This window comes from Mesoplodon densirostris, chromosome 9 (assembly GCF_025265405.1).
Source record: "Mesoplodon densirostris isolate mMesDen1 chromosome 9, mMesDen1 primary haplotype, whole genome shotgun sequence".
In the NCBI taxonomy this organism is placed as follows: domain Eukaryota; kingdom Metazoa; phylum Chordata; class Mammalia; order Artiodactyla; family Ziphiidae; genus Mesoplodon; species Mesoplodon densirostris.
In genome coordinates this window covers 79,053,604-79,341,961 of record NC_082669.1, presented here as the reverse complement: position 1 = coordinate 79,341,961, position 288,358 = coordinate 79,053,604, and the positions used below count along the sequence as shown (strand labels likewise).

General features: G+C 37.4%; 1 protein-coding gene, 1 long non-coding RNA gene and 1 other non-coding gene across 6 annotated transcripts; 1 reads left to right on the top strand and 2 right to left on the bottom strand.

Annotated features, from left to right (window-relative positions):
• Positions 1-63,904: 63,904 nt before the first annotated feature.
• On the bottom strand, positions 63,905-174,525 carry MDFIC (MyoD family inhibitor domain containing). Of its 4 annotated transcripts, none has more exons than XM_060107929.1 (5): positions 174,400-174,525; positions 173,649-173,837; positions 151,299-151,421; positions 108,660-108,932; positions 63,905-64,423 (listed from the first exon to the last, which is right to left on the bottom strand). In XM_060107929.1, the coding sequence occupies exons 2-5, from the start codon at positions 173,731-173,733 to the stop codon at positions 64,176-64,178; spliced, it is 729 nt and encodes a 242-aa protein (XP_059963912.1). In that variant the 5' UTR covers positions 173,734-173,837; positions 174,400-174,525; the 3' UTR covers positions 63,905-64,175. The 4 variants fall into 4 exon arrangements, with proteins under 4 accessions (XP_059963912.1, XP_059963914.1, XP_059963911.1 ...); XM_060107931.1 differs by lacking the exon at positions 174,400-174,525 and adding an exon at positions 174,265-174,393; XM_060107928.1 differs by lacking the exon at positions 174,400-174,525 and adding an exon at positions 174,111-174,258.
• LOC132496359 (uncharacterized) lies at positions 173,966-175,782 on the top strand. Its single transcript, XR_009533397.1, has 3 exons — positions 173,966-174,000; positions 174,925-175,081; positions 175,627-175,782. It is a non-coding gene; the product is annotated as an uncharacterized LOC132496359 (long non-coding RNA).
• A 55,386-nt stretch (positions 175,783-231,168) lies between these two features.
• On the bottom strand, positions 231,169-231,305 carry LOC132496611 (U4 spliceosomal RNA). The gene has a single exon (XR_009533503.1). It is a non-coding gene; the product is annotated as a U4 spliceosomal RNA (small nuclear RNA).
• Between the last annotated feature and the right edge of the window lie 57,053 nt (positions 231,306-288,358).

The window sequence follows — 288,358 nt, the reverse complement described above, 5'->3', positions numbered from 1 at the left end:
TCAAAAGGGCATCAGCCATAACCATCACAATTGTTATGGATTTTTTTCGCATTTTAATGCTTAATAAAGGGAAGAGAAACTTGTTATAATTTGTTCATTAATATTCTAGCATTCATAATTTACCATGTACATATATAGTCCTACAATTACCTACAAATTAGCTTTATTAAAAGATACCTGATTTTAAAATATCATGCTCAAAAAAATATCTCCTATGAAATATGACCACTGGAGAAAAAAAAGAATTCTTATGTTGCCATTTTAAATAAGAATATCTCATTGGCCTTGCTGTTAAAAGAACAAAAGAAGACTAATTAGCTCAACTATGTATTAGTCCCAGCGAGGAAACCCCAAAGCCCACAGTAATTTTGACACAGATGTATGCCACATGATACCTTTATTATATGCTAATGATATTTGACCAGGAAACATAATCAAAACTTTATAAAAATTTAGTTAGAACAATTTCATCATTAAAAAAAGCTTTACGTTCACTATAAGTTCTTCTAACATTTTTGCTAATTTAATTATGTTCTGTGCATCTGTTTAATAGATCAATTTAATGTATTTTTCACCTGAAGTGACTATTTTAACATCTCTAAAATGACCACTTATGTTTTAAAGGATACAGAACCGTAGATAGTCAGCTAACAAAGAATTCAGGTTTTTATTAGTCTTTTTCCTATGATTGTTACTGCATTGAATAAAGATACATCATGACTGCCCAAGATTTTCATCAAGAGGTACAAATTTATTTAACGTATCAGGCAGAAGTGTTTTTGGCAGTGGTGTTGATGGTTGCTTTCGGCCAGCATCAGGAATATAGCTAGAAAATTTCCTATGGTTCCCTCTATGTTCTGTGTCTATTCTGCTGAAGTTCTGAGAGGTCAGAATCTATTTCGACTCTGTTTACCACTGTTGGTTTAACATCTAGCATTGCATCCAGCCTTTAGTCAATATTTATTGAATATGTTTATTATTGAATAAATGAAGAAAGGAATGGTAACTTCTGGATGATGAGGAGCTACAAAGCAGGCGTCCATTTTAAGAAATTTTCCTTATGTGCCCTGTACCTTGATGTCTTGGACAATTAAACATCAAATAACAATTATGTGATAATGATGATGGAAAATGATTAAATAATGATTATTGTTCTCAGCCTTGGCTTGACTTCAGCATACCTGGTGATTTTAAAAAATACTGTCACCTGGTTTCCACAGCAATTCTGTGCTAATTGGTCTGGGGGTGGCCTGGGCACTGAGATGTTTGAAATCTCTCCAAGTAGTTCTAGTGAGCAGTTAAGACTGAGAACCGCTGTTATACATGATGGTATGATGATGACTATGAGGAAGAAGAGACATTTCAGGATATCTACCTTATAATCTTAATTTATGAAACTGAAAAGGGTTTCTTTTTCATGAAAAGCCAATTTTAAGTAATATAACAAAGCCATTCCATTTCTGCTTGACATACCAGCACACACACATACAGAAATACAACCTTAAGCACTTTCCTTTCTCCCTTTCAAGAAGTGTTTAAGGGCTTCCCTGGTGGCGCAGTGGTTGAAAGTCCGCCTGTCGATGCAGGGGACGCGGGTTCGTTCCCCGGTCCGGGAAGATCCCACATGCCGCGGAGCAGCTGGGCCCGTGAGCCATGGCTGCTGAGCCTGCACGTCCGGAGACTGTGCTCTGCAACGGGAGAGGCCACAGCAGTGAGCGGCCCACGTACCGCAAAAAAAAAAAAAAAGAAAAAAAGAAAAGTGTTTAAGAAACCTGAACCTAGAACTCAGCAGTTCAGCTCCATGCTATCCCCATGTGCCTTTGGTCTCAGGATCCAGGAAATGGATTTCTGTCTTGTCCCCGCATGTGTAAATCTTTGCTTTGAAACACTTTTTTAAGTTAATTAACTAACTGTATTTTTATTGAGCTATAATTGACATATGACATTGTGTAAATTTAAGGTGTACAGTGTGTTCCTTTGATACATTTATATATTGCAGTATGATTACTGCTATATATCACTTACATATGGGATCTAAAAAAGCTTTGAAACACTTTGACTTGACTTATGCCACTTGTCCTGTGAGCAGGGTTCTTGCTTGGCTTCTCTCACTTCTCAGGAGCCCAAATCCTGCTCTTTCTACTCTCCAGAAACTCTTTAATTTTTTCAGAAAAACTATAGCTTTGGGGCCAAGATTACCAAGGAGCAGAGTTGATAGCCACCTACAAAGTATAATTTATGGATCTACAAATAGCCCCCATGAAACACATCCCAAAATACCCACTAAAAGTATCTCTGCTGGAGATGAGTTTACTTCTGTTCAATTCGACAAATTCGCTGAGTATTCTAGGGTTATGATTATGGAAGCCATTTTTTCCAAACTAACAGTTGGGATAGACCTTCAGAGGATCTAGCAGTAGGAGAGGATATTTGATGCCAAACTCACTAAATTCAAAGTTAGCTAAAACAGTTTTTCCTAAAGTACTCTTTTGGTCATAAAATAGGTCATTGTTCTTTTTTTTTTTTTCTTTTTGCGTTACACGGGCCTCTCACTGTTGTGGCCTCTCCCATTGCGGAGTGCAGGCTCCAGACGCGCAGGCTCAGCGGCCATGGCTCACAGGCCCAGCTGCTCCGCGGCATGTGGGATCTTCCCAGACCGGGGCACGAACCCGTGTCCCCTGCATCGGCAGGCGGACTCTCAACCATTGCGCCACCAGGGAAGTCCTAGGTCGTTGTTCTTAATGAAGGAGGTTTTTATTGCATCTCAGAACAAAGGAAAACTCTTTCGGTCCCAACGCCAGAACTGTTTAGAAAAAAATGAAAACAAAAAGCTATGGAAACTGTTCAGGAAAGGAGCAGTAGTTAAAACACGATATTTCATTTGTAATCTTTTTATTTATTGACCGTGTGAAAATAGGAAAAATATTTTTTCTCTGCAAAATTTTCTTACCTGTACATTGAGAAGAATAATTTCTATTTCACAGTGTTGTCATGAGAATTAGATTAGGTAATGCACTCAGGATGGTACAGAGAGAAGCAGGTACTAAAACATAGTTCCTGTAATAATAATTAATATTGTTGCCAAGAATAGAAATTACCTTCCCTGCTTCTTTGGAACTGCATAAAACTTATTTTCCTCCTTCAGTTGATAAAGAACCTTATTTGTGACCTCTAAAATTGTCCATCAGTAGTTAAGTGTTGGTGGAAATGCAGATTATCTCACAGCTAATCCACTCACAAGATGATACCTCAGCTAGAAATACAACAGGAAACATTACTTTCTGAGAAAAAAAGGAGAGCTAACAAGCAGATGTGTTTCACCTATTTTAAGCTAATTTTTAAAATACTTCTATTCCACAACAGGATTGTTTCAGTTCCAACAGCTCTTCATATGCAACTATCAGCCAGGTTAAGAATTTAATGCATAGTTATTGTGACATGATTTTTTGACAAGAACAATCAGCTGTTGTTAGCAAGTGAAAGTTGAAAAGATTGGATTGGTCAAATAAAAGCACTTTAGGCTGGGAATGCAATTGAGAAAAGGCAACAGTCAAAACACTGCCAAAGTGCTTCATGATATTGGAATGTTATCTGGATTGGGTCAGAAGAAATGTTGAAGTGGTGTCATCGTTTACAGCTCAACTTCAAATTTAGACTTTGATAATCTAAGACTTACCAGGAATCCACAATCATTGTCATAATAAAGTAATGGCCATAAAATGTCATTGAATGTTTATCATTTAGAAAAGGGAACATAGCAAAAGTACATAATAGTTTTGCTTAGAATTACCTATTGTTAAGAATAAGTAAGTTACATATATATATTATTATAAAATCACTTTTTTGCTTTATTTTTGATGTTCTGAGGTATTCATTGTGTTTTTTTTGTTTTTGTTTTTTTGTTATGTTTTGTTTTGTTCTGTTTTTTTGGCAATCCCAAACAAACTCTTACTAAAAGTGATTGTCTGGAGTTATAAGTGGGTAATTTATGTGGAGCTCTAGGAAATTTACCAATCATTGCATTTAAAGAAATGAGCAAATCCAAGAGCTGGTAAGCTCTATTAAAAGAAGAAAGCTTGAGACAGTTTATCGAGTAGATGTGGTCCTTTGATTATAGAAGAGACTGCTTACTGGGTTCATGATAAGAGGAAAGGAAACAGGCATTAGAAGATGTTTCCTTTATTTAATTCTGTCAGGTTAGTGTGATTATGACTGAGAAAAATTAGGTTAGAATATCAGAAAAGCTACTTCTAAGAGTGTTTTCTGTATGCTGCTCTGAAGCATTGGAACAAATCAACATCATTCAGTCATCAAAAAAATGTATATTAAATGCTTGCTAAGTAAGATATCCATGAGTGGGAAGTCAGAGAGAGATCAAGTTGATGACTTATTTGCTAAAGGTGGGTTGTAGATCATGGCTTACAACTATAGCCAGAATCAACTTCCTTACCCTACTTCTTTAATATTTGACCTTGGCTTCTACCCTATAGGGAATAGGACCTACAAAGTGGATACCAACCCAGGCCGCAACATAGAGGGTCCTCGCTCTCATGGACCTCAGAGAACTGGGATCCAAAAGGAGAAGAAGAAGCCACACATAATTTAGCCAGGTAGGTCTAAAACAAAGCAGTATATCTCCAAAAGGCCTGAAACACTTGTTCATGACTATATATCACTGCATCTTTTTTATGGTATGATGAGGGATTAAATACTTTCTAATACTGTCTCCTCCTGGCAGGTGGAGAGGAAGTCCCTTGCTTTCTATGAAAATGTGAGGAATGGGTTTATAAGCATTTCTGAACAATATTTTTGCTAGGTTTAAAAAATAAGTAGGAGTGTACCAAGAATATGACAAAGAGGAGAGTGGTAAATATTCTAAATTGGTAAATTTCTAGGAAACTAAGGCTGAAAACACTGGAACAGAGGATGTGAAAGGGATGGAAGCTAGGAAGGGGAGGAGGATGAGGGCTATGAGGGTGGGAAAATAAGCAATGACCCTCCGACTCCTAATCCCAAAACTCCAGGGATTCTGATTCATGGTGCCTCTAGAGCAGGGCTGTGGGGATTTAACTGGCTTATTTTTTAAGCAATGACCAAGTAATTTTGATATAGGTAGTTGTAAATGTCAGGTTGGAATTCTCTGTTTTGGGTGATGAGAAGGCTTTAAAGAATTTAAAGCAAGTTCAAAAGGAAGAATTTAATTTGGAGAAAAAAGAAGGATAAATATCAATGACAAGGTTTCTGGCTAGGGTGACTGAGTAGATGGGGCTATTACCCTAGACCAGAAATGTATCCTCAGAAAATTTTAAATTGTAAGGTAGAAGATTCAGTTTAAGTTTGGAGTTGTCTCCTCAGTTCTAGAAGAAATCAAAGTTCAATCATGCTACAATTTACAAACCCTAAGAATGAATAAGATAGGTAATTTATCTTGGGTCATTAATTCACTGAAGAAAAGTTTATTGAACCAGGAAGTGTGAGAGGTGCCAATTCTTACCTTCAACAAAAGGTGTTCACAGTAACATCTGACCTTTTTTTTTTTTTTTTTGTGGTACATGGGCCTCTCACTGTTGTGGCCTCTCCCGTTGTGGAGCACAGGCTCCGGATGCGCAGGCTCAGCAGCCATGGCTCACAGGCCCAGCCGCTCCGCGGCATGTGGGATCCTCCCAGACCGGGGCACGAACCCGTGTCCCCTGCATCGGCAGGCAGACTTTCAACCACTGTGCCACCAGGGAAGCCTACATCTGACCTATTTATCCAATAGAGTCATCTCTGCTATTCTTAGTTCTTGGGTCTCCAAGTCCATTTAAATAATCAATGGTTACTGAGCCAAGTAGTCACAGGAGTGAGAACATGTCCAGTTCAACGTGTTTCTAATAGGAGATTACCATACCCAAATGAGTCGTCCTACACCAAGTTTCCAGGACCAAATGCTGGTCTAGTAGAAGAATACAAATTTCATCTATAGCAGAGCAGAGTAAAATTTACCAGAGCAGTCAAGTATGTGGGTCATTTTTGGTCTTTCAAGCTTAAGACTGGGGCCTTCTAGAAAAGGCTGGTACACTCCTTCACTGTTCCCTGGCTCATGGGTGCTTGCTTCAATTCCCTTACTTAGTTTTCTGTTTCAACCTGCCCCACCTCACAAACCAATGTCCCACTCCGTTCTCTTCTTCTAGCCCAACTCTGCCCTAATTATAATTTGTAAATTGAGAAACTCAAGCTTTATCTGGAAGCTCTAAGGTTTCTCTTGGAGTTGAGAATTTACTATTGCACAGTAGGAGAGCAAATACGATTCAAGTTCACTCTACCAGTTAAATTTCTCACTACTTACCTAGGAAGCCTGCAGGGTCAACATACAAAGTTGTACAAGACATATAGGCTGCGCTCTGCACAATCACTCAACTGAAAGGGCAGGTAGAGGCTGAACTCCAGCCTGCACCTGACTTCTCCAACATGTGCCTTATAACTGGGCTATGTCCACCAACAGGGGCACCTCTTATTTGCTCAAAGGCACAATCTGGCCCAGAGGTGGCCCTAAAGCAAATCTCACCAGGGTGAGCTTTAGTTTCCTGTAGAGGGTGTGACTCATTCCAGATCCTAACCTACATTAAAACAATTACATTAACTATAAATTGTTTTCTTTTAGTTTTCTGGGATGTATATCAGTTTCTGTTAGCTCTGACAACTTGGGGGGTAATGAGCAGCAATTTATTATTTCCTGCTACAGATTAAAACACTGTTCTGTTGCTAAAGGAGTTCACAATCTAGCAGATCAGAAAGCATATACAGATCTTCCTCAACTTATGATGGGGTTATGTCCCTTATAAACTCATCGTGCATTGAAAATATTACTAAGTCGAAAATGCATTTATGTTTGGGCAGCTAAAATTATGTAATGCAGTGTTTGAAACGGGAATTATTATTTTTTCCTTTTTTTTATACTGTATAATGTCCCTCAAGTTATGGCAGTATACCTTGTGCCACTGAATTTCCAAAGTTTACCAATTTTTTTTTTTTACTGTGCTTCAAATGAATAGAAAAAATAGTTATGATATTGATCTTCAACTTTGCCATTCATGTTTCTATGCACATTAGGCTAGGTGTTCCACTTGGAAAGCATAAGAGTGTCTAGGCCTTTGAATGGCATATGCCATTTCTGGGAAATGTATTTGTATGCTAAGTATTGCTTTCTACATTTAAGTAACCCTTGTTTTAAAAAGAAGAAATGCATATTGAATAGTTTCATGATTTGATTTGTTTGGCATTATAGGAAGCAAGCCAGTGCTAAGTATTTTTAAATGGCTATGTAAGCAAACCTGAACTGTAAATCGTCATTCAGGAATGTGTATTAAGATTATGGAATGGGTGTAAGACTACTGGTAGGGGGACAAAGTGGGTATGACTTAAATGGATCTTTTATGGCCCTGTGATCTATCCTTTCCTTGAAAGTTTCTGAAGAAAAAGTGGAAAGATAATTTTGCTGCATTCCTCCATTCTTGTTTTTTAAAGAACGAGTCCCAAGCCCTACAAACAGCTTGTATTGAACTTTCACATTTGAATTAAAGATTGTTAAACATGAAAAAAAAAAAAAGAAAATACATTTAATACGCTTAACCTACTGAACATCAGACCTTAGCCTGGCCTTCTTTAAACGTGCTCAGGAGACTTACATTAGTCTACAACTGGATAAAATCATTTAACACAAAGCCTGTTTTATAGCAAAGTATTGACTACCTCATGTATTGTATTAATTACTGTACTGAAAGTGGAAACAGAATGGTTGTATGGGTACAGAATGGTTGTAAGTGTATCAGTTGTTTATCCTTGTAATTGTATAGCTGCCTGGGAAAGATCCAAATTCAGAGTGTGGCTTCTACTGGATGCTTTATTGCTTTAGCACAATCATAAAGTCAAAAAATGGAAAGTCAGAGCATTGTAAGTTGGGGACCATCCATACATATATAACTGATCAAGACAGTAAAATAGAAGAAGCACAAAGTCTTTTGAAATTTAGGGTGAAGGATTTCTTCTGATAGAGGAAAGTGAAGTGTTCAGGAGATAGTAATGAAACAGGCTATTGAGAGGTAGACAGAATTTTAATAGCTAATGGGAGAGCAGTATAGAAGAAATTTAGCCCAAAGGCAAGGTGTTAGAAAAACATGGAGATATGGGGAGACTATAGTGCTTTTAGAGAGAGTGCAAATATTGCAAGGAGAATGAGAAAAAGCAATGATAAATAATGCTGTTAAAGTATAATTAGAAGAGAAGGACCGGGACTTTCCTGGTAGTGCAGTGGTTAAGAATCCGCCTGCCAATTCAGGGGACATAGGTTTGATCCCTGGTCCGGGAAGATCCCACATGCCGCAGAGCAACTAAGCCTGTGTGCCACAACTACTGAGCCCCCGTGCCACAACTACTGAAGCTCACAGGCCTAGAGTCTGTGCTCCACAACAAGAGAAGCCACTGCAATGAGAAGCCCGCACACCTCAATGAAGAGTAGCCCCCACTCACCGCAACTAGGGAAAGCCCATGCACAGCAAGAAGACCCAATGCAGCCAAAAATAAATAAATAAATGAAGAAAAATTAAAAAAAAAAAAAGAAGGACCAGACAGTTCATACCATCCAGTCCTGTGATTTTAAACCTCATAGCCCAGAAGTGCCTGTATAACTATCTTGGCTTCTACTTCCCAAAGAACTCCACATTTTCTGTTATGCATACTTGTGTCACAAAATAAAAAGAAAAAAAAAGGAAAAGAAATCCACTAGCCACATCTGGCTTCATTTTTTAGATGGGAAACGGATGCCAAGAACGATACAAGAGGCCCAGCCGGCCTCCCGTAACTAGTTAATGGCAGCCCAGGACTAGAACCTGAGGTTCTGGCTCTTTCCACCTCCCAGCTTCTCAGACAGGAATGCTAATATCTTCCGATCCGTAGGGCAGTGCACTAGAAATTAGGTTGAGCTACAGAGTTAATATGGCCCATTTCTGGGAATATAGATTTAATTCAAATGACAAGTAAGTAAAAGCATTTTTTTTCTATTAAAACAAAATGCACACATTTCAAAGATAGAAGTATATTAGGTATCTCAGACCCTTGGGGTATGTCATGATTTTCGCTGACAATAGAGGTACTTGGATGGAACATTTTACAAAGCATTTTAGTGTAATGAGCCTGGAAAAGTTGGTTGCTGCCAACTTTTGGAAGTCCTTAAGCATCAATCCAACCAGGGACTGGATTCAATTCATAGGCAATTCATAACTATTAAAGTTTTAAAACTGTGGAATGCAGCTATTGGACCTAACATGTTTTAATTGCCTCACTTTAAAGTCCCTGTTGCTTACGTCTTTTCGGTGAGATATGAGCTTTCTCTTTGCTGTTGCTGTTGTTGACCTGGAGCCAAATTGTCAGTTTAGTTGGCTGAGTTTTGGTATTCTCTTTTTAAAAAAAGTTTTTTCCATTCTGTTTTGGTTTTTGCTAATTTATAGGTTCTTTGAACTTCTTTTGGATTCAATCTGAGACTTGAGAGTAGTCGTTTGAGAGCAGCACAGAAGCTCTAAAGATTTCTCCCTGCTGAGTGTGAGAAAACTAAAAAAAAAAAAAAAAGAAAAAAAAACATGGCTGAGGGAGACACTCCTGTTGAAGGAGGTTTACAGAGTTAAGAGCTCCTGAGAACAGGTGATCCAGACTTGCCTCAAAGTTCTGATTATGGCATACTGTGGTTGCTATTCCACTGTCCAGCACAGTGTGCATGCTTTGGAATTTAAATTTAGAAATCTTTTAGTCTCTGCATCTGTGTCTGGGGAACCTTCCAAATCAACAGTCTGCTTTCTTTCAAAAGCTGGACAAAAAAATTGCAAAACGTAGTCCCAGTTGTTCCTTTATAAGTTGAATAAGGTAAATATGCACATTAGCTCGAAGAAGGCAAGCAAAATTCAAAGTTTCCTCTGTCACAGTGCCAGAGTCCTTTAACCTCCTGGATGAGCTATCTTGTTACGGTCTCTGAGGAAAAAAGGGTCTGATCAAAAAACTCTAATTGGAATTGAAATCGATTCTTCTTTATTTAAAAAAAAAATTACAATATTTTCATATAATGCTGTAATTATATTAGCCAGGTCTTTCAACAGGAATAAGTAATTTTTATGTTTAGGTTGATGTTTACTTTGAAAACAATATTTTTATATGATTTAAATAAAATATAAATGTAACTTATATAGAATCAGTTTCTGAAATTTTTACTGTCTAAAAAGTTTAAAATTTGTGGAAATTCATACAAATGCAATCCAAGGGTAGTAAGTGTCAAAATCCAAGAATCCTTTCACTCTTGTGAATCGTTTCTTAAAAGAGAGAATTCAACATCTGTCTCATTTGAGGTGCTGTGTTACATTACACAGAGTAACTTTCAACCAATGGATGTTTTTTAACTTTATTAAAAATTCTGAATTCTTGTTTCTCTTACTTTTCAAATGCCATACATTTTATGTTGCTTTCTTATTAATGCTATTGTTTTAAAATGAGGCAGAGACTCCTGATCTCAGCAAATATCTTGGTGAATATACTTTTGCTTTGGGGCAAGTAAAACTTAATATTCATAACTCTTGGAATGCAGAAGCAGAATATGAAGAGAATCATTGTTATTCCCAAGCTTTAGGTATCAGGGCTAAATAGCTGATATGAACAACTTATCAGGGGATTGGCAACATTATTCAAGTATCATGTAAAAGCCAAGATCACCCTGAGCTTCAAAAATCCAGGGAAAGGAAAACTGTACTACTAGTTGACATTTCAATAAGATATGGCTGAGAAGAAAATGCCTGTATCAAGAGATCTCAATGGGCTAGTTTTGAGAAAAACAATGAAGCAGAGACAAAGCAGTAAAATAAAAATATATTCCAGTGATGACCCTTAAAATCTGAAAATCAATTAAGGCAATTTTGAAATGACGTAAAATTAAGTAATTTGAGAAGTTCAAATGAGAACCAAGTAAGTGAGGTGCCTGTGCATAAGCAATTCAGAGTTTTATTGTTCTCTACCCACAGCATTCACCAAAATCATTCAAGACACCAAGGGATTCCAAAGCTATATTTTTCTAGTTCATAAAATTACTGTTATGTAGTGTGCATCACAGCATATAGCACAAATAAAAACGGTAAAGAATTTTTAGAATTTTAGGAATATGGATAAATTTTTTTCCTGGAAAAGCCTCAAACTAGGTCTTTAGTTTAGAGTAAGAATATTTCATTGCAAATCAAGAAATATCAAATGATATCACACATGAATATTTCTGTCTCTGTTTCATCTATTGAATATTTTTGTATTTCTGTTTGTATTGCACCCTATGGCTGTGTACCATTTTACATACTTATTTAATAAATAAGATCATATACCATTTATAAATTCCTGTATTGAGAATAGGACAAATAAATGCATTGATTATGTTGGAAAATTGAATTCCTGAATACTGAAATACAACAGAATACTGAAATGGACTTACCAGTATTAGGAAAAAAGATAACTTTACAATTCCTAAGATTATCCCCTAATACTGTACTTCCCACCCCAATTTGGGGAAATTTGGACTAAAATTGAATAGACAGACTTAACGCCAGTTATCTAAATTAGTGTCCCTAAAGTAAGGAAATCAACAAAGGCACAGAAAAATGTTTCAAAGTATAATCAAGCAAAATAAGGAAGAATTGAATTGCAGAGCTGAAGCATATGTAGGAAAATATCTGACAACAATCTACACTAGGAAAGATCCTGATGAAGTTTTAAACTGTGGAGGTTAAATAAAGAATTCTTCAGTCAAAACCAATGTGTGTGTGTGTGTGTGTGTGTGGTGTGTGCATGTATGTGTGTGTGTGCATACATGTGGATGTATATGCATGTAGGAATAAAAAGAGGTGAAATGTCAGACTGGTTCCAGACCTATACCAAACCTAATCTAATGCAGGAAGACATCAGAAGACAAGGGAACATTAGCAACACTCAATGGGAAAGAAAGTGTAACTAAAGATTATTACATACAATCAAGTTGTCAAACAAATATTAGGGCAACATGAAGATATTTTATGAATTAAAAAATGGCAACAAAGACAAAATACTCAGAGAATATACAACTCACGAACCCCTTTTGAAAAATAAAGAAATATTAAATATTTAAAATGATATTAAAAAGCCAGCCAACTAACAATGCTTGATGGGAGATGCTGAGGTAAAAGAAGAAAGGCATCTGTCAACACCCAAAGATAGTGAAGCTGTAAGTACAAAGCAGTGAGGTAAAAAAAAAGCATGAGTCAAAAATGTATACTCAACCAAGTTATCATCCAACTACCAGGGAAACAGAATTTCATGGAGGAAATGCAGCAGGCATGAACTTTCTAGAAAAAACAAAAACAAAATAAAGCAAGCAAAATAAACAAAAAAAGTATTTCCTAAAATCCTGTTCCAAGGGGTGAACTTTTTATTTTGAAGTTCCAAACTGAGAAACAATGCAACCGACAATGGGAAAAGAACTGTCAGCGAGTTTGAATGCACTTAAATATAAAACAAAGATTTTAAAATGTACAAATCAGAAAAAAATCATATTATTAACTTGGATAATGTGTTGGGTTGGCCAAAAAGTTTGTTTGGGTTTTTCTGTAACATCTTATGTAACAAGGTGGTTTACAAAATATGAGAAGAATTGATGTTCTAGAAAATACCTCTTTAGCTATTTTCACTTACCACTCCTCCAAGATATTTTCCTATATAGAAGTCATCAGTGCTGAATTTTCAAGATAGGAAGCTCCCAGTTCTCCAGTAATTTGAATCAAGAGAGGAAATGTGAGAGCATGTTTTTTTTTTTTTTTTTTTTTGCAGTACACGGGCCTTTCACTGTTGTGGCCTCTCATGTTGCGGAGCACAGGCTCCAGACGCAGAGGCTCAGTGGCCATGGCTCACAGGCCTAGCCGCTCCGTGGCATGAAGGATCTTCCTGGACCAGGGCATGAACCCGTGTCCCCTGCATCAGCAGGCGGACTCTCAACCACTGCGCCACCAGGGAAGCCCTATAGTAAATTTTGAAGTTGGATAGTGTCAGTTCTCCAACTTTGTTCTTCTCCTTCAATATTGTGCTGACTATTCTGGGTCTTTTGCCTCTCCATAAAAACTTCAGAGTCAGGTTTTTGATCTCCATAAAATAATTTTCTGGGATTATTTTTGGGATTACATCAAATCTGTAGATTAAGTTTGGAAACACTGACATCTTGACAATATTGAGTCTTCTCTTCCATGAACATGAAATATCTCTCCATTTACTTAATTCTTTGATTTCATTCATCAGAATTTTTAGTTTTCCTCATACAGATCTTACATATATTTTCTTAGATTTATACCTAAATATTTCATTTGTAGTGTGCTAATGTAAGTGGTATTGTGTTTTAATTTCAAATTCCACTTGTTCATTGCTGGTTTATAGGTTAATGATTGGCTCCTGTATATTAACCATGTATCCTGCACTCTTGCTATAATCACTTGTTTTTTCCAGGTTTTTAAAATTCTTTTGCATTTTCTACATGGACAATAATGTCATCTAAGAACAAAGATGGTTTTAATTCTGCCTTCTCAATCTGTACACATTTTATTTCATTTTTTAATGTTATTGTGTTAGCTAGAACTTCTATTCCCATGTTGAAAAGGGGTGGTAACACAGGAAACCCTTGCCTTGTACCTGATCTTAGTGAAAAATCATCAAGTTTCTCACCAGTAACTATGATGTCAGCTGTAGGTTTTTGGTAGATATTCTTTGTCAACTTGAGGAAGTTCCCCTTTATTCTATTTTACAATTATTGTTATCATGAATGGGTGTTGGATTTTGTCAAATGCTTTCTCTGCATTTATTGATATAATCATATGACTTTTTTAAGCCTGTTGATGTGATGAATTACACTAATTGATTTTTGAATGTTGAACAACTAGCCTTGCATATCTGGGATAAATTCTACTTAGTCGTGGTATATGATTCTTTGATGCATTGTTGGATTTGATTTGATCGTATTTTGTTGAGGAATTTTGCAATTCCTATAATCACGAGAGATATTTGTTTGTAATTTTCTTTTCTCATAATGTCTTTGTTGGTTTGGGTATAAGGATAACACTGGCCTTAAGAATGAGTTGGGAAATATTCCCTCTGATTCTATCCCATGGAAGAGATCACAGAGAATTGGTAAAATTTCCTCCTTAAATGTTTGGTAGAATTCACCAATGAACCTATCTGGGCCTGGTACTTTCTGTTTTGGATAAGTTATTAATTATTGATTAAATTTCTTTAATAGATACAGGCTTATTCAGATTGTCTACTCTCTTGTGAGTTTGGGCATACTGTCTTTTTTCAAGGATTGATAGTTTCATCCTGATTATCAAACATATGGGCATAGAGTTGTTTAAAGTATTCCTTTAACTCTTTTTAATGTCCATAGGATCTGTAGTTAAATTCCCTCTTTCATTCTGATGTTAGTAATTTTTGTCCTCTCTCTTGTTTTCTTAATCATCCTGGAAAGAAGCATATCAACTTTATTGATCTTTTTAAAGAAACAGATTTTTGTTTCATTGATTTTCTCTATTGATATCTTATTTTCAATTTTATTGATTTCTTCTCTAATTCTTGTTATTTCTGTTCTGCTTATTTTGGATTAAACTTGCTATTCTTTTTTCAGTTTCTTAAAGTTGAAACTTAGATTACTGATTTTAGATATTCTTCCTTTTCTATTATATGCAAAATATCCCTTAAGGACTGCTTTCACTGCATCACACAAATTTAGATAAGCTGTGTTTTAATTTTCACTTGATTGAGATATTCTTTAATTTCTCTTGAGCTGTCTTCCTTGATCCATGTGTTATTTAGAGATGTGTTATTTAGTTCCCACATATTTGGGGATTTTCTAGCTATTTTTCTGTTATCATTTTCTATTGGGATCTGAGAGCATACAGTGCTTGATTTCTATTTATTTAAATTTGCTAATGTATGTTTTACACGCAAGAATATACTCTATCTTGGTGAATGTCCCATGCGAGCTTGAGGAGAATGTGTTTTCTTCTGTTGTTGAATGAAGTAGTCTATCTATAGAGTATTGACCATAATGTCAATTATATCCAGTTGATTGATGGTGTTGTTCAACTATGTCCTTACTGATTTTCTGCCTGTGCGATCTGTCCATTTTTGATAGAGAGGTGTCGAATCTCTTACTATGATAGTGGATTCCTCTATTTCTCTTTGCAATTCTATTAGTTTTTTGCCTCACATAATTTGACACTCTGTTGTTAGGTGTATACACGTTAAGGATTATTATGTCTTCTTGGAAAATTGACCCCTTTATCTTTAAAATGTTATTCTTAAGCCCTGATAACTTTCCATGCTCTGAAGTTGACTCTGTCTGAAATTAATATTCAGCTACTCCAGTTTTCTTTTAATTAGTGTTAGCATGAGATACATTTCTGCATCCATTTATTTTTAATCTGTGTCTTTATATTTAAAATGGGCTTCTTATAGACAACATATAGTTGAGCCCTAATTTTTGATCCATTTTGACAATCTGTCTTTTAATCAGTATATTTAGACCATTGAAATTCAAAGTGATTATTGATATAGTTGGATTAATATCTACCATGTTTGTTACTGTTTCCTACTTGTTTCCTTTATTCTTTGTTCCTCTTTGTCTTCCATTTTTTTGTGCCTTTTATCATTTTAATTGAGCATTTTATAGGATTCCATTTTCTATCCTTTCTTAGCATATTGTTTATGCTTCATTTTTTACTTTTTAAAGTTGTTTATAGAGTTTGCAATATACATTTATAGCTAACCCAAGTCCACATTCAAATAATACTATACCTTGTTACAGATAGTGAATAACAAAATAATCCTAATTTCTCCTTTCCATCCCTTGCATCCTTGCTGTCATATATTTCTTATTTATAAGCATGTATAAGTCATATATATATATATATATATATGCACATAAGATATATGTGATAGATAAACATACATACATAGTCGGTAAAGAGTTTGTATTTTTTACAAATGGTTATCTGTTAGATCAATTATGAATAACAAAATAAAAGGTTTAATTTTACCCTCACTTATTCCTTTTTTGGGTGCTCTTTATATAGATCCAAGTTTCTGACCTATATTATTTTCCTTCTCTCTGAAGAACTTCTTTTAACATTCTTACAATGTAGGTCTACTGGCAACAAATTCTTTCAATTTTTGTTTGAGAAAGTCTTTATTTCTCTTTTACTTTTGAAGAATAAGTTTATAGGGTACTGAATTCTAGGTTGTTGGTCTTTTTCTCTCAACTTTAAATATTTCACTCCATTCTCTTCTTACTTTCATGGTTCATGGTTTCTGAGAAGTTCGATGTCATTCTTATTTTTGTTCCTCTACAGGTAAGGTGTTCTTTCCCTCTGGTTTCTTTCAGAATTTTTTCTTTATCTTTGATTTTCTGTAGTTTGAAAATGATATACAAGGTGTGTTTTGGTTTTTGGATTTTTGCATTTATCCTCCTTGATGTTCTCTGAACTTCCTAGATCTGTGATTTAGTATCTGACATTATTTTGGGGAAATTCTCTATCATTTATTGTTTCAAATATTTCTTGTTTCTTTTTCTTTCTTCTCCTCCTGTTATTCCTATCATGTGTAATTTATAACTTTTATAGTTGTCCCACAGTTCTTGGATATTCTGTTCTTTTTTTTCAGTCTTTGTTCTCTTTGCTTTTTCATTTTCCAGGATTCTACTGATATATCCTCAAGCTCAGAGATTCTTTCCTCAGCATTGTTCAATCTACTAATGAGCCCATCAAAGCCATTCTTTATTTCTGTTACAGTACTTTTTATCTCTAGAGTTTCTTTTAGATTCTTTCTTGAAATTCCCATCTCTCTACTTACACTACCCATCAGTTCTTGCATGCTATCTATTTTATCCATTAGAGCCCTTGGCATATTAATTATAGTTGTGTATGATCAGGCCACTCAAGATGGCTGTTCTCTTGCTCTCTGTACATCCCCTGCTCCACCAGTACCTGCTTCACCTACACCCTACACGCATGACTGACCTTCGTATATACTTGCCCCAGGCCCCAGCTGGTGATTGTTCTTATCAAAGAGGCGGTGAGGGGCTTGCCCCTCTACTGGTTTCCCTGGTAACTAATGAGCCCACCTGACATCAATTCCTTGTAAACTGGTAATCTCCCCTTCCCCCAGGAGCAAAGCCTGCAGCCATGTCCTGCCCGCTATCTGTGCACACAGTGGGGTGTCGCTCCAGGACCTTGCTTCAGACATACAGGCTGAACGTGTAGGCTCCCCCATCCATTGAACCTTTGACATCTCTGTTGCTGACTCCAGGCTCCTTCTTTGGTCTTAAATCTGGGCAGGTGCAGGCCTTGTAGGACTCTGGTGTGCAGCCCAACAAGTTGTTTCAGATTCCCTGTCTGATAATTCCGATACTCTTCAAACTGTGTTTTTGTTTTTTGGTATGCCTCATAATTTTTTTCTTGATAACCAGATATACCCAGTAAAAGGAACAGCTATAAATAGGCCTTTAGTAATGTGCTGTTGGGGGAGGGAGAAGTGTTCTATAGTCCTGTGATAGGGGATCAGCCTTTTAGTGAGCTACGCCTCTGGACCATGAACTTCACAAGTATTTCTCAGTTTTTTCTCTCTCCTTCGGTGGGACCAGATAGCTAGTATTGGCTGTAGTTGCTTTTGTCCTTTCTGTCACATGGAAGGCTAAAGCTGGCTTATATTAGGTATTTCCCTTCCCCCAGGTCAGTTAGGCTCTGATAATACCCCAGCAGGTTAGGCTCCAGTTAATTAGTTTCCCCTGAGGGCAGGCTTTATTAAGGAGGTCTGCATGCTCTAGTGTATTTCAAAATGGTTCCTTTCCTCTTCCCCTTGCTGGATCAGGAGAGAAGTTTTTTCCAACGTGGAAGCTTGGTCACGCTCCTGGAGGTAAGTCTTATAATACTGCGCACCCCCCTCGCCATGACTGGGTGACCCTGGAGATTTTAACTGTCAGAGTTGCCCATGTTGAGCCTCCAGCAATTTGTCGATTACAGTTCAGGTTTTTCTACCCTCGCGCTGGTTCCTGCGCTGGTTCCTGTGGTGGCGTCTGCTCTGAGTCTCTGCCCTGCTTCGTCCTTACTCCATGTAGTCTCCTGTGTGTAACTGCAATCTTGGGAGCATCCGTTTGCCCTGTGTCCTCCCCTCTCTTAAGAACCCAAGAAGAGTCGTTGACTCTTCAGTCTGTTCAGCTCTTCACTTGTTTGGATGGAGTGGCAACTTCTAAGTGCCTTACATGAAAACATGGAAAATTAATGTTATTTTTAAAAGTAATTCTGGAACAAGAAATTTAAAAACTATTGAAGTTTAAAATATATTAGAAGTGAATCACATTACAACTGATACCATTGTGTAAGGATATGTTATTTTTTAATCTATAAAATAATTTTCCTTAAAAATTGTGAAAATCGTATTACTTCTTCATGAAACATCTACATTGAGGCTTTTTTTGTTTCCTACATGCTGCAACTTACATCTAAGATTTTAATCTCTTAATCATGAATAATATTTTATATCTGAGTCAGTGATAATAGATTTAAGTCTTTCAGACTTTAATTTCATTTGCCTGACACCAAATTCTTATTCCATTAATAAATTCATTCAAGACTATTCTGCTCATTTCCCATCGCTTATGACCTGAAATTTCTTTATGTTTAGCCTACTATTTGAAAAATTAACAGATGATATGTTTCTAACAGAAAAACAGGATCTTCTTTCTTTTTTTCCCTTTCTTTATGTTTAACTAAGACCTACCCAGAATGAGAATGTTCTTGGCAAGTAAACTATGTTTTGCAGCATGCCTGACATTCCCTGTCATTGCTTTGCCTATGTCAAGTTCTTAAGCGTTTCTCAAACCATTGCATAGTCTACCCCCATACAAATTACTGTGTGGAGAAGAGCAGTTAGACACTGAATGTAAGTTGCCATCTGTCCGTTCCCCAAAACCATGATGAACAAGATCATGAACTATGGAGGAAACTGGTTGAGTTTGAATCCTGGCTCCACTACTCATGATCACACTCAGCTGTGTGACCTTGAGCTAATTATTTAACTTCTCTGCACCTCCATTTCTATCTCTGTAATGAAGATAATAACAATCCTTACTTTATAAGGTTGTTGTGAGGATTAAATGAGTTAAAATAAGTCAAACCCTTAGCTATCACCTGGTACATAGTAAGCATGATGTGTTCATTTTTATCTTTATCATGGTAACAACTACCAAAATATAACTTACTCTTCCAAAATTTAAGAGCATACATGAAATAATGTGATTACTAGAAATGTCATGTATTAATTTGAAAATTATTTTAGAGGCTTGAAACACAGAGTTTGTAACTGTAGAATATAATTTAGTCAGCTAACCATGCAGTTTGGATTGCCCAGGGCAATCTCGGTGTATGTTTGTTTTCCTGGAACACTTTTTTGAAATTGAAGTATAATTGGCATATAGCATTGCGTGAATTTAAAGTGTACAACATGTTGATTTGCTACATTGTATATTGCAATATGATTACCACCATAGTGTTAGGGAACACCTCTGTCATGTCACATAATTATAATTTATTATGGTGAGAACAACTAAGATCTAGTCTCTTGGCATTTTTGAAGTTTATAATCCAGTATTGTTGACTCTATAAACACTATGCCCTGTGTGTCCAGAACTTACCTATGAGTTGCAAGTTTATCCCCTTAAACAAAATCTCCCCAATTCCTATTGACATATATATACTAATATGTATTAAATGGATAACTAATAAGAATCTGCTGTATTAAAAAAAAAAAAACTCTCCAATTCCGTCATCCCACCCCCAGCCCCTGGAAACCACTATTCTAGTCTATGTTTTCATGAGTTTGGCTTTTTTAGATTCCACATATAAGTGATATCATACAGTATTTGTCTTTCTCTGTCTGACTTATCTCAGCATAATGCCCATAAGGTCCATTTGTGTTGTCACAAATGGCAGGATTTCTTTCTTGTGGTTGAATAATATTCCATTATATATATGCTACATCTTCTTTATGCATTTATCTCTTTATGGACACTTAAGTGTTTCAGTATCTTGACTTTTGTGAATAATAGCCAAGTGAATATGTAGTGAATATACTGCAGTAAACACAGAAGTGCAGATATCTTTTTGATATCCTGTTTTCATTTCCTTTGGATACATATCAAGAAGTGGAGTTGCTGGATCATATGGTAGTTCTATTCTGAATTTTTTGAGGAGCCTCAATACTGTTTTCCATAATAGCTACACCAATTTACATTCTACCAACAGTGCCCAAGGTTTCCCTTTTTCCCTCATCCTCAAAAACACTTATCTCTTGTCTTCCTGATGATAGCCATTCTAACAGGTGTGAGGTGATATCTCATTGTGGCTTTGATTTGCATTCCCCTTAATGATCAGTGATGTTGAGCATCTATCTTTTCATGTACTTGGTTGGCTATTTAGATTCTTCTTTGGAAAAATGTCTATTCAGTTCCTCTGTGTCCTGGCATAATTTAAACAGCCTCCCTTTCACTCTCAAAAGTAATTCATTTTGAATGGTAAATGTTATGAATACTCATTAAACAAGAGGACAGAACTGTGTCACTTGGAAAGACATGGTTAAGTTTAGAACTTAAACGTATTTTTTGTGTGTGTGTGTGGTACGCGGGCCTCTCACTGTTGCGGCCTCTCCCGTTGTGGAGCACAGGCTCCGGACGCGCAGGCTCCGGACGCGCATGCTCAGCAGCCATGGCTCACGGGCCCAGCCGCTCCGTGGCATGTGGGATCTTCCCGGACCGGGGCACGAACCCGTGTCCCCTGCATCAGCAGGCAGACTCTCAACCACTGCGCCACCAGGGAAGCCCTAAACGTATTTTTAAAATTAATGCTACCTGATAAGTTGAAATAAAATGTTTCTTTTAGGCTTAAAAAACTCCTATTGGCAATTAGTAATTCATTCATTAGTTCATTTAAAAAATAGTATGTAGTGCCTATTTTCAGGATAAAGCTTTGAACAAGACAGAAAACCCCCTGCCCAAGGAGTTTACCTTTTTGTGAAGAACATAGATAATTAATAAGTAAACAAGTATGTATCTAGAATAATGACACAGAGTAGGCATGAATAGATACTCTTAAATTCTTTTTTAAATAAATGAGATAAGATTGATTCTGATAAATGTTCAGAAGAAAAAGAAATTATAGGAGAGAGTATCTGGATGTTTTGCAAAGAGCAAGACTGTCCAAAAATAGCCTGGGTGTTCATTCTGGATTGCCTGAATGTGGACAAGATAGCTGGGACCAGCCCCTCTTCCAACGGAGGATAGGACTCTGAGCTCAACTTAACAAGAAATCAGTTTCTCCACCTGAGCCCCAGGGTCTTCATCTGCTGTCACCTGAAGTTCATAGACAATTCCCATCTTTATAACACTGGCCCTTCAAATCGATACTCTCTTGTGTCTAGACAGCTTGATGTCCTTCATTAATTGGGTTGCTCTAATGCCTGACTTATTAAAAGGGAGAGAACTGAGGGGACAAGTTTTCTCCACTGTAATATAGACCCAAATTACATATTCGGCATTATTCTTTAGCCCAGTATCACTCTCATGGTGGTGAAAGAATCAGGTGTATCCTTGCCTTATCTCTTGATGATGCTGACCCTAAAGCTTTTGTATTTCACTTGAAAAGTAATGAGAAATCATTGAAGAGTTAAAAGCCAGGGAATAACATGGTCTGATTTGATTTAAGTAGATTATTCTGATGGCTATGTAGATAATGGTTTTAAGAGGAACAAGAATGAATGCAGGAAGGTCAGTTAGGAAGTTACTGCCTTTGTCTAAAAGAGATGGTGTGGCTTGGAAAAGGATGATGGTGGCAGAAATTGGAAGAAATGGAACAAGTTGACATATTTGGCAAGACTTGTAGAAGAATTATATGTCAGAGGTGTAAGGAGAGGAAGAGTCAAAACTAACATATGGGTGGGTTTTGTTTGTTGGTTTTTTGGTTTTGTTCTTTGAGCCAGTGGATGGTGGTTTGGACACCTAGTTCCCTTCCCAGGAGATCTCAGTGGTATGCAGGTCTGCGAGGGGGAATACTGACTCAGAGTGGCCACTATACCTTATTCTGCATCACCATTCAGCAGTAGTAATTATCCCACAAAAACGCATGAAAATCTTTCTTTGTAGTATTGACATCAAGGAAATTGATTCATTTTAGAGAATTTGAATATGGATAGTGGGAATATTCAAACCTAGGCCCTCAGATCAGGATCACACAGTGCCTACCTGGTCACTAGGATTCACCATTTCAACAGGGGCTGTGAGATGGGGACTTCCAAAGAAGGGACATGGGTTTCGGTCAGGGTTTCTATTTATTTCAATATTCCTTTTGTCCTTACTTATTAAATTTTAGCTTTTTTAGTTAAATTTCCACAACACTAAACCTAATTTTTAATGATCTTTTGCTCTTCAAGTTCTTAGCTATTTAACCTACAACTTTCTCTTCATACGCAATCTAAAGTGACTCAGATAAGGAGAAAGATTGGTTCTGAATGGGAGAGACATTTGGGTCTCAACTTTTTGACAGTTTACCTCGTTTAAAGCAAAGAACTATAGAGTTGACCCTTGACCAATGCAGGGGTTAGGGACACTGATCCTTTGAACAATTGAAAAACCACATATGACTTTACAGTTGGCCCTCCATATCTGTGGTTTGACATCTGCAGATTCAACCAGCTGTGATTGTGTAGTACTGTGGTATGTATTCATTGGAAAAAAATCCACATATAAGTGGCTGGACACAGTTCAAACCTGTGTTGTTCAAGGGTCAACTGTATTTATATATATAAAATTTCCTAAATATAATTTAGCATGACAATTATTTGGATTAAAGATTATATTGTTAAAAATATAGGTACTAGTAAGCAAAATAATTTTACAACTTTAAAATATGATACAATATTGACAAAACATGTTGAAGTACCCTGGTATGGGAATTAACATGGTTAATGAAACTCTATAGATAATGTTTCCCCAAGTGTCTCTCTACATTACACCAAATTTGGTAGTATTAAATGTGATATTTCACCTATCATTTTTTAAGCTTCTTCAGGGATAAGAAAAAAATACAGCAAATTTTCTTTTCAGGAGTAAAGGACCAATATTGTGTTGTTATGGCAACCAAAGCTGCAAAACATTTAAGAGAAGGGTGGTTCTTCAGAAGTTACTCTAACTTGGTAATCATGCATGCACAATGCCATTTGTTTAAAATGCACTCATTGTTACATGATTATAATTGTCCCCAGAATGTTCCAAAGGATTTCTAGAATTACTTCCTCAAATCCTTTTAAAAATTAACAGGCCAACTATTTATTACTATTAAGAAAATTATTTCCAGCATTGCACTGGATCTAGTATATTTAAATTTATTTTCCAGTAATCTATGCATATCGAGAAACTTATATTGACAAAAATATGCATCTCGTATAGCTAGGCAGGAATCTATAAATTATTTATCACCTATACTTATACCTATTAAGTGGGATCTTAGTGGAGGGGTGGATATCAATATTTTAGGTGACTCTTTCTCTGACTGCTTGGAATCACAAACATATGATATAATTTTAATGTATAAAATTTAATGATTATGTAATACACTATTTATATGTGTAGTGTGTATTAATATTTGTCAATAAGTTGTCCCATTTCTATTTCTAGTCATAATCCTTATATTTGTATTATTTCTTTAATATATGGAAAACATTTACTAACTACAAAATAGTGAATATCACCACATTACTTAGAAACTCGATAGAAATATTTACACTTATCAGTGATTTTAGTAGCAAAATATAACTGAAACATCCCAAAGACTAATATAGTTAAGTAGTTCTCAGCTATGTGCATGAATCTTTTCTAAGCACAAATGTCAGGTCTACATTCCTGTATATTCTGATTCAGTAGGCTTGAGGTGGGTCTCTGATATCTATATTTTTAAAGTTTCATAGGTGACTCTGGGTGACGTCATCATCATTTTTTAAGGTCCTTTGGACTAATGTATAAGAAAGGAAGCACCTTTTGCCAGCAGAAGTTCTGGCAGTATGGGGCCTGCTTACCCTCAGACTAGACTATGCTGTCCTTTCAGATACAGGTAGGCTCTGCAAGTTGCCTCGGCCCCCACCTCTTAAGCTGTGTGTGTGGGAGAACTTGCATACATCCCTCTCTGCCATGGCAAGCTTTATGGGTATGCGGCCCATGTAGTTGCACTGGGCTTTGCAAATTATGTAGCTGGACTTTCCCTTGGCCAGATCCATGACCTACCCACCTCCTGTGGATGTGAGGTCAGCATACCAGCACCAGCCATGTCTTTTCTTACTAACGAACTCCTCTACCACTTTTAGGATTCAGCTCAAGCATTTTCCTCCAAGAAGCCTTATCAGAACTACCACACTAATTTGAGTGCCCCTCTTCTGGGCTCCCAAAGCACCCTATTTATTTCTGAAATGTAATACAACAGTATATTGAAAATATTTGTGTATTTCTCCCACAAAAAACAAGGGGGCCAGGGGTGTTCAATGTGCAAACTATGAGTAGACAGCGAAAAGGTTGGTAACAGTGGTATGGAGCACTGGTATGAAAATCCACATATAACTTTACAGTCGACCCTCCATATCTGTGGTTTGGCATCTTGCAGATTCAACCAGCTGTGATTGTGTAGTACTGTAGTATGTATTCCTTGGAAAAAAATCCACATATAAGTGGTTGGGCGCAGTTCAAACCTGTGTTGTTCAACTGTATCTATGACTAGAAAAATTGTAACATGAAGCTTATTTTTTGTTTTGTTTTGTTTGCAAAGAAATGGGAAAAAAAGGAATGAGGCAAAAAAGAAAGGGAAAAGCAGATGTTCACCTGAAGTGGTAAATATTTAAATAGAGCCAGCTTTCATTTTTAGAGCTCTATCCAGGTGACATCCACTGAAACATTTTCAGGGATAAATTAATACTTTGGAGAGGATGGTCTTTTTTTTTTTTTTTTTTAAACCCTTCCCAGTTTATCAACCTGGAACCTGTGGGAATCACATGAGGGTGGTCAATACTCAACAACAATGTCAATTTCAGAGATTTTTCCTCCCTGGAATCTGACAGACTAGATGCACACAATTTGGAGTACTTCACTGTTAGATAGAGTATATATATATAGTCAGTTTACTTTACAAAGAGATGCTCCAGTTATATCTGTCTGCTATTTTTAAACTCTGTAAGATAAAAAAGCAAGCCAAAATTTTGAATCTTAAGTTTTAACCTGTGTTTTTCTTTTTTTAAAAAAAATAATGCATACGCAATAGAAATATAGAAAACACAGAAAATTAAATGTTTATTCATTATTATATTCTCCTTTTATAAAACCTATTTGTATTTTTGTTTGTTTTTCCAGGCTTAATGACAGAAGTTTTAAGACAGTTTTCCCTTGCCAGTACATATTCTTCTATATCAGCAACTTAAGATTCATAAAGTTGCATCTTTTTTTAATGTAAAATGATTTACTTAACCAATCCTCTACTTCAGAGCATTAGGCTGCTATAAATTCATCATAAATGTAACGAACCCTGCGATATGCATCCTTCTTTCTGTAATCTTTATGTGTGCCTCTGAATATTTTGGGGGGATAGCTTCAAAGGACTATATGTTTCTTTAGGGCTTGATTCAATTTTCTCCATTGTCCTTTAGAAAAGTGGTATCAATTTATACTCCACACTGAATGAGAGGGTTTATATCTACATAATCAAACCAGCACTGAAGAAGGGCATTCTATTTCTTTAACACCAAACATATGCTTTTTTTTGTATAAAATAATAAAAATAATAACTTTCATGGTTTCCATTTAAATTTTAGTTATTACTGATTTCACTTAATTACTAATTACTTGTGTTCTTTTTTGAATTTCCTATTTGTCTCTTCATTTTCTATTGTTTTTTTTGTTATTTTAGTTATTGGTCTAATTTTTTTACTCTTTGAGTTTATCTTGGCAAATTACATATTTTCTAAGAAAACAATAATTTTACTGAGATTTTCCAATTTTATGCGTGATGTTCACTTTTTTAATTTAAAAAATATCTTCCAAGCCTCTGGTTTTATTTCCCATCTCATTTCTGATTTAGTGTCTTTGCCTAATTTAGTATATATTTAGTGTAGAATGCTTTTTGTTTCAAGTGACAGAAAATCCCAGCTCAAACTGACTTAAGCAAAAGTGGCAATTCATTGATTTTCATTGCTAAAAGTTCAGTTAGATCTCACTTCAGGCATTACTGAATACTGGGCCTCAAAATATGTTTTTAGAAAAAAGTTTTTTGTCCTTTTGTATCGACTGCCTCTGTTTTGACTAGACTCAAATGGGCTTTCTTATGCGACAATATGGAAGCCAGTATCTCCCAGGAACAGATATGTCCAGCTTCAAATAAAGCATACAACAGCAGGAGCTTTTGCTCCAGCAAATATCCTGAGTGCTTCTCTCAGGACTAACATCAGTCATGTGGCTGTATAATATCCAGGTTACTATAGGCAACACTGACTGGCTTGGATCTAAGTTACCTGCTCCTTCTTTAGGGTTGGGTAGTAGATGTTGAACTGGTGGTGGGGGAAGGTATCTCATTAAGTGAAAATCAGGGCTAATGTCATGAGGAGGTGTTGAGGTAAATTACAAATAGACTGTATAGTATGGTCTCGCTCTGTGTTTACTTCTTGATAACGTGGATTTATGGTTTGTCTATATTATTGGTTTTTCAGAGAATAAGTGCTTGTATTTACTTGAAAAACTTACCATTTTCTAAAACATAAATTTCTACCTTTAAACAATCTTTTTCACCTGCTTTCTTTAGTTTTAATTTGTTAGTGTCTAATTTCTTGACTTGAACGCTACAAATCTCTTATTTATTTATGTATTAATTTTTGAGTTAAGGTAAAAACAATTGGGCAAACGTATCCAAAATTGATGAAAAATAGCTTTACAGAATGAATTCAGTCCTACATAAATCTGAGCATCTTATTGACTCCAACTCAGCTTCTCATGGCTGAACAATTTTCAGTTGTCCTATGGCACAATACTACCCATGGAAAGAGGTATCATCATATTCAAGTAGAAGAAGGTCAGTTCCCTATGAAACATGCATAGGAAAGTGGCATCCTGAGGGAGTCATTTTGGAACCACTCTAAAGGTAATATGATTTATAATCACAAATTGAGGGTCTTTTGGCATGGCATGAGATAGGTTACAAAGTGAGGCTAATGGGTGTAATAAACATATATAAAATTTCTTCACTGAAATAAGGACAGACCACCATGAGTCTAATGCAGATCATTTATGTAGACATACATTAAGCTCTTTAACGTCCAGTTTATAAACTAGAGTTCCGCACCTCTCTATCTGCCCCTGTGTTTGTGATGACACTTCTTTAACTTATATGTGCTAACTGCTCTCTTGCTACTCCTTAGAAAATAATAAATTGTTTAATATTAAGAGTAGCCATTGGGCTTCCCTGGTGGCACAGTGGTTGAGTGTCCGCCTTCCGATGCAGAGAACGCGGGTTCGTGCCCCGGTCTGGGAAGATACCACATGCTGTGGAGCGGCTGGGCCCGTGAGCCATGGCCGCTGAGCCTGCGCGTCCGGAGCCTGTGCTCTGCAACGGGAGAAGCTACAACAGTGAGAGGCCCACGTACCACAAAAAAAAAAAAAAAAAAAAAGAGTAGCCACCCTTGGCTAGAGTGAGGCACAGTGGAGTGAAGCTGTTCATAATTCTTTTTTTTTTTTTTTTTTCTTTTTGCGGTATGCGGGCCTCTCACTGTTGTGGCCTCTCCCGTTGCGGAGCACAGGCTCCGGACGCGCAGGCCCAGCGGCCATGGCTCACGGGCCCAGCCGCTCCGCGGCACATGGGATCCTCCCAGACCGGGGCACGAACCCGTATCCCCCGCATCGGCAGGCGGACTCTCAACCACTGCGCCACCAGGGAGGCCCTGTTCATAATTCTTTTACTGAGGCATTTAATTTAACAACAACGATACCCTTTGTGTCCAAGACAACCTATTTTTTTCATGGAAATAACAGCACAAAAGGTCTTACAGACATATGCTTTCTAAAGAACCCTGATATCCTTCTCACTGAATATTTTTGAGCATTTTCTTTAAGTTATGCTCCCAAACATCACCAGATCCTGCTGTATTTTTGTACCCCCCAAGCCTATATAATCACATTTCAGTCTTCTGACTAAAATCATTGTAATCTTATAGCAATGTTCCGTTAGATATTACAGACAAGAAGTAAGCCACTTGGGGCACAGCTGGCATTGCCTGTGAGTAAATGAGGAAGACCCAAGATGAAAAACCTTTCATTTCCCAATGCAGCCGGACTAAAGCACAACCAAGGTTAATTTACAAAGCAGCATGATAGTTGACCCTGGTGTTGCTTCAACACATTAATCTTGTGTCTAAGTGGCAGGCTGTGGAAGACCTTACCTCACCCACCTTATGAAACACTCTACATAAAACAAACACAGGGTGAAATTTATAAATTACATTCAGATAAAACTTTCTGCGGAGTGTAATGGTTATGAACACAGCTGGTAGAGCCAAATTTCTTTCCTATGTTCAAGTCCTGCTTCTGCCCTAAGTAGCTCTGTGACCTTGGGTGGTTGCTTTATCTCTCTCTCTCAGTTTCCACATCTGTAAAATTGGAATAATAATAGAACTTACTCCATAAGCTTCTTAAGATTGAATGAGTTAATATATCTAGTCTGTGTAACAGTGTCTGCCCTAGAGAAAGTGTTGCTCTTTTGCATTTCTTTTTTTAGTGAGGCTGCCCACACATATCCTCTATCTTTGTCTAATGTTTGGGGCCCCTATACAGTTATTATATATAATGCCTGGATATTATATATAATGTTTAAATATATTTAAAGCAGTGGAGCCTGTGGACTTGAAAGGGCGTTCACACGCTGAACCACAAAGCAAATAGGTGTTAGGATTTCTGTGACTTGGGCTGCTCCTCAGTCTGTGGAGGAAGGTGGCAGAGGTGAGAGCATCAGGGATTTGGTGCCTGATTCCCCAAGTAATTCAGATCTTCTCTGGCCAGAGAAAGTGACCCACAAAAAACAACAGGCAAGAGTAATGAGAATACAGTAACTCCTCAGGCACTTCCTGCTCCAAGTCAGAAGGCTACACTTGCTCTGAGGGACTCTCAGAACAATTACTGTGAAGTTCGGTCCTCTCCTGATTTCTCAGACCTCAGACCCCAGAACCCTGCTGCGTTATTCTCTCAGCACCCGTCCCTGACCCTGCTATCTGGCTTCAGGGTAGCAGAACCAATCAGCCTAAGCTTACTGTTTTCTTGCCCATAATGTTTGACAGTGTTTCGACTGTGTAACCCTCATAAGGCATGTAGCATAATCACAGACATGAAATTCTTCAGGCAAAACCCTGAGAGCAGGGAGGCTGTTAGTCTTCCAAAAAACAGAGAGAATGCATCAGAGAACACACCTGCTCTCTCTGCCAAAAGCAATTGGCTGTAAAAAGCCTTTTTAAAATCCTAGTTCAGGCTTAGCTTTCAGATTAGAAGCAGAGCAGAAGCCAAAGGGTTAAGATCTTAGCCCAGTGCCAGACAGGTGACAAGTCTTCTATAAATTCTAGTTGTAGTTTGATGGTGATGATGATGACGATGATGACTAAGGAGACAGAGTAGCCATTTACAAGGACATAAAAAAATAACCAGAGAATTTTTCAGGGGCATTAGAGAAATCAAATCTCCTTAAGAATAGCATCAAAAAAGTTTGGACTTAAAGGGGATGGGACTACTAGAGCAAAATTATATAAATTTTCTTGGATAAAAAGTATCACTGTTTCAGCCTTTCCTTAGACTTTCAGATGCATCTGCATCTTCAGCCTCCATAATCTGCTTGCTCCTTGACTTGTGGAATTCTTCCAGATGGCAGCCAACTCATGCTTCCAGACTCACTTGGCTTGGAATCTTGGCTCACACTACTTGTCTTATTCCATTTGGACTTGTTAACAAGGATCCAGATTGTCTACTTCATGAATAGCTTATAAAGCACAAGACTTCCTAACACTAGAAACTGCCCTCAGTATTGCCTCTCTCAGCCCTAAGTGGGTCCTTAGAATTCCCACCATAACAGATCTGACAAAGATGGCCCCAGGAAAGGAAAGTGACATCTCAGCACTGTCAGTGTGGACAAACACCCAAGGGTTACCAATATCTGGACAATTTATAAGGTTGAGAAAGCCTTTTTTGCTCAGAGACTGTGCTTCAGGAACAAGGGACTCAGTTTTCCTCAATTCCCAGTAAAGAATTGGATATTTGCATTACAGCCTTATTGTACAGTATGGACAATTGTTTATTTTGAGTTCAATCATCCTAATCTAATTTTTTGTTATGTTTAAAGAGTCTGAAAGGGTAGATTTTACCTATTTTATCAAAACATGGGTGTATAAAGTGGGGGAAACAACGAAGCAGAATCTCTTAATGTTGCCACATAAGAATTTTCAGTCTATGAGATGCTACGCATTAAATATGAAGACCTTCAGGAATCTATTGTTTTCCTCTACTGATGTGGTCTACCTTGTTAATTTTTACAAAATTGAGACCAAGATCATCTAAAAAGTGAGAATCATGACTTCTTACTATTTTTACTATAATGCTCATCCCCACCCTAAGTTTTTCTCATAATATCATAAATTATTTCCTTCACAGTTTTTATGGTAACTTGTAATTACTTTTTTTAAAACATATTCACTGTATCTCATGCTTTGTAAAGTTGATTAGAGCAGAGACTTGTTTTCTTGTTCAATGTTAAATTTTCAGCTTCAAATACAGAGCTGAGTATATAAGTGCTATGTTAACATTAAATTAACCTGGTCTAATTCCTTCACGTTGCATTTATAGAGGAGGAAGTGAGATTTAGTGGAATTATTTGATATATTAGATATCTTTTGTTCAATGGCAAAATCCAGAATTGAGCACTAGTCTCCTGGCTCTTAGGAGGTATTATTTTCCCTTCTACAACAAGTTATCTCTCTTAATATGTTGTTTTTAATGTGGTTCTCAGCCCTGAGTACACAGTAGAGTCACCAGGGGAGTTTTATAAAACCTGAAGGCTCAAACCACACTCCTCAATTACTCAGAGCAGTATGTTTGAAGTTCTCTGGAAGATTCCAAAGTGCATTAAGATTGAGAACCTGTGTGTGTGTGTGTACCTGCAGGTGCAAAAGGGCAGAGCCAGAGTTTAGATTTCATGCAGGAACCAATCAAGAAGCGAAGCTATGTTGTGTTTTTTTTATTTTACTTTAATTGAAGCATAATTGGGTATAATATTATATAAGTTACAGGTATACAATATAGTGATTCACAATTGTTAAAGATTATACTCCATTTATAGTTAAAAACATTTGCTATATTCCCGCTGTTGTACAATATATTCTTATAGCTTATTTTATACCTAATACTTTGTACCTCTTTTGAGAAGGCTGATCTAGCGGCTGCATAGGATAGCTTGGGGTAGATGTCAAATGACAGCAAAGCAACCTATTGCTAATGTAGTAAGAACCACCTGAACTGAGGTGTTAACAGTTGAAATACAATAGAGGAAATAGGGAATGTATGTAAGATACATTGTGGAAACAGATCTATGAGATTTGGCAACTGATTGAAATTTCTCTCCCCTGTAGCATTCACATTCAGAGAGCCTGACAATTGTGCCTAGCCTGATTCCAGAAGTAATTTGTTACCCACATGTGGTAAATTAATACTTTGAGTGACAGTATACCAATTTGCAAATTACTTCTTTCAGGGCATTAATGACTGAAGAGCATAATCACCATAGCATTATTTTTATTGGCATTAGCATTAATAAATATTTCATGAGCAACCAAAAATTACAGTGCCTATATTTTGAAGAATAGGTATTCCTCCAAAATACGAAATACAAACAGGCTATCACCAGTGCCGAAAATTCTATAAATATTTATAAACAAAATAACAATTCATTTGAGTAGAAAATTAATTGAGATGACTTGCAATTATGCTTAATGTTAAGTAGTTTTGTTTATGTCATTATAAGTTGGAGGGCTTGAAGAACTGAGCAGCATGAATTCCAGCAACAATTTAATTGTAGCATTGGGAGAGTTTCATAAAGTCTCTAGATTTCAGTTGTCTTATCTGTAAACTGAAGAAAATAATATTTTGTCTATCTGACAGCAACAATTTGAGCCAGACTTCTCCCCCTTACTTTAGGTCTTCAAGGTAAAAAATATATGATTGGAAAGTGAAATAGTATGGGAAAAGCACTGGATGAGGAATTCAGTGTTTTGAAATTCAGTCTATTTCAAACGATGCAAGAATTAGACAAATAACTTTTTAGTTTTCTTTTGCATTCTAAAGTTCAAAATTCAATATGGAGTTGACACTTTCAGGAGGATGGGTGTAACAAGATATCAAGGAAAAGTAGCAGACTGAGTTTCTAGAAAGATGAGGAGATGGTGGCCTGGATCCAAGAAGAAAAGATGAGTCAGAATTGTTCTTGAGCCTTTCTTCATCCACTGATGTTGTGAAAGTGCCTGAAAACATGATACCAATTCAAAACCTTTCTAAAATATTTTTTTAAAAATTTTCATTTTGATTTTGTTGCCATTTTCAAATTTAGGGAGACAGACTTTTGTTTTATAGAAAAATTGAAGAGAATTTGCAAGAGAAGTCTTCTGCTCTATACATATGCCAGGGATGAAATAAAGAAGGCACTTTATTTTGTAGCATTAATGCAGATTCCTTTTCACCATGCCTATGTAGGCATGTCAGTGAAATAAATTCATGATTTAGTAGGATTGGGTTGATGAAGTGCAGCAATAAATACTGCCAGGTAGAGGAATAATTCAGTCTTTTATTTTAAGCCACTCAAAAGCTTAAACACCAGAGGGAAATAGTCACAGCATCAGCAAACCCTTAGAAAATGCTTTCACACCATTGGGAAAGGCTCTGCCAAATTTTTCAAGAAATTATGAAGTGAACCAGACAAAATAAGCCAAGTCACCAAACATTAACAAGACAGGTGTGAGTGGCTGGTAAGCACCATTTTCCTGACACATGTCATTTAGACAAGCAGGCCAGAGGATTATATAAAATGCAAATGCTAAAAAATTTAACATCAGGATGACTGCGTCAGTAAGGTTACTTTGAGAAAAACAAGGTTAAAAATAGAATTCTTAAGAACATGGTTCTGAGTTCTGGTAAAAATGGCCAAGTTACTTAACAGGAAAAGTAGAAAGAACAGAAGTTATTCAATGTAGAGGAAAGAAACAATTCAACAAATATTTATTGAACCTCTACTATGGGCCAGAGTGTGCTCAGATCCTTCAGATGCCTTGGTGGGGCTTACAGTTTGGAGAAAGAAAAACAGAAAATTAACATAGTAAATTAGACTTGTACATGAAAAGGGGATATGCAATAATACAAAGAGGAAATAAAGTATGGCTCTAAAGTTTCAGTTTTACTCAGAGGATACAGAGAGAAGAGTCAGGGTAAGATTCATTCAAATGTAAGCAAAGACTTAAAATCTTAGAGCATTAGCCAAATGATAAGGGGAGAGATGTGTTCCAGGCAGAAGGGACGGATAGAGCCAAAGTCCTAAGATGTGAGTGTGCATGGCATGTTGTGGGACAGAAAGGAGCCTAATGGCTGGAAAAGCAAAAATGGGTGGAGGCTGTAAGCAACCAATGAGGTCAGAGAGCAAGTAGGTGTGCATACACTGTTGAGCCTAGTTGGACATCTTGGAAAACACTTTGGTTTTCACTCTGGGTTTTAGGCAGAGGAGTGCCGTGATTGGCTCAGAGGCTTTAGAACTTCCATGCTGAGAACAGACTGGGTGTGGGGCAAGGTAACCTGCTCAGAGGCTATGGCAGTATAGAAAGAAAAGAGCAGCATCACTTTCATAAAGATGTGCTCTGAGCTACTCACCTGGGAAAGGAGAGAGTTGTGTGGTGTGTTACCTATACCTGCTTGATCCTACAGAAGACTCTCCTTCTAAGTGCATAAAGAACAGTGTGGATTTTGGAAGGGAGGAAAGGAATTGACCAAACCAGGAGATTTTACTGCTCTCTCTTTAAACATCTGCTTCAGAAAGTTCATCCATTTCTTAATTCAAGTGCTTTCTTCCTCCTCTGAATCCAATACCATTTTGCTTGTTCTTACCTCTAAACTGAGCCATTATTCCTTGCCTCCAACCCTGCTAGTTTCCACCTGGTCATGTGCCTATTTCCCCATATCAGTGTTTCTAAACTTACCTTGTCGCCACACAACTTAACTGTCTTAATCATGAGTCCACAGATGTGTCAGTTATTCTGGGTTAAAATCGGAAGACACTCTGATTCCTATCTTTTGATCCCATATACCTAGGCAATCTTTGAAAGGTGTTAATGATTCCTTCAGAGTATCTCTTGCTTCTCTTTCTTACATCCATCACCTAAAACAAAGTACACCTCATCCCTGTATTATTGTAATGGTTTCCCAAGTGTTACCCCTTCCATCCTACTTGATCCTACAGAAGACTCTCATAAACACTATTTTCATTGACACGCAGAACACTTCAACGGTCGACAATGTATACACGTGTCATCTAAAGAAGAATCATTAAATGTACAAATATTGTTAGAGCAAAAGAAAAAGTCAATAGTTTGGGTTGTATGGAAATTAATATTATGGCATATCAAAAAAGCTTTGAAAGACAGAAACCAGGAAAAGTAAAAGTTTTTAAAAATGAGATTCCATGTTTCCATAATCAAAAGTTGTTTTCAGTGATGACATTCATTGTTAATAGGTATTGGTGGGGAGGGGGGGTCAAATGGGTCCAACCTTCCTATAAAGCAATCTGGTAATACCTACTGAGAGCTTTTTAAAAGTCCCACTGGCAGTACAATTAAATTTCTATTAATTTTTTAAGGAGAATTTCAGGAAAAAATATGTTTATAAATATATTTTTCAAAGAATTAGTTACAAAGAATGTCTTTCATATCTATCCCATCTTCTCTATCTTTACTGCTTCTGTTTCATAGAGGCCTTTGTCTGGACTCCCAAGATATTCTTCTAGACTCTAGTCTTGTTCCCTTCCAATGCATCTTCCATACCCGCCACTAGAATGAGCTTCCTAAAACACTGGTCTCAATGGTACATTGTGCAATGATGGGAAAGTCCTGTATCTGGACCATCCAATATAGTAGCAACCAGACACACATGACTGGGCAGGTAAAATGTGGCTAGTGCAACATAGGAAATGAATTTTTAATTGTATTTAATTCTAATTAAGTTATAAAGTAGACATATCATTTCCCATTTTACAGATGAAGAGAATGAGGCTTAGTTTAAGTCATTTACCCATTATTATATAACTGATAGTATGAGAGCAGGAGTAATGGATGAGATATGTATAAGCAGCATGATTGGATCCTAAAAACTTGATCTGAGGGGAAAATATAAATAATCCAATGTGCAATAATTGGATAGTAAATAAGCACTTATAATTAAAAGCTATATGTGAAAAAAACACTCAAGACACACTTAAAATATGTGCACACATACTACATATATGTATACTTATTTATATATATATTAAGATGATTGAGGCAGAAGGGAGTGGGGGCTGTGGATAAAAGAAATTGAATGAATGAATGAATGAATGAAAATGAATGGATGAATGAATGAGTGAATGAACAATAAATGAATCTAAAGAAGCCTCTTGTTTGAGCTAATTATAATATGCCTGGACCTGGAGAGAGAGGAGAAAGAACAGGAGAGAGAGAGAGACTGAGACTGACACAGGGAGAGGGAATAAAACAGTGTGTTAATTACAGCAAATGGTTTTCATTATGTTGAATATGTTAATAAGAGCAATTGTAATTGCCCTCAGAAGTTTTAAAATGTAAATCCATCACACTGTGTGCATTACTGAATGAAGGAGGTAGGATCCAAAGTTGAGATTTCAGCAACATTCCTGTTACTACTCACAAATGCATTTATGTTTTGCTAGGGAACTGAGAAAAGAGTTAATTTTTTCAGTTTACCATTTGCTCATTTTATTTTACAGTTGTCTTAGTTGTCCACCACATGTTTATTTTTAAGCATTGATTCTCTTAGAATGAACATTTCTGAAGAGTTGTTAGCTATTTAATTCACTTGATGTATATCTTCATGTATTCATTCATCAAAATTATATCTATATCTATTTCTGTCTCCTACTATGTGCCCAAAGCTATGCTAATCTCTTTAATGAATGTAAAATACTTCTGATGATGAGTACTCCCCACAACTGATTTTATTTTTTTCTTTAAACATCAAAGCTTATCATGGTTAGTACTAAATTTAGTCCTAACATCTAGAACAATCAAATCTATGGTAGCACATGCAGATTGTTTTAATTTTATAATTCCAGCCAGTCATTCCAGAAAATGATATCAAAGAAAGATTAAACTGAAGCCCTGAATAGCAGAAAGTGATACTAGAAAGATCCTATGTGCAAGAAATTTGATCCCTATTAAATTATTCTTCAAGATGTTTGTCAACATTTTGCTTCCCTTTGAGTTCATCTGTGTATACATTTCTCACCAAAATGACTGGCAGAAGAAAAATATTTTAAAAGTAATACCTAGTCCAAAAAAACCCAATATTCTTTTCCTTTGTTGTTGTTGACTGACTAAATCTGGTGCTAATACCAAGTGGAATTTCTAAACACGACCTGGGTCAAGACAGAAAGCAAAAGTCAACATATTGCCCAAGGTATTAAGACTATCAGAAGGAAGTTCTAATATTTCCTTAAACACACACAATGCAAAATGAATCAAGATATGATGTCATGCTTTATTGAAATATTTATTTTCATAACAATTCGCACAGTTCTTCAAGGTCAAAATGACACTGGTCTTACTAGAAAATATGGGATTTGTGTTGCATAAATCATTCTCTACTGTTTAGAAAACAAATCATGAATTTTCATGAATTTGGGACACCACCCTAGGAACAAGATGGTATCAAACTTCAAAGTTAAGTGACAGTATTTCTTTTCTAAAGGCTTCCTTGGAAAAAGTTTAACTTTTGTGGTTATATTGGAGAAAAAAAAAATGCAAAGACCAGTACAGCCTATCCTTTTTTCTTTTAGAAGTTGTAGAGGCCTTTTTTTCAGCAGTGTGATTCCCTGACATCCCCCTACTCTGTCATTCTACTAAATTTCCTCTCACATCTTCTATACAGCCCCCTCCCACATACACAGGACAGAAGTGGAACAAGTGGAGAAGAAAATGATGAGAGTAATGCCGAGGGAAGACAGCAGTGTGTTTAACATCACAAGATCAGAGGGAGCCCGGAAGCAGAACCTAGAAAAATCCTTTCACAGCATGCAATATAGAACAAAAATCCCCAGAAAACTCAAATACTACTATTATCATGTTTCAAAACAAGAAAGCTAAGAAAGGTGACAAAAGGACCCAAGAAAGGATAGCACATACTTTCAGCCACCTGTGTGTCAAGTGGAAAGTTTTCATCAGAACCCTTTAATTCTTCCCTTTGATGTATAAGCCCAATCAAGACAATAATATGTCCTTGAACCAAAATGAATCCTCTATGATAGACTATCACTCTCCGTGATAAACAAAGCTTTAAAAGACATAAACTAGCTCCGTAGCTGGCCTTCACTCACTCCAAGAAAGCTTTTGATTAAAATAAAAATGTATGTAGGAACAAAGTTGAATAAAGACATACCAAAAGTTTTATTCCATTTGAGAGAAATAAACACAAAAATGAGACCTCTTCAATACCTCTGCAAAAGTAGGCAAATTGATCGAACCAAACGGTAAGATAAAAGGAGAAATAATAATTTCCCTTCAACTGCCTCAAGGTTTTTATTTTTAGGAGAATTATCATCAAGGGTTGAACTACCCCTAAGTAGTTCATTTCTGTACTGTTGTCTAACTTGTTCAACAACAAATATGACCATCTGCTCATGGGTTTGGTTAAGGAAGCTGAAAAGTGAACTCAAGTTAAAGGAAGCTGTGACTTCTGACCTAATGGCAATCTATTTTGAGGAAGTCTCCTCAAAAGAAGAGATGAATAATGATGCAAACAAGTAAAAGAGACCAAAAGCAAGTGAGAAATGGAAGAACAGTGGGAAACAAAGGGGAAGAAACGGAGGCTGTATTTCAGCATTAAGAGAAGAAATTCAAATGGTAGATATTTCTTCTGGCTCATAACTATAGGAAGCTACAGTAGAAACGGATACCTTACTGCCTAGTAAAAATGGAAATATGGAAGCACTAGTTGTTGGATAACACAACAAGAAGCAAGTATAATTATTGTGAATTTAATCACCTAAGAGAATATTCTGTTGGGTGTTGAGTGTAGCTTAAGACTTTCTAAAGGCAGCTCTCACAAAGGCAATTTCATGGGCATGATCACTAGAAGCTCAACTGTTTTTCAGACTTTGGAGTAGGTAAAAGAAATTCAAAATAGAGGATACCATTAGTAAACTCACCATTTAATTTCTCAAAGAATACTAGAGTACTTGAAAATGTCAGAGAATAGTGCCAAGCCATTCATTTCAAGTCCTCTGAAAGCACATTTTTAAAAACATGAACCATTTGGGGAAGAGAGAGGTTGACTTTGGTTAAGTTTGGTTAAATTTAGTTAGTTATTGTGTTTCGGGAGAAATAAAAAAACTTAAAACTGTACATTAACCAACATTTTTAAGCTACTACACAGAAGTTCTGCTGATGGGTTTGATGATTTGTGGAACAAAAATGTTATAATCTCACTCCACTGCAGAGAAGAAATAAGATAGAATGTTTTATTTTCTTCATTTTAACTTTTAAATTTTTAATTGTTAAAAATTAAGGCAATATTAAAATGTTAAACATGTAAATAAGAAGATAAAATTTTAAGAATTCAAAATATTCTTTCTTATCTTGTAGTGAAATGAAAGTGAATGTAATGAACACAACAAACTACTCAAATTCTTCTACAATTCAGATGATTGGACCAATCTTTCAAATCATATGCAACCAGACAGTAACAATTCTTGACTTGTCTTAGTAATAGGGGGCTGATAAGACAAGAAAAAATAAAATCAATATTCATTACCCAAACCTATTTAAACCAATATTTTCCATGTTTCTTTTATCAAGTATATTTATTTTTTTATATCAGAACTGCAACTAATCAATGACATTTATAAATTTTCTAACAACTGGGACTGTTTTTGAAAGTTATATATATTTCACTGTTGACAAAGTGCTAAGTGCTTGAAGGAAGCATCAAAAACATCTATAATTATTAGTGTCCATAAGGAAATCATGTACCAATGAATTTAGGCAATCTTACTGTTTTATTCAAATAATTTTAATGATTCAGGGTAAGTGATGTTTGGTTTTGCATAAAGAATACCAGTATAAATGAATCATCAGATTAAAAATGATTTTTAAAATGTCTGGCTTCTAGACATTGTTAGCATTTTTTTTCTGGCATTAAAAACTAGAGATTTGGGAAATACAGATTACAAAAAGAAGAAGAAAAATCATTAAAAGTATCCTAATCTCACCAATTAGAGACAACCACTCTTAAGTATATTTTCCTGACAGAGGAAAAGTGTGAGCAAGATGGGAGTCGGGAGCAAGAGAGAGAATATTTTATGAAATTGAGGATTGACTATTAAAAATGAAAAAAGCAATGTATTCCTATATATAAGATAGTGATACTTGGCCTGTAAATATTTGTTGTAATAATCTTCCCACTTACACATTTTGCCTAATAATTGTATATGTGTTTTTGAATCATAGTCATTTCATTGTTTTGTGCATTCACACCAGTTGCTCTTTTTCTTAATGATTTCTCCATTTCTTTTAAGCCTAAGTCACTAAAGATTTACGTAAAAGGTATGACCTGTTCAGAACTGTCTTTTGGAGCAACAATTCTCTAACATTTACTTCCAAAGAATGTTTATTTATATTGATTATATCTGTCAATAGTTTCTAAGTTAGAAATTAAAATCAAGAAATTTAAAAAATCTGTATTTATTAATTCATCCAAAAATAGCAATTGTAAGCCTTCATACATTAACACATATAGCATGTTTTTGTGAAGTATTTTCCAAGAGAAAATAATTCAGGAAGAAAAATTTCATTGATTTACATGTTAGCAAATCTCTTCAATGCCTGACTTAATAGAAGAAAGCAAGAGTCTGATACCTGCTTTTGTATTCAGTCTGTTGCAATATGGTCTTTGGTTGAAATATAGGAAGAAAATCCAACCTCACATGAATATGTCAATGGAAAAAAGAAAGAGTATCTTATACTCTTTTATCTATTTTATACTCTTTTATTTTATCTTATAATAGCATTTTCATGTAATCATGGATATTCTTTTTTTTATGCCTCACCAAAAAAAAAGAAAGAAAATTACAAGTAGCAGTAATTTCTTAAAGATTAGTTGCAAAGAGAAATCTAAAGCCATATCAATAAACTTTTTGTACTGTCACATTAAAATCCATTGACCTGTCTTACACTTTAAATGGTCTTTGACCCATACATGATTTTTAAACATTGTTCATTGGTCTTTGGAAAACTTGGCTCCCTGAGTTTACAAGATCTTCCAAATGTTGACACATTTCATTATAAAATATTTAAAAACTCACATTCATTGCTATCTTGGCTGATTTAATTTTAAATCTTTTTTAAAAAAGATTTTGAGTATTGGATACAAGTTTTCAAAACTCAAATTTTCACTTGAAAGCTCAAACGTTGTTATTGGAAACAAATACCACCAGTTGTGTTCCTTGACATGACAGATTTAGTTCATCAATTTTCAAGACACTGTCTGCCAGATACCTAAGTCTGGATAACAATAGTTTGTCTACTAGTAATTCTTTTATGTAAAAAATGGTGTACTATGAAAAAGGTGGCTTGTTCATCTCACAATTCAATCATACAAATGTTTTTCCTCAAGACAATCATTTTACTGCAGCAGGCAGAAGTGTTCTTCTAATTTTGTCAAGCAGTATATTTTAAAAGTCTTATGCCTAAGGGTTGAGATTTAATACTGCTAATAATTATTACTGCTTCTTCAAAGATATTCTCAAGTGAAAAGTCACCTTCTTTTAATTTATGTGGAGGTTCATTCCAGTTGGGCAGGCAGCATCACTCTCTCTCCTTGTTTACAGCATCAGCCTCCCAACTGTCTCCTTGCATCTACTCTATTCTCAAAATAGTAATCAAAATTATCCTTTTAAAACATAAATCATGCTTCTAAAGCATGGCATATAGAAAGGAAAAAATAGTAACTGTAAGTGGAGAAATGTGGCAAATACTACCATAACCAAATGATGAAGTTCAGTATCATCAATGAGGTCATGCAGATATCATAAACCCTTTGATATGACATGACAGGATGGGCACTTCACCTCTGGGAATTCTTTCCCAAAATGGGTGACTTCATTCTAATCATGAGCTAAACATCAGACAAACCCAGAATGGGGGATATTCTACAGAATAATTTGGCCACTACTCTTCAAGACTGTCAAGGTCATTAAAAATAAAGATGGAGAGACTATAATGGACCAGAAGAGACCATGGGGACCTGCCAACCTAATGCCATTCAAAGCATGGCCTGGATCATGGAACAGACAGAGGACATTAATGGAGGAACTGATGAAATCCAAATAAGTCTGGAATGTGGATAATAGTAGTGTACAAATGTTGGTTATTTACCTTGACAAAGAAACCATGTAAGATGTTAACAATGGGGAAACTAGTGAGATGTACATGTATGGGAACTCCCACTGCTATCTCTGCAAATCTTGAGTAAATTTAAAATTATTTCAAAGTGAAAAGTTTATTGGGAGAGAATATTTTTAAAAAGGCACATCATTTTACACCTCTGCTCAAAATTCTCCATTTGCTACTCATCTCACTCAAAGCTGAAGTATTTAACAATCCGTATATAATCTGGCTACCCATGAACTTTCTGTTATCTTTTCCTTATAGTCTTTCCCTGGCTCTCTTTTTTTTTTTTTTTTTTTTTAAGAAGATGTTGGGGGTAGGAGTTTAGTTATTTATTTATTTATTTTTGCTGTGTTTGGTCTTCGTTTCTGTGAGAGGGCTTTCTCTAGTTGTGGCAAGTGGGGGCCACTCTTCATTGCAGTGCACGGGCCTCTCACTGTTGTGGCCTCTCTTGTTGTGGAGCACAGGCTCCAGACGCGCAGGCTCAGTAGTTGTGGCTCACGGGCCTAGTTGCTCTGCGGCATGTGGGATCCTCCCAGACCAGGGCTCGAAACCATGTCCCCTGCATTAGCAGGCAGATTCTCAACCACTGTGCCACCAGGGAAGCCCCTCCCTGGCTCACTTTGCTTCAGCCATGCAGAGCTCTCTGCCATTGTTCCTAACATATTAAGCATGTGTTTCCCTCAGGGCCTTTGCACTGCTTTTTTTTCTGCCAAGAACTTCCTTCTTCCAGATAGCAGCATTATTTATTCCCTGACTTCTTCAGGCCTCTGCACAGATTTCACCCTATTAAAGAGATCTTCTTTGACCATTTTATATCAAATAATAGCCACCTGTCACACTCTGGCAAGGCTTATTCCATTTACTCTGCTTTATTTTTCTCCGTCTGCTATAACATCAGATGGAGAAAATTTATACTTGTACATTTGTTTATTAATTCTTCTCCCTGGAATTTAATCTTTTTGAAAGTAGGGACTTTGTTTTGTTCACTGCTGTTCCTTAGCATTTAGAACAGAACCTAGCACACTGCTCTCAGTAAATATTTTTTGAATAATAAGTCAACAATGAAGTGTTCATGGGTTCATTTCAAAACAAGAAATGCAAGTAATATATATTTGTTTCTGCCAACCACTACTTCTTGAGAAAACTTGTAATTTATTTTGATATTATGTCTTTGATTAATTTTGTTTGTTAAAATCTTTGATGATATTAACAGGGGGTATTTTTGTAATGTTTTTTCTTAGCAAAATAAAATAGTTGAAAATCTTATGTTTGTTCTCACAACTGTTCCTGGAAATTTTACTGATCTAAGAAATCCAAAAGTCTGATTTTAAACTTCTATATACTACGAAGTTCTAGAGAAATTCAGAAAAAAAATGTACCAAATATCGGTATGGAACTGCATTTCAATAAGCACCATCATTAATTTAAATATTACATGTATGAAATAGCAACACAAGTTTTATGTCTTATAATTCTGGTCGCTTCTCTCAAGAATTAGGTAAAAAACACCTCTCAATAAATCTTATCTTCTCAAAGGGCATTGTTTTCATCTATTTGTAGAACAGGGAAGTTGGCTGGGGATAGGTTTTAGGTTTTTTGCTAAGATAAAGATTTAGTTAAAGGATGGAATTTTTTAGGTTTATCTAATTATTTACCATATGAATATGTAGCTCTGCTATTTTTAAATATATATGTTCCTTACTTTAATTCACATTGTCACTAGGTAAGTGACAATCTAAGTAAAAATACACAATATTAGAGAAAAAAGTCCTTCAAAATCTGATTGCATTGTCCTTCATTAATTGTGCTTAACAATTTATTGAAAGTTTGAAAGTTTTTTTAAAAAGATTATGCTTTACCCCATTTATAAATAACAATAGGAAATTAAAAGCTATGTTATTCTATTTTGAGTTACCATATTTCTTAAAAGACAAATTATTTTTTTACATATTTTTCAGATTTCTAAATGGTAAAATGCTTTCACTGGATTCAGAGCTTTATTCAAAGGTAACTTCTTATTTTTTAATTGTTTTATTTGGGATCCACAGATGGTTATGATTGGCCTGAAAAAATGTTCATTTTAAAATATTTATAGAACTGATACATTTAAAAATTAAGCATACTGATTCCCCATCTCTCCTGCCTCCATGGTCCCCACCTCCCAGAAAACTGGGTCTAGATTCCGAGTAATTGGTAGACTTGGTAGACCTGATAATAATATTTTATATATGGCAAGTATGTAAGTATTTTAAGGTCATCAGGTCATTAGGGCATGGAAGAAAGTTCTGAGGTTGGAAGTACATTGAATAGTTGCTCTTCTAATAGAAAAATTCTATTGATTTAAACCCAGCTCAAAAATAATCCTAAACTTTAGGTGTCAATTTATAACCTTGTAAAAGGCTTATATGCATTTCCACAATTCTGTATAAATTACTTTTTTTTTTACAACTGGAAGTTTGTACCTTTTGATCACCTTTGCCCATTTTGCCCACTCTCCACCCCCTGCCTCAGGCTACCACCAATCTGTTCTGTATCTATGAATTCAAGTTTGCTTTTTTTTTTTTTTTTTTTTTGGTTTCATTTTGTCAGATTCCACAAATTGGTGAGATCATACAGTATGTCTTTCTCTTTCTGGCTTATTTCACTTAGCGTAATGCCCTCAAGTTCCACGCATGTTGTCTTATGGCTAAATAATATTCTGTTTCTGTGTGTGTGCGTGTGTGAGTGAGATATATATATTTGAAAAAAATATACATATAAATATATATATGATATATATATATAGCACATTTTCTTTATCCATTTTTTCATTGATGAACACAGGTTTTTTCCATGTCTTACCTATTGTAAACAATGCTACAATGAACATGAAGGTGCAGATATCTTTTCAAGTCAGTATTTTTGTTTCCTTCAGATAAATACTAAGAATTGGAATTGCTGGATCATATGCTAGTTCTATTATTAATTTTGGGTGGGGGACCTCCATACTGTTTTCCATAGTGGCTGAAGCAATTTACATTCACACCAAGAGTGCACAGCATTCCCTTTTCTCCACATCCTCACCAACGCTTGTTATTTATCTTTTTGATTATAGCCATTCTAACAGGTGTGAGGTAATATGTTATTGAAGTTTTGATTTCCCTAATGATTAGTGATATTGAGCATCTTTTCATGTACCCATTGGCCATCTGCTTGTCTTCTTCAGGAAAATGTTTATTCAGATCCTCTGCCCATGTTTTAATCAAATTCTTGGGGCTTTTTTGCATTTTGACGTTTTTTTTCTTTGGTTGGTTGGTTTTTTGCTTTTCAGTTGTATAAATTAGTTTTTATTATGTTATAGTTGCTTCCAGTCAAGCTGTCAAGGTAGCATTTTAAGTTCATCCTTTGAGGTCCCCCATGCTCAAAATACATAGCAATGTGGAAAACAAAATATAATTTTTAGAAAGAAACTATATATATATATGTATATGTATACACACACATACACACACATATATAGCTTTCTTTGTGTATCTGAGCTCATAGCAAGCTGAATGGCTCTGTGGAATAGACTACTGGAACAGGTACACATAGTATAAGTAAAGCTGAGGCTGTGGGCATGCTGGGCTCCACACCCAGATCAGGTCAAGACAGCAGGAGGTTCACTTACTGTGATGTAATGAATATTACATCAGCCTCAGTTCTTAAAACAAAGGTTTGGGATATTGTTTCCTACCCTTGCCCCCTGCTTCCACTGTGCTTTGAGAGGACAATGAAAATAGCTGCTTTGGATCACTAAGGACTGTGATTTAAAAGATGACACATACTTTGAGAGACTGAAGGGAGGGAACTCAGATTTGAAGCCAGGTCTGAACCCAAACCAGATATTGGCTCAATTGATCAATTTGAAATATCCCCAGTTGGGAACAGCTAGTCATCAGCCTAAGACCTGATTCTGACAAGGTGGCCCTAGGGGACCAGATAGAGCAACTCAAAAATTCTTAGACAGCAGAGAGGAAGACCTGGAATTTAGAGAGAGAAAAAAATTAAAGTGCATTCAAGAAGAAGATTCAGAATAAACATTCAAAACACACGAGAAACTGCCATTAAGAAAGACAACAAACAAAATAAAAATTTAGAAAATGAATTCACATCAAATAAATATAATTGAACAACTAGACAATAACTTAAAAAGTTTGGTTCATTCAATAGGTAACCCCAGGAAAATAATTATTCAAGAAATAAAAACTTGTTCTACCTTTCCTGTTAATGACCATTAATAGGAAAATATTTAATGTCTATGAAATTTTTTAAACTTGTTTGTTGGGAGACAATCCTCCATGGCACCGCTCACATTTCTGCATGTCCTGCAAGAATGTTTCTGTAATGAATAGCCTTGGAAGATAGAGATCGTATCTCCCTCTGGAGCTCAGGCCATGTTTGTTTACTCTCCAGTATAATAAACATAATATCTTCCTCCAGGGAAAAAGTATAGCTGGTTTGCTCACAGCTGATTAATAAAGATTTGGGTTCGCTAAGCTTGGGTCACTCAATCTTCTGCATATGCAGGCATTGCCTGTTCTTCTTTGTGTTACCCTGTGGGAGTTGGAGTTCAGGAAATTCTTATAAATGCTGATACTCTGGATGTTGCTCTCGCTGTTAGTAAAAAAGTTCTTTGTTTCTAACAAAGGTGTCTGTTGTCTACCAGCATCCCTGAAATTGTGGCAAGCTAGATTTAACTTGCAAATAGACTAAAGTCTCAGACCCTTCACAGCTGCGGACATCATTAAAAAGTTGAACTAAGTCTCTATAGAATGATGTGGAAAGATCTCTGAGCCATACTGTGAAGGACAAAACAGAACAAGAATGTATATACGAATACACACATACCACGTAGAGTATAAGCCCATATCTGAGCCCAACATACACAAATAGAATGTAAATATTTAAAGAGAATTCTGGAAGAATATACAGCAAATAATTTTAAAAAGCTTACTTATCTACTGGAAGAGAAGTATGATAGGCATTTGAGTTAAAGGTGGGTGGGGCAATGAATAGGATACTATGGAGAAAAGTTCAAGCAGTTGGCTTATGATCCATTCAGTCTCCTTTGGAGTGCGGAGCACCCCTGGGTAAAAGAAAATGAGGGAAAGTGAATTGATCTAATCTCCTTATCAGCTGGACTTACATGTAAATAGACTAATAATATTTGCTGGAAGAAAGTGACCTTATTCACAGAATTCTCTCAGCAAGATGCCCCTGACTAAAGGATTACTATAGTAAATAAATCCAGGATCTATGTATGGATTTATAAGGCATGACTCTTGGAGAATGTCCCATAAATTATAGAATTCTCTTGGGTGTAAAATGGAGATGTTTCATAACTTATATGTTCCTGATTGTGTCAGGTAACACTGTAAAACCTTTTTTGGAGGCCTTATGTTATTTGGGGCCAGAGATAGGGTGTCTATTGCAGGAGGAATGACTTGGAAAGCTATGTGGAAGTCCCAGACCTCTCTGTTTCATCTGTGCTTCTTTTCGAGAACATCCTTAAAATTATTTATAAAGCTTGATACTGGGTGAGATATCAGATTTGTATGAGTCTGCTTTATAATCCAATACTTTACTCCTCAACCCACTATTCTCCTGACCTTCTCTACCCAATGTATTTTGATTGTTCTTGACAAAAATCATCAAAAATCCAATGAACTCTTTTCAAATTCCTCTTATATATTTGCCTAATGAAAATCATCATTTGCTTCTTTTTCTGTGACTGTTTCTTGAATTCTATTACATAGTTTCTTCCTGGCATTTTTCTACTTTTCTAGTAACTCATCATTTAATGAGCATTTACGTTATCCTAGGTACTTTGCACATATTTATAATACTCATAACACCCCTGTGATCTAAATGTTATCTCTATTCTACAAAGGAGCTCATGAGAATCAAAGAATGCAATCATCTGCTCATATTCAAATAGAGCCTAGATTAAACCCAAGCCTTTATGATCCCAAAGCCTGGGCACTAACACTTCTTTCCCCATCTTCTCCTCTCTAAGCCTTAAATGTTATTTTCCAAAACTTCTTTTCTTGTACTTCCACTCTTGCTCCAAATTTGTGTTTCTTAAACTTTTCTGGGTCAAGGAATACTTTGAGAGTTTGATGAAAGCTTTGGACTTATTTCTCAGAAAAGTTTATCTCAAAATAAATACAAATATATTTCATACTTTTTATAGGTTTACTGTGAAATCTGACCATGTCAAGGGGTGCTGGTCTGTGTGTTTACTCTGTGATCTCATTAAGTTGAGGAACTTCAACTAGCACCTATTTGTGGTTATCTTTTATAGCAAATACATCTGGTGCCCTGACTCACATTTGCTAAGTGACACCTCTGTTTTTAGCTATGCATGGAGCTGATAGTTCCGTGGGGCTTCTACCTATCTCGTGCTGACCAAATCTGGCATCAAGTAACCCCTTACTGGCTTTCTGCACCAGAGTTTCTAGTTCAGACCTGTGAGAGTTAGGTGGGCCAGAGCAAGCACAGCTTGGAAGTGCGGGTGTCAATACCCTCGGGGAATGTCGGCCAATGGAATAGAATGTTATAGATGAATGCCCTGACCTCTTGTCCTCAGATACACATTTCTGGGAAACATTCTGTGCTGTTCTTAGCTGGTACTAGCAGAATTGAGGCCCACTGCCCACAGTGACGACCTCAGTAACACCTTTAAATTGGTTTTTCCTCTTCGCCTATGTCTCTCTCCCTGATCCCTCAATCCTGCTCTCTGGATCACCTCCCAAATAAAGTAAATACAAGTTCTTGCTTCAGACTCTGCTTTCAGAGCAATGCTATCCAAACTAAAATAACACTCAAATTTACTTTTCTTGTCCTGACTTCTTTTTAGAGCTCCCGTTCCCCGTGTCAGGCTGCCTGGTTATTCCATGTGTACGCGACCCTTATTCTTAGCACATTGCATTCATCAAACTTCCTTTATATTGGTTACTGACATGATCATAAGGCGGTTCAAGACAAAACCTTTGGTGTCATCCTCGACTCTTTCCTCTTCCTCATTCTCATATCCTGTTACTAAGTCCCATATATTCAATCATCAGTTTATCTCCTGAATGTCTCATCCCCCATCCTTTAACCCCTCTACCATAGACCTAGGAGCCTTAAGTATTGGACCACCGTTGACCTCTCTATAACAACAGACCAACATATCTGGTCTCGCTTTCTTCCTTCTCTCTCCCTCATTTCCAGTATCTTCCCATCTATTTGCCTAAATGACCTCTCTAAAACACAAATCTGAAACTGCCTTTTCCTGCTTACAATTATGGCAAGTAGAATAAGATCTGAATTATTTGGCATAGCATAAAAAACAATTTAGCCACAGCTTATATTCTCAGTCTCATCTTCCACACTGTCCCTCCCACGTAAGTTGTTTTTTAGCCACTTGAACATTCTCTGGTCTTACTAGGACATGCACGCTCTTCACAGCTTCCTTTATTTGTAGATGCTGCTCCTTCTGCTTGAACTGTCTTCCCTCCTCTCCTTGTCTGCCTGGGAAATGTGAAATCATCTTTCAAGAACTGGCTCAAATGATATTTCCAGCCTAATTCTCGTTCCTCCCAAGCCTTGGTCTTCTGCAGTCCCAAACAGTTTCACATTTCTCTAAATCTCACAATGCATTTTCGTAATTTCTTCACGTCTGTGTTTCCCTCTGTCTACCGTGTGCTCTGGAAATGCAGGAGCCAACTCTGATTTAGCTTGTCTTCCCAGTGCATAGTAGAAAGTGGCCAGTTAAAAGTGTGTGCCGAGGGACTTCCCAGGTGGCGCAGTGGTTAAGAATCTGCCTGTCAATGCAGAGGACACGGGTTCGAGGCCTGGTGGGGGAAGATCCCACATGCTGCGGAGCAACTAAGCCCGTGTGCCACAACTACTGAGTCTGTGCTCTAGAACCCGTGAGGCACAACTACTGAAACCTGTGCGCTTAGAGCCCGTTCTCCGCAGCAAGAGAAACGGCTACAATGAGAAGCCCGTGCACCGCAACGAAGACCCAACGCAGCCGTAAATTAATTAATTAACTAATTAATTTTAAAAAGGGTGTGCTGAACTTAGCTGAATGGTATAAGAATGTTGAGAGAGACATTGAAGAGAAGCACCGGGGGAAGAGGATGATGGACTTAGGAGAGGATATTATAAATAGGCAGTTTGGAGGAAGCAGTGAAGAATGATGAATGAAAATGGAACTTGAATATAAAAGGAAAGTCAGAAGAAGAAAAACATCTGCAGATAGAATGCCAAGAGAAGAGAGATACAGATGATACAGACAGCTGTTCAGGGCTGTTGCTATAGTTTAAAAAAATATCCTACAGGTTATTAGCACTAAATTTCCTAAGTACTATTATTGTTTATACAAACTGTGGTACTCTCAGGGTTAATTTAATTTCAGATTTCAATTTATTCTTTAAAAGTTTTCTCTGTGAAGACAACATGTACAAAATAATGTTAAATGATTTAAATGATCATTTCTATTTTGAAAATATTTTACATTCTGGAATTTCCCTTTTGAGAATCTTGATGGTTCAGGCTTCTATATCAGAATGTTGAGCATCACTCTGAGTATCTCATATTTTTCCTGATGTAAAAGCCAGAGGTGGAGCCCAATGAGCAGTAGTATCGGGTTGCCAAAAAGACTCTGAAATTTTCACAAATGAAAAACTCGACATGCTTTCATCATACAAGTTCAGCAGAACTTGATTTGATTTATAGTGTTAATTCCCCTTGCTAGACTATATGGAGCAAGTAGAAGATTTGAAACTTTTTTTGATTTTAATATAGAAGATATGTTGGAGAGATACCAGACCTATTAGACTGTCCGAGATTTCTGAATTCATATGAAAAAGGATTTCTCATAGTTCTAATAAAAGAACTTACCCTATGAGTGCAGTGTTCTTTGTTGCTGTCTTGCAGTGACATGATATTATTTGTGCCACGATACGATGTTCTGTGAATCCTTTTTTTTTTTTTTTTGATACACTGTCAATGGTCTCTGTTACTATTTTCTTAATACAGTATGATTGTATTTTTCTGTTCTCTTCCTATCCATGTCTTCTGTTTAGCTGGGCTATTTTGCCATGAGTTTTTCCTTTTAGAAGGAGACAACTAGGATTCTAATGCCTGTAATATAATCAGATTTTGCTAGAGAAGAGTCAGCAAACCTTCTTCAAAACAGTTATTCTGGTTATTCTTCCAGGATATGTAGGTGATTACATCAAACAAGGAGGTACACACACACACACACACACATATATTTTAATCAACACAACATAAAAAGCTTACTTCTGGGATTACTTTATACTTAAATCATATTATTATACTTAGCTTATGTGACTGTGATAGAACTTTTTATTTTAGCTGAATTGGAAGCAATCAGAAGATACAGAAGGCAAACTGAAAAATGATATAAACTGTTTCTAGACTAACTGAATACTATTGCTATGTTGCACATATAAACTTAGATATTATATGATTTTTATTTTTCCTTGATGAAGTTCAATATAGGTTATTAATATTCTGTCATACTTTTTTAATACATATATACCAGTTTCTCCCATTACCTTGTAGGAGTTTCTAGACCATAAACTATCCCTGCGAATTGATTCCACACTCCCTCAAATAAGACTTTTCATAAGCCCAGTCCTTTAAAAATACAACATTTCATATATTTCTCAGACTACATGTCAAATCAGTATCATGCAAACATAATACTTTTACTACTTTCTTAGAGCATGGTGTTGAGAGGAAAAAATTTAATATATCTGTGCTACATCTACATTAATGCAGTGGTGCAATATTGAAACTGCTCTTATCTGCCACATTTCTCAAATGAAAGCAGCAGCTAAATTTTATGGTATTTAAACTGTGAACCTTGCACACAATCTTGCCTGTGTGGATGTGGCCCTTTGGTATTATTAAGGCAGTAGTCTTTATTTTGTATCTTAGATGTTAAAATTTGCTGTGGATATAAGAAACCTATCATGTGGTCATGTCTACACCATAAAATCTTTCTAAAGTATGCAGCAAATTTTTGATAGAATTCATAGGCCTTTCAAGAAATTAGAGCAAAATTTTGCCTGGCATTTCTGAAGCTGGCTATAGAGGAGACTGCCGTCTACCTAGGCTCCCAAAGACCATAGACATAGACTTATCAATAGTTCTTGAGTGGATTGGGAATAATCTACCAATTGTTTGCATCTCCTGCTGTCTACCTTATAATCTTATATCTCACACACAAGGAAAGTGTAAATTCCACCATTTGAACCAGCAATGCCTACAATTAAATGTTTTGAGATAAATATGGTCTCTATTAGAGTTTAGTTAAATCTTTCAGAGAAGTTTACCATTAAGCTGAAAAGGGGGCTGCAGATAAACCACTTCCCATGCAAATGTGTTTAAATGGCTTAGAAAGGGATTATGTTTTAAATATTCTTATACCTTTATGTAAATTGAGTATGCTAGCATCCTTGCTGTGATGCTGATAAACTCCTCTATCATCCCCAGTCAACAGTATCTTTTCTTTAGCTGTCCTGATTAAATGAGAGACATTCAATATTGGCAAATCCCCCCTGGAGTAACGTGAGCTCATGTGTGCCTAGCCACAATACCAGTAATGACATGATTCTGAGGGGATTTGAAACCCTACCTCAACAAATTTATTTCTGTTTTTCAACATATATTCAAAGCAATACTTTGGCATTGTAATGCGATTCTTGACAGGGCTAAGGTAAATTCATCATGCTAAACTGAAATGTTTCTGGCAGATGTCTACTCTGTAACAATCAAATTGTGTGTGCTGTAATATATGACAACCACAGTGCTACTTCTAGTTGTAAAACTTACAAGTATAATTCTTTATTAATGCAAACGTGGCATGTAATTATGCAGTGTATTATCCCACCATATTTTTCATTTAGAAAAACTTTTTGAAGACAATCTGCCATCTTCCAAATGATGGGAAATTTTGAGTGAATATAGAAAGAATACAACTTTTTTTGTCACAAGTATAGACAGGCATTTGATACTTTTCAAAATCAGACACTTGTTGAAAATTAAGAAAGCATAAAAGTAACACGTTTTCTCTCATTAAATATGAACTTTACTCCCCATGGAAATAGTCATTTGTCCCAGGCAGATACTCTTCTTTAAAGAAGAAATGATTAAAATGCCAATACTATGCACTGAAATATTTTAAAAATAGATATGTTTTGAGCTAGCCTCTGACTAATTACTAGTACCACCTATATACTTCAGTACAATTTATCATATTTTAGGTCAAAGAACCTAAACAACAAAAAGTTTTGTTTAAAGGAAAATGTAATCTAAATAAATGGCAACCTTTTAACTTCATAATATATGAAAAGCCTTAGCATATGACTCCTTTTATTCTATGATGTGATCTCTGAAAACAAAAACACTCAAGGAATCAAAATAAACATTTTAAGAATCTAGCCAATTTAAGCTTTGGTTTGGATTTCCATTGCCTTGTCTTCCATACTTTCAATAATTAATAAATATTTTCATGAACAGATAAAAGCCCTCAGTTCATATTTTATGATCTAGTTGCCAGATGCAAGTCAAACTTCCTCCTGGGCAGCTGTATTGTGATTCCCTTCAAGTACCAGCCTCCACCACCAGGGACAAGTGGCTTCCTTTTGTCCTGGTGACTCTCCTTCTCCCTTATGATCCTTAAGACGCACCTATATTTTAAAGACCTCCTTGAAAATTCATTAGTATTTGCAACTTGAATTTAAGTATTTACATTTTAACGTAATTATTTTGTAAAAAAACAGAATTTAATTCTATGATCCTTTTGCAAATTTCTTGCGAAGAATAAAATAGTTAAAGCAGGTTTGGGTCACTTTATTAGATAGAACTAAGGAAACAATGTATTAGGTAATGTATGACCTAAGAAATGATGGGAACTGGACTTACTCACTAAGCCGATTAAAGAACGATTCATTTAACCAGTCAGTAATCAGTGACTGGTTAGGGATCTGTCAATTTAGTTAAAAATGACCCATCCATTGTGTGCATAGCCCAGTGAAAATCTCCCCTCTCTTTCAGTTATTATGCTCGTAATTTTCATCCAGTGTGTTGTAGTAATACAAATCCAATTCTGCACATTGTTATTCATGATATACATATACATATACGCTCATTTATTTACTCATTTGTTCACATATTAATTCAGTAAATATATAAATGAGCACCTCTTATATGCCAGGCACTCTGGAGATCCTTTTTCCATGTCTCTTTGCTTCTGTTTTTCTCTCACTTCTTCCTGTTAACCCCTGGCTTACATCCATTAGCATACATCTCTAGCATACTAGGGAAGTGGAAAATTTTACTCTAACGTTTTTCTCACCGGTTCACCCACTTGAACACTATGTATACTACCATTCTCATCATGTAAACCCTAAATGGAATTCTGACAAAGTTTCCTGATATTGGTGAAACTATTTACAAGTACTTTCAGATCCATTAACTCACTAGTGAAGACATGACACTGGTGGCCTGAAACATGTATATACTTTAAAATTTCTATGAATTTGACTTTGATTTAACATTCATACAGTTGGTTTTGTATGCAAACACAGGGCACATTTAACATGTTCATTCACCTGGAATAGTCTTTCAACTCTCTTTCAGAAATGTGTTTAATTCAGTCCCTCCCCATGGCGCCCCCCCCAATCCGTTTCTACAGTCAATGCCTTAGGTCAGGCCCTCACCATCTTTTGTGCAGATGAACCCACAACCTTTTAACTCCTGACCGACATTCGTCCTCAGTCCCCTGTAATCCACCATTCCTCTGCTGCCCCAATAAAATTATATCAAAATATAAATTTGATCTTGCCATTTCCTTGATTTAAATCCTCAGAAGGCTTCACTTTGCCTACGGGTCAGGGTTCAGAAGACTTCAGCAAAGCAGTTAAAGTGCTGCCTTGTTGGACTTAGTTCTACTTCTTGCCATAATCACCAACTCTATCCTTTCCAACATTACTGCAACTTCAGAATGCACCAATAACTATTTACTTTCTCCAAATTCCAGTTCAAATATTACCTCTTCTAGGAAAACTCCCTGGCTCTCCTGGGGAGCATTAGTCAGCCTCCATTTCTCCCCTCTCTTAGCAATTATACTGTCTCTATTATAACTCTTTAATTCTATCAAATTAATCTGCATTCTCTCTCTAAACTGAGAATTCATAAATGGATATATTGCTATCCCTATTCCCAGCACAGGGTCTGAACAAATAGGTTATCAGTAAAGTCTCCTTGACTAACTGGGTGAATATTGAGGCATCAATTAAAATGTTGTCAGTTTACCAACTTGGGGGTTGAACTGGAGGACCAAGGTTGATACTGGACCTACTTTAGCTTAGAACTGTTTGACTCTGAAGGCATACAGATGTCATATTCAGTTGTTTTATTACCACTGGTTACAATCACATAGAGTTCCCAGATAGGACATTTCCGGAGGGATTCATTTCCAGGCTAAGGTTTCTATTGTGGGTCTGCTTATGTCAATAATGTTGAATCATTTTAGGTTATAGGGAGACAGGAAAACCTCATTATCTCTAGCGATCCTAAAGCTTTATAAACTCAATAAACTTTGGACCATTCATGCTAATGATACCCTCTTTTTTTCCATCTCCCACCCTCAGCTTGTTATAGTCTCAAATATTAGCATGGAGAGGTGTGATAATTGAACCTGAAGTTGTCAAGTACATTTCTGGAGTGTCCAGGGTAGTTCTTGCGATATTAGATTAGACTGTCCATGTTAGAGACAGACATCTAAGAGACCACCAGGATTTACGTTACTTTGATAAATCTTAGAAACACATGATAACAGTATTGGATTCAGACAACATGTGCATTTGCACACACACAAACTCACTTTTACTCATTAGTCAGAGTACTGGCAGGAAACAGATGGCTCACTCAAAGGGCTTAATTGAAGAGCATTTAATAAAAGAGACTGTTTACAGAGGAACAATCAGTTGAAAGGTAACAAAACAGGAATTTTTGAAGTGCCAGGGACCAGCAGAGTTGGGAAATATTACTTCCCCATGCCAGAGGGTGCAAGATCATGGAGCTGTAGCTACAGGACAGGGGTCACTGCACAAGATCACCTTATATGGAGGAATGGAGTTGTTAAAAATCACTGCCTGGCAGGAAGGGGCCCTAGGAGCACAGTGGGAATTAGTACCTTGACCTCTCTCTCCTCCCACCTTCTGATTTCCCATTAGTGCTTGCCATCAGCCAGAGCCAATTAGAAATCAGAAAGCAAGGGATCCTGGCACGATGCAGGCAGAGACAGAGAACAGATCTGCAGGGACCTATGGAGAATGACCAGCAAACGGTCTTATGAAGAACATCTAACTCTTGACTCCTCATCCATCTAGGAAAAAACAAAAAGATTCATTGATAAGTAGGAACAGGACGGTGAAATATTGTGAGTTGATTGACTTTGGGTCAACGTGTATAATAAGAAATAAGTAGCACATATAAGTATCTTCAGATAAGTAGCTATGATTTTCAGTCTCCCTTGGAGCCCATGCCAGGATATCCATTGAAGGTAGGAAAGATGGGAAACAAGGAACAAGGCAGGTAAGAATTCAGATCCCAACTTCCTCACTCCAGTTTCAAGCAGAGACGTTGTAGCTGAATCTCTTTACTATATTAAGTTGTATATTAGATTGCTTAAAAATATATACCTCTCTAATGAAAAGACCTGGGAATAGAAATCAGGTTTCCTACATTCTATCAGGAACTGTGTGGCTTTAGGAAGTGAACTTAAGCAGTCTGCCACAGTTTTTTCATCTGTACAATGGAGGTAAAAATGTATATCTTGGATAAATCATGGGGTTGTGAAGATAAAATGAGAAAATGTATATGGTTTCCTTTTGAAAAGTTAAACAACCTCTACAAACGTCAGGCCCTATCACTTTTGGATACTATCTTATAAAGCTTGTCCCTGAGTATAAGCTTGCCAATCATCACATCCTCTCTTCTGGGCTATCTTTCCTCTACACATGGAGCACTTCACTCAACTCCAACTGAAACATCACATACAAAGAAAAGGTAAGCAGTAGGAAAATCCAAATGTGTTGGCAATATCACTGCATGTTAAAAAGAAAGAACTAAACTCAGGTTGAACTCCGTTTTCGTGGTGCATAACTCCCCTTTCCATAGGTCCTATTAACTTCAAAGGGAGCTCTGTGCATGTAAAAGATTATATTTATTGGATGCGCCAACTCCTTCCTATCCTCCGGGCACAATTAGAAATATCATAGAAAAATGAATGTAGAGACTTGGATCCATGTTTGATATTTTATGGGAAATTTCCCATAGTTACAGATGTTAAAAATCCTGCCCAATGGTCCAGTTACAAATTTGTAGTATTTCTTCTTCTATCATCCCTAGAATTTTTTTTTTCTGATTTTAGAATATTCTTTTTTACATTAAAGGAAAAATATTCTCTTTTATCACTAGCTTATCTGGACCAGATAAGCTAGTAATAAAATTTGAGTTTGTTGTACAACTTGGTATTGTAATACAAATTTAGACTGCAAACCCCTCTCTCTTCCAAGGAACTATTAGCACTTCCCTGAGAGTATATCATTAATACTTACAGCAATCCTGTTCCCACCTCAAGTTCACTCTGGGAACTGCTGGTTGAGACAGTGTCTAGGAAGTAAATTCCTGGGTGTCCAGTTTAATATTACATTTCACTAAACCATACTGTAATTTCAGTGTTTGTTGTAAATTCAGGCCATTATCAATATTCTTGTTATCTAGTTGTAAACTCGGGTTTTTTTCCAGTTGAAATTGCCACTGTTAGCGGAAACAGATGGTAGGTATATGGAGAACTGTACTTTTCATAATGATTTATTGTTTGTTCTTTTTAAATTTTTAAATGTCTCGTGGTTCTTGGTAGAACCGTCTCTAGAACTAATTCTTACAAACAACTTAATATCTTCACCCCATCTTATCAGTGAATATAAGGGCCTTGCAAGTGTTACAGGCATGGCTTCTCAGACATGCTGTGTATATTATACACCCAAGAGGGCAGGTCAACTCTTTAACTGTACACTTTTTTTGGTAAGTGACAAAAAAGGAGAAAAATGGAAAAAGCCCCTCAAAGTGAATATTTAGAACTATGATGAAAGAGAAAACAGATACTATTCAATGATGAAAACCTTCACTGGAAATGTACCCACATGTGATGGGTCGTGTGAAAGATACAAAGATTTTTTTTAAATACTATTTTGTTAGCAATATGATTTACAAAAGATCATTCTAACTAGCCTTATAGAGAAACAAATAAAACCACATGCACAAAGTAATTCGGATCCACTTTGAATTATTTGTAAGAAATAAGTAAGCAAAGGCAGTTTAATTTTAGTAAATATTTATAGGACAAAACAATCCAAAGTATATATAACAATCAAATTTCTAGTGAAAATGTGTGTAAGTAGGTTTATTTTGAAAGGAGAAGTCCTACTCCCAGTGTCATAACCAATTAAATTCTCCAGGTAATGACCCCATTTGCATAGTGAGCGGAACCCACAAGTGGGAATTTTAATGGGCACACCACCTGAGTACAGTAATTGAGAGTGACACAACTTGAACTAGTTTTGTGCTTACCCCACTGAAAATTCTACTCATATTATTTTTAATGTCAAGCTACAAGTCAAATTTCAAGATGATGGATTTGTTCTTTTTTAAGCACCGAGTTTGAATAAAAGAAATGCTTTAATTCTGTTATGCATTGCATATCTTTGCTTTAACTAATCTGTAGTTCTGATTCTCACCATTGCTTCATTTTCTTCAGTGATTTGAATTTAATTTTATTCATTAATTTGTGAATAATTAGATAAAAAAATATAATGTCCTCAGCAGCTAAATTGCTTTAGGATTGTCATTTAATGTACTTTTACCAGAATATGTATTATCGTTAAGCTGGCATAATAGTTTACTAAAATGTAATTGTGTAAATATGCCCAATTATTCTTCCTGATGATCTAACAAAATCTAACATAATATGTATTCATGGGCATTTCCCTCCTCCTTCACCTCAACACCAATAAAACGCAGTTCCCGCAGAGCTGATCACAGGTGCCTTGTCATCTGAAGGTGTTACTTTTAAAAGATATTCTCCTTATCTCTCAGGCACTATTCATGTCCTTGAAAGAATTGTACATTCTGATTGAGGGATCATATGACGTCCACATTAAATTATATAATAAAGGTGATCTCGAGACTCTGAGAGTCAGACACATATGATGAACTGTGCTATCTAGGTTTTGAGATGACATTTTAAAACTTCTTTTGTTTCACTCTAAGATTGCTTGAGATCCTAACTATTTGTAGGTGTTTGACACCACTCCGCCACATCTGTAATTGGCATAGCATCCAGCAGACAGGCTCTGTACATCTTTACACTGCAACCTACCAAGTTAAGAAATGTATTGGTTCAATATAAAACAGCAGGCTGTTTTTAGACATAGTTACTAGTGCACAAGCTTTAATATGGCTTGGCTTCATCCTATAATGAGATCTTTTGGTTCCCTGCTCAACGGGCTTTTATTCCTTTGCAAAAGGCTATGAACTATGTCAAGTGGATCAGCTGCTTTTGTACACCCTCTTTCTTGGCTTTGGAATGTAATTCCTTTGCTCCTACCCCTTTATGCATCAGACAGAACTTAAGAACCTTTTCAGTTTTTCAAGCTAAACTTAGAATTTGTTTGAATTTGCTTTTCACTATTTTCCTCATAATTACATTCTCCACTGAACCTCAAAGACCTGCCTGAAAGTGAACACTTAATTGCAGAGCTATACTTTGTCTTTAACACATATAGCTATCCTCGATGTTGGTAATATGTCCAGGCATGGTTATCTAAAGTGATTTCTTCATGGTCACCTCACAAATAAATTCAAGAGTCTCTTTTAGCAAGGGCTGAGGTGAGGGATCAAGGGTATACATAATGGACAAACAACAGAACTGGAACTAGTGGCCGCTGTTCAGTTGGAAGGCAGGGAACTACTCAGGTTGACATTTGGCAGCTTAGGGGCTATAGTTGTTGCCCTAGTGGGAGACGTCACACGGTTGTCCCAGTTTGATAAAGAATGAGGTGGTGCAGATTTCTGCTTGCCTAGATAGAGATCCTGCTTTCCAGGTGAGGCTCAGATGTGGCTTTGCTTAGAATCCTTTTCACGTTCAGATTGCCGGTTGACTTTATTAAAATTTGATCATTCGGTGATACTGATTCATAGTCCTTTAAAGTAGAGGGAGCAGCCATTGTTCACTGGGAATTTTGCAGTGTGAAAATGCATGGTGGATTTAGTCACCAATGACAGTTTTTGCAAAAACCACCCTCTACATCAGGGCTGCATCATAACGGTTTTCCCTCTCCGCAACCCCTCCCATTTTAACCAGAATCTCTAAAAGTAATCTGAAATGGGCAAGTAAATATCAGTCGCCTCACTGTTGGAACTAACAGTTTTCTCACGGAAAGTGCCAAACTTCTTCCCTAGGATGAAACATCCTGAGGGTTTTTTGACTCCCTTGAGGGGCTTAGAGAAAATAGTCACTATAAATTTATTGGTTAGAGGGGACATGGAGATGAAGGGTTAAAAAGACTGCCTTGTAGTACCTAATCCTCGATTTTAAAATATAAGTAGTGTAGAATAAACCCTATCCCTGATTAACTGCTATTTAAAACAAAATTGTATGATTTCCTATATTAGTATTAAAATAAGAGAAAAATGGATATTATAGTATCTGATTAAATTTTATCTTGCCTGTCAGATTAGATGTAATAAACCTACAGGCCTACAAATCACAAGTAATTGGAAAGGGCATAAAGGTCTTGAATAATTTGAAAAATAATCTTATTAATAAATAAACTTATTCATTAGGTGGTTGGGTAAATCTAGGTATTTAAACTGGAATTCAAGAAGGCCAGCCACAGAGACTCTGGACTCAAGTCTTATTTATGTTAGGCAGTGAGTTTGATGTTTATAACATTAGAATCTAGGGCACTGATAGAGTTTGTATGGATAAAGAATGAAAAATTATTACATAAGGTTGCCTTGGTTACTCCTTGAACTGTTCAGAGAAGCACTGACTGCTTCAGGTGAGGAAAATGGATATAGTCGATATACTATAAAAACACAAAAATAAAATTATTATATTCCTAAGTAAAAAGGCTTCTCCTAAATAAAGTGATTTGGGGGGTTAAATACTAACAGTAAAACATTTCCTGTTACTTAAAAATTGTGACACTAAAGGCCCTAGTTGAAAGTACTTCTGATGATTTACTCTTGGGTGAAATTCGTTAAATTTAATACCCAACTGCACGGCTATTTTGTGTTTAATTTCAGTACACATATTTAAAAAAACCTACCACAGTTTTTATAAGTTGGGAGATAATCCCAAAGCAAATGACTAAAAGAAATTTACTAAAAAAATGTACAAAACATGCATTTTGCTCTATTGTGAATTTTTAAAAGAAAACTATGTTTTGAAATAGTTTGTCAACTATGATTTGCAGTATAAACCGATCTGAATCTTTCATAGTTCATTTATGGGCATGAGTCATGTGATTTACATAATGAGACTAGGAAATCTTTAGAGAGGGATGTAAGGAGAAAAGAAAAGCTTAAGGTTTTAAATTATAGTTGAATTCGTTTAAATATCAATATATCAATTAGATTGAAAATAGGCTAAAGAATAATAGAGAAGTCATTTTTTTAATTTCAAAATAATATATTTGGGATAATACAGATCCAGTTTAAAAAGATTTAAGATTAAGTTTCCACATTTAAAAAGAGACCAAATCTATAACTGTAAACTAGAGCACTTAGTCATGATGGCCATATAATTCAACAAAACACTTTACATACAGAAATTCTAAAATACATATTGAAACTATTTTCACATTTGCCTACTTTTGTTTTTTTCATTTATTTTTTAAAAATCATACATGGTACTTCATGGAATGACGGCAGAATAGACAATAGAGCAAAAGTACTATGAATATAAATATGAGAATAATTCTGCTATCAACTAATGCTCTCTGTTACAGAGAAACATTATTTTAAAGGTGCTAATATCATCATTGCAAATAGTAGCAGAATACACTTAAATATTAGTCAAACCATTTGGCTGAAAATTTTTGCAGGACAAAAAGTATACTTTAATGATTCCAGGTCATTAGAGGTTTTATATGTCAATATAAAGTTGATACTCTCACATCCTAATATATATGCATAAGTTAACTTTGGGTATATGTAAATACTCAGACTCTGGTTACTATGAAATAGTAGAAAGATGTTCTTATATTTCATTTGTTACATCAAAGACATTCTTTAGACAAGGAAGAGAAAGACAGCTGTTTACTAGAACTCTATTTAAAATGGACAATTTAACAGTGTGTGTGTGTGTGTGTGTGTGTGTGTGTGTGTGTAAACAGTACTGAAAGGGGGATTCAATAGTCTGCTAACTTTTTTTTCTTTTTTAAGCCTTTTAAGTAATAATATAAGTAGAAACTAAGTTTCATCTCAAAGGAAAACCCATGGGTCTCATACTCATGCTTTAGGTTTAAAATCTTTCTTAAAAGCCTAAATTTGCTAAAAGGCTTCCTAAAAGTATGCATTTGTTTTTCCTATCAATTTGATATTCAACCGGAAGAATCAAAAATAACTATTCATCCAAAGGTATACTTTCAAAATTTCTACAAGGAATTACATTAAATCAAACCAAACTACAATTTGGGGACGTCCAACTTAGTAGGAGAGCAGGTAGTATGAAAATTTACTCTCCCTTTCATCTGCATCACACAAAGTCTCTATGTATTAGTAACTTTGTAACTTACCAAGTCGCTAACACTTAGTAAGTCTTGTAACTGACTAATTTCTTTATACTTAAGGATATTTATAACCTGCCATAATGGTTTAATTTAATATAAAGTTGCAGTACTGAAATTCGGTCATAGTAGTGGATGTCAAGATTCCTACTGAATTGGAAGGAATGGTTTGCACTTAAGATTAACTGTGTTTATAAATATTGGGGGGTTTTCAGTTTGTTTCTTAACAACCCCCCCCACAAAAGACTTAAAGCTCTCAAAAAGAAAAGCTTTTGAATAAATCAAAATTAGAATGCTGAGATTTTAATATTTAAAAATCTCCTAATTTAAGTGCAACTTTTCAAAAGTATTCCACATTCTTTAAAAAATATAGCTATTTTAATAAAGCATTGTTTTTATCAAAACTTTATCATATCTAAATTATGTAAAAAATGCATTTTATTAGTTAATTTTATAGTTTAAAAAAAGAAAATACATACTTAAGGCGTTTTTCTTCTAACTGCTCAAGGGCACACACAGCTCAGGCTAGTCACCTCAAACTTGGTCCTAAATCTAATTCATTCAAGCAGCAGATGAATCACTCATCCTAAGAGGCCTCCTTCAAATGCCACATTCTCCTTGAAGCCTTCTGAATATTCCAGTAGACATTAGCTTTCCTTTCTGTGTATTCCCATAGCCTTTTGAGTTTCTCTCTCTCATAATCCTCACTTCAATATGCCTTGTGGGCTGGTTTATTCTCTACAGGTCTCTTTCCTCTTCTAAACTTTCCTATGCTCCTCTGGATTGGAGTTGAATGACATCCATCTCTGTGTTGCAGCAGGAGATTACACACAGTAGGCACTCAGTGTTTGCTGAGCGAGTAGAGAACACAGCATGGAGATGAACACTGGGTCCCCAACAACTGTGTGGGTTTGTTTCCCAAAGTTTAAAGAATACTTACTTTTAACCATTACTAAACCTCACAAATAAATTGTCTGATTTAAATAACCACTGAGAAATAATACATTTGGAGCAAGGGGCTCCTAAGAATGGTTAAAAGAAATAGAAATAAGTAAACAAAGGAGGAGACATTTTGTCTTTTTCTTTTTCTTTCTCCCTCCCTCCCTCCCTCCCTCCCTTCCTTCCTCCCTTCCTTTCTTTCTGTTTTGTCAAAATGTCCCTCAGTCATTGTAACCTATCAAGAAGTCTAAAAGTAGTTAAAATTTCACATATTAAACCATGTAGATTTGGTTAGAGGGAAAAAAAGGCTCTCAGAGATTTCCTAAAATAATGAGTTAACAGTGCAAATACTGGATTGTTTGATGAGAATCTTACCATGTGCTTTTCTTTCCCCTTAAAAGAAAAATTTTAAAACACTCTCCAGTTTTAATGCAAACAGAAGATAAATATTTACGAAGGAAAACAAATTCCACAGCATTCCATACAGATTTCCAAACAGTCTGATGATTCACAACAGGCATCCATGATGCCACAATCCATGTCACAAGGGCAGTTACAGTCATCTCCCATTTCATCTCCGCAGCAACAGCAGCAGGCTTCTGAGGTGCAGATGCCACACGAAGCTTGTCCCAGGACAATATTGCAGAGGGTCAGGAATTCACAGAACAGGCAGGCCAGGATACAGTGGACACAGCAATCTTCATTTTCAGTTGGGAGGAGGCCACATAGTCAGAAAAAGGAGGAACACAAAATATATAAATCATCAATATACTGAATAATAAGAATTGATGAAAATAATTAAGTAATCCAGAACCTAATGACATGCAGTCCTAGTAGTCTTTTGTGGGCTAGAAGCATAAAAAGAAACAAGTTAAATTCTAGATGAGCAATCTTTAGAAGTAGATACTGGATCTGGAAAAAAAAAAAAGATCGTACTTGTGTATATGTGTGTGTGCACGTGGGTTAAAGTATTACTCACACACTGTGCACTGGTCCTGGGTCCTGAGTTCCACTTTTCTATGCCTCTCATCCATCTTCCCTATTTACTGCTCTTTGCTAAATGACTCCATGACATTATAGTCCTTCAGAAAATAGAAATTGCGTTTCCACTTCTTGTGTGGCAAAGTACTTTACATTTCTATTATTTCCCGAGACATCTCTAGTGATGCCTCTCTAAACAATAAATTTCATGAACTGATACAAAAAAGTGAGAAATCAAATGGATTACAATCTAATAAATTTAGTACACCATGTTCTAAACTTCTTTCCTGTAGAATTTTGGGGCAAGTAAAAGGAACAACTGAAGAAAATTTCTATTTCTGGAGGACTTCAACACATACAATAAAAATAAGACCAATGTTATAAGACATTTATCTATTTTCAGAACTATTTGTGAAGTTTTAGCAGGATTATTTCTGGGTTTGTATTTGTGTTCCTTTCCTTCTTTTCTTTTTTAAATTTCATACAATGCAAGCTTTAATGAGGGGATTCTGCTTCCAACAACAACAACGGTGCAGAACAATCCCTACCTGCATCCCACTGTCACATGACTTGTGTATTTCTGTATTTGGCTTTACGATTGAGTGCCTTTGATGGAGTTTCATCAAACTGTGTATTCCATCATAAACTCCCCAACTCCTTGAACATTCCCGTTTCTCTGTAGTCTCTAACTTTGTAGAGAGTCTGTAACTTTGTAAAAGGGGGAAATGTGGGAAATACATACTCTACACGCCAGATGGCAAAAAGGGGAGTGAGTCAGAAAAAACTCAAAAAGGAAAACTCCAGAGTTGGCTGTAGAAATAAAGTCTAGGAGTTCTCTGGTGGCCTACTGGTCAGGATTCCTGGCTTTCACTGCCGTGGTCCGGGTTCACCCCGTGGTCAGGGAACTGAGATCCCGTAAGCCATGCGGTGTGGAAAAAAAAAAAAGCTAAAAAACACACCAATGTTTCCTCCCAATCTTCTCAGTGCCAAGCCCACTCTCATGTAAAATTGTCTATGGAGCAATTGGAAAAAGATCACAGAACTGTAAGACTGTGAGTTTCTCTCCATCTTCCCCTAATGTATTTAGTAGTACAGTAGTCCTCCTTTATTACTGGGGGATACATTCCAAGACCCCCAGTGGATGCATGAAATCACGGATAATACTGAGCTCTATTTATACTATTTTTTTCCCATGTATACACACTAGTGATGAAGTTTAACTTATAAACTAGGCAAAGAGATTAACAATAATAACTGCTAGTAAAAGAGAACAATTATAACAATATTCTGTAATAAAATGTATGTGAATGTAGTCTCTCTTGGAATATCTTGTACAAATTTAATGCTTTTTCTACCTTAACTGCAAACTTATTAGTTACTGTGGCCATAATTTTTACAGTTTGAGGTACGACAGCAAAATTATCACAAATTTCTTTCTCCTTCTTCACAATTTCATGGATAGAAGAGTCATTCTTACCATAGACATTAGCAACTTCAGCATATAATTTTTTTTCTTTCCTTACTGAGAACTTTCACCTTTTCACTTAAAGAAGTACTTTACAGCATCTCTTTGGCATATCTGAGTTGCCAGCATCACTACTCTTGTGCTTTTGAGCCATTATTATGTAAAATAAAAGTTACTTGAACACAAGCACTGAAATATTGTGACAGTCGGTCTGATAACCAAGAGGGCTGCTAAGTGATGGTCAGGTGAAATATGCTGGACAAAGGGATAATTCATGTTTCATGTGGGATGGAGTGGGAAGGCATGAGATTTCATCATGCTACTCAGGGCGACATGCAATTTAAAACTTATGAATTGTTTATTTCTAAAGTATTCCATTTAATACTTTGGTATTGCAGTTGACTGTGGGTAAATGAAACCATGGAAAGCAAAACCACAGATAAGTGGGGATTATGATATCCAAACATATTAGGAGAACAGTAAAATCAACTTCATGGATCCAAGTCCACAGCCTTGGAAAGTTCTTTGTTTATAGAGTCTATAGTTTCCCTCTTTCTACATTCTTTCTATAAATTTTTATCCTAATGTCTTATATGTATCTGTTCAGTAGAGTTTTTCCAGGATTATGTTATCATCGTGATTTGTAAAATATCTGAAATGTTATAAAGAGTTGGCTGTATTATTATTACTCCTATTAAGAAACTAGTGTTTAACTGGCAAGCAACCCAGTTCTATTCAATATGCCTTCAAACAAATATCCATATTAACTAATTCTAAGGACACTTCTAACCTTAACTTTGTATTCTACTGTGGAATGCTTATATTTCAAGACTAAGAGGAGGAATTCACAAAAACTCACTTGATACTGAAAAACATTAAGTATAGTTATTGAGCATTAGATTCTTTATGTATTAATCATAAAATATACATTGAACTGTATGTAGTGAATCTATCAATCTTAAAGGGGAAAGAATGGCCTTCCCACTCAGCCTTAGAAATAGAGGGTATCATTATACCTTTGAAGCCTCCTTTGGTCCCTTCCTAAATCATCTTCCTCTTCCCTTGCTTTTCATTGTACTTTATACAACAGTCAATGTGTGAATATCCCTACATAATCTATCAGAAAGGAAATGATACCATATAAATTCCCATAAATAGCATTTTTCCTCAATATTATGTGTTTCAGATTTACCCTTCTTGATTCATGTAGCTAAAGTTCACTTGTTTTCTAGATGTACAGTATTCCATTGATTTAATACACTGTAATTTATTTATTCATCCTACTTAGGAATATTTTGGTCATTTCCAGTGTTTTGCTATTCCAAACATTAATGTTTGAAACAGTTTTGTGCAGGTCTCCTAGAGTACACATGCCAAATAACTAGCAGTAAAATTGTTGGGCCACAGGATACACATATGTTTAATCAAGTTAGGTAATACCACATTTGCTTTCAAAGTGATTGCTCCAAAATGTATTCCCACCAACCAAGTATGAGAATGCTCATTGTTCCACATCTTCACCAATCTATGAAACTGGCATATTTTCATATATGCCAATTCATTGAGTGTGAAATGGCATCTCATGGTGGTTTTACTTTGCATTTACTTGTTTACTAATAAGTTTGAACATCTTATCATGTTGTTGGCCATTCATGTTTCACCTTTGAAACAGGTGTTCATGTATTCCCCTCACTTTTCTACTGAACTGCCTTTTTCTCTTATGGATTCGTAGAAGTTCTTAATATAATCAAGACATCAGTCCTTTGTCAAATATGATTGTCCTCTCTCAGTATGTGGCTTTTTGTAGTTAAAAGAGATAAGATACAGATGAGTTAACATTTAGACCTTGAGAGTTTGAACTGATGAAGAGAAATTCAAATCAAATCTTGTTTTTAGCTGAAGATATGGGATAATATGGCTGAGGAAGTAAAGTGGCAGATAGCCAAGTTTGGCAAATGAGCCAGTGAAAAGGAGAGGAGGCATTAAAAAGATGATTCAGTAGCAGAATGAAATAAAAAGTTTTAGCATTTGATTCAAAACAAGGGAGTCCAGCCATTTGATATACAGAAAAGGAGGGGAAAACAATAAGTAATCAGGAGGGAGGGACTGAATGTAACATGTGAAATCAGCTGCCTTCAGGATGAAGAGGAATGGGAGTGACATTCCCAACTAAACAACTCATTGGTGCTCATAGAACATATTCATTTGAGAATCAAAGTCCCTTCCAGACCTTAGACAATAATGATGGTTGTTATACAAAAATCAGAAGCCCTAAGCCAAGAATAGAATCTCTCCAAACTCCTACTTTTAGCCAACAAGATCTACAAAGTAATTTAAGTCTGTTAAACTTTGCATTTTTAGTAAACAAGGAACATGAAAAAATAAATTCTTAGTGCAAATAGATCAAACACTCGTTTTCTAGACTGTCTTCAACAACATAGTGTACTTTCTTTTTTGAATTTTATTTTATTTATTTTTTATATAGCAAGTTCTTATTATCTATTTTATACATATTAGTGTATATATGTCAATCCCAATCTCCCAATTCATCCCACTCCCCACCCCACCCCCATCCCCCAGCTTTCCCCCCTTGGTGTCGATAGGTTTGTTCTCTACATCTGTGTCTCTATCTCTGCCTTGCAAACCAGTTCATCTGTACCATTTTTCTAGATTCCACATGTATGCATTAATATACGATATTTGTTTTTCTCTTTCTCACTTACTTCACTCTGTATGAGTCTCTAGATCCATCCACGTCTCTACAAATAACTCAATTTCATTTCTTTTTATGGCTGAGTAATACTCCATTGTATATATGTACCACATCTTCTTTATCCATTCGCCTGTCAATGGGCATTTAGGTTGCTTCCATGACCTGGCTATTGTAAATAGTGCTGCAATGAATATTGGGGTACATGTGTCTTTTTGAATTATGGTTTTCTCTGGGTATATGCCCAGTAGTGGGATTGCTGGGTCATACAGTGTAATTTGTATAATAGATACAAGCAGTGGTTTTACAGAGAATAAGAAGCCTGGCATTAATGAAGAAAAAAGCATTTATTAATTAAGAATGTGTAATCTTAGGAGAAGAGATATTTTCATTACTCTTTCATATTTTTTTAACTATTTAAGAAACTTGGTAATTCTGTTAAATTCTGTTTTAAGCTCTTTACAAATACTAATTCATTTGATTCAAATAACATCCCTAAGAAGCAGTAGTGGTATTATCCCCATTTTACAACAGACAGATTGCAGAAAACTTAGGAAATCTTCTCAAAGTCACAGAGTCAGGAAGTAGTAGGCAGGGTCAGAACCCACACAATCTGCTTCTGTAATCCATGGTCTAATCCATCATGCTATGCTGCCAATACAGGGATGGGTCACTTCTAACACTTAGTTCACCTTCCTGGGGGGAAGAAGATCTGTTATAAATTCAACTGATTTCTGCTGATTTGTCTTGCTGATCTGTTTTAAGCCTCGATTCACATTTCCTTTCTAAAGATTATTCTGAATTTTAGTTTTAATGAAGACTTGATAGTAAATATTATCCTTCAACAAGTTAAGAGCAAAGCTGATGAGTTGGAGAACTCATAAACTTCCAGTTACATTGTTGAAACAGACATAAGATGGTAGGCAGCCAAGAGAGAGATGATGTGTCAATCAAAAGAAGTCTAAATTTAAAACTTAAAAATTAAGGGTCATATTTATATGAACAGAAGCATTGTAGAGATTACATAGGAACTCTACTGGTAAAATATATGGTTATGACAGAGTTCTCAAAAGAATAAGCCCTTTAAGTAAATATTAAAACTTACAAAAATAGTCATCCTCTTAAAACATAGGTCCTACATAATTTACTAGACAAGCACTTTGGGCTGCTCTGAAAAATCAAATCTATGAATAGGGCACGTAAAGAAGCCACAAACCAAAATTCATTTTAGAAATGAAAGTGATATTAAGCAAGGTGCATTTACAGAAACATCTACCAGAAACACATTCATTTTCTGTACTTTATAAGTAGAAAAATACTTAAGATATGACAACAAAAAAAGAAACCAAAAAATGAATCCCTAAATTCTATCAAATCACTTTAATAATCTGGTTTGTATTCTTTTCCAAAAGCATTTTTCTTTTCAGTTGTGTTCTAGAAAGAGTAGTTTGATTGTGATTGGGGTAACAAAAAGGTTAAAATAAACTAAGAAGAAACAGCTGTTACAGTTTCTGTCACTGCCACCCCTCCCACCCCCAGGGGGATGGAGAATCATAAAAGGCATTATGTTGTTGGTTTTATTTGAAGCAAAGAGAGGATCATAAGAATTAACAAACTGAGAAGACCTAAATGGAGAAACAAACTTTAAAAGAGACGAGTCCTCTGCATCCATGTAGTTCACTTTCAGAAATAATTGTTTTTCCTGCTGTTCTTGTGGTTTTTCGTTTTCATGGTTTTATTCGGTCATATTTGCAGTTTTTTGCCAAAAGTGTTTAACCTTTGAGAAGCCAACTAGGTTCTGGGAAGAATGCCTGTTCCAAACTAGGCCCAAAAGAATTGCACAATTCAGTGTATTACTGAGAGGAGAACTCAGCACAAGACTGACAGCTACTGTAAATTTAGGAAAACAGAGAAACATACCAGCAGCCAAGGAGCTAAAAAGAAAGCATAAAAGGAAATCTTTAGCACAACATTTGAATCTTAAAAAAACTGTTATGAATTACTTGCAGACACAAACCCAAACAAAATCTCTGAGTCCTCTGAAAGGTCATCAATGTTAAATCCATGCAGCTAGCATATCTGGCAAGTGTCTAGCTTCCCAACACCCTGAAGGTAACAACTGAAACTTACTTAAACAGCATCTTCGATGACTGGTGAAAATATCTGTGACTGATCTGAGGGCCTTTGTTCTCTTGAAATGAGATTGAAGACTTATTTTTATAAGAATACACGAATTTAATAATAAAATCCCAAATCGTTTTACCTAATCATAGGTGGCCCAAAATACTAGGCAAATGTGAGGAAAGCAGTTATAGTGAAATGAACCCTAAGAACCATCAGAAAACTCTTTGCACAGGAAACTCAGCTGTATTCTAAATAAGTCTATTTTTTTAAGTTTCCTTCTTTTAAGATGTGGTATGACAGGTGCTTTGAATTTCTTGGAACAAAGACACTGTACAGCAGAGTACAGGGAAGGGCAAAGAACAGTGAATTCTGAGAATAACCCACAACCCATTTTTAAGCGAAGGTAGATTTGTATGTGTCTTATCTTGACTGATCTCTAATAACATTTCCTATGACTGAAAATGCTTGAAAATGTTTTCTTAATCAGGTCCCCATCATGTAGACTATATACTAAGAAACAGGGGTTCATTATTTTTTTCAACAGGTCAACAGTATGCCAAAGAGCAAATGCAGGTTAAAGCATGAGCAGTCAGTTATGTGTAATTAGTAATTTAGGAAATTGTATTGCGATCAAACCTGACTCTAGCTTTATAATCAAAGCCACAGAGAACCCACAGGTGTCCCCATGTCTTTAGCTGCTAAGGCTCACACCCGCCCTGGGAGGGCACAGGGGGACTCACCATGCAGAGCAAGAGGCATTCCTCTTCCCAGATATTGCTTTGCTGCAACTGTTTCTCAATACAAAATAAAAAAGCAGGCTAAAAGTGGGTTTTGGTCATCCTGAATTGCAGCCAGGATGGCTAAGTCAGTATCTGGCCCCTGTGAAAAGCCAGCTGTGAGGGACGAGACACAGACATCTCCAGGGAGTTCTGTTCCTCAAGTGATCACGGGGGCAGGAAATATTTACTAAGACGGCACGGTAGCTTAGCTCCAAGTAGCTGCATGTCTCCAAGCCAGAGGACGCACAGCATTCTGGCCTACAGCCCTAGAATGACCTGCTGCTTGCATAAATTGGCCCGAAGTATGCCTCCCACACAGAGCCCTCTGGCACACTGCTGTCCCCGCGAGGCCATGCATCTTAGCCAAAACACAGTCAACATTTTCCTAGTAGGGAAGAAAGTGAGATAGGTCAGGAGGTAAAAGAAAGAGAGGAGCTACATTTTCCACTGCAGCACAAAGAGGACCACACTTAACAGAAACTGAACAATAACCTTTACTATTATCTTTCCTCTCAATAAACTCAAAAGAACTATAGAAAAAAACAGTACCATTCTCCCACACCCCACAAAAGAACTCCTCAATCATATACCTAACACGTGTCCAAATCCTAGAATCCATCCTCCTCCTGTGGGAAGTGCATTCATATTTTAAATTACAGTAAGTGGATAGCACAGATTTTTTTTGATTCTCTTATTTGTTTACCCTGCTGCCTGATCTGTTGCTGATTCATTAAATATTCCAAACTCTCAAGAGAGATTTGATCCAGTAATTGTTGGTCATGACTTAACTATAGCACTGATTCAAGTATTCCTTTCTAAAGAGTCACACTTTATAAAGTCTAGGAAGATAACATATATATCAGGTCACCTTTTGTTTCCCAGGAGCTTAACACAGAAATCTGCCAGGGAGTAAACACTCAGTTAGTAGAGGTGTTTATTTAAAACACTTAAAACGCAAAGTTAGTATGGGGACAGAGAGGCAGGGAAAGAAAAGTGAAAAAATAGCAATGGTGCAAGTATTATGCATATGAGTTTACTGAATCTCTACAGTACTTTAAGATCACACATTTGATAGCTGGTAATAACAGTACTGTCCTCATAGGGTTAAGGTAAGGATTAAACGAGACAATGTATATAAAGTACTCAGTAAAGAATTCATGTACATACTTATTAATATTACTGTGATAGCAACAAAGATAATGGCAAAATATTTATTCTAGAGAGGGTACAACTCTCTACCTTTCGATGTTTCATTCGCTCTGATTACCACAACAAAATAGGGCCATTCAGTTTTAACCTAAGGAGGTTTATAAAAGGCTGTTCATAGTTCAAATACTTAAAAAGAGAGAATCAAGAAGGTAGTTCTAAAAGACAGAATCTGCAGAAGAGTGGAGCAGAAATCTGCCCAGAAAGATTTAGTCAATCTTATGTTTGGTTATGACAGGAGATTTAAAAATAATAATCATTTCCCATATTTAAACTGTTATCCATTTATTTTCTCAGGAAGCTAGAAAGCAAAAACAGAGGAAAACCATACTTGAACCTACTCAATGGTAATTTTATTAAGTTGGCCAGTTGAAATATCTCTAATCCAAAAAGTTTAATTAATAGGAAGGTTGAATATAACTTTTGGATAACAAAATCTACTTTAGATCTTAAAAGCATTTTCCTAGAAAGAGTCACTGTATAAACAGTCTGCTAAAGTTGGTCACAATATCATCTATGGTTAGGACAAAAACATAAGTAAATCCTCTAGGTTTAAGGAAAATATATATTTGTATAAAAATGATGTAAGAAATCTCTCCCAAAAGCTTAACTTAATATTTTCCTGTTTTTACTTTTGCAACTGTGTTTATTTAACAATTCACCTTTCAATTTCACTTCTGATTTGTGCTTGTTTAAATATTGTGCAAGGTATATTATGAGGAAAATCAGCCTTTTTTTTTTAAGCCATGTAGTACTGCAGTTGGGTGATCATGTAAAAGGTGATGATGATGATGATAGTAAAATAATACCTTTGCCATACGGGATGCTATTTATTCATTTTTACTGAGGTATAGTTGACATACAACATATTGGTTTCAGGTGTACAATGTAATGATTCCATATATGTATATAATGCAAAATGATCACCACAATATGTCTCAGTAACATCCGTCACTGTACAGAGTTACAACTTTTTTTTTCTTGTGATGAAAACTTTAAAGATCTAATGTCTGTCAGAGAAACTTTCAAATATGTAATACAGTATTACTAACTATAGTCAATCCATATGACTTATTTATTTTATAACTGGAAATTTGTAGCTTTTGAACCCCTGCAACCATTTTGCCCACCCCCACCCCTAGCCTCCAGCCACCAGCAACCTGGTCCTTGTATCTATAGCTCCTAGCTGCTGTTGTTTGTAAGATGCCACATATAAGATCATAATGGTATTTGTCTTTGTCTGATTTATTTCACTTAGCATAATGCTCTGGAGGTCCATCCATGTTGTCGCAAATGGCAAGATTTCCTTCTTTTTAATGGCTGAATAATATTCCATGGTATAATATACACCACATTTTCTTTAACCATTCATTGATCGATGGACACTTAGATTGTTTCCACATCTTGGCTATTGTAAATAACGCTGCAATGAACACTGGGTTGTATATGCCTTTTCGACTTAGTGTTTTTATTTCCTTCAGATAATACCCAGAAGTGGAATTGCTGGATCACATGGTAGTTCTTTTTTTTTTTTTTAAATAATATTACTTATCTTTTTAAAAAATTTATTTATTTTTGGCTGCCTTGGGTCTTCACTGCTGTGCACGGGCTTTCTCTAGTTGTGATGAGCGGGTGCTACTCTTCGTTGCCGTGCGTGGGCTTCTCAGGGCTTCCCATTGCAGTGGCTTCTCTTGTTGTGGAGCATGGGCTCTAGGTGTGTGGGCTTCAGTAGTTGTGGCACGTGGGCTCAGTAGTTGTGGCACATGGGCTTAGATGCTCCACAGCATGTAGGATCTTCCCAGACCAGGGCTCGAACCCGTGTCCCCTGCATTGGCAGGTGGATTCTTAACCACTGTACCACCAGGGAAGCCCACACATGGTAGTTCTATTTTAATTTTTTAAGAAACCTCCATACTGTTTTCCATAGTGACTACCAATTTACATTCCCATCAACAGTGCACAAGTTTTCCCTTTTCTCCACGATCTCATCAACACTTCTTATTTTTTTTTTCTTTTTTTCTTTTTGGCTGTGTTGGGTCTTCATTGCTGTGCATGGGCTTTTCTCTAGTTGCGGAGAGTGGGGGCTACTCTTCACTGCAGTGTGCGGGCTTCTCATTGCGGTGGCTTCTCTTGCTGCGGAGCACAGGCTCTACGTGCATGGGCTTCAGTAGTTGTGGCTTGCGGGCTTAGTTGCTTTTCTCTAGTTGCGGAGAGTGGGGGCTACTCTTCACTGCAGTGTGCGGGCTTCTCATTGCGGTGGCTTCTCTTGCTGTGGAGCACAGGCTCTACGTGCATGGGCTTCAGTAGTTGTGGCTTGCGGGCTTAGTTGCTCTGCGGCATGTGGGATCCTCCTGGACCAGGGATCAAACCCATGTCCCCTGCATTGGCAGATGGACTCCCAACCACTGAGCCACCAGAGAAGTCCCAACACTTCTTATTTCTTGTCTTTTTGAAAACAGCCATTCTAACGGGTGTGAGGTGATATCTCATTGTGGATTTTTAAATCATATTGTTTGTTTCTTTGCTATTGAGCTATATGAATTCTTTATATATTTTGGATATTAATCCCAATTTGCATATACTTTCTCCCATTTAGTAGGCTGCCTTTTCATTTTGTCGATGGTTTCCTTTGCTTCGAATAATCTTTTTAGTCTGAAGTAGTCTCATTTGTTTATTTTTGCTTTAAAGGCAATGCCTTTGATTTCTGGATCAAATCTAAAAAATCATCACCAAGACCTGTATTAAGGATCTTACTACCTATGTTTTCTGCTAGGAGTTTTATAGTTTCAGGTCTTACATTCAAGTCTTCAATCTATATTAATTTTTGTGTATGGTGTAAGATAGTGGTCCAGTCTCATTCTTTTGAATGTGGCTATCCAGTTTTCCCAGCATCATTTATAAAGTGTCTGTCCTTTCCCCATTGTATATTCTTGGCTCCTTTGCATAAATTAATTGACCAATATCTGTGGGCTTATTTCTGAGCTCTCTATTCTGTTCCATTGGTCAATGTGTCTGTTTGTTATGCCAATACCATACTGCTTTGATTACTATAGTTTTGTAATATAGTCAAAATTAGAGCACGTAATTTCTGAAGTTTTGTTCCTTTCTCAAGATTGCTTTGACTATTCTGGGTCTTTTGTAGTTCCATACAAATTTTAGGATTGTTTGTTCTATTTCTGTGAAAAATGTTATTGGAATTTTGATAGGGATTGCATTGAATCTGTATATTGCTTTCGAGGGTATGGACGTTTTAATAATATTAATTTTTCCAATCCATGAGCACAAATATCTTCCCATTTATTCAATTTCTTTCAACAATGTCTTATAGTGTTCAGTGTAGAGATCTTTCATCTCCTTGGTTAAATTTATTCCTGGGTATTTTATTCATTTTGATGCAGTTATAAATGGGATTATTTTCTTAAGTTTGATAGTTTATTATTAGTGTATAGAAATGGAACAGATTTTTTTATACTAATATTGGATACGGCAACTTTACTGACTTCATTGATTAGATCTAACAGTTTTTGGAAGTGTCTTTACACGGTTTTCTACAAGATCATGTCATCTGCAAACAGAGACAGCTTTAGTTCTTCTTTTTAAATTGGATGTCTACTTCTTTTTCTTGCCTAATTGCTCTGTCTAGGGCTTCCAGTACTATGCTGAATAAAAGTGGTGAGAATAGGCATCCTTGTTTTGTTCCTGATCCTAAAAGAAAATCGTTCAGCTTTTACTGTTGAGTATGTTAGCTGTGCGCATGTCATATATGGCCTTTATTATGTTGAGGTATGCTCTCTCTCTGCCCACTTGGAGGGTTTTTATCACAAATGGATGTTGCATTTTGTCAAATGCTTTTTCTACATCTGTTGAGATGATCATGATTTTTATCCTCCATTTTGTTAATGTGGTGTATCACACTGATTGATTTGTGGATGTTGAACCATACTTGCATCCCTGGAATAAACCCCAGTTGATCATGGTGTAAGATACTTTTAATGTATTGTTGAATTCAGTTAGCTGATATTTTGTTAAGGATTTTTGCATCTCTGTTCATCAAGGATATTGTCCAGTAATTTCTTTTCTTGTGGTGTCTTTGTTTATTTTTGGTATCAGAGTAATGCTGGCCTCACAAAAATTTGGAAGTTTTCCCTCCTCTTCTAGTTTTTGGAAGATTTTGAGAAGGATTGGTATTAATTCTTCTTTAAAGGTTCAGCAGAATTCACCAATAAAGCTATCTGGTCCTGACTTTTGTTTATTAGAAGGTTTTGGGTTTTTTTGTTTGTTTTGTTTTTTATTACTGATTCAATCTCCTTCCTAAAAATGGGTCTTTTTGGATTTCTATTTCTTCCTGATTCAATCTTAGTAGGTTGCATATTTCTAGAAATGTATCCATTTCTTTTAAGTTGTCCAATTTGTTGGTGTATAATTGCTCATAGTAGTAGTCTCTTATGTTCCCTTGTATTTCTATGGTATCAGTTATAATGTCCCCTCTTTCATTTCTGATTTTATTTGAGTCACCTCTCTTTTTCTTGGTGAGTCTAGCTAAAGGTTTAGCTAAAGGTTTATCAATTTTGTTTATCTATTTCACTTATTTCCAGTCTGATTTTTGTTATTTCCTTCCTTCTACTAACTTAGGGCTTTGTTTTTCTTCTTTTTCTAGTTCCTTGAGGTATAAGTTAGGCTGTTAGAGATTTTTCTTGTTTCTTGAGGTAGGCATTTATTACTGTAAAATTTCCACATAGAACTGCTTTTGCTTTCTCCCATAAGTTTTTTTTTTTTTTTCTTTTTGCGGTATGCGGGCCTCTCACTGTTGTGGCCTCTCCCGTTGCGGAGCACAGGCTCCGGATGCGCAGGCCCAGCGGCCATGGCTCACGGGCCCAGCCGCTCCGCGGCATGTGGGATCCTCCCAGACCGGGGCACGAACCCGTATCCCCTGCATCGGCAGGCGGACTCTTAACCACTGCGCCACCAGGGAGGCCCCCCATAAGTTTTAATATGTTGTATTTCCATTTCATTTGTCTCAAGGTATTTTATTTCTCTTTTGATTTCTTCTTTGACCCACTGGTGTTTGATAGCATATTGTCTAATCACTACACATTTTTGAATATTCCAGTTTTATATATACATATATATAGTTGATTTACAATGTTGTGTTTATTTCTTCTGTACAGCAAAGTGACTCAGTTATGCAAATGACATTTTTTCATGCTTTTCATTATGATTTGTCACAGGATATTGAATATAGTTCCCTGTGCTCTACAGTAGGACCTTGTTGTTTATCCAACCTATATACAATAGTTTGCCTCTGCTAACCCCAATCTCCCATTCCTTCCCTCTCCTAACCCCCCACCCCCACCCCTTGGCAACCATAAGTCTGTTCTCTGTGTCTGTGAGTCTGTTTTTGTTTCATAGATATATGTGGAATTGAAAATACGATACCAATCAACATAAGTTATATAGTATCTGTCTTCCTCTTTCTGACTTACTTCACTTAGTATGATAATCTCTAGGTCCATCCATGTTGCTGCAAATGGCATTATTTCATTCCTTTTTTATGGCTGAGTAGTATTCCATTGTATATATGTACCACATCTTCTTTATTCATTCATCTGTTGATAGACATTTAGGTTGTTTCCATGTCTTGGCTATTGTAAATAGTGCTGCTGTGAACATAGGGGTGCATGTATGTTTTCGAATTATAGTTTTGTCTGTGTATATGCCCAGGAGTGGGATTGCTGGATCATATGGCAACTCTATTTTTAGTTTTTTGAGGAACCTCTATACTGTTTTCCATAGTGGCTGCACCAATTTACATTCCCACCATCAGTATAGGAGGGTTCCCTTTTCTCCACACCCTCTCCAGCATTTGTTATTTGTAGACTTTTTAATGATGGCCATTCTGACTGGTGTGAGGTGGTACCTCATTGTAGTTTTGATTTGCATTTCTCTAATAATTAGTGATGCTGAGCATCTTTTCATGCATCTATTGGCCATCTGTATGTCTTCTTGGAGAAATATCTATTTAGGTCTTCTGCCCATTTTTTGGTTTAGGTTTTTTTGTCATTGTTGAGTTGCATGAGCTGTTTGTATATTTTCGAAATTAAGCCCTTGTTGCCTGCATTGTTTGCAAATATTTTCTCCCATTCTGTAGGCTGTCTTTTTGTTTTGTTTATGGTATCCTTTGATGTAGAAAAGCTTGTAAGTTTGTTTAGGTCTCATTTGTTTATTTCTGTTTTTATTTCTATTGCCTTGAGAGACTGACCTAAGAAAACATTGGTATGATTTACGTCAAAGAATGTTTTGCCTATGATCTCTTCTAGGAGTTTTATGGTGTCATGTCTTATGTTTAAGTCTTTGAGCCACTTTGAGTTTATTTTTTTTTTTTATTTTTTTTATTTTTATTATTTTTATTTTTTTTTATTTTTATTAGTTTCTGCTTTATAACAAAGTGAATCAGTCATACATATACATCTGTTCCCACATCCCCTCCCTCATGCATCTCCCTCCCTCCCACCCTCCCTATCCCTCCCCTCCAGGCAGTCACAAAGCACCGAGCTGATCTTCCTGTGCTCTGCGGCTGCTTCCCACTGTCTATCTAGCCTACGTTTGGTAGTGTATATATGTCCATGCCTCTCTTTCGCTTTGTCACAGCTTACCCTTCCCCCTCCCCATATCCTCAAGTCCATTCTCAAGTAGGTCTGTGTCTTTATTCCCGTTTTACCCCTAGGTTCTTCATGACATTTTTTTTTCTTATATTCCATATATATGTGTTAGCATACGGTATTTGTCTTTCTCTTTCTGACTTACTTCACTCTGTATGACAGACTCTAGGTCTATCCACCTCATTACAAATAGCTCAGTTTCGTTTCTTTTTATGGCTGAGTAATATTCCATTGTATATATGTGCCACATCTTCTTTATCCATTCATCCGATGATGGACACTTAGGTTGTTTCCAGCTCCGGGCTATTGTGAATAGAGCTGCAATGAACATTTTGGTACATGTCTCTTTTTGAATTATGGTTTTCTCAGGGTATATGCCTAGTAGTGGGATTGCTGGATCATATGGTAGTTCTATTTTTAGTTTTTTAAGGAACCTCCATACTGTTCTCCATAGTGGCTGTACCAATTCACATTCCCACCAGCAGTGCAAGAGTGTTCCCTTTTCTCCACACCCTCTCCAGCATTTATTGTTTCTAGATTTCTTGATGATGGCCATTCTGACTGGTGTGAGATGATATCTCATTGTAGTTTTGATTTGCATTTCTCTAATGATTAATGATGTTGAGCATTCTTTCATGTGTTTGTTGGCAGTCTGTATATCTTCTTTGGAGAAATGCCTATTTAAGTCTTCTGCCCATTTTTGGATTGGGTTGTTTGTTTTTTTGCTATTGAGCTGCATGAGCTGTTTATAAATTTTGGAGATTAATCCTTTGTCAGTTGCTTCATTTGCAAATATTTTCTCCCATTCTGAGGGTTGTCTTTTGGTCTTGTTTATGGTTTCCTTTGCTGTGCAAAAGCTTTTCAGTTTCATTAGGTCCCATTTGTTTATCTTTGTTTTTATTTCCATTTCTCTAGGAGGTGGGTCCAAAAGGATCTTGCTGTGATTTATGTCATAGAGTGTTCTACCTATGTTTTCCTCTAAGAGTTTGATAGTTTCTGGCCTTACATTTAAGTCTTTAATCCATTTTGAGCTTATTTTTGTGTATGGTGTTAGGAAATGATCTAATCTCATACTTTTACATGTCCCTGTCCAGTTTTCCCAGCACCACTTATTGAAGAGGCTGTCCTTTCTCCACTGTACATTCCTGCCTCCTTTATCAAAGATAAGTTGGCCATATGTGCGTGGGTTTATCTCTGGGCTTTCTATCCTGATCCACTGATCTATCTTTCTGTTTTTATGCCAGTACCACACTGTCTTAATTACTGTAGCTTTGTAGTATAGTCTGAAGTCAGGGAGCCTGATTCCTCCAGCTCCTTTTTTCGTTCTCAAGATTGCTTTGGCTATTCGGGGTCTTTTGTTTTTCCAAACAAATTTTGAAATTTTTTGTTCTAGTTCTGTGAAAAATGCCAGTGGTAGTTTGATAGGGATTGCATTAAATCTGTAGATTGCTTTGGGTAGTAGAGTCATTTTCACAATATTGATTCTTCCAATACAGGAGCATGGTATATCTCTCCATCTGTTTGTATCATCTTTAATTTCTTTCATCAGTGTCTTATAATTTTCTGCATACAGGTCTTTTGTCTCCTTAGGTAGGTTTATTCCTAGATATTTTATTCTTTTTGTTGCAATGGTAAATGGGAGTGTTTTCTTGATTTCATTTTCAGATTTTTCATCATTAGTGTACAGGAATGCCAGAGATTTCTGTACATTAATTTTGTAACCTGCTACTTTACCAAATTCATTGATTAGCTCTAGTAGTTTTTCGGTAGCATCTTTAGGATTCTCTATGTATAGTATCATGTCATCTGCAAACAATGACAGCTTTACTTCTTCTTTTCCGATTTGGATTCCTTTTATTTCCTTTTCTTCTCTGATTGCTGTGGCTAAAACTTCCAAAACTAGGTTGAATAAGAGTGGTGAGAGTGGGCAACCTTGTCTTGTTCCTGATCTTAGTGGAAATGGTTTCAGTTTTTCACCATTGAGGACAATGTTGGCTGTGGGTTTGTCATATATGGCCTTTATTATGTTGAGGAAAGTTCCCTCTATGCCTACTTTCTGCAGGGTTTTTATCATAAATGGGTGTTGAATTTTGTCGAAAGCTTTCTCTGCATCTATTGAGATGATCATATGGTTTTTCTCCTTCAACTTGTTAATATGGTGTATCACATTGATTGATTTGCGTATATTGAAGAATCCTTGCATTCCTGGGATAAACCCCACTTGATCATGGTGTATGATCCTTTTAATGTGCTGTTGGATTCTGTTTGCTAGTATTTTGTTGAGGATTTTTGCATCTATGTTCATCAGTGATATTGGCCTGTAGTTTTCTTTCTTTGTGACATCCTTGCCTGGTTTTGGTATCAAGGTGATGGTGGCCTCGTAGAATGAGTTTGGGAGTGTTCCTTCCTCTGAAATTGTTTGGAAGAGTTTGAGAAGGATGGGTGTTAGCTCTTCTCTAAATGTTTGATAGAATTCGCCTGTGAAGCCATCTGGTCCTGGGCTTTTGTTTGATGGAAGATTTTTAATCACAGTTTCAATTTCAGTGCTTGTGATTGGTCTATTCATATTTTCTATTTCTTCCTGAGTCAGTCTTGGCAGGTTGTGCATTTCTAAGAATTTGTCCATTTCTTCCAGGTTGTCCATTTTATTGGCATAGAGTTGCTTGTAGTAATCTCTCATGATCTTTTGTATTTCTGCAGTGTCAGTTGTTACTTCTCCTTTTTCATTTCTAATTCTATTGATTTGAGTCTTCTCCCTTCTTTTCTTGATGAGTCTGGCTAATGGTTTGTCAATTTTGTTTATCTTCTCAAAGAACCAGCTTTTAGTTTGGTTGATCTTTGCTATCGTTTCCTTCATTTCTTTTTCATTTATTTCTGATCTGATCTTTATGATTTCTTTCCTTCTGCTAGCTTTGGGGGTTTTTTGTTCTTCTTTCTCTAATTGCTTTAGGTGCAGGGTCAGGTTGTTTACTCGAAATGTTTCCTGTTTCTTAAGGTGGGATTGTATTGCTATAAACTTCCCCCTTAGAACTGCTTTTGCTGCATCCCATAGGTTTTGGGTTGTCGTGTCTCCATTGTCATTTGTTTCTAGGTATTTTTTAATTTCCTCTCTGATTTCTTCAGTGATCACTTCGTTATTAATTATTGTATTGTTTAACCTCCATGTCTTTGTATTTTTTACAGATCTTTTCCTGTAATTGATATCTAGTCTCATAGCATTGTGGTCGGAAAAGATACTTGATACAATTTCAATTTTCTTAAATTTACCAAGGCTTGATTTGTGACCCAAGATATGATCTATCCTGGAGAATGTTCCATGAGCACTTGAGAAAAATGTGTATTCTGTTGTTTTTGGATGAAATGTCCTATAAATATCAACTAAGTCCATCTTGTTTAATGTATCATTTAAAGCTTGTGTTTCCTTATTTATTTTCATTTTGGATGATCTGTCCATTGGTGAAAGTGGGGTGTTAAAGTCCCCTACTATGATTGTGTTACTGTCGATTTCCCCTTTTATGGCTGTTAGTATTTGCCTTATGTATTGAGGTGCTCCTATGTTGGGTGCATAAATATTTACAATTGTTATATCTTCTTCTTGGATCGATCCCTTGATCATTATGTAGTGTCCTTCTTTGTCTCTTCTAATAGTCTTTATTTTAAAGTCTATTTTGTCTGATATAAGAATTGCTACTCCAGCTTTCTTTTGATTTCCATTTGCATGGAATATCTTTTTCCATCCCCTTACTTTCAATCTGTATGTGTCTTTAGGTCTGAAGTGGGTCTCTTGTAGACAGCATATATATGGGTCTTGTTTTTGTATCCATTCAGCCACTCTGTGTCTTTTGGTGGGAGCATTTAGTCCATTTACATTTAAGGTAATTATTGATATGTATGTTCCTATTCCCATTTCCTTAATTGCTTTGGGTTCGTTATTGTAGGTATATTCCTTCTGTTGTGTTTCTTGCCTAGAGAAGTTCCTTTAGCATTTGTTGTAAAGCTGGTTTGATGGTGCTGAACTCTCTCAGCTTTTGCTTGTCTGTAAAGGTTTTAATTTCTCCATCAAATCTGAATGAGATCCTTGCTGGGTAGAGTAATCTTGGCTGCAGGTTTCTCTCCTTCATCACTTTAATTATGTCCTGCCACTCCCTTCTGGCTTGTAGAGTTTCTGCTGAGAGATCAGCTGTTAACCTGATGGGGATTCCCTTGTGTGTTATTTGTTGTTTTTCCCTTGCTGCTTTTAATATGATTTCTTTGTGTTTAATTTTTGACAGTTTGATTAATATGTGTCTTGGTGTATTTCTCCTTGGATTTATTCTGTATGGGACTCTCTGTGCCTCCTGGACTTGATTAACTATTTCCTTTCCCATATTGGGGAAGTTTTCAACTATAATCTCTTCAAATATTTTCTCAGTCCCTTTCTTTTTCTCTTCTTCTTCTGGAACCCCTATAATTCGAATGTTGGTGCGTTTAATGTTGTCCCAGAGGTCTCTGAGACTGTCCTCTGTTCTTTTCAATCTTTTTTCTTTATTTTGCTGTGCAGCAGTTATTTCCACTATTTTATCTTCCACCTCACTTATCCGTTCTTCTGCCTCAGTTATTCTGCTATTGATCCCATCTAGAGTATTTTTTATTTCATGTATTGTGTTTTTAATCGATGCTTGATTCATCTTTAGTTCTTCTAGGTCCTTGTTAACTGTTTCTTGCATTTTGTCTATTCTATTTCCAAGATTTTGGATCATCTTTACCATCATTATTCTGAATTCTTTTTCAGGTAGACTGCCTATTACCTCTTCATTTGTTAGGTCTGGTAGGTTTTTATCTTGCTCCTTCACCTGCTGTGTGTTTTTCTGTCTTCTCATTTTGCTTATGTTACTGTGTTTGGGGTCTCCTTTTTGCAGGCTGCAGATTCGTAGTTCCCGTTGTTTTTCGTGTCTGACCCCAGTGGCTAAGGTTGTTTCAGTAGGTTGTATAGACTTCCTGGTGGGGGGGACTAATGCCTGTGTTCTGGTGGTTGAGGCTCGATCTTGTCTTTCTGGTGGACAGGTCCACGTCTGGTGGTGTGTTTTGGGGTGCCTATGGCCTTATTATGTTTTTAGGTAACTTCTCTGCTAATGGGTGGGGTTGTGTTCCTGCCTTGCTAGTTGCTTGGCATAGGGTGACCAGCACTGTAGCTTGCTGGTCGTTGACTGAAGCTGGGTGCTGGTGTTGGGATGGAGATCTCTGGGAGATTTTCGCTGCTTGATATTATGTGGAGCTGGGAGGTCTCTTGTGGACCCGTGTCCTGAAGTTGGCTCTCCCACTTCAGAGGCACAGCACTGGCTCCTGGCTGCAGCACCAAGAGCCTTTCATCCACCCAGCTCAGAATAACAGGGAGAAAAAGCAGAAAGAAAGAATTAGTAGAAGAGAGAAAGAGAGAGGGAAAGAAAGGAAGAAGGGAAGGAAGGAAGGAAGGAAGAAAGAAAGAAAGGAGGGAGGGAGTGAGGAAGGATGGAAAGAAAGAAGGAAAGAAAGGAGGGAGGGAGGGGGCAATGAAAGCAAAAGGAAGAGTGAATGGAAGAAGGGAGGGAGGGAGGGAGGAAGGGAAGAAAGAAAGAAAGACAGGAGGGAGGGAGGGAGGAAGGAAAGAAAAAGAAAGTGGAAAGAAGAAGGGTGGGAGGGAGGGAGGAAAGAAAAAGAAAGAAGGAAAGGAAGAGCGGAGGGAGGGAGGGAGGAAGGGAAGGTAGGAAAAAAAGAAAGAGCAGGTAAAGTAAAATAGAATAAAGTATGAAATATAGTAGCGTTATTAAAATTAGAAAGTAATTATTGAAAAAAAAAAAAAAACGGACCGATAGAACCCTGGGACATATGGTGGAAGCAAAGCTATACAGAGAGAATCTTACACAGAAGATTACACATACACATTCACAAAAAGAGAGCAGGGGGAAAAATCAAAAATCTTGCTCTCCAAGCCCACCTCCTCAATTTGGGATAATTCGTTGTAAAAAGAGGAAAAGGGCAAGAAGTCTGAAATCTTGCTCTCTAAGTCCACCTCCTTACTTTGGAATAATTCGTTGTAAAAAGAGGAAAAGGGGGGAAAGTCTTAAATCTTGTCCTCAAAGTCCACTTCCTCAATTTGGGATGATTCGCTGTCCATTCATGCACTCCACAGACGCAGGGCACATCAAATGGACCGTGGAGCTTTAATCCGCTGCCTCCGAGGCTGCACAGAGAGATTTCCCTGACTCTACTCTCACAGCTCCCGGGTCTCAGCCTTGGACCTGGCCCCGCCTCTGTGCGTAGGTCGCCGGAGGGCGTCCGTTCTTCGCTCAGACAGGACGGGTTTAAAGGAGCCGCTGATTCGGGGGCTCTGGCTCACTCATGCAGAGGGGAGGGAGGGGCGCGCAGTGTGGGGCGGGCCTGCGGCGGCAGAGGCCGGCGTGACGTTGCAGCAGCCCGTGGCGCTCCGTGCGCTTTCCCGGGAAAGCCGTCCCCGGGTCTCGGGACCCCGGCAGTGGCGGGGTGCACAGGTCCCCCGGAAGGCGGGGCGGACAGTGACCCGCGCTCGCACACAGGCCCCGCGGCTGCGGCGGCGGCGGCGGGCGGCGGCGGGCGGCGGCGGTGGCGGGCGGCGGGGGGCGGCGGCGGCAGCGGGCCTCGGCGGCGGCGGCGGCGGGCGGCGGCAGGCGGCGGCGGCGGTGGCGGGCCGCGGGGGCGGCGGCGGCGGCGGGCCGCGGGGGCGGCGGCGGGCCGCGTCGGGTGGCGGCGGCGGCGGCGGGCCGCGGCGGCGGCGGGCGGCGGCGGGCGGTGGGCGGCGGCGGGCCGCGGCGGCTGCGGGCGGCGGCGGCCCACGCCCGTCTCCGAGGTCCACGCCTTACCCGCGGCTCGCGCCTGTCTCCGGCGCTTCCCTAAGCAGCCCTTTTAATGCCCTCTCCTCGCGCACCAGGAAACGAAAGTGAAAGTGAAAAAAGACTCTTGCCTCTTCAGCAACTCCAGACCCTTTCCCCGGACTCCCTCCGGGCTAGCCGTGGTGCACTAACCCCTTCAGGCTCTCTTCCTGCCGCCAGCCCCAGTCCTCTCCCTGCGCTCCGACTGAAAGCCGATACCCAAGCCTCAGCTCCCAGCCCCGCCCACCACGGCGGCCGAGCAGACAAGCCTCTCGGGCTGGTGTGTGCCTGAGGGCACCGATCCTCTGTGCCGGAATCTCTCCGCTTTGCCCTCCACACCCCTGTTGCTGTGCTCTCCTCCGCTACTCCGAAGCTTTCCCCCTCCGCCACCTGCAGTCTCCGCCCGCGAAGGGGCTTGCAGTGTGTAGAAACCTTCCCTCCTTCACGGCTCCCTCCCACTGGTGCAGGTCCCGTCCCTATCCTATTGTCTCTGTTTATTCTTTTTTTCTTTTGCCCTACCCAGGTATGTGGGGAGTTTCTTGCCTTTTAGGGGGTCTGAGGTCTTCTGTCGGCGTTCAGTAGGTGTTCTGTAGGAGTTGTTCCACGTGTAGATGAATTTCTGATGTATCTGTGGGGAGGAAGGTGATCTCCGCGTCTTACTCTTCCGCCATCTTCCTCCGGCCCCTGAGTTTATTTTTGTGCATGATGTGAGGGTGTGTTCTAACTTCATTAATTTACATGCAGCTGTCCAACTTTCCCAGCACCACTTGCTGAAGAGACTGTCTTCTTCCCATTTTATATTCTTGCCTCCTTTGTCGAAGATTAATTGACCATAGGTGTATGGGTTTATTTCTGGGCTCTCTATTCCATTCAGTTGATCTGTATGTCTGTTTTTGTGCCAATGTAACACTGCTTTGATTACTGTAACTTTGTAGTATTGTCTGAAATCTGGGTGGGTTGTGCCTCCTCTTTTGTTCTTTTTCCTCAGGATTGCTTTGGCAATTCTGGGTCTTTTATGGTTCCATATACATTTTAGGATTATTTGTTCTAGTTCTGTGAAAAATGTCATGAGTAATTTGATAGGGATCCCATTAAGTCTGTAGATTACTCTGGGTAGTAGTGCCATTTTAACAATATTAATTCTGTGAGTCTGTTTCTGTTTTATAAAGAAGTACATTTGTATCATTTTTCTTAGATTCCATATATAAGTGATATCATATGATATTTGTCTTTCTCTGTCTGATTTACTTCACTTAGTATGATAATCTCTAGGTCCAATCCATGTTGCTGCAAATGTCATTAACTCATTCTTTTTTATGGCTGATTGCAGGATCATATGGTAGATCTATTTTTAATTTTTTAAGGAGCCTCCATACTATTCTTGGATGGAATGTTTTGAATATATCTGTCAAGTTCATCATGTTGTTTAAGGCCAATGTTTTCATACTGATTTTCTGTCTGGATAAACTATCCATTGATGAAAGTGGAATATTAAAGTCCCCTACCATTATTGTACTGCTATTTCTCCCTTTAGATCTGCCAATATTTGCTTTATATATTTAGGTGCTCCAATGTCGGGTGCATAAATATATACAAATGTCATATCCTCTTGTTGGGTTGACTACTTATTGTAGTTAAAGTTATTTTTACTACTTTTGTCTTTTAACCTCATAATTGCTTTATAAGTGATTAATCTACCACATTTACAATGTTAGATTATTCTGAATTTTACTATATATTGACCTTTACCACTGTGATTTATACTTTCATATGTTTTCCTGTTACTAATCAGTGCCCTTTCTGTTCAGCTTAAAGAAGTCCCTTTAATATTTCTTATAAGGCCAGTCTAATGATGATGAACCTGTTTTGCTTTAGCTTTTCTGGAAAACTCTTTATCTTGCCTTCAATTCTGAAGGACAACTTTGCTGGGTAAAATAGCCCTGGTTGGAAGTTTTCTTTCTGCACTTTAAATACATTGTACCACTCCCTTCTGGCCTGCAAAGTTTCTGCTGAAAAATCTGCTTATTGTCTTATGGGTGTTCCCTTATGAGTAACAAGTTGTTTTTCTCTTGCTACTTTTAAGATTCTCTCCCTGTCTTTAAATTTTGACATTTTCATGATAATGTGTCTTGTGTGTCTCTTTGGGTTCTCCTATTTGGAAATTTTGGGGCTTCCTGAAACTGGATATCTGTTTCATTCTCCAGGTAAGGGAAGTTTTCAGCCATTATTTCTCAAAATAATTTTCCACACTTTTCCCTCTCTCTTCTCCTCCTGGGACCCCTATTAAATATCTTCACCCTTTTTTTTCTTTTTTTTCATTCTGCTGCTCTGATTAAAGAGTTCCACTGCCTGTTTTTGAGTTCACTGACCCTTTCTTCTACTTCATCTAGTCTGCTGTTGAATCCCTCTAGTGTATTTTTCAGTTCAGTTTTGTGTTCTTCAGCTCTGTGAGTTCTATTTGGTACTGTCTCATATTTCCATCTCTTTGTTGAAGTTCTCACTATGTTCATCCATTCTTCTCCTGAGTTTGGTGAGCATCTTTATGACCAGTATTTTGAACTGTTATCAGGTAATCATTCATCTCTTCTTCATTAAGAGCTTTTGAGAGTTTTTTCTTTCTCATTTTGCCATTTGAAACGTATTTCTGTTTCTTCAATTTCTTTGACACCTTGTGTTGACTTATGTATTAGAGAAAACAGCCACCTCTCCCAGTCTTGAAGGAGTAGCCTCATATAGGAGATAAACCTTACTGTTCAATCCTGCCCTAGCTTTTGGTTGTCTCTCAAACCTTTGTGATTGTTGAAGCAGCCTATTTTATTTTTAGCAGCTCCCGGTATTTGAGAGTGTGCCAAGACCTAACAGTGTTCCTAAGAGGAGAATTTCAGTCAGCACCTAGGTCCAGGATGATTAGAAGCTAGACCTCTGTTAGCAGCTTTTAAATATATTACACTTCTGTGGGACCCCAAGCATAAGTTCACTGGCCACCAATCTAGAGGTATCCCCTGGGTAGCAGTCACAAAATCAGGGCAGATGAGTCTACAAGTTCCTTTCCAGGAGATACTGGTGATCTGCAGCAAGGAAGAGAGGCAGTGCAAAGATGGCATCCGTTGACCTCCATACCCAAGTGTAGCTCTGCAGCCCCTTAGATAAGTGCCAAATCAGAAGCCTGCCCCTCCAGCTAAAGCTCAGTTCAAGCAAACAGGCATCTTTCACAAAAACACTGGGGGTGTGTTTTAGTCTTCTGTCTGTGAAGTGCCCTGTGAGTGATAGCTAGCCAAGAACTGTCTCTCCGTTTGTTACATACCATGGGACCTAGGAATGCAAGACCTGCTGGCCTCCCAAGCTAGGCGATCATGGAGCATTACCTGGCCCCTGGGTGGCAACCATAAAAACTGGCCACCAGATGTGTATAAAAGCTCCCCTGGCAGATATATGGGTGCTCCAGAGCACAGTGGCGGAAGAGCACACAAACAGTGCCTGCCCTCAGGTTTACATAGCAGGCCCTTAGAGGTGTGTTTAATTGGAAGCCTGCCCCTCAGGCCATAGCTATGAAGATAAGCTAATAGGCCTCTTTCACAGAAAGATTTTCTTAGACTATTGCCTCTTGATGTGTCCGGAGGGGTGTGTGTGTGGCCATTTAAGAACTCTTTGTCCTTTGGTGATGGTCTTCTGGGACCCTTGCGCATAAGCCCCAGTGGCCACCAGAGCTAGGTGATCTAGAGATATCCCTGGGCAGCAGCCATAAGAATCAGGGTGCTAGAGGAGGGTACAGGTTCCTTTCTGGGAGATAACCCAGTGAACTGGAGGGAGGCGGGGAGTGGGGACACAGAGATGGAGCCTGCCCACCTCTGTCCCCAGAGAGAACTTCAGTAGGCCCCTAGATGTGTGTTAAATTAGATGCCTGCCCCTCAGGTTGCTACTTTAAGATAAGCAAATAAGTCAAGTCTCTTTCACATAATGTTTGGCACCTCTCGGTTGTCTTTGCATTGGTCCCAGGTGACAGGTGAGTCAGCAAACAAGCCCTTTATTAAGAGCTGTTTCTCAGTCACTGTAGCCTTGTTGGTCTCACGGAAATGAGTCCCACTGGTACTTAAATCTAGATGTTTTGGGAGCTCATCTCTCCATTGCAGGTCTTAAAAGTTGGTGTCTCTGATACGAGGTTTAAACCCCTCACCCTCAGGGAGAAACTCCAGGTTTTGAGTTCTCTCCTGACTGTGGGTCACTGCACCAGGGGTGGGGTTTACGGTGAGATTGTGTCTCAGCCTCTCTTAGCTTCTTTGATGTGTTTTTTTTTCTTCTCATTTGCCTGATGTGTAGGAATTGCTCAGCGAGTTTTTAGGGTTCTTTTTAAAGAGGAACTTGTCCCCTTTGTAGATGTGGTGTGTCTTTGGGAGGAGGTGAGTTCAGGATCTTCCTATGTCACCTTCTTGAACCGGAACTCCCCATGTACAATGTTTTTAGGCTAATATCAGTGACTATTACAGAGCCCCCAGGGTTGGCCATGTGACACAAAGTTTTTGTGGCAGTGTGGGAGTAAACAAACACACTAAGGAGAAGCTGACAGCACACACAAGGCTGGGGTCAGGCACAACAACTCTCCAGGCACTTGAGTGTTCCTTAGCAAGAGTCCAAAGGGCTGAGCGGCCCCAGCAGTGACTGTTCCTGCAGGCCCCCATGGAGGCAGGGCAGCATCCCCAGCAGGACGCACAGGCCTCACGCAGGCAGGGGGAGCCTCACTTGAGAAGGCCCAGGATGTGCTCCCTGGCCCTGACAGAAAACCCAGGCCCCAACCAAAGAGGCACAGCAGTCAACAGACACTGCAGGAAAGATGAAGGGAAACAAGCCGAGTAAAACGTTAGGGCGAAGTGAGATACCAAAGCACACTTCAAAGCTGTGCACAGGAGGTAAATCCTGTTATTTATGGAATTAATTTGTGAATCAATGATGCCACTGTTCTTATTTCCACATCGCTCTCTCTCTCCACCCATGTTATCTGTTAATACCATCTGATTTTTTTAAGGCACCATTACAAGTTTTAGATGAACAGGACCTTGAAATTATAAGGTATAAATACCTCCACCTTAATTTAGCGTACAAAAAACTCCAGAGCCAAGAAAAGTCTATGATCTTGTTGGCTGCAATACTCTAGAATCGACAACAGCAGATAAACCTGGTTTTCTCATACATTAAAAAAAAAAAACAACTGTGTAGCCTTGTTATAATACTGTAAATTGTGGAAAAGAAGATAAAAACCCTGTTACTTAGCTGCTTCCCAATCCTCTGCACTTCATCAGGGCCACCCCCCAGCTGAGGTTTCCCTGAGTCACAGCTCATTACCTACTATGACAATTCAGGCAGCAAATGGCAGAACTACCAAAAAAAATGCTGTAAGTGTCTGTGGTGGTGGTTGCTGTTTGTATGTCTGGTTTTGTGCCCCAAGAATGTTATTTCCCTGTTGCTGGAAGCCTCATAGAAACCAAAGATGTTTCCATTTATGATCACCCTGCCATCTTCATGAGTGGCACAGACAGCCAAGTATTATCCTATTTATTAGCATCTGGAAAATTAAAACCTGTTTTCTAGTCTTGACTCTGTCACTAGTAGGCTCAGTGACCTTGAGCAAGTCATTTCACTCAGTGTCCATATGCATAGAATGTGGGGGAAAATGATCTCCAAGTTCTTTTCAAGCACTACGTTTCTATGATGATACAATCTACTATTATCTATCAACAAACAGTAGATTTTAAAGCTCGGGGTCTTTTCTTGGCCTTGAAGAGAGCCATTGCTTGATTAACACAAAGGTCAAAGCACAGTGGAAAGTTAATGCTGAATAGGAGTTGACTCCAAGCCAGCTAAGTCCCAGGAGCAGATGGTCAGATAACATGTGTTTGTTTGTTAGGTGAAGAGAAAGCAAAGGTGGATACAGGTAGTGGGGAGGCTATGCAAAGGCACACAGGCAAGAATATGATAGTTTTAGAGATAAGAGTGGCTCAGTATTGTTGGAGCAGGAAAACCAGGTAGAAAGCCTTAAATTTTCTATTTCAGAAATGAGGAGGTAGGGACAGCATCAGTGGTAATAATATGGTATCAGTGTGGGTCAGGCAGGATGACTCTGAGGAATATTAAAGAAGGTGGGGTTAGTAAGAGTTGATAAGACCCTGGAGAGGCAGTGATGGGAAGAGAAGAGTCAAGTGTGACTTCCTGGAGCTATTGACCAAGAAAGAAATAGAGGAAGAAAAATAGTCTTGTTGAAAATATTTTGAATGTAAGACAGGTTAAGCCTGAGAACACTCAAATAGAGATGTCCAAGAGGTGGCTGGAGACACTAGTTTGGAGATTGGGCGATAGTCAGAGCTGGGCTAGGGAGTAAGATGTAGCTGAAACTCTTAAGAGTGAATAAAATCAAGTAGCCCAGGGAGAATGTCCCGAATGAAAAGAGAAGAGATGCAAGGGAACAACAGCATTTAAGGAAAGGACTGAGGAAGAGGAGGCAGAGGAGACTGAGCACTTAACAAGGGAGCAGGAACTCCAGGAAAGGGATGTGCATTGGAAGCAAGAGAGAAAAATATTTCTGGTGTCAACTCTGTTTAGCCAGAGAACTTTCAAGGATGGAAATGAATAGCAGTGAGATAAGGAGTGACGACTGAATAGAGAAGTAGGGACTACAAATGCAGATAGCTTTTCAAGAAATCTGTGAAGGGAAAGAAAAACCTGAGGAAGCGCTACAAAGGGATGCAGAATTGAGGAAGAGACATACACAAACACTTGGATACGCTCACAACATATATGCCATGAGACAGGAAAGGCTTGCGTAACTGAAAGAGTTAAAACAATATGGGAAGGGGTACTCCGAGGACTAAGTGGACAGCAGGACCTGCAGTAACAGGATGTGCTGCAGCAGAAGGGAGCCGTCTGTTCCTTTGAGATGGGAGGTAAAAACAGGTTCAGATTATTTAGGTAAGTTTGCGGGAGAGGCTCAAGGTAGAGAGATACTGAGGAAATGCTGGATGGCCTCTTCTCTCCAGGCAGAGTGAGGGCAAGTTTCAGAGAGCTTTGTTGAAAGAGTAGCAACAAAATGAAGCAGTCATTGTGGAAAATGGGAGAGGGCAGGCCTGCCCAGTTTGCTGCTGTATGCTGGTACCTGAGGGTCTGTGAGAATCCAGTTGAGACCCAAGACCACACATGGGTAGTGACAGCAGTTTTTATGGACATGAAGGTTTCTTCACTATTGTTCAGTTCCTTGGTATAGAGAGAAGGTGAAAAGACAGTGTAGATTTGGGGTTCTGAAAGACAAGTATGTCAGAATGACAGGGTCTCAAGCAAGTTAGGAGATTTGTCAAGAGATCCAAATATATATATATATATATATATATATATATATATATATATATATATATATTCCAAATACATATAAAAAGAATATATTAGAATATATTTAAATGTATATTATTTGCATATATATTAAATGCCATCATATAGATACTATTATGTGTGTGTGTGTATATATATATATATATATATATATAATAAAATGGTCAACTGGGTTTCAAGAGCCAGTATGTTCATATTTATTTCTGACTAAAACTATATTTTTTTAAAAAGTAACAACAGTAATCAAAGGCACTAGGTTAAAGAATAAAATGGCACTGCTGTACAGAATTTAGTGCACAAGGCTGGGCACATGACAGACCCTTAATAAATACCTGTTGACTTGATGAAATTCGTTTGTAGGGCCTGAGGCAAAGATTCCTTTTGGGTTTACTTTCACTTCTCCTATCACTCTACAGAACACATTTTCTAGGAGATAGCTACCATAGATGTTAAAAAGTTCTTTCTAAAGTAACTACTCTTCTGTCATTCCAAAATACAATTTCTGCATCCCTCACTGAGCATAATTATTAGGAAAAAAATAAACTTCAACTTCTAGTGTCAACTTTAAATTGTTATGTTATGGGATGTTATTCCCCAAGAGGGCCAGTTCCTCCAGTTTGATTTCCCAAGAGAAGTCAGAGTAGAAATTTAGGCAGGTTTAATACATGGTTGGAAAAGTAGGATAGTAATCCATTTTGCTCTTTTCTTTCAATTATCTTCACATTTCCCCCAAACTCCTGGATTTCTCAGTCTTTAGGAGACAACTACTATTTATTTGTATGAATATTTTTTCCCTTCAAAATAGGAAATGATTAATTTCCCTGAGCAAACTTTTATAATTTTTCGATTTTTTTTTCTTCTAATTGTTTCCTATATCCACTTGAGAGTGGTCTACCACCTTCCATTTTCCCTTCTGTCAAGTGTACAAGAAGTAGGGAAGCCCGTACAACTTACCAAGGACCTGTGCTGGGGAGGGGCCTGAGGCCACACTCTGCTGTATATCAATTAAAATCCCTTCGGAAGACTGATTAGTCTGAAACATTTTTCACCAGGTTGTTGACTTTGATTCTTTCCTCTGTTTTCTCCCATACTTATTTATGGAGAGTTACATTAAGATTATTCAAATGGTGGCAGGCAAAACCATGAAGTTAATTTTCTCCATGCCTCTGTGTCCTGGTATTGCTGATAATGCCTTGGCAAAAGAATATCATTAAAATGTAAAAAAAAAAAGTACAACAGTAACTTAGGGATTTACTATTTAGTATAATTTTTAAGGTAGAAATTTGAATACGTCCTCAATTTAATATGAGCAAAAAATAAAAAGCTATTTACAAAATGTCCTCTGCATTATGAAAACTGCACACAGAAATGTAAGTTTACAAAACAAGTATGTTACAAAAGAAATTTATACTACGAAGAATGTTATACTACAAAGAATGCTTAGGATGCAAAGGGAGCTAGAGCAGGGATCCTTGTTTATTTCCAAGTGCTATGGACACAAAATAATATTTTTAAATGTGTAAAATGAAATATAAAAGATTTCAATGGAACCCAATTATGCTGGAATAGTTATCATAGTATTAAAAGTTGAGATAAATATGTTTTTAACACATTAAAAACAAGATCTAGAGATGATCTGATAACTACTATAATTTTAAAGTAGTGACTAACAAATAATATTTCATGATTTCTGAAATAACTGTAATGTAATGTAAAAATATCAAAGTCCCAGGTACTACTAACACTACTTAAGTTTATTGCTTTCATTTATAATTAAGTAAAATTTAGTATTTCCTTCAAAGTTTAGAGGTTACTGACATTAAGTTGACTTTTTTTTTTCCCCATCAAAGTCATGGGCTCCCCCCAAAGCTAAGAACTCCTGAACTGGAGGATCGTAAGTGGATCTTTCAAATAGCTTCCTTATGTATTCAACTGAATCCTTCTATAGAAAAAATTTTTCATCTTACAAGAGTTTTTCAGAAATATGGCAACTTTATACCACGAGCTCCCCTCTATCCTATTTCATACTATACTAGTTGAGAGTTACATATATCAATTATAAAATGTCCTCAAAACTGTCATAGTTTAACACTATATGTAAGTATTAAAATTAATGAGAAAACTTCTAAGAGAAGCTAGTATTTTTGTGTTATCTCAATTAGTTTTAGGACTCAGGCAGGGTCATTTAAGAATGTGTTTTTTTAAAAAAAGCAAAGTAACTATGTATTCTGAAAGAAAAGAAATCAACTCAAATATCATGAGAATCTAATTCAACCTAGAAAAGAATCACCGTTAAAAGTCTTGGGTCTTAGAGAATTTTGGAGTTGTTTCTTTTAAGCTATATACCGATATTCACAAACATACAAACTAAGAATAGTTCCAGATAGTTTTATCTGAAAAGAGTATTAAAACATTATTATTGAAAATGTCATGAATCACTGCCATTTGAGTTCCTCTAAATTGCAGTAAATTGATGAGTGAAATCATGCAAAAGTTCTAACTGAAATGAGTCAGGAGGGAGGAAAGACAGAAAGTAAGAAAAAGAAATGAGGAGGCAGCGTGTTGAAAGACTGACAGACAGGTGGACAAAGATACAGAAGGTATGCTTTAGAATAATAACCAAAATAAGACAACCAAAATTCTGGGCTTGCAGGCCAGATCTTTAAAGATGGAAGCTTCTCTGATGAGTGTACAAAACAGACATATTTCTAGCTGTGTTCCTGTTCCTTAAGAATCTTCTTTTTCAAAAATTCTTTGTTCAAAGTTAATTTCCCTCCAATATTACAGTTTTCTATTCATAAACATTTTAGTGTCTATTTAGCCAATAAAACACTAGATCCTTTAAGTGTATAGAGAGAGCAGTGGCAGGCACACAAAGGAAGAAATTGGAAAAAAAATCTAATAATAAAACACTGGGGAAAAAGAAGGAAATTTACAACAGCACCAAAGATAACAATAAAAAAAAGAAAATATAGTATTACTGAAACAGTTTTAGTTAAAGACAAAGCTATGTGAATAATCTATTTAGGTTTAAAATTTTGAATTTTCTCTTTCCTCCAGATTGTCAATGGGCAGACCACATGGCATTTAGATGTGAACTGAGGTACAAATTATACACCAGTATTTTCTTCAGTTCATCAGCTGAGGTAAATATTTTTATTCTTCTATCCTTAAAAATGAAACTAATTTTTAAAAAGTGAAAAACACTTTAGCTAAAGTGGTAAAAATTTAGGCTAAGGTGAAACACAAAATATAAAGAAAATGTTTTGATTTGTCATGAGCATCTAAGATAAAGTTTTACCCTAGGTGGTCACCTCAAATATTTGATGACAAATTATATTAAATGAAAATGCTCTCTGATACTATTTTTCTTTTGTATATACTTCATAAACTACAAGAGACTAATGAGTCACCAGCCAGTTTTTGTCAGAAGATTCAAAACATCCTGCATCTCTTCCCAAAAACTTCTTCCTTTGGGAATTGTAGTATTAGGCAGTGTCTAGTGCTATTATTATAACTAGGAAATAATATTTTGAAATCCTTCTAAAATGAATGGAAACTTCTAGCACACTTTACATCATTACAAATGATAAAATAGTTTCTTAGATGGAAGGTTCGCAAAACTGTAAATCCACAATGTCAACTCCTACTGGTCATTTGAAAGATCACCGGTTAAATAAATACAAAGTGCCTCATACGTGTAAGCCTACTAAAGAGGGCACTGTAAAAGATAATGTCAAAATGTGGCCACTTTCTGCTAATGATCTAAAATCTGAGAGGGGTGATAAGAAATAGATACAGATATCAATAACTACAAGATAGGCACCTTCTAATGGATCTCTTCTGCTTCACCTACTCAAGGACATCCTTGTCCTGCAGAATCTACCAACTTCTTCTCCTCTACTAGCTCATTACCAACAACACTCAACCAATACAGCCCATTTCTAAAAATATTCCCCTTTAGCTCACAGCCCTTTTACTATTCTCCTCTAGGAAAACTCCTTGAACAGAGTAGCCTAGGCTTGCAATCTTTAATTTTTCTCTTTTCATTCTCTCTAGAACCCACTTCAATCAGACTTTTGTCCCCATCACAACACCAAAAGTATGATGGTCACCAATGACCTTCACAGGACAATGTCAATGGTCACTTCTTATTCACCTTACTGGTCTTCTCAGTTGCCATTTGACACATGATCACTCCCTCCATCTTGAAATACATTCTTCATTTGGTTTCCAAGCAGCCCCCTCTTTATTGGTTCCTTCTCCATTGCTGACTACTCATCCCATTTTTTTCAGTTCCTCTTCATTTTCTGACACCTACACACTGGACTGGTCCATAGCTAAGTTCTTGGAATACTAATCAACTTTACTTCCTGGGCAGTAGTTCTCAACCCTGCATGTATATTAGAATCACATGGGGAACTTCTAAAGGATGCTGATGCCTTGGCCCCACTCCACTCCAAATGAATTAGATCCTCTGGGGTCTATACCCAGAGTGATATTGCACATTCTACTCCTTTTGCCCAGAAATTCTTACTCCAGGTACCCAGGTGCTGGAATTGAGAACCAAAATCCTAGGGGATCTCATCCACTGAACACTCTGTACCCTGATGACTCACAAAACATCTCAGGATGCAGAGCTTTCCTCTCACCTCCAAACTCCTCTATCCAACCACTTATTTCACATCACCACTTGGAAAGACAATGGGCATCTCAAGTCCAACATGTTCAAACCAAACCCTGTTCTTCCCATCTCTGTTAATGGTAAATCCATACTTTCAAACCAAACCCTGTTCTTCCCATCTCTGTTAATGGTAAATCCATACTTTCAACTGCTCAGGCCAAATAACCTGGAGTCATCCTTAATCCCTGTCTTTCTCTCACAGTGAAACATCATCCTTCAAGAGATCTTACTCTGCCTTCAAAATACATCCGTATACAACAATATCTCACCACTTCCACCACTGCCCCCCTGATCCAACCCCATCATCTCCCATCTGAATTACTGCAAGAGTCACACAGCAGGCCCCCCTTCTTTGGCCACTGGGTACCTGGAGTCTACTCTCAGCACAAAAGGCAAGTGATACTTAAAAATGGTAAGTCAGGTCATGTCAGTCATCTGCTCAAACCCTGTCACTGGCTTCCCACCTCACTCAAATCAAAATCCTTACAGTGGCTCATTAGGTCCCCCATAATCTGCTCCTCACTTTACTGTTTACTTCTTAGAGATATTTGATTTTAGAATAAGACACCTGAAGGTATCCAGGGTCTTTTGTTACCTTCAGGAATAACACAAGCTCTAACAGGATTTTGTTACTACCTTAGAAACCTGAGGGAAAGAATCATAACTTGATGGATTTTCAAAGAAGCCCATGAACCAAATATAATCAGAATCACTCTCTAAGGGACTATCACAGTTAAATTAATTGGAATTTTGATTGTCTTAACCTTTTTTTTTTTTTTTTGCGGTACACCGGCCTCTCACTGTTGTGGCCTCTCCCATTGCGGAGCACAGGCTCCGGACGCGCAGGCTCAGCGGCCATGGCTCACGGGCCCAGCCGCTCCGCGGCATGTGGGATCCTCCCGGACCAGGGCACGAACCCCTGTCCCCTGCCTAGGCAGGCGGATTCTAAACCACTGCGCCACCAGGGAAGCCCCTGTCTTAACCTTTTAAAGCCTTTTTTGGTGATAGTAATTCAGTGAAGAGTAGACCACATTAAAACACAAATTTACTTTCAAAACATTTTAAAATTAAGCTACTGGATTCTGCAGTAGTTTCCTTACTCATCTTTCCTACACTTTTCTTCTAACTCTTTAACTGTGTGTTTACTTGTTTATGTTCTATTTCCTGTCTTATTCTATACTGTGTGTCAAAGCTATGATTAAATTCAATCAAGGGCCTTAGCAATCTAAAGTATAAGAAGCTATCAACTTCCATCAACTTATGGTCCCAAACAGAAGTCAGGAATTTGGAACTCAAAATCATAAATGTCTGCCCTGTCAATGACTTCCATTCAAATGTAATTAATGTTCCTGGAATGAGGTACAAGTGGGGACTTGATAGGCTTTTTAATCATTTCTTCCTACCAATGTATTCCATAGAAGTTACTCAGAAAGCTTCTAAGATTAATCAACCGTACAACCCATAAAGAGTGGAGTTACCTAGGTTAACAATTCAGTAAATGCTTCTCTGGTTACTCAGGTCTCATGCTTTGATAATGGATGTGCATTTACATAATTCAGTATACTGAACTCTAGATCGAAACTCTAAAGAAATGACATGCTGGCATGTCAATAAGGGTATCATTATTACCCTCTTAAATCTTCAACCTTTCCCTCTCTCCTGGATCCTTTCCATCCAAATGTAAACACACACAAACCTTTCCCATCTTAAAACAAAACAACCCTCCGTGGACTCTGGCCTTTCTAGAGCTATTGTCATCAGTGTGTTTCATCCACAACCCCCATCATTCCGGCTTCTCCATAAAAATGGCTCTTAATTAGGTCACCTAATGACATCCACCTTGTTAAATACAACAGAATTATTTCAGTTCTCATCCCACTGAGGCTGTCAGCAATAACTGGTGCAATATTGGGTGCAGGCCTCTTCCTCGAGTTAAAACATTTCTTCTCTGGCCTCCATGACACCACCCTCTCCTTCTCTGAAGCTCCAGTGGTATATTTCCAAATGTTCTTGGATTGTATAATTATTTGAAATTGAACAGGTCTAAAACTCAACTCATGGTCAGTCTCAAACTATAATTCAGCTATTCTTCATGATTTCCTAATTTCTATTCATTTTCCCAACTAGTTGAACAAGACGATGAATGGCAGTCCTGCTTAGAATGCATATCTGACTGCTGCTTCAGTTCTATTCAGCTTTAGTCCTGGGCCAGGACCCTTAAACTCAATCCTGAAACCCTAAAGAAAACCTTCACTGCCCACACCTGGCACAACTCTTGGGGTTGAAAACAAACTGTAATCTGAGTAATCCAGGACAAGCCTAGCTGCTGCACCTACCTGTTCCTGTTTCACCTAATAAAACATCACCTAAACTTACCATCACCAGATAAAGAAAAAATTAAAACCTGGATATATTAATAGGGTCATTAGATTTATTCAATTCTTCTTTCCACTTAGCCTATTATTCTGAAGCTGGGTTTCTAAATAGTCTCTTCACTCAGCTACCCCACACCCCAATGCTTCCTGGCCAATCTATCTGTATCTCCATTGTTTTATTTCCTCCCCACCCATCTCCTGAGTGAATGCTAAACTAATTTAAATTCTTAGAGCAGTGGCTAAGCGTGCCTACAAAACCAAAACACCAAAGGTGGAGTCCACATACAGTGGATAGCTGTGTCTATCTCTTCTTTAACATGGCCCACAAAGCTGTCAGTTATTAGAAAAGAAGCACTCCAAGATTTGAGGCATATTTTGAGGTGTTTCTATGTTTCAAATGTCAAATTTATATACATATATTTCAGAACCTTGTAAAATCTTTGCTTTTCATCAAATGCATGGATATGAGAATAATTTACTATATCATAAATTACAAAGTTAACCTATTTTCCTAAACTCAAAAGGAAGTGTACTTAAATACTTACTTTTGGTCCTAAAGTAACACTTAGCACTTATAAATACTTTGATAGATAATAGTTTTAATTTTTTAAGGACAGCTGATTCAATATTTCAAGTAAATAAGAAGCAATGATTTATATGTGCAGAATGACATAGTCAACTTTGATCATGCCTGCTCTCCACACACACATTCAAACACCCTTCTCTTTGTATTACTGTTGTTCCAGTTAGCTTGCTGGCTGAGCAATGAAATTTATTAAAATCCTGTTTTCCAATGGACTGGCAAATATTGCATCGGAAAGCAGAATTCTAAACCTTTCTCCCACACAATTATTCTGACATGGAATGGAAGGCACTGTGCCTGAGAAAACAGAACAAAACAAAACACAACATCATCCAAGCAAATTAAGTATTTTGAGGGATGCAGCAATATATCTTGCCAAAGTTGAAGGAAATTTGTTTCTGGAATCTCAGATTGTAATACTATGGTCACATCATGAAGTCCTATTATTATCATTCCACTAAAATACTAGTACTTCTACAAGAGAATTTTTTTATGGGGGAAAAGTGAATAAGATTTTATAATACTATTAAAACTAAGAATGAACCATTCAATTCCAAGCTTACCTTTCTAATTTTTTTTTTTTTATGGTTTTAGGATTTGGGCACGTATAGTTGACTGAAAAACCATACGGAATAATGAGAAAACTTGATGGGGCTGGAAGACAGGAATTCTGAGTTCCAAGTCTGCCCTGCCTCAGCTGAGTTTCTTTTTTGCCTTTCTTTTAGCTCAAATATCTGCTCTCCCTTTTATCTCCCCTTATTATCTCCCTTAAGACTTTCAACAATTCCTGAGTTTTCAACCATAATATCTGTGAAATGTTAAAGAATAAGTATCTATGTTCTCCAATTTATGTTCCTTACCTGAAAAATGTTATGTTTCACCATTTATGGTAAGTCAGGCACTAGGCTGTGTGCTCGAGGCTAAAAGATGAATAGAAGAGAATCTTTGCCTTCAATGAGATTACATTTTAGTGCGGAAGACAGAGAGTAAAAGAAACAAACTCCAGTATCATTTTGTATTTGGAGGATACTATGGGGACCCAAAACTGGGGCATCAGGAGATGATGCTTGAGTTCTGAAAAAAATGTGTAGAGGTCAAGAAGGCAAAGTAAGTTATAAGAACATTCCAGGGTGAGGGAAGATAAGCAGCAAAGGCATTCAGCTGTGTCGTTAACCATGTGTGCAGGGAACTTCAAGCATGCAGAGAAGGCACAATTTCAAGTGCAAGGAGTTAAGTCAGGGTTTGCAGATGATGAGGAGAGAAGGGGAAATGGTGAGGTCAAGGAAGGAGGGGGAGGGATCTATCTGAATCACCTAGTGGGCTTTTCAAACTGTCCTGCTCAGTTGTGCTATATATCTCCTTTGAAGGCTGTGTGCCCCACCCAGACTGCCTCCCAGTCATGGCTGTACTCCTCCTACTGGTGACAGGATGCCTGTTCCTATGGTAGTGGCGAAATACGGCTACACTATGAATGCAAGGGGAAATACATGGAAAAGAAGAGGAACAGGAGTCTAAAAACAAGACTGAGAAAAGGTAAGAAGCCAAGAGACTAGTTTAAAGAAAGGTAAACAGACAGAACGAGTAAAATGGGAGGACTGGGCTTAAGTCCATCCCTATAGGGCCAAAGCTTTCCTAAAGATCTTGTTAGCATCCCCAGCTCAACAAGTCTAAAACCAATTCATCATTTTATCTATGGTAATAGTTCATTACTAAAATACAAAAAGATTATAAAGGCAATCAAAGTACAGATGCTTAACATATAGCAGTATTCTGGGTTTACATAATTGCAACCATAGAATTTCTGCATCATGGAGAAAAAAGAAATACGTTTCGTGATATAAAATGATGTCCTTCAGAGAAGTTGTAAGTATCTGGCTACATAGTTTTGGAAGAACAGGGCATCCCAGGCTGCCTATGGACTGGTCCTTGCCAGTCTCATCTTTCCTACTTTGACTCCTCAGCAAAAAACTATTTCTGGTTCTCTGAACAAAATACATTATTTCACAAGCCCCCTTCAGCCTTGAATGCTTCTTTCAACTCCCTAAACTTGTGTTATCCTTCAGATCTCCATCCAGGCATTGCCCTGTCCAGAACGCTGACATTCCTGACCCTTCCTTCCCTGTGTGTTCCTTCATGATGATGATGATAACAGCAGCTACACTTAGAACAGAGCCTGGCCCGGATGAAGTATATGCTAACTCAACTGAATGCAACATCAACTCAACTCCTCTTCACAACCATCCTATGATACAGGTAACTAATTACATCCCCATTTTACAGATAAGACCCTGAGGCACAAAGAGATTAAGTAACCTACCCGAGGATACAACATGGACCACTGGTAAAGCCAATATTTGAACCCAAGAAGACTGGTTCTAGAGTCTGTGCTCTAATCACCAGGCTATGCTGCCTCTATGATTTAAAACGAGACTGTTCTAGATATTGCTGTGTATGCAATGCTCCTGACAGACACTTTTGTTCAGCATTTATGTTCAATGAGCTGCTGGGATGGGATATGCAATTTCTCTATAAGTACTAAATCTATATTTTAAGATGAAGTATGTTAACTATCAAATATTCCTAAAAAGTATAAAAATCTCTTCCAAAAATATCTTCGTTGAAACTTAATTTTTACAAAAACATATAGCTATAACTGGCACACCTAAGATGTGTTAGGATTTACTATTCCTATAAGAAAAATCATCTCAGAGTCTAATGAAAACCCTTGGTAATTTGAATATTATGATACTAAATTATACTATAATTATTTCAAAGGTCAAGAATCTTAAACATTTAGCCTTAAAACTTTCTACCTGGGTGATGCAATCAGGAGATTGAAGTATGTATGAAAATATTTAATTATATAAAACAATTAGAAATCTACTAATTTAATAATCTTTAAATAAAATGTACAATATTTTCCCACATGGGTATTTTTTTCCTCTATTTCATAAAAGGAACTTCTTTAAAGAACTTTTTTTTTAATGAATATGAGTACATATTTTAACTTTCCAGTGCTAGTTTCAAGGAAGTGGTTTGGAATAAAACATTGCATCATTTATTAACTCGTGCAAAACTCTATGAAGCTATAGTACTGAACACCACTGTAAATTTTTAAAAAATGGACTCAGACCCAATCCAGCCTCTTCAGAAATTTATGGTCTAGTAGGGAAGGAAAATGGACACAGAACACAGGTGTGAGACCTGTTTTTAAAATTTTAGAAGAATTTAAAGAAGGCCAATGTTTACTAATCAGAAGAGCCCTGCCTGACCCACAGCTGCAATGATATCAACATCCCATGTGATGTTAGAATGGCCACTAAATTACCTTTTCCTCAGAGAACTTTAAGGCAAAATACCATAGTGGTTTCGAGCATAGACTATAGAGCCAGAATGATCTGGGTTTGAGTCTCCTTTCTATCATGTACTAATTTGACTTTGGTGGGTTCACTTAACCTTTCTGTGCCTCAGTTCTCTCATTTATAATTAAATAATTACATACAGTTCATAGAATTATAGTGCTATTAGGAGGATTAAATGAGTTCATGTGAGTGAAGTAGGTGGAACAGTACCTGGTATACAGAATGAACCTACATAACTAACTCTATGAATCAACAGAGCTTAAAAAGAGAATCTGATGAAACACATGTCTATTTGTACTGAGGCCTTAAATAACCCACAGTTAAAGACATATGAAAAGATGTCACCAACCCACTGACCCAATTGTGTGGCTGGGTCCATCCTTACCTCTGTATAAGCAATGGACCCACATCATAGTGTTTTCCAAACTTGGTCAGCAAAGTAGCCCTTAATGAAGGACTGTGAAAGAGTTATACATTTAATTCCACCATCTGAACCAGAAAAATGTCCCTCTGGTTACTGATATTGTTTATGTGCAATAAAAAAACATAACCACAAGCACTATTTATCCAGAAAAAAACACACATTGCCAAACTGGGCAAGGTTAACTGTTTTTAAGGTTTTCAGCGAATATTGTTTTGCTAGCATTTGCTCACTTTGCTATAAGAACAGGCATAGACAATGAAGACTTAAGAAAAATGTGAAACAAAAAGAAAAACATAAAACTGAGAAAAGTCTAGTAATTAAATCCCCCATTGTTTTTTAAAAAATAATTTCTATCCATTTTTAATAGTATCACAAATCAAGCCTGTTCAAGACCTACTGTTCTGACATATAGGCCTCCTGAAATCCAGATACTATCTCTGTTTATCGAAACTATTTACAATAGCCAAGACATGGAAGCAACCTAAGTGTCCATAGACAGATGAATGGATAAAGAAGATGTGGAATATTACTCAGCCACAAAAAAGAATGAAATAATGCCACTTGCATCAACATAGTATGATAATCTCTAGGTTCATCTAAGTGAAATAAGCCAAAGACAAATATCATATTATATGATATCGCTTATATGTGGAATCTAAAAAAATGATACAAATGAACAAACTTATGGTTACCACAGGGGAAAGTGGGGGGGGGAATAAATTAGGAGTTTGCAATTAAAATATAAACAAACACTACTACATATTAAATAGATAAACACAAAGGACCTACTGTATAGCGCAGAGAACTATACTCAAGATCTTGTAATAACCTATAATGGAAGAGAATGTAAAAAAATATATATGTGTGTATATATATATATAACTGAATCTCTTTGCTGTGTACCTGAAACTAACACAACATTGTAAATCAACTATATTTCAATAAAAAGAAATAATTTTTTAAAATTTCTGCCATTGCCCTGTTCTATCAGCAGTTATTAGATTTCTACTTGCCCAGAATTCACATATTCTATACAGCAAGAGACCTGTTCCGAGAGTGAAGCAGCTTTGCTATAAAGAAAGCACCACAGAATCCTGGAATCGAACCTAACCTTTTAGATTTCTAATCCAAGGCATTTTCTAGAAAAAAGCAGCCCCAGACCCAAGTGCCCCCACTAGTTGGTGGCAGAGCGGAGGTCCTTTTCCTTTTAATTTGCCATCTACCAGTTCTGTGCTTTTTGTTTGTTTAAACTTTCCTTCAAAACTGAAAGTCAGAAGAAACAATAAAATTTGAAGGCACAACCTTAAATAGCATCAAAAAGCAGGAAGATGTCTATCTTTGAGAAAATATGTAGCAGGACAATGGAATTTTCATCTAAATTCAAGTAATCACAATAAAAGGAACCTACCATCAGGCTAAATTGTATAGTGTAAGAGTGAAGTAAGTGGGTAGGACATTGTACAATATATTTAGACAACTCCATTGGCATTTCCTACTCCTCATACCCCCGATCCAATCTGGAACAGATTTTGTAATAAGAGAAGGATTAGAAGGGACTTCCTTTATCCACACCTTTGAAGTCAGCCCTAAGTATGTGTGGGGAAGAGGAGGATAGTAGAGAAAAAGCAAGGAAGAGGAGAGAGAGGGAGAGTAGAATTATATTTCATTTATATTACTTCATTTATATAACTACTGGTTTTCCTCTTCCTTCATATGTTACTTACAAAGCTGCATTCTTCCATTAGAAACCAATTCAGACATGGTATTAAAAATAAGTGAATAATAACAAATTTTATAAAAATTCCATAAGCTATTTCAAGTTGGATATGCAAATGTTACCATTATTTAAAATCAGTAACTATCAAATGGAAAATTAGAGGTTAGGGGCACAATAAGAAAAGTCAAATGTATAAAACAAGAAGATTTCAATTGCATTCAAGTATTTCACCCAATCACTTAGAAGCAAAGATTCTCTATCAAAAATTGCATTGCCTTCCCAACTCCTTGGAGAGCCAGTTTAGTTAACAGCCTACCTATGCTTCAGAGATGACCATGCAGCTTACATGTCAAACTCATTTTAAAGTGTCAATCATGTCCCTTTCAATCTAATTAGTTTGGAAAGTAGTGTCACTGACCTGGAACTATGTAGACCATTTATTATCATATCATTTGATCAACCTAACACTTTACCTCAGTTGAGTTTGAGACACCTGTAGCCAAAATGTAATATCCTTTTTCCCACTCATTACTGGTAACTCTCAATACAATTTCCTATTTACAACTCAATTTCTCTCTCTATGAATAAGCATGGCCAACTTCACAGAAGCATCCTCCGAATTTCCCTTCTTTAAGATTTCATGATAATTAAAATAGAAAGGTAAGGGGAACAAGAAAAATATTTTATATTTTATCTATATGAATGTATATATATACACACACACAAACACAATACCTGAACCAGAAAAAATACATATATATATTTTTTAAAGAAGATTTGAGTTTTTGATGCCCACGAACTGCTGAAAGGAGGAAAGTGGTAGAGGAGAGGAACATGCATATATGCTGGGGGAAATCTGGGACCTTAAACTTGAGGGAAAGCTATTCTTTTTTTGACCTAACACCACCGCCATTTTTATAAAAGGAATCTGTAGGTTATAAACCCAACATCACCAGATGGGTTTGTGTCATAATAAAGAAAAGCTTTTTCCAGCTTCATAGTATTTAATTAACAAGGTAATCACTAATTCCTGAGAGGTCAGAGAACGCAGCGTAGTGCCCCTAGGGAAGGAGCTAAAGGCCAGACCACAGTGAGCTTGGAATGAGGCAGGGCTGGGGGAGGGGAGCTGTCCAGGGCAGCACTGGTAGCTGGAAGATACTGGTGCATCAAGCAACAGAGATCACCTAGCCCACTCCCTGGCAAAAGCATGAAAATTACCAAATCTTTGCTTTAGTTTTGCATATTTAAAAACTGATTTGCAAGACAAAAATACAAGTGGGTATCTCCGAACCACAGCATAACATATTGAATCAGGGATGAAAAAAATACATACATTCATATGCCACCAAAACGTTGTATTTGTATTTTTAAAGGTGGTATTAAAAAAAGAAGTATAGCAGTCATATTTAAAGTAATGACTATTCACTCTAGAAGACAATCTAAAAGCAGGATGTCAGCTGCCAACGCTTCCGTTCCCGGCCTGTGCTTTCCTTTGGGGAAGCTGCATTTTACCAAAATTCCTGCTTGGAGGATAAGCAAGATTCTTCATTTATGTTTGCTTGATCAAATAATTCTTCGTGAATATGATTTTACATCTGGTCAAGTAAAATATGCATATATTTCACACTTACCTTCAGGTGAAGAGCCTGTCTTTTGAGAAAAGACAGCATTTACTTTACTCTTCTTACTGATGTCACTGTTTACAGACAAGCTGGATTGAATTTTTCTATGCATTTTTTGAGAAACAGGTGCTGAAAGTCTTCGATTCTCTGCAGATACATGTTTGGCCCCGTGGTGGATTCCATTTCCATTGCTCAGACTTGGGTGGCCGTTCTTTATCTTGCTTATTTCCTCCTCACTTTCCTGTGCTGCAGTTTGAAGCTGAGGCAAGCGCTGAGGTTGGGCTAAGTGAAAAAAACAGGCAAAGATTATCCAGTTAAAAAAATGAATATTTGAAAATAATCAAAATAGACTCAGTAACAGACTTTCTTGGATTTTACCCATGATCCTAAAAGTGAAAAGGGGAAAAAAACAAAAGGAAACCATGAATAAACATGAACATAGAGAAAGCATAATTACTAAAAGGGAAAATGGGAAGGAGGTCATCAGGGTGACTTTCCACAAGGGATATAAAAAGAGGAGAAAAAAAGGTATTTTTTTTCTTAAAAAAATTTAAGTTGCAAATCTGAAAACCGTTAATTCAAAACTCATTCAACAGCTAATGTGGATTGTTTTCTAAGTCCCAGGTCCTTTTTTAGGTGCCATAGACAAGCAGTATTATAGCAATATCCCTGAAAATGATAAACTGCTCAATTACCTTTTGAGATAAGAGGCAAGGAACAATGAGGTCAGGTATCAAAGCTGGATAAGAGAACGAGATAGTTGTTTTTCTTTTTAATTCCACTTTAAATTCTGAAGAAGAAAACCTTTTCCATATTCTTTAATTTGATTTTAAAATAAACCATTTATGGAAAGATAGGAATAGAAAAGAACTTCCTTAATCTGGCAAAACGCATCTATCAAAATTAAAAGTCAACACTGGAGAAGTGCTCCTGTTTGGTCAGGACCAAGAAAAGAATGCCCACCTTCACCCTCTTATGCAACATTACACTGGCAAAAACAATAAACACCAAAAAGAAAAAAAACAGGGGTGAGTCCTGGAAAGGAAGAAACAAAATTTCTGAGATGGGTACATAATTGAATATTCCAGGGGAAATCTGAGACTATACATTCTGAAAAACTAAGAATTTAGCAAGACTTATACACGATGAACCATATTCAAATCAACCAAATTCTACAAGCCAACAGTAAGCAACTAGCAAATATGCAAGAAAAATTGAACTCTTCATAGCAACAAAAAAAGAAAAACAAGCCAACAAACAAAAAACCCTATAAGTATCTAGGAATTAAGCTAGAAAAAAGGTGGCAGAGATTTTGTGGCAAAAATTACAAATTATTACTGAAAGACATAAAAGAAAACCCTAATAAATTGAGAGAGTATAAATATGTTAATTCTGATAATATGTTAATTCTCCCCAATTTATTTAATGTAATTCCCATAAAATTTCCAAAAGGCTTATTTGTGGAACTTGATGCGCTGATCCCAAAATTTATAAGTAAGAGTACAGAATCACTAAGGAAATTTTAAGGACGAAAAAGACAAATGTGGGACTTGACTTACCAGATATAAAGTCTTATTTTAAAACTACAGTAACTAAGACAGTATGGTGGTGGCCCAGGCATAGACATAAACCAATGGAACAGCAGAGAAAGTCCCCAAAATGTATATGTATGCACATGCAAATGCATGTATCTCTCATACAAAGAAATTTCAGATGTATTAAATGTCTATATATGAAGAGCTTAAAAGAAAATTATAAAAGAACATTTTATTAGCATAACACTAAAAAGGGCAAACTACTTTGATTCTTTGGACAACAAATCACAAAACAAGCGGGTGACTAGTGATCATCTGTCTGCCCAGCAGTTCTGAATACCCTCATAGCTTTTGATAACATCCTCTATCTCTTCCCTACATTCCTCTTGAATTAGAGGGCACATAATTGACTTACATTCTACCAAGGAGAAGTATGCAGAAGTGCAGAAGGTTCAGAAGTACCAATGCAAGATGGCAGCCACACCTGGGTCGTGGAGCCTCTCGCACAGACAGCAAAGAAGGCATTTGTTGGTCTTGGCAGTGGGTGCAGTGTCTGGTGTCCACTTCCTAGCAGACCAGTGGGCCTAGGGTGCAGCATTAGTGGGGTTTTCATTAGGGAAGCCCCATTGAATGGATGGTCATGATCCTTGGCTGTGTAACTCTTGGGAGAATCTATTGCTACTAATACATTTATTTTCTATAAATTAGCTAAAATGGATTCTGGTTTTTGCAGTTAAGAGCCCTGATCTCAACCCAAAATGTTATCTGTTTACATTGGTTAAGTAATGAGGTTCTTAAAATAAACATTTACCTTGCTTGTGTAGCTCCTAAGCAGAGTTACCAATCATAGCATTTCATCAAAACAACAGCAACAACAAAAACCGTTCGGTGTGAAATTTTACTATTATATAATTTCCTGAAATTTTAAAATCTGAAGCTGCTGTATTAGTCTTTGAACAGTTAGGAAATGTAAATTAAATCTGAATAGTAAGAGGTCTTTGACTTAGAAAAAGTATTGCATGCAAAACTAACAGTTATACATGGCACTGATAAGTCTAAAATGGACTAATTACCTGTCATCTGGGGACTACCTAAGACTTGGTATATATTTTTGACAAACAAGACAGCTTGCATTTGAGTGACTCTTTAGCACACATTGTTTACTTCCATTCTTGTTCACATATCCTATGTCTCTTAAGGAAAAACATCTTAACATACCAGAATATTTTACTCATGAATGTGCATATTCTAAGAAAAAAAGTTTGTTTTTTTTCTGCTTAATGAAAGCATCCTTTCATACCAAGTCTATTAACAATAATACCCAATTTATAAAACTAATATATGAACTCCTCTTAGAGTTATTCAGTTTTTTAGTGATAAGGAGAATAGTTTTCTAAACATTTATTATTTGGGAATAACACAAAGTAACAGCTATAAAATTTATCAAAATGTTCTGTTTTTCTCCTAACTTCTGGTGAAAAGAAAAAAAGAAGGCTACTTCTCTGTTTACTAGCTATATATGCCCTTCTCAAAACTGAAATCAACAATCAAGGCTTGTGCCGGAGATCTATTTCTTATGGGTGTGCAATCATTTGATCCAGAGATTAATTTGCTGCTCCTGTAACTTCTTGTATCAACTAGAATGACATCCTAATGACTGCTATTGAACATAAAGCTAGTTATGCATATGTATTTAACGGGATGCCAAAGAAGACAGTTAAACCTAATTTGGTGTTCTTTTCAGAGCTCCTTCCAATAATCGCACCAAATGAATGGAATGTTTTGGGCCACTTCTTCTCTGCAAAGAATAATTCAAGCAATCTGAGAGCTGGGTTAAGTTGAAATGTTACTGACCAATGCTGGGGAGACTTATCAATCAAAAAGGCCCTGTCATATTCCATAATCCAAGATCAATTTAAAATTATTATGTAATAAACATTCTCCATAAGTAAAAATAAAGGTGGCAAAAGACATCAGGTCTTGTCACCAAATTCTAAAACCGACAGGTCTGACCTTTTCCTACTATCAAAATTGACTTTTTGCAAATTACTGGGTATGGCTGGAGTGATATTCAAACATATCCTTAATGATTTATCTACATTTCAATCTTCAAAATGATATCTATTTCTGTTGGCAGATAAATGATAGTACATTCATTTTTGTTTCACTGCCACCTAATTATTTTTAGTGTAGTTTGTATTATGGGTCAAGTAACCAAGTATTATCTCTTCACTCCAGTTTCTTAACATTATGATTTTGTCAGATGCATGCAATATATGAGTCAAATCAAAACTGGATAAACCCTAGATATATGAATTATCTTAAAAGACATTTAACTTCATTGATAATTTTTCATAGATGTGAATTAAATCTTACAGTAAAAGTACAACTAAAACCAAATCAGGAATGTGATTTTATTCTTGAATAAAGAACAGAAACATCTGACTGATTAAACCATAACTACTTGGCTTTAAACAGATTTCTTTTCCTTATTGTGTAAAAGTTGTGTATGGCTTAAAAAAAAAAGCACACTAATATGGGAACGACACAATGCTTCTTAAAACACAAGTGATGCCTAGGGACCCTCACTCTCCTTTTAATGATCCACTGCTCTCATTCAGCTGTCTTTCTTTTTTCAAATCTTTACATATGTGACAGCTCTCAAAAGTAGACCATAGACCATCTGGCATTTTCAGAGGTGTAACTTGTGCAAATTCAGCTCTATTGGGAGTGCACTGCTATCTTCTGCCTGCGTTATAAAGGGACAATAGAATGTAGAACTTATGAGTTGTTTTGAATTATTCATTTTTTTGCCTGTATATTCAAGAAATTTTACAAACTCTGCATTTTGTACTACATAATCACATGCGTTAAAGGTACAAAGAAACTTTTTGACACCTCTTTTCTACAGAAGGCTGGCATTTTGTTTGATATGTGAACATTCAGCATCTGTTATATCATTCTAAACAGGATGGGTGCTTCTACAAAAGATCCCATTTTAAACTTACTCTATATGAGCAAAAAAATGTATTCTTGATATTCACTAACAAATGCAATACACATCAAAATTTCAAATACCAGTTATATGAACATTCAGCATCTCCAAACCTGGATAGCATTGGTCACCCGCTTACCATATGTGTAAAGAATTTTTTTATTTAAATCATTGTTCACACAATGCACCATGATTGTAATTTTAATATCCATGATGAATAGTTACAAATGTCTTAAGAAATACTGTGCTTTCTAGGTTCAAATGTTTTCAATCAGGAAGGAAACCAATAGAATTAGATCTAGTGATTTTCAATAATAATAAATATGGGAGTAATGAGTCAATAGCATGAACTTCTTTTGATAAAATTTTTTTTTAAAAAACTGGGTGATATTGGAGCTATTAATAACTATACTTGAAACTGCAGCTGCTGGAGTAGCAATATAAAGCAACATTCTGCTATAGTGTATAATCTATTAGAATGTGCAAATCATCTTCAGTCGCTGGTCTCTTTACACAAGTCAGATTTAATAAAATTACAAAAGAATTCTCATGCCATTTAGTCAGTTTAAATGGTTGTTGTACACATACAAAAAAAAAGTCTAAATTAAATGCTTATGATTTAAAATTGTCAGTAACAAAATGAACAAAATAGAATATGGAGAACAGAATATGGACAGGGGAAATTGACTTGGTGTAAACCGAATTTACTCTTCCTAGGGATAGTTAAAAAGCTTTTATTGGGTACAAAGTACTATGCTACTCCACAGTCACTATGAGACAGACAGACAGACAGACAGACAGACACACACACACACACACACACACACATAGACTTTATTTATACATATCTATAACAAAATAGTGTTTTAATATATATACATAAAATATGTATCTACATACAATAATAGCTTTAAAAGTTTCTTACTTCAATATGCACTAATATGAAAAAACTATACTACTTTATTGTTATCATGTAAATTTAGGCTAAAATCAACTAAAATAAATGTGCTATTAGACAACCAGGTATCAGCTTGATGCAAGCCTTTCTCAGTGTGCAGACCCTGGGTGGACCCAGCATCCTAACACACACTCTGGAAGCTCCTGGCATTTTCTATTTCTGTGTCCTTAGTTCCCCTCCAAGGGCCTTATGATTTTCCATCTTCATTTTATTTAATGTGTGTACTAACATATTGAGATATATTTTGGAACTGTAATTTTTTTAGAACCTTGATCATTTGAGAATCCCAATTAAATTCTGACTACATGACTGAGGGCTCACAGGATGGAGGGGATTGTCTTATGATGCTATCACAGTGGTTAGCATTTTTAACAGTAATTCCTTTTTAAGTATTGCAAAATAAATCACCAGAAGTCAGGGCTTAGATGTACTTCTTCCCAAAACAACAGAATACAACTTTTAGAAGTTTGGAGAATTGAGCACTTTTCTCCATTTCATAAAGAACATTTAGGAAGTACTTAAACATCTTTAAGTAGAGCCTGGAAGAGGGTGATTGCTAGCTGTTCACCAGATCCATCCTCCCCATTGTCCTGAGCATGGGGCTAACCCATTTCCCAGCCTCCCTTGCAGTTCAGTTCAGCCACGTGTCCATGTTCGCTCTGAAGGACTAAGAAATTATTCTTGCCACTTCTAGGCTGGGGCCTTAAGACTTGGCTGTGTCCTCCCTATACTATTTTTCTTGGGCACTTGGGCAACCCAGCTTTGACCACAGCTGAGGGAAATATCTTAAGGGATGTTGGAGTAACCGAACAGAAGGAATCTGCATGGCAGCAGGGAAGAGAGCCTCTCAGTGACCTGGAACGCTCATCTCATACTGTTACATAAGAAATAAACCTTGAGGTGAGCGCTGTGCTCTGGGCGCCACAATCCTGAGGACACGGCCTCTCTGACACCTCCGGCCCAGGGGAATTGGCGGCATCTGCAGTGGGAGCAGCCATAGCTACCTCAGCTCCTCACTTGGGTCCTTCCCATCACCTACACTGAGAGCCTGTCCCGGCCACGGGGACACCTCGTTTGTCCTCCCTTCCAGGTTCACAGGACCGACATACGGCCGTGGCAACCGAGGGCTGGACTTCAAGCAGCAGCAAGATGGCTTGCTCTATGCCAACCTGCTTCTCCAGCTGTCTCTCAACAAAACCTGCTCCTACACCTGTAATTTGAAAAAGAGACCTTCAAGATGGCAGAGGAGTAAGATGTGGAGATCACTTTCCTCCCCACAAATACATCACAAATACATCTACATGTGGAACAACTCCTACAGAACACCTACTGAACGCTGGCAGAAGACCTCAGACTTCCCAAAAGAGATATATTTTTTCCTTTTTCTCTTTTTGTAGTGTGTATGTGTATGCTTCTTTGTGTGATTTTGTCTGTATAGCTTTGCTTTTACCATTTGTCTTGGGTTCTGTCTGTCTGTTTTTTTTTTTGTTTGTTCTCTTTTTTGTATAGTTTTTAGCACTTGTTATCATTGGTGGATTTGTTTTTTGGTTTGGTTGCTTTCTTCTTTCTTTGTTTCTTTTTAATTTATTACTTTTTAATAACTTTATTTTATTTTTCTTTCTTTCTTTTTTTCTCTCTTTTCTTCTGTGCTGTGTGGCTGGCAGGGTCTTGGTGCTCTGGCCGGGTGTCAGGCCTGTGCCTCTGAGGTGGGAGAGCCGAGTTTAGGACACTGGTCCACCAGAGACCTCCTAGATCCATGTAATATCAAATGATGAAAGCTCTCCCAGAGATCTCCACCTCAATGCTAAGACCCAGCTACACTCAACGATGAGCAAGCTACAGTGCTGGACATCCTATGCCAAACAACTAGCAAGACAGGAACACAGCCCCACCCATTAGCAGAGAGGCTGCCTAAAATGATAATAAGGTCACAGACACCAAAAACATACCTCCGGAAGTGGTCCTGCCCATGAGAAAGACATGATCCAACCTAATCCACCAGAACACAGGCACCAGTCCCCTCCATCAGGAAGGCAACAGAACCCACTGAACCAACCTTAGCCACTGCAGGCAGACACCAAAAACAACAGGAACTACGAACCTGTAGCCTTTGAAAAGGAGACCCCAAACAAAGTAAGTTAAGCAAAATGAGAAGACAGAGAAACACACAGCAGATGAAGGAGCAAGGTTAAAACCCACCAGACCTAACAAATGAGGAGGAAATAGGCAGACTACTTGAAACAGAATTCAGAGTAATGATAGTAAAGATGATCCAAAATCTTGGAAATAGAATGGAGAAAATACAAGAAACGTTTAACAAGGACCTAGAAGAAAAGAGCAAACAAACGATGAAAAACATAATGAATGAAATTAAAAATTCTCTACAAGGAATCAATAGAAGAATAACTGAGGCAGAAAAATGGATAAGTGACCCAGAAGATAAAAGAGTGGAAGTAACTATAGCAGAGCAGAATAAAGAAAAGAAAATGAAAAGAATTGAGGAGAGTCTCAGAGACCTCTAGGACAACACTGAACACACCAACATTCCAATTATAGGGGCTCAAGAAGAAGAAGAGAAAAAGAAAGAGACTGAGAAAATATTTGAAGAGATTATAGTTGAAAACTTCCCTAATATGGGAAAGGAAATAGTAAATCAAGTCCAGGGAGTACAGAGAGTCCCATACAGGATAAATCCAAGGAGAACACGCCAAGACACATATTAATCAAATTATCAAAAGATAAATACAAATAAAACATATTAAAAGCAGCAAGGGAAAAACAACAAATAACATGCAAGGGAATCCCCAGAAGGTTAACAGCTGATCTTTTAGCAGAAACTGCAAGCCAGAAGGGATTAGCAGGACATATTTAAAGTGATGAAAGGGAAAAATCTACAACCAAGATTAGTCTACCCAGCAAGGATCTGATTCAGGTTCAATGGAGAAATTAAAACCTTTACAGACAAGCAAAAGCTAAGAGAATTCAGCACCACAAAACCAGCTTTACAACAAATGCTAAAGGAACTTCTCTAGGCAGGAAACACAAGAGAAGGAAAAGACCTACAATAACAAACCCAAAACAATTAAGAAAATGGTAATAGGAACATACATATCGATAATTACCTTAAATATAAATGGATTGAATGATCCAAACAAAAGACACAGACTGGCTGAATGGATACAAAAACAAGACCCATATGTATGCTGTCTACAAAAGACACATTTCAGACCTAGGGACACATACAGACTGAAAGTGAGGGGATAGAAAAAGATATTCCATGCAAATGGAAATCAAAAAAAGCTGGAGTAGGAATTCTCATATCAGACAAAACAGACTTTAAAATAAAAACTATTACAAGAGATAAAGAAGGACACTACATAATGATCAATGGATCAATCCAAGAAGAAGATATAACAATTGTAAATATTTATGCACCCAACATAAACATAGGAGCACCTCAATACATAAGGCAAATGCTAACAGCCATAAAAGGAGAAACTGACAGTAACACAATCATAGTAGGGAACATTAACACTCCACTTTCACCAATGCAAAGATCATCAAAAATGAAAATAAATAAGGAAACACAAGCTTTAAATGACACATTAAACAAGATGGACTTAATTGATACTTATAGGACATTCTATCCAAAACCAACAGAATACACTTTCTTATCAAGTGTTCATGGAACATTCTCCAGGGTAGATCATATCTTGGATCACAAATCAAGCCTTGGTAAATTTAAGAAAATTGAAATAGTAGAAAGTATCTTTTCCAACCACAATGCTATGAGACTAGATATTAATTACCGGAAAAAGTCTGTAAAAAACTACAAACACATGGAGGCTAAACAATACACTACTAAATAACCAAGAGATCACTGAAGAAATCACAGAGGAAATCAAAAAACACCTAGAAACAAATGACAATGAAAACCCAATGACGCAAAACCTATGGGATGCAGCAAAAGCAGTTCTAAGAGGGACGTTTATATCAATACAAGCCTACCTCAAGAAACAAAAAACATCTCAAATAAACAACCTAACCTTACACATAAAGCAATTAGAGAAAGAAGAACAAAAAACCCAAAGTTATCAGAAGGAAAGAAATAATAAAGATCAGATCAGAAACAAATGAAAAGGAAATAAAGGAAATAATAGCAAAGATCAATAAAACTAAAAGCTGGTTCTTTGAGAAGATAAACAAAATTGATAAACCATTAGCCACACTAATCAAGAAAAAAAGGGAAAACACTAAAATCAACAGAATTAGAAATGAAAAAGGAGAAGTAACAACTGACACTGCAGAAATACAAAGGATCATGAGAGATTACTACAAGCAACTATATGCCAATACAATGCACAATCTGGAAGAAATGAACAAATTCTTAGGAAAGCACAACATTCCAAGACTGAAACAGGAAGAAGTAGAAAATATGAACAGACCAATCATAAGCACTGAAATTGAAACTGTGATTAAAGATCTTCCAACAAACGAAAGCCCAGGACCAGATAGATTCACAGGCAAATTCTATAAAATATTTAGAGAAGAGCTAACACCTATCCTTCTCAGACTCTTCCAAAATACAGCAGCAAGGAACACTCCCAAACTCATTCCAAGAGGCCACCATCACCCTGATACCAAAACCAGACAAAGATGTCACAAAGAAAGAAAACTATAGGTCAATATCACTGATGAACATAGATGCAAAAATCCTCAACAAAATACTAGCAAACAGATTCCAACAGCACATTAAAAGGATCATACACCATGAGCAAGTGGGGTTTATCCCAGGAATGCAAGGATTCTTCAATATATGCAAATCAATCAACATGATACAGCATATTACAAACTGAAGGAGAAAAACCATATGATCATCTCGATAGATGCAGGAAAAGCTTTTGACGAAATTCAACACCTATATATGATAAAAACCCTCCAGAAAGTAGGCATGGAGGGAACTTACCTCAACATAATAAAGGCCATATATGACAAACCCACAGCCAACATCGTTCTCAATGGGGAAAAACTGAAACCATTTCCTCTAAGATCAGGAACAAGACAAGGTTGTCCACTCTCAGCACTATTACTCAACATAGTTTTGGAAGTTTTAGCCACAGAAATCAGAGAAGAAAAAGAAATAAAAGGAATCCAAAGCAGAAAAGAAGAAGTAAAGCTGTCACTGTTTGCAGATGACATGATACTATACATAGAGAATCCTAAAGATGCTACCAGAAAACCACTAGAACTAATCAATGAATTTGGTAAAGTAGCAGGATACAAAATTAATGCACAGAAATCTCTAGCATTTCTATACACTAATGATGAAAAATCTGAAAGAGAAATTAAGGAAACACTCCCATTTACCGTTGCAACAAAAAGAATAAAATACCTAGGATTAAACCTATCTAAGGAGACAAAAGACCTGTATGCAGATAAGTATAAGACACTGATGAAAGAAATTAAAAAGGATACCAACAGATGGAGAGATATACCATGTTCTTGGATTGGAAGAATTAACATTGTGAAAATGACTCTACTACCCAAAGCATTCTACAGATTCAATGCAATCCCTATCAAACTACCACTGGCATTTTTCACAGAACTAGAACAAAAAATTGCATAATTTGTATGGAAACACAAAAGACCCCGAATAGCCAAAGCAATCTTGAGAAAGAAAAACGGAGCTGGAGGAAACAGGCTCCTGGACTTCACACTATAATACAAAGCTACAGTCATCAATACAGTATGGTACAGGCACAAAAACAGAAATATGACCCAGCAATCCCACTACTGGGCATATACCCTGAGAAAACCATAATTCAAAAAGCGTCATCTACCAAAATTTTCATTGCAGCACTATTTACAATAGCCAGGAGATGGAAGCAACCTAGTGTCCATCATGAGATGAATGGATAAAGAAGATGTGGCACATATATACAATGGAATATTACTCAGCCATAAAATGAAATGAAATTAAGTTATTTGTAGTGAGGTGGATGGACCTAGAGTCTGTCATACAGAGTGAAGTAAGTCAGAAAGAGAAAGACAAATACCGTATGCTAACACATATTTATGAAATCTAAGAAAAAAAATGTCATGAAGAACCTAGGGGTAAGATGGGAATAAAGACACAGACCTACTAGAGAATGGACTTGAGGATATGGGGAGGGGGAAGGGTAAGATGTGACAAAGTGAGACAGTGGCATGGACATATATACACTACCAAATGTAAAACAGATAGCTAGTGGGAAGCAGCCACAAAGCACAGGGAGATCAGCTCAGTGCTTTGTGACCACCTAGAGGGGTGGTATAGGGAGAGAGACGCAAGAGGGAAGAGATATGGGAACATATGTATATGTATAACTGATTCACTTTGTTATAAAGCAGAAACTAACACACCATTGTAAAGCAATTATACTCCAGTAAAGATGTTAAAAAAAAAGAAAAAAAAAAAGAAATATAGTTCAATGGAACAGAATAGAAAGCCCAGAGATAAACCCACACACATATGGTCACCTTATTTTTGATAAAGGAGGCAAGAATATAAAATGGAGAAAAGACAACCTCTTCAGTAAGTGGTGTTGGGAAAACTGGACAGCTACTTGTAAAAGGATGAAATTAGAACACTCCCTAACACCATACACAAAAATAAACTCAAAATGGATTAAAGACCTAAATGCAAGGTCAGACACTATAAAACTCTTCGAGGAACACATAGGCAGAACACTCTATGACATACATCACAGCAAGATCCTTTTGTACCCACCTCCTAGAGAAATGGAAATAAAAACAAAAATAAACAAATGGGATCTAATGAAACTTAAAAGCTTTTGGACAGCAAAGGAAAACATAAACAGGATGGAAAGACAACCCTCAGAATGGGAGAAAGTATTTGCAAATGAAGCAACTGACAAAGAATTAATCTCCAAAATTTACAAGCAGCTCATGCAGGTCAATATCAAAAAAACAAACAACCCAATCCAAAAATGGGCAGAAGGCCTAAATAGACATTTCTCCAAAGAAGATATACAGATTGCCAACAAACACATGAAAGAATGCTCAACATCACTAATCACTCAACTACAGTGAGGTATCACCTGACACCAGTCAGAATGGCCATCATCAAAAAATCCACCAACAATAAATGCTGGAGAGAGTGTGGAGAAAAGGGCACCCTCTTGCACTGTTGGTGGGAATGTAAATTGATACAGTCACTATGGAGAACATTATGGAGGTCCTTAAAAAACTAAAAATAGAACTACCATAAGACCCAGAAATCCCACTACTGGGCATATACCCTGAGAAAACCATAATTCAAAAAGTCATGTACCACAATGTTCATTGCAGCTCTATTTACAATAGCCAGGACATGGAAGCAACCTAAGTGTCCATCGACAGATGAATGGATAAAGAAGATGTGGCACATACATACAATGGAATATTACACCATAAGCAGAATGGAAATTGAGTTATTTGTAGTGAGGCGGATGCACCTAGAGTCTGTCATGCAGAGTGAAGTAAGTCAGAAAGAGAAAAACAAATAATGTATGCTAACACATACATATGGAATATAAAAAAGAACAAAAATGGTTCTGAAGAACCTGGTGCAGGACAGGAATAAAGACGCAGACGTAGAGAATGGACTTGAGGACACGGGGAGTGGGAAGGGTAAGCTGGGACAAAGTGAGAGAGTGGCATGGACATATATACACTACCAAATGTAAAATAGATAGCTAGTGGGAAGTAGCCACGTAGCACAGGGAGATCAGCTGGTGCTTTGTGACCACCTAGAGGGGTGGGATAGGGAGGGCAGGAGGGAGACGCAAGAGGGAGGGTATATGGAGATATATGTATACATATAGCTGATTCACTTTGTTATAAAGCAGAAACTAACACACCATTGTAAAGCAATTATACTCCGATAAAGATGTTAAAAAAAAAAAGAAATAAACTTTGAGTTAGCCATGGAACTAATGCTCGGATTTATTTTAAAACATTCATATCTTCTATCAAAGCCTATGAACAACTATGTATATAGTATATCAACATATAATATAGGTAAATTGCCCCTAGCCCAAATGGCCCAAAAGACACCACACTTCCCTAGCAAGAAAGAAACAAAACAATATATTAGTAGCAGTGGAAAGACCACTGCCAAATCCACAGCCTCTGGTGGATCTTAGAAAGCAGCAGCTCAGGTTTATAACACAGGATCCGACTATCACTGAGGGATAATCATGCATCACGCAGTTCTGTAGGAAAAGTACCCCAGCCTTCAGCTGCCATTCAAGGACAGTGATACAACTCTGTCAAATTTCTTCCTTTACGGTGGCTGGAAGGAAAGTCAGCAGGCTGACCATCCACCACAGTTTGCTCAGGACTGAGGGAGGTGCTGAGAAGTAGAACAGTGGTTTTAAAAACAGGACAGTCCCAGGCAAGCTAGGACCTGTCGGTCTCCTTTATATCAGGAGCAATTGGTACACAAGTGTCTTCTTCAACAAGATATTGCCAACAACAGATGGTGGGATGCATGCAGTCTTTGACAAACAAGACCCGCTAGGGTTTGAATTCTGGAGTCAGTATTTCCTGGTTCTGTGAGCTTGAGAAAGGTATTGCATCTCCCTGGGCAGTAGGACCTTCACTGGCAAAATGATACATCTTCATGGGCCTGGGGAGGTTTATCTTCCCAGTTCTACCCCATTGATTTCTCCCTCTTCACTTTCCCCTACTTAATCCACTCCCCCATCATTTCATTCTGATTTATTACTTGCCTTTTATTTTTTATTCTCTGTTGCCAGGTGCTCTTTTTCCTCCCTATAAATCAACCCCAAACCTTCTTGTAAATAAACAGGCTTCAAATAAATATACAAACAGAAGAATAAATGCAACAATAAAGATCATTAAAGAAAGTGAGCTACACTTTCTTTTAATATTTGCATGTATTACTGAAAAGTCCCCAGACAGTACATCGATGAATAACACAAATTTTATTATATCCCCTCCAAGTGGAGCTTTTCTCTCATGCTTCTTTTTATCCTCAAATGGATGACAAATTTGGCCTTACTTTACACCAGCTATTGAATATCAGTTTCTAGTTAACTTATCTGGATAATAGGAGCTCACCACCCATGTACTCGAAAATAGAATATTTTCAGTTTAAGTTAGCAGCTTTCATTATGGATTGCTGTCTACAAGAAGCCCAGAGATAAACCCACGCATATATGATCACCTTATCTTTGATAAAGAAGGCAAGAATATACAGTGGAGAAAAGACAGCTTCTTCAATAAGTGGAGCTGGGAAAACTGGACAGGTACATGTAAAAGTATGAGATTAGATCACTCCTTAACACCATACACAAAAATAAACTCAAAATGGATTAAAGACCTAAATGTAAGGTCAGACACTATAAAACTCTTAGAGGAAAACATAGGCAGAACACTCTATGACATACATCACAGCAAGATCCTTTTGTACCCACCTCCTAGAGAAATGGAAATAAAAACAAAAATAAACAAATGGGATCTAATGAAACTTCAAAGCTTTTACACAGCAAAGGAAACCATAAACAAGACCAAAAGACAACCCTCAGAATGGCAGAAAATATTTGCAAATGAAGCAAGTGACAAAGGATTAATCTCCAAAATTTACAAGCAGCTCATGCAGCTCAATAACAAAAAAACAAACAACCCAATCCAAAAATGGGCAGAAGACCTAAATAGACATTTCTCCAAAGAAGATATACAGACTGCCAACAAACATATGAAAGAATGCTCAACATCATTAATCATTAGAGAAATGCAAATCAAAACTACAATGAGATATCATCTCACACCAGTCAGAATGGCCATCATCAAAAAATCTAGAAACAATAAATGCTGGAGAGGGTGTGGAAAAAAGGGAACACTCTTGCACTGCTGGTGGGAATGTGAATTGGTACAGCCACTATGGAGAACGGTATGGAGGTTCCTTAAAAAACTACAAATAGAAATACCATATGACTCAGCAATCCCACTACTGGGCATATACCCTGAGAAAACCATAATTCAAAAAGAGTCACGTACCACAATGTTCATTGCAGCTCTATTCACAATAGCCAGGACATGGAAACAACCTAAGTGTCCATCATCAGGTGAATGGATAAGGAAGATGTGGCACATATATACAATGGAATATTACTCAGCCTTAAAAAGAAATGAAATTGAGCTATTTGTAATGAGGTGGATGGACCTAGAGTCTGTCATACAGAGTGAAGTAAGTCGGAAAGAGAAAGACAAATACCGTATGCTAACACATATATATGGAATTTAAGAAAAAAAAATGTCATGAAGAACCTAGGGATGGGGCTTCCCTGGTGGCGCAGTGGTTGATAGTCCGCCTGCCGATGCAGGGGACACGGGTTCGTGCCCCAGTCTGGGAGGATCCCACATGCCGCGGAGCAGTTGGGCCCGTGAGCCATGGCCACTGAGCCTGCACGTCCGGAGCCTGTGCTCCATAACGGGAGATGCCACGGCAGTGAGGGGCCCGCGTACCGCAAAAAAAAAAAAAAAAACCTAGGGATAAGACAGGAATAAAGACACAGACCTACTAGAGAATGGACTTGAGGATATGGGGAGGGGGAAGGGTAAGATGTGACAAAGTGAGACAGTGGCATGGACACGTATACACTACGAAATGTAAAACAGATAGCTAGTGGGAAGCAACTGCATGGCACAGGGAGATCAGCTGGGTGCTTTGTGACCACCTAGAGGGGTGGGATAGGGAGGGTGGGAGGGAGACGCAAGAGGGAAGAGATATGGGAACATATGTATATGTATAACTGATTCACTTTGTTATAAAGCAGAAACTAACATACCATTGTAAAGCAGTTATACTCCAATAAAGATGTAAAAAATTAAAATTAAAAAATAAAATCATTCTAAGAAAAAAAAAAAAGAGCATATCATCCTCCCATCTAATCCCGTAGTGAAGATGAGACCTCTGGTTGCTGTGGTCTCCTTTGTTCACTGACTCAATAGGTATTTCTCTCATTTGATTCAACTGATAAAGTGACCTCTGCACAATTATTTATAATTGTATAATAAATATCTAAATAAATGTATATGTGCTTATGTTTTGCAGAAAATCAATAGCTTATATGGTGTTTTTTGTATGACTGAAAATATATTAATAAAAATAGCACAAAGACACAATCTTCCAAAAACCTATTTTACATACTGAAATATTTTTTAATGTGGTAACTTTAAAAGGAATGTAGTGCCTTCATGTTCTTTTGAAGAATGACTCCTGAGTTTTCTAATAGGTAATAATGGGCATATTCAGGACAAATATATATATATATATATATATATATATATATATATATCACATATACTTTTTTTAGGTATAAAGAGGCATTCCTTTGTTGTTATTGTTGTTTTTAAGATCAATAGTGGGCACGCAGAAGTTTGAAAAGTCCTACTGTTACTGTGTTATGTTTCAACAAATAGAAGTTTTCCTCAGAATTCTCAAAACAATAGCAAGTCAGGAAGTATTAAGTAGCTACACCTTACTTCAATTTTCAGACCATTAGTTAAACATTTCTGTGACCTTGCTAGTGTTTCACCATGAGATTTATAGAAAAAGATTTTTTAAACTATTATTATTTGTTTTTAGAAGTAATCACTTTAAAAGAACCTGATCATCTATCACAATGGGATAGAACATATTCAACTATTACCTTTTTAAATAACACATCAGAAATGCTTAACCAAGTCACCATTTACAAACATTAAGTGCCGTAAACTACAGTAAAATTAGGGTAGTTGGCAACTGAAAAAGCAAATACTGAAAATCCCAAACACTTGAAACTTCAGAATTCACCCAGAGTCTTTACACGCTGATTACAGCTTTCAAGGACCACAAAGCATGTAAGAAGACATCCTGTTAAGAAGCATGCAGCACTCTTAGGTTTTAACCTAATATACACATTGACACACTTGGATAGGTGCAGACTGCTTTCTGATGTAGGTCCTCAACCCAGCCTGCCTTTGGGTGCCTTCAGCCCTTCTCTATATGATAAGGCTCTCTGGTAAGGCAAGGTACAAGTCAAAAACCTTGAAATGAAGGACTGTGATATAATATAAAAACCTGCATCAGGAGTAGGTTATTAAAATGGGAAACTAAGTAAAGACAAGTTTGGGAAAAATGAGGATCACTCCATCCTAGCTGGAAAATAAGCTGTCAGTATGAAACAGTAGCAAAGTAGCTAGTTAAAACAAGCAGTCATCAGCCCTTGAGACACACAGGAAGGCTGGAGCGTTAGGGGACTTTGCAGAAATCTACCCGTATATTGGTATACTGGATTTCTCATGGCTTTCAGTAGCTGCTACAATAAAACAACAAACTCCATTCTAACTGGCCAACATAAAAGCTGACTAGAAAATGCGGACAGTTTTATTAAAGAAAGCTTTTTTTTACCTTCAAGCAACACAGCCAAAGACAGCATCACACAAATAAATTTGCTACTCTGCAAACCGAAAAAGGCACTGCCCTCTGTAGAGACAAATTTCAAAAAGCCTTCCTTGCCTGAACGCAAACCTTGGTGAGTAGAGCAAGAGCTAGATTTTGGCCCCCACTTGCCTTTGTGCAACTCACAGATATAAACCCGTAAGAAATAGCCCTGGTAGCCAGTAATGTTGGACCACTAAAGTTCAGATGTTACCTGAATTTCAGCAGCCAAATTATTTATTACAGTCTGAATGCAGTGTGCTGACTGGGTAAATGTGAAGTGTTGGAAAATGGAATAAGGGGATATTAAGGAGGTGCAAGATCTGCGGAAGCCTGAAACTCCAGGCTCTCTCAAGTGCCTTTCCTACTCACTAAGTAGTTCATGTAACTCATTCACAAGGGGTACAGCCTGGGGAAGGAGCCTGGAGAAGCATACAGCCTGGGTCAAGCTTCACCACCCACATAAGTAGAGCTAGTGACAGGAAGCCATTAGATCAAGACTAAAGGAGACAGAGGGATCCCTGAACTCTGAAACAAAAGTGGCAAGGCAAGGGACCAGAGTCAAAGATCATTATTTGACACACAACTTTTGAGCCAGTTACCAGAAAATGAAGTATGCCACCACTACCTCCAAAAAAAGGATATTGATCAGCACCTAACAAAGATGTTAAAGAATTTATATTGCTAGAAAAAAAAACAAAACAAAACCCTAGCCTAGCAAATAAAGACCTGTGACTTGTTCCACCCTAAGGCAATCCCTGAATCTAAGTTCTTATTATCAACAAGAAAGAAACTGCTAAGGCCCCCTGCAAGGGAATTCTCCCCAAAGCCCTTCTCAGAGATGGCCATGAAGGTAACCCAAAAAGGGAAAACATCTTAGCAGATAATCCTCGGGTAATCCTCGGTAATCCATCCACTGGCCACAAAACCCAAGGTTAGGGAAGAAACTGAATAGAGATGCTTAGATGATAGTCCCTGACCACAGCATCTTCTGGACTATCCTGAATCAGGGGAATATGGATACTCCTTAGACCAGTACTGTAACTGAGTTTACACGGCAGCTATCCTGTACTTCCTTCACCCTTATACAATCAGATCCGTTTTAAGCCATAATTTCCAAGATGATGAGTCACTACATCCAAATTTGATTGAGATCAGATTTCTGGGTCATTCCAGAGGAATAAAGATCACCCAGGGCCTCCCTGGTGGCGCAGTGGTTGAGAGTCCGCCTGCCGATGCAGGGGACACGGGTTCGTGCCCCGATCCCGGAGGATCCCACATGCCGCGGAGCAGCTGGGCCCGCGAGCCATGGCCGCGGGGCCTGTGTGTCCGGAGCCTGTGCTCCGCAACGGGAGAGGCCACAGCAGTGAGAGGCCCACGTACAGCAAAAAAAAAAAAAAAAAAAAAAAAAAAAAAGATCACCCAGAGATCTGTGGAATAGCCATATGACACTAGCTCTAGATATATCATCGGGATGTAACTTTGATTTGCCTCTCATTAGGCAGAGGCAGAGTACATAATGTTTGTTCAAAAGATAACTGGGTCTCATTACATAGGAGTATTTTGAAATGATATGTAGGGAAAATATATATATATATGTGTAGACACACACAGAAATGTGTGCCAGTCAAACAGACCATAGTAGACACCTATTCTTGGTCCACCCAATGCCCCCTTTCTTCTGGTGGCTGTATAGGTATTAATGAGAGTGGGACCTCCATTTGCTGACAAGAACCCTAATATTTTCTGTTACATAGGTTTTGTACACAGAGCTTGACAACTCTAGGCATTTGTTGACTTGCCTTTGATTATACAGCAAGTGCCTTAAGGGCAAGATTCCGTCTTCTCAGAGTTCCATCAACCTTATCAGGCACATACCTGCTGACAAAAAGCCTTGTACAATGTTCAGCACCCAGTGGACACCCAGTGAAAATTAACTGATGATGATAAATTATACTAGCTTTTAAGCTGTCACTTGATGCCAGTATATAACAACCTTCCTGAATAAATCAAGCAACAGTTTGGTATTCAATACCATTATAAACTTCATCCTTCACCTTCATGAGTCTAGGGAATTGCTGTAAAAGCATAATATAAGGATGGTGAAGCTACAGCAAGGATTCAAGAAACTCTGTTATAACAAGGGAATTAAAGATTCAGTTAGAGATATCAAACTGTGTGTAGGGAAATGCATCAAAAATACTAGTTAAGTGACCTTTTTGAAAACAGCCTAAGAAAAGTCAGTACCAAATTATAGAGCTAAAAGTTTTTCCCCCTCCCTGTAATAAAAGTAAATCCAACTTAATGTACAAGGAAAACTGGTATCTCCTTGAGATTACAGGAGTGGCAATGCAAATGAAGTTCCAGTTAGGAGATATGAAATTAGGGAGAGGAAACTATGAATTGCTAACTGAACGTTTAAAAAGTCCATTTATTTCCAATAGCTTATACAAGTGAATCAGAAAAAAAAGTAAATTATGTCACTATGAATTCCTCAGAGCTTCCCCCCCGCCCCCCGGTACGTGGGCCTCTCACTGTTGTGGCCTCTCCCGTTGCGGAGCACAGGCTCCGGACGCGCAGGCTCAGCGGCCATGTCTCACGGGCCCAGCCGCTCCGCGGCACGCGGTATCCTCCCGGATCGGGGCACGAACCCACGTCCCCTGCATCGGCAGGTGGACTCCCAACCACTGCGCCACCAGGGAAGCCCCCGGGAAGCCCCCGGGAAGCCCCCGGGAAGCCCCCTCAGAGCTTTAATAGAGCACATAACCATCAAAGTTCATTGGTGAGTATTTGTTATTAGTATGGCTTTTCACTCTTCAACAAATTCTTTTAACATATGGCCCAAGACAAGGAAACCTTTGTACTTAACTTTTAATAGCAGTTCTCATTATCGATGATGCTGTCTCTGACATAATTTGAAAATGGGTCTCCAAGCAAAGTTTTCAGAATTGACACTAAGACTGGGATGGTCCTAACTGTCATGTCCAACCCTAACAGGAGATGCTGTGAGTTTCCTCCATAAGGAAGTAATAAATAAGCTGCTTATCCCAGAAACTAACTAACAACAATATTCAGAATAATGGTGCAATACAGTTTTCTAAACCTGTAGAGGTAGATTCACATATATGAATTTAAAATTCTTTCTTATATGTGAACATATTATAAACTTAAACATATTGGAAAGGTTTCAATATGCAAGTGAATAAGTGAAAATAACAGTATTTTCTCATTATCTTGTCTCCTCCTGAGATAAAAGCTCTCCCCGCACCTCCTTACAGGGCTGCTTTAAATTTTTGGAGACTGATTGGAGGAATGTGAATTTTAGATTCTTGTCCTCACCACTGTATCAAGACAATTTTAGCCTCTGTGAGAATAAAATGTTTCCCAAACATAAGCACCAGGAAATGACTAAACACAGAGGAACAAACTCATTAACTGCATTTAAAGATGAATATGATTGAGACCATTTATACAAACATTTCTTTCTCTAATTTTGCCATTACAACATACAAAATCCATCAAGGTACCTTTGGCTGCATACTATTGATAAATTAAATAGGTTATTATAAAATATTTGTTGAGTATATACTCTAGTCCCAGTCTTTGTTCTAGGCATAAGGGATTTACAGTGAACAAAATGTACAAAGACCTTGCCCTCACAGAGCTTACGGATACACATTATCTTGCATACAAAGAAATCCAAACACGGTAGCTCTAGTATTATTAATTGCACAGGTTCTATCGATATATTTTCACCGCCATCCTTGGCATGTCAGCTTTCCCATCTGACTGTTCCCTTCATAGTTACAAGACTCCCTGACACCGGTCCAGGCACCATATCCAGAGATGATGACAGTCCTTGAAAAAAAAAGGGAGCTCTTTCCAACTGTCCCTTTTAAGAATATAAAAATACCATTCCCAGAAACCCTCCAGGAGACATCCCTCAAGTTTCATTTGTTAGCACTGCATCACATGCTGACCCCAAATCTCCTTCCTCTCTACCCCTAGAGCAAAATTTGTTTAAAGGTCTGCCCTCTCGACCAGACTGCAGGCTCCTCTGTAGCAAGAAACATGTCATTCATGCACTTTTATAGTCATTCAATGAGCATTTATTAAGTGCTGAAGTGCCCATCTCTTCAGAATATCTGCTCCAGCACTTTGAACAGTGGTCACTTAGAAAAAATGAAGGAATGACATGAGGAAAAAATAATGCTCATTTTACAGCTCCCAATTTCAGCCATTTAAATAAAATCTTAATAAGTACATACTGTATACCTAGAAAAGTAAACAAGGGAAACATAAGCACAATTGCCTTCTCCCATACCTCCCTGATATAATGACTTCTTCTTCTTAACCCAGATGATTTTTGGAACCCGTAGCAATTACCTTCATCCTCCAAAGCTCCACAACTATTCCACACATTTAAATGGCCAAATATTATTTGTAATTCAAAAGAATTGGAAAAATGAGAATGTCAAGTTTATTCATCACCACTGACCTCATATTAATTTAATCAAAAGAATGATGCTCTGTTTTCCAATAGTAGACAAAAACACACAAATAATAACTGGAGCCAGTAGAAAAAAACTAAGATTGTTATCTTAGCACTTGAAGATAAAAGAGTGGGTGGAAGTATTCATTATCTATGAAATTATGTTTTCTTTATGTGTTATGCATGCTTTTGCCAAATATTTATTGAACATCTACTATGTATCAGACAGAGTGCTGAGACTAAATAGAGGTGAAAAAAAGACTTTAAACATTAAATAAAAATAAATAGAATATGCAATTTAAAATGATGGTAAGTACTATAAAGGAAAAGTACTGCTACCAGAGAGAATAACAAGGGAAACTATTTTGGTCTGGAGAGCTAGGAATGGCATTTCTACAGAGATCTGGAGGTGGAGGGGCCTTGCAAAGAGGAGTAACAGAGTTTCAGGCCAGGTTAACAACTCAGAACAAGACCTGAAGCAGAAGAGGGCTCAGCACATTTGCTAAACTGATGGGAAGCCAGTTTGGCTGGAGAATATTCCACAGCCCTTTGGACCACATATTTATTGCCTAATTCAACTTATAAACAAATATAGTAGAAAAATCATAGACTGTGCTTCCATAAACAATTCCTGACAATATTTTTCCAGATATTATGCTGCTTTACTATATAAGCCGTTATCATAATAAATTATTCACTTATAAGACCACTCTCGGTATAACTGACCAGAAATTGGCTTAAATACTTACTGTAAATCAAGACACTCTCAATAAAAGGGTTCTTAGGAAGTTACATAAAGGGGCCATGTAAGATACTATCACAATTTGGAATATAAGGAAACATTTATAGAAACCTTATCCTTTAATTACCTTCCAAGAAAGAAACACATACATCCATTTCCCTGAAATGCACAAATCTGTTTATATTGAAATTGGGTGAAAATTGTTCTGAGGCTAAAGAGAATAGCATGAATTATTTGATGTTCTTCAATAGTAAAATGAATGGTTGTGAGGGTATCTTGCTACTATTCTTATGAGTCTGCTCAGATTTTAGAAATAACACTATCACTGATTCGTACTAATCTTCATATTTTATTCCAATTTCCTAAATCAGATTCCATTACTCAATTAAAACACAATTCTCGAGCAGTAAGTCTCAACCTTTTTCCAACTCCACAGGGTTTATTTGAGCAACACACATGCTTTAGTAACATCTTGGTGAGGTTCCAAAAAACATACTCTCCCTCCAGGGATTCTCCTTGTCTCTTGCCTCGTGCACTCTACTGGAGAAAGAATCAGAATTCTAATACCAGAACCACAGGTGGGTAGAATGCTGACCAAAGCCATTTTTATCATGAAGATAAACTCTTAAGGGAGAACAAAATGGGCAACTGGACAGTGAATTGAATAAATGTATCTACCTGGGGACTTTAAACTTCCTATTAATTTCTAGTAATTATTTTCTATTAATATGGCCTTTCAAATCCCACACTGTTGTTTACAAATTGCAAGGGGTAACTAGATATTCTCATTGATAATCAAAGACCATTTTCAAAAATTATAGCCCTGCTCCTGCCACTAACTACCTGATTATCTTTGGACAAACTGTTTATTTCTTTCTGCTTACTGAAAAAATAGAGGTTGAATGCACTGATCTCTAAGGCACCTTCCTTAATTTTAATATTACAGGAGTATAGATCCATGATTCACTGTCAACATGTAGAAAAACAATGTATATATGACATGATATCTAGAAAACAATCCGAAAAGAATCAGTTTAAGTACCCACCTCACTAGGACCTGGTCATTTAAAATCTAAGCCACCTGGATAATATCTATTAACACAGTTATTAAAATTTTCTTCTTTTTCTAGAGAAAGAGGTATGAGGCAGGGAGAAGGTATGACACCTTAAATAGAGGTAGCTTCATTGGGAGCAAGACTAACCTGAAGGAGTGGGAGTAGGGATTGAGCCCTTTTCTGTCCACCTACAGCCAACAATGACGAATTTAACTAGGTTCATAGCCCCTCTGCTCTCAGCCAGTTGTTGGGAGCTCAGGAATGCTACTAGGGACCATGGCAGCCAACAGGAGGGAAGATGAAATCTCTTCCATTTGTTTTTTTCCAAAATTGGAAAACTAATGAGCAAGAAAAATACAAAAGTAAGTACTTTTCTCTGGTTTGTGATATTTGGTTCATGACCATCCATGATTAAGGGGAAAGGAGATTGGGACTGCGTCTGTGTCTCATCATGCAGGGAGTTAACTGGCACCAAGCACCCTGTGGTCAGTAAGTCACTTGCTCCCATGCTCTGCTATTCCAAGTGTCCAAGGTCTGGAGCCTCCCTGGTTTAAATTCTCTAGAGCACCACTCTTTTGTGTCTTGTGAGGGTGGGAGTGGGAGTGGGAGTAGCACAGCTGCTCAGATTCAGTGGGTGGAAGGGATCTGATGGTCTAAGCCTTGTATATGCAAACTTTCCACCTGCCCTCTTCTTCTCAGTCCAAATTTCACCCCAGATTCCAAGATCCCAGGTGTCTCCAAATCTTGAACTTTTAGGGGGTATTAAGTACCATATTGCATTATACTGACACCCCAGTTCTGGCTTTCAGTGCTACAAACTCAGTTATTATTTTTCCATCTACTTTCCATCATTCAGAAAGTTCTTAACATTTCTGATCCACTGTTGTGTCCTTGTCTGTTCTCTCTCTCTCTATTTAAATTTGTCTTTTTTAATATTATTAATTTACTATCATTTAAGGGAGATTTCCAAAGAGAAAGGAATATATATGTTCAATCTGCCATGTTGAACAAAACATGTTTGTTTTTTTTAAAACAAACTGAGAAAACAAGAAAATTTGGCAAAATGTTGACACTTGTTAAATCTGAGCATGGTTGGTATATTGGTATTTGCATATTCTTTTTTTTTCCCATTTTTAAAGTAGTTAATTTAGTGTTAAGAAAAGTCAGAATTCCATTTATTAAGCACATAAATCCACACAGAAGTAAATTCCTATTGATTAGTAACTTAGGTAGAAGCATCATTTTATACTGAAAACACTAATACAGTGGTATATTACCAGAAATCAAGGACAAAAAGAGTATTCATTTTGTAGAAGAATATTCTGTTGTATATTTTTATCTGACTGAGAGACTTCATTTATTTTAAAATTAATTTTCAGCTTTAAATATAAGAGGGGCCTATTCAGTGCACATTTTCTGATGATCTGTTTCGGGTGGTTATTTTTAAGATCATATGAAAGAGGCCATGATATGTGTACTTGACTCTTCCCCCAACTCTGGATAACCAGTGAGAGCATTCAGAGAATCACACCCCATTTGCTTCCCTGGTTCTCTGCTTAGTATCTCTGGATCAGCCTAAAAATGCAATTATGGAAGAGATTCCATTCTTTTCAAGGCATAACTCAAAGTGGTCCTGCACTTCAACCTTTAACCCAGGTACTAGTTTTTCTCATCATTATATATAACTAATATCCATCTATAAACTTAGATTTAAAATATTTCCATTTAGATTTCCATGTTTGACCCTTAACCAACCTCATGAGGTAGTGAGGGAAGGTACTCCTCCCATCTATATTCTAAAGATGCAGAAGTTGAAGCTGGATGACAAGTGACTTACCCAATGCCCCACAGCTAATGGGTTTTAGGCAGGATTAGAATCCAAATCATAGGACTCCATGCCTTACCTTCTCTACATACACACAGCCTTTCTCTAAGCACCAGTGTTACATGCTGCTGCTTTACTATGTCTGACCAGAAGGCTCACTCCTGTCAAAATGGAGCTGGGAGACAAGTCAGTCAAGCTTTTGGCCATTATTCCATTTTCCTCCAAATGCTTTGTCTATTTAGAAGTTGGGAGTCAAGTTAATTGGCTTGCCACATGTATACCTTCCCCTACTTTAAAAAAGCACTGTGCTATGTCTATATCCATCATCAGTGACACCTCCAGTTCTTCCAGAGTATTCATACATAATCATTAACAGTATGTGAGATTTCAGCAGTTAGTTTGCAAGGCATACTAGAGTGGATTGCATCAAGCCCAACTGACTGGAAACTCTCTAAGTTGAGGCAGCCCTTATGAAGACTTATAAAAATTAAGTTATCTGAATAATGAAACTTCTTTATGACATTTTCCAAAGGACTAAGTTTTAATACTGTGTGCCAAAAAAAAAAAATCATAAGGATACAATGAGGGTCAAGATGTACATAGTAATAAGCCTCTTTTCCAAATAGACCATCAACAAATATTTTCATATTTGTATTAATATGCAAAGAAGTGAAAACAACACTGCACCTGCAATTAAAAGGGAAAAAAAGAAAACCACCCTGAAATGATGTAACATCATCCACAGCCTCCAAGAAATGCTATTCTAGGACTATAAACTACCTGTTTTTCAACTCATAATTTAGTGTTTCATACACTAAAATGGACACTAAAATCTGTCATTATTACTGACCAAGCTATAATCGCAGCTATTCAGCCTCCTAGAATGGTAGATCCTGACTCTGTAAGCTGAGTTATCCTATTTTGTTTTTTAGATCCAAGAAGTAGTGGTTGGGCTTTTGTTTGTTTGTTTTTAGTAAAAAAAAAAAAAAAAGAAAGAAAGAAAAAAAAGAAAGAAAATGAATACTCCCACACATTTGTGCTTCTGGCACATTAAGCACGTACTCTGTGAACGGTTTCGTTTAAATATTTTTACTTTAACACTGTAGATGTCATCAGAAAAACAAACCAAATGGAAGAGTTCTTCCCAGTGAGTATTGTAACAAACCCCTCATTTTCTGTAGGCTTAATGGGGACAAGGAGCTGATCATGAATCCAGTGTCTATCAAACTAAGCAAACCTGAAAAAGGCGATGAGGAGCAGAGTGGTGAATCCTTGGCTAAGTAATGGGCTCCATTTCTCAGGAAGACTTTTTTTTTTTTTTTTTTTGTGGCGGTACGCAGGCCTCTCACTGTTGTGGCCTCTCCCACTGCGGAGCACAGGCTCCGGACGCACAGGCTCAGCGGCCATGGCCATGGTCCAAGGGCCCAGCCACTCCGCGGCATGTGGGATCCTCCCGGACCGGGGCACGAACCCGTGTCCCCTGCATCGGCAGGCGGACTCTCAACCACTGCGCCACCAGGGAAGCCCCATCTCAGGAAGACTCTTGAAAATGTTTCAAATAAGGATGATACACCTGTGCTAATTTCCCAGAGTGCAAATTTCAAAGAGTTGTTCAAAAAATGAGAAGGTACAGTATTTTGTTCATGTGTCTCAAAAAATTAAGAGTTGATGGAAAATTGCTTGCATAGGGTCTTATACTACACATACTATATATATATCATAGCCTGATTAATTTCCATGATAAAACTGAAACCTTTGAAAGAAGGTTTCAAGGTTAGAATGATTAGATTTTCTACTGTGCAAGTTTGGAATATTTATTCCTGGTAGCAAAATAGTTCCTTCCATAGAGGTAGTTTCTTCATTTTTACTTAATAAAGTCAATTTATTCCAAACTCTATTCCTCCTTTCCTCCCTCAGAATATATTTATTGCACAAATCTAAGTCTTCTTACTCTGTAAGTGCTGATTTTTCTGGAGTAGGTCCATTATTCAGTGTTTTGTAAAGGAGTAACTCATAATAACTATATAACCAAGCCCTTTTGAATATTTACATATTGTGATACTGATTACTCTTATACAAGCGATTAGTATTTGGTTTATTGGCTACAAACAATGGTGCCAGAAGTTGTATAGAATTAATGTTTTCCAAGCAGGCCTATAAATATTTGCTATTATTCTTCTTTTCGGTATCCAGTTCTAAGTAGCAAACTATGAACTTCTATATACTAAGAATGGTTTAAAACCGCCCCTAATAAATCTTCTCAGTCTTAGGCTATATTTCCATACCATTGAAAGAAATAGCTGATATTGCACAAAGTTTTAAAATACACTGTTCTCCAAAGTATATGCTTCATCAGCAATTTATTTTAACATCCACATCTCCCTCTCAAAGGGAATTGAAACTAATTATGTTTTGTCCCAAATGCCTAGATACCACTGATACCATATGAATTCATATATTATTCAAAAAGCTGATTTTTTTTTTTTTACTTATTAATATGATGCTTAGGTAAACTGTATCTCTATTATAAGAGACTTTGTTTTACTCTAAGAACAAACTCTAGCTTTAATAGTTAGGGAGATATTCTTTCCAATATATCTATAAGACACTTAGATATAGTGTTTGGAAGGCTGCCTATTCCAGAAATTTTTAACTGAAAGAGACAGCTTACTCTAGTTCAGAACATAGTGTCTAAAGCAGATGAAAGAAGCAAGCATTTGTAATTCTTCAGAGAAAAAACAGGCAAAAGCATTTTCATACTTGAAACATTTGACTTACGTAACAAACTTCAATTTTGACTTCATAAATGTCAAGATCCTAAGATACACCATAATTCCTTATAGTCACATCAAATTTTAGATTTTCAAGTCTTTTCATTGAACAAGGCTAGGGGTACAAATTATAATCGTTCTTTACCAATGTAATAAAACTTAAAGTGCTACATAGCAAAATTAAAAGAAACATACATTCTGAACAATGTAAACATCTCTTGAGAAAACAACTTCCCCGAAGGGCTAAGATAGGTAGCCAGCACCTGGGCTCTCCCCAGTAGGCAGCCATATCCATCAGTTCCTCTGGGTCTTACCATCACAACTATTAAGGAACCACTTAAAAAAAAAAAAAAGTCTTTAAATGTTCAAATAAAAAACTAGTTTTCAGCTTATCATACAAGCTTATTTGTTGTAGGGCAACATATTTGATTAAAAACTTTACGAGTTCTAAGCCTGAGCTGCAACTCAGAAATAACTGGGGAGCTTTTAATAATTAAGATTGCCTAGACCCTACTCCTAAATGATTCTGAGGTCATTGGTCTGGGGTGGGGCCTGTTTTTAAGCTAATGTGAAGAGTTGAGAACAATTGCTTTGCACAAAGGCGTATGACTATAGAATCAAACTCCTGCCCATCCCCATCCCCCAGATCTTCAGCTTCCATTATTAAGATCTCTTTTTGTTGCAGAAGGAAAATGCCTATCTTCATACCACAGAAAGAATGGCAGATGCCAAGATTCTTTGCCCATCTCCTGAAATGAGAACAAGTTCTCATGGAAGCAATGAGTAAATAGTTCTGAAAAGTAAAGAAGACATTTTTTTCTAAGATATCAAGTATATATTAAGCCCAGGAATTGTCTTGAATTTATCACAACAAAGATGACATTCCAAAGGAGTATGATTGTAATTTTCCCAACTTTTTTTCTGACCTAAGACAAAGGCAGGATGCAGTCATATCATTCACAGTAGTAGAATAGCAATAAATCCCAACTAGGAAATGGATTAGAACTTTCAGCTTGGAATATGCTTATAATTTGGGAAAACTGTCATCTCCGCCTGTGATTTTAATGCATTCTCTAGGGGACCACAAACAGCACAAAGTCCTTACCCTTTCCTCTGCTCCACCCCCCACGTGGGAATCACGGCTAGGTAATTGGGATATTAGCTGTGCAGCCCTAGGCACACTGCTTGACTTTTCTGAGCTCAATCTCATCTGTGGATAATAATATTTATCTCACCTGCCTGATAAAGTTGCTGATAGGCCAAGTTAGATCATCAATATGAAAATTTTCATTAACTATAAAAAGCTCTAAGTAATAACATTGTTAATATAACTAATAAAAAGCATCCTTTGATATGCATGAACTGTAGACAGAAAATTAGTTCCTTAAGAGAAGCAAAGAAAGTCAGTCCACATTTTAAGACAAATTACTACAGCTTAACCAATTCAAAGCCGTCAGACTCCTACAGAGAAGCTAAGTGCAGTCAAAAGGTACCGATTTTCATTTATTCAACAATTAACATGTACGTATTGGGAACAAACTCTCATGAATGGCCCTGGGCTAGACACTGTGAGGGATACAAAACTGAATGAGATGCCGATACTGCCTTTAAGGGGCCTTCAGCTCGTGACAGGGAAGAGGGCCATCCACACAGGCACTACAACTTTGAAATTAATGAGTCCTTTAGGAGAGATGAAGATAAATACTCTACAAGTCCAAATGAGGGAGAAATCACAGATGTCTGGCTGGAGATGTGGAAAGACAGGGAACACAAGTGAAGCTTGGGAGAAGGAAAATACTCTACAGGTAGAGGGAAGAGCAAGGAGCATATTTTAACTAAGGGAAAAGTTCATGAAAGGAAGTAGTGAAGGACAAAGTAAACTTTTATTCCCACAGTCATTCATCCAAAATAGCTTACTGAAAGTTTCTTGTGGTCCTAGAGTAATGTTAATTGCTAGGAGTGCAACGTAAAGCCAGCAGATATTAGACATGTAATAGCAAAAATCAATTACAAATTGTGACAAGGGCTAGGAAGGAAAAGGTGCTATGAGAAATAGGGAAATCCATTTTAGATTGAGAGGTCTGGGAAAGCCTCCCTTTGGAAGCGACAATTAAGCCTGGGGTGAGATCTGGAATGCAAAAGCCCAGAGACAGAAAGGGACTCAGGGCATCCGAGGGACTGAAAGGAAGCCAGTTATAGCTACAGAGGCAGAAAGAGGGGCAAGAGTAGCAGGAGAAGAAAGAATTTCAAGAAGGAAACGTCCTATCAAATTTTACAGAAAACATGAGGACTGAGAAGAGGCCACTGGACTGAGAAAAGTGATCTATAAGAGCCTATTTTAGTTGTATTTAACCCTTCCATAACATAGATCAAGAAAGGACAAGGTATCAGCTATACAGACCAGAACAGGCTCTGAATACCAGGAGCTGGTGTTTAAATAGAACATAACATGTCTCCGTGATGAAGGAATTAGAACATAATCTGAGCCCTTATTAAAAAATGTCATAAAATAAAAAGGCAAGAATGGACCACAAGTGGAAATCAACCAGAAACTGTACCTCTAGTACTAGCAGAGATGCCTTAATTGAGATTAGAGACCATGTATTTATACCAGAGCTGCTCCATCTGCTACACAACCTTTTTGGTCTATGATCCACAGCCCTTGGAATGTGAAGTGAGAAGACTGATGGTATGGTTGGCTACCTTAGTTTCAGTGTAAGCCTGGCAGATACAGCATAAGGTTGTAGAATTTAGGGGATAATGAAGGATCATTTGCAGGTCCCAGATGGCCATGAAAAAATGGTAGGTGAAGTGAAGTAGGAGATGTGATACTATGGGGGAAAAGAACATAGTTAGCAGATTAGGCATACTTATTATTAAGGTAAAGTGCAGGAAGAAATGAGAAAGTTAATTTCTGATTTCAAAATCTTAGAATACAGCAGATCTCATTGATAGCAAGGTCCAAGGTGTGTCCATATTTGTAAGGTGGCTAAAGTGAAATAGACATAAAGTCTTTAGAGTTAAAGGAGGCAAGAATTGATGTGATTTCAAAGAAATTAAAAGAAGCTCTATATCAGTCAAACACTGGGAAGCCTTGACTTAGAAGACACACAAGATACTAGTTAAGCATAAAAGTGATTATGCTAGAAGGTGGAGCCGACGGCATGAATAAAGAGTCACAGCTATGTTACACCCAACACCAGTTCACACAATGACTGACTATGGTTCTGCCATTGGATTTGCAATGTTAACAGGAAATTAATGTACTACCAACACCCCTTCACATCAACTTTCCAGGTACCAGATTGGCAACTAGGCTCAAATGTAAAGTAGAAATGATGAGAAGATTTTGTAGCCTGAAATTAATTGTTCACCCTGCCTTGAATTAGTCCAAACAGATTTGGACTTCATGGCAAAAGTATTATTCAACCCTCTATAAAAACAGACTCATATGTATATTTATATACACATTATATGTATAATATTTGAAATTGAATAAATTAAAAAGGAATCTTTTGTTTAAAAAATTAAAAGGCGGGGGCTTCCCTGGTGGCACAATGGTTGAGAGTCCGCCTGCCGATGCAGGGGACATGGCTTCGTGCCCCAGTCCGGGAAGATCCCACATGCCGCGGAGCGGCTGGGCCCGTGAGCCATGGCCGCTGAGCCTGCGCGTCCGGAGTCTGTGCTCCACAACGGGAGAGGCCACAACAGTGAGAGGCCCGTGTACCGCAAAAAAAAAAAAAATAAAAAAAAAAATAAAAGGCAAGTCATGCGTATCTAAATAAAAAATACCGAATGGCTTTTGCTGTTTCTTGCAAAAAAAGCCAGACCTAAAGTCTACCCTCTTAAATTGGCTAAAGTGAAAAATATTGAAGTCCTAAATATGTAAGAATATGGGTTTAATTTTACATTCCCAGTAGTAAATTTTCACATTCAGAGCTATTTGGTAAGACTTTAAAAAGTTTACTGGATATGGGAGAAGTGCAATGAGAAAAGCCTAACTCAGAGGACTAGTAAGACAATGTTAATTACACACGATCACACTATTCACTAGGTGTGTTGTGGTCACTGCTGCAACCTACGCTATCACTCACCTTCGTGATTATGACAGAACCTTAGTAATGTTGAAGGAATAGGGAGAAGATAACCTGCAAAGACAGGCCTCTACATAGAAGACAGGTGAATATCTTTTTCATAAAGACAAGTAATGTATTGGCAGCATCCAAAGATGAGACGTATGGTCTTATTATGATCACACCAGCATGAATCAATTATTTGTGACAATTCGAGATTGTGGGAATCTTAAATCTCCCAATCCAAGTTCTCAAGAACCATGGAAAATGTATTTAATTAAATATAATATGCCAAAGCAGAACAAATTTCTCCACCCACTCTCTTCTCTGGTTCGCTTAATGCAATTTCACCCTCTAAGCCAGCATCTGAGGGTTTTAAAAGGGATTTCCCTGACTTTTGTGTCTCTTGCTACAGAACCCAGGGACTTGGGAAGAATCCAGCTTCCGGTGGAGAACCATGGAGCTCGGATTTACCACCAAGTCCTGAAGGACTCCTTGAAAGAAGCATGGGACAAGTCACAGTGTTGACTCCCAGCTGTGCTAAGCTGAAGGGCAATGGAACTCCTGAAAGGTGTGGAGAGGGAATTCCACCAATGCTCCTCAATCCGAGGCAGCCCCTCACTCTCAGTACTGAGCCTAGGTAAAGCTGGAAGCAGATCTCACCCTTTCTGTGGCCGGATAAGAGCTGGGAGCCACTATCTCCCTTTGAGAGCTTGCCGCATGGCAGCTGTTTCACGAAGCTATCGTCACAAGTCACTCATGCTTGTGACTAACAACGTAGCAACTGATTTGACAAGCCCAGAAAAACTCCTTCATTCTTGAATTTCAGGAACATACTTAAAAAATTATAAAATGTGTACAAGGCATACCTTTTTTGCTTACCAGAACTAAATCCCTGCTCTCTCAAGGCTCCAGCCAGGCCCAGCTTCATAGGCATGTGACCCGTACCAAGAGCACTTGAGCCCCAAGCTTAAAAGGACCAGTGCACTTGGTTTAATGCTCTGCTCGTGTCACAGTGAAATTCATAAGTTTTCAACAAGGGGTCCTGCATTCTCATCTTACACTGCTCTCCACGTCCAAAATGATATAGCTGGTCCTGTCTTCTGCAGAACCTGAAGGAAACAGAATCTCCTGGCTTACCTGTGACCTGAGCATTTCCTACAGGTAACTGGGCTCTAATGCAGCTTTGGGAAGCTAGGCCCTCACCCTGATCATTTTTTTGCTATATGGGAGAATTTTCTTTTTCAAATATTATTGCTTTTAATACAATAAAATAATTCACCTCATGGGGGGAAAAACTACAATGCAGAAGATAGCATACAGAATATTAAATGGAAGTCTTCTTCACCAGTATGTCCTCACTCAATTTCACATTACTCCCTAGAGTTAACTATTGTGAGGAGACATCTTCCATTAAGAAAAAAATAAATACACACACACATATAATTTGATATGCACACACTGATTAATATTAATCTTTTTTTAAGTCCCAATTTTGTATGTCTACTGGACTAGGTGGAAAAGATCCTTTAGAATCTTCCAGTAAAGAAAACCAGCAGCTTCAAACCATGTGTATTATTCTTTGCTCATTTCAGGGTCCTCAGCTTAGAGAATATCAAACTACTATCTCTCTGATCTACAACAGGTGACTGACCTTAACACAAAGCAGCAAAGACCCAGAGAAAAGTTCTCAAGAACCATGGACACTGGCTGCCTTCTTCTTAGCCACTAAGGTTTGGTGAGGAATTCAAGAGATTGAGATGCAAGAAAAACATAGATAAAGCCCCAGCTTTGCCATGTTGCTTGGAGGGAAATGTGCATTTCTGTTTCCCCACCTGCCAAATATGGCAATTTTTATGAAGTTTCCAAAACCTCTTCCCAATCGAGTACTCTGGGTTTAGGAGAAGCTATTTCCACCGCCCATCCTCAGGGCCACACTTTGGTCCTTGTCCTCACCTGAGATTGTTCCACCTCAGAAGTCTTAAATTCCTATTTCCCATTCTCATAATCCATCTTCTCTTTCCACTTATCCCATTCACTTACTGCATCTATACCTCTTTTGTTTAGTTTCTTAAAAAAAAAAAAATCACAGAAATCTTTAGGGATTCATTAGTATCACTGGTTTTTCTTTCTTATCAGTAAGATCCTTCCTGTCTTTACTTCTTTCCCTACCCATCTGCCATTCACAGCCCATCACTTCAAGCCCTAGTTGGACAATGTCCTTAACTCCTTTGCCCCACTGTCCTTTCATCACAACTATCATTTGTCCAAACTAAAAACCTTGGCCTCCTTCCCAGCGCCTGCCATTTCCTTTCCCCAGAGGTCTTACTGATTGATTGTACCCTATAAAAAGCTGAATCCATCTACTTCTTGCAGACCCACCTGCCACTACCCCAGTCCAAGCCACCTTTTTTTCTCAGTTGGATTAACACAACAGGCTCAGTTGATCTCCTAATGCCTTCAGTCCTTCCCATTCTTATTTATTTTCTAACTATTGCAAAAGCAATCATCCTAAAATATAGCCAAACTAAAATATAAATTTAAGTCACTTCTCCCTTCAATACCTTCCATCTTCCCTCAACCCTTGTTAACAGATTCTTTCCCTCCATCTTTCCACCCCTCATCTCACATTTTACATCCCAGCTTACACAAAACTTCTCCAACTCTCCTCAAGCTGGCCACATTCTCTCTTGCCTCTAGACCTGTGGGTGTACTGTTCTTTGGGCCTGGAACACTCTGGCTCCACTCCCTCCCCTGCTCTGCTTGAGTTGGCCAACTCCTTCAGGTGTCAAAACAGACACCACTTCCTCTGGAAAGCCCTCTTGGACTCTCCCCTATCTGAGTATTTGTGTTTCTCAAATGTGAACACACAGCCGCCTGCACTTCCCCATCACAGCATTCAAAACACACACTATCATTTCAAGATGAACTGTATGTCTCTTCCACCAGACTGTAAATTCTGAATGTGGAGACCGCACCTGTATTATTCATCACTGTATCCAACACAACACAATGTCGGCACACTATTAGCACTCCATTGTAATGTAACTCATTTTTTATTCAGTTTTCAAAGTTATATTTTGATTCTTAATCCTGAAAGTTCATTATAGTAACATGTTCTACAAATAATAATCTATGAGTAAATTCACAGTGTTCAGATCCAGGAAGTTTGAGGTTTGAGAACTAAAATTATCTAGACCGCAGTATTTATGGTCCTGATCATTAAAGGTTGTTTATTTCTTCAGTGGTTAGCATTTTCAGGGTGGTCACTAAGCTAGTTCCCAGGCCTCAGCTCCTCCCTGAGGCTCAAAGAACTCCCAAATGGGAAAGGAATAAATCTGGCTCCCTCACTGAGCCCTCATCCACCACTTGTACTTCAATACCATCTCATCTCCCCCAGTAAAGAGCAAAAGATGTTAGGAATGTCTGAAAATCTTTAACGAAAGTGTAGTAGGATATAGATTGGAAATTGAATGAGTCATGGTATTTGATAAAGATGAAAGGTAAAGTAATAGATTAAATGATACTATTAATAGGAATCATAAGAACAATAATAAAAATACTGTATTTTATAGAATACAAAACATAAAAACTAACTTAGAAAGGCAGCAAAAGATATAAGAAGAAAGGAGGGAGAGAAGGGAGGAGAGTGGGGAGGTAGGGAGAAAGCAAGGGAAGGAAGGAAGGGAACTAAGTAGTCTCAAACTTTTTTCTTGCAGGTAGGCAAGAGAAATAAGGAATAGGGGACCAAAAAAGGCCCTACATAAAGCGTCATCCCTACCCACCTAGGCAGACAATAAACGTTATCCAGAGCACTGCCATAGTTCACTGAAAATGCTTCAGAAGAGCCTTATCAGTGAACAGCAGTCAAACTTAGGACTTGATAGCTTTACATCATTAGAGTATCTATGGAACTTGGAAGTTCCATATGGAACTTGACATGAATGAACCAGGAATCTCTGCCCTCCTCTCATTAATTCAATACACTTAAGTAATCAAGCATTTATTAACCATAAACCATGTAGCAGCCACTATGCTGGCTACTGTCATGGATGTAAATATCAATGGTCTCAGAAAGACCAGGCCTCTGTACCCAGGATGTCTGGACATGTAACCCACTGGAACCAAAGAAAGAGAGAGAGAGAGAAAAAAAGCCTTATAACTGATACTTGGGCCCAAGAATAATCATAATAAAAAGTGATAAATTCACTTGAGTGTTTACCCACTTAGCTCTGTGCTAATTAAGCATACAATGCGTTTTCCTGTATAACCTTTAAAATAACACAATGAGGTATACAGAATTAGTACCTCCATTCTAAAAATGAGAAATTTGATCTCATAGAGTTTAGGGAACTTGCTCAACACCAGTACTAATGATGCATCCAAGGTCTGAACCCTGGCAGTCAGCTTTCATTGGTCTCCAGGTCCCTGAATCTAAGATGCTGAAAACAAAACATGGTTCTCCCTAGCTTTTTGGGCAGAACCCAGGTGAGCGTGGGGTAACGCACGCACCACGAGGAAAAAGTGTGTCAGGGAACTTGAGCTCCATTCTAGAACACAGCCTAATGGCTATCATTGACCAATGTGTTCAATATGGGTAGCCATCAAAAATGGCTATTGATTATCCTCCCAACCCTAAAATCAAACCATGAGTTGGGTTTTGGATTGATTGATGGTTAAAGATTCCTCTCTATAGCAACAAGTAAAGCATCTGAACTGTAGCTACATCACCATTTGGTCAGCATATTAAAAAAGAGAATTTTTCTGAGAGACAAATAGAGGACTAGACCCTAAGCAAGATGGAAGTCACCATGACTTGCTCCCAAATGAATGAGCATGAAGTATTGATATTAGGGAAAGACTACCAGATTACCTAAGAAACATGGCAGGAAAGCCACATCTCCCAGTCCTACTGGGTGGTACTTACCTGGGGGGAAAGGGGGTGGGATGCTTGTTTATGGCCTCTTTTATATAAAGTGAATTCTAAAGAAAACCAAATAATACTTACTGAGATGAGCATTAAAACTTGAGAGATGCTGAAAACATTTAAATCCCGACCTCTCAGTGTTCTTTCCCTATAGTCAAAGTGAGAAGTGCTCTAAGTATATAAATAGTACACCTGAGTAGTCTCTGCCTTTCTTTCAGTATTTTAGATAGAGGAAGCATTCCCTAATGTGATGAAATGGTATTCATTAAGGGGTGATCAGCAATAAGTTGGCAAAGGCTAGTAAAAGAAATGATAGGGTTCCTAACAACAGAGCCTGTTGAGAGGAAACTCAGAGGACGCCAAGAGGAGGGTTTCAAGTAGAAGCATGAGTGAAAAAGCGTGATGCACCAACTCCATAAAGAAGAGGCGAGTGTGAATTAGAGAACGAGGGCTTGCGTTTTACTACCAATTAAGTGCTTACTACTATGAGAGCTAAAACCTCTTCAAAATGAATAAATGGGTTAAATAGAATGGGGATTACCATTTAAGTAGAGCATTCTAACTTTGCTTCAGATCATGGGAATTCTACAAAATCACAAAGGAGAGAACTGGCTGAGCAAAATAGTTTCATTTAATGGGAAATTTATTTCAGAAGAGAAGCTAAGGAAATTTTCTAGCGTGAAGTAATGGCATTTAGAATTAGGAGGCGTTTATGTAAAAGGCAATGTCCGAGGATAAAGTTAAGTAGTAAGAATTTTCAGAAAGACCTAGAAAAAACTGAGAGAGAGACCCGAGGCATTTTAGAAAGAAGAACAAAGAAAAATGTAAGCTCTCTCTCCATAGGAAATAATTAGAATAGTAGAATTTGACCTAAATTAAAGGAAAATTTACTCATGCCTATGAGTATAAGCACAGTAACACACACACACAGACACACACACACACACACACACAGAGACTCACTCCTTCCTACCTTAGAAATCCCCCCAAAGACTGAGATGAAATGTTACTTCTGTTCCTTTTCTAGCCTAATTAAAACATGAAATGTTGGCTATTGCCTGTTATCAGTTTATGCATATTATGGGTTAAATAGAAAAATTAATATTAATTGAGGACGTCACTTCACTGTAACATTTATTCCACTAAGTCAGAGGACTAGTGATTAGTAAAACAAGGCATAGCTCCAAATTCTATACTGTCCCATATATGCTAATCAGAGGGGAAAAGCCAGTCTTAACCATAGAAAGATACTCTTACAAACTCTAAAATGTAAGCCCCATTCCAGAAATTAAATTATACACCAAAATATTTTCTCCAAATACGAATGACTTTTAAACTGTATAAAGGATAAAAATTTATACAATAAAAAAAACCTTTCCAATTATAAAATTTCCTCACAAAACCTCCTTATGTTTTTAATTCTTTACTGATTTGATTTAGATTTTTTTTAAACAAATTTAAGTGGTTAGAATCATCTTTTTCATTATTTCATAAGAAAGAGAATCACAATGCACATTCCCTGACCAGACTGTGTATGGCCTATTTATTTGAAATGTTTGATTCCATATGGATTTCTTCTGCTTTATTTATAACTTCCAGAAAGGATTCTAATAAGTCAGCAACTCAAGGGCAACCAATTTGAAATCTAGGCCCTGAGAGCATAATACCTCAGGTCTGCCACCTGTGATGTTTTCTAGAAGGACCAGAGAAGGCACACCAAGTTGGAAGGGCTGTGCAGAGCCTGCACCAATTTTGAGCCACAAGTGGGTGGTCCACTGAGGTCAGGGTTAAAGTTCACAGAATAATTTGGAAATTATTCTCAGCTTGGATCTCGTTTATGAGGCCTGAGAATACACCCTTTAATTAGAATACAATTTCCAAAGCAGCCACTCCCTTGACTTTCCAGAGCCCGGTTATTCTCAGAAAAGTAAAAACAGCCTCATCACACTGACAGCTAACGGTCCCCTATAAATTATGCCTTAAACATCCAACAAAGAAGGCAGCAGGCATCTGGGACAACAGAGACATTAGCGGCCAGCCCTCACTCACCACTCTCAAGAATAGATAAGAAAAAGAAGTCTCATTAAACAGTCACTCCCCTTCACTGCTTGCTTATGCAGCTGAACTGTCCCATGGAAGCTTGGAAAAAGAGTGGGTTGCACATTTGAAAATGTTCCCACACCCTAGCCGGCCTCATTTTTCTGATGATGCCTCCATCCAGCCAACCTCGCACTACAGTGGGAAACTAAAATCAATTCCATGAGAGCAAGCTGTCCGCCTCTTCCACGGTGCTCAGGGAGCCACACAGGACTCTGGCACAGGAGCCAGCCCAGTCCTGACTCACCACAGATGTTCCCCTCCTCCCCCATGCAGCTCTGAGCCACCGCCTTCTTTCCAGGGCCTATTGTTATTACAAAAGACTCACTGGGCCCCCAAACATGGGCTAGATGCTGAAGCATCTCCCTAACTGCAGGGTTAAGAGAGACAGATGTTAAATGACACAGAGATGGCCAACGACTCAATGGGTAAAGCCAAAGATGGAAAGTCAGGCTAGGTTTGTAGAGTTTAGCATCTGGGAGTTGGAAGAGCAGAAGCTATCAGATTATCAAACTTGCAAACGCTATCCAGACTTAAGTCGGTTTTAAAGATGACATAAAATGCTCCAGCCCAGCAAATCGAGATATCAAATTTTTCTGTAGACCCAACAGAGTAGCCTTTGTCTAGAAAAGTATGACCAGGAAAATAACAAAAATGTAGTTTTTGAACTCTGTCATCAGAATTCACAGTCCAAAGTCACCCACAAATATCTGGAAATTCTTGGCAACATGTTTTGGGCCAGAGAACAATACTGTCTTTGGCCATTATCTTTCAATATCCGTTCATCTGTCAGTTTTCCCAGCAGCCCTCTCAGAGGGGGCCATAAATCTCTCTCTCTGCATTCCTTCAGTGCATGTTAGTAGGCAACTAGACAGTTGTTCCCAAATACTCCAGTGCCCCATGGTACAGGCTGCATCATCATCTCAATAAAGAATCGATTTCATGCACTTTACAATATTTTCTTTTTATCACTGTCCATGTAACCAGTATAGACAATAGAGAGAGGAGTTCATTTTAAATCCATTCCCTTTAATGGTATGAATTCTGCAACTAAAATGAGCTTCATCAAATAGCATAAAAAAATTTTAACATGTTAATATGACTCACCACATCCTTACACAACAGTACTTATATTTTGGGTTTTGTCCTAAGAGTTCTTACTCACGTTTTCCTAGTGTGGGCCCTGGGAAGGGGGATTAGGGAAATAAATCAATTAAATGAAACACACACACTTAAAATTCTGTGACTATGGGAAAAAAAATGAGCAAACAATTATGCCTCCCAAAAGGTGAAGTTAAAATTGTCTGTAAGACCCCTTCTCGCTCTAACTCTCTGGTTGTTTGGGAAATCACAGATAAAATATGCCAGTATCTCACAAAACCTTAAGTTTCACAATAGTAGAGTCAATATTTAGATAGAAGACAACCAATATATGTTTTGGTGATAAATGTTTACTTGAAATAATGTTTATTTGATTCTTTGGAGAAAGCTATATAAATCTCGCTCCTCACAAATTTCTGAGTTTCATTTCCTTTCTATTCCCTTCCCAAATAGAAAAGTGTAAAACACCAGAATGGTTCTAAAATTAAACTAAAACACACTCCCTTTTAGAACTTTTGTTTGAAAACTTGAAGTCTCCTTCAGTACTGTTTCTATTGTTATTTTTTGTTTTCTACAAAGTTGGCTTTTTCCTTCTATCTGCTTTTTTTCTGTTTGGTTTCAGTTAGGGACAGACACTGGGCATTCTAGAGAGGAAAGGCAATATTCCAAGATTCAAAGTAAATGTAATATGTAACACAAAAAAAGGGTCTGTATTATGAAGTTGTCTGAACTGAAGAATTAAATTTAAAAAAATAAAGAAAAACAACACTTGATTCCCAGAATAAAACTTCTCCTCTGTCTACTCTGGAAAACTGAGAAGTGACATGATAATTCTGTTACCATGAATGAGAATTTCAAAAGATGTAGTACTCCTATGCCCTTCCAGGTGTGGCATAGTAGTGTTCTTTCTACTAACACATTCACTACAGAAAATTGTTCATTATATGGCAAATTCATCTTGAATCCACCTGGGGGAATTTAGCGACCAGAACAAGTAAAACCTGACATTGACAGGCATTCTGAATAGCACTCAAAAGCTACTGACATTTCAGTGTATTCCCAGAGTAAAACAAAACTAAACCAAAGCTTCTTATATATTCTACAGAGCAATTTTAAGAAGAGAAAGAGAATAAAAAGAAGCCAAGTAGTGATAAAAGTGTTAACTGTAAAACACAGTTTGGAATCATTTGGCCAGAAGAACAAGGACCACACGGCATTACCAAAGTACTACTCATTGCCCTTTACCTCCGTCTTTATCTTTTTAGTTTCACAGTCTGTTTATACTTAGAACTGTCTGACTTCTACTTAGTCACTGCTCAAGAAGATATTAAGCTTTGTTTAAATCTCTCTGAGGATGGAGTCCAAAAGGTATAGGTCAATTCTTCCTTTTTAAAGATGGGATGAAAGCTGACAGTATTATTTATACCCTACTTTTAGCTCTGCATGTTAAAAGACTCATGAAAAACACTTTCAAATGAACTCTGTTGATTTACAGATTTCCAGCAGAATTATATCAGACGATTAACTGAGAGCATATTATCATAGTCATGTCCCCAAAGCACTCCAGTTTTCTCCAAAAATACTTACTTCTGATGAGTTTGTCATCCGAACAATTTCCCCAAATGGACTGGTCTTGCATCTCTCCGTGTGTGAAGCAGCTATCAGTGGCTTGAGTTATATCTCTCTCAGTATTTTCTTTATCACATTTTTCTAAATAAAAAAATATTTATATATTTATTATCATTAAATGTTACATATTTTTCTCTATTTTTTCATTTTATAGATTTTTTTCTAAATGCTTCTAAATCTGCCATAATTTAAAGAAATGGGAGCAGTATCTCTAGTAACTGTTGCATATGTTATTGACTCAATAGCAGAGCTTTACTGAGCACCTACTATATGACTAGCAGTGAAGATTTTACTGTAAAAATTATGTTAAGATTATTGTAAAGAAGTCGCTGAAACAGCAAATGATCTGCCATAATAAAAAAATGTGGAACGGTTACATCAAGGATGGAAGTGAGTCCATACATGCAGAGGGCAGGGGTGGCAGGGAAAGCATCAAAGAAGATGAGAGATTTATATGTGGGTTTATGGGTTCTCAAGGGGGAAGCCAAGAAGTAAGGAAAAGTAATGTCTTATTAGGAACATAACTCAGGCAAAAAGCAGGCTATAACATAAGGTAAAATTAACATTATAAGAGGTCTAGAGCACTAAAAAAAAAGTTCAAAGGAAGAAAAAGAAACTCATCAGTATTGAGAGTTCAATAAAGGTGTTACAGAAAATGGTGCATGTTGGATGGTCTTTAAGATCAGCAGGAATTCTCGAAGTAGAGATGGGAGAAAGGCCATTCCAGGTGGAAAAACAGCAATGGGTGAACTCAAAAAGCAGACACCTGGGCAAAAGTTCCAACTTTCTGCACTGTGAAGTACTTAAAGAGGCATATTAGAAAATAAGATGGTAAAAGTCTGAATAGGGACATGCTATGGATATTTGAATACCAAGGTGAAAAATCTGGACCTTATTTCAAAGTGAGATAAATAAGTGACAGTAGCCACTGAATCTTTATGAATTGCCTAATCAAAGCCACACATAAGAAAGATTAATGAACTTGTACACACCAGTGGTTCTCTATCCAGACTGTACTTTAACTCACTCAGGGAACTTTTTAAAAAAGATTCCTGGGCCCCATGACCTAAAATTCTAATTTAATTTTGGGGAAGGGGGCCTAGGTGATTACACTATACTTACATCCTTGAGAATCACTGGAGTATGGATGCATCTAAGAGGGAGAGCAGAGTAAGGGAAACTAAAAGGGAAACTTAGCACAGTCCAGGTAGAAGTTGATGAGAATTTCAACAACTGGATAAAAAATGGGAAAGGAGGTAATTGTGAGAAAATAACTAGAGGATTCACAGATTATCAGAGAAGATGGGATTGGAGCTGACTGAGTTCTCTTAGTCTGGAGTTGACTGGAAAAACCTAGAGACCAGGAGAATAATTTTTAAAATATATATTTGTACATGGTAGATGTCTGGGCATCGTATTATGCAGTGGGGATACAATCAGTTACAAGACACAGCCCAAGCCTTCATGGAGTTTACAGTCTAGTGGATGAGTTTAGTGTTGAACATTTGAATCTGCAAGTCACAAATACCATATAGCGAGAAACAGTCATCTTCCTAAACCTGATTGCTGAAGACATTCAAATGAATACACTCACCAAAAGAGTGAGTATATTAAAAGAAGACTATCAAGGGGGGTCTGTACAATTAGAAAGGAGTCAGAGAAGGAAGAAAAACTAGATAATGTCAAGCCATGGAAGCAAGGAAAGGAAAGAGATTCAATCAGAAGTTGTTAGTCAACTGTATTAACATTTCCAGTGGAAGGAAAAAATTTCTGCATATGCAGAAATTTCTCATGTACCATGGGGATTTCACAATTGAAAAGTTCTGCCACAAAACACATTTCAACACATGAAAATACACGAACACTCAGGAATAAGTCCAGAGGCTAAGATTTCTGAAAAAAATAGGGTCTTCAATGCTAAGTATTTTTAGAAAGCAAAACCATATTCAGATAGCAGTAAAATATAAATTAGAAGCATGCTAAACCAATATGTTCTAGATTTATGTAACATTTACTCAGCATTATCCTAGAGAAAATGTAATCTTCCTGAGATGTGTTACTTTCAATTAAAATCTTGACTTTTTTAAACAACTCCAGAAATTTTTCCACTGCTACAGTCAACCCAAGGCCTTTCTGAAATGATCAACAGAAAAGATTTTTCTACCAACTCACTAGTACACAGGAACTCTCTCACCGCAGAGTCCTACATACTTACTGATACTGTCATGTAGCTGACTGCCGCCAGGTGTCATGCTAGTAGGCTTGATTCAATTAGTAACTCTAATTGTAGCTGAATGAAATTAATTATATAATTTTGAGCTGTTCAAGTTTAATTCCACTAAAATTAATTCATGAAACCAGGGCATTACGAAGCATTGCTGACTAAAAGAAAATAGGTACAAATAAAGCCTCTAGACACACTTGACTCACATTTGAATCATGTCCAATATGCAAGTGCTAAAACACAGACCCTCTCAACTCTCCATTGACTAAATGAAAATGCCATGTGATCCGTACACACATAACTTAGTAGTGACCCACTACTAAGAGGAAAATAAAGTTCTTCCTGCTCTGAATACTTATTAAGAGACAGTTATCACATTTTTTTGAAGTTTCCTTATCTGTGAAATTATAGAATTAGATGATCCCAGGAGTCCTCAAGTTGAAAAGAAAAGAAAAATTATCATCCCCTGTCTCATTATATTCAAGAAATTATATATATGTAACTACTATTAAATCACAATCATCAGTCTATCCAACTGTGCCTCCTTTGAAAACTAAATGTCTTGGATCAAAAGTTAGTCTCGGGCTTCCCTGGTGGTGCAGTGGTTGAGAATCTGCCTGCTAATACAGGGGACACGGGTTCGAGCCCTGGTCTGGGAAGATCCCACATGCCGCGGAGCAACTAGGCCTGCGAGCCACAACTACTGAGCCTGCGCATCTGGAGCCTGTGCTCTGCAACAAGATAGGCTGCGATAGTGAGAGGCCCACGCACCACGATGAAGAGTGGCCCCCGCTTGCCACAACTAGGGAAAGCCCTCGCACAGAAACGAAGACCCAACACAGCCAAAAATAAATAAATAAATTTAAAAAAAAAAAGTTAGTCTCAGCAATCACAAGAAATTGAAACTGTGATTAAAAATCTTCCAACAAACAAAAGCCCAGGACCAGATGGCTTCACAGGTGAATTCTATCAAACATTTAGAGAAGAGCTAACACCCATCCTTCTCAACCTCTTCCAAAAAATTGCAGAGGAGGGAACACTTCCAAACTCATTCTATGAGGCCACCATCACCCTGATACCAAAACCAGACAAAGATACTACAAAAAAGAAAAGTACAGACCAATATCACTGAAGAATATAGATGCAAAAATCCTCAACAAAATACTAGCAAACAGAATCCAACAACACATTAAAAGGATCATATACCATGATCAAGTGGGATTTATCCGAGGGATGCAAGGATTCTTCAATGTATGCAAATCAATCAATGTGATACACCATATTAACAAATTGAAGAAGAAAAACCATATGACCATCTCAATAGATGCAGAAAAAGCTTCTGACAATATTCAACACCCATTTATGATAACAACTCTCCAGAAAGTGGGCATAGAGGGAACCTACCTCAACATAATAAAGGCCATATATGACAAACCCACAGCCAACATCATTCTCAGTGGTGAAAAACCAAAACCATTTCCTTTAATATCAGGAAAAAGACAAGGATGTCCACTCTCACCACTATTATTCAACACAATTTTGGAAGTCCTAGCCATGGCAATCAGAGAAGAAAAAGAAATAAAAGGAATCCAAATTAGAAAAGAAGAAGTAAAATTGTCACTGCTTGCAGATGACATGATACTATACATAGATAATCCTAAAGATGCCACCAGAAAACTACTAGAGCTAATCAATGAATCTGCTAAAGTTGCAGGATACAAAATTAATGCACAGAAATCTCTTGCATTCCTATACAATAATGATGAAAAATCTGAAAGAGAAACTAAGGAAACACTCCCATTTACCACTGCAACAAAAAGAATAAAACACCTAGGAATAAACCTGCCTAGGGAGACAAAAGACCTGTATGCAGAAAACTATAAGACACTGATGAAAGAAATTAAAGATGATACAAACAGATGGAGAGATATACCATGTTCTTGGATTGGAAGAGTCAATATTGTGAAAACGACTATACTACCCAAAGGAATCTACAGATTCAATGCAATCCCTATCAAATTACCAATGGCATTTTTCAAAGAACTAGAACAAAATACCTTAAAATTTGTATGGAGACAAAAAAGACCCTGAATAGCCAAAGCAGTCTTGAGGGGAAAAAACGGAGCTGGAAGAATCTGACTCCCTGACTTCAGACTATACTACAAAGCTACATAATCAAGACAATACGGTACTGGCACAAAAACAGAAATATAGACCAATGGAACAGGATACAAAGCCCAGAGATAAACTCACGCACCTATGGTCAACTAATCTATGACAACAGAGGCAAGGATATACAATGGAGAAAAGACAGTCTGTTCAATAAGTGGTGCTGGGAAACCTGGACAGCTATATGTAAAAGAATGAAATTAGAACACTCCCTGACACCATACACAAAAATAAACTCAAAATGGATTAAAGACCTAAATGTAAGACTGGACACAATAAAACTCTTAGAGGAAAACATAGGAAGAACACTCTTTGACATAAATCACAGCAAGATCTTTTTTGATCCACCTATTAGAGTAATGGAAATGAAAACAAAAATAAATAAATGGGACCTAATCAAGCTTAAAATCTTTTGCAAAGCAAAGGAAACTACAAACAAGATGAAAAGACGACCCTCAGAATGGGAGAAAATATTTGCAAACGAATCAACGGACAAAGGATTAATCTCCTAAATATATAAACAGCTCATGCAGCTCAATATTAAAAAAACAAACACCCCAATACAAAAATGGGCAGAAGACCTAGACAGTTCTCCAAAGAAGAAATACAGACTGCCAACAAACACATGAAAAGCTGCTCAACATCCCTAATTATTAGAGAAATGCAAATCAAAACTACAATGAGGTATCACCTCACACAAGTTAGAATGGGCATCATCAGAAAATCTACAAACAACAAATGTTGGAGAGGGTGTGGAGAAAAAAAAACCCTCTTGCACTGTTGGTGGGAATGTAAACTGATACAGCCACTATGGAGAACAGTATGGAGGTTCCTTAAAAACTAAAAAATAGAATTACCATATGACCCAGAAATCCCACTACTGGGCATATACCCAGAAAAAAACATAACTCAAAAAGACACATGCACCCCAATGTTCATTGCAGCACTGTTTACAATAGCCAGGTCATGGAAGCAACCTAAATGCCCATCGACAGACGAATGGATAAAGAAGATGTGGTACATATATACAATGGAATATTACTCAGCCATAAAAAGGAATGAAATTGGGTCATTTGTAGAGATGTGGGTGGATCTAGAGACTGTCTTACAGAGTGAAGTAAGTCAGAAAGAGAAAAACACATGTTGTATATTAACACATATATGTGGAACCTAGAAAAAAGGTACAGATGAACCAGTTTACAGGGCAGAAATAGCAACACAGATGCAGAGAACAAATGTATGGACATCACGGGGGGAAAGTGGTGGTGGTGGTGGTGGGATGAATTGGCAGACTGGGATTGACATATATACACTAATATGTATAAAATGGATAACTAATAAGAACCTGCTGTACAAAAAAATAAATTAAATAAAATTCAAAAAAAAAAAAGTTGGTCTCAGGCTTTTGCTATAACCCATAGAACCCAGCCCAAAGTAAGGCTCAGAAAAAACTCCAAGTTTAAATTGACTTGCTAATTCTCCACTTTTATAAACTTCTGTGACCACTTGACTGTTCTGTGATTTCCTAACATATCTATTTTTATTTTATTAACATCTCTTTAATATCTAATGGAATACCAATATGGAGGCCTCATAAATGGTGTGCGGTTATATCTAATATTGAATAAATGCAATGAGAGTGAGATTTAATTGATAGATAACTGTAAAATGGGTCCCATGATGTCCAGGTACAGAACCAATCTTCCTACAACTTTCAGTAGGTTTGGGTTAGCCACTACTCATTAAGATGACAAAATAGCAGTTTCTAATAACAGATTTCTGTTATCAGTGTAGATTGTCTATCACTTCTGAATTGCAGCAGCAGAAACCATAGTCCTTATTTATTTAATTCCTTTCTGGCTTTATGAAGGTTTGTAGTTGCAATTCAACTGCTATGTGGGCCCAAAAGACATATCCCAAAAGCAATCAAGTAATTTCAATGATGCAAAAAATCAATCTGTATCTTTCTACAAGATTTCTATATACACATCCATTCTTCCTCAACTATATATATACAAGCACTCCTTCCCAACTGAGCAACTTTCTCTTAACAGGGGACCTTATCTCAATGATGCTGTTCTTCCACACCAATGGTTCTCTACCACAGAGCACTTTAAACATAAAGATACACAAGTCCCAACGTCAGGGGTCCCAATTCAGGTGGTATGTGGGAGGGGCGTGTCATCATCATATATGGCCAGGTTTGAGGGGCACTGTGCTAGGTAAGCTCTTGTGTACTACACAACTTACAGAAAACTTCGAAGAGCCCATCAAACACTGAGACACAGACCTTGCTTCTCATCCCCTTTGTCACAGTATTCCAAGTTATCAAAAAGTACAATTTTATCTAATCAGTAATTAATACAGAGGTATTTAGTTCTGTCTCTGTGTCAGGACAACTCTGAGAATACAAAACCTGAATTACATATAACACTAAACAGTCCCACTAATAGATAAACATATAAGAAATATGTTTTCAATGTTAATACAAAAATTGAAGACAGTTTAAAAATAGCACTAGAGCAAAGGATAGTCATATACCACTGGCATCTGCTACCAAAAGGCTAGCTTCCCAGCATTCTATTGTGCCTCCACTGAATAGGGACAATGCAGAAGAATCTTTGGATGAGGGGAAAAAAGCTTGGTCCCTGACAACGAATCCTCTAGCTGGGGAGACCCAACATACACACAAAACAATCAAGCAACTACAAAACAGAAGGGAATGAAAATTGCCCTGGGTCATAATTCTGGCTCAAAAACTGACCAGCTTTGTGACTGGGGCTGGGTCTCATTCTCTTTATCGAGAAATGAAGGCACTGAGCTGGATGGTTGCAGAGAACTTTTTTGGCTCTAAAAATCTGTAAATCTGAGTCTGCGCAAGGGCTAAACAACAGAGCCAAAACTTCATATACACACTGTAGAGTATTTAGAATGAAGTGGAGAAAAACCTAGTAAACCCTCTGTAAAGCACTGGATTTGAGTTAATTTTCAAAGAAAATGATGAGCATGAATTACACCAAAGAGTCAAAGGAAAAAAGTAATAGTTCTAAAGGATCAATTTTTTTTTTTTTTTTTTTTGCGGTACGCGGGCCTCTCACTGTTGTGGCCTCTCCCATTGCGGAGCACAGGCTCTGGACACGCAGGCTCAGCGGCCATGGCTCACGGGCCCAGCCACTCCGCAGCATGTGGGATCCTCCCGGACCGGGGCACGAACCCGTGTCCCCTGTATTGGCAGGCGGACTCTCAACCACTGCGCCACCAGGGAAGCCCATAAAGGATCAATTTAACTATAATATGTCCTACTCAGAAATGACTGTCTATCTTACAGGATCAATACTCTTTATTTTTTGCTATTTTTCTAAAGAAGGGCATGATGGTGAGAAGCAATCTGTCTCCAATCTTGATTTTTCTTGCTAAAGGATAATGAGACAGATTCAGGTAAACAGAATTTCCATTTGATTTAAAACTGTATAATATTTTACCTAGTTGGCATTATCTAAATTTAAAACTTTCAGCATTTTACTTATCTCAGGCAGTTGGGGAATAAAATAGGTGAATGAGGGCCTCCCTGGTGGCGCAGTGGTTAAGAGTCCGCCTGCCGATGCAGGGGATACGGGTTCGTGCCCCGGTCTGGGAGGATCCCATATGCCGCGGAGCGGCTGGGCCCGTGAGCCATGGCCGCTGGGCCTGCGCATCCGGAGCCTGTGCTCCGCAATGGGAGAGGCCACAACAGTGAGAGGCCCGCATACCGCAAAAAGAAAAAAAAAAAAAATAGGTGAATGGTGATTAAAAAGAGAGAAAAATCTAAATGTATTAAAAATAAGTCAACTGGATAGTAATACATGTAAAATATTATATGTGCCATATAACAGCCACTCAGCTGGTATGTAGTTATTAAATAAAAAAAGAAAAGAAAAAATGTTTCCTTTTGTTGAAAGAATTAATGAATTATTATAATTACAGTATTAGCAATTTTCAAAGGACTTTAATATATAATATTTATTTGATCTTCAGAACCCATCAACCATACAATAAAGAAAACGTTAGCTCAATTTTACTGATGAGACTACAGAGTGAGTCTCAGAAATAGATATTCAATTGGAAATAGAATGATGAAATGCAGAGCTGGAAAGGATCTTGCAGCTCAGCTAATTTCATATCCTTCCCAGGACAGAAAGCCCCCTGGAATACTCAGCCTTTCTCCAAAATTCCAAGGAATGATATCTCATAAAGGAACATATTCTATTCTTCATCAGTTTGATTCAGTAGTAAGTTGTTCTTTATTCTGAGCATAAATACACCGACAGGTGATCTTTAACTAGTTCTAGTTCTGCCCACTGTAGGTAGAAATAATAAACTTAAACTTACTTCTATAAGACAATCATTCAAACTATTGAAGAGGGATTTTTTTTTTTCCAACAGTTTGTAGTCAAGCACATTTATTCTCTCAATAGTTAAATGGTTTTAACAAATAAGAGTAACAGGGCCTCCCTGGTGGCGCAAGTGGTTGAGAGTCCGCCTGCCGATGCAGGGGATACGGGTTCGTGCCCCGGTCTGGGAGGATCCCATGTACCGCGGAGCGGCTGGGCCCGTGGGCCATGGCCGCTGAGCCTGCGCGTCCGGAGCCTGCGCGTCCGGAGCCTGTGCTCCGCAACGGGGGAGGCCACAACAGTGAGAGGCCCGCATACCGCAAAAAAAAAAAAAAAAAAAATTAAATGGTTTTAACAAATAAGAGTAACAGAAGAATTTAGTAATGTCGTATGAGGATGAAATCAGCTTGTCAAAGTTACGAATGAACTTTTTTTTTTTTTTTTTTTTTGCGGTACGCGGGCCTCTCACCGCTGTGGCCTCTCCTGTTGCGGAGCACAGGCTGCGGACGCGCAGGCTCCGCGGCCATGGCACACGGGCCCAGCCGCCCCGTGGCATGTGGGGTCCTCCCGGACCGGGGCATGAACCCGCGCCCCCCGCATCGGCAGGCGGACTCCTAACCACTGCACCACCAGGGAAGCCCACGAATGAACTTTTAAAACATGTCCAATACTGTTCATGCCATGGTTTTCCAAGAAATAGAGACAATATTGTCACCTAAAAGTCCAGATATTTGAATCCTTCCTGATAAATAAAGACTCTCATTAGGTTCTCTGGGACAGAAATAATATCCTTAAACTGTACTTTTTACTGGAGAAATGGTTAAGAGCACAGGATCTGAAATCAGAGTGCCTGGGTCCACCACTAACTATGCGAATCCTGAGCAAATTACATAACCTTTGTCAGATTCTTAATCTTTAAAATGGGAATAACACCAGTACCTACATCAGAAGGTGGATGCGGAAATAAACGGAACCATGCCTGGAAAGCAGAATGGCTGGTATACAATAAGGGCTCATTCACACTTGCTATTAGTATTACATTAAGTGTCATTACAATAAGCACCTTTTTAAAACCTTAGGGATACTGTTGAGGACAGTATCTTATCTATTCAGTAATCTCTATGTAAGAAACTGTGCTAGAAATCTGTTTCCAGACTGAATATAAGGAAAACTATTCCTTCCTCTGAGAAGCTATATGTTATTTTTTTTTCCTTATGGACAATGAAAATCATATGAGGGAAAAATGTTTTCTTTTTGCCTCAACTTTGCAGACAAAACTGAGTAACCGGGTTGGACCCTACAGTTATACCTGTACATTTCTATTTTCCCTCAGGTTTGTATCTCTTGGGCTACCCATACTTCCCATTATTCTGTTTGAATCTCTTTTTAAAAATGTACTCCTATAAGTTACCTCAAATGTTCTTTTGAACTAGGCAGAGGTAAGTGTAAAATGCACGAGCCAATCATCAAGTACATTGGTCTACTTGTTATCCGTACTTTATATGCTTACTTTGCGAAGAACTAATATAAATGATGGTCCTTGGCGGATATCCTTATAAAACCTCATAAAACTTAATCAGTATACAATACACTTAGTTCTTATAGAAAGGAGCATTAGCAACTTTCTTCATGCTTAAAATTTAGGACTGTTGCATGTTAGATCTACTTCAATTAAATATTTGATTTTAATCTATGGTAAATCATTTAAGATCTACATAATACGTATATTCTTACTGCTATGCAATCTATATTCATACCTCCTTTATCTGTAAGCTTTAAACCATTTCATTTTTACTCTTCCATTCAAATACCAGCATTATCTCAGATCATCTATGTGTATTCCGGATTATGAAATCTCAAGTAATCTGAGACTAAAATGTCTGGGAAAAGTTAAAAAAAAAAAAAAATCTGGATCTCTATTTCCCAGAGGCTAAGAACATGTGGAAATCTACAAATGTTTCCCAAATGTAACCTTTAAAAACCAAAGATAAGGCAGCTTTCAGGAAGACCTGAGGTTCTGGATTTTACTTCTTCACTGATCCAAAAAAAGAAAAACAAACAAACAAAAATCTCTCAAGCTTAATGACCTTTAAGAAACACTGCAAAACCTACCTGCTTAGCCTAATGTTCTAACACAGATTAAAATCTCATTGTCCAAAACAACATTTTAAGATAACCAAAGCATTTTTAACAGATGAATGAGCATATGCACAAAATTTCATAATTTTATAAGTTATTATATAATAAGATATACTATGTTTATTGAATGAATTAACTGCTTAAATCAATTTAATCAACTAATCGTTATTACCATTACTTTGAAAAATAATAGCAAAATCTAAATTCACTACTTCAAAGGGCTTCTTATGCATTTAGAAGCTTATAGTGTGTTTCGATTCAAAAGAATGAGAAAAATGACATTGACTCAACTAGTTTACAGGTTGGGGGTGAGTAGAGAACAACAGGTTTTATACACAGCAAAGGGGAAAACAATTACAAAAAAATTACATGAATATGCAATTGAATACAGATATGCAAATGAATAGGTGTAAAATGCAGCAGTAGTGCAAATAATCTCTCAATAATCTGGGCTCTAAATAAATGGGGGGAGAAAGAATTAGACACTTTCCATTAAAAAAAAAAAGTAGTGGGGAGGTTAGATAAAGGCACGGTGGTGCAGGGGACCAGGACACATTATCTCAGTCATCTTAAATGTCCTGCACCTCTTACATCTAAATCTAAAGTTCCTCACCCTAAAAATGTATTTTCAGGATAACTGACCCCTGACTCCTGCCTTCTCCGATACAAGTTCAATTGTGTTATTTCTACCAGCAAATATACTCATATTAAAGCCAAACTCTCATAGGCTCATGGAATTTGGAGTGACATGGGCTTATAAAGATCTCTTAGCCCAACCTGAAAACATGAATTCAGTTCAAAACAATCAACATCCAGCATCGCCAGGAATAAGCCAAGGAGAGTAGGCATGAATACTTCCAGGGATAGGGAAACAGCCTCAGAAGACAGCTTACTTCCACTTAGGATGCCTTAATTATTCAAAGACTTCTCCACAATTGTCTAAATTCTACTTATAATTTTCACTGATTCATCATATTTTGCTCTTTGCAATCAAAACCTAATCTTCCCTCTTCCATATTCTATCCACTTTTATAAGCACGATAGTCTTCTTACTCTTATCTAAAAAGCTATCATGAAAGAATTTGCCTTACTGACTGTTGAAATCCAGATACCATATCTATAGCAGTTCCCCTACTCAGCAGTCAGTTAACCCTGTTACAATATAAAAAGGAACTGAGGATATTACCTTCTTCCCCTTTTTTAAAATAAGGGTACACACCCATCTTCAGTTTTTTAGCATCATCATTATTCTAAGTGCCACAATTTTTAAAACTTTTCTGTTACCTCTCAGTTAAACTGAGTGATTTTATCAAGAACATTTTCTGCCCCAAGCTCTCTGGTTAAGGAATAAACCCTTATTTAGCACTATTACAAGAAGGAAGGCCAATGGAAGTCAAAAGTGAACCAAAGGAAGTTGTTTAATTTGTAAAGGCATTTCAAAGCTATGATTTGAGCCTGATCTTGAAATAAATGAGAGAGGATGGAGAAGAGCATTTCAAATAGTGGTGAAGCCACAAATAATAAGAGAATTTGCAGTATATTGAAATTGATTTCTTGGACTTCAGAATGACAGATATGAATTAGAAGTCAGAGGATGCTTCCTCTCTGGTAATTCTCCTAAAGGACAAAACCAGGAGCCTCTCATTTAATTCACCAACACAGCCTCTGACCTTCTGGACCATCTCTTTGGGGCACTGCCTACTTTAAATTCTCCTTTAAGACCACCAACCCATTTTGGCTTTACAACCTCTGCAATCTCATTAACTTCCACAGTTTCAGTCACCTCCAGGAGGATAACCTGTAGATCCATTACCTTCACCCTGATTCCTGCCCTGACCTGTAGATTTGGAGTTTCAACTCTACACGACTATATCTTTAGCAATTTAAATTTAACATTTCCCAAAATTCATCACCACTTCTCTTCAGTCCCCGCCTATTTCTCCAACTATAGTCTGTATATTGGTCAATGGTATCCATGGAATCACTTTTAGCCCTCTATTTTCCCCCTTATTTCCCCGGCCCCAACAATCAATTACCAGACCCTGCTAGTTACAGCACCCCAATTTCTCTTAAATCTATACTTTCTCGCCCATACCCACTACCAGGGCCTCCCATCTTTTTCTGCTCCAACCAGAAATATTTTTCTAACCCAAAGATTGAACATGCTACTCCTTGGCTCAGTAAGAATTAAATTCATTTTGCATATGGATGAAAAACTGATAGTTATTTTAACATTGTACATATTTTAAGGTTGTAAAGTCCTACATCTTTCCCATGCTCCATAATTTCACCTTGTATCTCAGTAAGAAATAAAGACTAAAACCTCTCAAAAAATTTTCCTGCATGTTGCTTGGATGATGTGATGGAAAAAATAAGAACAGGATAGGCCTATATTCATAGAGACCCAGAAGATTACAGACTGATCCCCTATGAAAAAGCGTAGGAGGACCATCTCTTGGAGTAGAGAAAGTGAGGAGAGGAAGCGTGTTCCCTTGCCCTCTGCCACCTGCCTTCAGAGGGCCTGTCACCTGCTCAACCACAAGGTGCCTTGTTTTTGGTGCTCAACTCTGCATAATCCAAACCAAGAAGACCTACAAACTGTGCCTTCTTCAGCTGGGGTCACTCACAGCCCAACCCAGACAAAACTGACTCGTTATTCTGAGATTTGCTCTCAACCTTAAGAAGCCAGAACTGTACCAGTAAGCTGGCAACTGCCCATAAACTCATCTGTCACATGGTACTTGTCATAATCTTGAATTGATATTTAGACAAGGGATTACAATTTAATTTGGCACACATGTAAACATCATCCTCTCTCTCACCTAGTTTACAAATTCCTTCTGGGCAGAACTATGTGTTATACATTTTCAATCATCACGGGATTTTCTACATAGTAGGCACACAAGAAATATTTGTTGACAGGGTTTCCTGTTCAAATATGTCGATATATTTGATAAAATATATGTGCTAGCGTGAAAATGTATTTCAGACTTTATTCCTGAAACTACTTAAAAATTTGGCATAAAAGCACATGCATATGAATCATCTTACTTCAGATCATGTGGGTGTGAATCTGAAAACAGAAGTGGACTGCAAGTAGAAACCACAAACAAAATTAATGTTAAAATAACTCTATAGTTCCTACCTAGTGAACTCTGAGCGATTAGAACCTATTAAATACAACTCAGCTTCAAAAACTTGCAGTAAAAATGCTTACCTCCTTCAGAATGTGTATGCTAATGTCAAAAGAAAATATGAAAAGTTTAAGTAACTTCAGTACAGTGTTAATGGCAAGAGGGAGAGGAGGGGGAAAAAGACAGACACAGAGAAAAAAAGGTAAAGACAGAGAGAGAAAATCATCTAAAACCCAGGACTGATTAAGATAGCAGAAAGGGCTGCAGCATCTTTTATCTGCTCCAATGAATCACCAAAGTTCAACTATCCAAACATCTAGACTCTAGCCAGCGCAGAATCAATCCCCCCTTAATAAAAATTGAGTAAAGATTTTTCGGAATAGAAACATAAAAATCACATCCCATGCCTTTATACAATAGAATAATTACATTGACTCAGAAAAACAATTTGTTTGAATTGTTTTCCTCCTCTGTTTGTTGTTGTTCTAACTAATTTTCCATTTGCAAATGGCCTAACTTTCGACTGTGACAATTTATGTGTTTCCTTTTCCCCAAAATCTTTTATTATAAAAATATAATGCTAGTAAAATAATTGCACACTTTTATTAGAACTTTCCATGAAATCACCTCACCAAGATCCAGGAAATGAGGTTCAAAGAAACAGGAAAGGCTCTTACACACCCAAAAATTCCACAGCTTCCCCAGTAGCCCTGTAAAGATCACTCGGTTATGTATATTAAATCCTTGTATGTGAACGGACCAAACAAGGCCAACAGGCATGATTCTTCCTGGCCAGAAATCATAGCCTTCTAATTGCACTGCTAGTCTCTCCAGCTCCCCATACAGCCTGGAACACAAGATCAGCTGGTACAAAGACACTCTTCCCACACATGCCTAATCCTCCTCCCTTGCCCCAGCCCCTCCACTGCTTCCATTCTGCCAACTTCCAACCCTATGCTAATACAAAAACTCCATTCTATCTGCTTCTATTCCCAAGGTCCTGAATGCTTCTTGCTGAGAAAGGCAATCAACCATGCTGACCGTGTCCACTAAAAATTCATGCCGTTCATTCTTTGTTAAGCCCTCAGTGTTACTGAGCAGTCCTTTTGTTTGCCCCAGATTGACTCCCTCTTGAATTCTTCATTCTTCCCAATCTTTTCTACACATCTCAAATTTCTTGACTCATCCTAACACCTCCCCTTGCTCTCAGCAAATGTTACATCTATTTTGCTGAGAACATCTAGGCCTTCAATAATCCTTTCTCACATGAAATTTTCTCTAGATGATCACTCATCCTTTTCTCCCAGCCCCATCTCAAAGGGGAACATTCCCAACTTTCCTAAGACTGATCTCATCATCTCCTTCCTTCCTACAATTTTACTCTTTCAATTACTAACACCCACTGCAGCACGGCTCCACCCCATCCTCTTTCATCTTTTCTCTCTCTATCCCCTGGTTTTCTTTCCATGAGTGTGTGGTGGACATGCTCAAAATCCGCCCATCCAAAAGGAGCCTTCTATACTCCCTGCTTCTCCCTTAACAAACCAGAACTCTTCTCATCTTCCATGACCTCTAAACACCTGACACTTCTGTGACCAATCCTTATGGACTCTCTTTCTGTATTCTTTTCCTTCTCCTCCCAAAAGGGCAGCCGTTCTCCCAAGTCTGCCTTCAGTCCTCTCTCTCTCACTCTTGTGCCCATCCATCAGCTACTTGGTGGTGAACTCTTAGTCCGTGCACCTGACCCTCACCACTCTCCTAGTAACAAATTCTCTTTTTCAGTGGCCTACTGGCTTATCCTGGCTTAAGGATAAGTTCCATGGAACCAACATGATCAAAAGAAGACTCAACAGCTCCTCCCATGTTTCCACTCAGGCTAAAAAGCAAACCTGTGGATTACCTTAAATTTCTACCTTTCCACCTTCTCCCATATTAAATATTTTGCCCAACCACATCAATTCCATTGAACAAAATTTGGACATTGTGCCTGGCTTTAGGAGATTTGAAAATGAATAAGTAAAAATCAATGCCCTGAACAATTTCTCACAGCAAGATAGAGCTCTGTCCTACCTTTGCTATCGTTCTTAAATCCATAGTCTCAATTCTACGCCCACTGGTACAGCCCTAGGTCCTCTTATCTTTTGCCAGGCTATTATAGTAGCCTCCTGGAAAATCACTGCCTGCACTCATGCCTCTCCCTCCAAAATCATCCTTTGAACTGCCACCAGATTAATTTTCCTAAAAACACCAATTTGGTCCTATCCTTACCCTTATCAAGAACTTTCGATGGCTCTATTGCCTACAGAAAGGATATACCAATTCCTCAGCAAGAAAATCAGGGCCCTCCTCAAAATTACTTTAGCTTATCTTTACAACTTTACCTTTTTCTCAGCTCCTTAATGCAGCTCACACAATGGTCTTAGTGAAGTCCTCCACATCCTGTAACAGTCCCTTCCAAGTCTTGCTTTTCACATCCATGTCCACAAAGGTGAGTTTGACTATGCTTCTTAGTCCAACTCAAATCAAAAGTTTTCTTTGAGGTTTTTCCAAATGACCCAGCTAGAGATGCTTTCTCCCTCCCATGTTCTGCCATCATTTTCTTTGTGCCTCTGTTATAACCTTTCCATCTACCTTATATTATAGGTATGTGTAAACTTATTTATTCCTCCCATCACCCTGCACATCCCAGATTTCATTCATCAATGTATTTCTCTCTGTATCTGTCATATAGCATCATATCTATCTATCTATCTATCTATCTATAGATAGATAGATACGATGGAACATTCACAGAGCACCTGAGTAAGGCAGAAATAAATGATGTGAAGACAAACAAAAAGGCTATGGTAGAGATGAAAATTGGTATTAAAAATTTATCCTCTATACAAGTATTCTGAATTATAAACACAAACATATAAATACTTTCCCTAGTCTCATCCTCCACCCTGACCCCCAAACCGATGCTGTTCATTGCCTTTTGCTGCCATGACTCACACTTGTTCTGGACAGCAATCAAGCCCTCCATTTACCCAATCATTTATTCCACAAATATATACTAGGGCCTACTTCAAGGTAAGCAGTGCTCCCTCTCTCAAGATTTGTGCCATCATCTTGTTTCTTAACATGGTCCCCTCCAGCTCAGTTCATACCATGCTATCCCTTAGAACTTTATTCGCAGTTCTCAACTCAAACACTTCAACCTCTCCAGACACTTTTTAGTCGTACCTTTTTAAACCACTTCCTTCCTCCCTCCCCTCTTAGATTTTTCCCAGTTACATCCTCCTCTTACGCATTTGATTCTTTTACTTAGCAGAAGGAAAATGACTATGCCTAGCTGATAAGGCTTGCACTTCTCTAACTAAACTTGTAAAATGAACATTAGTTCCTTTAGGCATAAAAAGAATTGGGAATATAAAGTCCAAGGTGCTTGAAAATGCCCCCAAATCCTCTTCCAAATCTAGACAAGTTTCCTTATAGTTTTCCAATTAAGGCTGTTCTTTCTCAAGCATCTGTATTCAAAATATTTCACTCAATTTTGTTCTTGGTTATTTGTATGTGGTTGCCAGAATCATAAGAGTATGTTCTCTACAATTTACCATTGTAAATATATAAAATTTAATAAAATTTTCAACAATCTTTTGAGATTATGGAGGTAAACATAAGTTATCATTCTGTTTCTATGAGAAAAGATAATCCAGATTCCAAAAATCCAATTTACAAGTGAATACAGCTCACATGCAAATTAGGGACTACTTTCCTTATTATTGCATAATGCTGGGATCCTCAGAGAGAAGTGTAGGGTGGTGGGACAAAAATGTCTACTGAGGTGGGCAGAAGAAAGTATTAAAAGATCTATTTATTTACTTATTTTTATCTCATCCTTTTAAATTTTTATTCATATATTTCTTTTCTAATATTCACAATATAACTGTACTATAGTACATATAATCTTGACAGGAAACATTTTTGAGGATGAATACTCAGGCCTAGTTTTATTAATTGGGATATGGGATAAAAATGCTGGCAAGCTCTAAGAGATGGTACACGTGGAGTGATATGATTTAAAGTTTGGAATTTGAAAAGGGGACTTTTCTCAAGATTTTTTTAAGGCTTTCTACCATATATATATATATATATATATATATATATATATATATATATATAGTATGTCTTTCTACAGATAAAAGCCTCTAAAAACAATGATTCTCAACTAGAGATAAAGAGCACCTGGAGCTTGTTAAAAATGCAGATTCTTGAGTCTTACTCTCAAGATGCTGATTCTGTAACTCTGGAGTGGAGCCAAAGATGTCAGTAGCCTTGAGAGACTAGGATAGCGAGTCAACACCATCGACATTCTGGGCCAGATAATTCTTTGTTGCGAGGCGCTGCCCTGTCCTGTGCATTGTCAGATGTTTAGCGTTATCCCTGGCCTCCACCCACTACATCCCTAGAGCAGCCACCCCCACCCCTGTTAGGACCACCAAACATGTCTTGAGAGGTTGCCAAATGTCTCCTGGAAGGCACTATCGTCCCCGATCATTGAGGACCAGAGATAGAAGCTGCCCAAAGATGACACACTTTGAGAAATGCCATTTTTAATCAAAAGGATAAAACGATATGATAAAAGTTGAAGAATATGGATATTACGAGCATACGTGGTATAATTGAAATAAACAGGCTTCCCATACAGGAAACCTGATTAGCCACTATAAATTCCTGACAAATCAGCTAAGCTTCTAAGTCAAAGCTCTTCTTGTGTAATTTCAACTTGAACATCTTCTCCCTAGCTTCTATTTTAAATTATTTTTAATTAACTTTAGTGGCGTTTTGCATCCTGCTATGAAAAGTCCGCCTAATAGTCTCAGAGGACTCTCCCAAGAGAGAAGAGTGCAGTAAATCACACATTATCACATTAAAGAATATTCCAGCACACAGTCCAACAGTCTAAATCTTGGCAAATGCAATGGGGGAGGGAGGGGGGCTGCAGGGGCCGAAACAGGCTCAAGCGATTCACAGTATCCAAAGCTGATTATCTTCAATTCATCCATCCACAGGAAAAAAGCTGTATTCATTCTCTACTTCAACCACATTTACCACAAAACACCCTGATTTCTACTGTGTATGAGACCTTGGGCAAGTCACTTAAAGTCTCTGGGCATCCCTTCTAGAAAGTGAGCCAGTTAGACTAAGTTATTTCTGAAGATCCTTCTAGTTACAAGTCACAAATATGGAAGCACTTAATCAAAAGGCTCTTTCAACCACATGGATTCTAATAACTTTTGCACAAAAAAGCAAATACCTATCAGGGTTGATAACACAATGAATTTTAAGATGCTTGATCCAAAAAAGAAAAAAATGAGAATTAGGTGAATTCCCTATACAAGATCCATTCTCTCTTAAAACAAAAATAAGTTTGGCCCAAACTGTCCTTCACCTATCGAGACACTTATACACGTACTTTGCTTGAGAAGGTAAATCAAGTCAATCTTTCAGAAGTTCATCATAAACAGGGAAATGGTTTTAAATCACAGGTTTACTTTCTATTTTCTATAATAGAGATCACAAATCTGCTGCATACAGGCCATTTCCAGTCTGCAGGTGTGGTTGTTTTGTTTGGCCTGGATAAAAAATTGAATTTAATTAGTTGCCAACTTTTAAAAAGGGAGCAATGATACATAAAACTCCATATTTCCAGTATCTCTTGAAATACCGGAAGATATTAACCCAAATGGCAACAATGAGCTGCAGCTGAGAAGTACCGTCTCCTGGGCCTGAGCTCTACAGTAGTCCACAGTCCCCACTGCTCCCTACCTTCCCACACCCATTCTGGTTCCCTCTGACAGCCTGGGGCATATGAGCTTAAGTCCTTGATCTGTGACAATTTTCAGAATGCACAAATAAGATTTTTAATGTTTTCAGTATGAAAATCTTTCACAACTATGAATGCTGATAAGGAGAATGTACTACACTGTAGGTGTCTAACTAACCACCTGAAAGAACGTAGAAATTCTAGATTTGATGGGGAGTTCAGACTAGAGACCCCCTAAAATTACTTTCATCTTTAACTTCCTATGCCTTTGGTTAGTAGTATAGATAGTGCATCACAACACAGTAATATATGTATAGATTATATCGTATGTCTTTATATGATATAATATGTGTATATATATGCACATACATATTAATACACATATATATTGTACTTTGTTTGCAGGGGAAGACTTGATCTTATCCTCCCCCTTCATGAAAAGACATTTTCTGTTAACTTTCGTAGAACATTCCATTTTTCTCACTGATTTTAATATATAAAATTTTTAAATTAGGTTTCTATTAACTAAGCAGCCTTATCTTACCAGAGTACTATTCAACTATTATTCTGAAAAGATGATCAATAACCCAAGGGCAGAAGGATGAGGATGAAAGAACTCGAGCAAGAGCTTAAGAGGAGAGTGGCTCACGGGCAAAGTTTCTTCACTAACTGTCTTTACCAATAAAACCACCCTAACCATGGTGGCTACGTCTTGAAGCTTTCTCCCTACCCACTTGCTCCAAAACTTTTTTTCTTTCAGCTCATGAAATCTGCTTGTTTGAGACACAATCTTTTAACAAGACTCTGAGGTTTTTCTTTTTTAAAAACTCAACTTTATATTACATTTACAATTAAACTGATGCCTACTTAGAGGATGTGGTGAGTCAAAGTTAAACTACTAAAAAAAAAAAAATGTTGCTGAGGTTAAGTCAATTTTCAGGTAAAACATAACCCAAGAGTTTCCACACTGATAATGTGTTGTATGCAGTCCACATTCTCCTTCAGACCATTCTAGATGCTGGCTTCTTAAAGTCAGATCATGTGATACCTTACAGCATTACATCTGTACAGTGCATTATCACTGCAACTTCTACTGACTTAAAAAATGTGTATTATTAAAGTTGGACATTGTAGATATCACTAGCTCTAAATCAACTGTTTTTCTAGTGGGTTTGAGGTTGATTCTTGGCATAAGCATTTGTTAACAGTAGTGATGAACACCTCAAGTGTGAACCTAAACATCCCATCAAGGAGTCGATATGACTACTGAGGGCATGCCTAATGACAAGAAAATGATTGCCTTGGCAATACAGTGTGAGGAACATGGGTTGCTTCTGGGAAAACGTGTTTACCATTCTAGTTCTGATTTTCTGATTTTCTCTGTTTAGAAAAAATGATTCACTGTTTAGAAGCAAAAAAAAAATGATAAACATAATTCAATTTAACAGCCCTTGAATTCCACATTTTAATTTAGCCATGGATGTTTTCTGCTTTTACCTATTGTGGGTTCGACATTCACTTCTTCTTTTCCACTTTTTACTGCCTTAACAAAAAGAATCCCAAGAAGCTCATTACATTATTGCTAAAGGGGGCGGGGGCGGGGGGCGTGTATCAGATAGCCTTAAAATCAAGAGAAAAAGTAAAATAGGTTTTGGAGCCCTGGAAAATTATTTAGTTTGTATCAGTGTCAGAACTCTTTAAATCAGAACCACCCTAAGAGGAAAATACATCAGGAGATTAAGATCCTTGCTCTCTGTCACCAATGAAAAGTATGTTACCTTCAAGAGAAAAAAGATACTGTTTGACTTGTTAATAAGTTTATTGTGGAATTCTCCCCAGAAACAGAAGTATTTTCTTTACAGGCTGAATGTGTTTACGCTTTGGAGGAACACAAAGGGCTAATTCATTCTAGAAAAGCATTTCTTTTGAAGCCTGTGTATTTCAAAACAAAAACAGTTGTTGAAAACGTATGCATGAGCCATCCCAAAGCAATTGGTCACAGAAACCTGGATTATCAGAGTTGCAGACGAGCCCACAAGAAACAGAAAGATGAAGGGAGAGTGCAGGCTTGTTCAGAAAGCAGCGGCAGTCCTTGATCTGACGAAGGCACAGAACTGAAGAGAAGTAGTGGGGAAGTGCTTCAGAGCCCACACTGTCGGGTCTTAGGCCCTGAAATGCATATGCTTAAGAAAGCAGCGATCCTGCCATCCTGTTTCTCCGCAGCCAAAGGAAGGGGGGAGTGGAGGGACCAATGGATCCCGCCCTCTTATCCGGTTGTTGATCTAGGGCTGCAATGCTGGAGAACTTGCTTGAGTAATGCTAACTATGCAAAAGTTCACAAGGACGAGATCGGCTCGGTCCTCGCACCAAGTCCCCCCACACAGACCCCCAGCAGTCAATGTGCGAACACATTTGAAAATGCAACAATGACAAAGGAGCTTGCAACTTGCAAGCGACACTCACCCTGGGCCGCGCCGCCCAGCCGGCCACCGCCCGCCTCGGCCCCGAGCTGGGGCCCGGGAGCGGGGTCTTCACCTGCGCCGGACATGGGCCGCTTCACGGAGCCCTCGCCGCGCCTCCGCCTAGCTCGCCGCCCTGCGGGTCGGACGCACTAAGGGCTCGGAGATGTTGGGTGCAGGCAACTGACCGCTTCTGGCGGGGATTAAAAAACAAACAAAAAAAAGTGTTTTGAGAGGAGCTCACCACCCCTGCAGGACATTCCCTCCCCCTCTGCTTCCCTCCCCCCAAACCCCACCCCGGGGAAGTTTTGACTTGAAACCCGGGAGGAAAACTGTTACCCAGCAAGTTGACAGCAGTGAGTCCTAGGGGGTCGAAGGGGGGCGGGGGTACCCAAGGGGGAGAGGCTGGGAGATCGGATTTGGGATCAGAACCCATCCTCCTCCCGCCCGGGGGACCGCCACCTACCTCGGCATCCCCCCAACTCACTCAAAGCCCCTTCCTCCTCCTCCTCTTCCGCCTCGGAAAGTTAGCGAGGCTCCGGCAGGGCCGTGGGTCGCGCTGGCCCGCCGGCGGCCACCCCTGGGTGTCCCTCCCCTCCTCCCTCCCGCTCAGCGCACACCACCGCAGTGGCGGCAACGGCGGCAGCCGCCGCTCCTCTGCTCGGCGCTCTCCGCCTCCTCTTTCCAGCCAGCTCAGCCCCGCTGGCTCCCCTCCAAGCGGGACTCTCTCCCCTCTAACTCTCTTTCCCCCTTACAGCGCGCCTATACTCCAGAAACACTTCTCCCTCTGTGGCTCCTTTTCATCATATCCGGGTCGGGGAGGCCTCGAACTCTTGGCTCTCGGCCCCGAGGCTGGGGGCGGCGCGACCCGGGCTCGGCCGCAGGCTCCCTAGCGCCCGGCTCTGTCTGGGTCAGGAGGCCAAAGCCCTACAGGGTTGGCGCTGGGGAGGACGCCGGTGGGGGGGGAAAGGAGGGAGCAGGCTCTTCCCTGGCTGCCCCAGAGTGCCCCCCACCCAGAGAGTCACCGCATCCCCTCTCCCTACTCCTCTTCCCAGCCCTGCCTCAGACCCACTGACATTCTGGGGATGCCCTGAGGAAAGTAGAAGCCTTTAGGGTGAACAATGCAAAACGAAAAAAGTATCAGACTTTCCTGGTGGAATACAGTAAGGGTGGTTTTGAAACCTTGACCCCTAGCTGAGTGTTTAATCTCTTCATCTCTGACTCTAAAGTAACCTTTATTGTGTTTTTCAGTTCTTTCTTTCTTTGTATTGGTCAAACAGGATCCCGGATGAGGAAACTGCAACTTCTTTTGCAGTTGCATGAAGTCCCTGGAGGCATCCAGGCAGGCAAGGGTGACACCCTTGAGGATGCACTGGCCCAGGGCCTCATGCCCAGCCTATTACAGGCGGAATGCCTCCCCGACAGATGACTTATGTGGTGAGATAAACTTGTGGTCGGAAGTAAAAAGCTGATCAACTCTCCATTTATAAAGGAGACGATCCGATTGCAATTTAATCTGATGAGCCAAGAATAACAAGTATAAACTAATTTGCAGATGTAAAGTATTTCAGATAACTTTTGCTCTTTACTTCATTGTGAATGAAATACAAAATTTGTAGAAAGCTAGAACAAACTCATTCTCTGACTTTCTAGGACAAAAGTAATGAAAATAATGTTCTCAAAATTGGAGAAAATGTACTTTGGATACATCTTCCTTCCAGGGGTATCAATAATATCCCAGGAATTTCATATCTTCAAAAAATCAACTGGAATTGATTCCAATTGATTGAGAAGTCCTATTTCTTACCTTTAAAGAATTGGTGCAACCAAACTTACTTTCAAGTAAACCTGAAAAACACAGCCTTTGAAGTTTCTGCTGACAGTTATTCAGACCATATTCTGCCCCAAAAGACAAATGACATTTTGCCCAATGACCTGTGACTAACAAATGTCTTTTTTTTTTTTTTTTTTTTTCAATTTAGAGATTTCAGGAATGGTGTGTATAAAAGTGCCTTAACTCTCTGAAAACTTGTCTGGGGGCCTGGACTATTTGGAATCTGCTTGATGAAAACAGAGCAATTCTGATCTGCATTACCATTAGAGAGTAAACATTTGAGGAAGCTTCATGCCTAGATACTATTTTATCCCTATTTTATATATTGCCCTGCCTTTTTAAAAAATGTACCCTCACTAAGATGTTAAACTCCACGAATATTTAAGAAATTACAGCACTCTTCTAGAAAGTCATAGTCAGCGGTAAATATTTGTTAATTTAATTTCACACAGTACTTAATGTTGCACACACGGTCGGTGATTCAATAAATACTCCTTGAATTAAATTTAAACATCTTACTCTTTTTTTTTTTTTTTTTTTTTTTTTTTTTTCTTTTTGCGGTATGTGGGCCTCTCACTGTTGTGGCCTCTCCCGTTGCGGAGCACAGGCTCCGGATGCGCAGGCCCAGCGGCCATGGCTCACGGGCCCAGCCGCTCCGCGGCATATGGGATCCTCCCAGACCGGGGCACGAACCCGTATCCCCTGCATCGGCAGGCGGACTCTTAACCACTGCGCCACCAGGGAGTCCCTAAACATCTTACTCTTTAACAGTGAAGAAATAAGATTCAAATAAAAATATTAGGAACAAATGAGAGTCTGTGTGGTAGAATCACCGAGACGGTCAAATGCTATATCTTGCTCAGCAAAACTTGGAGCAAGTTAGTCAATCTCTCTATGCCTTGGTTGCTTCATAAGTGAGAATGATAAAAGAAACTCTTCACAGGGTCCCATAAGGACTAAATAAGATAATTTTCAGAAGGACATCAGCTATGAGGAAAGGTACTCAAAAATATTAACTATTATTATTGTTCAGCAGAAGCATTTTGATGGGTAGTGTTGAACATGGCATAATGACAATATCACAAGGGCCACATCAAAATACCAGGTAACCATGCCTGGCATACATGTGCAATCTATACTTTACACAAATTATCTCAAAGACTTCTGACATCAGCCCTACCAGTACCTTGCCAGGATTACACTGCTAGGATTTATAGCTCAAGTCTGTCTGACTGAAAGCCCACCTTGTGTCTTTAGGTAAACTCAGGTCTTCCTTCTAGGAGCACCTAGAAGTCCATAAGCTTAGTATTTGATAAACCAGCAATTAAGTGTGGGATCCTAAGTGTTCCCCAGGCTGTCCATTTAACCCATCCTTTGCTGTATTTCAGTCCTTCTGACTCATCACTTAGCTCGGTTCCTGAAGAGCACTCCAGTGCCCTCATCCTCTCATTCTTTTATTCAACAAATATGTATGGAAGGGGGAGGCACTGTCATGGGTGCTGGGGATGCAGCAGTGAAGATGATCAACATGGCCACTGCCTTCATGGAACTCAGTCTAGAAGGAAATATGGACACACAATCACTTAACAACAGTCGCTGAATGGGATGGCAGGGAAAGTTCTGGAATGCCATGATAATTCTTTTTTGCAGGGAGATACAGTTTGGTCTAGGAATCAGGGAAAAGTTTCTGGAAAAAGTTATGTCTCTCCTGGAAGCAGAAGAAGAAATTGATAAGAGAAAAGACCGGTCTAGGCAGTGTGGGTGCAAGTGCAGAGGTTTGAGGGCAGCCTAGCATCAATGAAGAACTGAAAGAAGTCCAGTATAAGAGGATAACCCAATGCGAGGGGGAGAGAGATGGAAGTTGAAGAGTAGAGGTCTTAGCAACTTTGAACAAGGAGGATATATTTTCCAAATGTCTATTTATAAAAGCCACTCTGGTATAATATGTAAAATGATTTGGAGGCACTGAGATTGGAGCTCGGAAGTCCAATTAGGAGGCAAGGGATGATGATAGAAGTGGGAATGGAGCCAAATAGGCTGAGATAAAGGATAAGGAAGCTAGAGGAATCAAGGGTGACTTCCAGTTTTCTGCATCTTGATGAATGGGGGTAATAGTACCTACAGAGATGGAAACATTCAGGAGAAGCAGGTGTGGGGAAAAGCTGCTGAGTTAGTCATGTGGATGATGTAGTGTCTGAGAAACCTGTGAAATGGCTCATTGGAACCATCCAGTAGGCTGCTGGATAGGTGTCTGGAATACAAGCACATAGATGGCATTTCCGGGCAAGGATGTCCTGAGTACCCAAGGTGGGCATGCTGTGTAAGAACAGAAGGCCTAAAACACAGCTGTGCCCTGAAACTCAAACCAAATGTGTCCTTACTGGCCCCTCTCCGTTTCTCCACACCATTCTCAATGCAGTAATACTTTTATCTGACTAGCTTCGAGAATCACCATTATTTAGTACTACTACTGCCTGTGCCCCTCCACCAGCCCAGATGCCCCAGGTGTATCACCTGATGGTCCTGATTAAACCGGATTTGATCATGTCTCAAACTCCAGTCATCTTGATAGATGGAAACCTTCCCTGGGGACCAGCCTTCCTTTAGAATTAAATACCCTAGCTCTGGCTCAAAGCCCTCTGCCACTGAAATCCCAATGTGCCTTACAACCATTCCTGCCTAGTGATGTACACACTGATGATGATGTAATGATACGTAAACACATTGTGAAAGAGATCTGACATGAAGTGAACTAATTAAAAGGATTTATAAAGCATCCTTGTGGACTACCACATCTTCATCACTCAGTCAACATTCAAACATTTATTGTGCACCTATTATATCCTAGGCCACATGTTAGTTTCTGGAGATTTTTTTTTTTTTTAGTTTGATTTAATGTCTTGAAAAGCAGCTAAATTACTTTTCAGTTGGGTAGAGGGCTATCTGCCTAGCAAACGTCGAAGTTAATACCTTTGCATAGTTATCTAAGCCAGAGGTCTACAACTGGGGTGTGCTATTGTGCATACTTCCCAGGGGGCAGACAAGACAATTCTCTGGAATGTGAAGAGGAAACAGTAGAATGAGTATTTCTATTTGTTTTTATGTCATCATTTGTCATTTCAATTCTCAAGTATGTTTTAAAACTTATACAAAGTTTCAATACAAAAGTATGTATAATTTATAAATAAATATAAATTAGGGGTTCACGCTTAAAAGTATTTTACTGCTTACTTGGTTAAAAAAGGATTTAAATGCTTTATATCATTTAAGGTACATTCAGTCAGTACATTCACCCAGATTGTACCAAGGTTAGTTTTTCTACAAAACATATATACCTACCTCATTTAGGCAGAAGCATGACTTTAGCAATCCCCAAACCCAAGGACATACAAACATACAAACTGAGTCTCTTAGTACCCTCAGGTAACCTCCATAACCTTCACATAATGCCAACACAACGGCCATCCACTTTCTCAAATTCTACTCATTTTTTTTTGGTGCACATATACTTTTCAACAAACTTTATTTTCTATTGTTTTACCTCACAGAAGGTTTAGGGCACAGGGGCTTTGAGGAAAAGAGATTAGCTCAGGGAGCTATTAGGTCAGAAAAAAGTTGACAGCAGAAGAAATGACAGCTGACAGACAGGGAAGATACAGGGAAATAAACAATGCCTTTGTGAATTCAACTCAGTGAAACGGACTGTTCCTAATGAGGGCCTGAGTCATTAAGGAAAGATTCAGTTATGTTAGCGCTGCATTCTGTTTTTTAAGGAGGCAGGTGAGTATTTTTACATTTAAGGAAAAAATCCACCAAAAAAAAAAAAAGTTCACATAAGAAAATGTTGCTACTTGAAAGAATAACTTTCACAGGATTACATTTTTATAGCTGCCAGGGAAATGAGCAATCATGATTCTAGGCCAACTTGCTGTGACTGTATTTCTCCACCTCCTGGTGCCCCGTTTGAAGAGGAGAGGTCAAGTGGACAGATTTCTGGAATTCCATCCTTACTTCAAATAGAGCACTTTGTTCTTTTTCTCCATAATGCATAGGTCCTTCCCTTAAATTTAACTGAGAAAACTGGTTCTTCCACTTTTTGAACATTTGAAAACTGCCGAAAGGCCCAACTCCTTCATTTAACATATAAAGAAACATAAAGACATAAAGTTCATTCATTAAGTTCAACAAACATATACTTAGAATCTACTATAGGCCAGACCATATGCTGGGCATCAGAAGTTCAAAGATAGAGGAAAGACTGGCAGCTCAGAGTGTGTGAGGGAAGGGATGGGCAGAGAGCAGAGTGGGAGAGGGCCATTCACGTCAATAATGCCTGTACAGCAGGAACTTGAAGGCAGCAGAGCCTAACTGCGGGAGCGTGGGCAGGGAGAGCCAGGGGCTGTTTCAGAAAGGAGAAGATACCAAGCTGAGTACTGCTGATGAGTAAAAGTTTGCCTGTCAAAATGCTTAGGGAATTCCAGACTCAAGAGATAATGCCTACAAAGCACAGAGAAGCTAAATGACTGGAAAGCCCCAGAGAAGTTAAATGACTCGGCAAAGGTCCTTTTGTAGCTTTGCCATAGAGCTAAGTTTCTAAACATCCAGGCTTCTTGCTCTGACTGATTATCTGGAGAAGCCACATAAATGAATCCATCACTTCTAAGTGATGGTGAAGCTAGGGCATATCTGATCTTCCATTCAGGAGTTCCAACAATTTTCTATTGTAAATGTGTGACCAAAGAATGCAGCATAGAATCTCCGGTTGTTGAATTAGCTTGACTTGTCCTGCCCACCAAGCTCTCAGTTAGTGTCCCTTTCGGTTGTCTGACTCCTCTGGCCTGGGGCACTGGCCTTCAGGTATTTCCCTGCTGTCACTGTACTCCCCTGCTTGTGTTTTGAAGGAAGGGAGGGAGAGGTTAAGGCAGACAGTGGCACATGTCAGAGAACAAGTGGAGTGAAGGTAGAAATGAAAATGTGCTTCTATCATATGCAGCCAACAGGAAGGTATGTAGATAGTGAACCTGGATATATAAGATATTGTGGAAAAGTAGTAAATACAGGAGGTCTTTGAAAATGATGACCGATGTGCTAAAATCACAATTAGAAATAATTTTAGCATGATGATCCAGACAAAGATATTTGAAATAATGTAGAAGATGAGGATTCTTTTGTCACCATAGTCCCTAAACTCGTTTATAGTCTCAGGTAAAGAGAGGAACTTTCAACTCTGGGATTTAAACCAATGCCTCTATTTCTCCAAATTTTCTGTTAAGAGATAGACGCTAAATAAAAAATGCAGGATTACAGATTGATTATATTGTTCATTCAATCCTGAGACCTATAATCTACTCTGGGAAAAAGGCAAAGCTTTCTTGAATATTCTCCCACCTCCCATTATTCTCCTCTCTCCTACTTTGAACAGTCCCTCCTCCCCAGGCACCTGGATCCCCATTCTATTCTCTTGCTGACCCAGGTTTCCAACCTTAAACACAAAGATATTAGTAACTCATAGTCCTCCAAATTCTAGGAGCAACAAACCTGTTCCCATGTTCATAGTCCCCCTAAAATGTATCCAGGCCCATAAAGGGACCTAGGTTATTTGCTGCCACGTTGTTTTGGTGGCAGGGAGCTGGAGTCAACCTGGGCAGCTATCCCTGGGGGAGCAGGCAGTTTATGGCGTGGTTGCCGAGCATGTGCATTGTGTAGCTACTAGAAGAAACAGATTATATGCACATGTCAGCCACAGAACGGATCTTCAAACATTGTACTTAGTGAAAGGAGTAAGGAACAATGTGATTTTAGCGCAGCAGCAATTAATAATTAAAATTATATACACACAAAACAACAGAGCACAGTTTATAAGAACACACACAAGAAAAAGGACTTACATACACATCTTAGAATGATAATGGGAGGAAGGAAAAGAGTGAAGTATAGGAATCAGGGGATATGGGGATATAGGTATACGTATAGCTGATTCACTTTGTTGTACAGCAGGAAATAACACCATGTAAAGCAATTATACTCCAATAAAGATGTTAAAAAAAAAAAGAATAGGAATCAGAGAGAACATATAGAGGCAGACAAGTATACATACAAGAAAAGGGACTTGGACAGACCATGATAATGTGCCATGTACCAAAGGGCTGATAAACTCAATTCTTTGCTCTAGAGGTCCAAAACCATGACAACTATTACTGCCAATAATAAATAAATAAATAAATAATAAAGTAATAATAATCTACCAAACAAAAATTCAAGCAAGTCTTATTACCAGGCAATGCAATAAAATGACAAGAAATGAAGATGTTATAGGATATGTATTGAAAGAAGCGTATCTTACATATATCTCTAAAATCACTACAGAGGTGATTACCTAATTTATCTGTGTTAAAGATAACACAGCAACACCAGAACACTTTGGTTACAACAGCCCATCCATACAAAGCCATATTTTCTTACTCACTCTCATATAGACTGTTGTAGTCTGCTGGTATTGGCCCCTAAAAAGATATGCCCAAATCCTAATCCCCAGAACCTGTGAATGTTACATTACATGGTTAACTTGGCTAAAGGGCCTTTGCAGGCATAATTATTTTGAAATGAAGAGATCATTCTGGATCATCCAGGTAGGCCCTCATGTCAACAGCAGGTGTGATGGTTAATTTTAGGTGTCAACTTGACTAAGTCAGGGAATGCCCACATAGCTGGTTAAATATCACTTCTGGGTGTGTCTATGAGGGTGTTTCTGGAAGAGATAAGCATTTGAATCAGTGGACTGATTAAAGCAGATGAACCTCCCCAGTGTGGATGGGTATCATCCAAAACTTTCAAGGCCTGAAAAGAACAAAAAGGTAGAGGAAGATGGGATTCACGCTCTGCCTGACTGTTTGAGCTAGAATATCAATCTTCTGTCACACTTGGCACTCCTAGTTCTCAAGATTTCAATCTCAAACTAGAATCTGTGCTACTGGCTCTCTGGCTCTCAACCTTCAAACTACTCCACGTGCTTTCCTGGGTCTCCAGCATGTAGACGACAGATCCCGGGACTTCTCAGCCTCTATCTGATATTTCACAGTAAGTCATATATATCTCCTATTGGTTCTGTTTTTCTGGAGAATCCTATCTAATACAGCAAGTGCCCTTATAACAGACACACAGACAAGAGAAGGCACTATGAAGATGGATGCAGGGATTGGAGTTAGGTGGCCACAAGCTAAGGAAGGTGGTAATTATCAGATACTAAAAGAGTCATGGCTCAGATCCTCGCCCTGAGCCTCCAGAAGAAATACAGCCCTGCAAACACCTTGATTTCAGACTTCTGGCTGCTGAAACTGTGAGAATACATTTTTGTTGTTTTAAGTCACCAAGTTTGGGGTAATTTGTTACAGTAGCCACAGAAAACTAATACAACTGTCTTTAGAAAAAGTGAAATTGAAGCTCTTTAGGCCCAGTGTACTATTAATTATTTGATGTTTGCTATTAGCTCACTATCAAAGGGAAAAGCAATCTACTCTGAATCCCTGAAGGGACTCAACTCTCTTATCAAAAACCTTTTCCAGGTTGACATAGGTCCAATACCTCCAGAGGTATAGCCCATCTCTTATAATTAATTATAACGACTATCATATACCAAGTCCTTTAAAATGTATACATTCTTTACCATGCATCCTCAATTTTATCTTAGGGATAACCCTTTCTGATATGTATTAAATGTACAATATTATAATCCCCGTTCTATAAAAATAAGGAAACAACGTTTGAGAGAAGTTCAATGGAGAACAATTAAGTAGTAAGTTGAAAAGCTCAGACTGTAACTGAAATCTTCATGTAATTATTCATCAGATATTTGTTGAATATAAGCTCTACCCCAGGTCTCCAGTTAGGTCCTGGCAGCATTTTTTTTTTTAATCACCTACAAGATGTCAAATACTCTGCTAAACACTGGAATAAAATGAAAAGTGAAACACGTGTCCTGGTCTTCACAAAGTTTCAGTCTTAGGACAGGTAGACGTTAGTCAAATAATCACACATATAAGTATCTAAGTACAAATAGTGGTTAGTAAAGAACAGTGTCATGCTGTGAGTGTGTGTAAGAGGGGCATCGAATTAGAGACACATAATGTCATGCTGTGAGTGTGTGTAAGAGGGGCATAGAATTAGAGACAAAGTCCCTGCTCTAAAAGAACTTAAAAGTAGAGTAAGGGAAAGGATCAAGTAAAGAGAAGAATAAAATATAATGGGATTCATACTTTGAAGTAGGAATTGGGCCCTATGATGGGACACAAGAGGCAACAACAAACCCAATCCTAAGAGAGAGGAGTCTGAAGAATGAAATGGGTTTGGAGAAGAGCCTGGATGAGATGGACTTAACCATAGATAGGAAGGTGAGGAGAAAAGAGAAAGGAAGCAGCAAGTGCAAAGTTACAGGAGAAGGTGAAGTGGGCATTCAGAGAACTCCAAACCTTACACCTGTTCTACCGCATTTCTTACAACATGTATGCCTATATCAAATTAGGATCTCATTTATACATTCCAGACGTTTTTAATTCTTCTCAGAATTCTATTAGAGGGATTTCTAGACTAAGTGTTCTCCTCTCTAACAATGAGACTGTTTATTAAATTTCCCCCAGGTGATCAAACAAAAACCCATTTGAAGTATGCTGAAGATGCTATTGGCTATGTGGTGCTGGCAAAAATTCACATGACATGTACAGCACCGGGAACTCTACTCAATGCTCTGTAATGGCTTACGTGGGAAAAGAATCTAAAAAAGAGTGGATGTATGTATATATATAACAGGTTCACTTTGCTGTACACCTGAAACTTACACAACATTGTAAATCAACTATACCCCAATAAAAATTTTAAAAGAAATCCACCTGACAGCTACAAAAAAAAAAAAAGAAGAGTATGCTTAGAAGGCTCACTTGTATTTACACCATAAACTGCACCACCAATACCACCAAACTGCACCACCAATACCACCAACAGTAGAATAATCTTGCCCTACAGTGTTGCTGGAATATGACATTGGCTGGAGTCCTTTGGTGTCATCTGTCTCTTTTCATCTTGGAGTCTTTACTTTTTAGACTCTGAAGGACTATCTCCTGGGTCTCTCTGTAATCAAGAAGGCGGTACTTGGAAATCCCACTAATAAGTTAAAGTTAATTTGTTAAACAAAAAAGAAGGAATGGTGCTTATAAAAGGTATGATAATAAAATAGTTTGAAAATAAAAGGAAATCTCTGAATCATGTAAAAAATAATCATTAAGGCCAAAGATGATAAGAAAGGTAAGGTTGAAACAAACCATTACAAAATGAAATCATGACACTTAAAATTGCTGGAATAACATTAGAATATTTCATTTAGTCTGCATTGAGACCCAGAGTGCTCTTTCCTTAGATACTAGCTGACGGACATCATCTGTGATCATTCAGCACTACAGACACTAAACCTCTTTCATACAAGGATGTGAATACTTTCACAACCAGAAGGAAGCAACTTCTTAGGACCTTTTTTTTTTTTCCTGATAAATCAATCCTTGGAGAGAGCCTGGGATTTTCTTAGCATCGCTATTTAAGAGCCATTAAAAAAAACTGAATATAATTCCCAAATTTAGCAAAACTACCTTAGAAACGAAGCTATGGAAGATTCTTAAATGACTCAAATTATGATTCTGATGTTTAGTTCAGCATAAAGAAGCTAAGTCACTCCCTTCTTGGGCTCTGCTAAAGTCATGCTTTCCAAGACTCACAGGTTCTTAAGTCAAGGAGACACGTATGTTCCCCCCGCCCCTCACTCGAATCAGGATAGACAACAGGGCAAGGGGGGAAAGAGAAGACTTTCAATTAGAGAATTTGAAACCTTAATCCAAGAGAAAGATAAAAACTATTGTAAAACAATCAGCAGTTTGAAATATTTCCCTAGTTGTCTTTGACCCAGGGCAACAGATACATTAAAAACTGCACTCTTTAAGCAAGATGAAATGAAAGAAATCCATTTTTTTGGTCTTTGACAAGCTTAACATCATTCTTTTGGTTTGTTAAAATTTCTCCAAAAAGTGATAACCTCTACTTAAAAGAATCTTGCTTCCTCTACTTATAAGAATCTTGCTACTTATAAGAATCTTGCTTCTGTATGATACAGAAGCTTGATTCAAATATACCAATAAAAATTTTTACATGTCTATGTGTATGTAGTTTAGTGTATTCAGTAGAAGATCAATGGTAATTTCAAAATATTGAATAAAGGAGAGTTTTTTTCTGATATTAGAAATATTTTTGAATCATTTTGTTTCCCTAGCTATTTTAAATGAATAATAATAGTGTGCTTAATAAATTTTTAAAAATCTGTATTTTAGAAAGCCACCTTTAAAGTTAAATAATTATTTTTGATAGTTTAGGATGAGTTCTGTCATTGAAATATCAAGCCAATAAGTAATTAACTGTTTAAACAATCAAGTTATAGCTACCATATTATAAAAAGTATTAAGACTTCCTTGGCAGTACAGTGGTGAAGACTCCACACTTCCAATGCAGGGGGCGCAGGTTTGATCCCTGGTCAGGGAACTAAGATCCTACATGCCGTGCAGTGTTGCCAAAGAAAAGAAAAAAAATTCTAGCAGGCACAAATTTATATTTCTGAAAATGACTGGTTGACTAGCAAAATTGAATTAAAATAACTATTTAAACCATATTCCCTTTAATACTTCACAAATTGTAATGCAAATTTAATTACTTATAACTTTGAAAGATTACTTCATTATCTTGTCAATCAATGTTTGTATTATTCACTTAGAACTATAAACTATGAAAGTATATTTAACATTTGTTATATTTTATGTTTAGCATCATGTGAATTTCTCAATATTATTAAATAATATAACATGCATACTGAAGACCAGAAAATACAACTTTCTATAAAATAGTACCTTACACTTAGTATCCCCTCTGCTAGACACCTTAGTAAGTGTCTTGGCAGGCAGCAATCTAAGATGACCTTCAGTAATCCTCACCTTCTATGTAATCCCTTTCCTTGAGTGTGGGCTGGACCAAGTGACTTGCTTTCAATGAGCAGAATAAGGCAAAAGTGATGTTATACACCTTCCATGATTAGGTTACAAAGCCTGAAAATTCCATCTTGCTAGCACCTTCTCTCTCTCTTGCTCTCTCTCGCTCTCGCTCTCGCTCACTCTCTCTCCCCTCTATGACAAGAAACTGAGGGTGGCCCTCAGCCAGAAGCCCCTGAAGAACCAAATCCTGCAAAATATTGTATGAGTGACCTTAGAAGCAGATCTGCCCCCACTTGAGCTTTCAGATGAGACCACAGCCCAAGCTGTCACCTTGCTTTCAGCCTGTGAGAGACTCTGAAGCAGAGAACCCAGCTAAGCATTGCCTAGACTCATTACACAAACCATGAGATGATAAATGGGTGTTGTTTTAAGCCAATAACTTTTGGGGTAATTTGTAATGAAGCAGTAGATAACTAACACAATCATTTAGCTTTTTTTTTTCTTTCTAAATCTACAGAGTACAAAAGAACACCATTCAGAACTATAAAGAGAGAGTTTAAGCCTTGGCAATTACCTTAGTGCCCAGAACTTAAGCTGATGTTTCAGGATCATTGTTTGTTTGCTTCTTAATGCAAATAAACACTAGAGTTGCCCTTCAGCCAAAGGGTAAATATGTGCCTATTCTGTTAGTGTCTGAATTTTTTCTATCATACCTATGGGTAAATAAGTGAATTCTTCTACCTCCCTAAAGCATCAGATATTCTGACTTTTAAACTGAGATATATAATATGCAATAAAATGTACAGATTATACATGCTTAATTTGATGTTTTAACAGTTGGGTATATCTATGTAACCATCACCCAAAACAAGCTATAGAATATTTCCATCCTTCTAGAAATATTCTTCCTGCCTTTTTCCTGTTATTATTCCTCCTCACTGATTGCTACCTGCCTCATCAACTATCTAATTTCTATTGACATGGATTAGTTTTGCCTTCATCTGGATTTCATAATAATGGATTTAGACACTGTGTATTTTGTTCTGTCTGGGTTATCTTAGTTTAACATTATAATTTTCATAGCCATCCATACTGTTGCCTGTGTCAGTCGTTTCTTCTTTATAATTACTGAGAATTATTTCATTTATGTGGATATACCATAATTTATTTATCCATTCAACTGCTGATGGATATTTGGGTTATTTGAAGTTTTGCCTATTATGAATAAATCTACTATGAACATTTGAATACAAGTCTGTGTGTACATATATTTTTATTTGTCTTGGGTAAATACCTGGGAGTGGGATACCTGGGTAAGCATATATAGCTAACTTTATGAAAAACTGCCAAAGAGTTCTTCAAAGAACTTATATCATTGTACAATCCAATAAGCAATACAGAATAATTCCATTTGCTCAACATCTTTGGTACCATCTCATGTTGTCAGCATTTTTAAAAATTTTAACCATTGTAGTAGGTTAAAGTGGTGTCTCATTGTGATATTAATTTGAATTTCTCTGCTCATCAATGAGGTTGTACAATTTTCATTTATTAACCATTTATATATCTTGCCCATTTTTATACTTAGTTGCTTGAATTTGTTACTTTGCGTGTATGTGTGTGTCTGTGTGTGTCTGTGTACTTATATTCTGGGTACAAGTCCCTTGTTAGATATATTTGCTGTAATTTTTTTCCCCAGAGAGCAGCTTGTCTATTCATATTATTAATGGAGCCTTTTGATGGAGCCAAAATGTTAAATTTTGATAAAGTTCAATTTATTGTTTTTAAAGTGTTATGGTTTGTGTTTATTGCAACCTGTCCAAGAAATTTTTGCCTACTTTGAGGTTACAAAGGTGGGTTTCTATGCTTTAAGAAGTTTTATGGTTCTGAGCTTTAAATTTAGGTCTACTATCTATTTCAAATTCTTCTTTCTGTGTATGTAGTGAAAGAGTGATCTTGATTCACTTTTTTTCATATTGATATCCAATTGTTCCAGCACAATTTGTTGAAAAGACTTTCCTTTCCACATTCAACTAATTTGCCAGTTTCATTAAAAATCAAATGACCATAAATCTGTCAGTCTCTTTCTGGGCTCTCTATTCTGTTCCATCAACTTGTTTTCCTGGCGTTACCCAGATACTACACTATAGCTGCAGTTTTTATCTTAGGTCTAGAAATCATATGTACATGTCCTCCAAGAGTGTTCCTTGTAAAAATTGGTTTGATTTTAAATCATCTGATTTACTGTATACATTTAAGAATAACCTGTCATATATCTTGAAAATAACCTGCTGAAATTTTGAAAAAGATTTCACGAAATCTATAAACTAGTATAAGAAGAATGAACATCATAACAATATTGAGTCTCTCAATCAACAATAATGTTATTTCTCTCCATTTAGTTGTTTTCCTTAATATCACTGATGTTTATAATTTGAATGTAAAGGTCTTACACATGTTTTGTTAGATTTATTCCTAAGTGTTTTTGTCAAGAACTATGATCTTTTTGAAGTTTTACCCTACTTGCAAGCTAACAAGTTATCCTGTCACAGTTACATGGGTGGTGGCATAAGACAGTTGAGTTATGGCTCAGAAACAAAAGACAGTTTAGTACTCACAGAGGTAGCACAAGCCAGAGTATTAGCATTTACACCACGTCCCCAAACCCCAGTTCCTATGGGATGATGCAAAAAAGTTCTTGTGATAACTGCACAAGCTTAGAGACCTAAACATTTTATAATAAACAGTAAGCAAGCCTACCCTTTGCTCTGTAGGGAGGCTCTATCTCTGTCTTCCAATGTTTTTTGTGACACAAGCACACTTGAAAAGATGGTCCAGAACAAAGACAGGCAGTGTCTGCACTGGTGAGACATGAAGAAATGAGAGAAACGAATAGAGAATTGTCTCCCAACAATATTACTTTTTTTTGATGCTATTTTAAATGGAATTTAAATTTTTCAGTTTCCCATTGTTCATTAGTATTATGTAGATAAATAACTGATTAAAATGTAGTAAAAAAAAAGTAATAAGACAATGATCAAAGTTTTCCAAACTACCTTAAAGTTTAGAAACATTCTCCTGGAAAATCATTAAATAAAAGAAGAAATCAAAAGTGACATTGTGAACTTACTAGAACACAAATTAAGAACATTTTGACTCTAAACCTAGAAAATATAGGAAAAGCTGTATTCAAAGGGCAATGTGTAGCCTTAAATGCCTTTATTAATAAAATTAAAAGAAAAAATAAAACTGTTCATTTTAAGGAACTTTAAAGATGACAAATATTTTAAACTATTAGACTTAAATAAACTAACGATTTTTTAAAAGATAGAAATGTTAAATCCAATGATAAAGTGGTCTTAAAAATCACCTACTGACTTTACTATTCATGAGAATAAAAGGAAATGGCTTCAGTGATTTTTAAGACCACTTTCTCTAAAATTTCCAAATTCTATAACTTCTACTCATGAATATTCAGAATTAGAAATCTGTTTCGTTCTTCTTTTATCCTCCAATTTGTAACATGCAGTAGGTGTATGTTTGTCTGTATCAGTTCTGCTGCTGCAAGTTACCCCCAAATTTAGCAGATTAAAAATAATATTTATTATTTAATAGTTTCTGTAAGTTAGGAAACTAGGAATGGTTTAACTTGATCCTCTGGCTCTGGGTCTTTCAAAAGGTCTCAGTCATCTCAAGGATCCACTGGGAAGGATCCACTTCCTAGCTTAGTCATGAGACTGATGACAGAATTCAGTTCCTTGTGGGCTGTTGGACTAATGTGTCAGTTCCTCATGTGCTATCTACTACAGCCCTTACAAGATTCCTTGCCACTTGGACCTCTTCATAGAATATCTCACAACATGGTACCTAGCTTCATCAAAGCCAGCAAGCAAGAGGGCAAGAAAGTACCAGCAAGACAGAGGGTGCTAGCAAGATAGAAGACATGGTCTTTTGTCACCTAGTTCTATTGAGTAAAAGCAAGTTACTAGGTCCAGGCCACACTAAATGGAAGTTGATTACATGAGGGAGTGAATACCAAGAGATAGAGCTCATTGTGAACCATGTCAAAAGCTTCCTACCACAGTGTGTTTAGGCATAATAACATTTCTCTAGTGTTTTCCCTATGCACATATTCAAAGACTCTAAAGCACTACAGTTAGAAAATACAATGCCAAGTATCTATTTCCCAAACCTGTATTTTATTTAACAACCTTCCTGAAGTATAATTGTGTGTGTGTGTGTGTGTGTGTGTGTGTGTGTTCTAAGAAATCTTTTCCTGTACTGAGTTTACAGATTTTCTGTTTTACCTTATGTCAGTTTTGGCAAGTTGTATTTATAGTAGTTAATTTTGTTGGCAAAAAGTCATACTTAACATTCTTTTGTTATCCTTGTAATATCTGTAGGAGAGGCCATGACCATCCATTACTCAGTCTTGATCTGTGTCTCTGTCCCTCCCCACTTCCCCTTTATTTCCTTGATATACTATCTAGTAGATGACCAATTTTGTTGATTGTGTCAAAGAACCAGTTTTGGCTTTTAGATTTTCCCTATTGCTTCTTTGTTTCATTGAATTCTACTCTTATCTTTTTCTTTTTCTATATGTGTTGTATGCTGGATATTGTGAGTGTTATGTAGTGGAGACTAGATACCTTTATATTCCTTTAAAGACTGTTGTTATTTTTGTCTTGGCAGGTAATTAACTTGATTTGATTTTCAAACTGAAAACTCTGCTTCATCTATGGCATCTCAAATTTCAGTTTAATTTTTGGTCCTTATGTATTCTTCAGGGACTGGGGCAGAATTTATACATAGAACCTGAGATTACCCTTCTCTGGCTATTTTCAGGGCTACCTGTGATTTTCATATAGCAGTAGCCATCTTAAGCTGTCTCCTGATTCCTTAGACCAAAAATACCATGGGTTTTCTATTGGAGATTCAACTTTTTGCCCTTAATCCAAAGCTTGCAAAACTCAGAAATGCAAACCATGCCATTTCTTTCATTCAAGTTTTGAATCCCCCCTAAAATTTCTTAGCTTTTGTCCTTTGCCTTTATCCATAGCCTTCAGGTAGTTGGTTTTGGTTTTTGTTTTTGTTTTTGTATTTTCTCCAAAACTGATAGCTCTACTCTGTGGGAGGATCAGCCTCTCAGGAGTTTATTCCCCCATAAGGGTAGCAAAACCACCAAGCCTATACATTGATCAATGGAACACAGGTGTAAATATCTTCTAAGCATTTAATCTTATTAAAATGTGAGCTGTATTATCCAATCTAAGTCATTTTCTATGTTTATGGATGAGCTAATGTTTTGTAAAAAAAAAAAATCACCATCACATTGTGTAGGATCAGTGGACACATAAAGGCTTGCTAAGTTTGTGGTACACATTTAATATGTATTCAGACTTTACTGTAATGTGTCTTTTTTTTTTGTTTCTTCAGTATTTTCAGTGAATGAGTATTAATACAACCATATATTCTGCCTTTTGGACCCTTACTATAGGACTCTTTTGAACCTATACATGTATCTATTTTTCTTCATACATATTCAGAGCATATCTTATAACATTTCCTTGGGAACCATTATCCACGTACACTGTGAATGCATATTAACAGTAGAATATATTTGCAGAATATGAATTTATCATATTGAATGCATAGCAAAAATTTTTTTAATAGTTATAATATTCAAAGCTATTGACTTACATAAACACGATACTTGCTATTCTACCATTCCTTAAATGTTATTTCTAAGTTTTGTAGCAGAAAATAATAGAAAACCTAGGTTTTCAAAGGACTACATAACCAAATCAAAAAGTTTTAAGCAAAATTCTTTCTGCTGATATCGTCAACAGAATACAGTCTATATAGGTCAAAGAATTAGCAATTATAGTTATAATTAACATATTTTCATTGTGCCCATTGCTTAGCTCTTATTTTTAAAGGCCTGTAATAGATGCAAAATTTAAATAAACTACTGAAATTCCCCCAAATCTGCAAGATGTAAATAAAATTAAACTTACAGCCTTTTAACAAATCATATGGTATGATAATTTCTGGATTCTTTTAGTTAATGAAAAACTACCTAGCCTCATAATATAAACCCAAGATGTTATTTACTTTCCTGATGAATCTTTGGAGGTCAGCTAGTCACCAAGTAAATAAAAGCAATACGATCTGTGAGTTTTTGTGTGATTTTAAATACCTTGGATAGTGTTGCAGGGCCATAAGCTAAATGACTTTATGTAGCTGAGAAATTCAACAGCTCTCTAGAAAAGAATATTTTATGTCCCATTAGAAAAATGGAATCAGTTTTCACAATAGCACAAAATGAAGGAGAGAGACTCTCCACTCAGGAAGTGTGTTAATAAGAGCATGAATTCTAAGACTTCTTGTCAGCAGACTCCAATTATGTACAGTGTACCAAAGTAACTTCATAATCTAAATAATGTTGCTTCAGCCAGTAGTCAACATGTTCAGTAATATGCACTCATGTAATTAACATCAAAGGCCTAAATAGCAAATGCCTAATTCTTTAACACTTTATCAACTGCAAAATAAAAGTGTCATGTCTTTCAAAAAGAAGGCATTCTCTTAAATGCAAAACTTTACATTTATAGAGAATTAGCTTTTTCTTCAACATGGTGATCAGATGAGTATAAAAAGTATTAAAATTATAAAAAGTATCTGTGGGGCTTCCCTGGTGGCGCAGTGGTTGAGAGTCCACCTGCCGATGCAGGGGACACGGGTTCATGCCCCGGTCCAGGAAGATCCCACATGCCATGGAGCGGCTGGGCCCGTGAGCCATGGCCTCTGAGCCTGCGCATCCGGAGGCTGTGCTCCGCAACGGGATAGGCCACAACAGTGAGAGGCCCATGTACCGCAAAAAAAAAAAAAAAAAAAAAAAAAAAATCTGTGGAAATAAATAGTGAAAATATTTAGAGAGTGGTGCCCACTCTCACCATGTTTATTCAACATTTATATTAGAACTCCTAGCCAGAGCAATTAAGCAAGAAAGAAATAAAAGTCACTCAAGTTAGAAAGGAAGAAGTCAAAATGTCACTACTTGCAGATGACATAATATATATAGAAAATGCTAAAGACTATCAAAAAATGTTAGAATAAATTAATGAATTTGGTAAAATTCAACTTTGGTAAAGTTTCAGGATACAAATTCCACATACAAAAATCCATTGTGTGTCTATTCACTAATAATGACCAGAAAGAAATATTAAGAAAAAAATCCCATTTTTAATTACATCAAAAATAATAAAATACCTAGGAATAAGTTTAACCAAGAGGTGAAAGGCCTATACACTGAAAACTATAAGACATTGATAAGGCATTGAAACACAAAAATTTATTCCATGCTCATGGATTGAAAGAATTGATATTGTAAAACATCCATACTACCCAAAATAATCTACAGATTTAAGGCGCTCCCTATCAAAATGCCAATAGTATTTTTCACAGAAATAGAACAATCATAAAATTTGTATGGAATCACAAAAGACCCCAAATAGCCAATACAATCTTGAGAAAGAACAAAGGTGGAGTCATCAAGCTTTCTGATTTCAAATGATATTACAAAGCTATAGTAATCAAAACAGGATGACATTGGTCTAAAAATATATCAATGGAACAGAAGAGAGAGCCCAGAAATAACCCATGCATATGTAGTCAATCAATTAACAATAACAGAACCAAGAATATACAATGGAGAAAGGACAGTCTCTTCAATAAATACTGCTGGGAAAACTGGACAGCCAAATGCAAAAGAATGAAAATGGACCACTATCTTACACCATACACAAAAATCAACTCAACATGGATAAAGAAGATGTGTTATGCACACAATGGAATACTACTCATCCATAAAAAAGAATGAAATAATACCATTTGCAGCAACATGGATGGACCTAGAGATTATCATACTAAGTGAAGTAAGTCAGACAGAGAAAGACAAATATCATATCATGTCACTTATATGTGAAATCTAAAATATGAAATGAACAAATGAGCAAATGAACTTATTACAAAACAGAAACAGACTCGCAGACATCAAAAACAAGTTTATGGTTACCAAGGGGGAAAGGAGGTGGTAGAGGGATAAATTAGGAGGTTGGGATTAACAATATACACACTATTATATATAAGATAGATATCCAACAATGTCCTACCATATAGTACAGGGAACTATATTCAATATCCTGTAATAAACTATAATCGAAGAAATATGAAAAATTCAAAGAAAATATTTGCAAATCATATATCTGACAAGGAGTTAATATCCAAAATATATATAGAAAACATGTAACTCAATAGCAAAAAAAAAAATCTTATTTTAAACTTAGGCAGAGGACCTAAATAGACATTTTTCGAAAGAAGACATACAGAAGGCCACCCCGTCCATGAGAAGATGCTCAACATCACTAATCATCAGGGAAATGCAAATCAAAACCTCAATGAGATACCACCTCACACCTGTCAGAATGGAATGGCTATTATCAAAAGGACAAGAAATAGCAAATGGTGATGAGGATGTGGAGAGAGGGAACACTTGTGCACTGTTGGTGGGAACGTAAATTGGTACAGCCACTACGGAAAACAATTTGGAGGTTCCTCAAAAAGTTAAAAATAGAACTACCATATGATCTAGCAGTTCCACTTCTGTATATGTATCCAAAGAAAATGAAAACACAAACTGGAAAATATATGTGCACCCCATGTTCACTGCAGCATTAGTTACAACAGCCAAGATAGGCAACAATTTAAGTGTCCATCAATGAATGAATTTATAAAAGAGTTGTCACTCACACACATAAGAATATTATTTGGCCACAAAAGAGGAAATCCTGCCATTAGTGACACCATGAATGGACCTTGAGGGCATTATGCTAAATGAAATAAGTCAGACAGTGAAAAACAAACACCATACAATCTCAACTGTATATAGAAATGTAAAAAAACAAACCAACAAAAAAAACTGAACTCATAGATACAGGGAACAGATTGGTGGTTGCTAGATCCAGGAAGTAAGGAGCGGGCAAAATGTGTGGTGGTCAAAAGGTACAAACTTCCAATTATAAAATAATCATGGGATGCAATATCAGCATGGTGACTATAGTTAACAATACTGTATTGCATATTTGAAAGTTGCTTAGAGAATAGCTCTTAAAGTTCTAATTACAAGAAAAAATATTTGTAACTATGTACGGTGACAGATGTTAACTACACTTATTATGGTGATTATTTCACAATATGTATACATATAGAATTATTATGTTGTACACCTGAAACTAATATGTTATATGTTAATTATACTTCAATTTACAAAAAAAGAAAATAGAGACATATATAGAGTGAAATCAGAAATCTGTTTATAATACATTTTAATACATTGCCTATTATTATGGAAGCATGGTGACATACTCTTCTTTTATCCAAAATAGAGCTTATTCTGTCTTCTATAATCTACTTGATTCTTCTGGTTTAGATTTAGAATTCTTTGTTCAAGTGAAATCCTCCCATACACCATGTGCAAAATAGATAAGTATCAATGAATAGTTCACTTTAAAAATTTTTATTGACTTGTGGAAACCTCTGTTTTTACCTAATCCTTGATATATTTTCATGGAGTTACAGGTTTTTAAGAATCAGTTTGAGAAACAGTACAAGAACTACTCAGAGGTCAGTGGCTATGTCTACCTTAGAGCTCCAGGTTCCTATAGCTTGAAGGTGCCTGGCCCATAGTAGGGATTCTGAATATTTCTGAATGAATGAATGAATGAAATAGATACTTTAAAATGTTGTTCCTTTTGGTAAGCTCATCTAGTGTCATGTGGACAAAACCTTATGTATCCAATTGTGTTAGAATTGCTATGACAGTAAGATGTATGTAGCATAAATGGTAAAATATATCACATGGTATTTTTCAGAAACATAGTTTAAAATAAAGATCCCCAGATTGAATGAGTCGTGGATTTGGGGTTCTGTGCAAAGTTCTGCCTTTACCTTGCAAGTTTGTCACTGGGACTTGTGCAGATATTACCTCATCTGTAAAAGTATCTAACCAGAATTGGTTAGCTCATAAGTTCTTTTCAGCAGTAAAATTCAAACAGTAGTACAAACTCAAATGTTATGAATTCTTTCTTAATTGATGACAAATAGATACCCTAAATATACCCTAAATTATTCTTTAAAGCCATTATACAATTCTGAGGTATAGAAGCAATGCGGATCCATAAAATAAATATTCTCAGACACTGACATCTTAGCTTTGGTACTATGGACTGTCACATACACTACTGTTTCTTCTGAATTTTCATCATTTCACTTGCCATCTTAGTATTTAAAGATATCATTCAATTGCATCTTTCTTTTATATAGAAAAGATGAAATAAAGGATGAAAGTAGAAATGACAGATGGAGGCAAATATTTCAATTCCTACAAAAATAGTTAGGTTTCCACTCTTTGTAGAGAATAATAAAAGTCTGAAAGACTAGATGTAGACAAATGGTCTTTGAAAGTAGAAACCCACTAGGCAAATAAAAATTGAGATAGCATTGACATTATATGACATGAGAGTTAGTTCCTTGAGAGTAGGGACCATGTTTTCTTGTATTTCTTTCAATCATTTATCTATTTATTTATTTATTTTTTGTGGTACGTGGGCCTCTCACTGCTGTGGTCACTCCCCTTGCGGAGCACAGGCTCCGGACGCACAGGCTCAGCGGCCATGGCTCACGGGCCCAGCCGCTCCGCGGCATGTGGGATCTTCCCAGACCGGGGCACGAACCTGTGTCCCCTGCATCGGCAGGCGGACTCTCAACCACTGCGCCACCAGGGAAGCCCTCTTTCAATCATTTAAAAAAACTTTTCTAGAACTTATCTCAGTATTGGACAAATGTGCTCTGTTAGTAGATGTTGATCAAAAACAATGAAAAGAAAACAACCCAGAAAACAACAGATTTTTGGTAGTACATACAATGAATATTTATTAATTATATAAAAATACATGCTGTTAGGGACTGAACTAAGCACTATGAGGAATTTCAAAACAATAAAATATAATTCTGCCTTGAATTATTTAACAGTAAGCACAAGAGTTCATAAGGGGTCATAAGAGAGAAACCATGCAATGTAAAATGGCATCTATATACACAGAAAATATTGGGGTGTCTCAGAAATACCCATAAACAAAAAACATTGAATGGCTGTAATGTTTTAAAAAGAGTTATATTTTATTCACCCAGTAACTCATTTCTAGCCTTACAGTCACTGTCTCTTGGCTCAGTCATTAATCCTACAGGAAGTAATCACTTCATGATCAGCTTTATTCCTGATAAAAAAAATATCATATTGCTCAAGGAGGAATCTGCTTATGTCTAAAACTAGCAAAAAAAAAAGAAGCAACAAAAAGTTATTGCTCAAACTTTGTCAATACCCTAGATGTACTGACACATTTTTAAAAATAAAACATGCTTAATAGATAATTTCTCAAGCTTTTAATAGACAGGTGCTCTGTGTGTGTGTGCATAGTGTATACATTGACTATGTGCAATTCCTACTAATTACTACAAAATTCTCCTCTTCTTTGTGCACATTTATACTTATATAAACACTTGTATCTTCCTACATCCAGGCCCTTTTTCTCTTTCTCCTCTTTCCTTTTCTCCATGTCCTTCTTAAAATAAGTTTGAGAAACTAACCATGAAAGTCTGGCTTCCAGGTGTAAATACTGTCCCTGAGGACTCAAAACTTAATGGTAGTGACTGCAATTGTGTACCTCATTAAGAAGAAATGTGGTAAAAGTCATAATAAGGAAATAATAGCAAGAAATAATTAAGGAGACTCAATTACTTCTGCCTGGGGAGGCACAGGATTAAGTCAAAGTAGACCCATGCTTTTGCAAGTTAGAGAGGCATCCTGAACACAGAGCTTACACCTTACTGGGCTACACATTGGAAAATAAATGATACCATATAATTCATGAAACGCCCTAATTCTCCTTCCCTTGTTTCCTTTTCCCTCACTGAACACCCAGGGAAGACTAGTTAGGGCTGGAATTCTAAATAAAGTAACTCTATGATCCTCTAATATTAAGACAGCTGGCAAAAAGTATGCTGGACAAGGATGGGTAAGACTTTAAAAACTGACAAAATCACAATTCTTAGTACTAGAATAAATCCACACCTCAGAGTAAGAAGCAGAGTCAAGAGGGACATAATGATACAAAATTCCTCAGTTGCTGTTTCCTCATTGAAAGGAAAATAATTCAAAGAGGCAAATTTGACCAGCCTAAGTGGATGTGAATTAGTCTATTTCCCAATCATCTTGACTTTAAGCCATGACTCATCAAGCTCCTTAGTGTCTTCCTGCAAATGCTTTGTGAATCCACACATTTTCTTTCCATTCTCCCCACTACCACCACATTCCAGGCACTCACACTCCACACTTGGACTGTTGCAATAGCTTCTCTACCAATTTTCCTAGCTTTGTATTCGCTTACAATCCATTATCAAAACCAAGCATGGATTTGGTCTTTCTGAAACCTTGAATTATTAGTAGTTTATTTTCTAAAATTTACTGTTTAACCACTTCATTTAAGATAAAATTGAAAATCCTCCACCTGTCATTCACAACTCTGATATCACTCTCCTTATTTACCTTTATTTTGCTTTCCTCTACCTCAGGAGGACCCTCACCATTCCTATGGCCTTCCATGCTCACTCCTGAGTGGTACCCAGGCTTGTGCCATACTTCCGCCTAATAGATTCTTTTCTTTCTCTCCACCTTTGCAAACTCTGACTATCCTATTATTTTCACCAATCACTGTATCTCATATAGAACTTTCAACTTTCTGAACCATATTCCTGGGGAAGATATTGTGTGTGAACCCTGAGGTATAGAGAAGACCATCAATGGCCACTGTGTTCAGGAAATGCTCTCCTGAGACTGGAAATAAGTATCAGATAATGGGCAGAATTTGAACAGAGATAACTGAGTGCAACTATTTCTCTTATAAAGAGCGGCAGCTTAAGGAAGTGGTAAAGTCCAAAGGACCCTAATTCAGACCATCTTGGTTCAGAGTCTGTCTCTGTCACTTACCTTCTGCATCATGGGTCAGTTACTTGATATGAGTTTGGCTCAACTTTCTCCTAATAGAGTGGTTACAAGGATTACTTAGTCAGCACTTAGTAAATGTAAACTATGTTTGATATTATTAGTAATACAAGAAAATCATATCTGTGATATGACAGCTTAACAGTATTGGTGAATAGAGAGATTTTAGATATAAAAGTGAAAGAATGTAGGCAAATTCTTGGAGGCTTGCTGGCAAGATGGTGGAGTAGAAGGATGTGACCTCACCCTTTCTTACAAAAACACCAAAATCACAAGTAACTGCTTGTCGGTGAACAACCCTTGACAAAAATCTCACTGGAACCTACCAAAAAGACACTCTACATCCAAAGACAAAGAAGAAGCCACAGTGAGATTGTAGGAAGAGCTCAATGGTGATAAAATCAAATATCATAGTTACTGGATGGGAGACCCACAAACTGGAAAATAATTATACCACAGAATTTCTCCCATGGGGGTGAAAGTCCTGAGCCCCACATCAAGCTTTCCAACCTGGAGAGTCTGGCAATGGGAGAAGACCTCAGTGAACCTGGCTTATAAGGCCAGCAGGTTTTGATCACAGAACTTCCACAGGACTGGGGGAAACAGAAACTCCACTCTTGGAGGGCACACCCAAGGTCTCATGTGCACCAGGACCCAGGGAAAAAAGCAGTGACCTCATAAGAGACTGGGCCAGACTTACCTGCTAGTATTGGAGTGTCTCCTGCAGAAGCGGGGGGCATTTGTGGCTAACTACAGGGACAAAGACACTGACAGTAGCAGTTCTGATAAGTACTCATTGGTGTGAGCCTGCCTGGAGGCTGCCATTCCCTTCCCAAGCCCTAACCCCACCCAACAGCCTGTAGGCTCCAGGCTACCAACAGAGCAGGAACACAGCTCCATCCATCAGCAGACAGGCTGCTTAAAGTCTTCCTGAGCAGAACCCTGTCCACCAGAGGGATAAGACCCAACTCCACCCACCAGGGGGCAGGAACCAGTCCCTCCCAACAGGAAGCCTGCTCAAGCCTCTTAGACAGCCTCATCCACCAGAGGGCAGACAGCAGAAGCATGAAGAACTACAATCCTGCAGCCTGCTGAATGCAAGCCGCAATCACAGAAAGTTAGACTAAATGAGATGGCAGAGGAATATGTCTCAGATGAAGGAACAAGATAAAACACCAGAAAAACAACTAAGTGAAGTAGAGATAGACAATCTACTGGAAAAAGAATTCAAAGTAACGATAGTAAGATGATCCAAGATCTAGGGAAAAGAATGGAGGCAAAGATTGAGAAGGTACAAGAAATGTTTAACAAAGACCTAAAAGAAGTAAAGAACAAACAAAGATGAACAATACAGTAACTGAAATAAAAAATACACTAGAAGGAATCAATAGCAGAGTAATAGAGGCAGAAGAATGATTAAGTGAGTTGGAAGACAGAATGTTACAAATCACTACCGTGGAACAGAATAAAGAAGAAAGAATGAAAAGAAAAGAAGACCATTTAGAGACCTCTGGGACAACATTAAACACACCAACATTCACATTATAGGGGTCCCAGAAGGAGAAGAGAGAGAGAAAGGACTGGAGAAAATATTTGAAGAGATAATAACTGAAAACTTCCCTAACATGGGAAAGGAAACAGTCACACAAGTCCAGGAAGTGCAGAGAGTCCCTGGCAGGATAAACCGAAGGAGGAACATGCCAAGACACATAGTGATCAAATTGACAAAAATTAAAGGCAAAAAAATATTAAAAGCAACAAGGGAAAAGAAACAAATAACATACAAAGGAATGCCCATAAGGTTATCAGCTGATTTCTCAGAGGAAACTCTGCAGGTCAGAAGGGAGTAGCATGATATATTTAAAGTGAAGGAAGGAAAGAAGCTACAAGCAAGAATATTCTACCCAGTAAGGCTCTCTTTCAGATTCAACAGAGAAATCAAAAGCTTTACTGACAAGCAAAAGTTAAAAGAATTCAGCACCACCAGACCAGCTTTGCAACAAATGCTAAAGGAACTTCCCTAAGCAGAAAAGAAAAGGTCACTACTGAAACAAGAAAATTATGAATGGAAAAGCTCACCAGTAAAGGCAACATAAAGTAAAGGAAGGGAAGAAAAAAGACCTACAAAAACAAATCCAAAGCAATTAAGAAAACGGCAGTAGGAATACAGATACCAATAATTAACTTAAATGTAAATGGATTAAATGCTCCAACCCAAAGACATAATGGCTGAATGGATAAAAAAAACAAGACCCATATGTATGCTGCCTACATGAGACCCACATCAGGTCTAGGGACACAGAGACTGAAATTGAGGGGATGGAAAAAGGTATTCCATGCAAATGGAAATCAAAAGAAAACTGAAGTAGCTATACTCATATCAGAAATAACAGACGTTAAAACAAAAACTATTACAAGAGACAAAGAAGGACATTACATAATGATCAAGGGATCAATCCAACAAGAATATATAACAATTGTAAATATATATTCACCCAACATAGGAGCATCCCAATATATAAGGCAAAAACTAACAGCCATAAAAGGGGAAATTGACAGTAACACAATAACAGTGGGGGACTTCAACACTCCACTTTACTCAATGGACAGATCATCCAGACAGAAGATAAATAAGAAAACCCAGGCCTTAAATGACACATTAGATCAGATGGACTTAACTGATATTTAGACAGCATTCCACCCAAAAGCAGCAGAATACTGTCTTCTCAAGTGCACATGGGACATTCTCCAGGATTGATCACATGCTGGGTTACAAAGTGAGCCTCAGTAAATTTAAGAAAACTGAAATCTTATCAAGCATCTTTTCTGACCACAACACTATGAGATTAGAAATCAACTATAAGAAAAAAAAACTATAAAAAACAAAAATGCATGCCAGCTAAACAATATGTTATTAAATGACCAATGGATCACAGAAGAAATCAAAGACGAAATTTTAAAAAAACCCTAGAAACTGAGATTGGTTCAAAGTGGAGGAGTAGAAGGACATGCACTCACGCCCTCTTGTGAGGGCATTGGAATCACAACTAACTGCTGAAGTCATGGATAGGAAGACACTGGAACTCACCAAAAAATATACCCCACATCCAAAGACAAAGGAGAAGCTGCAGTGAGATGGTAGGAGGGGCATAATCACAATAAAATCAAATCCGATAACCACTGGGTTGGTGACTCACAAACTGGAGAACAATTAGAACACAGAAGTCTACTGACTGGAGTGAAGGTTCTGAGCCCCACATCAGGCTTCCCAACCTGGGGGTCTGGCAATGGGAGGAGGAATTCCCAGAGAATCAGATTTTGAAGGCTAGTGGGATTTGACTGCAGGACTTTGACAGGACTGGGGTAAACAGACTCCACTCTTGGAGGGCACACACGAAGTAGGTGCTTCAGGACCCAGAGAAGGAGTAGTGACTCCATAGGAGGCTGAACCAGACCTACCTGCTAGTGTTGGAGGGTCTCCTACAGAGGCAGGGGGTGGCTGTAGCTCACCACACTGACAAGGACACTGGCAGAAGAAGTTCTGGGAAGTACTCCTTGGGGTGAGCCCTCCCACAGGCTGCCATTAGCCCCACCAAAGAACCTGGAGCCTCCAGGGCTGGGTCTCCTCAGGCCAAACAACCAACAGGGAGGGAACTCAGCCTCACCCATCAGCAGACAAGTGGATTAAAGTTTTACTGAGCTCTGCCCAACAGAGCAACACCCAGCTCTACACACCACCAGTCCCTCCCATCAGCCTCATCCACCAGAGGGCAGACAGCAAAAGCAAGAAGGACTACAATCCTGCAGCCTATGGAATGAAAAACAGACAAAATGAAAAGGGAGAGGACTATGTACCAGATGAAGGAACAAGATAAAACCCCAGAAAGACAATTAAATGAGGTAGAGATAGGCAACCTTCCAGAAAAAGAATTCAGAATAATGATAGTGAAGATGATATAGGACCTCGGGAAAAGAATGGAGGCAAAGTTCGAGAAGATGTAAGAAATGTTTAACAAAGACCTAGAAGAATTAAAGAACAAAAACCTAGAAGAATTAAAGAACAAACAAACAGGGCTTCCTTGGTGGCACAGTGGTTGAGAGTCTGCCTGCCGATGCAGGGGACATGGGTTCGTGCCCCTGTCCAGGAAGATCTCACATGCTGCGGAGTGGCTGGGCCTGTGAGCCATGGCCCACTGAGCCTGTGCATCCGGAGCCTGTGCTCCGCAACAGAAGAGGCCACAACAGTGAGAGGCCCACGTACAGAAAAAAAAAAAAAAAAAAAGAAAGAAAAAAGAAAAAAAAAGAACAAACAAACTGAGATGAACAATACAATAACTTAAATGAAAAATATACTAGAAGAAATCAATAGCACAATAACTGAGGCAGAAGAACTTATAAGTGACCTGGAAGACAGAAAGGTGGAATTCACTGTTGTGGAACAGAATAAAGAAAAAAGCATGCAAAGAAATGAAGACAGCCTAAGAGATCTCTGGGACAACATTAAATGCAACAACATTAGCATTACAGGGGTCCCAGAAGGAGAACAGAGAGGGAAAGGACCTGAGAAAATATTTGAAGAGATTATAGTCTAAAACATCCCTAACATTGTAAAGGAAATAGCCACATGTCCAGGAAGCACAGAGAGTCACAGGCAGGATTATCCCAAGGAGAAACACCCTGAGACACATAGTAATCAAGTTGAAAAAAAATAAAGACACAGAAAAATAATTAAAAGCAACAAAGGAAAAATGACAAATAACATACAAGGGAACTCCCATAAGGTTAACAGCTGATTTCTCAACAGAAACTCTACAGGCCAGAAGGGAGTGGCATGATATATTTAAAGTGATGGAAGGGAAGAACCTACAACGAAGATTACTCTACCTGGCAAGGATCTCATTCAGATTCAATGGAGAAATCAAAAGCTTTACAGACAAGCAAAAGCTAAGAGAATTCAGCAGCACCCAACCCAGCTCTACAACAAATTCTAAAGGGACTTCTCTAACTGGGAAACAAAAGAGAAGGAAAGGGCCTACAAAAATAAACCAAAAACAATTAAGAAAATGGTAATAGGGACACATATCGATAATTACCTTAAGTAGGAATGGATTAAATGCTCCTACCAAAAGACACAGGCTCACTGAAAAGATATAAAAACAGGACCCATATATATGCTGTCTACAAGAGACCCACTTCAGACCTAGGGACACATACAGACTGAAAGTGAAGGGATGGAAAAAGATATTCCATGCAAATGGAAATCAAAAGAAAGCTGGAGTAGCTATACTTGTATCTGATAAAACGGACTTTAAAATAAATAATGTTACAGGAGACAAGGAAGGACACTACATAATGATCAAGGGATTAAGCCAAGAAGAAGATATAACAATTATATATGCACCCAACATAGGAGCACCTCAATACATGAGGCAAATGCTAACAGCTATAAAAGAGGAAATAGACAGTAACACAATAATAGTGGGGGACTTTAACACCTCACTTACACCAACGGACAGATCAGCCAGACAGAAAATTAGTAATGAAATATTAGCTTTAAATGACACAAACATCAGATAGATTTAATTGATATTTATAGGACATTCCATCCAAAAACACCAGATACACTTTCTTTTCAAGTGCACATGGAACATTCTCCAGGATAGATCACATCTTGGGTCACAAATCAAGTCTCAGTAAATTTAAGAAAATGGAAAACATATCAGGCAACTTTTCCAACCACAATGCTATGAGATTAGAAATCAATTACAGGGGAAAAATGTAAAAAACACAAACACATGGAGGCTAAACAGTACATTACTAAATAACCAAGAGATCACTGAAGAAATCAAAGAGGAAATCAAAATATACCTAGAGACAAATGACAACAAAAAGAGAGGGAAGTTTATAGCAATACAATCCTACCTCTAGAAACAAGAAAAATCTCAAATAAACAATCTAAACTTACACCTAAAGGAACTAGAGAAAGAAGAACAAAAAAAACCAAAGTTAGTAGAAGCGAAGAAATCATAAAGATCAGAGCAGAAATAAATGAAATAGAAACAAAGAAAATAATAGCAAAGATCAATAAAACTAAAAGCTGGTTCTTTGAGAAGATAAACGAAATTGATATACCATCAAGAAAAAGAGGGAGAGGACTCAAGTCAATAAAATTAGAAATGAAAAAAGAGCAGTTACAACAGACACCACAGAAATACAAAGCATCCTAAGAGACTATTACAAGCAACTCTATGCCAATAAAATGGACATCCTGGAAGAAATGGACAAATTCTTAGAAAGGTATAACCTTCCAAGACTGAACCAGGAAGAAATAGAAAATATGAACAGACCAATCACAAGTAATGAAATTGAAACTGTGATTAAAAATCTTCCAACAAACAAACTCCAGGACCAGATGGCTTCACAGGTGAATTCTCTCAAACATTTAGAGAAGAGCTAACACCCTTCCTTCTCAAACTTTTCCAAAAAATTGCAGAGGAAGGAACACTCCTAACTCATTCTAAGAGGCCACCAACACCTTGATACCAAAAAAAAGACAGAAATACTACAAAATTGAAAATTACAGACCAATATCACTGATGAAAACAGATGCAAAAATCCTCAACAAAATACTAGCAAACCAAATCCAACAATATATTAGGAGGATCATACACCATGACCAAGTGAGATTTATCCCAGGGATGCAACGATTCTTCAATATACACAAATCAATAAATGTGATACACCATATTAACAAACTGAAGAATAGAAACCATATGATCATCTCAATAGATGCAGAAAAAGCTTCTGACAATATTCAATGCCCATTTATGATTTTAAAAAAATCTCCAGAAAGTGGGCATAGAGGGAGACTACTTCAACATAATAAAGGTCATGTTCAACAAACTCACAGCAAACATCATTCTCAATGGTGAAAAACTGAAAGCATTTCCTCTAAGATCAGGAAGAAAACAAGGATGTCCACTCTAGCCACGCTTATTCAACACAATTTTGGAAGTCCTAGCAATGACAATCAGAGAAGAAAAAGAAATAAAAGAAATCCAAATTGGAAAAGAAGTAAAACTGTCATTGTTTGCAGATGATATGATACTATACATAGAGAATCCTTAAAATGCCACCAGAAAACTACTAGAGCTAAACAATGAATTTGGTAAAGTTCCAGGATAAAAAATTAATGCACAGAAATATCTTGCATTCCTATACACTAACAACAAAAGATCAGAAAGAGAAATTAAAGAAACAATCCCACTCACCATTGCATTGCAACAAAAAGAATAAAATACCTAGGATTAAACCTACCTAAGGAGGCAAAAGACCTGTATGCAGAAAACTATGACACTGATGAAAGAAATCAAAGATGATACAAACAGATGGAAAGATACACCATGTTCTTGGATTGGAAGAATCAACATTGTGAAAATGACTCTACTATCCAAAGCAGTCTACAGGTTCAACACAATCCCTACCAAACTACCAATGGCATTTTTCACAGAATTACAACAAAAAATTGCACAACTTGTATAGAAACACAAAAGACCCCGAATAGCCAAAGCATCTTGAGAAAGAAAAACAGAGCTGGAGGAATCAGGCTCTCTCACTTCAGACTACACTACAAAGCTACAGTAATCAAGACAGTATGGTACCTGCACAAAAACAGAAATATAGATCAATGGAACAGAATAGAAAGCCCAGAGATAAATCCACGCACCTATGGTCAACTAATCTATGACAAAGGAGGCAAGGATATACAACGGAGAAAAGACAGTCTCTTCAATAAGTGGTTCTGGGAAAACTGGACAGCTACATGTAAAAGAATGAAATTAGAACACTCCCTAATACCATACACAAAAATAAACTCAAAATGGACTAAAGACCTAAATTTAAGACTGGACACGATAAAACTCTTAGAGGAAAACATAGGAAGAACGCTCGTTGACATAAATCACAACAAGGTCTTTTTTGACCCACTTCCTAGAGTAATGGAAATAAAAACAAAAACAAACAAATGGGACCTAATGAAACTTAAAAGCTTTTGCACAGCAAAGGAAACCATAAGCAAGACTAAAAGACAACCCTCAGAATGGGAGAAGATATTTGCAAATGAAGCAACTGACAAAGGATTAATCTCCAAAATATATAAACAGCTCATGCAGGTCAATATTTAAAAAGCAAACAACCCAATCCAAAAATGGGCAGAAGACCTAAATAGACATTTCTCCAAAGAAGACATACAGATGGTGAAGAGTCACATGAAAAGCTGCTCAACGTCATTAATTATTAGAGAAATGCAAAGCAAAACTACAATGAGGTGTCACCTCACACCAGGTAGAATGGGCATCATCAGAAAATCTACAAACAACAAATGATGGAGAGGGTGGGGAGAAAAGGGTACCCTCTTGTACTGTTGTTGGGAATATAAATTGATACAGCCACTATGGAGAACAGAATGGAGGTTCTTTAAAAAACTAAAAATGGAATTACCATATGACCCAGCAATCCCACTACTGGGCATATACCCAGAGAAAATCATAATTCAAAAAGACACATGCACCCCAATGTTCATTGCAGCACTATTTACAATAGCCAGGTCATGGAAGCAACCTAAATGCCCATCCACAGATGAATGGATAAAGAAGATGTGGTACATATGTACAATGGAATATTACTCAGCCATAAAAAGGAACGAAATTGGGTCATTTGGAGAAACATGGACGGACACAGAGACTGTCATATCAAGTGAAGTAAGCCAGAAAGAGAAAAACAAATATCATGTATTAACTCATATATATGGTATCTAGAAAAATGGTACAGATGAACCGGTTTGCAAGGCAGAAAGAGACACAGATGTAGAGAACAAACATATGGACACCAAGGGGGAAAAGCGGGGGGATGGGTGCTGGTGCTGGGATGAATTTGGAAACTGGGATTGACATATATACACTAATATGTATAAAATAGATAACTAATAAGAACCTGCTGTGTAAAAAAAATAATATTAAAAAAAATACGTAGAGTCAAATGAAAATGGAATCACGATGACCCACAACCTATGGGACGGGGCAAAAGCAGTTCTAAGGGGGAAGTTTATAGCAATACAATCCTACCTCCAGAAACAACAAAAAACACAAACAGCCTAACCTTACACCTAAAGCAGCTAGAGAAAGAAGAACAAACAAAACCCACAGTCAGTAGAATGAATGAAATAAAGATCAGAGAAGAAATAAATGAAACAAAGAAAACAGTACAAAAGATCAATGAAACTAAAAGCTGGTTCTTTGAAAAGATAAACAAAGTTGATAAACCTTTAGCCAGACTCAAAGAAAAAACGGCGAGGGCTCAAATCAATAAAATTAGAAATGAAAAAAGAGAAGTACAATGGACACCACAGAAATACAAAGGACCAAAAGAGACTACTACAAGCAACTCTATGCCAATAAAATGGACAACCTGGAAGAAATGGACAAATTCTTAGAAAGGAACAATCTCCCAAGACTGAACCAGAAAGAAATAGAAAATATGAACCAATCACAAGTATTGAAATTGAAACTGATTAAAAACTCTGAACAAAAGTCCAGGACCAGGTGGCTTCACAGGCGAATTCTATCAAATATTTAGAGAAGAGTTAACACCTATCCTTCCGAAACTATTCCAAGAAATTGCAGAGGGAGGAATACTCCTAAACTCATTCTATGAGGCCATCATCACCCTGATACCAAAACTAGACAAAGATACCACCAAAAAAGAAAACTACAGGCCTATATCACTGATGAACATAGATGTAAATATACTCAACAAAATACTAGCAAACCAAATCCAGCAATACATTAAGAGGATCATACACCATGATCAAGTGGGATTTATCCCAGGAATGCAAGGATTTTTCATTATCTGCAAATCAATCATTGTGATATCCCACATCAACAAATTAAAAATAAAAACCACATGATCATTTCAATAGATGCAGAAAAAATCTTTTGACAAAATTAAATACCAATTTAAGATAAAAACTCTCCAGAAAGTGAGCACAGAGGGAATCTATCTCAACATAATAGAGGCCATATATGACAAACCTAAAGCTAACATCATACTCAAAGGTGAAAAGCTGAAAGCATTTCCTCTAATATCAGGAGCAAAACAAGGATGTCCACTCTTGCCACTTTTATTCAACATAGTTTTGGAAGCCATAGCCACGGAAATCAGAGAAGAAAAAGAAATAAAAGGAATCCAAATTGGAAAAGAAGAAGTAAAACTGTCACTGTTTGCAGATGACATGATACTATACATCTTCAGAGAATTCTAAAGATGCCAGCAGAAAACTACTAGAGCTAATCAATGAATTTGGTAAAGTTGCAGCATACAAAATTAACACAGAAACCTGTTGCACTTCTATACACTAACAACAAAAGACCAAAAAGAGAAATTCAAGAAACAATCCCATTCACCATCACATCAAAAAGAATAAAGTACCTAGGAATAAACCTATCTAAGGAGACAAATGACCTGTACTCTGAAAACCGTAAGATGCTGATGAAAGAAAATGAAGATGACACAAACAGATGGAAAGATATACCCTGTTCTTGAATTGGAAGAATCAATATTTTCAAAATGACTATACTACCCAAGGCAATCTACAGATTCAGTGCAATCCCTATCAGAATTACCAATGGCATTTTTCACAGAACTAGAACAAAAAATCTTAAAACTTGTATGAAGACACAAAAGATCCCAAATAGCCAAAGCAATCTTGAGAAAGAAAAACAGAGCTGGAGGAATCAGGCTCCCTGACTTCAGATACTAAAGTTTGTATTCTACAAAGCTACAGTCATCAAAACAGTTTGTTACTGGCACAAAAATAGAAATATAGATCAATGGAAAAGGATAGAAAGCCCAGAAATAAACCCACACCCCTACAGTCAATTAATCTATGACAAACGAGGCAAGACTATACAATGGGGGAAAGACAGTCTCTTCAATAAATGGTGCTGGGAAAACTTGAGAGCTACATATATAAAAAAAAAGAAATTAGAACATTCTTCAGCAACCTACACAAAAATCAACTCAATTGGATTCAAGACCTAAACATAAGACTGGATACTATTAAACTGTTAGAGGAAAACATAGGCAGAAGAGTCTTTGCCATAAATCACAGCAAGATCTTTTTTGAGCCATCTCCCAGAGAAACAGAAGTAAAAACAAAAATAAACAAATGAGACCTAATTAAACGCAAAAGCATTTGTACAACAAAGGAAACCGTAAACAAAATGAAAAGACAACCCTCAGAATGGGAGAAAATATTTGCAAATTATGTAACTGACAAGAGATTAGTCTTCAAAATTTACAAGCAGCTCATGTGACTCAATATCAAAAAAGCTAACAACCCAATCAAAAAATGGGCAGAAGACCTAAATAAACATTTCTCCAAAGAAGACATACAGATGGCCAAGAGGAAGATGAAAAGATGCTCAACATTGCTAATTATTAGTGAAATGCAAATCAAAACTACAATGAGGTATCATCTTACACAGGTCAGAATGGCCATCATCAAAAATCTACAAACAATAAATGCTGGAGAGGGTGTGGAGAAAAGGGAACCCTCCTACACTGTTGGTGGGAATGTAAATTGGTACAGCCACTATGGAGAACAGTATGGAGGTCCCTTAAGAAAGTAAAAATACAGCTACTGTTTGATCCAGCTAGCCCACTCCTGGACATATATCAGGAGAAAAACATGGTTCGGAAGGATACATGTAGTCCAATGTTCATTGCAGCACTGTTTACAATAGCCAAGACATGGAAGCAACCTAAATATCCATTAACAGATGAATGGATAAAGAAGATGTGGTACATATACACAGTGGAATATTACTAACCTATAATAAAGAATGAAATAATGCCATTTGCAGCAACATGGATGGACCTAAAGATTATCATACTAAGTGAAGTAAATCAGAGAAAGACAAATTTCATATGATATCGCTTATATGTGGAATCTAAAAAAACATGATACAAATGAACTTACTTACAAAACAGAATGAGAGTCACGGAGTTAGAGAATGAAATTATGGTTACCAAGGGAGATGGGTGGGGGGCAGGGATAGATTGGGAGTTTGGTATTGACATATACACACTGCTATATTTAAAATAGATAACCAACAAGGACCTACTGCATAGCACAGGGAACTCTGCTCAATATTCTCTAATAATCTAAATGGGAAAATATTTTTTTTTTTTTTTTTTTTGCGGTATGCGGGCCTCTCACTGTTGTGGCCTCCCCCGTTGCGGAGCACAGGCTCCGGACGCGCAGGCTCCGGACGCGCAGGCTCAGCGGCCATGGCTCACGGGCCCAGCCGCTCCGCGGCATATGGGATCCTCCCAGACCGGGGCACGAACCCGTATCCCCTGCATCGGCAGGCGGACTCTCAACCACTTGCGCCACCAGGGAGGCCCGGGAAAATAATTTTTAAAAAAATACCCATATTTATATAACTGAATCACTTTGCTGTACACCTGAAACTAACATAACATTGTAAATCAACTATCCTCCAATATAAAATATAAATGGAAAAATAAATTTTAAAAATCAATGAATAAAACTATAAAAATAATCAAAAAAAAGTGAAGGAATGAGTCACATAGAATAAAGGTCCTGGGAGATGAACAAAAGAGGGTCAGGACAAAGTGAAAAATAGCCAGCGGATACAGTCATCAGAAGAGTCAAATAAGGTGGTCTTTTCTATTAAACTCACTTTCTTGACAACTTTATTCACTCCCATCAGCATGACAGAGACAAGCACACTGTTAATGCTAAGTGGGATACTGATAACAGTGGCTTACTAGTTAATAAGAACAGGACAAAAACATTTTCCTACATAAATTCCTAATCCCCAAAGAAATCCTAATAATTATACATTGTTTTCCCCACATTGAAGATAGGGAAACTGGGAAGCTAATAAATTATTTGCTCATTCACACGGATAAACATTTGTAGAAGTTGATTAATTAAATGCTTCCCATATTTCAAACTCCAGCAGAAATCTTTCCTGAAACCTAAATTCCAATTTTCAATTTCTGGATGGATGTTTCTCAAATTTGAAAATGTTCAACAAACATATTCTTCCCTAATTTGCTTTTCCATCTATTCTGCCCCTTCAAAGAATAATCTCTCCTCCCTCTCTACTCCCCTAACACTTGCTTCCTTTCTTTTGGATTTGCCACATTTTACCTCTAGCTGCCCTATAAAGGTTATACACAGTGATGTCAAGTTGACCACCTTGAATCAAATGAATACAGGCTTCATTCCCCCATGGTGGTCCATTTTTGTACAGACACTGGGATGAGCAGTACCTGTAGCAGAACAGTTAGGCTGGTTTCTCAAAGTTATACTTTGCTGTGATATATTAAAAGGGATTTTCTGTCTGCTTCTATTGAATGAAGGAATGAACTGAGGATGTGACTAATGTAGATAGTGAAAAGGACTCAGGTCACTAGACTCAGTAGAGTGCTGGAATGAGGAAACTTGATAAGTGTAGAATATATTGCAAAGGTTTCTCCTTCAGAGATTAGTTTTCCCAGATGTTTTTGGGGAAGGTATATGCATTTAATGTTTCTGATATGTGAAAAACAGTTCTATTAGTTACAGTTCTTATCTGTTAGTAAGAATGCCAATTCCATATTTAAGTCTCAGCAGCGCTGGGAAAGAGTAAAATGTGGTTCACAAAATTTTCTGTTAAGATTTAAGAAATCAGTTAAAAATTAACCTTATCATGGATGTTGCCTATTTGCATTTCTTCTATAGCATATAAGCTTCTAGAGGATGGGTAAACTTGTAATGCACACCTATGCTCTTGTGTGACAAGTAGAAGGTGACTGTACTGACGTGTAAGAATATAAACTTACAGTGCTTCTCAGTAGATACTAGTTGAAACTGTGTGTTAAGATGAGCTATTTGTGGGAGAGAACATAGATTTTTAAAAGAGTACAATGTTAAGTCTAAATGAGAGGCAGGAGGTAAGAAGAAGATGAGAAGACAATGCGGTAGTTGGGAAAAAGAAATCAGAGATGTCAAAGGGGAATTAGGAACAAAGAAATGTTTCCCAACACCCTTCACCTTCCCTCTCTGAATCCTTTGGGAACTGATAACCTGCTTCCCAACTCTACATGGTTCTGTTGGGGCTTCCAATCACTGCACACTGCCGCATGGTCATAGGGATGGATGGACGTGAGCTTTGATGGGTCAAAGTTAGGCCCAAGGAGAGCCCTTCCTAGAGATTTACAGAGTTACTAGAAAAGAGAAATTCTCTCCCTATGATTCACCAACTGTAAGAATATGACTCAAGCTCTGAGTAGTCATATTCTCTACCAAATGGACAGTATCCCTTCTAATTAGGAAAGAGTGACACACAGAAGGAAGCTGACTTCAGAAAAGATGGCGGAATGACAAGAACTCTATTAGTTTATAGAATCAGTTTGACTAAGAATAGACACACCCCTGTTCTTCCTAGTTCCATGAGCCAATACACTCTTTTTGCGAAAGCAATTTTTAGTTGGTTTTTTTGGTCACCTGTGACCAAATATCGTAGTTAATATAGGAAACAGTTGCCAGAGGCATGACATATGTTACTGTAAAGTCAAGAGACTGAAGACAGAGAAACAGTCTCTACTTTTGACTTTAAATCCTTACCAGAAATCTCTGAGAGTGTAATTTCATTATACTACTTGGCATAAAAACTAGTTTTCAAGTAATCTATTAAATACCACTTAAAACTAGGGTTATATTTTGAAACTTTTTCTTGACTGTTAATACCACACCCCCACACACACCCCACACCCCCCCACACACTGAACAGACTCTCTGGATAGTTTTGTTCACAAATACTAAAGTCCCAGTATTATAATCCATCTAAGTTAAAGAAATGAAACCATGAGCCACATAAGAAATTTAACTTTTGTTCAATCTAAGCGTTCAGTTCAGTGACTAGGAAAATATTTCTGACTTTAAAACATTATTTCAGAAGTAAGGTGCTTAACATAAAGCTTACATATGGGAAATGTACATTCTTAGAACCCAAAACCTCACGAAAAATTACCCTTTCTAACAGACAATATAATTGGGAATTAAATACCTAGAGAGTTGAATGGCTCCAGTTGATACGTTAAGATTTGAAAAGTACCCCAAATACTGTACGAAAGATAATTCATCTAGCATGTAAGCTTCAACAATATGGACACTAGAAATCTTATCTATTATGAGAAACAAAAATATATTAGAGAACATTTGAAAAAATTATTTTTCTCAGTTGGGATTGTCATATGGAAGGCACATCTTCTACTCTGAGTTCTTTTGCTCCAGGTGGTGGAATTAATCACAGAATTGCTCTCTGGGGCAAAGCAGGAATCCTTTTCTCACTCTTGGGACATTTTTGCTCAAGAAATTTATTATGACTCAAAAGTAGGCTAATGTGCAAATTTAGTAATTTCTTTACATAAAATACTTTCTAGCCTGGATCTAAATCTAAATTAGTGGACACGTTATGCTTGTATTTTGTAAATGAGAGTTAATCATGACGTTCCCTTTTGTTTCTGTGACTTGAGTCAGCCTCTTGGAGAATTATAGTTTGGTATGGTATATTTTTATTGTGACAATTAGCACCCAGATTATGCACTTTCAGTAGTAAAAACTCCATCTCAGAGCCAGGGAGCATGATTCCCATTCTTTGTTAGGTTTGTTACATGCTTTAAGAAATTATAAATTTTGATTGAGTTTTCTGATTTGAACATTACATCACAGCAATGTACTTGTGTAAGGAGAAGGTTCCTGGGCACTAAGAGCATATATTTAAAGACATCCACTGTCTGAAGCCTAAATGCTTAACTTTCTATCAAAACATGATCTAGTTAGATTGGACATGGCTCATCCATGTCCAATCTAAAATGAGAGGAAAAAACTGGAGACAAACAACAAGCCCCCAGATTCTCTTTTCTAACAATTATTCTTGGGAATCTTTCCTGCTTTCAGTAAATATGTCAGTGATCGTTGGAGCACTACTTCCTTTTTTAACCCCTGCCTAGAAATATTCAATTTGCAAATGGCATAAGACACAGAGTGGTAGAGTTATACCAGAAGAAGAAAGAAAAATGCCTCTGTGTGAAAGGCTGACTCTGCTATGTAATCAGAAAAACAGGATCCATTATTCACTTTAAATTTTTAAAAAATGACAATAAAGTGTCACTTGCTATTTTATTAAAAATATATAATATCTTATATATATAAGTATACATAAAGATAAAGCAAATTTTATATCAGCCTTATCTCAAGAGCTAAATATTCTCAAAATAAGGTCATCTTAGCACCTTGACAATAAGGTGAAATATGATTAAATAGTGGAAAATAAATTAGCTTAGAAAATAATAAAACATTGTTCACAATGAGTATTCAAAATGTGAAACTAGCTTAAATTAAACAAATGGCTAGTGCCAAATAACTTAGCCTTATTAGAATTGGATAAATCTATTCAGTACTAACATAAGTGCATAGAAAGTATAATGGATGAAATACTCCCAAACTATTAACTGTTTCTTTAGTTATTTCTTTGGAAGTGATTATAAATAGGGAGTTAAGGATAGAGAGGAACTTTCCTGGTTTACCCTGTGTTTTGGGTTTTTTTTTGTTTTGTTATTTTGCATTGTATTAAATCTTTTACATTGAAAACTTATTACCTTATGACTTGAGTAATTATAATTTTTAACTAACATCAAACTTGAGTTACATAATTATTTCCTAATCTATTTACCAATAAATGTATACTTGTATGGAAATTCCATTTATAAATATTCTAACACTTTATTAAGTATAGTTCATCCAAAAATATGCAGGTGAAGAAATGGTTTTTAACATCTCATTATAGGCTGTGTCTTCTATATATTTTGTATTTCCCCAAGTGCCCAGTATACTGTTCTGTACATAGTGAAGATGGTAGATTAATGAACAAAAATTAAAAGTAAAAAATAACTAAGATATATATCATGGTACACCTTAATTTTTAGAAAAAAAGAAAAGAAAAGAAATAGGTTGAGGAGGCTTTTTCAAAGGAACAACAAAAAGACCTGTTATAACATTTTAAAGTTAATTTTTAAGGTTAAGAGAAGCTCCTGCATTCATTCATTTATTTAACAAATAATTATTGAACACACTCTGGACCAAGCATGATTAAAGATGCTAGAGATTCAATGAAGAACACGACTAAGTTCCTGCCATCATGGAACATGCACACTCAGATCGAACATGAAAACAGTACCAAAGATCCAAGCAGCCAAGGAAAAGGGCAACATGATGGCACCATGAGTTACTGCCTTGGGGTAGGCTTGATCAGACACATTCTGGGCCTGACCATGAAGTATGTGACTATGGCGTAGTGACGACTCAAGGGGGACCCTGAATGCCAGTTCCATTGAGCCCAGTATAGAAAAAGCAGAGCAGAGGGACTTTCCTGGTGGTCCAGTGTTTAAGACTCTGGGTTTCCACTGCACGGGGCAAGAGTTCGATCCCTGGTCAGGGAACTATGATCTCGCATGTCACGCAGGGTGATGCCCCCCCACCCAAAAAAAATAGAAAAAGCAGAAATACCTGGCCCTGGACTCCTCTCACTGAACTGATCCTTAGGTCTGCAAAGGTGATCACTGAAATGCAGGTCTCTGTGAGAGCAAGGGAGGCAACAAGGAGATGTATATCTACCTTCATGGTTCTCTGAGCTCACGGAATATCTGTTCTGCTGGTTTGCTGGGTCAGGGGTATAAAGCAAAGGAAAAGAAACCTAAAGCTGAATATCTATTTTTATTCTTGTCAGTCTTTGAACTTGGATCAGCATTTATGTTCACTCCCAGTCTCACAATTCTTTAAGATAGACAGCTTTTTCATTATCTGATTTTCAACTGAAATTCTTAACATGAGACATTAACTAAAGGATATTTGTTAGCTAGGGTCATTCAAAGCTGAGGGAGGTCCAGGCCACATCAGTTTAGTCCCTAATATATTAAAAAATGAAGGGAAAATCAGAATTATAAAAATGTTGATATATTAAAAATATTTACGTGTAACAAATTAACCCTTTTAGCACATGCATAAACTTCATGTACATTTTGTAATTAAAATGTCAGAAGTCTAAGTTTGATGGCCTGCATTCATGTTGACCTTCACCTTTTAAGTTAGCCTCAGAACAAACTCCTGGAGCACAAGAACCCTCACTCCACTTACCAGACTTAATGCATATCCACTGATCCTCTCCTTAGTGCTAATTTTGCAAAGTATTCAGAAATGCTCTATAAGTTGTCATTTCTTATAGCCACTCTCAATAAAAGTGAAGGGTATGTTAAGTTTTGGCTCTAATAAGGAAATTCTACAAATCAAAACATTTGAAAGAAATGAGTAGATACTGTACTCTTTAGACTGGTAGGTCCCAAACACAAAACCATGGACTAAAAAGTCCCTTGGAAACTTTTCTAAAAATACAGATTACCAGGCACTACCCACAGGGATTCTAATTCAATAGATACAAGATGGAGTCCAGGCAATTCTGTCTTTTAAAAACTCTTTAGTAATTCTAATCAAAGAACAGATTTTGTAACCACTGTCTAAAACTCTTCAGTATATACTATTTTAGCTGACTTTTATTCTATTAATATTTTGGTATATCCTTCTGGTCTTTTCTCCCCCCCAAGCATAGATCTTTTGTTACATAGTCACACTAACACTGTGATTCCATTTTCTTTTCATTGTTTTTCTTTTTTAAAGTTGAAATGCATCAATTTTTACTATTTTAAAAATTCTAACTCATTTGATTATTCAAAATGGTGATGTATGTAAATAATCTACTTAACATATATTCCATTTATAACTCAAAACAGAACAGTATAACCAATTTGCAATAAATAATATTAACAAAGACAGAGGCTGGGATATTTTAGATTAATAAAAACTGAAAACTCTGCTCATTTGAAGATTCCATCATGATGTTGGTCAAATCTAGATCTCTAAAAAGCTTAACAAATGAAATGGAAGGGATAGAATTCCAACTGCTTTTCTATATTGTAGGTGAAAGAAGTTTTAGAAGGACCATAAGAACTTTTAGAATGTAATTCATGAACCTGAGAAAGTGGAAGATTATCTTTTATAGAAATTTGGAGTAAGATGTTTAAGGAAGTCTATGTTGAGAATAAATTTAAATACTGAAGAGGCCATGGAAGAAATGACTATTTTTTCTTTCTTAATATTATGTAAGAATTATCTATCTTTCTTAATATTATGTAAGAATTATCTATTCCATAGTTTTATAAACTATTTTTTTCATTTTATTACAATCTATATAAATACAACTTGCTAAATTGAATTTCATTCCCAAACAACTAGAAAAACAACATTGTTCCATTTCATGTACTATAGTTACCAGCACTAGGATGAATAATACCTAAAAATGAATTTGTAAACAAAATGTAAAGGCAACCTATCAAATGGGAGAAAGTATTTGTAAATCATATATCAAATAATGGATTAATACCCAAAATATATAAAGAACTCATACAACTCAATAACAGAAAAACAAACAACCTGATTAAAAAGTGGGCAGCGGATCTGAAAAAATTTTCCAAAGGAGACATATCGATGGCCAACAGGTACATGAAAATGTACTCAGCATCACTAATCATGAAGGAAACGCAAATCAAAACCATGAGATATCACCTGACACCTGTTAGAATGGCTATTACCAAAAAGACAAGAAATAACAAGTGTTGGTGAGGGGTGGAGAAAAGGGAATTCTTGTGCACTGCTGGTGGAAAAGCAAATTGGTGCAGCCACTATGGAAAATAGTATGGAGGGTCCTCACAAAATAAAAAATAGAACTCCCATATGATCCAGCAGTTCCACTTTTGGGTATTTATTTGAAGGAAACAAAAACAATAACTCAAAAAGATATCTGCACACCCATGTTGACTGCAGCACTACTGACAATATCCAAAAACATGGAAACAAACTAAGAGTCTGTCGATGGATGGATAAAGAAAACATGATTTTATACATTACATATATATATATATATATCATATATGTAAGATATATATCATATGTATACAGTTACGCCTTGAACAGCACAACTTTGAACTGCATGGGTCCACTTATACATGGATTTTTTTCAATAAATATATTCAAATGTTTTTTGGAAATTTGAAGCAATCTGAAAAAAACTTGCAGATGAATTGTGTAGCCTCGAAATATCCAGAAACTAAGAAAAAGTTAGGTATGTCATGAATACCCAAGTTATATGTAGATACTACTCTATTTTATCATTTACTGCCATAAAACACACAAATCTATTACAAAAAATTAAAATTTATCAGAACTTACACACACCACACTTACAGACGATACACGGCACCATTCGCAGTTCAGAGAAATGTAAACAAACATAAAAATGCAGAATTATGTCATAGCTGCATAAAGTTAACTCTAGTGCATACTGTACTACTATAATAATTTCATAGCCGCCTTCTGTTGCTATTGCAGCAAGCTCCTATTGCAAGTGTCTGCTTAAAACGCCATGTGATGCTTCTCATCTCCATGTGAGAAGTTCTCTCTTCAGTAAATTGTATATCACAGTAAAAAGTGATCTCTTGCAGTTCTCACCTATTTTTCATAGTGTTTAGTGTAAACCTTGGATAGCACCACAAAACCCATACAAAGTGCCACTAGTAATGCTTCAAGTATTCCCAAGGAGAAAAGTCACGACATGACAAAAAGAAGTTGGATTGCTTGATATGTACCATAGACTGAGGTCTGCAGCTGCAGTTGCCCACCCTTTCAAGATAAGTGAATCCAGCATAAGGACCATTGTAAAAAAAAAAAAAGAAAAGGAAATTCATGAAGATGTCACTGCAGCTATGCCAGTAGGTGCAAACTCTTTGCACTTTTGGTGAAATACTTTTTCTCATATTGGAAATGCAGCTCTTATGTGGGTGCAGGATTGCTATAAGAAAATCATACCAATAAGACTCTAATATAATTTGAGAAAAAGCAAAGTTATTATATGACAACTCAAAGCAAAAAAAAAAAAAAAAAAAGACTCTCAAGCTGAAGAAGTTAATGCCAGGAAAGGATGGTTTGATAATACTAGAAAGAGATTTGGCTTAAAAAATGTCAATATAACAGGAGAAGCAGCTTCTACCAATCAAGAGATCAGCAGATGAGTTCCCAGATGCTATTAAGACAATCATTGTGGAGAAAGGGTATCTGCCTGAACAGGTTTTTAATGTAGACTAAAGTGCCCTACTCTGGGGGAAAATACCACAAAAGACATTACTTATTAGAAAGGAAGAGAAGTGAACAGCAGGATTTAAGGCAGGAAGGGATAGGCTAAACCTACAGTTCTGTGCAAATGCAGTTGGGTTTGTGATCAGGACTGCCCTCATCTATAAAGCTGCTAACCTCCAAGCCTTGAATGGAAAAGATCAATACCAGCTGCCAGTCTTTTGCTTGTGCAACAAGAAATTCTGGACAATGAGAACCCTTTTTCTGGATTGGTTCCACTTATGCTTTGTCCCTAAAGTCAGCAAGTACCTTGCCAGTAAAGGGCTGCCTTTTAACGTTGTTTTGATATTAGACAATGTCCCTGGCCACCCAGAACCACATGAGTTCAGCACCGAAGGCACTCAAGTGGTCTACTTGTCCCCCAATGCATCTCTAGTTCAGCCTCTAGGTCATGGGGTCATAAGGACCTTTAAAGCTCATTACACATGGTACACTATGTAAAGGATTGTCAACACTATGGAAGAGAACCAGACAGAGAGAACATCATGAAGGTCTGGAAGGATTACACCATTGAAGGTGCCATTGTTGTTACAGAAAAAGCCGTCAAAGCCACCAAGCCCAAAACAATAAATTCCTGCTGGAGAAAACTGTGTCCAGTCCAGACATTGTGCATTGACTTCAAAGGATTTAGGACAGAACCAATCAAAGAAACCATGAAAGAGACTGTGTATATGGCCAAAAAGATGGAGGAATTGAAGAGCAAATAGACACCACGCCAGAGGAATTAACAGAAGACAGCCTGATGGAGATGAGTGCTTCTGAATCCGTGCCACATGAAAAAGAAGAAGATGGAGAAAGCAGTGCCAGAAAACAAACTGACGTTAGACAATCAGGCAAAAGGGTTCTTCCTATTATTCAAGACTGCTTTTGACTTCTCTTACGACATGCACCCCTCTATGATACCGGTACTGAAATTAAAGTTGGAGGTGGAAGAAGGATTGGTTTTATAGAAAAACATATTTAGAGAAATTAAAAAGCAATAAAGTCAGACAGAAATCACGATGTATTTCCATAAAGTAACACCGAGTGTGCTGCCTCTCCCTCCTCTGCTTCCACCTCTGTCACCCCGAGACAACGAGACCAACCCCTCTTCTTCCTCCTCCTCCTCAGCCTACTCAATGTGAAGATGATAAAGAACTTTTGATGCCACTTCCACTTAATGAATAGTAAATAGTCATCATGCCATAAGTTAATAAACTTATCTATTGTGTATGTGAGCATCTGCATGTGGAAATCTAATAACTGCACAGCAAAAACTGTATGAGATGTTTTTATGTCATCATTATTGTTGCCGAAGTATTCATCATGTAGAACATTGTGTGTAAGACTTGTATGCCTATCCTTATGTAGGCATAAGGTGAGTGATATTTAATAAAAATGTGTTAGTTTTTTTATTTTATAACTTTGATTGCAAAGAATTACATTATAGTACCCTATGCCTCTCATAGAGAAATTGCCTATCAGCTTATCATCACAGGTAAGTGGGTTTTTTTAATGCAACTGTATTATGCATATGACCATAATATGGTATGCCATAAAAATTTTATAATGATTCATTCATTAGTGCATAGGCTAGGCTACTGAGAAGCAATTTTATTGATTACACTAGGTACTATAAAGCAATCATTTCTGCTTCTTTGTTATCAATGCACGATACACAGGTAAGATTCAAATACAAATAAGTTCAGAGGTCAATGACCCAGATTCAGTATGTCACTTCAAGATGTCAGAGACCCAGGCTCCTTCTATCCTGTTGCTCTACCATGACCTACATTACCCAGATAATCTCATGTCCAGGGTGACTGTGCCAGTTCTGGCCATCATGTCCACGTTCCTGCCAGCCAGCAGGTGGAAAAGAACATACTTTCTCTCAATAAGAAAACATCTTAGAAGCTGGACATACCACTTTCCCTTTCATTCCATCTATCAGAACCTAAATGTACTAGATCACTCCTAGATAACAAAGGCAGGAAAATGTAATTTTAATTTTTGGATAGCATCTGCTCAGTTAAAAAAAAATCACAGATTGTATCACTATAGAAAAAGGGAAAAAAGGATATCGAGAAATAATACATAGTTTCCTCCTCAGAGGTTAAAATTCTATTGCAGTAGGTTAGGCCATATTTAGTAAGGAAATTGACAAATGAGACTGCCAGTAAAGTTTCTGGATATGCATAGAGAAAGTTCATCTTTCTTGCTGATTTTCACACTACTACTAGCTCAGGATGATATTTTGGAATATTCTTGTGTTAACTATAGCTGGAAATTGTTAGCCCCCCAAATAGCAATTTCACTTTCAAGGAATAGGAAATGAAAGGGAAAGCATCAGAGTTTAGGCGACGATAATATCTTCTCAAATTCAGATTTATTTGCTTTGTTTTCTTGCTTCTTATCCATGAGCCAAAATGATAAATATGTGAGGTACATTTCCTAGACTCTCTTTTCAATGCCAAGTTTAATGTTAACTTTGATGGATTCTGTTAAAGGCATCTCTTTGACTCTCTGGAGGCATGCTGCGGAGACCCTGGTCTGGAGACCTAATTGCAGCAAGTCTCAAATGGGGATAACAGAAGCCAAAGACCAAGCTGAGGGTATTTAAGGTGATTCATCTTCTAAGATAATGGCAGCCAAGAATGGGAGCGATTGGCTGCCACCAGAACCCAATTTTGAGCAAATAATTTACCAATGTGTGAGAAAGATTTAGGTGTAGAACCATACAGGAACAGGTACACTGATACTGTTATCAGTTAATTATAAGCTCAAAATGTTTGGTTCCTACAACAAAAAGAGAGTCTCATAGGACAAGTAGCATCTTAAAATTCAACGTAAATTCATTTCCTTGAACATTTTTAGGTTTTTAAGTAATGTTTTTTTTTTTTTTTTTTTTTTTTTTTTTTTTGCGGTACACCGGCCTCTCACTGCCGCAGCCTCTCCCGTTGCAGAGCACAGGCACCAGACGCGCAGGCCCAGAGGCCACGGCTCACAGGCCCAGCCGCTCCATGGCATGTGGGATCCTCTCAGATGGGGGCACAAACCCATGTCCCCTGCATCAGCAGGCGGACTCCCAACCACTTCACCACCAGGGAAGCCCAGTAATTTTTTTTTTTTAAGTACAAAGAGGAGTAGTAGAGAAATCAGTCAGAGAGCACTTGAACCAAGTGTATTGAGTTAACATCAGCAGTAATGGGGCAGATTGATATCAACGTTCCCCAAAGAACACAATCACTGCTATGGCATTATTGGCCAGAAAAACAAGTAAATGATCATCTAGATCTGATCATGAAAAACATGTTTTATTCAAATATCTGGCCACATATAGTGCCCATATTCTGTAATCTCTAATAGTGTATTTAAGTCATTAATCTTGAGTATTATAGAGATCCTGTCTCTCCTAATTACTCTTCTTTTTCAGGAAGTTGTGAATTATTCTGGGCCATTAATGCCATCCAGTTTGACATGGATTTTCTTAATCCTTGTCTACACAGAGCTGATGGAGCATCCAGATGAGACCTAAAGACTACACGATCTCCTTCTTCACTGATATCCCAGGACCCCACATCATCCCACACAGGAATCTTGGATATCAACACGTTCCCAAGTTGATCTGAGGCAAAGGGAACAATTTTTGGTAGTTTTAGGTCATTCATTAGTAGTAAGAATTGCTCAAGGCATATGAGAAGTCTGAATGGAGAAAATGGAGAGAAGGCTCTGGGATAAAGGGCAGAAGTGTTCTGAAGATCACTTGACTGTCATAGAAAGAAAAAAAGTAGTTGAAATCAACCGTGTTAACAGCAGAGAAACAGAAGCAAACGTTAGCACATTCTAAGACCACAGCATTTCAGGAGGAAAAGAGAACACTGCCCACGACCCAGGACACGACATTTACCTGAGAACCTTCCATTTCTTATTTTTCCTTCACTGGGTTTCCTCCTCAGGTGAGATAAGGTGGAGAAGTCACAAATGCTTCCTGAGAACATGATTTTCAAGGCTTCAGCACAGACCCTTCGCTGCTCTCACACCCATGGGAAGAAGGAACTTGAAATACCCTCTTCCCTGTTGTCTCAGGAGAAATTCAGAAACAATGAGCTCCTACATGAAGATTAAACTTTGAGTTTCTTCTTAACTGTCTCCAGGGGCCCTCTGTTCCCTCAGATGCCCCCAAATTCTGCTACAGACTGGAAAATGTGGGCTAAATTGTCCTGACCGTGCCAGACCCACGTAGAGTAGACCTCCCCTTGGACTACGGGCTTGACTCAACTCTCCTAATATACTCGTGACCCCTCACCCTTAACCGTGGCCTTAGAATCACCTGGAGCACTTAATTAAGACAACATTGGTGTTCCCACCCAGACGAATTGACAGAATCTGTGGGGGAGGGCACAGGTGATGAGAGTTCTTAAATCTCCACATGTGATCCTCATTGGAAGCCTGGGCTGAGAGTCACTTATCTAAGCCTTGCTTCTCAAGCTTTAATGTGCATAAAAATCACTTGGATGGATGTTAACTAGATTTGATGTGGTGATCATTTCACAGTATAAACACATATGGAATCATTATGTTGTATGTCTGAAATTAATATGTTATATGTCAATGAAATCTCAATAAAAAATTACTTGGAGATAAATAAAAAAGAAAGGAAGGAAGGAAGGGAGAGAGAGAAAAGAAAAATACGAAAAGGAGAATTAGTCAGGATCTAGTCCTTCCTAGAGTTCTTAACCCTAGCCCAGAATGTGACCTGGATTGTTTGAAAAATATGACTCTTCTTAGAAGGAAAAACCAATGAAAATAACACTTAGAAGAGATTTTAAGTACACATTATTTTTTTTCTCTGCTCAAGGTCTAGGTTACAATGGAAGGAGAGGAGCTAATACTTAAATGTTTTTAATTTAAAAAATAAAAATGAATTTGATTATTATGAGGATAAAAGACATCTGAAATGACAAAAGGAGGTTCTAGGCAGTAGTAGCTGCCCTGCTTGCAGAATTTTCTAGAGCAGGAACAGAGACAGAAACACGGGGATAGGGCATTCAGCTAGGCTCTTCGGAGGAGTTTTACACCAGATAGAAAACCCATTTAAGATCACTAATGATTCCCTTAAGCACTGAATGAAGATCCAACTTAACATGTACAGTGATGACATAAATAGAATGCGTTTTAAAAGCTAAGAAATTTCCATAGAATCCAATCATTTTTAATATGATTGAATGTTTTAATATATATCTCACCACAAATTTCAGTTGAAAAACTTTATAGTACTGTCTCTTCATGTCCAGATGCCTCCAATTGCACTGATGTGCAGTGTGCCACTGAGACTCTGAACCATGCATTTTTCATCCAGATGTTTTAATTGCATGCAGACGCCATCACTGACTATTAACAATGATGATTGAAGAGAGGTATTACTTTTCATTGTGAAGGTCAGATTTAGTTTTTTTTAATCTCCTTTCATTTTGGTCTCATTTCATTTTATTCTGTATTACCTTATGACAGGAAAATGAAACAAAAGGAAAAGGAAGTTTACACACATTTTATTTTAAGTTACAGTTTATATGAGCATCAGACATGAGTGTTTTATTTAATTCTTCAGGTTGATACCTTTCTGGTTTCCTGAAATATAATACCCATTAATCCCTGTTTGCAGACACCTTGAAATATTTATTGAATAATACAATACAGATTCTAAAACATAATCTTCTTTTATGAATACTGGCACAATTTCACCCAGCTCTGTGGAAGATTTAAGAAAAATGGCAGGGCAAGATCAGACATTGTTTACATCTCACCTCCAGCAAGATATAACTTTACTCTTGGCTGACCTTTAAGCAAAAGCAATGGTTATGTAACCAAGTAAGCTAAAAACTAAACAGGAAAAGTCACAGAGCCGGGAATGAACTACAAACTTACACTATTTGTTAAACTGAGATTTTTATCATGTTCCTCAAAGAAACACTAAAGTTTCCCAAATGGAAAAATGTGACCAATATTTTATCTTTGCTATCTGAATGTATACATAAATATTTCAGTATTTAAAGGAAGTTACTTAGGAGTCTACTATAAAATGCACTGTAGTATTTTATATAATGTTAAGCAGTATCACTCATTGCCTGAATAAATGAATTGTATTCTATCTTCACATACATACTGGTTATAATTAATGTCCATGTTATATTGTTCCTAAAACATACATTCTAAGATTGTTCTTAAACAGATTTATCTTTGGAAAGTTTTAAGTATAGTCTTATCCGGGGGCAGAAGAATAACTTCTTAAAGTCTTTTTTTAGCTTTATCATTTGCAGCATATAATCAAGTTAATAGTGCCTACATTTTATGTTCAATAGGAAAAAAAACAATTCTTGCCAAGGAGGGAAAAAAAAACACAAAAGAAATGGCACAACCTGGAAATACTCTAAGATTTTGCAAGATCTTGGTTTTAGTAGTATATAAATATCTTTAGCAAATTATAGCTAAATTATAGCTTCTTTTTGATGTCCTCATAATCAGAGTATGTTTAAATTTTTGCCAAAATTGAATAGTCATCTAGTATATTTTATATTTCGTATGCAGTTGAATTTTTAATATATCTGTTAGTACTTTTTAGAATCTTTTAAACAATGAAGCTATAACGTAAATTGTTATTGAAGAAATATGAAAAGAAAGCTGAAGAGTCAGAAGCAAAATTGCATTGAAAGTGTATGACTTGAATAACATGTTGGGTGCTGTGCATTTGCAGATGAACAGGACACATTGCTTATAGTCTAGTGGATGAGACACAAACAAGAAATAAACAATTAAAGTACAGTGGGACGAGTAGTATAACAGGAAAAGTCATATCCTAGTAACTTGCAGGGGCACTTAAATGAGCCTTGGTAGAGGAAGGGTCACTGGAAGAAAATTTCTTGCCTGAGTAGGAGCAAAAATGAGTCAAAGGGAATACAAGCCCTCATAACAATAAACTTAACTTGGTAAGACTATCATCATGGACATCAGAAGGTGAAGGGTGAGGCTGAGAAAGAAAGTAAATCTGGAAGAGCCCTGTAACTATGTAAGGAGCTTAAAACTTCTAAAAGAATAAAAAGAAATAAACCAACAGCCACACCAAAGGGTTTTAAACTGGGGGCTGACATGATTCTGTCAACTCTTTGGGGTGGTCTTTCTGGTTGCCTTTGGAGAATGAATGGAAAGAATGGAAGACTAAAATCTAGGAGAAGAGTCAAGGTTGGGAGCTGTCTTAGTCAGGGTTCTCCAGAGAAACAGAACCAGTAGGATATAAAGATTTACATAAATGGAGATTAATTATAGGAACCAGTTCACAGGGATATGGAGGACGAGAAGTCCCACAGTCTGCTCCCTGCAAGCTGAAGAACCAGGAAAGCTGGTGCTATAATAATTCAGTTCAATTCCAAAGGCCTGAGAACCCAAGGTAGAGAGGGGTGGGCTGCTTACTAGCGTTAAGTCCCGGAGACTAAAAGCCCAAGAACCTGGGGCTTCAGTGTCTGAAGGCAGACAAAGATGGAGGTCCCAGCGCAAGAAAAGAGAGAGAACTTGCCCTTGTTTCACCTTTTTTTATTCTATTCAGGCCCTTAACAGATTGGATGATGCACCCCACATTGGTGAGGGTGAATCTCTTTACTCAGTCTACTGAATGAAATGCTAATCTCTTCCAGAGACATCCTCACAGACACACCCAGAAATAATGTTTTATCAGCTATCTGGGATCCCTTAGCCCAGTCAAGTTGACATAAAATAAACCATCACAGAAGCCCATGTGCATTAATCCAGGTGAGAGGTTGCAACAGCACTGGGGAAGGAGAGAGGATGGAGTTCCGAGCTTTAGAGGAGGTATTGGATTGAATGTACTCAGTGAGGGAAGGCAAAATAGCCATGGAATTCAGTGAAATAGGACCATGGAAAGAGGACTAGGTATAGGGAAAGATGATGATGAATGCAGTTTTAGATCTGCTGTCCATCTTTTGAAGAGCCTGGATGTGCATGTCGAATAAGCAACTGGATACATGGGTAAATCTGGATAGGCATTATGGAGTTTTGAGACATAAATGAGGCAAAAAATTGACATCTTTTCCAAATACAGTTGACCCTTGAATGACGCAGGGGTCAGGGGTGCCAACACTTCCTGCAGTTGAAAATCCAAATATAACTTACAGTCATTCTCCATATCCATGGTTCTGTATCCCTGGATTCAACCATCCCTGGATCATGTAGTACTGTAGTACTGACTACTGAAAAATCCCATGTGTAAGTGAACCAGCACTATTCAAACCCATGTTTTTCAAGGGTCAACTGTATACATGTGCAACTCAAAGAATGTCACTATCTAAATGCATTACATAGAATTTTTTACTAAAGCAATAATATTCCAATCTGGAAAATAAACAATGATGTGACCATAATACCTTTTTGGGAGAAGAATTTGAAGAGTATCAATGAAATGTAAAAAAAAAAAAAAAAAAAAAAAACCCACACACAATAAGATTAGGCTGAGGATGAAATATGTAACTAGGTCCAGAATTTGTCCTTTATTAGAGACACAAGGCTTAGCAACTGTTTTGATGTTGCTCTTGTGTTTTATTTTTTTGTTTTTGTTCCTGGAGTCAGTTGGTCTTGGTAAGATCACTCAGCTTTTACAACACTGTAAGGCAATTTGTATTAAAAACCAGCTGTAACTATTTCCCACGGAGGAAAGATCCATAAATTACAGCTCAGGTTATTTTTCAGTTATGTAGTTTAAAAATTCTTTGGCAGATAGGATTAACTTGTGAGAATTGATCCTGAACTCCAGCTGAGGGGCTTGTGAAATTATAAAGATAATATGTTCACTACAGCGTCTCCTGCTGCCCAATTTAAAGGTGCTGGGTAGGAGGTCAGTGGAAAGGGAAGGCAGTTGGATGGCACTATTTGAAATGTTTTAAATAAATGTTTTGTGAGAGACTAACATATTATGTAAAGGAATAATAATAATTATTTTTTTGCTAAGCAGAATCTTCATCCAATCATTTGATTTATGAATGGGAGATTTCACTTACAGTCTTAGGTCTTCCAGTCAATCCAGTTTTTAGCAGAGCATTTTTTCCATGGTATAATTTTTCATGGCTTGCTTAGTTTTCTTTTTCAAATGGCTAATAAGAAAGGCTTTATTTTCTCCTTACTTTTTCCTCAACAAAAGTATTCTGTGGCCTAATAATTCTCACATAGACAAACTTGCTTACAACTTTCTGCAGGGATACTTAATCACTTTATGAGCATATTTGCTGCTCAGAAGCAGTGCTGAACTTCTTATTTTTAGATCCCAAGGTTGTTACCCTGTAAGTCAGCTGGGTGAATCAAAACAAAATAAAAAATATGACATCTCTGGGTTTTTCTTTGGAACAGCCAGGTATCCTGAAATCAGATGGTTAATTACATACAAAAGCCACCGTTGCTTGACTGATTTGTTCAAGAAGGATTTTAGGTATATACAAAGATACAGTGTAGCAAAATAAAAACAATATCCAACTTGTAGGAAGAATGGAAGGAAAAGAACATGAAGGAGGAAAGAAAGAAGGAACCAGGAATGAGGGCAAGACACAAGATACACAAGGTGGTCCCACTTGCAAAGGGTGAACTTAAAATGTGCTCTAAGCTTGAGCCATCAAGGAGAAAACTGTATTTAATTACAAAATTGACAGGATCTATGGGGAAAAAATGAAGCATTAGTAAAGAAGTCTGTCAAGTTTTGATTTGCAATCTGAGAGGAAGAGAGGGGATCCTTTAAAAAGGAATGAACAACAAGCTCCCATCGTTACAGGAGACACAGCAAGGACTTTCTCTCACTGTGTCTAATGATGTCCCTCAGAGAGCAGCTGACATATCGCCTGTGTTGTAAGAGGAGCCTCAGGAGTGGGAGAGAATTAGGTGTTGAATTACCAGTAATGACTCCCAGGCAGGAAAGTTAAGAGCCCCAAGTATATCATTACAGTTTGTTATTTATTGAAAAATAGAAGGTAATAAAATAAATAGTACAGCACACAATATTTCTATGTTGTGATTTGTTTTAGAGCTTAACAAGCAGGAACGGCCAGTTAAAAATCCCTGAAATTCACCTGTGGCAGACGGGCAAGAACACTGGATTGAAGTGAAAGCCTGAGTTTGAGCTCCAGCTTCCCTAACTTTTTTTTTTTAATTCAGTCTCTGTAGAGACTCTCAAACATTGCCAAGGCTGACTATATGTCACATCCTTTCAGCGTTAGAGAAAAGTTTTCAATCAGCAATAATTGCACCTCGGATAAATCTCATTGGCTACGATACAGCCACTGTGCAAAGCTGAGCTTCACTAACTTCTGTCTGATTTTGCTGGGACAGGTCATGGATGTTCCTACTGAGACCCAGATTTCACACCTGTGAAAAGGAGTTAATAATACCTATACAGAAAGTTTTTCTGAAGATTAAGCAAAATATTGCATATAAACAGCTTTTCACTACATTATCTGAAATACTCATATCTTTATATTATCTACAAATCTTTTAACTATTTTTTCAAGTATATTGAAAATTATTCTATAACTGCACCACATGATAATTTATCTTTATGTGAATTCACAAATAGTTACATACATAGAGACCTACTGAAAGATATTCTAATTGTTATTATAATAATAATGCTCACAGTTATTTGAGTTCCTAGAATATGAACATCAAGCTAGTAAATGCTTGATATGTTTCACCCTCTGCAACCTGAAAACAATGTTTATAAAGCAAGGGTTATTATTCTACCCATTTTATAAGTTATGAAGTTAAAGAGATAAAGTTACTGAGCTGGGGTTAGAAATGGAAGTTTGTTAAAGGAGAAGAGGGCAAAACTAAAAGACATTGTATGATGGTGGGGAGAAAAAAGAAATATTTAAATACAGAAAATGTCTGTTACACAACAAAATTAGTCCCTTGAAAATTATTGGTACTTATTGATATCTGGTGTGGAATTCTTTTACAAGGACATATTTGAAGGCCAATTTAAAAAACTATGTTTGGTATCCAGTAAAAGTTTTCAGGTAATTTGTATAGCATCCCAGTCTTTAATGTTCAAAACTCTGGGAGCCCACACAGGCCTTTAGATCTGACATCCATCACCAAGAGGGCCAGGTTCTGCACCAAAGCCTTCCGATGGCTAATCTGAGCTTTAGGGTGACATTAAAAATCATCATACTTAGTTCCTAAATATTCGTATCTTGTTGTATATATTTTGGGAAGAATCCTTTCTTTTTTCCTTTCAAAACAGAAAGTTAGGTTTTAAAAGTTCCCAAATAAAAATTCATCTTTACATAAATTCACACCTAGGTATCAGGAAGGATGCCGTTTGCTTTGTTCATTTTGGGTTAAATTTTGTTCCAGGAAAGGAGACAAGGAGAAACAGAGATCTACCTTGTATTCTGTCCAGGGGTTATGGAAACCCAAACAGACAACAAAATAGAATGCTGAATAACTTAATAATGCTAAAAGTACTAAAGAAATGTGGCTTCCCTGGTGGTGCAGTGGTTGAGAATCTGCCTGCCGATGCAGGGGACATGGGTTTGAGCCCTGGTCTGGGAAGATCCCGCATGCCACAGAGCAACTGGGCCCGTGAGCCACAACTACTGAGCCTGCGCGTCTGGAGCCTGTGCTCCGCAACAAGAGAGGCCGCGACAGTGAGAGGCCCGCGCACCGCGATGAAGAGTGGCCCCCACTTGCCGCAACTGGAGAAAGCCCACACACAGCAACGAACACCCAACACAGCCCTAAATAAATAAATAAATAAATAAATAAATAAATAAAATTTAAAAAAAAAGGACTAAAGAAATGTAAGACATTATTATTTTACCTGGAACAGCAAGTAGGCTCATAAGATTATAATAGGCTAAATTAATTGTATTAGTTTGCTAGGCCTGTCATAACAAAGTACCACAGACTTAAACAATAGAAATGAAATTTCTCACAATTCTGGAAGCCCGAAGTCCTAGATCAAGATGTTGGCAGGGTTGGTTTCTTCTGAGGTATCTATTTTGGTTTGCAGATGGCTGTCTTCTCCCTGTGTCTTTTTTTTTTTTTTTTTTTTTGCAATACACGGGCCTCTCACTGTTGTGGCCTCTCCATGTGCAGAGCACAGGCTCCAGACACGCAGGCTCAGCGGCCATGGCTCACGGGCCCAGCCGCTCCGCGGCATGTGGGATCCTCCCAGACCGGGGCATGAACCCATGTCCCCCGCATTGGCAGGCAGACTCTCAACCACTGCACCACCAGGGAAGCCCCCTCCCTGTGTCTTTACATGACCTTCTCTCTGAGCCTGTCAGTATCCCAGTCTCCTCTTCCTATAAAAAACACCACTCATACTGGATTAGGGCCCACCCTAATGACCTCATTTCAATCTAATTGCCTTTTCAAGACCCTATTTCCAAATATAGTCACATCTTGAGATACTTGGAGTTAGAACTTCAAATATGAATTTGGGGAGAGGGGAGATATGATATAGCCTGTAACATTGATATAGTATAAACACAGGGAAAGAATGATACCACATGTTACAGCCTAAATATTAAAAAAAATAGCACTGTAAATACTGCATAGTAAACATATGTCAATAATGACCTTAAAATTTCTGAAGAATATCAGTTTGCTTGTATGTCACAGTTGTAAAAGCCAGCTGCACAGGAGATTGGTTCTGTATTCCTCCCATCATCACCCAATCCTTATGTGTTTATTGCTAGGAGATGAGAATCAAAAGGGAAAGAATGTACAGACCCTAGGGTCTTAATATCTAATTGCAAGAACAGTATGGATGTTTAAGAGAGAAAGAAGAATAAATAGCAATACAAGTTTGCATGTCCTAAATTCCAAATGGAAGATTAGGTGTCTTCCTGATTCTGAGGTCATACCAGCCAGCTCTGTGTTGATTTCTAAAGGATTCCAAGAGAAAACTAACATTATTTAAATATGCAGATAATTAGTGGGATAGAATTTCAAAAGAAGGAACAATAGCGATGAACCTTTTGAAGGTCCCTGATTCTAAACTGCTTGCTCTTCCTTTACTTCTCAATGAGGAAGAAAAAAAATGTTTAAAAATGTCCTCAATTATTTAAAAGTTCCATTATTTGGCATCCATTCAACTGAGGTTTTGCTATAATAGGGAATGATAATTAGATTAAGAGATTTTTTTCCTATACTTAGTTGATGTGAATTCAGCAAATACAGTTTACAACCCAAGAGAAAACAGGGCTGTGTTATTTTGACTACCTGAATCAGCCTTAATGTCTTTTTACTCGCATGAAGATTTGGCCAAAATCACTTCCCTATTTCACTGTCAAATGTGGGAGGGAGGACGGGGAACAACTTTTGTGACGTTCTATGTGTACAACTATTAACAGAAGTCTCTGACGGAGTAGATTAAAAAATACAAAAATATATTACTATGGTCAAAATACTAAAGTATTTGATTTTGTGGGTAGAAGAACTTAGCACTGAATTAATTCGAGTTCCTGTTAGCATTTATCATAGCGAGTGAAGATAACGTCTTAGTTTTAAGCATACAGAGAGTCTGTCAGAAGAGGAATTTAGGGAAGTAGTGGTTAAATGACCAAATTCTGGAATCACAGTGCCTAGACAGGAAGCCCCTAACTCACAATTTGCATGTGTTGGGCAAATTGCTCTTTCTCCCTAATGCCTTACATTTATTATCCACAAAAGAGGATAATAATGGCATCTGCCTTACAAAATAACCACAAGGATTTGGTTATAGAACACAGGAAGAAAATGCTTAGCACAAAATTTACAATAAATGTTAGCTATTATTGGTAGCCAATAACTTAGAATATATCTAACATTTTGCTTTCTAAATAATGGTTTTCAAACTCATGAGCACATCACAATCATCTGAGATTTTTTTTAAAACTCTAATACCTGGCTTTATCCCTAGAGATTTTGATTAAGTTGGCTTTGGGTGTGGCCCAGACATCTGTGACTTCTAAAAATTCCCCAGGTAATTCCAAAATGCAGTCAAAGTTGAAAAGATTTGATCCAAATAACCCACACAGATGTGTAGCATCAGACAGCTCTGTCAGTATCTAACCTAGTCTCAGAGTAACTTTCTCTAAACTGTCTCTGCATAACTGGTCCACCAAGATGCTCCCTAAAATAAAATACAATAAAAAGTAACTTAGAGGAGCTTCAAGATGGTGGAAGAGTAAGAAGTGCAGATCACCTTCCTCCCCAGAAATACATCTACATGTGGAACAACTCCTACAGAACACGCACTGAACGCTGGCAGAAGAAATCAGACCTCCCAAAAGATGCCCTCAGGCAACCTACACTCAGAGGCAGGGCCAAATCCAAAGCTGAACCCGGGGAACTCAGCAAACAAAGAAGAGAAAGGGAAATTTCTCCCAGCAGCCAGGAGCAGGGGATTAAATCTCCACAGTCAAATTGATGTACCCTGTATCTGTGGAACACCTGAATAGATAACGAATGATCCCAAAATTGAGGTGGTGGACTTTCTGTGATTTTGTCTCTACAGCTTTGTTTTTACCATTTGTCCTAGGGTTCTGTCAGTTTCTTTTTTTAATATAGTTTTTGGCACTTGTTATCATTGGTGGATTTGTTTTTTGGTTTGGTTGCTCTCTTCTTTCTTTCTTCTTCTTTTTTTATTACTTTTCAAAAAAATTCTTTAATAATTATTTTTAATTTTAATAACTTTTAAATTAAATTAAATTAAATTTTATCTTCCTCTTTCTTTTTTTTTCTCCCTTTTATTCTGAGCCGTGTGGATGACAGGCTCTTGGTGCTCCAGCCACACATCAGGGCTCTGCTTCTGAGGTGGGAGAGCCAAGTTCAGGACACTGGTCCACAAGACACCTCCCAGCTCCATGTAATATCAAACGGTGAAAATCTCGCAGGGATCTCCATCTCAATGCCAAGACCCAGCTCCACTCAATGACCAGCAAGCTACAGTGCTGGACACTCTATGCCAAACAAATAGCAAGACAGAAACACAACCACACCCATTAGCAGAAAGGCTGCCTAAAATCATAATAAGGCCACCGACATCTGAAAAAAAACCACCAGACATGGATCTAGTGACCAGAAAGACAAGATCCAGCCTCATCCACCAGAAAACAGGCACTAGTCCCCTCCACCAGGAAGCCTACACAACCCACTGAACAAACCTTAGCCAATGGGGACAGACACCAAAAACAACAGGAACTACAAACCTGCAGCCTGTGAAAAGGAGACCCCAAACATAGTAAGTTAAGCAAAATAAGAAGACTGAGAAACACACAGCATATGAAGGAGCAAGGTAAAAACGCACCAGACCTAACAAATGAAGAGGAAACAGGCAGTCTACCTGAAAAAGAATTCAGAATAATGATACTAAAGATAATGGAAAATCTTGGAAATAGAATGGAGAAAATAAAAGAAATGTTTAATAAGGACATAGAAGAACTAAAGAACAAACAAACAATGATGAACAACACAATAAATGAAATTTAAAATTCTTTAGAAGGGATCAATAGCAGAATAACTGAGGTAGAAGAACAGATAAGTGACCTGGAAGATAAAATAGTGGAAATAACTACTGCAGAGCAGAATAAAGAAAAGAGAATGAAAAGAATTGAGGACAGTCTCAGAGACCTCTGGGACAACAGTAAATGCCCCAACATTCAAATTATAGGGGTTCCAGAAGAAGAAGAGAAAAAGAAAGGGACTGAGAAAATATTTGAGACATTATAGTTGAAAACTTCCCTAATATGGGAAAGGAAATAGTTAACCAAGTCCAGGAAGCACAGAGAGTCCCATACAGGATAAATCCAAGGAGAAACACACCAAGACACAAATTATTCAAACGATCAAAAATTAAATACAAAGAAAAATATTAAAAGCAGCAAGGGGAAAACAACAAATAACATACAAGGGAATCACCATAAGGTTAACAGCTGATGTTTCAGCAGAAACTCTGCAAGCCAGAAGGGAGTGGCAGGACATATTTAAAGTGATGAAGGGGAAAAATCTACAACCAAGATTAGTCTACCAGGCAAGGATTTCATTCAGATTTGACGGAGAAATTAAAAGCTTTACAGACAAGCAAAAGCTGAGAGAATTCAGCACCACCAAATCAGCTTTACAGCAAATGCTAAAGGAAATTCTCTAAGCAGGAACACAGGGGAAGGAAAAGACCTACAATAACAAACCCAAAACAATTAAGAAAATGGGAATAGGAACATACATGTCGATAATTACCTTAAATGTAAACGGATTAAAGCTCCAAACAAAAGACATAGACTGGCTGAATGGATACAAAAACAAGACCCATATATATGCTGTCTACAAGAGACCCACTTCAGATCTAGGGACACATACAGACAGAAAGTGAGGGGATGGAAAAATATATTCCATGCAAATGGAAATCAAAAGAAAGATGGAATAGCATTTCTCATATTGGACAAAATAGACTTTAAAACAAAGACTACTAGAAGAGACAAAGAAGGACCCTATATAATGATCAAGTGATCAATCCAAGAAGAAGATATAACAATTGTAAATATTTATGCACCCAACATAGGAGCACCTCAATACATAAGGCAAATACTAACAGCCATAAAAGGGGAAACTGACAGTAAGAAAATTATACTAGGGGAGTTCAACACCTCAATTTCACCAATGGACAGATCACACAAAAATAAATAAATAAGGAAACACAAGCTTTAAATGATCCATTAAACAAGATGGACTTAATTGATATTTATAGGACATTCCATCCAAAAAAAACAGAATACAATTTCTTCTCAACTGCTCATGGAACATTCTCCAGGTTAGATCATATCTCCAGGCTAGATCAAATCAAGCCTTGGTAAATTTAAGAAAATTGAAATCGTATCAACTATCTTTTCATACCACAATGCTATGAGACTAGATATCAATTACAGAAAAATCCATAAAAAATACAAACACATGGAGGCTAATCAATATATTATGTAATAACCAAGATATCACTGAAGAAATCAAAGAGGAAATCAGAAAATACCTAGAAACAAATGACAATGAAAACACGATGACCCAAAACCTTTGGGATGCAGCAAAAGCAGTTCTAAGAGGGAAGTTTATAGCAATACAAGCCTACCTCAAGAAACAAGAAGCATCTCAAATAAGCAACCTAACCTTACCCTGAAGCAATTAGAGAAACAAGAACAAAAAAATCCAAAGTTAGCAGAAGGAAAGAAACCAAAAAGATCAGATCAGAAATAAATGAAAAAGAAATGAAGGAAACGATAGCAAAGATCAATAAAACTAAAAGCTGGTTCTTTGAGAAGGTAAACAAAACTGATAAACCTTTAGCCAGACTCATCAAGAATAAAAGGGAGAAAACTCAAAACAATAGAATTAGAAATGAAAAAGCAGAAGTAACAACTGACACTGCAGAAATACAAAAGATCAGGAGAGATTACTACAAGCAACTATATGCCAATAAAATGGACAACTTGGAAGAAATGGACAAACCTTAGCAATGCACAACCTTCCAAGACTGAACCAGGAAGAAATAGAAAATATGAACTGGCCAATCATAAGCATTGAAATTGAAACTGTGATTAAAAATCTTCCAACAAACAAAAGCCCAGGACAAGATGGCTTCACAGGCAAACTCTATCAAACATTTAGAGAAGAGTTAACACCTATCCTTCTCAGACTCTTCCAAAATATAGCAGAGGGAGGAACACTCCCAAACTCATTCTATGAGGCCACCATCACCGTGATACCAAACCAGACAAACATGTCACAAAGAAAGAATACTACAGGCCAATATCACTGATGAACATACACGCAAAAATCCTCAACAAAATACTAGCAAACAGAATCCAACAGCACATTAAAAGGATCATACACCATGATCAAGTGGGGTTGATCCCAGGAATGCAAGGATTCTTCAATATACTCAAATCAATCAATGTGATACACCATATTAACAAATTGAAGGAGAAAAACGATATGATCATCTCAATAGATGCACAGAAATCTTTTGACAAAATTCAACACCGATTTATCATAAAAACCCTCCAGAAAGTAGCCATAGAGGGAACTTACCTCAACATAATAAAGGCCATATATGACAAACCCACAGCCAACATCATCCTCAAAAGTGAAAAACTGAAACCATTTCCTTTAAGATCAGAAACAAGACAAGATTGCCCACTCTCCCCACTATTATTCAACATAGTTTTGGAAGTTTTAGCCACAGCTATCAGAGAAGAAAAAGAAATAAAAGGAATCCAAATCGGAAAAGAAGAAGTAAAGCTGTCACTCTTTGCAGATGACATGACACTATACACAGAGAATCCTAAAGATGCTACCAGTAAACTACCAGAGCTAGTCAATGAGTTTGGCAAAGTAGCAGGATACAAAATTAATGCACAGAAATCTCTTGCATTCCTATACACTAATCATGAAATATCTTAAAATGAAATTAAGAAAACACTCTCATTTACCATTGCAACCAAAAGAATAAAATATGTAGGAATAAACCTACCTAAGGAGACAAAAGACCTGCATGCAAAAAATTAAAAGACACTGTTGAAAGAAATTATAGATGATACAAATAGATGAAGAGATATACCTTGTTCTTGGATCAGAAGAATCAACATTGTGAAAATGACTATACTATCCAAAGCAATCTACAGATTGAATGCAATCCCTATCAAACTACCACTGGCATTTTTCACAAACTAGAACAAAAAAAAATTCACAATTTGTATGGAAACAGAAATGATCCTAAATAGCCAAAGCAATCTTGAGAAAGAAAAATGGAGCTGGAGGAATCAGGCTTCCAGATTTCAGACTATACTACAAAGCTACAGTAATCAAGACAGCATGGTACTGGCACAAAAACAGAAATATAGATCAATGGAATAGGATAGAAAGCCCAGAGATAAACACATGCATATATAGTCACCTTATCTTTGATAAAGGAGGCAAGAATATACAGTGGAGAAAAGACAGTCTCTTCAATAAGTTGTGCTGGAAAAACTGGACAGCTACATGTAATAAAATGAAATTAGAATACTCTCTAACACTATACACAAAAATAGACTCAAAATGGATTAAAGACCTAAATGTAAGGTCAGACACTATCACACTCTTATAGGAAAACATAGGCAGAACACTCTATGAAATACATCACAGCAAGATCCTTTTTGACCCACCTCCTAGAGAAATGGAAATAAAAACAAAAATAAACAAATGGGACCTAATGAAACTTAAAAGCTTTTGCACAGCAAAGGAGAACATAAAGAAGACAAAAAGACAACCCTCAGAATGGGAGAAAATATTTTCAAACGAAGCAACTGACAAAGGATTAATCTCCAAAATTTACAAGCAGCTCACGCAGGTCAATATCAAAAAAACAAACAACCCAAGCCAAAAATGGGCAGAAGGCCTAAACAGACATTTCTCCAAAGAAGATATACACATTGCCAACAAACACATGAAAGAATGCTCAACATCACTAATCATTAGAGAAATGCAACTCACAACTACAATGAGATATCATCAAACACCAGTCAGAATGGCCATCGTCAAAAAATCTACAGACAATAAATGCTGGAGGGTGTGGAGAAAATGGAACCCTCCTGCAGTGTTGGTGGGAATGTAAATTGATACAGCCACTATGGAGAACAGTATGGAAGTTCCCTAAAAAACTAAAAATAGAAGTACTATACGACCCAGTAATCCCACTACTGGGCATATACCCTGAGAAAACCATAATGCAAAAAGAGTCATGTACCACCACATTCATTGCAGCTCTATTTACAATAGCCAGGACATGGAAGCAACCTAAGTGTCCATCAACAGATGAATGGATAAAGAAGATGTGGCACATATATACAATGGAATATTACTCTGTCATAAAAAGAAATGAAATTGAGTTATTTGTAGTGAGGTGGATGGACCTTGAGTCTGTCATACAGAGTGAAGTAAGTCAGAAAGAGAAAAACAAATACCGAATGCTAACACATATATATGGAAAAAAATAAAAGGAAAAAATGGTCATGAAGAACCTAGGGGCAAGACAGGAATAAAGTCAGAGACCTACTAGCGAATGGACTTGAGGATACGGGGAGGGGGAAGGTAAGCTGGGACAAAGTGAGAGAGTGGCATGGATATATATACACTACCAAATGTAAAATAGATAGCTATTGGGAAGCAGCCGCATAGCACAGGGAGATCAGCTCCGTGTTTTGTGACCACCTAGAGGGGTGGGATAGGGAGGGTGGGAGCAAGGGAGATGCAAGAGGGAAGAGATATGGGGATATATGTATAACTGATTCACTTTGTTATAAAGCAGAAACTAACACACCATTGTAAAGCAATTATACTCCAATAAAGATGTTAAAAGAAAAAAGTAACTTAAAAGGGATGGATACAGGTCTTCCCTGGTGGCGCAGTGGTTGAGAGTTCACCTGCCGATGCAGGGGACACGGGTTCGTGCCCTGGTCCGGGAGGATCCCACATGCCATGGAGCGGCTGGGCCTGTGAGCCATGGCCGTTGAGCCTGCGTATCCGGAGCCTGTGCTCTGCAACGGGAGAGGCCACAACAGTGAGAGGCCCATGTACCGCAAAAAAAAAAAAAAAAAATACTAGATTCATCTGCTCTGACAATATTCCCTGCTAGTTTAGTCAATTAAAGATTTAGCTTAACTTCTAAAACTAAAACATACTGCACCTTTCTTTGTGAAAGAAGTACTAGCCATTTTATTCAAGAGTACTAATGTCCAATTATAGATAATTTTATTACAAAATTGCCATTATTCAGCAACAAGACCAACGAGTCAAGACTATCGTTAAGTCCTGCAACAGAAGTGTGAATTAAAAAATGTAACTGAGAACCACTAAGTCAATGAGTAATGACCATATCATATACTTTGCTCAGTTGTTTTAAAAATCATTCAGCTGTACTTGTGAGTGACAGAGGTCTGTTATTCATGATGCCACTGGCATGACATCAGACCCAATAGACATACATAATAACTTTGATTGAATGCATAATTATTTAATTATTATAAAGTTATTAAATACATAATACTTTTACTGTGCCCATGTGCAGAAAAGAGCTACCATGGCAGGCTGACACTGCTCTCCTTAGAAAGGATTGCTTACAAGGCTGGCCCTTAGCTGGCATCAGAACCTGGATTTGAGGAGTGTTCCTGCCATTCCCTAATTGATTAGAGCTGCTCACTGCACCTATAAACTGTCTGGGTAAACCATGTGGTTTGTGTTCAACACCTGCTTTCCTTCTGGGAGTCTGGAATTTTGGTACATGCTATGCAGAGGCTGCCACATGACCAACTCCCAGTTAAAAGTCTGAGGACTGAGTCTCTAATGAGATCCCCCGGAGACAACATTTCACACGTTGTCACAATTCAACCATGGTGGAATTAAGCTCATGCTGAGTGACTCTACCAGGAGAGAACTCTAGGAAGCTTGTACCTGGTTTCCTCTGGACTTTGTCCCATGTGCCTTTTCCCTTTGCTGGTTTTGCTCTAATAAATCTTAGCATCAGTATGACTACATACTTAGTATTATGAGTCTTTGTAGGAAATCACCAAACCCAGGGGTGGTCTTGGGGACCCTGACACAGTCCAGTGTAGGTCCAAGGAAGAGGACCTGTACCTTAAATCTCTTTATATTTCTTAGAATATATAATGTACTCTTATACATAACAGATAATCATATTTTGTGCTTTTATATATTATCCTCCTAATATACCCAAACCAGTCTAAAGATGTGTTGAATCTCTACTTCAGTGTGACTTAACATTGGTGAGCCAGTTAAATGTCAAAAATATATGTGATAATACACATACAATTCAAACAACAAATGAAAAGTTTTTGGCAGGTTCAAGTAACAGAGTTGGATAGAAGATTGATTACTTTGACCATTTACAGTCTGCAACCCTCCAATTTGTTTTAATGATGTCTTGCTAGTTCTTTGCCTGCAAATATCCTAAAGAATATCCTAAGCATTCTTAATTTGAATTTCTTTTTTTGTTAATTCACCCATATTTGGAATGTGTGACTAACAAAGAGGGCAGGCATTTTATCAAGCTTCTGTGTTATTTAATGACAGTTCTGTGATGTGTCAAATAAACAATCCATGCTTCCTTATACTTTATACAATTCCTTTAGAACCAATCTTACCTATTGGCCAATAGATCAAAAAGACTGCCACAGAAAACACTGATACAAAAGAAACACTGAAATATTATCAAAGAAGGCCCAAGGGATGAAAGGAGTCAGTGAGTTGGCGAATATATCCAGGTTAAAGAAAGTTCCAGGCCACCCCTGATGTCAAAGTACTTTTCTAGTATTGATCTTGAACTTGTTCAGAACATCTCTCTTGGGCCTTTTCTCTCATTGTTTTGGGGATCAAAACATCTTTTTCGACATGTCTGAGATGCTCTGCGGGGTCGAGCGCCATGTCCGTGTGCAAAAGGCGGCAGACGCATGGCCGCCCCTCAACTGTTTGATAATATGCATATCTCTCAAAGATTCACTTTTCACCTAGTATAGGAAAATACTGGAGAAGTTCTGCTTCAAGTAAACGTGTTTATTGATGGTGAACTCAGATTTCCCCCAAGTTTTTCATAATAAGAAAGTACTTCCTTGAGGAATATTTAACTTTCTGCTCTACAACATAGTGGTAAATGTCACCACTATGTTACCATAGTGGTAAACTATCACTCTTAGTTGCTACAATATCAATTAATTAATAATTGTGTAATTAATACATTTATTAACATCTACTAACCAGGCCCTGAGCTAGGTACTGGGAATTTAAAGCTAAAAGGCACCGGGTTTGGCCATTAGAATCACCCATGGGGCATTTTTTTAGAGTACATGTATCTGGACTTCACACCAGGCCTACTAATCTATGAGAGCAGACCTGCCAAGATGTATTCTTTAACCTTTTACTAGGATTCTGGTAATGAACTGGGTTTGGAAACTGATCCATAACCTAGTTTTTCACATTAAGCCAACCTAGTTCTGTTCTATTTTGCAAATATCAACGAAGAAAACAAAGTTCAAAAGAGAAACTATCAAATAATCATAGAAAAAGAAAGGAAACTAAAGAGGATAGACGAGAAAAGAGATAGGACAGCACCACGGAGATGCAGTGCAGCTGAGCAGTGTGCTTGCATGCTGCATACGTGTGTGCCTGTGCTTGACTGTGCATGTGTGTGTTTGCACCCACACGTGATGAGATTGATGACATTGGCTGGAGAGCGAGCAAGAAAAGAGGTACACTCTAGGTCCTCCACGGGCTAAGAACAGATCTCTATCCTTTATCAGAGTCATAACAAACACCTCCTATGCCTTAGCTAAAGACATTGAGGGGAGTGGAAGAGGAGGAAAACTGTATAGGAGGAGTAAGGTGATTATAAACTTGGGAACTGAATAGTTTAGGACAATGGACTTCAAACTTGTTCTGATGGCAGAAGCATTAGGAATCAGCTTGCTCTTTGAGGAATGATATGAAATACTGACGGGCTCAGAATATATAGACACAATTTTTTCTAAGTCAGGCATTACCATTTCCTAGCAAAAGCAGGTGATAGGGTGCAAGGTAAATGCAAACGAAAGGACTTTTGAGAATGTTACTGTGCTTCCTAGAATACAACTCTATTAAAGGTGGGACCTTAAATACTGCATGGTCTCATTTAGACATGGAATCCATTTTTAAAACAGCTAAACTTAGAGAAACAGAGAGTAGAATGGTGGTGGCCAGGGGCTGGTGGGTGGGAAATGGGGAGCTATTGGTCAAATGTCACAAACTTCCAGTTATATGATGAATATGTTCTGGGGTTGTAATGTACAGCATGGCGATTACAGTTAACAATAATATATTATATACTTGAAAGTTGCTAAGAGAGTAGATCTTAAATGTTCCCACCACAAAAAAGTAGTTTTGTGACGTGATGGATGTTATGACTAACCATGTTGGGGTAATCATTTTACAATATATATGTGTACCAAGTCATAATGTCATACACCTCAAACTTACACAAGTGTTTCTCAGTAAAGCAGGAAAATGTGGTGGGTTCTTATTGGATTTCAGCTTTTACATCTTGGTGTTCCTTAATGAGTTTGACTTTTAGGTGATATGCTTAACTACATCTCAGATTAAAACATTACTTTCTAGAATTGAGTCAGAGAAATTGTCCACATTACTTCTGGAATTCTGTGGGGAAAAATAAACCCATTGTCCGAACGTTAGATGTTATGGGTCTAAGAGCACAACTTCAATATTAGAGAGACATGGTAGATACAATACAGATGTTGGAATTTGTATTTTGGGGAAGAATACTTGGATATTTTAGGAAGAAAGAGTGGATCTTTTAGGAAGAAACCCAGATCTTTATGACATTATGTATAACCTTCAAAATTCACTTATGAAGTTGTGAAATGAAAATTAATTTAAAACTCAACCTCTATAGACATATAGTTTCAATAGAAAGAAGACATCACTATCAGAGCTACTCACATGGGTTTAGGGATGCTGCCCCATACTTCCTCAGAGATGAAAGGCCCAAAACATGTCTGCCATCTTGTGGTTCACAATTAAGTAGGCTTTGGAAGTACTCACAGTGGCTACTTTCTGCCGGAAAACAAAGACTTTCAGACAACACTGGACCTGGGATAGGAGCAGAGGCTTAAAGTCTTGGATACTAATGGAATCCAGATGCTACAAAAGTGTTAGTTTCTAAATTCTGAGAAATGGCAGAGATTAAGTGAGGATCTGTTTCGAGGATTCTCTGATACAAAGTGACCTTGACTTGATTTCTTTGGAAGACATTACCTAGAACAAATGTATAGCAGAGTGGATAGGGGCTGAGATCTAGAGTTGCAAGTCAATAAGAGGGTTGAAAGTGCTCCAGCCCTGTGTTCACTATGAGCCTTTCATCAGCAGACAGAAGAACACGACTTGAAGGACAGGTCTTGTTCTACTTCAAAGTTGAAGAGGAAACAAATTATAGCCAAGATTTATTAAGCAACCTTGGACTTCTTTGTAACCCAAAAAGATCTCTCTGATTTTCTCTGTGGCTATCTTGGCCACACACCAAAAACAAGTTTGAGTGATGGAGCTCAGGGTCAAGATGCTGGGAAGATTTTAGCAGATGGGAAGGGTTTTCCAGTCTCTAGTAGCTCAGGATAACTTCATTCTTCAATCTTTGAATAAAATTTCCTACAACCCTACAAAGCCCAGTTTTGGATTGAAGGCTGAATACCTTGATTTACTTTTACTATGCAGGAGCATATCATAATGAAATTCCCTATAAGCAACTGGATACTTGCCCTTAGCGTTTAGCAGACACCAACCATGAATGAAACAAATCCAGTAACTACATGAACGGGTGTCGAAAAAAATGTTTTAATTGTTATTGTTATTTGAGAGAGGAAGAGTGCTAAGTGAAAGGCATCAGAGAAGCTGTGGGGATGTGAAAATTGTGGAGGAAACAAGAGGGGGGTTAGGAAAGATTAAAGTGAGCTTTGAATTAGGGTGCATTTCATGTTCCTAAAGAGATACAAATGAAGATTGAATTCTTTACTAATGCTTTGGCTTGGACTAAATGTGAGACACATAATTTTGGAATTTGTGTCTAGGCTATAGAAGGGTTGTTGAGTCCCATCTACTTTGGGCAGGCGCTGGGTCAGGTAGATACTTCACATAAATTACTCCATTTCCTTTTCAGAACAATTTTATGAAGCAGAGAGAGGTAACTTCCTCTAGTAAGTGGCATAATTAAAATTTCAAACTAGGCTGGACTGACTCTATAGCATATGTTATTTCCACTACACCAGGAAATCATGAATCATTCTCTGCTGATGTATGTTTTTTATTATGTCTAACTAGGAGCAGACTTTCAGAAGCAGCTGACAGTAGTTATTCATTGTCAGAAGCAGCAGCTTAGTAAAAATGATTACCATGTATATTTGGTAAACGTTATTATTCAGGTAAACAATACTAAAAACCTCATTCAGCAGGTCAATTCATTCACCTACTTTGGCTGCATTTTGCAGCCCACTCATCACGATTGGCCATCATGATAAACTACTTTTCAAAAGAATTAAATATTTCATAGGGCACACAGAAACATTTCTGGTCAACTCGTTTCCATTATTAAAATGTCTCTTTAAATTTTTTTCTTCCTTTTCCATGTTGTATAATGAAGCAATGAAACATTTTATATCAAGTATAGTTTTTTCAAGAGCTGGGTCAATTTCAAGGCTCCTTTTAAGGAAAAATTTAGTCCTTCCAAAAGGTACTCCCTTGACCCACTTCCATGTGCAAGTGGGCTGGCTTACTGAAAGAAAACATACTTTGAGTTCTTAAACTTCTACACCATAATATTAATTCTGCATCACCTACATCTAGTTGGTAAAGCCTATGGATCTTTTTTCAGTTAATAATACAAAGAAATGACTCATGAATTGGCTTTCATTCTATCCTTGTGTAAAACTCACTTGAGGTTAACTATTCATCTCTCAAGATTCTCTAAGCTTCATCCTCTAATAAGCGGCATTACCAGAAATCCACATGCCTGGACTCTATTCTCACAGCTCTCTGAAGCACTGTTGAATGATACACGATGTCTGCACACACGTGGGTTCCTGTTCTAGATTCTCCACTTATTAAATATGTGACCTTCAGAAAATTACTTAATTTCCTTAACTCCAGTTTCCTCACTGGTAAGATAATTTTGGAAATTCAATTCAATTCAGCAAATATATTTAGAATATCTGTTAGGCCCTATGCTTTGTGCTGGAGTCAGGTATAAAAAAATTCCTTCACTATTGACCCAGTATTTATTCTGAGCACATACTCTATGTCAGTCATTGTCCTAAGGGCTAAGGATAAATCTTTGAACCAGGCTGACAAATTTCCTGTCCTCATAGCTTATATTTTAGTAAAGTATTCAGAAAATAAGCAAGGAAATCAAGAACTAATTCAATATGAATTCAAGTAAGTGATAGGAACTACGAAGAAAATAAAGCAGAAGGATCAGGTGACTTTGTGGGAATATGGTTGCTTTAGAAACAACAGCCAGAAAAGATTCCATCTAGGAGGTGAACATTTGACAGAGATATGAATGATAAGAAATGTTGATCAAGGAATCAGAGAGGAACAAAAGTATAATTTAACTAAGTGCTAGGATTGAAGTATACAGTAGAAATTTCTTGGGAGAATGTGCTTAAGCAATGTAAAATTGCCTCAGATGAAGTTGTGCCCAAATAGATACTCACCAAATGTTAGCCATCTTTCTCCATTTAAGATTTAACATGGCATCTTTCTCCTTTAATGAGTGCAAGAGAAAACTACCCAAATCTTCATGATGACTCAGGATCAGAAAACACTTGCTCTAATTAGATGTCTAGGAGTGTATGCCTTCTTTTTTGAGACAATAAAAATTATATAATGTCACAGACTTCCCTTTTCACTTCTACTAGCTATGCTGCTTGACTTCTGACCCAAACCTCTATTTCCTGTTGTGTCTTTATTTGCAATTATCTGTATTGTTTTAATGTCATAAGCTGTCTTGACCTTTTTTATATCTAGACAAGGAATAAATTTTTTTTTAAACACAAAAAACATGTTCACATACTCCAGTTATTTTTGTGTCGGTATTTAGAAGTGCTTGTTGTTTGAAGTAGAAAAACAGTCCTAGTATTGTCTTTTTCCACATAGGCCTCATTTCCAATATCTTGGATATGATAGAGGAAAGAAGTTATTAGATAGATTTTCCTTTACCCACTCTGTTACTTTACCATAAGATATTTGGCATTTTTTCTTGGCACATAATCTATAGTAAAACTTTATAATGCAATCTTATTGGAGTAGAAGGCAATGTGTGCCATTAATAAACTGAAATACAGTTTATCTTTAAACACATGTTAACTTAGTGGTTAAGAACATGCACTTTGTACCTAGACACACTGAAGATTGAATACTGTTTCCTGCACTTACTGACTGTGACTTTGGTGCGTGTTTCAATCTCTCTGGGTCTCATCTGTACAATATGAGATATAATACCTACCTCATGGGATTCTATTGAGGCTGAGGATATTATATATGTCAAACAATGTATATAAGAGTGCTTAGCAAAATATCCGGTAATAGCAAATATCCAAAATGGAAATCATTATCCAGATTTCATATCAGTTTCATCACGTGTTCTATGGAGAAAAATGAAGTCTTCCAAGGTTAATAATTTTTGTCATGAATTATATTATATCAACAACCAGAGTTCTCAGAATTCCTCTACCTCATCATATTTCAAGCACAAGCAATAGGATGGGTGAGAACAGAGTCTAACCAAAAAAAAATCCAATTATATCCATATAGCTAGAGTCTGGGGGGCTAGTCATGGGAGAGAGACCAAGGGTTAGTGTTCAATGTGACGAAATGGGAAAATTCAACCAAAGATAAGCCTAGAAAAACAAGAGACAGGCAGGATGTGAGTATGTTAGTTAAAGCAATGGAACTAAGCCTAAGACTCAGATCATCTTAAATCTGCATGGGCACATGGGCACTCAGGGAAGTGGCAGCATTTGCTAGAGAGTGGGGCAGGTGGGTGGACTGGGATTGGCTTGATCCAATGGGCACAGGGAAGCTCTAGTAGAGAAAAATGGACCCAGGGAAAATAATACCAGTCACTGCAGGGATTCAGGCATGAAATTAAGATCCCAGGCTGCAAGTCAGAGGACTTAAGCAAGCCTTGATTCAGGGCTCATCCTGTAACCACTTATTTTTTCCCTCCAGAGAAAAAGACATGTTCCAGAATCTAGCATGAGGTTAAATGGCCTCAGCAGTAAAATTTCTCAATAAAGGGGTAGAAGCCCTGTAGCTTAACAAGTCAAACAGGATATAGAGACAAGTTTGAAAGTACTGACAATGGCTGTTGTATAAGGTTTTCATCCATTCAGGATTTTACAAAGGTGGTATGCACAGCAAGGTGAGGTTGATTAATTTTCTGATGCCTGTTATTTTCTTCTTGTAATTTCCTACTCACAGATTCAATTTCTATTTCTCTAATTTTTAAAACTTGATATATAAAGTCCTAAGGAACCAGATTAGCACCAAAAAGCAAAGGTAACACCTCGGATGGCTGGAATAGCAAAGTCTCAATCTTCTTTCTATTTATATATGTGTAAAATAAATAAATAAAACTCTTAACCACCTGAAAGATTATCTTCTGCCTGAAGAATTTTGTGTCTATAATATGACACTGATAAAATTTCCAAGAGAAATATGTTTACTGTACCTAGTGACTCGGCTAGAAAGGAATAGAAACCCTAGTCCTTTGGCGAAGATACAGCCATAGAGATGATGGATGTCTGGAACAGGAAGAAGCCTCCATTAAACCAGTCATAGTTGACACCCTGTTCCAGCACATAATGTTTGACACTTACTCACAGGTTACTAAAATGATTATGTGCTCAAGAGTGAATCCATGCCAGCAAACCAAACTTTCACTGATGAAAAGAGAGCCTGTTATTTTAAACGGTGATTCAAAGAGATTCAGCTTTAAAGTTAGTATAGTTTATATTAATAAAAGCAAGGGAACTTTTAGCACTGACACACAATAAATAAATTGATAGCCAACTTGTTTTGTTCTCTATGCTGTCAGCAGTGAAATCAAATTAGATTTAATAAAAGCTTATAGTATTGATGCAATGTGATTCAGATTAATCAAATTATGATTCACTAATTTAAAAAAATGTTGTAATCCTCTTTCGAATAAGGTAAACAGGGATGCCAGGAAGGTTTGACATGTCAATCAAGCAATGAAAAATAAAAAATATTGTCATATTTCCTAAAGAAAAAATAATAATCAATTTTGCTTACATATTCTCTTGTAGTTGTATAAATTGGATTACAACTTTGACGGTAACTCAACTTTTATTCACTAGCAGAAACAACTGGAAACAGCATATGAGATCCTGTTCCTCCTCCTGGGCAGAGGGAGGTTAAGTTTCCCATGGGCAGAGGTGGGAGTGGCAGCACTAGAGCTTCTTGAATTTTTCTAGACAAGGATGGATTCTGAGTTTAGGAGCCAAGAGTCTAAGAAGATAGCAAGAGGTTCTGACAACAGGTCTGAGCACAGGGGGATGACAGGGAAGACAGTGTCTGCCATTTGCATGCTTTGTGTATGGGCCACTCTTCAACACTGCCCTCCTAGGCTCTTCTAACACATAGAAAATGAAGGAGAGTTGAGGATAGGCTAGTATCCTATAAGAACGTCCAAATCTCCTGTATCTTTGACTCACACTTTCTCAATCAACACAAATCAATAAACACTTATTGCACTCCCAAGGACCTTGGAGTACAAAGAAGGTCAAAATGTGGTTTATGCTATGGAAGAATTTTTGGCTGGTAGAAAAGGGAGAAATATAACTGCAAAACAATACAATGACACAACATGTTATGTGCTTTGTTGGAGGTCTATGTTTAGGACCAGAACCCTTGGGTGAGGTATATGGCTGTTCTGTGCCATTTCCACCAGTGAGAAACTTTAGAGCAATTTGGAAAGTGGTAACTTGTTCTCACACTTTTTTTTTTTTTTTTTTTTTTTTTTTTTTTTAGCATTTTTGTACCCTTTCTAGGGTTCCCAAGCCTGAAAACTCCTCATGGCTCCCAACTGCACTTTCTTTTAAAACTCTACCATAGTTTCCTTCACTTACAAGAGAACTTAAGTTCCTTTTCTGGTTGATAAAGTCTATAAGATCTAGCCCCAACTTCCTCTCCAAGCTCATCTCACTGATTCACTAGATTTCACACACTCTGGTCCTCTAGCACAGTCCCTCTCAAATTTTAATGAGCATACAAATCACCCGAGGTCTTGCTAAAAATGTAGACTTTTGCTCGTGAAGAATTTTATTCAGTCAGTCTGGAGAAGGGGACGAAATTTTTGCATCTATAATAAGCTCCAAGGTGATGCAGATGGTGCTGGTCCTGGGACCACACTTTAAGTAGCAAGGTGCCAGCTCATTCCTGACACTGACAGGCTACAGTATACCACTATGAGTAACAATGCAATTCACCAAGCTCATTCTCCCCTTGGAAACACGGTGCTTGTTGTTCCTTCTGCCAGGAACTTGCTTCCCCCATATCTTTGTTTGTCTAGCACCTTTTGTCACATAGGTATCTGCTCAAATGTCAGCTCCAGAGAAAGGTCTTTTTTAATAACCCTATCTAAAGTGGCCCATCCAATCACTGATCTGTAACAATCAATGCTTTTTCCTATTTTATTTTCTTAATTACACTGGCACCCTCTGAATTTTCTTTACTTATCTGTTCATTTCCTTGTAAGTTCCATGAAACAGTGGCATGGCCTGTACTGTTCAGCACAGTATTTCAGCACATAAAACAATACCTGATCCACAGGGTTGGCTTTATGGGTACATAACCTGTGCAGTTACACTTGGCCTTCTACTTAGTTTAACGCTCTGCTGTCACCATCTAGACAATAATAATTTTATCTTTCAACGTGTGCTTTTTAAGTAAAGGGTAATGGGACAATGAGGCATGTTTGTGAGCAGAAGAAATGCACTCAACATATATGTCTTCTTTTCTTTGCTGCCCGATTCTCACATCATGTTTGTGATGCCTCACGAGCACAAAATTCTGATGGACCCACGTACATGGGCATTCAACAAGACTCAAAGTGATTACAAGGTGAGTTTCTTACCTACTTACTTACAAGGTAAATGGGGTGTTGACAGCCCCACGTGGCCACGCTTTCTATCTAAGCCAGAACTTGCTTCAAAAATACAAAGAGCAATGGTGTTCTAAGAAACATGAATGGTCAAGGAAATTTATTAGAATAAACTTATTACTCTATTTGGTTCTTCCTTCTCAGTACAAAAGGAGACAGTGTGGGGCTTCCCTGGTGGCTCAGTGGTTGAGAGTCCGCCTGCCGATGCAGGGGACACGGGTTCGTGCCCCGGTCCAGGAAGATCCCACATGCCGCGGAGCGGCTGGGCCCGTGAGCCATGGCTGCTGAGCCTGCACATCCGGAGCCTGTGCTCCGCAACAGGAGAGGCCACAACAGTGAGAGGCCCGCGTACCACAAAAAAAAAAAAAAAAAAAAAAGAGACAGTGCTAGTAGAACATGCGCATATTAAAAAGTGAAATAAAAACAGTTGAGTTAGTTTTGTGTAGTATCTCTACTGTTCTTGTTCTATTACAAACTACATATATGCATGTATGAGCTATAAAATATGAATTAGTATGAAATACTAATTTTGGTAAATCTGGATATGGATTAAACGCTCTTACACTTTCATTTAAAACTGGCATTGCACAACATAAAGATGAATCATAAAATTCATGCTAATAATTTAAAATTTTAATTTTTTCTTAATTAGAACAATAAATTGCAAAAAAAAAAAAAACCCATGACACATCAAAAGAGAGAACAGTGAAGAAAGAAAAGCCTTCATATTTTCATACTTTTAATGGCACTTTTCCTGTTTTTTGAAAAAGGAACCCACATTTTCATTTCCTGTTGGATGCCAAAAATTGTGCAGCTTATCTTACTGATCCATAGAAGTACTTGGTGAATGAGAAGAAGTGTGCATTTACTGTGTGGCTGATGCTATGCTACATAGATGATCTTATTTTATCTGGACAATAACCTTTTAAAATAGATGTTACTGTTTTAACAGATGAGAAAACAAAGGCTTAGAAAGATTAAGTAATTTAGCCAATATCTTAAAGGTTATTAGTAAAGAAGCTAGGGTTCAAACTAGGATCCAGGTCTGTAGGATCCCAAAGCCCATCTCTTGATGACTCTGCTGTAATTTCTCCCAGAAGCCAGTCTCATTCCCGTCTTCCCTTGGGCTACTGGAGTGCTCCAGAATGGGTCCAAGGTTCTATTCCAAACCAAGATGAAACAAGAATGCTGACCTTGGGGCTTCCCTGGTGGCGCAGTGGTTGAGAATCTACCTGCTAATGCAGGGGACACGGGTTCGAGCCCTGGTCTGGGAGGATCCCACATGCCGCGGAGCAACTAAGCCCGTGAGCCACAACTACTGAGCCTGCACGTCTGGAGCCTGTGTTCCGCAACAGGAGAGGCCATGATAGTGAGAGGCCCGCGCACCGCGATGAACAGTGGCCCCCACTTGCCACAACTAGAGAAAGCCCTCGCACAGAAATGAAGACCCAACACAGCCCAAAATAAATAAATTTAAAAAAACAAAAAAGAATGCTGACCTCATTTCTACCTTGATCCTAAGGACTCTCAGAAGTCTTTAGTTCTGTGTCTATACCTAGATTGTCATATGGATCCATGTAAATAATTCACAGTTGAGTAGGTTCCAGACACCAATTAAATCAAATTTCCCAGAGTATTTCGGTATTTGTGTCTCAGAGACTGGGGAAACTTTCAACCTTATTTTGACATTTTATTTAGCCCTCCAAGATGAAGACCATTTCATTAGCGTCTTTTAAGTATTTCTACCTATATTCCAGAGCACCAAGAAACAATGTCTTTCAGCAGTTTTAATCTTTTTGCCCAAATCTCACTGGTAAATATATTTTACTGGTGTTGAATAAAAGTCTCTGCCTGGATATTCATGTTGTTTAAAATATTTTAAATAATGTTCACTATGGTAACAATATATTTGAAGTTTCTGTCATTTGAACATTAAAATGTTCAATTAGATGGTGAAATACAGTACCAAACTCTCGAGCATTTAGTATTAATGAAAGGGAAAAAAATCAGCATATGATCATATATCAAACATCTCATGTTTTTATTTTAGTATTTGTTAGAAGAATCTACTTATTTAACATGTTTGTGATTACATGTATTTTACCATTATAGTTTTTAAATCAAATATTTACTTTTAGTATACATTTTTAGATAAGAGTATTTATTACTATAAACCCATTTTGAGATGAGATGTGTAGTAATAGGTTCAGTATGTATAATGGGGCCTAATCACAGGCACTTAGCTTCTCTCTATTTCAAGGTGCAGAGCTCCAGATAATTACATGGTAACACATTCACACATCATGGGTTGCAAGAGATTTTCAAATACTTCTAATTTTGTTGATATTAACATCTTCAAATATCTATATTCACTTTTTCCTTATTCGGTATAAAATCCATCATAGGTACAAAATTAAGTGACAGAGCCATTTGGTTATCCTTTAATTTGGACTCACTCATAATAAAATAAATCACTTAATTGTAAACTTCTCTAATTTTTAAACTCTACTTTGGTCTGTTAGAGAAGCCAGTTGCTCTTGCTCTTAATATAAGCAAAGAAATGACAAGAGAAAAACTGATAATTCTCTTAGCCTCGATTTCCTTATTTCTAAAATGAAGGCAAATGGACTTGACTTTTAAGGGACTTTCCTTCTCTATGAATCTAGAAGGTTCATTTTTCTCCTCCAATATGGACTACACATTATCTTACCCTTCATTTTGATTTGACTATTAGTATTACTTTTGGCCATTTAATTTGCTCAAAAATATATTAAATTACCCAAGTCATTCAAGTATAAAAAAAAGTACTCATGTTCATTATAATCAGTAAGACTACTTAGGTGAATTTTTAAAATATCTATCTCAATTCCTTGTTTCACTCTAGGTAGGTATATCAATATTATGTATGGTACCATTTTTTAAACACCTTTATTGGAGTATAATTGCTTTACAATGGTGTGTTAGTTTCTGCTGTATAAAAAAGTGAATCAGCTATATGTATACATATATCTCCATATACCCTCCCTCTTGTGTCTCCCTCCCACCCTCCCCATCCCATCCCTCTAGGTGGTCACAAAGCACCGAGCTGATCTCCCTGCGCTATGCAGCTGCTTCCCACTAGCTATCTACTTTACATTTGATAGTATATATATGTCAGTGCTACTCTCTCACTTCATCCCATCTTACCTTTCCCCCTCCCTGTGTCCTCAAGTCCATTTTCTACATCTGCCTCTTTATTCCTGTCCTGCCCCTAGGCTCTTCAGAAACTTTTTTTTTTTTTAGATTCCATATATATGTGTTAGCATACGGTATTTGTTTTTCTTTCTGAATTACTTCACTCAGATGACAGTCTCTATGTCCCTCCATGTTTCTACAAATGACCCAATTTCATTCCTTTATATGGTTGAGTAATATTCCATTGTACATATGTACCACATTTTCTTTATCCATTCATCTGCTGATGGACACTTAGGTTGCTTCCATGTCCTGGTTATTGTAAACAGTGCTGCAGTGAACATTGTGGTACATGACTCTTTTTGAATTATGGTTTTCTCAGGGTACCATTTTTTTTAAGTGTCAATTATCATCTACTTTTGTCATGGGTTGGGAAAATTTTTTCCCCATCTCTTGATTAACTACATTATGCTCTACAAATATTTGCTTGGTGAAGGAAGGATGGCAGAAATAAGAGAAATAATAACTATTTTTGGTTATCCTGAATGATATATATATATTATATACTCCCAATTAAGATTATATATTCCCAATTAAGAATCAAACAATTATAATACCAGAAGTGTTTGTGTGTGCCTGTTTGTGTGTGGGGCGATGTTGGGGGCTGTGTGTGTTGGAGGGACAGGAAAAAGAAAATAAAACACTGACAAAGGGAGAGAATAAGAACAAAAAATACAAACAAGTCACTCTCTCAAAACTTCCTTAACTAAGATTCAGGATGTTGCAATATAATATATCAGTGAATGCCCTTCCTAGGTATCATAAACTAAAATATGAAATATACTTAGACAAATGATCAGAATAATTTCCATACTTATTGTAAGTATTTAGAGCTGTTGTTCTCAACCCTTGGCTGCACATTAGAATCATTGAGAAAGCTTTTAAAAAATGTCTGAGCCTCATGTCAGATCAATTAAAGTCAGATACTGGGCGGGACTGGACATTCCTACTGTTTTAAAAGCTCCCTTAGGGATTCTAATGTGTGGCCAGGTTTGAGAGCATTGATTTAGAGTAAACCCTATTATGCGGTGCAGTAAGAAACATGCATTTAAATTTTAAGCGAGAGAGCCATTGTTTTTAAGAGTTTGAAGTCACCTTACCAAACTGACAATATATTCTATCTGTTCTTCAATTATGACACAAACCAGAAATCAAAAGTACCTGAGACCATGCTGAGCTGCTGGGATTATGAGTCAGTGATCACACAGCAGCCTTGAAAAGAGTGTCTTCCTTGATGTGCGCTGGCCCTCTTTCCACACTGGCCATCTCTCCAGGTAAGCTCCGGAGAACCAAACCACCCTGCCTGGCTTGAGTCTTCAAGCTCTTTTTTTTTTTTTTTTTTTTTCTCCTGTTTGAAACGGTTAAATTGAGGTAAAAATGTAATATTCATAGGATACATTGAAGCTCCCTAGACTGGAAATTTTTATTCCTTTGCCAAGGGAAGGTAGAATAGTTTGCAGGCAAAAACATTAAAATAAAAATTGCCTACATTAAAAAAAAAATCTCTCTTTTATTTGGTTTCTTACCAGACCAAAGTGAAATGTGACCTGCAGCTTAGAGGTCGCTCCCAGGATTAATAATCTCCAGGTGTATTCAAAACCATTAATTGCCTCTGAAGGGAGCAAAAGGAGGCTTCCAGAATCCTGCTATTTGAAGGAGAGATACTGAGCTCAGTGTTTGCTTCTTCAGGGAGTTCCTATGGCCAAGGTATTCATGTTGTGCTTAAACTAGGAAGCTTGAAAGGAATAACTTTGGCAGAGAACTTTGTTGTACTAGCATGAATGCACTGAAGGCCTTGTAAAGAAGTTGTTTGAATTACATGTATGTTAAACAGTTTCAGAAGAACTGTTTCCACTTTAGATTTTTGCACAATAAACCCCAAATTGCACTTTTGACTACTGAGCTGAGTCTTTTAACTTGCTTTATTTCCATAATAATAAATCCCCTTAATGATGACTGTGCAGCACTGTCACACAGTCTATTTCTTCAACCCCTATGTCATTAAAAGATGCAACTTACTTATTTATGATGATTAATAATAATGAAATATGTGTGAAGAAATAAATTATACAAATGCTGAACTGTACATAATAGGGAAAGATACAAATGGCCAGGCCCTGGCTACCTGTACCCCAATACAAACACTGGACTGCAGAACAGTCCTCTTCAGCTGATTTTCCTCTGGGATGATAACTTAGGAAGCAGGATGTGAGAAAGTTTGAAAAGTGTTTTGACAGGTTCAAATACTTTTTTAATGGTAGATTTGTAAAACTCGACTTCTCTACCCCACCTAGCTTTTACTGTTGCCATCACATCACATTATTGAAGGCGGTCTAGAACACCTGAGTGAATGCCAGCTGACGGCCTGTGTCAAATCTTTTGTTTTAGGTGACATAGAAATACCATGTACCGCCCCCCCCCCACCACCACCACAGTGCTCTTCCTGAATATCCACAAGTTAACACTTAGGATGTGTGTGCTGAGCAGAGTAAGTGAAGGAGCACATCTCATGGTATCAACAGTGTCTGTGGACGTGTAACAGGGTCAGGATAGTCAGGAGGTGATCGGTTCAGAGATGGCTCATCACCCTAGCACGCACATGAATTCTTAATTACTCCTGGTGCAGCTGCTTCCTCTAGTTAGTACGTTTATCATGAGTCAAAGATATTAAGACAGAGGCAAGCCCAAGCCTCAAAATTTTCACATTTGATAAACAAGTGGAAGAAATTTTTTAAAATACAAATCATTGCTTCTACAAAATTTAAACGAGCTAACACCTCTGCTAAAGTTAACACCTCTGCTAAAGTTGAAGTCCCATAAACTCGTGGCTGAAGTTCATAGGCACAAACAACAGACTTTTCACCCCAAAAGAGGATCCTGTCATCTTGTTTTCAGAAGACCTAGCTTAAATTGACTGGTGAAATTCCCCATTTGGAAAAGCTTGTTGAATCTTGGAATATCTGGAACAAAAATTAAACTACTGCTTTACTCTCCAAAAGAATAACATTCTCAACCCATGAGACCCTTGAGGAATACTGATGACCATTTCTAACCACATCACTGGGTGATCATGCCCTACAGGCTCATTGCTATTATTAGCTATTTACAAAGCCTTTTGTCAAATTAATCATTTCATAGATGTCTCACACACACACACAACAGATGTTCTTATAGATAAATTATGTGACAGAGAGAGAAACATGACACTTTTAGGAGATAAATATTAAACTAAGTCAAAACAAAATACAGAGCTGACAATCCCTGTAGTAATTTTTGTTGTCATGGAAGGGCCTGATTATTTTGGATTCATTTTTGTCAGATGGAGTTCATAGAAAATTTAGACAATTCACTGTTGTCATGGAAGGGATTGATTATTTTGGATTCATTTTTGTCAGATGGAGTTCATAGAAAATTTAGACAATTCACTGTAGAAAAAGTCAATTTATAACTGTAGGCTTATTTGTGATTTTATTGATGATGGTGTGTCCCTCCATTAGAATGTAAACTCTTTGAGAGTAGTCATGAGTCTGGCTTTATTCATCGGGGTTTACCCAGTACTTTGCACTAAGAAAACTGAATTTGGCAAAAAAATAAAAGATCTCACCATAAAGAGAAAAGACATTTGAATACTCTGTTTTACATTATCGATGGCTTGTTTGAGAATTAGATCTGCCATTAGGTACTTCAAACATTTACTCTTTCATCTCAAAATGAAACTTGAATATGTTATGAAAATATTCCACAATAGAATTAATAAGTATCTTACATTCATCAGAAGGCAGTAATATATAATCTCTGTATTTTTATGACTGGTGGCCTCCCTAATTCATAGCTTTTAAAGCTATAATAAGAAAGCTGAATGGCCCATTATTTTATAATTCATCTCAGTTTAAACTTCTGAATTTTTTTCTTTATTTACCTTAATCATTTCATTACTTAATTAAATTTTATCTAGCCCATGTAAAATCTAAATCATTGAAAATAAATTTGAAAAATAGATACCTTAAAATACGAAAAGTCACCATTTAATAGTGTTTATTAAACTTATATTTGCATGTTTCATTTTGGATGACCATCAAAAATATAGATTCCTAGGTTCCATTCCCAGAGCCATTAGGTCTGGACTGGGACTAGAAATCTGTATTTTTAACTAATACTGTACCTTGATCCCGAGGTGTGAGGAAAATTTTTTGGGAAAATACTTCCCTTGTGGGTCAGGCTTGAATTCACCTTTTATTTCATGTAACTTTTGACTATACAATTGTTTTCTATTCTGTCATGGAGACCATTGTCTCTGTCAGTTAATGAATTTCTCTACATAAATGGTGGTCAGTCTGGTGGGCAGACTTTCTGCAAATTGTTTCCTCCTATGAAAATGATTGGTTTATTTCCCTTTGTGTAGCTCTAAGAAGAATGGGAGCTTGGATTATGGAAAGGAAGACTTGTTGAAGTATTGGAGGTAAGTAAACTGTCTCTTCTAACAGCAGCAAATAAGACCTGAGGAGAAAGACAGCTAGAGAGAGCTGACCTCTTCAGGTCAGTGAGGGAACCTGACCTAAAGACTCTGAGAGGACTTTGTTTTCTTCTGCTGCTTTATAAAAGTTTTCTGTTGCCTCTGTACATAAAGTTCATTCCTTTCTCTAGGCAAATCACCATAATATCACAATACTGCTTTGATTTTCTCCAAAGCACTAATTATCATTTGAAATGTTCACATTAATATGTTTGTTTACTTGATTTTTGTCTGCTTCTCCAAATAAAATGCAAATGCTGTGAAAGCAGGATACTTACCTTTCTTTTACAGGCAAATACAAAGTAAGAGGAGATGGACATAAAGCAATAACAAAAATTACAAATCCTAAAAATAAAATTACAATAATTGAAATAATAGTATTTTTTAAATCCCTTAATAGTCAAGATAAAGTTTAGATGTGACCTTGTTAAAGAGAGAATTAGCGAATTAGACAGAAGTACTGGGGTATTTTATTTCTAGGATACGTAATTGCTTTTGTTGTTGTTGTCATTATTATTGTTTTTATGTCCATCTGTTCTTGATTCATATGTGCCTGAAGAAGATGGCGTGTTTCCTGATTTCATGGTATTTCCATATTAACTGGGGACACACAAAATAATTAGGTTAATAAATGTATAAAAGTGAGGATTTCTAATGTTGGTTAGTGCTCTGAAGAAAATCAAACTGTATAGTGTGATAATTTGCCTGGAAAAGGGGATGCACTTTATACACAGTGGCAACAGAAGAGTTTTATGAAGTAGGAGAAAAGAAAAATCTTCTTAGAGTCCTTAGTCCAGGTCCCTCCCCAGAACCCTCTCCCCCTTCTAATCCTTAGGCCAGGTCCCTCCCCAGAACCCTCTCCCACTTCTTCCAGACTTGAGACAATACTACAAAGCTATAGTAATCAAAACAGCATGGTATTGGCAAAAAAAAAACCCCAGATATAGGGATCAATGGAACAGAACAGAGAGCCCAGAAATAAAGTCACACACCTACAGTCAATTAACCTTCAACAAAGGAAGCAAGAATACACAATGGAGAAAAGACAGCCTCTTCAGTAAGTTGTGTTGGGAAAGCTGGACAGCTGCATGTAAATCAATGAAGTTAGAACACACCCTCATACCATACACAAAAATAAACTCAAAATAGCTTAAAGACTTCAGTATAAGACATGACACCATAGAACTCCTAGAAGAGAACACAGGCAAAACATTCTCTGACAAAAATCGTAGCAATATTTTCTTAGGTCAGTCTCCCAAGGCAAAAGAAATAAAAGCAAAAATAAACAAATGGGACCTAATCAAACTTCTAAACTTTTGCACAGCAAAGGAAACCATAAACAAAACAAAAAGACAACCTATGGACAGGGAGAAAATATTTGCAAACAATGTGATCAACAACGGCTTAATTTTCCAGAATATACAAACAGCTCATATAGCTCAATATCAAAAAAAACAAGCCAATCAAAAAATGAGCAAAAGGCCTAAATAGACATTTCTCCAAAGAAGATATACAGATGGCCAACAGGCACATGAAAAGATGCTCCACATCACTAACAGAGAAATACAAATCAAAACTACAATGAGGTATCACCTCACACCAGTCAGAATGGCCATCACCAAAAAGTCTATAAATAATAAATGCAGTCATATCATTTCTACTATGTTAAGATTTCTAATTTTTCTCATTTTTAGTCATGTTCCAGTGGACTACTTGGACAATTTAATGATTACCAAATCAACAATTTCAGTCTACTTTTCAAACTATATTTATTATACTTTATCAATGTACTGTGAATCTGATCCAATTGTAATTAAGTAATCAAATGACATTCTAAAGAGCAGTAGGTAGAGAAACTTACTCTGAGAATAATCCAGAATGTTTTGAAAATATTCTGAAAACATTATTAACTATCAATTTTGGGAAAAAATTGGAACCAAATCTTGTAATTTTTTGACTTACTGCCTTCCTAGTAATTCAACATTACTGACAATTAAATTGATCTTATAATAGCCCCTATAATAATTAATGACCTTTAGGTCTGACATGTGTTACATATCCATTCTCTGAGAAAATATGATAACAAAAGGATTATGGATAGTATTCTACCTAGAAATTTTATTTTTAACACCCAAACTAGATACTCATAGATTTGATTGTGCATGGAAGCAAGCTGATCATCATATTTTAAGACCATGTATTCTGATTCTGATTTGTGAAAAACTATGGTAAACATATATCTCAAAAGAAAATAGAGTATTATTTACACCTGTACAAAAAACAAAGTAATACTGGTTTCTAATATCCTTTGTCAGACATACAGTTCTACTTTCCTTGTTTAGGTGTGCCAATTAAAATTTCTGGAAGAACTGAGGTGGTCTTGTGAGTGTAAGAAGAATTCTGCTAGCCTTGGAATGAAGCTCAAGAAAAATTAGAAATTTCACAATCACATAGAATATGGTGGATTATCACTTGATAAAGCAAACTTTAACTGTTCTAACCTTTAGCTATGTAGTTTACATCAGCTATAAGTAATAATGTTAAATGAGATCATGTTGTTGGGTTCTGGTTCTCACAGATTTTATAAAATTAATTCTAGCTTTTATGCATTTGAATGTCCAACCAGCCTAGCCAATATGCACCAATCAGGAAAACTGCTTTTGTATGATGCTTCCCCCCAATATATTTTTTTTAATGGCTGAGATCTCTATCAATCAGGTGAGATGCTGTTTTCACCATGCCGTCTGCCAAAATGGCTATTTGTTAATCATTTCACCAAAATTTTGGCATCAATATTTCCAGCATGAAAAAAATAAGCACATCTTCTAAGCATGTAAAAATACATTTGGATATTGAAGTTCACATAAATTGCTAACAGTAATACTAATTGTGGCCAGAGATGCAACCACTGACATCACTTTCCCTCCAATAACTCTGAGTTCTTCAGTATATCCTAACATACTTTCTATCTCTCAAATCTGATATTAAAGGCACATGGTATGAACTTTCTTCATTTTACACCATATATGTGATATACAAACTAAGTTTTTGGAAATCACAATTTCCCATTGACTTACATTATAACTTTACACATGATTGAACTCCAATTAGCAGTGACATCTAACATGTAAGGTTTAGATTTCTTGGCCCACTAAACTTTGTTGAGAAGATTGGCCTGCAACTAATGCTGACGTGTAATAGGAGGACTACTGTTTAAAGAAACCCTTTTGAAAATGAAAGATCATTTGAAACACAAGATGTCATCCTTTGGTTCATCTCTTTGGCAAATTTGAACTTTGATATATTAGGTTTTCTTACAAAAAGAGACAATTCTAGTTAGTTTTAAATACAAAACAAATGCTTAACTTTAATAACTGCTCTAATTAAACCAAAATAATTTTCTACTATGCAAATGTTTAGTGTTAGTTAAAAGTAATAAAGGGCTGTTCTACAAGAAAAGCATTATAATTGATCTTTCCTTTAACAAAAGTTAAATTAATAACCATAATTAATACACACCACATTTTGTCTGCTTTATTATAAAAAATAGACACCCATATCCTCTTACTGTTTTTGATGAGATAAACTAAGGAGTTCCCCAGAGGATTAGTTTGCCCAATGTGCTTTTACATGATAAAAAAAAAATTGAAAATTTCACAGCAGAAAGCACTTTTAAAATATGTATTAGCAGTATTCTCAAAATATTCTGAAAATCACTATGGGAGCATTTTCTTCAAGTTGCTGTGCATAAATCACTTTGAATGCTCTCCAAATATCAGAGGAAGAGATGTCAGCAAATAGCTTCTTAAATACAAGATATTTTTGTAGTTAAATATTTCATTTCTGCATGAGTGGCCATGAACATCTATGGATTTACTGGACATTTGTAGTCTATGTGGCATGATAATAGGTATGTAAAATTGAACATTATCTCATTCAGATAAAAGATATGAGAATTATATGAGAATTATCAACAAGTTTAAGACATTTTATGTTCATTTTTATTACATTCAGAAGAACTATAGAGTAAATGTCTCTAATATAAATTTTCTTTCTTTTTGTGAACTCAAAGAAGGCAGGGCTGTGGTTCACTACATGCATCAATAATTGTTGATATATTAATGTTTCTTTTTTTTTAAATCTGATTTTAGAACTATACTCCTTTGGGGCTTTAGTTCACATTCAAAACTTTCTTCTCTTTTCCCATGGTTGTTATTTTTCAATTATTTTTATTTAACAACATTTATATTGTGTTCATTCTGTACTAAGTACTTTATGTATGCTAACTCATTTGATCCTCATGGCAATTCTGCAAGGTAAGTACTCTCATTTTCAACTTATAGTGGATGAAACTGGGGCACAGAGAGGTTGGGTGACTTGCCAAGGTCACACAGCTAACAAATGGCATACCTAAGATGTGAATCTCAGCAGTCAGGCTCCAGAGCCTGTGGCTTAACCATTTATACTGTGCTTCACCTCCAATAATGACCTCAATTAAGTTGCATACCTGAGAATTGATCATTTCATTTTGTATTTGTTGTTAATCTTTGCCAATAATTGCATCCCAATATCTATTAAATCTCGAGACACATGACAGAACAGGTTGTCTGTGAAGTTATCAAAAGCTGAATTCTTAATTTTAAGATTTCAAGAGTAAGCATTCCCACTGCTGGGCAGCCAGAGAGCCTGCCTGGCAGGAATACACCTTCCTGCAAAGAAATAGAAAGTATCAAGCCTGCCTAGTATACAGGCATGATAGGCCATTGTAGCACAAACTAAAAGCAAAGCTCTATTTCCTATCTTTTTTTTTTTTTTTTAACATAAGGAATCCTAGTTTCCCCTAGGAGAGAACCAAGGCTAAAAAATTATACTTTACTTCTACTCAAAGCTATTTTAACTTGGATTATCTTATAAATAGGAGCAGGGAATACAATTTTTATTTTATAGAAGGAAAAATTGGGACAAGGTGAGATTATATTATGATTAGAAGTTAAAAGCAGAGGTTACATGGTGTGTTTTCTGGGTACCAGGAATATTCCTCCAATCCCTGAAAGCTCCTCTGAAATTTATAATTAGAGTTTCTATAACTAAAAAGTCATGCTTATGGCTAGGGTTGGAGCAGTGTGTTATATGATAATACTAAGCACTATTAATAATTTACACTTGTTTAAACTCTTCTGAAAGTTGTTTTTTTTTGTTTTTGTTTTTTTGTTTTTTTGTGGTACGTGGGCCTCTCACTGTTGTGGAGCACAGGCTCTGGACACGCAGGATCAGCGGCCATGGCTCACGGGCCCAGCCGCTCCGCGGCATGTGGGATCTTCCCGGACGGGGGCACGAACCCATGTCCCCTGCATCAGCAGGCAGACTCTCAACCACTGCACCACCAGGGAAGCCCGAAAGTTGATTTTTGAAGGGAGAGAACTGACTAAGCAGGGGTGTGGAGGTCACTCGGAGCCCAAAAGGAGGTTTGCTCAGAGAGGTAAAACTGAGGAAGAGCCCAGAAGGCGGCATTTAAGGCCCCAAAGAGAAACTGCCTCACTTTTGTTCTATGTGAAAGAGAGTTATAGTGAAAGCAAGCCAAATCTAATTAATCTTTACTAACTGAGAAAAATATGGTCACAGTAATTTTAACTACATAAAACTTGTATAGTATTAGGATATTAAGTACAAAACTGCAAGATCAGTTATTCAAAACTATAACCAAGCTTAAGTAGTTGAACTCAGGTACAAATCAAACCCCAGGCCCGTTGCTTCTAAAATTGACTGAACAGATTATGCTGAGTACTCTTAACATACAAAGCAAGGCAGGTACTGCTGAAACAGGAAGTGGGCCCCAAAGTGTTTCCGTTGCTAAAATTTAAAGTACTAACTAGAGCAAGGCAGGAGTCCTGCTAAGGCTTTGCTTGGAGAGTCTAGATGCAGTGTGAAATTGTCAGCAAGGATTTTTCTTTTGCCTAATTCTTCAAGCCAAATAATGAAATGATAGAATAAGTATGGTATGGACTTAATAAAAAGAGCCTTGGATTGGAATTCATTCTGCAAGAGAGCGACTTTTCTGATGTAGCAGTCTCCTGGAAATGTTAGCAGTCCAGTAAAATCAGCAAATATGATAATTTCGTGGCTATCACATAGAAGTCTTAGTAGAGGGTATAAGGTTTACTTATCTATTGCAAGAAATCTTAAAGGTGGAATATTTATCTGCTTCACGTATTAACCATATTTGACTGTTAAGAACTGTGAAGAGTCTGCAATCTGCCCTACTTGCAGGCTAACAAGTTACCTTGCCACAGGTTCACAGATGCTGGTAGAAGACAGGAAACTCCTGGGTCAGAGACAAAGAACCATTTACTACTGACAGCAATGGAAGTAGCCAGAGTATCAGCATTTGCACCAGCTCCCCAAGCTCCAGCTCCACAGAGCAATGAAAGCAGGCCAGGTAATGCCTAAACATGTAGTGGGCTTTTACAAGAGAGGGACCCCAAACTTAGGGAACCTGAATCTTTTATAAAGGGCAGTAAGCATGCCTGACCTTTGTGATAGAGGGAGATACTATCTCCATCTTTCAAGGATGTTTGCCACATAAACCTCCTTGAAAAGGTGATCTAGAACAAAGGCAGTCAATGCCTCTGTTCATGAGATATGCAGAAACACAAGAGATCCACAGAGGATTGTCCCTAACAATTGGAGATAGCTTGCCATTTTTTCTACTTAGACTTCCTAATCTTTCAGAAATACTTATATTTTTCTTCGATCCAAAAATATGAGGCAGTAGACAAGAAATTTCCTCAGTAATAAACATCCAATACTAAAAATGCAGAAGTACTGGACATCATGGTTCTAGCCCCATTATCAAGTCTACTCCACATTCACCGTGGAATAGAATGCTTTGGGGGTAAAAGTGATGCTACTCCCAGCTCCTGAGGTGATCTAAAACTGGGATAAACCAATTAGCAAAACACATTTCCCTTGCATTGTGATTGCTCTTGTTAACTTACATTGAAGTTAATCAGTACATGGCATTCTCCTGGGAATTGGGATCTAGCTGAGGAGAGAAGGAGGAGGATGACCCAATAATTATTTTATGGTTTGAGCAAGTTTAAATTTCAGATGCAACTGAAAGCATCCTATTGGTACAGTGCAATTCAAGAAACCATGCCCTCTGGCCATTTTACTCTACCTCTGGATAATCCCTCGCATCCAAGGCAATGGACACTCCATGTTGGGATTTAATATATGAATATTTTTTGTTTTTATGTTCTAAAGGAATATCTTTACATAATTTCTTCTTTTACATGTTGGAATTTCCAAGTTAAATTCTTGCTATTGAGAAGATCTTTAGACAGCTCAGAAGCAGTTTCCATGTTTTAAGAAGGATTAGGCAAATCACAGATACCTGGAGAGTGTGTTCAGTTTAAATTCATGGGATATACGTGTCCTATAATTCGTTATGGGGAAGGAGATGCAGTCCAGGACCACAGAATCAAAGAGTTAGTAAAACTAGCAAAAACAACATTCATCCTAGGGTGGATACTGCCACATTACTCTACAAGCCATGGAATTACTGAATTACAAGGATGTTCATTATTTACTTACAGGTACTTAACCAGTTGGAATAGTCACATAAAAAATTGCTTCATCTCCAGAATAACAATGTTTTCAAGAGTTTCAGAGATAAATGTAAGCAACTAAAGATTTGCACCAGGATTTCTTTTCCTCAACTTCAGTCTCTAAAGAAATTTATTAAGAAGAATGATAGACCCAGGAGTTTCACAAACTGACCTTTTGCCCCTTGAACTCTAGCAATCAGGTTCCAATCTCAGAAACCATTAGAAAAACATATGCCACATTATTTTAAAGCCTCCCAGATCCAGTATCTTAGGATAATAACTATTTATTTAATTTGCCATTTTGAAATAATACTTATAAAGTATATGAAATAGTACCACATACATATTAACTAGTCAATAATATTAGCTATCATTATTATCATTACTGGAACAGTAACATATTGAAATAGATGTATGATTTTTAAGTTAATCATACTTTTAAAATAATTTTTAAATAAAATTAAACTCAAATGACACTATTTTAGTTCCATATTCATTGTGAACTTTCATTACTTTATATATTGTTTGTAGGTTACCTTAAATGTGCATGAAATTTTAAAAGATATTTTAAAATTGCTATCAAGTTTACAAATATGGTGCTAAATAAACGCTCAAAATGTTAGTTTGTTTATGGGTTATAAGGCAAGATGAGATTTTCTTTCTTCTCCCCATTTTCTTTCTTTGACCCTTCCACCTTTGATAAATCAGTAGAGATAGCCTTATGTACTAACCCAGACATTATGCTCTGAGAAGTGGTCAAAATTAGAAGGAAAACTCTCTAAATATTTTATAGTTATTTCTCTTTGATCATTGAAATGACAAACTTTCTCTTGCAAGGAATCATTAGAATACACTGAAGCACTTTTATTAGGGAGCTATGAATAAAGTCCACAACCTTCAATTGGATAGAGTTAAAACTTACGGGTAAGGGCAGAGGACCAGAGACCAAGTGCAATGCTGGGGAAAGCAAGGAGAAGGAGATCAGAAAGCAAATAGGCTTCTAGATGCCTATCCAAGGTTCACACTATAAGAACCACGAAGTGACTTGATAGGGCAAAAAATGAAATGTTTTGTGATATTCCTTAGACTGTGTGTTCATACAAAGATTATTTTCTTTTCATTGAACTGTACTTACACAGTACAGTTATTACTAGACACTATGCACATAACTGAGGCTTAACAACTATAGAAATTTGCTGTTTCAGAAGCTGAAATTAATTTTTTGTCAGTCATTTCTCTGATCCTAGAAATGAGAAAGCAGTAGCTTTCTCATGATGAGAGTTGTGTATTTTTCTTCATGACAGGGATACATTTTGTAAATGTTGTCTGTTAAGCATCATTTATTAAATGTATCAAATATTTACAAAATAACAATATATGTCTGTTCTTGCAAATGATGCTCACAGTTCTTTCAGGACTGAATGATTTCCTTCTGCTTTTCATTGAGTAAAACAACTAACAGATTATCCTTAGACAGCTATTTCATGTACTGTATTTATTCCACAAAAGCAAAATTGTGAAGGATACAATTTACCAGAATCAAACACGGCTCTCTTCATCTTTCTTTTCTGGCTGTAGCATTCACAATGTAATGGTTACACTGACAAGATTCCACTAGATTGCAATTCATTTTCCCTGTTACCCAAGAGCCTAAAAGCAAATTCCCAACAATACATTAAGAGGCATAAAACAATTCTTGAAGAAAGAATTAGATTAGATATGAAGCAATACAGGAAAAGCTGGAGATAGGGAATTACACTTATCGAGTTGCACGTAAAGAAATGTCATTTGTGAGATCTCTAAGGAACCTGTTGCGGCTGTTTGATACACTGTGCCTAGGATTTGGCAGGTTGCAGCATAGTTCTTGGATTCAAAGAAGCAAGTGTTCACTTATCTTGTAAAACTGGTCCCATGATGGACCAATTTGTCTGCCAGTGTTTATCCTTCTTTCAAGGTAGCTTCACTAAGTGGATTTTTCCCGAATAACAGCTGATGCCAAGCTGTTATTTTTTCTCTTTTTGTGTATTCAGCCGAGTTCTTGGCTCATGAATATGCCTTGTCTTTTTCCTGGGCTTTTCCACAAACTTATGGTAAGCCATAATTAAATTTGCATTGCCTGGATAAGGGGCATCCAGATAATTCAGATAATTGAAACCTACTGATAATCCAAAACCCTTGTTCTCTACCTTTCTCTGATCCTGTTCCTACAGTGTGCTAAAAAAGTAGTAAAGTCAGTTTCATCTCACTGTTGTAAGCCTGTCTGATTTGTAATAAAGCCTCTAACAAGCAGTGAAATTATCTAAGAGGCAAGAAGCAGAAGACAGGGGGAAGAAATGCCGGAAGTGCCTAAGAAAGGAACCTTTAAAAAATTAAAAGTTTTCTGTAATTAACATTTTTCCTACCAAGCAAGACACTCATTTTTCCATTTGTGTATGTGTTTATTTTCTTTATAAAGTTCATGTAGGATTTGGGGGAAAGGAACTATTCAAGTATTATTTTTCTACAAACACGTTGTCTTTCTATGCACTTTTTAAATACTTTTTGTTTACACACCTGTCACCTAAAGAAATACTAACCATCAAATATCATCCAAAGCAAACCCTCCTTTTAAATTTTTGCTTTTTCCTTTTGATATTCCTTTTTCTCTTTTTGACCTCATTGTACTTTAGTCTTTAAAGAAAAGGGGTGGGGCAGTCAATCAGTAATCTCAGAATGATACACTGCCCTTTACTTGGAAACTAAAACATTTCCAAATACTTTCCACTCTAATAATGGAATCAGACAATTACAGTTTTAAGAGTTCTATAACTCTCATTGCTCTAGTGGTTTTCCAAATATTTTCATTATGTGATAGAAAATGGCTTTCTGCTCAGTATACCAGATAAATCTGACCATGAAGTTACTTACAGGGTAACTGAAAGGTGTTGGTCTGTGCTTTTATTGCTCTATTTTTAGAATGAGCGCTAAACCTAACATTACCTTATAACTCATGAATAAATTACACAGTCTTATTTTTTTGAAAAATCTGAGTTCTTGACTGAGTGAGAAATGAAACTATCCAACAGTTTAGCGATTCGGTTTTACAATGATCTCACTTTAAAAAAAGAAAATGTTTTTGTGCAGTGACCCTCCTTCCCCCAACCATGGACAATTATCTCTTCGGTGAAAATCTGAGTCACAACCTTCTAATTTAGAAAAGTCTGAGCTAGGGGTCCTCAGCTCTACACCTTTTCAAAATCACTGTGAGGCTTTGCCCACCTTCATACTGAAATTGCCCAGGGAGTGGTCCATGGCCACAGGTATGGTGGATACAAGACATCTTCTCTCTTCAAAAAAACTCCCCCCCCCTCATAGTCCACTAATTACAGACACACTTAGGTTGAGCTCTTTGCTCTCCCTGTGAACTAAAACGAAGACAAAGAATGGTTTGAAAAAAGTTTGAAGAAAAGTCAAACAAGAATTATTTGCATTGAATCACATTGCTTCTAGTTGACATGAGCCTAATAAAGAATTAAGGAAAAAGGACGAGATAGAATGAGTTCAAGTTTTTGCTCAGCCATTAAAATTTCTGTGATCTAGATAAATTACTCTCTCTCTGTACACTAAACATAATCCTCCCTTGCCAAGTTGTTCCGCCAATGACACAAAATCATGTGTGCAAAATTCTTAGCAGACAGCAGTCATGCACTAAGTGGCTACTTTTTCTGGGGTCCACTAGTGGGGTTGGGCTGAGTCTTGAGAGGTCACACCCCCTTGCTTATTAATCTAGTGCCTATTAATCTAGTCTTCAAACCCCCAGGAGTACACAGAGAGCCTCTAAGGAGTGAACTGCATGAATCATTTTTAAAAGAATCAATTTCCAGGTCCATAATTGCTATACGTGTTTTCTAAACCTGCCCTGTTAAAGAACGCTCCTATACGTGGTGAAGGCAGCACACTAGCCAGGTTCCTTTCCCTACAACTCCTTTCAAATTAGCTCCTCCCAATTGACCAAAAGAAAAAAAAAACATATTCCTTTCACATGTCACTATTTGATGTGTTGCATTATTTGATAGTTAAAATGCTCTGGAGTGTCAGAGAGACAAGTTGAAAAATTGTATGCACATATTCTCCTTTAATCAAGGTACCAAAACAGCCCCATCCATTCTACTAAAAAGGTATGTTTCTAATACAAATTTACTTGTTAAAGTTAATGGTAATTTTTCAAAATCTGTAATCTGTTTTTGTTGATTTTATCAGCTGACTGCTACCAATAATTATAATAACTCAATCAGAAGGGACCTTAATACTCAGAGCTTTATAAGAAATTATTTAAAATTCAATTTTAATTTATATTCATATTTTTGATGTGGAAACTCTGAGAGGGTGATCAATAAAAGACTTTCAAGCATGAAAAATATGTTATATTATGATAACATTCTGGGGAAGTAATATAATAAAAGTACAATTTCAAGCAAAATAAAAAGAGAACTGTTCATGAACTTTTTAAATCAGTGGTTCTGGATACCATATCACCATGGCATTTAGAGTCCCTTGGAAACATTTAAAAGACTGATCTAACAGTTACATTTTTAAATGATAATATTTACAATATGTGGGAAATTACATCCTTTTCAGTCACTTAAACTTATTATTAAAAATGTATAAGATGGTACATAGCTAAAAATCATTTCCCTGTATATGTTAGCAACATAAGCTAGACTGCAGACTTCTGATGCAGAGGTTAAGAGCATGGACTTTCAAATCAGGGAGAACTGGCTTAGAAATCAGTCTCTGCCTCTTGGTTTTTAATGAACCATGTTCAACTTAACTTTCTCTGGGGCTCAGTTTTCTTATCTTTAAAATGGAGATAAAATCTGATAGAATTAAAGGGCATAATGTACTTAAAGTGCTTAGCACTGTGCCCGGGCATTGGGTAGCTACTATAATTATCACCATTATTACTGCATATGAGGAAGACAGGGAAAGAGAGGCCTAGGTGCAAAAAGAGACAAGGAGGATTGAAAAGTTAAATGTAGGATTTTAATCAACATTTCTCCAAAGAAGTTAAGACATACAAATGGCCAACAAGCACGTGAAAACATGCTCAACGTCATTAGCTATTAGGGAAATGCAAATCAAAGCCACAAGATGCCACTTCATATCTACTAGACTGACTAGAATTTTTTTTTCTAACTTAAAAAGGAAGAACAAGTATTGGCGAAGATGTAGAGAAAGTGTACCTCTCACACACTGCTGGTGGGAAAGTAAAATGGAGCAGCCACTGTGGAAAACAATTTGGTGGTTCCTCAAAAAGTTAAACATAGAATTACCATATGATCCAGCAATTCTGCTCTTAGATTTATGCTCAAAAGAATTTTAAAAAGTACTCAAACATATTCAGAGACATCAGGTTCATCTGCTTACCTAGCTAGAAACATAGTATGTAGTTTCACTTTTTTAAATGCAACAGCTGTGCTGAAATTTTTTTATCATTAACACTTGAAGTAATAAAATGGTCTTCATTTATTAAAGAAAAAAAAAAGAGTGCTCAAACAAATACTTGTACACAAATGTTTACAGCAGCACTATTCACCACAGCCAAAGGTGGAAACAACCCAACTGTCCATAAACTGATGAATGGATAAACAATTTGTGGTATATCCACACAATGAAATATTATTCACCCACAAGAAGGAATAAAGTATTGATACATGCTACAATGTGGATGAAACTAGAAAACTTTATGCTAAGTAAAAGAAATCAGACAGAAAAGTTCACATATTATATGACTCCCTTTATATGAAATATCCAGTACAGAGAAAACCATAGAGACAGAAAACAGATTTGTGGCTTCCAGGAACTTGGGGGAGGGTGAATGGAGTATGACTGCTTAATGGGTACAGGGTCTCCTTTCGGGGTGATGAAAATGTTTTAGAACTAGATGGAGGTAATGATTGTACAATATTGTGAATGTACTAAACACTATACAGATTTGAAACACTGTATTTCCCATCTTGTATGTTTATGGCAACAATTCTTCAATTATGATAACAAAGAAGATCTCTTGGGCCTCCCTGGTGGCGCAAGTGGTTGAGAGTCCGCCTGCCGATGCAGGGGATACGGGTTCGTGCCCCGGTCTGGGAGGATACCATATGCCGCGGAGCGGCTGGGCCCGTGAGCCATGGCCGCTGAGCCTGCGTGTCCGGAGCCTGTGCTCCGCAATGGGAGAGGCCACAACAGTGAGAGGCCCGCATACCGCAAAAAAAAAAAAAAAAAAAAAAAGATCTCTTGCCCCAGTGTTTCTCTCACACCTCCAGGTTTTACAGTGACAGAGCCAAACTTCTCCCACCCTAAAAAACACGAGCTATCAGTGGCATCCTTTAAGTTTCAGCAGCCAAATCACAGTTTCTGTCTACAGCCTTGAAGCCACACTGGAGGGAGTATAAAAGATGATGGTACTTCTGGGATCCCAGTATAATGTGCCCCCTACGCCACAGGCATACCCTGCACCAAAGCCATCTTGAGGATTTCAAAGGGACTCTGCTACCTTTTAAGAGGCAGCTGTTATTCTCCCCTCCAAAACCAGCTTTTGGGTCACAAAAGGAACTGAGGGAAAGGGAGGGGAAAAGATCGGAGGAGGTGGGGTGGGCAGGATTCTTCTCCAGGAAACTCGGCTTGGAAGTTTAAGAAAGGGAGACTGGGAAAGAGGATTTGAATCATTGGTTGGTTTCATTACTGGATGCAGCCTATATGCTGGGAGTTGGCGTCTCAGCTGAGATTCCTGCACATGGATCCCTACCTCTCCACTCACTACCTAGGTAACTTGAGGCAGGTTGCTTAATCAGTTCAGTTCCCTCACCTGTAAAATGGGGATGATAAAATATGCTCCCCAAAGACTTTTTGTGAGGATAAAATGAGACAATGCAGTTTTATATATAACAACTGTTTCTACATAGTAAGTTCCTGGGCCCCATAACTGACATGAACTATAAGGTCCAGGGGAGAGGCCTGGGAACTGCATTTTGAACGCCTTCTTCCATGATTCTTACACTCTAGTTACAATGGGAATTAGCACAGCTTCTGGCTTGTAAGTACTCAAAAGTGTTAGTTATTACAAATATTTTAGATGATTATTTTAGTGGTTAAGGATAACATTTAAATTATGTCTTCCTGAAGTCAAAATAATTAACCAAAAAATGATGTAGTCCATTCAAATGCTGTTTTCCATTTTATACCAAACAATTGACTTAACTATTTTTCCCCATTCAATAGACTAAAGTTTAGTGGTAAAAATTAATAACAATTTAAGCCTCTGAAAAGATGACTGTACTGTCAGCAATTAGGACAGTCATTTGAGGGACATTTCTATCTGAAAATAGGGAAGGAGACAGAAACTACAACAGATGAAAAAATCTTGACCAGCTTCCTAATTAGACTTCTCATGAGTCAGTGGTTATTTAACTGTCTTAACATAACTGTCTTAATATTACTTAAGAATAGTAAACCAGGGCTTCCCTGGTGGCGAAGTGCTTGAGAGTCTGCCTGCCGATGCAGGGGACACGGGTTCATGCCCCGGTCCGGGAAGATCCCACATGCCGCGGAGTGGCTGGGCCCGTGAGCCATGGCCACTGAGCCTGCGCGTCCGGAGCCTGTGCTCCGCAACGGGAGAGGCCACAACAGTGAGAGGGCCTGCGTACCACGCAAAAAAAAAAAAAAAAAAAAAGAATAGTAATCCATTGGTCTGAGGGTGTGCCTATGACTTTATACCTGATTGAAAGAGAGCCAAATGTTCCAATCAGATCCAGTTAATTCTCATACACTGGCTTTTCTTTATCTTTTCTTAAAAATTTATTTATTTTTTTTTGGCTGCTTTGGATCTTCGTTGCTGCGCACGGGCTTTCTCTAGATGCAGCGAGTGGGGGCTACTCTTTGTTGCGGTGTGCAGGCTGCTCATTGCAGTGGTTTCTCTTGCTGCGGAGCACAGGCTCTAGGTGCGTGGGCTTCAGTACTTGTGGCATGCGGGCTCAATAGTTGTGGCGCTCGGGCTTAGTTGCTCCACGGCATATGGGATCTTCCCAGACCAGGGCTCAAACCCATGTCCCCTGCATTGGCAGGCGGATTCTCAACCACTGTGCCACCAGGGAAGTCCTACACTGGCTTTTCTGACTTTTGATCATGGTATACAGTAAGGAAAACATCTTACATTGAATTTCAGACATATATATATCTGAAATAATACCTGCATTTATGTACCCTTATGACATGTCATGTACTATGATATTTATTCTATTCTATTTTCCTTTTATTTATTTATTTTTTTAATGCTGGTCACAATCCACTAATTGCTTTGACAACTACTAGTTTGTCCCAAACCACTAATGGGTAGCAACCTCAACTTTGAGAGGTACATACCTAACATAAGCATCAGAAGTTAGTATTTTCACTGTCTCCCAAACTGTGAATGAAAGAACAACTGATTCGGACTAAACCAGAGATTGATAATCCCAGTTTCCAAGTCACCAAAGGGAAGAGATGAATGGGCCATTTGGACTCTAACAGAACTTGATGGTCTCATCTAGGTCTTCCTGACTTATTCCAGAAGCCCTGAAGCAGATACAACCCAGAACTCTATGTAGGAAGGTACGTTATGAATACTTGTAGTTTTGAAGTTTATTATTAATTACAAATTTAAAAACCACTAAAGCTTGTCCATGTATGTAGGTATTCTTGAGTACGAACTTAAGTATCAGAGACAGCTTATGAAAATATGATCTGCGCAACATATTTTTTGAGAAGAAATGGCAAAGGTGTGGCCAAGGTTGTCCCTTTACTATTGCCTAGATAAAGGGCTGTATTATTTGATCTCTTTACTCTTTTTCCTTTCCTTTCATAAACTGTTTTTCCTAGGATTTGGCACTAAAATTTTCCAACATTATGTAATAAGTAGTAATGCTGTATTTTGCCATAGCAGAGAGTTTTACTGTTGCTAATGCAGTAACACTAGGAGAAAGCATTGAGAAGAGCATTGTGGACTTTCAAATCAGCCATACCAGGGTTTGAAATCCACCTCTCCAGTTCCCCATTATATAAACACAGGCAATTTTTAAAACCTGTCTGATCTTCAGTTTTCTCATCTACAAAATGATAATGCACAACTCAGAGGGTTTTACAAATTCTTTAAGATAATGTGTTACTACAGGACTTATCACAGGAATACTCTCTAATAAATTACATGCCACATCAAAATTATTGGATAAAGATTTGTGACAAATCAGTTTTTCCATAAACTTAATGATAAAAGATTTATTTGGATGGAAGCAAATTAACCACCATCTCCTACCTGATCAAGTGGTTCTCTTTGACTCAGGTACGTGTCTCACCTCCCATTGGGTCACCAGGATTTTATGCCAGCATTTTTCCACCGTTAAATTTAAAAGCAGACAGTTATGTGTTAGTTTGATCAGGGTAGTTGCTATAGACAGAAGCACCCACTATGGGTATATATTCTGTACAGAAGAGGAACACCAATGAAGATGCCACTAATCAGCGGCAAATCATGTAGTAAGAATATTCACCAAACCAATTTGATTATTGGATCAAGGCTTCATTGGACAGGCATAGTAATTTTCATAGAGCAGAGGGTAGATCTCAGTTTTTAATTAAAATATCTTTGATGAGTAGCATAAATACTGAAAAATATTAGGCAATCATTCATATATTCCTGGCATGAAAATATTATATAATGACGTGCCCTTTTATTCACTCACAGAAGCCAGCTTCTGAATTCCAAATTCAAAATATAGTAGAATATGTTCTAACACAGGTGCTAGGGCCAGAATTGTTACCCACTCTATAGGTAAAGTGTGTAATATCACAGTGAAACAGGTGTTTACCATACGTGCTTGTTTGGGTCTTACATTGGGCTTAGATACAAGGCAGAGACCTAATTTGGGAGTGAAGGGGAGGAACCTACAAACGTTAAAGATTCACCAATATGAGCTAATCATTAAATGTGAAAAAAATATTAGAAATAATCTTTTTCTTAAATTATGAAATAGGGCTTCCCTGGTGGCACAGTGGTTGAGAGTCCGCCTGCCAATGCCGGGGACACAGGTTCGTGCCCCGGTTTGGGAGGATCCCACATGCCGCGGAGCGGCTGGGCCCGTGAGCCATGGCCGCTGAGCCTGCGCGTCCGGAGCCTGTGCTCCGCAACGGGAGAGGCCACAACAGTGAGAGGCCGGCGTGCCGCAAATAAAATAAAATAAAATAAAATAAAATTATGAAATATATGGAGAATAAGATAATAAACATTCTTTTTACTACACCCACCTTTAACAAAGCTTAACATTTAGTCATATTTATTCAGACATTTAAAAAAACATTACAGCTGCACTTGAAAAGGAAAGAAAGAGAGAAAGAAAAGGAGGAGAAGGGAAGGCAGGCAGACAGGGAGGGAGGGAGGGAGTGAGCTCAATTTTGTGTCCACAATTCCATGAATATTTTAATACATTTCCTTCAAGGATATGTATCCATGAACAGACCACAGAACTGCATGTTTCTAAACGTCATTAATGGTACCCTACCATACACATGGTTCTACGTTTTTATATTTGCTGAACATTTTCAATATTTTATCCACGTTCATGTATATAGCTCTAATTTACTTATTTAACCACTATATATTATTTCACACAATAGTTACCACAATGTATTAACACCACTAAAGATATTTGTGCTGTTTCCAAATTTTTACTTTTAAGACAAATGTTATGATAGACAATCTAGTACAAAGATATGGAAATGCAGGGTCTGAGGATAAGTAAATCTTCCCTTTTACTGCATATCACCAAATTCCTCTCCAAAATGGTTTGGGAGTTCTTATTTCTCCACATCTTGCACAACATTCAGTATTGCCAGATTTTGTATTTATTGCCTACCTGTTGGGTGTGAAATTATATTTCACTGTTGTTTAAATTTGTATTTTCATAATGACATTTAGATTTCTACTAAGTTTTGCTTATTTTTATTGGGTAGTCTTTTGTTATATGTTATTTAACTATTTTAAATGTTGTAGATACTTAACCTTTTTCATATGTATACATATATATGTATATTATATATAAAATTAGTGGCGGCACTGATTGTAACCAAAATTAGTGGCAGAAGCATCAAGACTGCAGAATCCAAAATGTTCTAGAGCATCCAGGCTCTGAACAATCTGTTTACATACAACACAAGTTCATCCCTTCAAGTTCATCTCACTCATGTGGTGAAGAAAATAACGTGATCATCCTCCTTAATTTACCTGTTTCATCACCATGACTTGGTAACCTGTACATGATGCTGTGAAGTCACTGGCTTACTGCTATCCAGTTCTACTAACTAACCTCCATGCATTTTCCTCTTCTCATGTGGTACATCCCTCTTGTGATTGATATAATCCTATAATTCTATGCAAATTCTTGTAGATAAGAAAACTTGCAACAAATGTTTCCTATTATTTCTATAAGCATATATTCCTTAAAAATTTTGTGTGGATTTTTTTCATTCAAGAAGTTTTTGAAAAACTAATAGAAAATATAAATGGGGATAAACATGACTTTTTTTTGGGGGGTGGGGTACGCGGGCCTCTCACTGTTGTGGCCTCTCCCGTTGCAGAGCACAGGCTCCGGACGTGCAGGCTCAGCGGCCATGGCTCACGGGCCCAGCCGCTCTGTGGCATGTGGGATCCTCCCCGACCGGGGCACGAACCCATGTCCCCTGCATCGTTAGGCGGACTCTCAACCACTGTGCCACCAGGGAAGCCCAAACATGACATTTTTAACAAATGTACTATTGGATATATTTCATTTTTATTCCACCTGGGATATCAACACATTCACTTTATTTTCTATCATCTTTTTCAATAAGGTCAATAATTTATCCTTTTTTTAAAAAAAGAGATTTGGGGGCTTCCCTGGTGGCGCAGTGGTTGGGAGTCTGCCTGCCGATGCAGGGGATACGGGTTCGTGCCCCGGTACAGGAGGATCCCTCATGCCATGGGGCGGCTGGGCCCGTGGCCCGTGGCTGCTGAGCCTGCTGCGCGTCCGGAGCCTGGGCGTCCAGAGCCTGTGCTCCGTGGCGGGAGAGGCCACAATGGTGAGAGGCCTGCGTAAGGCAAAAAAAAAAAAAAAAAGAGATTTGGTTTCCTGTTAAAATTAATAAACAACAGTTCAGGTAACTGATTTTTCTGAACAGGTCACTGTTCCCACTTATGGTAACTTAGTCTCCCAACTTACTGGCTACTGGAATCTTCTTTATAAAATGGATATAAATATCACTGTGCAACTAAAGAAACCACATTACTTTTACAGTGTAGAAGAACTGCTAAGCTTTTGCCTCTTTTTTTTTTTTTGATTAATTTCATGCCTGACTCAGTCAGAGATTAGGCCTTGACACAGGTTATAATTAAATATTGAAATCATGAAGTGCAAGAATGTTTAATTTTTAAAATATGAGTTTTAATTTACCTCATAGAGAGAATAGCTCTGGTCACCTGCAGAGATGCATTACACACTACATTGCCTAATGTAGGATGCCTGAATAAGGCTGAGCATACAGTTAAAGTAAACTAATGCAATTTACTGAACAGCAGTCAAATATTTATCCAGTTGATGAAGCAGACTTTATGTGAAACTCAGACAATAATTAAAGAGAAGCCTTGCTTAAAACATGCTTACTCCAGTTTTTACAAATATGTTATATCCTTTCCACATCTCCCATTTTTCTAAATATTTCTGTATACTTGAAACACTCCACAGTGAGCATCCTATAGTTTTATCCTGAGCATATTTCCTGATATTTCACAGTACTGTAAAGCTAGGAGGGTAGACTGGCGGCAAAAGCATCCCCAATTTTCTTCCTGTAACATACCTTTTGCCATGCAGCTTAGCGGTGCCTTCCACTGAAGGTGGGATCTATTTCCCCACCTTTTGAATCTCCCTGCCTTGTGACTTGCTTTGGCCCATAGAAGGTGGCAGCTATATTGCTGTGCCAGTTCAGAATCTCTGCCTCAAAAGACTGAATGCTTCTAATTGTCTTCTTGGAGCTCTGCCGTGGGCATGAGAACAAGCCCAGGCTGCCCTCCTGGGGGATGAGAAACCACATGAGTCCATGATGACTGGTCAGCTTCCAGCCACTCCCCCTGTCTTACCACAGCGAGTCCAGCGGGGACTGTTCAAACCCAACTGAGGTCAGCAGAACCACCTAGATTACTTGCCAACTCATGAGAAATAATGAATAGCTACTGTTTCAAGCCCCCGTGTTTATGATAGTCTGTTATGCCACAAGAGCTAATTGAAGCAGAATTCGGAGATCTTAATTCAACCTTTCCATTTTACAGAGGAGACAACTGAGGCCTCGAGATGTTTAGTGCCTTGTTCACATCTACAGGTTGTCCATGGCAGAACCAGGTTTAGAGATTGCATTCCCCAGCTCCTCAGCCAAAGCTCTTTCTATCCTGCAATTCTGCTTTTCTTTTTCTCCTTTTTGGCAAGAGAGATCAGTGAAAGCTTGCCAAGAGAAATGGAGTCTCAGAATAATAAAATGGCATTTGTTAAATATAATTGTAAGGGCCTTATATATATTTATTACAGTCAGAATATAGATATTATCTGACAGTATTGCTCAGATCCTTTTTTCTAAGTTATGTGAAGAGAATTACAAATGACAGAAGGAAGATTGTTTTCAAGTAGAGAGAATTTTCAGTCATTGTGATATTACCATTAATCCTCACTTTTGGAATATTTCTCAAAGGCTAAAGTTAACAGGGATCTCCTTAGCTTTGTTTAGCAGAACTAAAATTTTCTCTGAATCTCACTGCATCCAAAACTAGCATCTGGAAAATTACTAATAGATAGCACGTCAGAGTCACCCTGTATTAAACAACCCACATGATGATCATTTAAGAAATTCTCAAATACTTAGATTATGTTGAATGAATGTGCAAATGTTAAATCTATCATGTCATGGGATGGCATGTTATGAAATCTTGTTCAGTCAAATTTGCCCCAGGATAAAAAATTTTTCCAAAAGATACTGGGCTTCTTTTTAGAGTAGTAAATAGTTCTACTTCTGCTCCCCTTATGCCTGCAACTTCTGTGTTCTATAGCATTGGCTCTCAGTGTTTAGCTCATCTAAATCACCTGGACAGCTTGTAAAATCACAAATTGCTGGGATACATCCCCAGAGTTCCTGATTTGATAAGCCTGGGCTGGGGACTGAGAATTTGCATTTCTAACCAGTTCTCAGGTGATGCTGAAGCTGCTGGTTGGGGGACCAAACTTTGAGAACCAAGGCTCCATGGTTTTCAACAGTTGTAGAAATAATCCATGAAGAGTCCATCTTAGAATATACCTTACTGCAATATTTTAGTGGGAGCTAATGGAAGTATAAACTATATTCACAATTTGCATTAGTAAGTGAATTACACAATACAAAATCCTGTCAATCAAAACCAGTGAGACATTACACTTACAGTTTGAACAGCCTTGAGTTTTGGTTGAGATAGGTCCAGAGTTTGCCCACAGACCAGGGGGAAACCTGTCCAAAAAAAGAGAAAAAAATCACGTACTGTCACAAGACCCATAATATTTAGAATGCAGGCAAATTAGCTCAAATGATCATCCTCCAAAGGGAAATAATTTGCCAGAGTTTTTAAAAAGTAAAGAAATGCCTACTTCCAATCCATATTCATTTTTTTTCTTAAATGAGAGTATTCACATAACACTTTCCATGACAGCTTCTGCTTTCCATCACTCAACTCTTTGTGAAAATAGTCCATTTTCTGGCTTACTGACCGTATGTTTGAGCTTAGTCCAAAACTGAATTTCTTGAAAGGTTTATTAAAAAAAAAAAAAAAAAAAAACCATTTCAGTTGTTTTTAATTCCCGACTGCTTCAAATAAAGAAAACAAACTATGAAAAGGGCAGTGGGATTTTAATTGCCTTCTTTGCATTTAAATATCAGATAACTTCCTAATGGACCTTTACATATCTATGTCCTCTATGGAAATCCCATACGTTCCTCAATTTAAAAACACGCCTGTGATTAGAAAAGACTGGAGTCTGAAAATGTCCTCTGAGAAAACAAACACAAAAGCACATGTGTGTCCCCAACTCCTGAGAATGCACATTCAGGAGGCACCAGCCAACCTTATCTTTCTTCTTCTGGTAAACATGCCTCACGGGGTATTCAGAGCCCTCTTAGCGAGGGTCCACTGCAGTATTGTTTATAACTTTTATCGGTGTGGTTTTTCTTCTACCGCCCACTTAAAAGCTCATTTTCCCCTGTTTCTGCACTTCTTTGAATCTACTTCTTTCACAAGAAAAAAAAAAAAAAATGCAAGTCAGCTAACCCGAGGCACTGGGCAGAGAAGACTTTGTTAACCTTTCCATTTTTAATTCTGAACTTTGTCTTATAGTCTACATTTTCCTCATTTTTTAAGTTGACCCTATGAATAGGGTGAAAGTTACTGGGTACAGAACAACACACAAAGGGTTATCCTTTCCAGGCAAGGAAAAGCTTCTCAGAGAGAGTCAGTCTGATTCTAAACATTGCTTTCCTCTTCCCAAATTAAGTGGGTTCTTTAATAGCTGATTGTATTCACATAATTTTTTTATATTTAAGGATATCTTTTAATAACTTATAAGCACTGTCTCTGTGTCATTATTAGATATGGTTAATTGTCTTTTTACTACTAAGCAGATTTTTCCATGGAATTTCTAGCCGCAAATGTTTTCAATTCCTTCATGAATATTTCCCAATTAACTCCAACTTCCAATGAACCTGCTATTTTTGCTAATATTCCCTTCATACTTATCTATATGATCTTGTGAGGTTGCTGGCTAATTTTTATGGACATGGTGCCCTAAGGATAGAGACTGCATAGAGATATGGTGTGTCACCCTGCCTTGCAGATGGAGGACACCCCATGAGGATGTGTTAGTGATGTATGGATGGGGGATGATTGAGTTAATCCTTCCATCTGAGGGTGGGGATGAAGTCAAGACACATAGAAAATGGTTTCCCAGCCTAGCTAAGTGTTTCTTTGGCGAAAATAAAACCCAGGACAGGGATTGGTTCTTACAGGGAAGAGCAACTAGGCCATGACCTACAATAATTATTTCCAGCTGAAGAAACGATACGTTGAAAGAAATGACCATTGGAAGACACCGAGGGAGAAATAACTACTGTGTACCAGGGAAAGTCACATCCTAACCAGTCATTTGAGTGCCCTTTAGTGAGTTATATTCATCTGTAAGGTAGGAAAAGGGTGTACCCGAGAAGGAAAGGCTGACTCTGAAACCAAAAATGCACAAACACATGCTGCATTTGTACAAGAAGGAAGCTACAAATAGTCCAGGGAACTTCATGTATGCCAAGCCATCATTCCACAAGGGACTTGTCCCCACAAGGCACCCATTATACTACATCCCTGGAACAGTTCCTGTCCTTATCTGGTTAGAGGTCCAGCTGGCTCCTCCAACTTGCTAGCTGTAGATTCAAAGAAATTTCCCCATTAAAATCAAACAATTACGGTTTCACAATTAGGCAGAAGCTGTAGGCAAATGCCTAGTCATTTCTCCACCAAAGGTCAAGCTTTCCTATGCAGAAACACTCGTCAAGGAATAAATTAATGCATTACTACAATGTGCATTAATAACTAGACTTAAAAATAATCTTTTAAGGATTTATCTTGATTTTCCAGCTTACTCTTTTCCAACTTCTCACACCCCCTCCTGCCACATACAGCTATATGTCTATGACTATGGCTTAGTGCTTATACCATCACATGTGTGTGTTAGGGGACAATGCAGGTATTATACCTTGGAATTTGATAGTGCACGTCCAAGCTTTAGTTCCATTATTTACCACTCAGAAATAAATACATGTGCGTATGTGTGCATACATATATTTACCCTATATTTTGTATCCATCTCTTAGTTATTAATTCACCTTTCTATGTGTACTTTTAGAATTATTATATACTCAATGGTTATATGAAATATACATAAGAGTTCATATCTCTGAAAATGGTATATGCTGAAATGGAAATCTCACTGATGTATGCCAACTGTTTAACTACGTGTATAAATGCCAAAAAACAACTTAGAACCCTAAATGAAGAATGTTATATCCAAGTGAAACAAATGCAGGAACAGAGGTCAACAGAAAATAATTACACTCAGGAGAATCTGGACAGGACATCAACAAGAGCACAGACCATGCAATCTCCAGTGACCCAAACAGTTAAGAAATTGCAACCAAGAGCTGTAAATTTCATCCAGTGAGAGATGCTTTCCTCAAGTCTGATAATTTTTAATCCCCACATTCTGGCATGACTTAACCCAGGTGGCTGGAATGGGCAATGCTGACTGACCCACATACTAGTTAGATGGAATGGAATGTGGAATTATCAACTATTCTTTCCATAAGAATGAGTATTTCAAGATTCATGCAGCAGGTGTGGAGAAAGAGTAGTAGACATGGGATCAAAAATCCCAGTCAAGGGGGCCTCCCTGGTGGCGCAAGTGGTTGAGAGTCCGCCTGCCGATGCAGGGGATACGGGTTCGTGCCCCGGTCTGGGAGGATCCCATATGCCACGGAGCGGCTGGGCCTGTGAGCCATGGCCGCTGAGCCTGCGCGTCCGAAGCCTGCGCGTCCGGAGCCTGTGCTCCGCAACGGGGGAGGCCACAACAGTGAGAGGCCCGCATACCGCAAAAAAAAAAAAAAAAAAAAAAAATCCCAGTCAAGGCCACCATGCTGCAAAACTCCAGGGAGCGCCTCTTCTACCGCTATATACAAGTAGTCCCTTCACTTATAATGTTGATCACGAAGAGCATCAAGGCTATACAAAATGACCTGACTTGGGTTCTAGTTCTACAACTGCCATTTACCAGTTATACTAACTGGACAAATAACTCACCTCCCTTCCCAAGCTTCTATACCAGGGTTCTTAGTTTATTCTGTGTGCTATGGATCCCTTTGAACGTCTGGTGAAAACTGTGGATGCTTTCTCAAATGAGGTTTTATAACTGTATAAAATAACACAGGATTTTGAAGAATCCAATTATTAATTTTTCTGATGTAGTAATAAATGTGCTTCTTTATTGTTATACTAAATGTCACTATCAAGAGACAGGTCTCATAAATACTGGAATTTGGAAGTAGCAATGAATGTGAACAATGTTTTGAGATAGCTGCAACTACTGTAATGTGATATAAAAATATATGTCAGGGGCTTCCCTGGTGGCACAGTGGTTGAGAGCCCACCTGCCGATGCAGGGGCACGGTTCATGCCCCAGTCCGGGAAGATCCCACATGCCACGGAGCGGCTGGGCCCGTGAGCCATGGCCGCTGAGCCTGTGTGTCCAGAGCCTGTGCTCCGCAACAGGAGAGGCCACAACAGTGAGAGGCCTGCGTACCACAAAAAAAAAAAAAATATATATATATATATATATATATATATATATATATATATGTCATATCGATTGATGACAAAATGATAGGTACCTCTAATACTATTGCTCTTTGTTGCTTACATTCACTAAAGAATAAATGCTAAATTTCAGTTAGGGGTTAGTGAAAGGAGATGTAATTTTTTTCCCCATTCAAGTTCAAGGACATCCTGAATTTTATCCATCGACTCCAGGTTAAGAACCATTGTTCTTTACATTGTTATGTAAAAAGGGGAAACAACTCTTGTCTTCCAGAAGTCACTAAGCTTTGCCAGGATATTAGATAAAGTTAATTAAACAAATATTTGGTGGGCAATTTCTATGTGCCAGGCACTGTTTTAGGGTCTGGTGATACATCAGTGAACAGAAGAGACACTATCCTGTGGAAGAAAAGTTTTAGTCGTGGATGACAGACTTTAAATATTTGTTTAATAGATCACATATATTAAACACATGTAATAGATCACATATATTAAACACATGTAATGTCAAGGGATGTACAGAAAATGAAAAGGGAAATAAACCAGAGAGTAAGGTGTACAGGAAAGAAAGAGGAGAAGACCTTGTGCTAAGCAGTCAATGGAGCAGAGACCCAAAGGAAGTGAGCTCCAGGGAGCCATGGGGACACCTGGGCAAAGGTACTTACAAACAATAAAGTTTTTAGTACCACTTTTCACCTGGTCACACAATCCATTAGCAGGAGTAAACTGAAATACAAGCCAGCATTACTAAGTTGGAAAATAACATGTAGACTTCCTGCTAGAATTACACATTTATATCAGGATTACATATTGTTTTATAGCCCTATTTGTTTCTATCCATTTATACAATTTTTAATCACATCTTATTTCATGCCAGACATTATATTTAACCAAATTAACTACAGTTGACCCTTGAACAATGGGGAGTTAGGAGTGCCTACTTCCTTGCAGACAAAAATCTGTAATAATTTACATGCAGTTATATATGCAGTTCCCCCTGCATACTCGGTTCTGAGTCCATGGCTTCAACCAACCGTGCATCGTGTAATACTGCAGCATTTACTGTTGGAAAAAATCTGCATATAAGTGGCCCTGCACAGTTCAAACCAGTGTTGTTCAAGGGTCCACTGTAATTGATTCCTAACAAGAATCCTAAAGAATAGAACCTATCATTACCCTACTTCACAGACCAGAAAACAGAGGCTCAGAGGGATTAAATTAATTGCCCATATTTGCCCGGTAAATCTAAGTAAGTAGCAGGAACAGGATTTGAATGCGGCAAATATCATACATAAATCTACTTACCACATCACACTGCTCCTTGAAAACAGTACTGTTCTTTAACAAGAGAGCAATCCATCTCAGATACCATATTTTAAAAGTTGCTAAAATACTGAGAATTTTACACTAAATAAGAAAATTTGCATTGCATGCATTAGGGAAAATATTCACAGAACAAAACACTGAGCCACAAAGGGGTCAGAGAAAGAAAAAGAAATTCCTGACTAGGGGAAAGACAGACAGTCATTTGGGAATCCCACTGGAAAATTCTAGTCTCCATAATCTTTCTCTTTTAATATCTATTTGTGATTAGCAAAAAAAATAAATAAATTATAAACAATTCAGGAAGCCAATCAGAGGTCCAGAAAAGACAATCTAAAACTTTTCAATTCAATTCAAGGAAAGCTAAGCTGGACCCCTGGATTGAAGGGCTGTGTGTTGACTCACAGGTTAAACTCAGAAAACGTCAGAGGTTTCATAAAGCAGATAACAGTAAG

Coding starts and splice junctions, on each gene's coding strand:
- MDFIC (XM_060107929.1), bottom strand. CDS start 173,733: ATGTCCGGCGCAGGTGAAGACCCCGCTCCCGGGCCCCAGCTCGGGGCC. Junction 108,933..151,298: donor GGATGACAAACTCATCAGAA/GTAAGTATTTTT, acceptor TTTTTCACTTAG/CCCAACCTCAGCGCTTGCCT. Junction 64,424..108,659: donor GACAGGCTCTTCACCTGAAG/GTAAGTGTGAAA, acceptor CTGAAAATGAAG/ATTGCTGTGTCCACTGTATC.